The 210,298-nt window shown below is 38.2% G+C and overlaps 1 protein-coding gene across 7 annotated transcripts; it reads right to left on the reverse strand.

Moving 5' to 3' along the window:
- Nucleotides 1–23,149: 23,149 nt before the first annotated feature.
- Nucleotides 23,150–209,126, reverse strand: GULP1 (GULP PTB domain containing engulfment adaptor 1). Of its 7 annotated transcripts, XM_088058489.1 has the most exons (14): nucleotides 209,056–209,101; nucleotides 206,969–207,048; nucleotides 189,801–189,854; nucleotides 140,288–140,376; nucleotides 127,547–127,608; nucleotides 104,388–104,459; nucleotides 95,107–95,205; nucleotides 92,766–92,903; nucleotides 91,260–91,376; nucleotides 90,817–90,909; nucleotides 81,493–81,717; nucleotides 78,552–78,690; nucleotides 71,831–71,925; nucleotides 48,426–48,530 (listed from the first exon to the last, which is right to left on the reverse strand). In XM_088058489.1, exons 4-14 carry the CDS (start codon nucleotides 140,313–140,315, stop codon nucleotides 48,441–48,443), a joined length of 1,158 nt encoding a protein of 385 aa, XP_087914615.1. In that variant the 5' UTR covers nucleotides 140,316–140,376; nucleotides 189,801–189,854; nucleotides 206,969–207,048; nucleotides 209,056–209,101; the 3' UTR covers nucleotides 48,426–48,440. The 7 variants fall into 7 exon arrangements, with proteins under 7 accessions (XP_014114539.1, XP_087914615.1, XP_087914614.1 ...); XM_014259064.2 differs by lacking the exons at nucleotides 48,426–48,530; nucleotides 206,969–207,048 and adding an exon at nucleotides 23,150–23,188 and having other exon boundaries at nucleotides 209,056–209,126; XM_088058488.1 differs by lacking the exon at nucleotides 206,969–207,048 and having other exon boundaries at nucleotides 209,056–209,126.
- Nucleotides 209,127–210,298: the final 1,172 nt, after the last annotated feature.

The following is a 210,298-nucleotide window of genomic DNA, read 5'->3' on the forward strand; positions in this document are numbered from 1 at the left end:
CAAACTACCTGTTACTTTGTGCTCATATTCCTGTTTTACATTTATGATGGGTTAGTCTGGGGCACACCAAATTTTCTGAGTCAGTATCATTTGTACACCTCATTGTTAAGATGCTGATTAATTCCAGTTTGAGGTAATGCATAAAGTTCTTAATGGAGGCAGAATATTAACTGCATTTTTTTTCTGAATATTCACTTTTCACATACACATTCTAGTTTAGTCCTATTTATTAGTATTCCTTGTCCTTAGGATTTTTATGATCCAGGCAATTTAGACTGAGAGCAGAATTTTGAAAAGGTACAATATGAAATAGATTGCAAAATAATTTACTCTATAATGTATTCCATAGAGCTATACTCTGCCTCTAATAAGCATAGATAAATTCATTTTGATGTATCATGCTTAGCAGAGAGGTAAGTGGGCATGTAATTAACTCATTTATTTCATGTCTCTTCACCTAGTAATACTGTAATTATTTTTCTTAACAGTAAAGTTATTACAGCACAATTTAATTTCAACCTAGTGTATGATTTACTGTGATTCTGTGAAGGCAAAGAAATTTCTCCTACCTGTCCCCACCTCCACTTCAGCCCCCTCAACATCTGCCTCATTTTAGCAGGTAGAATGAAGCCTGACATGCCACTTTCAAAGTCAGACTGAGCAAAGCCCTGGAATGTGCAGCTGCATGATTAACCCTTGCTAGTGGTAGGGTGTACGAGCTAATTTAAAAGAGCTGTGAACTACCTTTTGGAAATCTATCTTTAAACTGAGAAAGCAAGATAAGCAATAACTTTACTGAGTTTTGTCTTAAATCTTTGCTCCATACCAAGTCTGCTCTTGAAAGCTCAGGTTTTCATCTGACAGGTAGAGTTGGTATTCTCCAAAGACATCTTGGACATGTACTGGATGTTAAAATGGAACATAAAACCAAGCTACTGAAGCTTGTTGTAGGCTCATTGGATGTTTTTTCTGGGTAGCTGTGTGACATATAAAATGACAAGACTGCCTTCAAGACCAGAGATCCTTCAAGGTCATCTTGGCTGGATGCTGTTCTGTGCCCAAGGAATACGGCGGACCACAGAAAATCCTGTCACATGTGTTTCTCAGCATGTAAATTGAGTACTTTCCCTTTAGAAATCTAAGCCATTGTGCCTGTGCACTTGGGGAAACTCTGCTATGTCCTCAGGAGCATGAAGTTACATGAAAGGACTCTTCCATTACTGTGTGGCAGAGACCTTCATTCAAGTGGAACATAGCAGAAATGTTTGAGAGAACAGAACCAGTCAGTATCAATCTCACAAACACTTAAAATGCAAATATCAAGACAACTGTGGTACATTTACATTATTTGAGAAATCACATCTTACCCTGCAAATGCTCTCTTCCTGCCTTACACACAAATGTCAATGTTATTTCAGTTGCTGACTGCACAAATCTGTTTAATCTACAAAGTAGTTGAAGACAGATGTCAAAACTGGTCTGTGTAATCAAGGATGTCATTTTCTCTTGTGTCTTTGCAAAAACACATGAAAAAGCCCCTAAGACCCCTGCGTTGTTTGTATGTAAAAAGATGCTGGTGGTGTTTCCTATAACAGACAGCTTCTCAAGAATCCTTTCTTTTACTGTGAGAGGTATAAAGGCTGTAGGTCTTATTACAGTTTCAGAATCCTACTTCAAGGGGTTAGAAAAGTCATAACTCATGTGGCTGGCAGCAGCCTTGTTTTCATCCTTACATCGCTATGCAGAACTTCTTGTGGCACAGTTTACCCCTCCCACCCTGTGGACACTTGGATCATTCTGTGTTCTGTGAAATCCATAAGGAAAATGTAACTTGTTTGTTTGCACTTGCCTCACTGCTGGCAGCAGCTGTATGGAATCAAGTGAATGAGGTATAAGATTACCTATCTCCTGGAGAGAAACCACAAAGGATGGTGTAAGTAATGGCAGCACAATGCCGTCCTGAAAAATAATATAGAACTCACTGCTACTCAATGTACTTCTCATCCCAGGTGTCCAGTGAGGACATGAACATATCAGAGAATCCTTTAGTCTGGAAAAGACCTTTAAGATCAGGGAGTCCAAAACCAACCTGCAGAACTGCAGGCAAGCCACAGGAGAATGTTTTCATGTTTTGAAAGTGCAAATCTATTCTTTGAAAAAACGCTGCACTGCCTGAGACAGTGAGCTGCTCTGATATTGCACTGTTTGGTACATTCATGGAAGTCTGGGTAATAATTCTGCATTCTACTGACTTCATGGGAAGCAGTCCACAAATAAGTTAATAAATAATTCTGTATTTTAGGCAGCATCTGACAAGACCACAGTAATAAAAAGTACAGGTCACCATAGGAAATTGCTTTTTAATGGGCAAGCTCAGTCCTCCAAACAGAATGAAATAGCAATCAAATATATGATGTTATAATGAAATGTATAAGCAAAAAGAACTAAATGGGAGTTGGAAAGGCAACTTTTTCAACTGTGATTTAAACCCTTGACTTTGACGCCTTGAAAACTCATTCCAATACACTTTTAAAATACAGTGTGCGATTTTCAAATTACTTTTTTTCCTGATACATCATTATTCTCTTGTAAAGAACAAGCGTAGGTAAAAAGGTAGATGGCAAAATCCAAAGAAACATTGTGATGCTCCTTCTTTGTTTAACAAACTAATTGATTTGTTAAGAAGAGATTATTGTACTTTTTTCCTTTTAAATGTGATAGTCTCCACATTTCAGTTAATGGCACAGGAATGTATATAATTATGCTGCCTGCTTGAACAACACTCAATATAGATTTAGAGCAGTACAAATTGCTTCAGCAAATGAAGCCTTTTCCTGACAAAGATGATTCAGAAATGGGAATCACTGGCAATATGACTGGAAATTCAGTCACAAGCTGGAAAATAGCTCTTCTCCCACTTTAAGGAAAGGGGTGATCACCTTAGCTGGCTGCTACATAGAACCCTCTTTTCAAATATCATCTTACAGTTACAAATGTGATTTCTTGTTTAAATTAGGGAAGAAAAATGACAGAGTAGCTTCCCAAAGCCCAACACTTAAAAACACCAGGGTATTTTGCTAGAAAGGTATTGTGAAAGTTTGCTTATCTCTTCAAGTCACATGCTTCCATACATGAAAGCAGCAGGAAATATTGTTCATTTAGCTGGCCCCTGGGGGTTGTAACTATAGGCACAGTAGTAGAGAGAAAAGACAGCATGCTTCATCTACCTGCATAAAAGGAGCTGGCCTTTTTCAGGCTGACAAAAAGTCCCTGTGTGCCAGCCAACAGATGTGGTCAGATTTATGATGGAGAGTGTGCTAAACTTAAGAGAGGGATGGAATAAATTACTCTGTTGTTCCGGCAACTGAGAAACAGCAAAAAGGTTGTGTTTAAGTCACATTATTCTCCTGGTGCTGTTCCCAAAATATGAACAAACTCTATAAACACTTTATTATTAAACTGATGAGACTATCATTAATTCTGTTGCAGCCCAAGTTCATGAATATTAAGCTTTTCTGTATCACAGACAGGTATTTATATATTTTGTCTCTTCCGTAAACCAGGAGCTCGTTTCATGTCAAGAATATTACTTTTACACCAAAACTCCTCTGGTTCCTATCCACATCTGCCAGATTACAGATTAAGTTTATACAGAGGTTTAGTAATGTAAAAGAGTTAAACAGTGACTTCAAATAAAAATGAACAATGCATAAACCCTTTCCTTTTTCTATATCCATCATAAGTAATTGACAATATTTACTACTTGGCATACAGGTTATATTTTCTTTTGAGTGAGATTAACCAATAATTCCTAAAATAACTCAGCCTGGACTACCACATAGAGGTTTTGGCTTTATCAGTCTACAATTAACAGTTAATGAGATCTTTAAGGAGATCACATGTCCCTTCTTCCTCTTGAGAACACGAAAATCAAAGCAGAGTCTTTTTCTCTGGATGTCTTCAGATTATTTACTTCTGGCATATCTTCCTGCTTCAAGGGACTAAGAGCTTTTGGAAAGGGAAATAAGGTTTTCCTTGTGGAAAGCTTGATTCCATTATTTCTAGTCCTTGGAGTTGAGTGAGCAGATTTCCAACAATTAAACACTTCTGTATCCTGTAATAAGATGAAAACGTACCCCTGGTTTCAGGAATTCTGTGCTCACAGTTTCACAGGAGGGAAGCACAATATGGTACAGTATAGTGCTCCTTCCTACACTGTGCTTCTGGCTTCTGTGGCATAAACCCTCTGAGTTCAGCACTCACCTGTGTTAGAACTTGGCCAGTTCAAGAATTATACCCATTTTGTTGTAGGGGACAGAACCAGTCATCTTGGTTATCTGAGTGCAGGTTTCTGAGAAACCCTCTGTGTATCCAGTTTAATGGTTGTCATGCTGGGCTTTTTCCTAGGAGGAAAAAGCCAGCATTCAGTCATAATGATTCTCTTCTATAGCATATGCACAGATAAAGGACAAAGGTCATGTAATTTCTTTAAATATGATAGCATGGTCATTTCTCAGCCACAAATTTAATCTTGTTACCTAACATTTTCTTTAAATGAACATTATACTTTTTGCTGGTTGTTTTATGTTTGAATTCTACTTCAAAACATCCTGTAGTACAGCCTGATTTTTACTTTTTTCACCATGTCTGAGTCAAGTCTCAGTTGCCTCACTCTAGGATAGAAGGGAATGATAAATTCCCAAATGGTTTGTCACAAAATGAGCAGTCCAAAGACTATTCTTATCAAGTCAAAAATTAAAATCTTGACATCACAGAAAGCACAGCTCTGCTGTCACCTAGCTCTGCTACCAAACTACTTGTCTGAATGAGGACAACTTTTCACTTTAGCCCTAAGTGTACAACTTAATCCATACAGCAGGATCTAATCTGGTCTGATTGTTCTATATGGGTCCCTAATTCTGTAATAGATCCCTTAAAGACTTGTCTGTTTAGTATTTTTCCACATTTTGCAAAGCAGTTGTAAACTTTTTCAATCTTCATTTTTATCTCACCTGTGCACTGAATTGATTTCACATTTTCTTTGAAATTGGATAACATCGTTAATGAAAATTCTCTTTTCCTTCAGATGTATGAGTGCCATAAAGGTTACAGCAAAAAAAAATTAAAAAATTCCTTGAGTAAGATAGCAATCACATGAGGAACACTGATGCCTTACTCAAAGTAAATAAAATATAAATAAAATTTCGGACCAATTTGCATTGGAGAGTTGTTTACTTTACTTGATCCTCTGAATTTAAGTTCCAGACTGTAGAACTGGTAGCCTCCAAAGCAAGATGCAAATTCTGTTACACTTAACTCCCTTTTTGTCTTGTACCTGATTGTAAACCATTCAAACTCTAATCCAGATCTGTCCACTCTCCAACTCAATTTAACATAAATTATGCAAAATGCCTGCAAAAAGGATGTACAGTTGTTTTCCTGCTTTGAATATGCATTTGAATGAACATATTCAAGTAAAATGTTACTACTGCTGTCCGTCCAAATACGTGTGACAAACTCGCTATTTTTAAAATTACTTCATTACAGAGAAATCTTTGAATTCTTTCCAAGTAGTTGGAGTCTTTCTCAATGCATGCCAATTATTTGGCATAAATTAAGTTTTGCTTCATTTTAGGTGAACAAGGCAGACTGTACTTCAGCAGCAGGGAACAAAGCTTTCAAGGACATGCTAAAGAACTGCTTCTAATTTGTAAAAAAATGGAGGGCTTTGTGAAAATTACTTTTGAGATACACTTGATAATGCATAAAATCCACAAATTTTAATTTGTGTCAGCAATTTTTGATTGACATTTCAGAGCAGATATTTTGACATATTTGGACCTATTAACTCAGAACATTCTGATGCATTATGAAAAAATAACATTTTTGTTTGACTCTTTCAGAAAGCCTGAGCAATACTAACAAGAAAAAAAGTAAACATGATTCTTTTTTCAGTTGCTGAATGAAAAATGATATGTTAAATTAAAACTATCCATTGACATTCCTTGAAATGTTTACACTTTTTACTTTGTGTTCTCAAAAATATGGCACACTGAAAAGCTGACAGTTTAGTTAAATGTCATTCACAGTTCAAATCTAAATATTATCTAGGAAAAGTTTAAATTTAGGATTAGACGGGTAAATTTCTCTTATATTAGTGATTATGTATACATCATGTCTTAAGTATAAAAAAAGCAAATAAATTCTGATTGTTTTAATGTAGACCAATATTATATAGATTCCAGTCTTATCTCATAAATTTCCTGGGCTTAAAGTATCAATTTAAAAACCCAATAAATATCACTGATTTTCATTCCTTGGTATTTCTTTCATATCTGAGGGCTTTATACTAGACTAATCATAAAAATGCAGCTTAAAGTAATAAAAATTAGCTGCTAGTAAATTGAATATTAACATGAAGGGGTTTATGCCTAATTTGACATGGAAAATGTGCTGAACGAAGTGCAGTGTGATTTTGGCTACTGAAAATTTAATGATTGAGATTTTCTTGTAGTCTAGGTCTGGGTATTTCTTGTATATACAAAAACAACAATCCATCCTGTGGGAAATAGAAAAAGAAACAAATGTGGTATTGACCTGAGCACATCAGAGACAGTTCAGGGGAGGAAAAAGAATAGATACCAGTATTCTGTGGGAAGAAGAGACTCTTTCCTCTTGAACCAAAGACATCAAGCACCTGCACTTTGCCTTTGAAAAACCCCCCCTATAGGTCTGTGGCAGACACAAGCAGCATCAGAATCATCCGTGTTGACCCATTTTAGTCAACCTCAACTTGGATCTTTCCCAGTTCTTTTGTCAGGAGTGCCCAGGTTCCACATGGACCTTGCTGAGTCAGCGTGTTGGCGGGGGTGAGGAAAGGAGCAATGTTAAAATGTTATCTTGTCCACCTGATTATCTCTATCCCACAACTGTAATGTAATTTAGACAGTTCAAAACTTAGAGGATTATAGTGCCACTCCAAACATCTGCAGCAATGCAAAGGTTGAGCTCTCAGCATGTTCCTCCAGCCTTTATCCTTGGCTCCACTCTGCTGGTGGAGCCTAGAAGGGCTTCCCAAGGGAGCAGCATGCAGCTGTCTTGCAGATATCCTATGCCAAGGCAATTTTCCTTCAACAGGAAGCAGGCTTTAAGAATACCTTATACGTCCTCAGCCCTCTACTCACACTGGAACAGACTTGGGAGTGTTTCTCAGCCACTCTAACTGCACTGTTTCCCTTAATTCTGTACTAATGGGTAATGCTTTAGCACTGACTTGGAAAAGTGATTGATATTTATTGAATTGCCAGGGCTATTTCCTCTGCAGTTTTGTCTCTGAATATCTCTTTGCCTCTTGCTATAGGTTGACAGATTTTAAGAGATTATAGTCCTGAGTGTAGAGACTGAATAATATCCTGTATAAATGACATCCTACATGCAGCACAACTATATTACTGGAAAGTGCATGGTTTTTCTTAATTTCTGCTCTAACAGTATAATCATCAGGAAAGGACATAGTATAAATCACAGTTTACTTGAACAACTTCCCTAGTATTTTTTATATTTCCTTTTCTGGGTTAAGACAAAATACTGTAGAGTAAATCAATGATCAAGAGGCTGAAAAGTGTCAGTGATGTGCCTTGACTAGAGTGTGAAGTAATGGGTATACCCATAGCACTGAATGGAACATTGTATTGAGACCCCTGAACATGGACAACCAAGATGATGTGACATTTTGTAACTCCACTGAAATATTCATGATCTTGGCAAACAGAATATCTTTACAGGTACATATTTCTTTTTAAAATAGAGCAATTATTGTTCTTGGCTCTACAAAAAAACTGTGGAGTGACTGGCTTGGTCTTTTCTTCTCTTGCACAACTTCAATTCCTGTGTTTTCCTGCTGCAGTGTCCAAGATCATTCCCGAGCTTCTTAAACTGCTAGAGTTAAATTGAAGAGATTACAAGAAAGCATACATCATACATACTTAACTGGATATATTTAACGCTAGTTAGGAAACAATAAAAGCAGGGGCACGTTTTTATAAAGCAAAAGAAACAAAAATATTGAAGCACTTTGTGTAGTGACTAACAGTGACATTATGAATTCCTGTGCAATAAGTATTGGAGACTGGACTTCAGCCTGTTTCATCACAGTAATACACCACCACCTTTTCACTGTTTCTCAAAGGCTCCTGTACTGGTGTACTTCAACTTAAAACAGAATAAAATATTTCCTCCAAAATCAAGATTCTAAAATGTTTCTGCAGGGCCTTGAACCTCTTTAGAAAATGAGTCATCCACACACTTTCTATCACAGAGCAATGTCAGAACACAGAATGAATGTCCATATTGCAAGCAGAGCAGCAAAGTACCTGAACATCCCCCAACCTCACTATGCCCCTGAAGCCAGGTGTTTCCACTTGTATATGAGACATGTGAGGCAAAGTCCACCAATAATCTGATAAACTAGAAATGATCTTGTTCCATTTTAATCTAATGGATATGAAAAACCTTCCCTTGCTCCAGTTTGGTATTAGTTTCAAGAAAAGATAGTTTACTAGCTCTTCACTCTTTGCAATTAATACTTCTGCACAACCCACTAATGAGGTTTCAGTGAAACATTTCAGTGTATATACTTTGGAAAGTAGTTTTCCTCTCTTCATGTTGATAATCTGTGCCAAATATCAAAAGGTTGTTAGGACTGATCTTTTTTTTCCTCTTGCCACCATTGTGGGTATTGTTAAAGAAAGTAAAAGCAAATTTCTGCTATGCAGTTTGTCCTGCACCTGTCAGCTTCCTGTACTGTTTCCTTCCAAGTCAAGGAACATTATGAGTGCATAGCTTTTGCTTGCTCCAGCAGGAGATGTCATGATGCAGCTTTTCTGGGAATCTATTTGGGGCAGACTGAACAAGCCGGGCTAAAACCTGCTTGGAAATATGTTTTTCCTGTCTTGTGAAATGAACCCAGCAGCTTCCTCCCAAATGCTGCATTTGGAGGCTGGAACTATAAGTATTGAATAGTATGCAGTGTGTGTAGGAATATTTCAGCTTTCAGTGTATTTTTGGATATTGGACCCTGGTAAGGCTGGGAGCTCCCATTGATGCTGCAGGTTGCCAAGTTGTACTCTGCAATGGCACTAGGCTGTGATGGGTTTTGCATTACCCTTAAAAGCACTGCTGGAAGAGACTGCTGGCTAGCAGTGTGATTTCTGCAAACACTGATTCAGAAATGGAGCAAAACTCCAAGCATGTCAGCACTCCCCCTTCCTCCCTGAACTCCTATTCCATCTCCAATAACAGGAGTATACTCACTTCACATATCTGAATTCTGCACACAATTTCTGTGCACCTCTCATGGATGCCAAGAGATTCCAGGCACAGGGACATAATGCTGCTTCTACCCATTTCTACATCTCTTCCTCATTTTACTCTATACAAACAAGCAAAATCATAGTGACTCGATTTCAGGGAAGATGGCTCCTTTGCTTTTGATGGAAGGCAATGCAGACAGAAAAAATTTGGCCTTAAGAGGAGTGCAGGTGCCAGTGCTGCACTCCAGCACCATAGGGTTCTGTGGCTACTGGGATTCTTCCCTGTACAACCTTACTTCCTCTTACTCAGGACAATGAAACCAAAATTCACAAGGAAACAAGAGGATCCTGTTCATCTGTGGGCAGTAAGCTACCCTTGCACCAGGCAGAAACAGCAACAGAGCTGAAATTCAGAGGGTCATGAACAAAACAACAGCATGAGCAGAGCACTGGAAGGCTTGGAAGTCTCAACTCCTTCCAGCAGCAGGGATACACACCTGGGAAGGCAGCTCACCAGCAGCAGGAGCCACACTGCCTCCAGCTGGATCCATTTCTGCTGTCAAGTCAAGCAGTGTCAATTTTTAAGGGACTATGGCTTTTTGGAAAGGCAAATAAGATTTTATTGTGGAAAAATTGATGCTGCTATTACTAGATTTAGAGTTAAGTGGATAGATTTCCAAACAATTAAGCACTTCTCCATCCAGTGGTGAAAAAGGCTCCCTCTGAAAATGTGCTCTTGGTTTCAGGAATACTGTACTCACAGTTTCACAGAAGAAAAGCATAATGTGGTACAGCATAGGGATTATTCTCACACAGTATTTTCAATGTTTTCACTGTGTTAAAACTTCCTTTCCTTTATCTATATTAATTCAGAGATGTATTTCAATCTCTGTAGTTAACTTTACATGTTTCCCAGCCATGCAGTTCAGCATAGTTGAAATGCTTAAAATCTTTAAGCCATAGCTTGCACAAAAGTTATTCCTCACCTGTGTCTTAATTTCTGAGGAATTTGGGATTCCTTCTCCAATAGTTATTGACATCAAATGAGGAAGGGAATGAGAGTGAGAATGAGAAAAATGTGTGTCTTCTAGGAAACATTAATCACATGAGAGCAACACAGAAAACTAAAACAAGTTCTGCAGATACTGGCACCAAAGCAGAGGTGTGGAGGAATGCCACAATAAAGAATTTATTACCTCAAGCTTCCACAACATATGTTCCTGTACTGCAGCAATTTTGTGTGGTGATGAGGAAGACAAAGAAACAGGGCAGAGCTGAACCAAGACTTCTATTTTATGATATAAAAAGACTATAAAAAGTTTCTGTTGACTGAACCTAGGGCTAAAACTCTCAGCCTTTCTCCTTTCTGGAAGCTATTTACTGTCTTGGGAATAAAAAGTGGGGGGACAGGAAGTAGAGTTATAAATGATGTCCAAAGCCTGGTTCAAAGACCACTGCAGTAAACAGAAAGATGAAGTGCTGCTGCCTCAGCAGGTATCTACTCAAAACAGCATCTGCAAATCCTCATAGCATTGGGTCAGATCCACGATGTAAATTCAAACAATAAATGATGCTCAAAACCACATCTTCCAAACAATCACAAGAGCTAGATATGTTATAAATGGTAGAGAGAAAATAGAAATTATACAATCAAAAGGAGTGTTAGCATCAATCATTTCTTTGTTTTAGCCTGACTTGGGGAAACTGCATAGAGTCTAAAACAAAACAACATTTTGCATTTTTTTTTCTAGTCCAGGTTTAATTTAATATTCTTTATTTAAAGGAAGGACAAAGCAAATTTCTTTTAATATCAGATCCTGTATACAATGGAAGGGTACATATGCACTAATAAAGCCTGGCACAATTATAACCCTATTTAGAAATTTTATTAGGAATAAGGGTTTTAACAGGTTTTCTAGCTAGGATTCCTAGAACTCCTTGTTATACTGAAGTTATATCCTGAAACAGAGGTTTGTGGCCCACATTCCTTCAGCTCAGTGAAAGTCTGTCAGCCCATTTTAGAAAGGATGTGGCAAATCCATTATTTTCTTCTGTAATCAGAACAAAGTACACCACTTTTGCTTTTTTTTTATTATTATCTTTATTGTTCTACATTGTATGAATGCCAGATATATATTGTCTGGAAGATTAATCTAACTGTACTTGATTCATGTTGTTACTAAAGCTGCCTTCCTTCCTGTCGCTTTTGGACAGCTGGCAGACATGAGTAAGCAAATAATTCTGCTTATGGAAAAATTACTTCTATGGTTATTTATAACTTACAGTCCCCAATACAGGGAGTCAAGTATTCAAGATGTGGTAACACAGCCTTAACTGATCTGGTGCATGCTGTTCTGGGATGAACTCCTCATTTTACCCTGTCTCTACTGTCTCATGTAGTGAAGAAATAATTAAGACTAAAAATGACTGGGAAAATAGCCCACACGGGTGGGCTCCATTGTGCATTTAGGAATGGAGTCCTGTTGAATTCTTGTCCTTTCTCTTATGAAATCTTTATTTGTAGATGCAAGAACACCATCAAAAGAAAGAATACAGAATCTTCCAAACCACTCCCAGAACTCAAGGCCTGACTCTAAGCCTCCCTACTGGGCAATAGGAAGCATCATTTCAAATCCCCATATTGGGAGGAAAGTTTATAAATAGGTTCATAAGATAGTTTCAAGATGAGATAAAAAACTTTTAGTTATTTAAACCAGATGAAATTCAAAGAATTTGCTCGACCATGGCCACATGATTCATGCCAGTTTTTCTTACCCACGTAAACTAGGAAGAAGAAAGTGAATGCCACTTATTTGTCACATGCCTTAAATAGTATAGAACTTGCTTCCATGTAACTTCAGAGCTGGTCAGAATGCATGTTTGGTCTGAAAGGCACTGGATCTTTTTTCAGCAGAGCTACTTGAAGAATCTTTTTTATTTTACCACCTATGTAAACCTATCATAGATGTTAAAAAAACCCCACATGTGCAAGAATATTTTAGTGCTTTATTAGGCCCACTGAGCCAAAAGGGTGTTCTTGGTATGAAACAGGGGAGAGTTCAACAAGAAAAGCCCCCTTGGAAGTCAGAAACATGAGTAAGGACAGAGAATTTTGATGTGTGCGAGCAGAGCCCAGATCTACAGTGCCACACTGCATTTCATTTCAGTAATTGCTGAAAGCCAGGAAACATGGACTGAGGGAATAGCTATGGCATAACTTAATTGACTTCTGAGTTCAATGAAAAATTTTAACTTGACTTGCATCCATTTACTTGCTTAATTTTGGAATATTGGGCCAAATCCAGCTGAGATCTTGGCACATCACATCATGCTGCTGGGATATAAAAAAATAACAAGGATGCAAGTCCTGAGGAAAATAATTTCTCATCACGCATATCCATCTGCATATGCACAAAAGCAGAGCTGGGGGCCAAGCTTATGGCAAAAGTACAACTATCTGTTACTTCCAAACTCCTGGTTCCTTCTCAACTTCAGAGAGCTCTTCTAATCTTTGAAACCTTTCTGTCAGGTTTTTCCTGTTTCCTGGGTATTCTGAAATTTCCTTTCTACTTTTGCTCAGATTTGCCCCACACAATACCGTGGGGATGTTCAAAGTAAAGCTCAATAAAGAAGAGCTCATGTTATAAGTTCTGGTTTTCAAAGACCTATATAGCTTAAGAGAATTGGAAAGATCCTGAACAGAACATGGCCCAAGATCCTTTGACACTGATAACCTGAGACTTTGCAAGTTCTAAATCATAACTTAGGCCATTAAACAGTCCCATAAAATGGTTAAATGTGGAAGATTGCTGTGAGTAATGCAGCATTGCAGAGTATAGTATTAAAAACAAAAAAGAAAAAAAAAAAATAAAACCCTAAAAAAGTTTTCCAGACCAAAAAAGGAATAGCATGAAAAGTGGCATGTTGTAGACAGCAGGCCATAAAGCTCTCACAAGTATTTGCATAAAGCAAATAGGAATGCAAATAGAGTCACATAGGAAATATTTCCCTTTGTGGAAGAGACAGGGCTATCTAGCCACACATAATTTGATACTGAAAACTTCACTCAACTCCAGCACTAGGAAGGAACAAGCAAGAGGGGCCTATAGAGAGCAGCATGGCAAGTTTAGCATGTTAGAAAATACCCTTAGGAATTGTTACACAAACCTGCTAGCAAATCCTTAAAATCATCAGCCACTTGGTTTAAAAAAAAAATAAAAAAATAGTTGTAAAGCCTCCTCAATGACCTGCAGCATAGGGCCTGATAGCAAAGCACTGCATTCATAAAGATACACAAGTCTTTAAACACATGCCTCAGGCTTATTTCCACATCACACAGCTAAGTATCACCTCTTAATTTTAGGGTAAATAGACATTACTAGTTTCCTTTATGGGATTTTGATTGCCTCCACAGCCCATAACAATATTAATTCCTTCCAAACCAAAATAATTTGATCTGCATTGCCCTCAAGGCCCTTGGGTCTTTTCAAGAGGAAACATCCCTTTCTGTTTTGGCTCGTCTACAAGTACTTATTTTTTACTTTAGGACAGAGGTTTTATTGGAGACATTGGAGATGGAAAGGACTTAATTAGTCACTTAGGACTGACTTAGTCACAAGCATAGTCTTTCAGTCCAGCCCATTATCAAGTGGCCTTGGTTCTTGCTGTATTGCCCCATGTTGCTGTCTCCTGGCACTCAGATCAGGGAAGTTCCCCCAAGATTTACAACGGAATCTCCTTTCTCAACTTTTTCCTTCCATCTTTTGTCATTGAACATTTGTCCCTTACTCTTGTGTGCATGGTTTTATCTTCAAAAAAATGTTATTTTATGTATTCAGCTTCTTTTCTGCATTTTCTGATAGACGTGTTTGTAGTGTACCCCTTTCCTTGTGTGAACAAATCACTGTTTGGGAGGTAACATCAACCAGCTCTGCCCGAGAGACTCTACCATGCAATGAGAATGCTTGTGTAGCCCCCTACATTGGGGATTAGGCAAGGCTGAGGCCTGCAGAACTGTATTTGAGACAAGAGATCATAGCAGAATTAATTAGGTTTCTCTTCAATGCTCCACTATTTCAACTAATCCCTGGTTTGTAAAATGTTTGGCATTACAAGCCCCCTTGCTCCTTGAGCAGAAATTAAAAATGGTGTCAAACTAAAGACAGCAGTTTCCACCTTTCCTTTCATTAGTGACCTTACATATGATATCTTTTGGATTTCAGACTGAATTGAGGGTAAGATAATGGCTTTGTTTTTGTGTTATTGATTACTCTTTTTCCACTAAGTTTTCAAGTGTGGTGTGTGTTCAGTTTGTTCTTCCCTTTGCATGTATGTTTTAAAAATCCCTGCTATATTTTCTTTCCAAATGACATAATTACTTCATGATGTCTTTACTTCTCTCTTGTTATTTTTGCTGGAAACAGTGAAAATGTGCTTAAACAGCTCTTTGGCAGACATATATATCATACTGACCCAATTTATAGCATCTGCCTTGCAACTTTGTGTACCATCATTTGCCAAACATTCTGTAACTGCAAAATAATAAGAAAATAATAGTGAAGTGTTCCTACCCTTTCATGCTCTGTTCTGTAGCCCACATGTCCCACAGAGCCTACATAATGAAATGTTTGCTAGGTTGTTGGGTCAGCACGGAGGAACAGAGTAAAAGCCGTGCTGGAAGTACTCACTGAGTAGAGCTCATGGCTCCCCAGGCCAAGGTTCCTGCTGTTAAGCACGCTGTGCCGCATCTGCTACTAAGAAAAACTAGAGAAAAGTTTAGTTGCTCTAAACTAAAGTTTAGTTGCAGAACAGAATATCCTTCCACAAATGTTAAAACTGAAATGGCAAGAGAAAAAAAATTGTGAAAGAGGGTATCTAAACTATTTGGATTATGTTTAGCTTTGAGTTATGCATATGTTGTTTTTCCTTTGATTTTTACCACACTTGAATTAGCCTTGGGGTATTTTTTGACTTCTAAACCTGTATTTGTGAACAGCAAGGGTCCAATTCAATTGGAGTACTCAGATTACAATATAGGTGGCACTTCTTCTAAAGTATTACTGTGCATTTTGGATGGTTAAACTAACAAATGGGAAAAATATTAACTGAACTTTGAAATTATCCTTTTATTTTTGCTTTCAGCTTGGAAGGCTGATGTAAAATGAATTAGTGCATTTCTTTCTGACAGCTGTAGATAAAATACTTCCTTTCATTCATCTTTTCTTCCTCTTCTACCTTTCCAGAGAGAGGTTGATTTTGTACTGAAATATGCAGAAGAGAATTGAAGAATTACACCCCATTGGTTTTTGAGAACTGAATCCTTCATCTCAGCTGTTAGATTTGTTTTGTGTCATTTTTTTCCCTAGTATAGCCTCCTCCTCCTCAATGGTTTCTGTAACTTTTCCAGTACAAAACATGTTAGCCAGATTCTCAAGAACTTCTTCATTTCCCTAGACATTCTACAACACGGCTCTTTTCACTCGGGCATGTTAAAAATAATGGTCTTTGTGGCCTCTAACAGGAATGACCTAGTTGAAGCCTCAAATTAATTCTTTGGAGGATATCACTTGTCCTTATTTTGAGTGATACACTCATTGCATAATTTATGAGAACCAGCTATCTGGAAGAAATAAGGAGATGCAAAAATGTGATAGACAGGAAAATTCAACAGCAGAAAACATCTTTTCAAATAGACCAGTCATAGGGTGTGCAAGCCTAATCATACCTTGACTTTCTTGTTCAATATTGATCTGTTTTTCAGAAGGATGATTTGCCAGAGGCAAATCAAAATATGGAATAAGCTTGTACAACCACATAAACATGAATGTTAGACCCACAGTTTTCATTAGGATATATTGGATTCCTTAGTATTTTATTTAACAGAAGCTGTTTTGCCATCCTGAGTGTATCACAGTTCCACAGCACATGTTCAGCAACTCAAGAGGTCACATAGGATGTAAAATACTTGTAAAATTTTAATGGTTTTGGTATTTTAAGTTAGCTGAGTCATAACAGGTGTGGAGAGATCAGAACAGTGGGGCCATTAGATCAAAATGAAATCATCAGGTTTCCCTGAATACATAGAAAAAAAGAAGCATTTTAAGTCATGGACCTGGGCCATGACTAAATGCAAAATGTAAATAAATAAATGTAAAATGTATATAAGTCAATGTACTTTTTCTGCATGACTTGGATCTGCCGGAACTTGTCGCAGAAGCCAAGATAGGGTGGGAGAAGTTGGCATCTTATAGCTCTCCCACACACACTGTAGATCATCTCTGTCCCTAAATTGTCCTCTCAGAATAGTCTGGAACCCCTCACAACCATGAATTGTGAAGTGAAAAAGGACATATTCCATTTTATTATCAGCATATTTTGCCCCCCATTCTTCAGATTTTGTTTCCATGCACAGCTGTGTCTTAGAAGTCCCAGCCCTGCACCAGATCGACTACTTTCATGGGTGTTGCCTAGTGTCTTCTCAGTCCTTGGAACACTCTGAGTTGATCAGTCAAGAATGGGTGAGAAGATGCAAAAAATAAGGGTTTCCCACCCACGGATACTTGGTTGTGGCAGTTCAAAGATGATCTGATAACTACTGAGGAAATGGGTTTGTCATTGTGGAACAATCAGAATAGGGAAACTGATTTCTTCAGGGCTAAGGTTCTGAAATATTTTTAAACCACTCTTATTCCATTAAAGTAACTAAGCATTTGAATTTATTGCGTAAGTGAAACCCCCCTAAAAATACCTGTGTATTAAGATAGACATCACTACTTGGTGAAGATGGATAATATGGGCAGAATGTATTACACGCATTTAAAAAAAAAACCACACACAAACAGTTAAGAAGTAAAATACTGGTTTATTACTTAATTTGAATAACTTTCTAATTTTACCCTGTGAAAATGCACTGCCCTGAGACTAGCACTTCTGAAAATGAACAGAACACACAAATTGACATGAATATATCCTACAGTATATATCAAACTTTATTAAAGAAAAAACAGTGAAAACTTCTGGGAAAAAGTCCTTGTTCTGCCTTAGTTTTGGTTTGGAATTTTGGTTTGTGCCTTTGCCTTTGGAGCTGGAGACTCCCCATGCTCACTTTCAAGTTATTTCTGCTGTACACCTGAGGCCTGGGAGGCTGAAAGAACCCCGTGGCTAACACACCTCCCTTCATTCCAGAGCGCACTGCAGCTGCACATAGAGCTGCTATCAGCCATGGAGCACTTAGACACTGCACAAACAGAAAGCACATTTTTGGATGCTTTTCTGTGAATACCTCACTGAGCTCTGAGAGTTTGTTTATACAGAGTTGCTCAGCAGCTTCACTTTCCATTGACTTCAGTTGTTGGCTCCTCAGGTCCTCAGTTTACAAAGGGAGGAGTGATGGAATAGAGACTATGGACACTGTTACAAGACCTATACTGCTAGATTTTTGTAATATTTAGATCTATTCAGAACAGGTGTTTCAGTTAATTTCTAATATTTCACTTAAAAAGACTGATATATTTACTTAGTAAAAGCAAAGAAAATTTTAAGTCTCTTGGGATTTTCAAAGCAGCAGAGCCAGTTCTGTGTCCAGCATCCACTGAAATATATTGGGATTTGACTGTCTAATTTTCCTAAACTTTACTGAAAATACCAGCTTTGTGTGCAGCTATGGAAAAACTGAAGCATTTACCACTAGCTATGCCATCATCTTAAAACACAATTAAAATATAAAAGGCATGCCAAGTGCCACAAAATTGCTCAGAAAAGAAGGGAACTCTGAATGTAGGAAGAATACATGTTTAGGAGTAAGGCAAGAAAAAGTATGTCCTATGTGAGACAAAAGTATTTTAGCATCATCTGAATCTTTTGGCGTCAAAATGAGATATAGAAAATTGTGAACAGTTTGATTTTGAGGGACTAGCCTGTAATGGGACCTATTTTGCAATGAACATCTAATTGACCTTTTGCAGCATTCAGCTAATCATCATCCACATTGATACTTTATGAACAAAATCTTATACACTTGAATATTTCCATTATTTGTGAACATGAGCACTATTCCTACATGTCAAAAATCTTATCACTTGCTTCTGCATTTCACTCTCAGCAACTTTTCTTTTTTTACCATAGTATCATCAAAGTGATAAAAGATTTTATCCTTACATGAAACAGAATAAAATTATAGTGAATAGTAACTCTAAGGTTACAGATGCTTAGGACTACTCTGGACATTTTTAGGGTTAGAAACTAAACATTAAAAGCAAAATCTTAGGCTGCAGGACAAATACAAAAACCTGATAATTCCTGCACTTTGGGAATTTTTCAGCCAGTTTTTAGGATGACTTTTATACTGTAGAGGACTGCCTTGGGCATGTTCTTGTGGGAATCCATTGCATGTTTATTGGTGTGAATTCAACTCAAGAAACAAGATGACTCTGTTTATTGTGAGAAGTGATTATGGTGAGAACTCTGCTGCTGCTGCTAAATTATGTTGTTTCTCTCTATCCCAAGAACAGGAAGAGGACATACATCCAAACTTCTCAAAAATTGCTTCCTGAGCCCATCATTCTTCTTATAGGGAAGATATGGGCTCCTCCACCCATCTGGCACACTAATTCTAATGCATCCACATGGAGAAACACAATACCCACACAGAGGAGAACTTTTGTCTCAGGTTAACACTACAGAGTGTAAACCTGCCTCTAATGCTCTGACTTAATAGAGAGCATCTACTCTTATAACACAATTTAACTACATAAAAACTGTAATACTGATAGCCATAAATAATTATCTAATACCACAGAAATTTTCAAGATAATTCACATAAATGTGAAGACTAGTTACATTTGACTAGTATCACTGCTTTGGGAAGGGAATGTCACATATCCAAACCAGCAATATTTCTAGTGAAAACAAACTTTCTTCTATATTCACTAAAGAAATTATAAAAGTTGGCTATGTGCATAAAATGACAACTTTTACAAGTCCTGTCTGACACAAATACACTTGACCCTCTCAGCACTAGTTCAAAATCTGCATTTTAACTCAGACAACATTAGGCTATTGCCTAACCTTGGCCCCCATCCTCCCCTTTACTCCAGATGAGATAGACTTGTGATACCAGAGCAGTGTGACTCACAGAAACTCCTTCCCTCATGAAATCCCCAGTGCTTCTGCCTAGTATGCAACATTGATTCAAAAGCCATTCTAGGCCATGTGCCAGCTCTACAGCTAGCCGTGAGCTTAAGATCTCTGGTCAGGCAGAATTGGTCAGAGAGGAAAGCCAAGGAGCTGTGACTAAGCCTGTGTTAGGAACATCTTTTTCTATCACCCACGTCTAACCCCATAGCACCAGCCCTTGCTGACACTGTCAACCCACACCCATTAGCTTCTGAAAACTCATTAGCTACAACAGTGTTGCTAATTCAAAAGTTAATTCTTAGTTCCCCCAGCAAGTGAAATTTTGTCCCCTAGTCGTTGTCCTGTATTTATCCATAAACCAGTTACTCCATCACGGGACCAGGGTTCGGCACTACTTCACATCCACCTCCAGTGGCTTCCCGAGTGTTTCGCAATACTGGTTAGGTCCTTGCTGTCCTGAGTCTTTAGCCAGAGCATTGCAGATAAACTAGACAGACTAGATTCAGGCAAGAGGCCTGATTTATCCACGTGGACAGCTTTTCCCTTTCATGGACTTAGAGTTCTGCAGCATGTGACTTGTCAGAACTCTAATTTCAATCCAGCAATATACTGTTTTTCCTCTAATCTGAAATTCTTGGCAACTAAAAGAACCTAATTAGGGTGTTTCTGTTGGCATTTAATCTTTTTCTGTGAGGGGGAAACATATTTCAGTTTTGTGCAGTTTAAGCTCCTTAAACACCGCCAGTTAAAATACAAATTTGAACCTAACTGATCATCCTCTCTGGGAAATGCAATTAGATCTAAATCCAACATTGTGACACAAAACTAAGTGAGCAGCTTCACATGGAGCTGCTCCTTGGCCCTTGTCTGCATTAAAGTTAACCCTAATGCTAATCTTAGCCTTAAACTTAATCACAGGCCAGCAACTGCTAGCATTACAGACAGAATAAACCCATTGGGTCCTAAATAAAATCTACAATCTCATCCTAAAAAAAAAATAAAAATAAAATCTAGTTTTGAGGCTCCTCTCAGTTCAAGTATCCACCCTGATTTGATCACTAGCCCTAACCTGAAGCTTTATTTCTCTAGTCCTTTACAGTACATAAGCTAGAACCAGCCCTACTGCTGCCTATTTCTAAACATATATAATAACCTTAGTTTATAAACTCCTGCCATCTGAATTCAAAACCTCAGCTAAATCTCACCCACATTCAATGAACAATGTGTGTTAAACATCTTTTATTCTTGGCACCTCATTAAAGCAGCTGAATAAATTGACTCAAATCAAAAGAACTATATTTTGAAGAATCTGCCTTTCAGACTCAAAATCACAAACAAACTAAGAAGAGGGAATGAAACAGAACTTCCATTTATCTCACTTGTTTCCACCTCTGACAGAAACTCATGGGTTGTGCAGCCTGCTGAGACCTCTGCATCGCTGAGCTGAAAATGCTCATTGCTCTGTGAGCTGAGGCAGCACTGGAAACCTCGAGATCTGCCTTGGAGCCTTACAAAGGATGAACAGTACCAGCTGGCTGAGGTCAAAGTGACTACTTGGCAACCTAGCTTGCCATGATGACTTCCTGATTACAGGTGATTTCTCACTAGGATTTTTTTCTCTTACTCTTGGCAATTTGAATAGTGCTGATCAAACCAGCTGAGAGACACGTGGCTGTATTTTTTTCTAAATATAAATGCAACTTCTTCATTTTTTATACAAAGTAAAAATTCAAGCTGAAAAAGGTCAGGTGAATCATTAAACAGAAGGACCACAAAATATAATTTTTACTGTTACAAGCACATAGCATATCTAGTGCCCTTTCATATATCTTTAACAAGAAGATTTTAGGTATAAAATCTTCTAGTCAGCAACATTCACTAAAGTAGAATTAACTGCAGGAAAGTATACAAACCCCTTGAAGTGTAAGATCACTTGAATTCAAGAATGAAAAGAATAATTTATATAGTAACAATCAAGCCAAGCCAATTTGAAATACGGCAAGGAAGCAAAGCTGTACAGATTGCACTGCTGTATCTGGAGTAATGAGAGGCCTGGCAGAAAATAAAACAGCATTCAGGTGTCCTTAACCTCTCCACTCCCACAGTCCAATGCAAGGTCCAAATGCATTTTACTCTTTATTACTCTAGAACATTTCTGGTTATTGACTACCTCATGAACAGTTGCACTGTAGTGGGAAACCCCAGAGCTGATGGCATTGCAGGCTGCAGGGATGGCAGAACAGAGGTGTCTAGACAGGGAAAGAATCAGTATCCTATTTGGTCAACAGATGATTCTCTGACCTTTTCAGAGGTAGGATTGCTTCTTTCTGCATCTGATGCCCAGCTGTTTTCTGAGGTGTATCACAGTTTTACTTTGGTAAATTGGTCATTAGTGCCATATTTCGTTTGCTGTAGTTCCTTTTCCTTCATTTGTAATTATTTCAGGCATTGGCTCACATGATATTATGAATTTCACAAAGAAAATGTTACACACACCAGCTTCAGGTTGTTCCAGTAAACCACGGGGAAATGGTTTATTATGATAGCAATGCTATGTTTACTCTGACCTGGTGTCATTACTGAATAATGCACAAGGACAAATTTCAGTACTATTTAAGACTATCCAACAGAAAGGTGGTAGGCAGCAAAACCTGAAAGTTGAGTAAGACTTGGTCATTACAGACAGCAAATCTATTTAATGGGGAGTGTCCTTTTTGGTACATCTTTCATCTTGGAAGCAGGGACACTTCCCATTGAGATCAAAGGGAAAATGTTACTGGCATTCACAATACATACCTAACGTCATCAGATCTTCAGGATTTAATTAAAAGAAGAATTTTGTCCACAAGAAAAGTCAGTAGTCATCCAAACTGTGGTGTGTGTCACAACTGGACTTGACAATTTCCCAGATATTGCTGAGATTAGTAGCCAAATCCAAATGTAATGCTTAGATAAATACCAGCTGCCAAGTGCTTGGTGTCTTTGGGCTTAATCCTCATACAGGGCTACTTTTCAGTTTGTGGTTTCTGCTGAAAAAGGTCTTATTTTGGCTTGCTTTAGACAATACACATGTGCACTGTTCTTAATGATAAATCCCATCTGGAAAACAGCCATCATAAAGCTCTGTTAAGAAGCCTCTCCCTTCAACTGAAAGCAAAAAATTGAAAGGTAGGACAGTACCTAAAAGGTGCCTATTAAACCAAACTTCAAGCAGTGGTTTCCCTTGTGCAATAGTCTGTTCACGGTAATTGTTCTGACAGACCCTTTAGACAAGGAAGGTTCATCTCTTGATTGCAGTGGTGCAGCTTATGTGCACTCCAGTTCTAAGAAGCAAAAGATACTCAAGGTTGTATTACATGCTCAAGAATGCCTTCAAAACTTTGCACCTTTCCAAAACTCTCTGAGTCACTTCTAACTTATTCCAGCATGTTTTTAATCACTGTCCTGTTAGTGAAGATCATGAAAGAGATTTTGCATATAATGTATTTTTCAAGAGAGATTATACAAAAGCACCTATAAATTAAAGAGATGGCAGAGCACAAGTCTTTTAGGGAAGAGATAATGTGGAAGACAGAGGAATAAATTATTTACAAAATATTAGAACAAATGGTTTCTAAATTCTTTAATTTCTTTTATCTTTGAAAAAAGAAACCTGGAGTGGGAAAAGGTAGATATGACAGGCACAGGAGGAAGATGGAGAAGCAGTCACAGAAGGGCAATCAGGAAGGGAGGAAATCATTCTCCTGGAAGAAAAAATACAGAGTAACAGTACACAGGAGTAATAAAAGATATGAAAGACAGAAAACAGTGAAAGACAGAAATAAGCAGTCCCGACATATCCTGAAAATAAGAAATAACAAATTGGCAGAAGCAATCCAAAGTCCAAAAAGTAAGGATTGAATACAACTCTGCTTAGAAAATCCTAAAAGACCTTTACACTGTTAATGCTGCTATTGGCCCCAGAGTTTCTGATCCTGCTAGTACCAGAAGGAGGGGGAGGAAGAGGCATTTGACTGCCCCTTGGTCTGGAAGCCAGCCAGCAGCACTGCAGAAATTCTACTGTTTTACTTTTTAAACTGTTTCTGCTAGTGATTACAAATATTTCTCATTGCATCCTTTCTAGGAGGAAGCTTGGTGTAAATAACCCATTTTTTTTCTCTGTATATTCTTCCTCTTATACTGCTTATGTTTTGAGTTGCCTTCCCCTATCAAAAATATTCCCACTAATTCTGTCCACCTCTGAGGCACAAATTATTCCATGTCAGTAGACCGGATTTTATTTGGGAATTTTGTATATAACAAACATTTTAAGATATTAATGTATTTTTTAAATCACAAACTTGTACATCTACTTACCCTTGTCCTATCAAGACTAGATTCTTCACTGACTTCTGTGGGTGTTTTTTGTCATTTGGTTTATGACAGAAGTCTCCAAGTGGCCAATCTGCTTCTTTAACCATTTATTTTTTTACCAGAGGTAGAATATGTCCTTAATCAGTTAACTGTCAGTCAACTTTTTCCTTCTTCCTGAGGATTTCTAATAAGTTTGTGAACCTCCAAAATTCTACTAAAAGCTTTATGTGATTTTCATTCTTTTCAGTACTCTGTGACCTACCCTTTTGAAGTCCAGTGTGTAGCCAGAATAATGAGTTTCTTTTTCAAACACATCTTGCCCTGAAACTTTGGGATAATTCTAGGTTTTTTTCATATTTGTCATTTGCCACAACAACGAAGCTCAGCAGGTTAATGGGAAACTGAAACACACTGGAACAGTGGCCGAGATGGAAATATTTCAGCTGAAAATCTGTTCTCAGAAATGACGGATTTGTTGCAACCAAGTTGGAGAGAGAACCCTTTGTTAGTTTTGTATGATACCTAATATTATAAAAATCACAAAGAAACAGATGTTCCTTATCCAAGAGACTAGGTGCTGGGTTTTCTTGTTTCCAAAATAGCCTTCCAAGACAGCACAAGGCGTGGGGAGATATAAATTTCTTCTGGTTCTTGTAGAAGTTCTTCTGGCTACACCTGCTCCAGTAAATTAAGGTGGCCTGAGACTGTGTTTGGCTCTAGGTGGACTGGGGTGATCTGTGTCAGTGCTGAACAGCTTTCAGTCTCCAAAAGGAGAGGTTCCAGGAGGCCTGCCTGGAGGGAATGACCACTACAGTCATTTAACTCTCAAAACACCAAAAAGTGCCCAGGCATTGTTTGGGTACAGCACTGTTTATAAAAGGATGAATTCATGCCAGGTAAAGCTCTCTTCACTAGCACAGATGTTGGCAGCCCAGCGCTCAGAAATGTTTCCAGGCACGCTTGGATTTGGTCATACAGACACAGCCTGAAGGTGCAGTTGTGTTTCAAGGGAGCCCATGCGTAGGTGCAGTTGTGTTTCAAGGGAGCCCATGAGTTAGAGAAGTGTTTTATGACCTTTACGTAATGTAGATCTCTTCTCTTACTAGTGTCTTGAAATCTCCATGGGATCAAATAAAGCTATGATGGGGTTACTGTGTCTTTGTGTAACACAAAGGGAGGGAACAAACAAAAGGGGGTGTTTGGGCTTTTTAATAAATCCCTAGTTTGCACAAAGCATGTTCTAACTAAACCACACAATGGGCAAATAAGAAATCGGGAAATTAAAAAATGTATGATTGATGGTGGCCATTAAACAGGTCTTTTCAATCAACCAAGTACTAAGATTGTTCCGGCTCACCTTCAAAGCAGTTGTGAAATTTATCATCTTAATACATGAAAAAGTTTCCTTTTGCAGATCCAGCAAATACTGCTAAGCCACCCACGCCACACACATGCTCACAGGCTCTATAAATTTTGGGAGAGTGCAAGTTCAGATCCATTCCAATTGCCAGAAAAAAAAAACAACACTAAAAAAAGAGCAGCAAATATAAACCAGGACAGAAACCCAAATAAAGTCCTTCAGAAGGTTCCCTTATCCCATTGTATTCCAGTAAATTATGTGTACTTTCCTGTGTGTTTTGGCAAAAAAATACAAATCTGTCTCTTAATTGTGCAAACACAAGGAATATGTGAGTCCTTGAAAACAAATCTCTTGAGCTCTGCTATGAAACTTTTTAAGTAATTCATGTCACCCTGACACCTTGTCACTTCAAAGCAAGAATGTAATATTTCATCACAGGAAAACTGGTTTGTTGAGTTGGGCTTTACAAGTTATAGCACAAGCAAAGTGCTGTACAGCATCTTTCAGGATTCACCTTGACTTTTTTTTTAGAAGTAGAAGCACTTCAGAGAAATGCTTTGGCAAAGCCTCCTTGGTGCAATCTGGAAATTTTCTAGTATGAATAAAGACATATATATATATGGTTTGTGCCTGAGTGTGAGACCTATGGGAAATGGCTGAAGAAGAAACAGGACTTACTTAGTGGTGTTTAAGTGATTGTCATACTTAAACTCATTAACAAGAAAAATTAAATTATTTTCCACCTTCATCTTGGTTGATTTTAATGTTCTGCTAAATGCAATTGTCAGAACAGGCTAATTTTTGAAAAACAGGCTGCAATCTGTCTGGCTGCCATTCAAATGTATATAATAGTTTTAGAATGAGCAAAGAGCACGACAAGGCCACATGAGGCCAGCAAGAGGAGCAGAGGAAAAGTTTGGATTAGAGGCTTCCTGTATGGAAAACATCTGCACTGTAGCTGGAGAAGCTGCACTTTCACTGGAGCCTGGGTTAGAATTACAGGGTCAGGCAGCACCCACTGCTCACCCAACATGTGCAGGCACATCGCTTTGGGTCAGCCAGATGCAAGAGCAAATTCAGAAGCTTGTCCCCTTTTCCAGAGACAGTTACTCTATTTAGTGGTAGCTACTCAAAGCAAACCTTTGAAACAACTATGTTTTGTCATCATATTCCCCCTGAAAATAAAATCTTGTAAATTATCCACTTTATATTTCATTCAGAATAGACACTTGAGACCTGAATCTCTGCATTTACACAAAATGTAATTATAGGCTGAAAAAGGAGTATTTTTTGCTACACATTGTATTCTGCCAGTTCTAGTGATCTGGGGAGAATATTGTAATTAAGTTAATGTTTTTAAGGATTTCTGGCATGTTTGTCTCTCACCCAAAGCGAGTCATCAAAAATCAACTCACCTAACTTGAAAAGAACCAACAGCAATAGAGGCCATAAGAAACAAAGAAAGAGACATACAAATCCAACAATTTTCCAAATTTCTCTTAAGAAGGTGTTAATTTATTTTGAATTATCATAGTTCTTATAGTTTCCATTTAATTGATTACATATTTCTTTGCTGGTATAAACACTATTTGTGAACATGCTTGACAATAACACCATAAAATCCCCCTACCCCATTATACCTCATCCTGCTGACATCCTGTAGGACTCTGTCCTCTTAAAGATGATTTAATTTCTATCTCTCTATAAAAAAAGTGCTCTCCCCTCATAACCAAACACATCCTCTCTAGTCCACACAGGCTATCAAAGTAATAGGAGCAGAAGGCAACTTATTCAAAGTTATGCAGCACATAATTTCTGGAAGACTATCCCTCAATCCCATAACTAAGTAACAATAGGATAGGCAAGATGGAAAAATGTAAAATAAGATCTAATAATAAATGGCTTTTAAAACATTAAAAAAATTAAAATAGAATAAAAATTAGTAATGAAATTACTGAAAATTAATAAATAATATAAATAAATATAATAATATTAAATAATAATAAAAATAAGTGGACTATTTTTTTTCACATATGTTCAGGTCCTTGGAGGTTTTCCAATGGGACTTGGTGTCTCCTAGAGCTACTGGAGATGTAGCAGGAGTCATGGACTTGCTACTTAGTGCTATTAAGCTCACTGAGAATGGGTTGCAAGTCAGAATTATCACAACATTCACTTTTGACCTTACTCTACACATAGGCAGTGAATCCCAAATAAACAGCAGGATGCATTCTGCACAACAAATGGACCATCTGAATATGAAGGAGCACCCAGGTACAAGAAGAAGAGCATTAAGAAGGAGCAGGAGAGGCACTGGCCATGCCTGTCTTCCTGAGGCAGGCAGAGATGTGGCCAAGAGCAGGTGCCTATTGCCAGGGGAAACAACCTCACGCTGAGAGGAAACTAAAGGAATCTAAACAAGACATTTCCCCCAAAGCTAAGAGGTCCCAGTGGAAGGAGCAGCTGGTTTCTCATCCAGAGGAAAGGTACCTGAGAGCCTCTCCACCCTTTTTCCCATTGTGGTCAAGTGAGGTAGAAGCCTGTTCTGAGCCAGTTCCTTGTGGCCTCGAGTGACCCTAGGAGGAGAAGCTGATGAGAAGGAGCCTAGCTAGACAGAGCTTGCCAGTGGGTGTAGTCACGGAGAAATTCCGTGTCTGATTGAGTGCTTGAGTGTCTGCCAGGGGTCCGGCGTGCCTGGACACTGCCTCAGACACGTATAGCGCTGAGAGGCTGCGGGTGTTGGGAAACAAGATTGATGCAGCAAGAGATGTTATAGCTCTCTGCATCCAATTTGGTTTGAGTCCTCTGCATCCAGCTTGATTTGCATAGAACAAATATTCCTCTGAGAACACTGCTGAATTCTTTCTAGCTGAGACAAACTATTTATATAAGTTGTATTGTTCTGGCAAAATCCAGCTAATAAAATATATTTTATTCCCTTTATTATATATGACATTTACATACTGCACTTACTTCTGATTAGTAATATGAATATAAAATCTGAGATTGATTTCTACTGTAAATCTTTATTTCCACTTGCCATTTTGGGATCATCGTTCTACAGAACTGATACACATGCTTTCAGGCTGGAAGCGATTTTGTTTATATGGCATGAATTGTTCTTCTGAATCATAAAATCCTATGAGGAAACCTCAATTTTTGCTATAACTGTTTCCACTTTAAAAACCAGGTCATTGCCAATCACTCTGACTTTATCACTCTGACTTTGGTATTGCCTTGTAGGATGAAATAATACCTTGTGTGTTTGGTACATAAACTATTCAGTTTAAAATACAGGACAGCATCATATTCCCCAAACACTGCATTACTGGAGACCAAACTCAAATCCCTTCACTTGGATTATCTTTGCATTTGAATTCAAATTTATCTCCTCAGCAAGACACAGTAACAAAGAATGGAAAAACAGTATTGCATCTGATTTTTACTTTATTAAAATCAAGAAACATTAATCTGTATCTGGGATCTTAAGACCTTTCTTTATGTGTCCTATCACATTACTTCTACAAATCTGGAGACTTCTGATTGCTCTCCTTGTGCATTGATTATTACTCTTATCTTGGAAATATCTCAGGAAAAGAACTAACAGCACTAGAGAGATGCCTGCTGATTCAGTAAAACTTTTATTTGCTCGACAGCTCCTCCACATGCAGCAAGTGTAACCATATGATTAATCTCCTTGTCTGGCAGTCTCACAAATTGCAACCAAAAAGGAGCAGAAAGTTCTTTGCTACCTGTACTCTGAAACATGTCATGTCACTACACAGATTTGATTTGCTCTGAGTCTTCTCAACTACATCTGTCCATCTTTGATGGGGTGAAAAATATGATCCTGGAGAAAACATATTGATAAAACTGGAATAGAATATCACATATGATATGTGTTTCTGAATTTAATCATGGTCGGTTGAGAGCTTTAACTTCACAATGCTTAGAAAAGGTATTGTTTCCTTCATCAGACTGAGGAAGGCTTCAGAAATTAGAATGGACAAGTTTTCATAGAAGTATTTAATTTACCTTAACTATAGAGAGATGCAAATATTTTTTGCTCCTCTCTCTGATGAAAGAAGGTGGACAGCTTCTTTCTTGAAACTTCTTTATTTACTGGCATCTCTTGTTTTCCATGGCAGATGTTTCCCTGTCTATTTTTCATGGAAACACTTATTTTCTGCAGCTTGTTCTGTTTTGAATGGAAGACTGAAGTGGAATTGTCTGTGATCAGCAGACAGCAGTAGGAAGACCTTTTCTGCTTTCTCATGATCCATCTTGTAAATCAGACCTATTCATTACATTTACAGCTTAGGAATGGAGAGACTGGAACTGAAGAAAATATGCATTAGGAGTTGAAACAAAATATTGTGCTATTTGCTCTCAATTCTTAAAGAAGCAACATCCTTAAGACCAGATAACTGGGATGATATAATTCCTGCAGAGATTATTTCTTAGGTTTATTCTACAAAATCAGTCATTAAAATGTATTATTATCTTTGTGAACCTTTGATACTGGCAGAAAAGGACAATTTTTAAAATAAGGCAGGCAGAGTTATAAATAACTGGGTGAAAAAATGTAAGGTTTTGTAGTAGAGGTGCTCTAACTATAATGGAAGAATGTACAAATTTTTAGCAAGAGCCTTTAGGGCTGACAATTAGTTTATATATGACTAAATCACTTGCAGTTGTCCTTAAATAATGGCAGAGAACAAGTACTGGAACACAAAACTCACGGGTAATGCTTCCCACTCAGAATAGCGATACCACACTCAGAAAAACCACCCAGAAAAGTGATCTCAGCCTTCTTACAGTAAAGGTTTCAATGAAGCAAAGCAACTGGCTGTTCTTGCACTGAGAGCAAGCAAAAGCAAATGCAACAAATCAGCAAGATGTTGAAATAACCTTTCCAAGGGGGAAAGAATGTGACACAGAACAAGTTAAAATGAGTAAAAGTATCTGTTGCGTGTTCATTCTTGGTAGCCAGTGGTTTAAGCTAAAAGGCTAAAAGCACCCTCTACTCAAAAGTAGCTCTGGTTGTCAGCAAGCCATGGAAGTGCAAAAAGCTGCACAGCCCAGAAGAGGTCAAGCCACGTGTCCCACCTGAAGGCCAGCACAAAGCTCAGAGCCTCACAGCCTTAAACCAGCACATCCAACACTATGGCAGGATAACTGCCCCAGCTCAATCAGGAGCAGCACAGCTGGATTCCTGCAGGGCTGTGCCCAAGCCCTGTCTTCTGGCTGCCTGAGGACAGAGCTGTTCTTTTTCCTCCTGCACTTCATTTGTTTGTCTGGAACCCCTGCATGGGTCACGGTGTTCTGACTGAAGGTGCACCCTAACTCTCTGCAGACCTCTGGAAAATGCTCTCTGTGTAAACACTGAGAATTAAGGGCCAGTGTAGATGACCGTCACAGGACAATTGTTATGATCAAAGCACTTAGGAATGTTCCTCAGCATTCATTTGGGTTGACATGGAAGCTTCTAAATCCTGTTATCACAGGAGGGTTTGGGAGGCAGGATATCACTTTTACTGCGGGACTGGGCTCCTCTGCACTCTATTGCTTCACTTTCCTGTTTTGCATGTAGAACATGCCTTATGTACCAAAACATATTGGTTTGGTTTGATTTGGCTTTTTTAATGGAAAAGAGATAGGAATAAGTATATCCATTAGACTGTCATCCATCATTGTCCGGGTAGCACAGCCCAAAAGTGAAAGCAGAATGCTTACACTGTGTGCTTCACTGTTTTTAGAAAATGGGCTATTGGAATTCACATCCTCTGTAGACTGTTGCAGGGAAAGATACTATGAAGTCCAAAACAAAGTACTATTCATGGTAAAAAGGGCTATTTTGCTTGTGTTCAGCACTTCTTTTGTGTTTATAGGGATGGCTGGATCACATTAGTTATTTAATAATATAAAGCTGAGTTGGAATTTAACATGTCTGGAGGGATTTCTGGTTTCCTTGAAGTGCCAACATATTCACTCTTTAAAATTGGAAAAAAGAAGAATGACATTCATGTTCCTATTGGGATCTGCCTTATTCAACACAATTTTTCTGATCGCAATCCACCTCTTTAGCTTGAGTTACTCTGTTCTCTACAGTGATGCCTTTTGCTCACCTGTCACTTCAAAGAGCCTGAGCCATGTTTTAAGGCTGGGGAGAAGACAGATGTGTTGCTCAGGTTTGGGAAGTGTGCTAGAGCGCAGAAGGTAACTGTGTGTGCTGACACAGCAGCTGCTTGATCTGCTGAACATCTTAATGGGATCTCTCTGGAAATGGAGAGGCACATTATGTCTGTCCATCCATCCATCCATCCATCCATCCATCCATCCATCCATCCATCCATCCATCCATCCATCCGTCCATTCCACCCACACAGCAGAAGTATCGGGATGGATGGATGGATGGATGGATGGAAGGGTTTTCCTGTGACCCAGCCACCTCATGCCTGTCACGTCTGCAGCAACACCAGAAGGTACTGTCTGTACTCTGTGACCATCCTCCACTGATTTGCTAATGTTAAAAAAGGAAAAGCTGTCCCTACCACACAAAAAAATTAAGCCCACTTTCAATAAATTACAAGTAAATGTGTAATCAGACCAGGGGAAATCCCAAAGCACAGCGTAGACCCAAATGATGAGCCACTTAATTACTGCCAGCTCTGTGACTGTTTCATTGATGGTTTCCAACAAAAGCCTTTTTCCTTACTCAGTCAGCTACTCTGATAAATTAGGAAAAGGCTAATAAAATTGGTATCATGATTAAACATCTTTCAAAATAGCATGTGCTTGGTCAGTCACACATTGTTTCAATAAATGCAAAAAAATAATAAAGTCTACATTTCCTCCATAAGCTACATTACCTTATTTTAATGTTTTCTTTAAAGACCTGTGACCTTTACATAAATTAATCTAGAAATGGTGGTACATGTGTAGGGTGTGGTGGTTTTTAATTTATAGCCTACATGAGATAGCATTAGGGAAAACAGGATAATAGAGTACAGTTTTATAAATATGCACTAGTTGTGCATTCCCCACATTTCTTTTGTGTTTTTATTTTGTTAGCCTGATGTTTTGTCCCATGGGGAATTTGTTTTATTATGTTAATCAAGAAATGGTTGTCTTAGTCAAACAGAGAGGTGTGGAATGACTCTCTCCTCTTTCTTTTTCAGTGGGGAGGAAAGGAAGCAAGCACACACAAGTATGAAGTTTGTTTTATTTCTTCTGACCCTCTTTCTGCTATTTAACAGGTTTCATTTTTATGTATGCATAAGGCAAGAGATAAGAGAGTAAAAGTCCTGAACTTGGCAGCCCTTGACTGCAGAGAATTGGTGGAAAATATATTAAAGAAAAAGAAACTTGGAGTTGCAATAACTCAAACCCTTGATAAGATATTTTTAGAATAGGGAAATAAATGAAGGACTATGGGAAAAAAAAAAAAAAAGATACACTTGATAATAAAACATGAATATTTAAATTTATGATCTTGTAATGCAGCATTCAAAAACGCTCTACCAGGAATGACAAAATCTGTGCCACATCCTGTGCCACACCTGTGCCACACATGAGCAGAGTTGGTTATTAGTTCACCTAAGAAACAAATACTCTTTGACTTTACTTTTAAAAAGTGCTGGGACTGCACTTTAGACATGTATCATTTTACTGGATTAAATTAATTTATAACATATGCTTTTGAAGATATTTTTAATACATAATAGGAAATGATTTATTAAATACTAATGTGTTTTTATGGCATTAACTGAGGTTCAAACAAGGATTTTTACAGAGAATTTACCTTTTTGTGCTTTAATGAAGGCAGCCTGGTTAGTGTGCAGAGAAGGACATTGTCAGTAAAGCTGAGACAAGAGGGGAGCAGCACATGTCCAGACCAGAAGGACATTTTATATGCTGTATATATTATTGCAGCTCAAATGGTAATCTCTTAATTTGGCAATTACTTTTCAGTTTTTTGAGCATGTACTTCTTTTTGAATTCATGTCAGAAGCTGGTTTTACCCTTATTGATCCATTTTTGCTCTTTAATCTTTCACCTTTTCATTCTATTATGTCAAAAAGTACAGCTAGGATACCCTCCCAAGCTTTTTCTTCAACAGTGACTTATGTTTACTTAGAAGTACTTGGGATTCACCCTGCTCAAAAGCAGATACTCTAAAATCTCTCAGATCAGCACCTCAGAGTGTATCAGTAAACCCTGCACCTGATTTCTCAAACAGGTTATTTGCACTGGACCCGTACAAATGTGGGTTCACACCTCTACCAGTCAAAGTTGATACCTCTGAGATTGTTGGGGTTTATGTAGTTGAGTCTCTTAGGAGTTCTTTGCTTGCTAAAAGCAATCCAGACTGAAAAGTACTTTTTCCTTTGTTTGCATGACTAAAACTTCCTTGTGAGTTGGAAGTTCCTGTGAAGATATTTAAATATCTATCTCTATATATCCTGTGAAGATATTTAAATATCTATCTCTATATATCCTGTGAAGATATTTAAATATCTATCTCTATATATCCTGTGAAGGTATTTAAACCATGTGCATGCTCTTCCACCAAAAAAACCACCCCAACCAACCAACTCTAAAAAAATCTGAAATCTTATCTTAGTATAGATATCTTCTTGGATAGTCATGATAGATTATAAAACATACTACTACTGTTTTGATTTATCAAGATTTATTATTCATCTCACAAAGTTGTGAGATATATAAAATTGTCATTAAAAGGTAAAAATGGAGACTAGCTTTAACTCAGATGACAGAACCAAAGAAGACACATCCTGATTGCCTGGAATTCTTTTTAGGTTCCATAATTGCTTCAAACAGTTGAACTACATGATTTAAAATAAATTAATAGGATAATTTTTGTATGGATATTATTGATCTCTGAGATTAATCTCTGATTTCTAAGATCTCTGTTCATTTTGGGAGGAAATTATAGACTGGAGAACCCAAATATCTACTTTGTGAAACAATTTTCTGCTGTGCTAGCAGAACAAAGGACAGAACAAGTGTCCCCTGATGTGGAAAAGCCACAGTGGGCAGAGGTCTCATCACCTACAGCTCCTACACTGAAGTGATTTACTCTTTAAAGAATCCTCAGTTTGCAGATTTAACACTTAGAAATGTCAGCAAATAGCATCCCTGACACTATTAGCTAATGGATTTAATTCTTACTCAAAAAAGTGCAAGGAAATATAGGAAAAAAATGTGTTTTAATTAAATTAGGACTCACTAGCAACTGGAGGATGTCAAAGAAACTAAAATTGCAATAAAGTACCATTTAGAGAAGAGGCTATGAGAGTGATCTAACCATCTGCACATAAAAATGTAACATTTTGGCCCTGCAAATGCTCTCAAAATAGGCAGATATGTTCTGTACTGATTACAGCATTAAAGTTTACAGCATGATACTGATAAAACTATCAGAGATTTACACCAGAAGTGGAATGAAGCAATTCTGCCCATTTGATTAGGCAATCAAATTGCACTGAGTACTTGGGAAATGTCTGTTGGTGGTTGTGATTGATGTTCCCGCTGAGTGTGATGATATTCCTGGGACAAGGAATTCACCAGCAGAAACCACCCTGTGTTTTACCCCTAGCACTGCCGAGAAGGGGCTGTGTGAGAGGCACAGGCCAGCAGACAGCACATTTCTGTCCCAAAATGCAAGAACAGTCAGCAACTGATACAACATTTTATTAGTCTGCAGATGGACAGAGACCATTCCATCCTAAGCACATCTTCACCATCTCTCCATAGCTCCTACCCATGTACCCAGTGGATAACTTCCCCATTGTTCCTGGGAGTCTGGCACAGAGCTCTTTGCCAGGTGCTTTCACACCCGTGTGAGGCTTCATTGGCTGATTCAAGTCAAGAAATTCAGGGTGATGAAACTGCCTTCCATGTGGTCATCTTGTTTTAAGGATGGCAAGGAACTCCCAGCTTCAGGACCTATTCAGTTATACAAGGCAACAGCATGTGCTAATCCACGCTCATCTCTTTGGCTGCCAGGATAGAAACTCAACTAACTGCTGTGAAAAATTCCAGGATCATGCCAAATGTAGCTGTTCTATGCATGTCTTTGAGCAAGATACTACCCAAATGAACAATGGATCACCTTTTCAGCTAGTAGCCTTGTTGTACAAGATGCTGGAGACCTTGGATGAAGCACTGCTTTACTGAGGAGGCTCCTAAACCAGATTTGGAACAGTTTAATATTGCTAAGTGTAGGAATTCAGAATTCAGTGTCCAAAATGGAAAAGCAGGATACAGAACAAACTCAGGATAAGTGCAGCGATCAGTCCCCATGAGAACCTCAGAGGTGGCTGAGAAGATACACGAGATTAAACTGGGCACTTAAAAACACCATCTCAAGCAGAAAATCATGCTCAAGTTTCATAGGTGTTTCATAGGACATCTGACCGCTAAATGGGATCTGCAAACACAAGCAACTAAAGTGTGATACAGACTGGCAGGCACAGTGCTGCAGCCCAGAAAACTCAAGTGCCCCATTGAGTGAGCAGGTGAATAACCCACACCCATTGAGTGAGCAGGTGAATAACCCACACCCATTGAGTGAGCAGGTGAATAACCCACACCCATTGAGTGAGCAGGTGAATAACCCACACCCATTGAGTGAGCAGGTGAATAACCCACACCCATTGAGTGAGCAGGTGAATAACCCACACCCATTGAGTGAGCAGGTGAATAACCCACACCATGTCTGTGGGCACCAGGAACGGATGCCCAGCCCTGGGGCACTGGCAGCTCTGCAAGTCCTGACTCCATCTCTCACACTGGCCAAAGCTGCCATCTGCATAATCTGCGTGGGCTTCCAGCCTTTAAGGGAGTTGCTCTTTTAAGCCTCACTTTTACAGCTCAAAAATATAAAATCTCTGTCACACACAACCGAGTTAGAAGTAGCAATAAGCCAAATTTCCTATTAACATGCCAGCTATTGTTCTTTTCTTATATTATTGTTCATTAGGGTTGGCAAAGCTTATCTGGGGAGCTGGATGACTTTATCACATGTTATTTATCCCACACTCAGCACTCAGCAACGTGCTCACTGATACGGTCAGTGAATCCCATGTTCACCAAATCCCATAAAGAAAACTCCCTCAGGTCAGCTTGTGATTCTCACTGAAAAAAATCTCCCAGCAAGGTCCTCTTCTCTCCTCAAAGGTTTTGACCAGCTATAAGCCTTGAATTATTCCATAGTCATCACAGGACACAGTTGTGTCCACAGATCCATCTTTCCTAATATCTTTTTCTGCCTTACTTTTGGATTTTGCTGCTGCATTTCACCAATCTGTGACAGCATTCAGTGTCAAATGGGGGAGGAAAAGATGCCCTACTCTCTCACCTTAGCATTTGAGCAGATCCTACAAGTGGCCTCAATGCTCCAGCTATCACTTGCTGTGTGTGATGCCTCTTATCTCTTCTTGAATGGAACAGCATGGGGAGACCAGTGACTGTGTTTGCACACAGCAGTGTTTTGCAGTGTGATTTAAACACAAGTAATTCACAGAATTAAAGAAATGTTATTTTTCAAAACCAAAGGCAAACAAATTCCAGTGTCCTGCTCTACCACTGGTGACTGGATTATCCATTTTACATCTTTACAGTTTCTCATGCACAATTCTTTGTACTCTTAGTAAAACAACAAAGTGGATATGCACATGTGGATTTTGTCATGAATGGAACACGAATTTGTAGATTTTCATCCCAACTGAAATCCCCTATTCATAAAAGAAATCAGCTAAAGAGGATCCTGGTTAAGAGTTTTCTGTTTGTAGCCAAAACTTCTCTCAGCTCTAGGACAAGAATAAAACAAAAGAAATACCTAATTGGCTTTTACTACACTAAACTTCTTAAGTTTTTTAAACAATAATAATCATCCCAGATAGCAAGTTTGCTTTTTAGAGTTTTTTTTTTTTTTGGTTGGGTTTTTTTGCTTTAAATTAAAGACTAAAGATGAAGTATCCAGTTTGTTAGTAAAATACAGTTAATGGAGTGTATTTTTATATCTATCAAATTCAATGTAATAACTTAAAATGCAAATTAAGTAAAGCACAAAAATGAGAGTAGATGAAAAAAGATTGAATTCACTATTTCAGGATGTTTTGTAAAATGGATCTGTATATATCCTGAGCTTTCAATATGAGTCCTTTCTAGGAGGTGGTCTAGGGTGAATTGTGTTGCTTAAAGCAATTTTAGTGGAAGTTGCAATATATGCAGGATTCTGGTGATGATGAGGACTTTCTGCATATCAGATGTTTGACTTGGTCTCAGCAATCTAAGTTGGCAAAAAAAAGTACCTCATCTTTCCCATTGCTGGGTCTGGCCTCCTACACCATCAGGACAATTATAGGGTTTGTTGGTTCAAATTCTTGCCCATTTTCCATAGGATCTGACCCTCTTCTATGAGACTGAGACATTAAGGGAGGAACTCCAAAAGAAACTTGCATGTTTATGCATAGCTATTCATAAAAAGCTTTAGTGGCCAGAAGAGTGTTTGATATTTACTCCATTTGCCAGTTTTCTATGAAAGCCAAAAGGATCTGAAATTAAATGATCTGTGTTCAATACAAGCCATTAATGTATCCAAGCACTGTTGGATGTTGAAGCAGAAAATAATAGCTTTGCTTGGTAATGATGTCTTTCAAAAAACAGACACCGTACTTTACTTAGCTGTGGTTGACAGAAATAACTGCTGTCCTGAATATATGCAACCTCTCACAAATACATTTCTTTATGCTTTTATCAAACTTTGAGAAAAAGATTTTCCTGACCAACAGCGCTTGTAACTAGAAGTCCTCATGTAGCTTAAATTAAAGTTAATTGAAGGTTCTAAGGCAGTGTAATTGAATCTACAGACTTAAGACCATGGAGTCACTATATTAAGCGCAAGGATAAAATCCACAGTTCCTTTTTGATCACATAAAACCAATTTACAGAAGAGAAATAGACCTTTTAAGATCCCTTACTCACATGCATGCAAGTGGATGCGCCTTTTATTTATTTTAATCTGCAGTGGAAACCACTGAAAACTTAAGAATGTCCTTCCAAACTGACCTCTAAGGAAACCCCATTTTCCTCAGTGCCATTTGCTAGCTTTTTACTAGCAAAGAGTGCTGGAATGAGGTGAGCCAATAATAAAGGACTGAGCAGAAGAAAAAAGCTGTAAGTGGCTGCAGACCATGACATGGGACACTATAGCTGAAGACAATAAACACAAGCCTATTTTACAAATAGGAACATGTCAATTTAAAAACCTTTTTGTTTTGTTAACAAAGGAACTAAATTAAGCACAAGGATTACTTTGGCTTATGAATTAGCAAAATAAACACAGGAAAGAAAGCCAGTCTTCAAACAAAACATACCTCAAGAATGAGATACCAAACCAGGCTGTAAAGCACAAAAAGATTTTTGAAACCTCTTCTGTGTGTAATACATACGACTTTCAAAATATGTACACCAGGTCTATCAACTTGCAAGTATGCATGTGTTTGAAATGGTCATGACAGCTAAGGGTAAACAAAAGCATTCAGAACATACATCTCATGAGTATTTTGCAGAAAATACATCTGAGAAGAAAATAAAAAAAAATAAATAAACAACAAACAAACAAACAGCCCAAATGAAATCTGACTGAGAAATAAAATGGAACGGGCTTATTACACATCCTTGATTTTTTCCTTAAACAATTTTCAACAGGCCAGCAAATTATAAACATACAAATTCTCATACTATTATCAGTGTATTTTTGTATAAACAAAAGCCTAAATACCAGTGAAATGACTTTGTACATTTATAGATAGCATTCTTTGGCCACATCAGAAATAGCCTACAGACAATTTTGACATCTGCACTTGTGTCCAAAGCAGAGCCAAAGCCCTGTTTTGGCTTTCCATCTGCAAGCATAGAAATACTGCAATGAGCAACCTGCAGTACAAATACTCTGACAATCTGATTATTACAAATTTGGATTAGTTTTTCTTCATGTTTGACAAACTAGAGATGGTGACCATCCCCTCAAAGATACCCTATCCCCACTTGAAATGCAACCACAGAGACAGGTGGTGCTTAACTTTGTGAGTTGAAGACAAGGGTGTTTTATTTCTGATGCTGAAGTATAAAAATAAGATAGCAAACCCAAAAATATGGCAAGTTTTAAGAGCTTTACTCCTCATTCCTCCTCCCTGGCCTTATGACCCATGTGAAGCTTACCCCTCGTGCTGAGACATTTACCCCTTGGTTACCACATGTAGTAAGGCTCATTCCCCACTTACCCACTGGGGAGTATGGCACAGTGTTTAGCGTTTCCCTGGCTACAATTCCTGACTTTTCTGTCTCATTTCTTGGCTTTGTGTCTCCAAGAAGAGTCTGGCTCTGTCCTCCCTGTAACATTTGTCCCCAAGGGAGCTGAAGGAAGCAAAGGGATGCTCTCTGCCTCCTGCTATCTGTGAACAAACCCATCCCCCTCTGTACATGAACATGGTCCCATCAAAGCTGTCTTGGTGGAGCTCTGCTGGATCCCCACCACCTGTCAGCACCCCTCCTGTCCTGGGATGCCCCAAACGGGACACGATACTTATGATGTGATTCCACAAGTGCCACATGGAAAGGAGTGATGACTTCCCTCAACCGGCTGGGTATGTCTAGACTCCAAATATTGTCTGTTTTAGACTTCTTGAGGATGTGGGACTCAGCCTGGGCCACAGTCCAGCCTCTGTGTTCTCAGCTTTGCTTTCAGTGTGTCTTCCAGCATTTTGTGAAAAATGAGAAGCTTTTCCTTATCTGCCTCCTGCCTTGGGGTTCCTGCATTTTTTTTCTTCCTCCAGCCTGACCTCTAGTCTATCCCTTCTGGAGTCACTCCCCAGTGACACAAATTTTCAACTTTCATCTATCTGACGGGGTCCCAGCCTCATCACATACTTTGAGTCATGCTGTGTAGCCCAGAATTGTAAATGACTCATGTGCTTGCTTTATGGCCACATCACATATTTATGCTAAAGCATGGAAGAACTTAGTTCAAAACCCAGACATAATGCAGGGGTTCCCAGCAGAAAAAGGATGTTTGTCAACATCTTCCACACAATCCCCTTGCATTAGAAACAGGAAATTCTGTGGTATTTCAACTATTGCCATATGGAAGACTTTTCTAAACCCCTAATTTTTACTAGTCTTGGGTAGTCATCAAGTTGCTGTATTCATCTTGGCACCAAACCACAGAAATTTCCTTAGTCTGATACATGTGTTTTTGTGTCAATATGGAGGACTTTAGGAAAGAGTCTGGGGAAATAGGTACTGTTGTCATCTGTGGTGATGTTGCCTCAGAAAACTCTTGCAACAGAAGTGGATGAAAACTATTCATACATTACTACACACAAAATACATCTCTGTTGTGGATTAAATGCAGAAAAATGCAATCTTTTTGCAATGCATCCCTGCTAGTGATACTGAGATCTGAACAAAATCTGCTCCCACTTCATCAGCAAAGTTTTTCTTTACAAGTTACAACACACCTCTCCTAAATGCAGAAACACTGCTGTGCAAGATAATTGTAGTTTTCTTGTTAGCATTAATGTGACAAACCCAGTGCCCGTACACCCAGCCCTGAGCTGTGGATAGAGGCTGGCCCAGTACCTGGCAGAGGTTCATTTTGTCCTGCATGGGATGAAAGTGCTAATCATGGTTATATAAGTCTTGCACCAGGTTTTGCAGGATTCTTGGTACAATGCTGGCATTGTAAAGTGCTGCTGATGTTACCATAAGCCACCAGAGTTTTCATTTATTTAGAAAATAAGCATGCTTATTTATATGCTGTTGAGGTAAATTCTAGTGCAGACAGTCATGCTGGCTTCCTCTGCAAGATTTGCCATATTAAATCTACCTTTGTCTATCAGCTATATCTGATATCAGTGCTCTGGTTTGAAAACTCTGAACATCCCCGTTGTACTACCTGCTTTCCTGCTGTGCAGAAACAGAGATGTTCACTTTTTTTCAGTGTTTCATGTTCACAGACATAAGGGGGCCATCATTTGGGCCCATGTAAATTAGAGCCAGGCATTCATTCGTACGCGGGTGTTTGAGAAGCGCCTCTCTGGTTCACGCTTCTCCTGCTGTTTTGTAAAAGCAGCTGGCGAGGGAGAGGACCCAGGCAAATGCTTCTCAGTAATGAAGCCCCGAGAGGTCACATGCCTCACACCCTCCGCGTTCCTGCAGATGCTTTCCATCAGCAGCCGGCAGGGATGTGCCTCCAGGAAGGCTCCCAAACAGATGCTCCGCACAGGCTGTTTCTGCTTCTCCAGCACGTCTTTGCTGGGAGGGTGCTTTGGGCTACACACGCCTGAAGGGGGAAGAAGGGCAGGGAGAGGCAGCTAGAACTCACCAAAGCCCCAGCAAACTCTGTAAATCAGCGGGCTGCAGATCTCACAGGCAAGGCAAAGGAAGTCACAGGATGGCTCGGAGGGATTGCTGGGCTGCTGGTTAGAATCAAACTCCCAGGAATATGAGGACTGTCATGAGAAAACTGCAGAATAGTGGAAGATTTCTTCATTGCGTTACTCAGGGTCAGAATGCCTGTTCTGCAAATTTTATTGTCCCTAATTCCAAATCTGATTTTGGCTCAGTTAGAAACAATCTCCACTCCTATGTATTATGAATATATAATCATCATCATTATATCAATATTAGTATAATTATATTAATACTGAGATATTTATATGTCTCAAAATGGTTTTAAAATATTTTTGTTTGAACCTACTGTAAAATGAAGCTATAAAACATCAGACCTGTACCTCAAGCAGAATATTTTGGAGCAATCTAAACAACACACAGGCACAGATTAATGCAAGCTGCAGTTCCTCCTAAGGCAGTTTATAGTTCTATTTTTTAAAAGCTAGCCTGCTTGCTTTGTTTAAATTTCCAAAACTGAAGTATTTTTAACACTTTTATAACATGAATATGATGCTTAAGTAATATATAAAAATTAATTACATTTGTTTACTTTTTTTACCATTACACCTTAGGCTAATCTTGCTAATTAAGTTCCAACAGCAGCAGCACTTTCAAAAAAGATGATACATGATTTAAATAACAATTGAAAAGAAATAAAACTGTCAATATTACATTAGCTTTTATGTTTCCATCTACCAATATTAATTTCCCTTTTTTTTTAACTAAGATTTACAACTTAAGTGATACAACAGCAAATATTTACTAATACAAATTTTTCCAGTAAACAAGAACGATTCACTCAGCTTTCTTTTCCCCAATTAATTTTACTAGATGATGCTTTTATGTTAGGATTGATAGATCTAGCTTTAACCATTAGAAGGCAAAATCTGCTGTATCTAAATATGAGGCCAAAAAGTCAATTGAAAAAATCTCATTGGTATTGAATGATTTAGGATTACCCTTATTCCCACCTTCCTGTAGACATTTGACAGCCTTAAATTTCATCAATATTGAGTAAGACTACTGTCAAGATTTGTTTCCTTACATGCTTTTTTCCCCCCGGAGATTCAAGAACTGATTTAAGCCTGATCTGTTTGGAGGTTCTTTCTGCTTTTGATTTTGTCTACAGTTCCCCTATCTGCCTCATAAAGTAAATTAGAAAACTTCTCATGTCTAACAAATTTATGGAAGGCTTGCTTACAGAAAGTTGCTATCTGCATGACACCACTGCCATAATCTGGTTTATTTGGCAGTGCTGGCCTGGAAAAGCCCTGGATGAACTTGCTCTTTTTATGTAAAGCAACCTCTTTCTTCTAAGAGTTAAAGTTGAAAGACAGGTCAGCGTGGTCCAGACAATCTCAGTGTTATCACATGCCATTAATTATGCTTCATCCTTTATCTCCTGAGTGATACATTCATTAGACTGAGGCATGTATTGCTTAATGAGACATTTTGACTTTATTACTCTTTCCCAACCGTTCAGGGAAATTTATATTTGTAAGTTTAAAGCACAGCCAAATTGACAGTGATAGACAGTTTGGCATTAGGCACTTTTTTCCAAGATTTAGTCCAACACTGTCTTATTGAATACAGCTGCAAAACTCAGATCCTACAGATGGTCACCACAATTCTCAGAGACTAGAAAGCCAAGTCATTGGTGCCAGCTTATGTAATGACCCTTAAAGTACTGACATGTACAAGAAAATCCACGTGTCTTTACTGTGCCTTTTTTCCTAAGCAGGCGTGGTTGAAAGGGGGACTCTAACTGTGTGGTGTTCTCTGAGAGGCTGGTGTTACCCGAGATGGGTGTGAGGGTCCCCACTCTGGTCCTGTGCCCAGCAAGGAACAAAGCCAGACTGTTAATGACAGCTTTCCCATGGTGGTGGGAAAGAAGGACAGCAGACAATCGTTGCTAGATCAGTTCCTCTCCCGGACACATTGACCTTCTCATGGCAAATAATGGTAATTTTTTTGCAGCTGAACACATAAACACTGTTTTCATTTTCTGTGGGCTGTTCTGCAGGGAAAAGAAAAAAACCCAACTCCAACAAAAATCAAGCTGCAGTCAGTAAACCAGTTTTTATTCCCACCCTCTTTCTGTATGCATGGCTCCTAGGGCTCATATTTTCATGGAAAACCCAAACATAGGTGGTAATAGTTTGTAAAAACAAGAGGGGCAGTTGTTCCAAGTTTTCTCATTTTCCTTCATTGCAGTTTGGAATCCATCTTCCAGTCCTAGTGTTCCCACCCCTTACCCAGCCACTGACACCTTAACATGGGGCTGATCGTTGAGTTTGATGTCACAAAGGGACGGTTCAAGAGTTACACAGAAAATAAGAATTGGAAAGGCATAAACTTACATTACAAGAAGCAGATCCTATTTGTATACAAAAATGAGGGTTGCTGAACATTTGAAAGGGACAGAACTTCCTCTTGACAAAATTTAATGATCTATTTTTGTCTGATGCTTCTTTGAGGCATCAGCACCTCCCTGAGAAGGAGAAGGAAACTGCAGAGTATTTTGGATGCAGATGATCCAGCAGACAGTCTTCTACCATCCCCATGCAACACTTTCTCTAGGTCTTCACTAAGCAGATTAGTATGAGTGTAGAATTTATGTCATTATGATAAAAATAATATTCCTTTGTTTGCCCAGTTGCAGAGATCTTGTTAAAAAATTCTGCAAACTGAATTTCCTCATGAGTTTTGCATTAATTAATTGTATGTGTTTTAAGTATGATTATGAAATCATATTTGGACTATTATTAAAATTTAGTATTCTTTTAATGACATTTTTATTCTACCAATAAAAAAGGTTAGAATTAAACATTACATGTTTAATTCTAATTAAGGTCTCACCTTAATCTAATTTGTCTATTAATTAGAAAATATAGAATTATATATTTATATATATTTTTTGAGAATAATGTTTTGATAGCAGGAAGCAGGATGGAGAGTTGGATGCATAGTTAGATTCTGCTCAAAACTCAGTTGAATAAAATCAAACCATGCCAATTTAAATCAGCTGCAAATCTGGCCTCTGACTATGTTGTTTTCCATTTGGACAGAGGGATGTGCAATGCATCAACTGGTCATATTAAAAAATGATCCAAGGTTATTCAGCCAGAGAAATCATTAAGCTGTTTGATTTTTCACTGTGGGTGATCATACAATTTTTATTCCCAGAAAGAAAATAAGAAAATTGGTCTAAAATGCTATCCTCTTCTTGTCTGCCCTATTTAAAAGAGGTTAATAACTAAAAACTCACCCTTGAACTAAAAGTCACTACCATAGTGCAAGGCTGAAGGCTTTGAGGAAATGACCGGTGCCTGGAGAGGCAGAGAAAGTTTGGAAGGGAGGGAAGAAGGGGATGTGACCATTTGGGCAAGGAGAGCCCAGGCAAGGGCAGAGGAGCGTGAAAGCTCTAAAAGAAATCAAGGAAGAACATTGGAGACAGGGACAAGACACTTTGTAGGTAACTAAAAATTAGACCTTAGAAGAATGTGCATTCCAGAAGTTTGCCAGAACCTTGCTTTCTGTGCTCATTGCCCTTCCACTCCCTGCCTGTTCATCACCACTGAGCTATCTGCACCTGCAGCCCCTGCACAGCTGAAGCATCCCCTTACCCTGCCCTCCCTTACCAGGGAGGCTTCCACCAGCTCCTTTTCCAGTGCCATCCCAAAGGCCCAGATCCCACCCAGCTGGCCTGATTCTTGCCCAACACCACATTAATATTTGAGTTACCAACGTGTCACAGTCACCACAGCAAACAACCTAAAAGTTCTTCTGCAGGCTGCTCCTTGTGAACACCCCACAGCAGCAAGCACTGCTGGATGCAGCTGCACACCAATGCTGGCAGACACAGATGAGCCCTGCAGCCCCCTGTGCCTTCACTCCATGAGTGCTGGCACCCTCACACCCTGGCACAAAGCACGGCTGCTTCCCACCAGGCTGCCACAGATACAGCTGGCATCAAATAGAAGCTCCTGGACCTTGGCCTCTTGTGTTTTCCTCTGCTGGATGCTGCTGCACTCCCTGGGGATCGTGCAGAACTGACACCGTGCCTCAGTGCTGACCAAAATATTCATGTTGCTTTGTTGCCTTTGTAATATTTTGGCAAGTAATTGTTTGAACATCTTTTTCTTACCAACCTGCTAGATTGAAGATAAAAGTACTCTGAATTTACCCTGTGCTACAAAAAAAACTGTGAAGCTGTTCACTAAACTGCTGCCATCTGTCAGACACTCATTTAAGTACACTGCATACAGCAAAAGTGGATTTGATTAAAGAAGGTCTTGAAAATATATTCTTACTGTCTGAGACTAAGCCAAATACCTCTTTTCTTCCCCCTCCCCCCAGACCCCCCCAGCCTAAGCTTATCTGTACTTATTCCAAGGAACTGTACTGACATGGTCTCCTTAGAGATTTTTTTATAATCTTTGGCACAACCAAAAGCCTTAATAATTTCCTTGACGTTTGCTGTTTATTTAGGGCCAATGTAAGCCATCTATTATATATCCCAATCCTTAAATGACCCTTAAATGGCAATTTAATCACATTTTTCTCAGAATCAATACTGTTGTTGGCCAAAAATCCACCTAGGACTGCTAAGGACTAATATTGTAGTCTAATGACTACAACTACTCTAATAAATTCAATCCATTTTACTGTGTTTTGTCCCTCACAGGGCTTCCAGAAACTGCAGTCTGGAGTCTAGACAGGTTTATATTTTTTGCATAAACTTGAGACATGTAGTTTCTCACTCCTCAAATCAGTACATTTTTGCCACACACAAGGAAGAGCTTCAGCTATCAGATATCTCACATCCTTGGATTCAACTAGAAATTTCTACAACTGAGGCTGAAAGCAATCTTTTTATGAGTTTTTTTGCCCAAAGGTCACTTAGAGCCCCCAGTCCTTCTGTTCCAGTGCTCCAGCCCCCCCTGGATATGATGACTTTTTTGCTTCTTCTTGTCCTCTTAATTTCATTGCTCCCGGCATCACTGACATCACTTGAGGTTGAACTCTGTTCAGTTTAATATCAAGAAACTTTCCATTTTCTACAGGAATAACAATTCCAGCATGCTCTGGAGCTCGTATCCATCGACCGCTGCAGATACCCTGATCTGAGGTGTGGAGTTGTGTGCAGCTTGCTGGGCAGCACGGGAAGTGTCGGAGCACAGGCTGAGCAGAGAGCGAGCCTGCAGTTGGGACAAAGCAGCAGCCACGGGGCAAAGGCAGGACACTGAGCCATGGCAAGGCCTCAGTGGGGATATCAAGAAGCTTTTTCCACAAGGGAGTTCTGTAAAATTTCTTGCAATAGAAGGTTTCTTAATTGAGAGCAAAGAAAAGGCACACATGCTCTCTTTCAAAGTCAAAGAGGGCTGGCAAAGGCTGTGTTCAGATCTTTTTATATTTATCTCCTTCTTTTGAATTTCCTGTTTCATATATGACCTTGTTCCACATATTACACAAACAAATCTGATTTTTTGTTTTTGCCTGTTTGCTTTGAACAAGGGTGCAGACAGATCTCAAAATCTTGGCTGACTGGGGATCCTGTCACCCTTCCTAAACTAAAAGTGCTCTTGTCACGTGTCAGCCAATGCACTGATCTCTCTTCTGGCACTTCCAAACCACCACACACTTCCTACAGAGGGTGACTGCTGTTCTGGTTTGTATATGCTGTGACAAACACGACATGTGATATGTTTTGTGTTCTGTTCTCAAATTGCTTCAACTGGACTGCTTTGGATTCTCTACAAACTCCAGGACATGAGAAGATAATCTGCTTTCTACACATTTATTCTGAAAAGCACTGACTGGCCAACCTCTAATTATTTTATCAGGGTTTTGTTCTGGTCCTGCAAAGTATCCAACAAAATTTTGTCCTAGATCCCAGTTCCTGTCTAGAATTCCTGTTACTAGAATTTCAGCACCCTCTTTTTCACACAGCTTTTAGAGATCTCTTCATTTTATAACTTTCTTCTTTCTTCTTCTCCTTTCCCTCCCCAGATTGACATCACTTATTTCCTGAACAACATACAGAAAACTGTTACTCAAAAAGAAAAATGGGCTTTGTTCATTTGTTTAGGAATTTAGTAAATCTTCTGGAAGCAGATCATTGCTTTCATAAGAAATTAGCTTGATGATTTTAATGAACAAAATTTTTAAGAGGCAAGAGAAAACTGGAAAATAAATTATTTAAATTGAACCATGAGACTAAAAAAAGAGAAACCATGACCCAGAAACTTCAGATTTTTTGCATAGCTGTCTAAAACTTCTCCAAGTATTCAATCTTTAAATGGAGATCTGGATGAAGATGAGAGATTGTATAGGATGGCTATTATTAACTGTGGTAATCTCTGCAATGCTGTGGAGTTTTTCTTCAACTGACTCTCTATGAGAACTTTCTGTGGTTTTATTAAAAGAATAATAAGGTTCAACAGAAATGTTATAAGAAATTAAAATATTTAATTTAGATAATCTTAGAGGATTTAATTCTTGCATATTTTTACTGACATATTTGAATACACAATTATGCAGAGTTCCTGTTTTGGTTACAAGATCCTTTATAAAATTGATACAGCATAAGAAATACAGACTACTTTTCTAGAAGCATGGAAATGTAAATATCCTTATGTTCTTATATTATTAACTCACTTGTGATTTTATATACTTACTGCATTTCTTCACAGTGTTTAAGTTGAAAGCACATGCAACTGTAAGACTGAAATCATTATATTTGCTTACTTTATTTTACATTATCTATTTTTTATTAACTCTCTGGATGTTACTCATCACTGCACGTGTTTTCTGCTCAGGCTTCTCCCAGTATGCGTTGTCTGGCTCACAGAGTCACTCACATGCAATATTGCAGTGACAGCGACCTGAAAGTGGATTAATGGGACAGTTCAGGTGAGGTCTTCTGATTCAAGCTAAGTGGGAGACAAGTGATTTGGAAATTAATGAAAGAACTTGAGCAAAATTATTATTTAATGACTCTATCAGGTATTGGTAGAACAAGAGATGTGAGTGATATACTGATATAAAACAGTATGACAGGTGCATTAAAACAATAGTTTACACAGTAAGATTCACAATATATATGGAAGACAGAATTCCTTGAAGCCTCTGATAATAATTACATGAGAAAAGAAATTGGGAATTATCATGGGGGAGTTTTATTCTGCGGGTCTCCAAATCAAGAAAACCTGGTAAAGTATCTCTAAGTGTAACTATTTTATCATTACACTTCTTTTTATTTTTAACTCCATGAGCTGTTGCCATTGTTATTTTTTAATTTTTTTTTTAACAGCAGGGTGGTCTTAATTATCTTGTTTATGGTTCTAATGAGACGTATAGATGAGTGGCAGTGCTGGTTTTTCAATCACACCTCAGTAATTTGATTTGTGGCATAATACTCCATCTCTCCTCACAACAGTGAGGAAATCCACTATTTACCAAAACAGATAGAAAAGGACCCTTTACTCAGCTTGGATTAAAAGCAAATAAATAACTCCTATCTCCTTTGGTACCATCAGGAAAACCCAACACTTGGCACCATGACACCCAGTAAGGCTGGGTTTTAGAAGACTGCTTACTGCAGATGCCTTGTTTACTGAAGCTTTCCCTCAAAAAAATCTAAGTGTCCAGGTCTGTCTTCTTCCAGCTGTATTCTTTACTTTTTTACTATTTATTTTTATTTTTGTTTCCCTGGTGGGAAAGCATGATCAGGTACAGAAGAGTTGACATCACCTCCAGCAGGTCTAGGGGAGCCTTCAAATCCTGAATCATTGAAAAAAAACAAAACCAAGAGAAACTCAAAGCTTTTGTACAAATCAAAGGATTCCGTTCAGGCTTCAATTCCCTCTGTCCAGGCATGGAAGAAGATGGCCCAAACAGCTCATCCAAGCATTTCCTTGGAGGGCCTGGCACGGGCTGTGTGCCTGCAGTCACTGGATGTGGCTAAATCCCCAGACCAGAGCACCCAGGGAAAAGGCTGATCATAGCAGGAGGATGCACAAACCAGTCCTTGAGGCAGTCAGATTAAATCTAGGGGTCAGGCAAGGACTGAAAGGGTTCAAATGGCTCAAAGTACCCACAAATGTTGAGTATAAATACACAAATATCTTCCTGCAGATCTCTAAGTTGCACCTCTGTCTCTCCACTGCCCCACCTAAACTTAGTTACGCAATTGCAAAGTCAGAAAGTACTTGGGACCTGATTAGCATAAGAGATTTGGTAATCAGGCAAGAACAAAAAGGGCTTTGAAGATTGCAAGAAGATTGAATCAGACTGGCAACAGGGAAGAAGATTGAATCAAGTAGAAGAGATGCTGCAAAAATGTGTAAGTTTGTATGATGTTTAACCTAATCATTGCAGTAAAAAATTACTAGCCTTCCTAGAATGGTATATAAACATATGTAGCCCACAGTAAATTTGGATTCTGATCACCAGTCAGTTGTCCCTGTCTCTCTCCATCACCAATATTGCACAATCTGGTATTTTCCACTGAATTTCTGTGGAATTTGGATTCTAAATTCTGACTGAATCCTGAGAAAACCACTGGAAAAACATAGAAAAAAATCAATCTACACAGTAAGGATATCTGAGTGGGGTCACACCTTAAAGAGATGTCTTTTAATGATGGTAAATTTTCAAGTCTCAGGTTTGTAACATAAGGACTTTTCCAGATAGAAAATTTTCAGACTGAACCACATAATGACACATATAAAATAAAAGCAGGAAGTTGCACTTTCTCTTAACAGATGGAAACAGCAGATGTGCCCAGATAATTTAATAATCTGTGGCAATATTAGTTTTAGATCCAAAGCAGTCTGAGAAAAAACACACTGGATTTTCCCCAAGGACATCAATAAAATAAAAATCAACTAACATCCAAATAGAAGAAGCTGATCAGCACATCACTACATTTTTTCATGTGGTAGTTTGGTGCAGTGTCACCTTGACACAGGGTGCTGCTGCAGCAAAGGAAACCACACAACAAGAGCCATCTGCATGTGGCAGAAGTCAAATTGACTACCCCATGGTTAGCATTTCACCAGGCAATCCTTTGGAAAGGCTGCTCTGGAACACTGCAGGCTCCTGCTGGGACTGGGGGTCTGTAAATGTAATTGTTTAAAACTGCAGCTGTGTGACATGCTTTACTGCAGAGATGTACAACAGCAGGATTAAATGGACAATCCATCCAGAGAAACAGAAACAATTGGACTGAAGATCCTCTGTCAGTTTAGGATTTTAGCAAGCTGAAATGATAACTTTCCCTGCTGTTCACAACTGTGCAGCTTCTTACTGAGCCTGCAAGAGAGTTTCAGTGTCAAAATAAGCTGCACTCTGCTCACACATTACTGGGATTTTATACCCACACTTTAAAGTAGTAGGACAAAGTAGCCTACAGATGTTTCAGTGTCTTGAAAGAGCCAGGATTCCATAGTGGACTCTTCTGATAGGAGTATTTCTAACTAATTCTTGTTCCATCTGCAATAAAATAATGTCAGGAAGCACAAGTATTTTAAAACAGCATAAAATCATAAGATATCTTATTATGACACCTTTTTCTTTCATTATATATTTTTTCTAACTCCAAAGGCTGTTGTCTTTAAAAGGATTTAAATTTCCTTGTTTAAGAGCAAGTGGTTTGAATTATTTTCTTTATAGCTGTAGTGAGATCTATAGATTAGAGGTTTTTCCCAGAGCTCTTCCTAGCTGTCTTTTCCAACTCATCTTTCTTCCTTTCTGTCCTCCCTTCCCATAAAGGAAACATTCTTGCCCAACTCTCCTCCCTTTAGATTTCTTCACTCCTTATCCCATGGGAAGATCACTTCCTCATCTGTTAAAACAGAAAACCCAACCCAAATGCCAACTCGACCCACCAACAAACCCCATCATTGCAGCGTTAGCAAACCTGGATGAGGAAGGACATTGCTCCTTCCCAACATCCCCTGAGGCACTCGGTGCAGTCCTGCTGAGCCACAGGACATCACTGTAACTCCCCAGGGGACACACTCCATGCTACCCTGCAGAGATCAGGAGCCAGAGAAGCTGACATCTCCCCTCATCCCCCTTTGCTTCCCCTAAATTCCCCTTTGCCTTCGAGCACTGCTGCACTCCCCACTAACACAAAGCCACCCGGGTTTTCTGTATGTGCCATGGCCAGGTCCTGCAGGGCCTCCCACCCTGGCAATGCCACAGGGAGATGAAACCCTTCCTGCTCAGCTGAGACACGGTTATTTCTGAGGTATTTCTGAGGTTATTTCTGAGGTTATTTCTGAGGTTATTTCTGTTTGCAGTTATTGGAGGCCAGTCTGTGGCACCTGTCTGGTTTGGAAGGGTTTCTGTGGTCTGCTTTCATGTGGAGGTATCTCAGCCCTCTTCAGCCTCTTGCTGTGTGTTTAGGTAGGATGGGACATCCCAAAAAATAACTAATCACTGCTGTTGTGGCATGGCCATAGAGTGAATGATGACCAATTCAGTATGAGCCTCTCTCTCTGCCAAGCTGCTAAAAGAGCACAGAAAAGGGACAGGCCTGATTTGACTCCCCTGGTGTCCCAAAAGCTTGGGCAGTGACTAAAATAATCTAGTATTTTGGTAAGTAAAACAAAGCAGATGCTTGTCAAGGTTTTCCTAGCAGAGCAGCCTGAGATTTGCAAACTGCATGTTCTGACTTAGATCAAAACCACAGAGCATGTTGGAGTTTAGCTTGGATTTGAGTTTTTCCAGAAACAATGGAAACTTGGTATCACTTCAGATCACAGATAAAAGTAAAATCTTCATTGCAGAGTTCAGTTTGTGGTCATGTCATGTGAAAGGAGGTCAGATTACCAGTGACCGCACTGAAAGCTTTACTCATAGCTGAGTTCAGATATCATGAGAAGTAAGAAAGTTCTCCAATATCTGACCAAAAAACATTGCAGCCTAGAAGTATTAATGAAATTAACTTAGGTTAAAGTTTGCTAAGTAGATATCTAAAGACAGCTAAAACATCAACTCAGAGCAAAGTAATTCAGCTCAACAGAAAAAACACCAAGGAACGCTTCCATCGCTTTTGATGGTTTGGGCTTTTTTGCCTTGAAAATGCTGGCTGCAGATGACCTACATACTTCTGTGGCTAGATCAAATGTATTAGTAAAGGATAAAATTAAAATTATGGTCATGCCATTAGATTATAAAAAAGCCTTCTGAGCAATTTTTAACTCTTTGTTCTGGGTATATTTGAAGAAAGAGTAACATCTTAATCATGTAATTTTCCTATTTTCCTTAACCAGCCATTCCCCCCTTTTCTTTTCTCCATGACTCTGTCCTTTCAGTGGCAGCCCTGTGTGAATCAGAAAGAACAACTTTAGTTAAGGAGATCTAAGACTTACAACATGGTACATTTAGAAGCTGGTTCTGGCAAATTTACCATTCAGTCACACTGAGGAGTGTACTCACTTCCCTGTGGCACACCCCTGATTTACCACAACACAGGCTCTCCTTGGAGCACAAGATTCTCAGGATGATTTCAGTGAGAAAATTAGCAAACAACTCTTCCTACTGTTAACAATTTATCTGATAAAACCTAGGTACTAGGATGTACGTATCTGAAAACAGATATGGGGAAGAGAGAACACATCCTGCACATGAGCTAGCTTTTAGTCGTGTAGTGCACTGAGTTGCCTTCCAACAAAACCTTTTCAAAATGTGGTGTTAATTTTGACACAACTGCCCTTTCACTGTAACTCCCTGATATGTAATATTTTTTTTTGTTCTATATAAGGCTGCGTTAGCCAGTTCAGAATAATAGCATCTGTCACACATCTACCACAACACATCTCAACCTGTAGCAAGAACTTTGCATCCTTGATCTCTTTCTCTCAAAATTCCCTTTGTTCTTCATTGAAAATGCTAGAGTAAATAAAAAATATTTTGATTTTCTCCTAATCTATTCATATCCACAAAGAAAAGTTGGCATAAGCTATGTATCAAATAAGAAATGCATATAAGTGTGTATGTACATAAATAAAGTCATTAGAGTTTCTAAGCTGGTAGATTGCAGCATCACTGATGTGGCAGCAAGGAAGGCCACAGCTCTTACACATATTTCATGTGGTTACTTACTGTGATATTGTGGGCTTTTCCAAAAGATTAAAGACAAGCTGCAGTTTACAGTGTTGATAAGCCAGCCTTGCCATATTCTTAGAAAGGGAAAAGGTTCTTTTTCTTTTCCAAACTGCAGGGTGATTTCACATACGCAGAGATCATTATATAATTATGAAATGTATACTTATTTTTTCTTTCTTTCAGAAAGGGAAAACAAGAACGAACTAAATTTCCTGGAGATGGGATTAGAAATGTGTTTGCTAATTATTCCAGGGAGGAGATGTCTGCCAAGGCTAGGGGAGCAAAGTGTCTACATTATCTGTCAAATATCTAAGGGTACCTATGGGACAATCACAGAGAGAACCACTGTCACACTGAAATTTATTATACTCTGTCAATAAAAGCTATTGTGAAACAATACCAATTAAATTAAATGCCTAACAATCCATGAAAGGGTCACATAAAAACATACTCCCATTCACCACCACAAATCTGTATCCCTCTGAGCAAGGGGTTCCTTGCAGTTAAAATTTCCTTGATTTGGACGCACAGACTGAGTGGAGAAGGAAAGCACTGGCTCTAAACACATCAGTCACTGGATGTGAAGTCAGGCAGCAAGAACGGGGAAGGCAGAGAGGATGGATGCCCCAGTGCTACAGAAGTCCAACATCTCTGTGCTGTGCACATATAACCTCGCACAGAATGCGGTTCAGTGCTTCTCTGGCAGCTGCTGAAAATGCTGACACAAGATGGAAAGCGATTGAACAACAGAATGGTACAGCTTTCCCTCCTGCCTTTCCCTGCACTGTCCTCAGCTGCAAGTCTTTCCTGTGCCTCTCCCTATTAATTACACTAACATGCTGCTAATGTGAGAGCTTGTCATTTTTGTCCCCATCCCAACCTTCTCTCCAGCCAGCCTCTGTGCTTGCACTTTGCCCAGCCACACTGGCCAGACCCCAGCTCCAGCCACAACTTCCAGGGAGCTGACAAAGCTGTTGGAACGTGACCTGGCCCGGCCTGGCAGTCTGTGCAGGGACAGGTGACATCCCTGTGGCACACACAGCCCTTTTCTCCACAGAGACAGCGCTGACTGAAGAGTGTTTTACCCTCAGCAGAGGTCAGGAGAGCCCCTGGCCACACCGCAAAGACTCACAAGAAAAGCTGCTTATACCTAATGCAGCTGAAGAGAAAAGAAGATTGTGCAAAAGCCTGGACCACAAAAAACCGTCTGAGAACTACTTGCACGGGATCCTGAGTGTCCTGGAGTTACCAGGAATTGCGACTGCCATGACAGAGGCAGTGGCTCACGTGGAAATTAATTCATCAGTCAGTGCTGGGGATTAAACTGGAAGCTTTACAGTCTGCTTGGATGGCGGTCTTACCCTGAGTTAATACATAAATTTGGAGGAGGCACCGCTGTTGGTAATTTTTCTGGAATTCTTAGGACATGGCATATGGGCCTTCAGCAATCCACAGGATTATCAGGAATACTGGTCATGAAGAATTGTGTGGGTGGCAGAGCTGGGATGGTGGAGGCAGCCAAGTCTGTGGGGCAGCAATTCACTTTTCCATGTGTATTCAATTGGCCATAGCCACAGACTGGTCCTGAGACAGCCCTGTGGAAATCAGGAGAACATTTGGCCTGGCCTCAAGCAGCATCTCCTCAGCAAATGAACTGCTGAGGACCATGATGGCAGCCACACAAAGAAAGTCCTTCCAGACAGACTTTAATGGGAACTGGGACTGATTCATTGGAAGTATCTAGTCTGCTTTTCATGAGGTTAAAACGCTCAAACAAGGCTTCAAACAAGTCCTACAGCAATGCTGTTTGGAAACTTGGTTTCCCTCTCAGCAGACACTCCACAGGAACCAATTTAAGCTTGAGGGGAAAAAAATCCAACCCAACTAAGGCCTATCAAATGGGATTCAGGACAGGATTTCCTTTAAATCCTTTAAGTTTCCTTTAAATTTCCTTTAAGTCCTGTAAACTCTGTTCAAGAGCCCAGATTAATGAATGTGGCTGTGACTATGTAAATATGATTCTGGTGTGGGCACAGGGACTGCTGGGGTGAGGAAGAGGAGGGCTGAAAGAGAAGAGAGGAATCCAGAGCAGTGGAACAATATAATAAATAACAATATAATAAAAAGATACAATTTATACATAAAATCTTATTTCTGTCTAAATCTCACTATGAACATAAAGGAATGGCCTGACATCCAATGACACCAAGAGATTGAAAAAGATATGGAAGCATTTTTCTGTTTCTATCTCAACATACCTACTGTGGTACAAAAACTGGGAAACATCCAACATAGCAGTACAACTGGAAGGTAACCAGTTTCCCTTAACAAAACAGCTTTGAAAAGGCAGTTTATAGAAAACAATCTCAGGGCAGCATGCAAGAATTTTAGTGAGAAATTATTTTTATAAAATAAAGATAGGGCATTGTTTGCCTGCTTTCTAAATTTGGCAAAGTTTTTCCACCATGTACTTATGCACTAATGGGACAAAAACTGTAACACCAGAATAAAAACAAGTCACTAGCTGGTTGGATAAAAAAGGTAGACTACAGGATTGTACCAACATTACCCTTAAAAAAGTGTCTGAGGCATTACTACATCTTGAATTTTCCCTGCCTTTGCTCAGGTCTTAGTATGCACAGAACTTGTTTCCCTGGGTGCCCACAGGAACAAACTCCTCACAAACCCCTGCTGTGCTCTCCTGGCAGTGTCCTCAAGTGCTGCTTTCCAGGAGCGTAACCTTAGATCAGCTTAGTCAGAGCTCAAGTCGTGTGATGCTGTTGCATAAGGTGGGGGTGGGAAAAAGCACCACTGTAAGGAAACAGGGAGCTGTAGATCACAAACTAATCCAGCATTCCTGGAAAACAGCAGGCTTCTTGGGGCCAACCACAGGGAGATTTTTTTTTAAAACTTTTCTTGGAGGCTTATTTGCCCTTTGAAACACCAACATGCAATTTGTGATTCCCAGGAGGAAGGCTGGAGGTTAGGTTTTAAGGAAAAAAAATCTTGCCACTATTTCTAAGCAGAAATGTCAGAATGTTGAGATATACACCCACTACATATTTCACAGCTTTCCAGACAGTTCTCTAGGAAGACTGAAACTGTGGAAAAATAAAAATGAATTCATAAAACCTAAGCAATTATAAGAAAGATAAGTAGTATTCAAACAAATAGAATCTAGAATACTCTATGGGCTTGCACATAAGAGCTTACATTTATAAAACATAGGGACGATGCATTTTTTTTACATTTCATTACTCTCTCTTGCTTATTGTTTTGTTGCTTTTTAATCAAATTTGGGGAGTCAGAATGTGTCCCTATTTAATAAAAATTCTGCCAGAATGTATTTGAAGGTACCTTTTACCATGGGTTCCCCCTCAGGCTGAGAAAAAGCAAGTTTTAAATGTTCTCTGTTTTGTGACAGCTGAGAGAGGGGCCAATGTCTGGAGCACACTCAATGTCTTTCTGCACCCATTTTCCTTGTGCTTGAAATCCTGATGGAGATTGACTTGACATTTCCACAAACTCTGTCAGCTCTGTTAATCTGTATTCCTGTTCAGCAGCAGCTGCAGGGTCTGGAGCAAATCCCCATTCAGCCACCCCAAACTGCCCCCTCCTGACTCCAGGGGGACCTTTGGAAGCATCAGTCTCTGGAAGGAAAGCTTGCAGTGCCCCTGTTTTGCATGTGTGCAGCATTCCCACTCCAGTGTGAAGAGATCAATGAGCAAATACCATTTGAAATATTGTGAACAGCTTGTCCACACATTTTTTCTGAAAAATGAAAGCCATCTGCAGCACAGTAGTTTTAGGCCCTTGATAGATATTGCTCAGTAGCATTTTCTGCATCAGCTATACATTCACAGATGGTCTAAAAATAGCTTTTCAGAGCAGTTAAGCATCATGTGAAAGTTTTCTGTGGTCTGTGTCATGCAAATTCAGGTTTTTCCTGCTGATAAACTCACACTAACTTTCTAATTTTATATATATTTTTATATATAAAAAATATATTTTATATATTTTCTCACTGCTTCCCTGAACCTTTTCTCACTGTAACAGTTTGCTTATGAGCACACAGCAAGATTCAGGATGCCCCCTGCACTGGAATCAAATATTGCTTAGAATATTGTGTGGGATTTTTCCCCTTTGGCATTCAACCCTTTAGCCAGGGAGGTCTGTGAGAGACTGAATCAGTGGTCCTGAGAAAACAAATTGCTATTTTCCTAAGTTTCAAGTAAATTCATTATGGCTCTATGACTCATGTAGCTTTAATGGCCTTAGTGGTTTATTTATTAGAGTGCCAAGAGACAATTTATCTTGTTTACTTAGCTCTCTAGTCACATGTTTCAGACATTTAAATAAGATTCCATTCTTTTAAAATACCTACTTTTAAAAGGGCTAATAAATAGTAAAATCTATGAGATTATACTACTCCAAATTTCATACATCAAACCTTTGCCATGTTAGCACAGCACACAACTGTGACAACACAGATCATAGCCTTGTTCACATCAAATATTACAGAAATCTACAGGTTCTATCAAAATACACACAGTGAGTGCTAAAAATCCTTCACACCCTGGGGGACAGATTTTAGCGCAGACTCACTAAAACCTTAGAGATGTGAAAACAGACAAAGAGTTTGTAAAGTCAACATCAACACTTTTCATCAGGAGACACTCTGACTCAAAATCTGGAAACAGCATCAAGTGTTTTAATTTTTTTTGTTAATTTTTTTTTTCTTCTCAGCAGCAGTATGGCAGATCATCATCTAAGCTACATAAATACAGCCTGACTCATGAATTCAGTCACACAAGCAATCCCACAGTGCATTTCCATGCTCCTGTACAATCACTCACTCACTCACTCACTCACCTAGAAAACTCTCACCTTTATTGCCAAGTGCAGTTGCTTATTTTGCATCCCAGATTTATCAATCACAAATTATATGAGATCATGTTACTATTTTACAGAGTTGAAGAGTTTCATAAACTTAGATTTATTCTGGCTTTTTCATAACTTATAAGGTTGCAAAAATGGGAGAAACCCATTCTTGCATTGTTTACACTGCAGGTGACTTTAATCTGCCATTATGGTGGCTCTCTTTCACTACGAAAACAATAGCAAAGTATGGAAATGAGTGATAATGTTCTAACATACTCTAAACATTAATGACAAAGAGAAAAAAAAATCTCAGATTTTTAATCTATCCAGGCCCCTCAAGTAGGTTTTGCTGCTTCCCCCCTACCAAGAACCATATTACCTTTAGAGCCTTATCCTATTGCAGTGCACAGACTAAGGATCTTCTGTCTTTTCACTGTCAAGGATTGCTTTATTTGAAAACAATGAAGCTCCTTTAAAAAAAAACCCAAAATACAAGAACACCAAAATATTTAAAATGGGCAATAATTATCCGAAGCAAACCAGATCCCTAGAGAACTCATTCAGTTCCTTTCAGTGAAACATGCTCTAAATATTTCATTTCTAATATGGTGCAGAAGCTTCAAAAAGCATCTTGTGTTTACTGAATAAAATGCTTACAGAATACAATCACAAAAGAAATAAAACTCGCCGCAATTTAAATGTCACACATGGTAAAACCAGAGGTAGCTTTCAGAAGTACTCAAGTTGAACAGAATTTCTGAGTTTCTTTTTGGTCAGAGAAGCTTGTGTGTAGCATGAAGTTGCAAAGCAAACGGAATCGATAAAAATTCTAAAGGGTCTATTCTAAAACTCCTCTTTTGGGAAAGTTTTCATAAGGAGATTAATTTATATAAAGGTTTTATTAACAGGCATTTAGAAAACATGGATAACTGTGATGCCTTCCAATTAATATTAGAATAAAGGCAATTAGCTAAAGAACCTTGTCATGGCTTAGAACAGCTTCCTTTTGGAAGCCTTTGTCAGATTCACAACCAGGTTTTAATAAGGTACAAACTACCAGAAATTAGGATAATTGCATGGAAACTGGAGCTTGCAGCAGGCAGCATCGTGGCTCACTGTGACTACCTACTCTGTGTGAGGCAATATTCATTGCTTCTGGCACACTCCAACAACTCCAAGAGCAGTTCTTGGGGACTGCAGACATGGCAAATCTGCTTCTTGGCAGCCCTCGTGCAACCCTGAGATAGGCAGAGAAAGTGATGGGGCATAACGAGAGAAGTTCTCGCATCAGTTAAGTTCCACAAAAAAAAATGCAACGTGACTGAACTGCCTAATGCTGGCACAAGATGATATTTTGTTCTCTTTTGATTTTCTTCTATACTTCCTTCCTAATCTGTTTCTGCTACTTATTAATGTTTATTGTCATGCATCAGCTCTGCTGAAATAAACAGTGGAAAATGTGAGGGGGAAAAAAAAAGAAAAGAAAAAAGGAGTCTAAAGGCTGAAATCTGCTGACTTTGGTTACTGTCATTCATACAAAACTTAAAATAAGTTCAGTCCATTCCAGAATCCACTTTAGGAGACTTAACCTGCAGGGTTTATTATCCCCAACAATATAGAAATTAAATTCTTAGGAAATTTCTTAAAAACAAAAATTAAATTGCATATTCATATGTTTGGAAAGCTTTAACTCATCACACACATAAATAACATATTCACTCCACAATTTCCACCACATCTTATACTTGCAGAAAGTGTTTTGGTCTGATGAATAAATAAATGTGCAGTTTCTTTATGTACCACCACTGGCTGAATGCCAAAGCATCCCAGGAAGGCAGCAGGTATTACAAATATCAGGCTTTTCCTCAGACAAAACACTGCCTTACCCTTCTGAAATAACTGAACAAACCCAGATATTTAAAGTCCTGGTCTCCATTTCATTTATGACAACTGCTCACCAGTACTTTTCACCAGCTCACAGCGTAACTCATGCCTCAGTCTCTCATTAAGAATTTGCCTAAAAAAGAAAGGGGGAAAAGCAGGCTATTGAAGTACCAAAGCTCACCTAACACCTAACAGTAGGCATTTTCAGTTGCATTTTAGAACATATGGACAATTATTCTGAGGGTTTTTACGTGTGACTTCTGCATCTTCTAATTTTAAAATGCAACAACAAAACCCCAAAGTGTGAAAATAAGGAATCTGAGAGCTTGCCTGCAATTCTTAACACATCTCCTGTCTTGAGAGGGTGTCCAAAGGGTGACAACCTCTAGTGACAAATGAGATACAGTGCAGACAGGGGCTCTGTGTGTTTAAGGAGACATTTCTCAGGCAGTGAGAGTCTCCTTTGCAGAAGGGACTCTTTTTGTGAAGCAGAGTTGCTTGGTGAGAATGAGACCATACTTAGTTCCACAAATTGAAAATTAATCATCATAATGAGGTCTCAGAGGCAGCCCCATTCCTTGGCACATTCAATCACCTCTGGGATTACACAACCACACTTCTGCAAGTGACAGAATTTCTCCTTCTTTTCTTCCTTTCCGTCTCTGAAGCCAGAATGGAATATAATTCCTTTCACCACATGAAGGATTTGGTCTCTACCTATTTGAGCAATTTGATCAGTTTTATCAGTTTTTTTAAATTTGGTTTTATCAGTTATGTTTAGCACAAATCCCATGTCACATGGAAGGGCAAGAGCCACTTGTTGGAAGTAAAGATGAGTTAGGCCAAGAACATCCTGTGATGGTGCTCAGTGATTTATCAAAGGTTAAAAAATGAAAACACAAATTCACCATATTTCAGCTGTTTGACTTCAGAATTCTAACCTATGCAGCTCATTTACTCAGGTATACCACAGTAGGCAGCCAGGAAGAAAAAACAGTTCATATCAAAGGAAAAAAAAGGAATATAAAGAAAAAAATCCTGCTTCTAAGTGCTAATATAGCTTGGTATGACAGGCCAGGACAGTTGCTGAGCAGCCAAGTGGAACCAAAATTTACTATTACATGTCCAGAAGTGATACAGCCACAGTTAGCATGGCCAGCAGAATGATCACAGATTAAAGAAGAAAAAAACAGGAATGGAAAGAAAAGGCATCCAAAAGAAAGGAAAAAGTGTTGACAAAACAGGGAGCATGAAGCTGCACTGGTATTTTATTTTTGTTGCAATAAGCACTTTTCTCAAAAGGACTGATGCCATCTGCAGCAGCCTGTGCCATTAAAACACCGGGGTTATAGAGATTGTTTTCTAAGGCTCAGGAAAACTTCATTTATATCCTTCCCTCCTTACATAGTCAGCCAGCAGCCAAGTATAGAGAGAAGTATGGGTGGAAAAAAAGGCAAAAAGAAAAGTCAATTAAATCCAGGAAGCACTGCAGAGAGTTACTTACTCCCTAATTGTCAGCATTATATAGCTGCATGTAGAACAAGATTTTTCTCTGCTGATTGTAGATTAGCCCAAATTCAGTAATAAAAGGGATTGGAGTCATTCTACCCATCTGAGATCATCTGCAATCTGATCCTTTCCAAAGGTGACTTTTGACCTGTTCCAGCACTAAACCCTCCTTTGTGGCAGGTCCAGCCCAATATTTAAGCATCTCCCCACCCAACCTTCCATCTGGGCATTTTAGTGAATGAACACTGTGTTCTAGGATGCAATTTATTTAAAAACATTTATTTTAGGCAAAATTAAACAGACATTTGAGATTACATAGAAATACAGTTTCCAATTGGATCACATAAAAATTAAAAACGCACTGTTGTGTTGATTGAAGTATTTAGGTATTTTTGTATATACTGACCAGGTATATAAGATTTAACCATGCCATTTGCAGTCAACTATCATAAAAATCAGTAACGAAAAAGGTTTCTTAAAATGTGCAAATATTATCTTAGTGTTACCATTGATAATAAATGACCACTAAATAGATGCTTATTATGTAAAGCTTTTTAAAGTACAATAAAAATACAAATTCTATTTGTTAAAAAAGGCCATTGCTATGGCTACTAAACATCCTCATTATACAAATTCAAAAATACTATATGACAAACAAAATTATAAAGACTTTTCTTTATGAAACATATACTATTCTATTTGTTAGTGATTTCATATATTTTTATATATATATTTCTCTATAATACTCTATATGAATGATGAACTCAGAATAAGAGACAGGAAGACAAATGTAATGTAGGATGTTAAGGCCCCAGTTCAGCAAGGTACCTGAGGATGTGTCAAACCCAGCAAAGGAATAGTCCCATTCTTTTACTGGACTCCAAAAGTACATGCACAAGTACTTTGTTGAACAAGGCATAAAAATATATGTGACAAAATTGAAAAATGTGGTTTTGGTGTAAAGTGTGACTGTTAAGGACAAAACCATAAGTGTCACCAAAAAAAACCTCTCATAAAAAAAAATAACCTGAAAATTTTTGGGGGTGGGTTTTTTTTCCACATTTGTATGTTTTGAAGGGAAAACACTAGAAGTTTGAAAGTTTTTGAATTGAACTCAATATAGTAATTTTCTGAGATAGGTTTAAGATGGTGTTTTATTGCTTATGAGAAAGATAAATGAAGAAAATGCATAGACATGTCAGCATTCATTTCACCAGCAGCTGAGAATTTTGGTGTGCAGGTATTTCTCTAACATGAACAACCAGTGGGTACAAAGGACTTACTTATAGTCAATTCTTCGCAGAAAGCCTCAAAATTAAAGACATGGAACACTAAAGAACAGAGTAAAAGGAATTATACTCAACAGAGCCTGGTTCTAATCACTCAGGTGTTGAAAGTAATTACAGAACTGAGCCCAGTGCCTGCTTATAAACAAAATTACACAAGTCCCTAAGTAAATGCAATACCATAATCTTCCTTTTAAGTTATGGCTAGCATGTAAAGGATTCCAAGGTACTTTACACTTCAGCTATAAAATATCAAAGCAAAGGGCGGTTGCTTTGCCATTCTGCAGTTTAGCAGTTCTTCTAGGCTCATTAAGCACTAATTAGCAGACTAACAACTTTGTTAGTTTCAAAAACATGAATGAAGGACCTAAAATCTGGATTGTATAAACCAATGACAACATATGTACAGGACAGTAACCACACACAGAGATGGAAATCAATCACACTGCATCCAGATTTACTTTTGAAGCATATAGTTATGGTTAGTATTTTATGCTTTTTTCACTGCAAATTGAAATTTTTGTAGTAGATAATTTTTGTAGTAGATATTAATAATTTTACTGTTTGAATATTAAATAATGTCTTAAAAGCATAATTTCAAAAAGCATAATTTGAAATGCCAGGTAAAATATTATGTAAAATTCATGCCTGGACATTTTCAGAGAGAGACAGAGAGAGACAGAGAGAGACAGAGACACAGAGAGGTATGTGTGACCTTGCTGAAGAACTTCTCCAAGCTAATAGTCATAAAGCATAGTAAACTCGGGCCAAAATGTGACAGAAAGAAACACAACAGCCTAATTTAATCCATAATTCATAAACAAATACAACTTTTTACATTTGTACAGGGAAAGACTGGAAATAAGTTGGATTTTTACAGAAGCAAGCCTCACAAGAGTTTACATGTTCAAAAAAAGCAATTTTTTGGCACATGGATAGTATCTGTGAGTACATGTTCAGAAATAAAAAAAAACCCACTGTGGAGGAACTTCACATTGACTTTCTTGGCATCAGCACCTGCTGTCTAGTGGGTCAAGACAGAATACTGTGCCTTCAAGAGTTAATCCCATTTTGAACCCCTCCTGCAATGAAACAAGACATCATTAGTAAAGAGCCAAGTGAGTTCTGGAGGATTATGCTCCTTGTAAAAACATTTAAATCCAAGCATATCTTTAGGCAGACAAACTGCTTCAGTACTTCAGCCTGAATTCACAAACATTTACATTATTTAGTCAGCCACTTTTTCATAAGTCTTAGTGGTTAACTCGCCGTACAACAGCATAGCTACAGTGTGCACACAAAGTGAAGAAAATACTATAGAATAAAAATACTGAATATTCTTGTACATAGGTCGACAGAAATCCAAACAAGTTTGACTCTACTATGTCGTCCCTGAGTAAAATTCAAGAACATTTATATTGAAAAATACAGGTATGACATGGACATTGTTACTGATACAAAATGTCTCCAATGTTCTGTGGTGCCCTAAGAGCAGCCTGACAAAATATGCTGACTACCCCACCTCAGGGGGATGCTCTGAATTCCTCCCAGTGCACTTAAATTGACAGGGCTTTACTGCCCACTGCCATCTGAGCTTCATGAAAAAGGCACATAAAATCATACTTGCTCTACTGCAAATGAAAAAACTGTGCATTTTAAAGGCATGTAACCCAGTAAAAAAAAAAAACAAAATAGAGGGGTATTTTGAAAGTGCAATGAGTTGCTTTAAAAGTTCAGACCAAGATTCCTGAGTTTACTCATATTCATTTTATTAGTAGAAACACTAAAAAGATTATAAACTGGATGCTATCACCTCCTCTATGGAAAAGAAATTAATTCTAGAAATACTTTTTTTTTGTACGCTTTTATAATGCTTGGCTTGCTAAAGGTACTTAGTTCACACCAGTCCTAAAGTAACAACTGCACTTTTAATACAGGCAAAATACTCTTATTTTCATTTCTCTTTTTACATGAAGAGAAGCTGAATAATTGTGGCTTGACCCTCAAAAGTCATCTTGGAGTCAAGAAAATTTCAGTCTCTTGGGTGAAAGTACTTTGAAGGTTTAAGCAATTGGAAACGGGGCTCTGACTAGAAGTGCCATGAGAACATCGACTCCAGTGGCAGCTGTGGCAGCGCTCTGTTCAGTGAGAGAGTGCTGACTGTGTGCTATGAAATCAATAACAGGTCCTTTCATCAAGAAAATATCTTGTAAACAAGATATATCTCTTTGTAAAACCATCTGTGTGGGGATTAGGCACAACCTCAAGTCTTTCCCTCACATGCAGAGTAGTACCTCAAGAATGTAACTTTTGGGTTTAGAAGATAAATCCTGTGTCAAACCAGCTTAATTCAAACAAATTCAAGTCACACGTTAGCATTTGAAAAGTGTATGAATATCTAATAACACTGCCAGCTACTGCTATCAGGAGAATAATGTGGAGAAACAGAACAAACCTCCTGGCAATAGCTATTTAATGGTCTGAGAATTTCCAAGTAAAAGCTGCATTTTCCTAAAGGCAGATCCATACCATGATATGCTGAGCAAGTAACAGCACTGTGGTGGAAACACTCCCCAACTGAGTTACCCAGTTTGTTCTGACTGGGTGACACAGCAAGGCTCACTAGTGTTATGTAAGATTTGTTTTTTTTTTTTTTTTATCTGCATTTTCCAAAGGATTAAAAGGAAGAACATTCAATGCAGAAGATTGTTCAAGCAAACAGTAGCTGAAATTCCAAGTGAAACACATCCTGTTACAGGCAGTGTTCATTTACCCAAAGGGTAAATTAATTCATGCAACTGCAGTCAGAGGACTGCTTACCCAGAAGGAAAATTCAGAGAAATTAGCCCTAGTGTCTAACCTGTTACATTTTAAACCCTGCAGTTACAGTGTGCCTAGGATGTTCAACTTCTGAAGTATCTCAAGGCTCCTTCCAGTTTTGAGCTTGTAAAGGGATACAGCAACAAAGGATTGCTGTTGGTGCTTCAAGCTGAGGATGCTCAATGAGCTCCAGCAGCAGAACATCACCAACAACTGGTTTGACAAGAACAGAGACCTTCATCCTGAGCCAGCCAGAGCCTTCACTGAACATCCATCCCATTCCTGTCCTGCCCACTCTTATTTTTATCTTATTTTTACAGTGCTTAACTTTTCCCTTTTCCCTTTGCCCTTTTCCCAGCAAGTGAAGAGTAAATCAGATGATGCATTTTGGAAGTACGCTCATCTCACTGCTCTTATGTTGAGCATGTCAAGTTTTTTCCCACACAAACTGATATTTTGTCACTTAGCACTTTGCTTGTGTTTGCTATGACTTGACTTAGAACCATTTCCACTTTCTTGAAGAACTGTGGCCTCCTTGACCTTTCCTTCTGCAGCTTCATTCCAGCCACTTCCCCTCACCTCTGTTTAGTCCTTCTCAAACTGTGGTATTTTGCATTTAAAACAATTACATTTCCACACATTTGCAATGTGATCAGTGTTAATCCGCTCACAGATTGCTGCTCTTTATGGACCATAATTATTAGAAAGCCTTTTTAACTTTGTTACCAAAATGAATTATTGCCTATCCTAAAAGAAATCAGTGCTGTGGTTGCCAGGTGCTGTTACCAGCTGCACTCCTGAGAGCAATGGCTCATGCACATTCTGTAAAAGGGACAAGGCATTTCATGGTCACTTCTGAGCCACACCAAACCCACAACCATCAATATCAGATTCTGCAGTTCCAAGCAGGCTCAAACTTCCATGACAACCACAAGGCCAAAAGGCCCAACAGCATAGAGAGAACATCAAAGCAATCCAGGTGTCCAGCTAGGCATTACTTTCATTAAAGGAATGTAAAATCTAGATTTTTTTTCCTCTTGGATATTTAAGCAGAGGACATGAAGTCCACAGGAGTATAAACAGAGGAATTGTTTTGTCTAAATCAATATTCCTAAAAATTAATTGCAGTCCTCAAAAGGGAAAAAATTAATCAGAATATCTCCATCCAGAAGACTTCCTGGCAAAGTGATTGCAATTTCCAAAGATGAGGAAGGCACAGATTTCAGATTTCCCACAGCCGTCACTATTCCTAACCCTTCAGGTTCAGCAACATAACTCCAAATTCTTAGTTAATTTTTGGAATCTCCAAAACTATACTTTGGCAAACACATAATTAAAAAATCAAATCCAATCAGCTGCAATCAAGTAAGTACAGGAGGGCTGTAGGAGTAGATTCTCCTTTCCATGCAGAGCAGAACTGTTGCTGATGCAGGCAATTGTTCTCACAGTGGTGCAGAACACTGAGTGCCACATGTGCTTTTAGTACTGCAGTTCATATCTACCCTGAGCTGCACAAGGCTCCCCAGTGCTCTCCTTCCCAGGGGAAGCTGCTCTCTGATCATTTCAGAATAGCACACACCAGCTTTTAACTCCACAGCTGTAATAGTAATGAAATCAGTTGCAATGACACAGATTACAAATTATGATTTTTTTTTTCCCCCCTAATAAACTTGACTAATGTGTTAGGCAATTCTTTTTAATGACATATAGAGTCAGCTTCTTGGTAAACATTATAGTTTATATCTATCTATATAGATAAAATACATCACTAATTTTAATATACAGCACTTAAAGTATTTTGCCTTGTGAAATTCAGACCCTTCAGCTTTTAATAATGTGTTTTCTTAGCATAACTCTGCCTGTTCATTAAAACCCAGGTGTGCTATGGCTTCCTGCACTTCAAAGGTTCAGGAAACAGAAACTCTGCATGCATTCAGAAAAATCTCTCTGATTTGCTGATTTTCAGGGAATGCTGAAAAAGGCCACCCCATGGGACTGGCCAGGAGAGGGAACAAGAAGGGTTATGAAGTGTGCATCTCCATTGTGCCTTGCTTTCCTGTGTTCATGTCCTCCTCAAGGAGCTTTTTTACTTTAGAGGTATTTTAACACAAGCACTGAGTGGTTTAGTTACCTATTAAGTAATGGTATTGTACTAAGGGATGTGATTGATGCCTTTAAGAGAGGAGCAAAGCTTGTTTTCACTCAAAACAGCTCAGAAACAATCCCTCTTCCAAAACCAGCCTTTTTTTTTGGTGTCAGGGATAAAAAGATGTGAGCTATTCTGGTTAAAACCAGTAAGCAGTACAGCACAAAGAACTTGCACTTTATCAGGAGATAAATTTGCCAAAGTCAGCCTTATGGCTCAGAAGCTAAATCACTTATCACTTCACAGTGACTTCACTCAATGAGCTTAAGTCAGCACAAACCCAACGAAGCAATGACAAATTTACATATCTCTGAGAACAGTATTTAGAGGGCTGAGCATAACTTATTTCAGATGGAAAGATGTCAGCCTACTGACTGCTTCAGGGCATGCAGGGAGAATGGCTTGCAGCTCCTGGAAGCTTTCTGATATTAACTACCTTAAGATTTTAATAAATTATAGCAACTGCTGCTGGTATGATTCATGATCCAGGGAAACTTCTCCTCACTGCAAGATTTCTGGGAAAGTAGACATTAGTTTTATTAATGTCTGGATACAGTCAAAAAAAGATGAAAATATGTTTCAGCATAAGGGTGCAGGGAAACAGGAGGTTGGACAGTCATCAGAGAGAGGCCTGAGCTGTAAAAGTCACATCTCGGCACATGTTTGAGTTTTAAGCTCTCCAAAAAGATCAGCAGAGATTGGACTGAGAAATGGAATAGAAAGCTTAACTGTGAAATTTGGATCCTTGCTGAAGTTTAAAAATATAAGTGTTCCCCTAGAGGCCAGGGAACTTTATCTGATCTCATGAAGTTCAGAATGCAGGATGCAAAGGAAAAGCACCCACTACTCAAGAGTTTATTCTCCAGTGCCTCTTCTGTGCTGTGCTCTCCTCTCGCACTTTGTTCCCAAATCACCTCCAGCACAAGGCTAGATCAGGACAGCTTTTCTGCACATGGGGTGTATGTGCTGAGGCACCTCACATGTTCCACAAAAGAAACAGGGTAAGAGAGTCTGGACTGGGCTGCTCCCTCCAGGCTGACACAGCTCTGCCTGCCACCCTCACTGCAGGGAGAGCTGGATTCAACAGCCCATGGAGGAAGCTTTTACTTGGAACTATTTGTTAGGTGTCTGCAAAGAACTTACCTTTACAGATTTATTGGAATACATAATTACTGAAACACAGGTTGTACTTCCATAATGCAAAGATGACAGATTCATTCACTTTGCATTTCAGAAAAGAAGAGAGGCTCACATTTCTCTTCCATGTTTCTCATGGATTGGATTTCCAGAGCATGTTACATGTTCTGTGCTCCCACCTTCCTCACAGGCTGTGTCTAACAGCTGTTGAGACTAGCACAGCTGCTTCTGCTCCTTGAAAAGTTTTAAATCATTATGTCCAAACAGAGACTTACTCTCAAATGTGACTGTACTAACACAATCTCTGTACTAAAGGTTTTGCTTAAACCATTTCACTAGTGACAATCTGATAATGACAACTGGAGATTTCACAAGTACACATGGAAAACAAACAGCAGTGAAAACAAAGGCTGAGTATGAGCACCTGGCAAGACAGAGTAAAGAAAACGACCATCAGTGTTCCTAAATTAGAGATTGTAGGCCCCTAAAAATGAAAATGGCTCTGACTCAGAGTACAATAAATAAAACATAAATCCTAAAATTTTTAAACATTATCAAATATACATAAAAATAGAAACACAAGACAAACACATGCACATTTCAACTGTAAATGCTTTAAATACCGTTAGTAAAATATGAAATACCAACCATCGCTGACGCTGTGCACCCAGGAAAGCACAAGAAGATAAAAGAGACATTAGGAAAAACACGTTTCAATCTGTATTTTGCACCAACCATGCAGAAAAATCACTGCACACAGTCTTTGCTTTGGCTCAAGTTAAAATATGGTGTTTTTAATATCCATTCGGGTGTACACTTGTTCTCAGCTGGATCATACATGGCAAGATTTGTGCCTACATAAAGGCCCACTAATTAATTTTTAGTGAATAGCTGATATGCTAGGGAGGAGTGCCTTTGCAACAGGACAAAAGAACACCCTAATGCTTGGAGGTTTTGATTGGTTGTCTCCTTTTTTTTAGATCAAGAGAGTACAAATGATGGGAGATTTTAATTTCATGACTTCAAACATCTTTGATAAAGATATTTACTACTCCACTCCCTGATGTTCTATGAGTTGACAGCACTCTGTAGTGTACTAGCCAAGCAACTCCAAATATTGTCAGAACATTACCTGTAATAGGAACTCAGTATGTGACATTTAAATATTGACATACCATTATTAGTGGTAACCACAGTTGCTATGATTTATTTTTCCCTAAAACAATGGAAATGCTGGTAATATATCAATGGGAGGTGCTGTAAGATTTGGGGTTTGTGTTCAAGGGCTTGGTAACAACATTACAGCATTCACAAATCGCAAACATGATGTTGGAATTGCAAAGAAGGCAGTTTTGGCTTTTAGCTGCTCTTTGAAATTATATGGGGGACCAAGAAGCTAAATTTCTTGCTACACTGTGAGTAGAGTTTGTCAGTGGAACCATGCTGAACTGACATGGAAAAGAAAATGTACTCAGGAAAATGAAATGGTATTTAAATCTTTTTAAAGCCATATTTAAAAGCCTCTGCTGCTATCTAGGCAGGAGAGAAGGAGCCCGAGAGCAAATGCTCTTGGACTTTGTGGGCTCCTAAGAGACAAGTGGGCTGGAAACCCTGGGAATGCTTTCTGCTGAGGAGCCAGGATCCTAGAAATTCAAGTTTCCATTGTTTCCAGCCTTTTCTTTTGCTGGCAGGCTGCTTACAAAACAGTAGAGATAAGCAAGCTGGCAAGGAACTAGAAGTTTTGCAAGTCTGACGGCAGAGCATCATTTGTTCCAAAACTTGAGGACTTTCTCCTAGAATCGTTTCACAATTGGGTCAATAACTGAATGGACAATGTTGAGTGTTTCAGAATCAACAAACATTTTCTAATAAAACCACAACAGTTCAGAATTCTTGAATCAATTCTCAAGAGTTGAATTGCCCCAGGGCTCCAGAGAGTTGTTTTTAAAGGCAACAGAAAATTGCCATGGCCCCAGAAGCACCTAAGTCTGCCTGATGCTGTGAGACACCAAAGTGATGCCACTGAGGGAAAGAGGAGGGTACAATGGGATGGTGGAGATTGCTGCAGCTCAAGATCAAGGGATCTGGAGGGCTCTTGGCTCAGCTCTTTTTTTCAGCTCTCTCAGCCCCTTCCCAGGCAATGATTCCCAAGCCATTTTGGTTACACTGCTGAGAAACCCTTCATTAGTGTAGCCAACTATTGTATTGCATTGGTACCAGGTGGGGCTCTGGAGGCAAACCCAAACTCCAGCTCAGAGATCAGAGATAGACTTACAAAAGGAATGAAATAGGAGTTTGTCTGTGCATTAGTGAGTGCATTGTGGAACACGTTTCCAGAACGTGGTAAGGCTTTATTTCAAGAAAAGGCATGCAGCCACCTAAACCCACGTAAGTCAGTAGTTACCTGCATCTCATCTAGTTTGGACTGAATGTCTGGAGGGAAATCTCCTGCTCCACAGCTAAAAGGGTCAAAAGGTTCTGCTCCAAAAAGGTCTCTCTCTGCAACAACAGAAAAGTGAGTCACTGGGAGAACAGATATGGGCTACAACAGCGTTCTGAAAAAGCCACCTTACATCTCCTGAGCTGAGTAACAGCACCACCAGATACACCACTCATGAACCACAACTTTTAACATCCCAGTTTGAAAGCCAACTCTTGGGCAGTCTTCCAGACTTCAGTACTGAAATATTTTTCCAAGAACACCAATGAACTTCTGTTTAAGCCTCTCTTTGTCTTCCTTTGATGCTTGTGCCTTCTAGAGATCCAATGAGAAGTTGCTGCTATTTGAAGAGGACATCATACACTGATGGGTGCTCTGGAGTCTGTGTGCACAAGGAGTTTCAAAAATGAAGAGGAAGCAACTGGACATGAGCTGCCAAATTTCATCTCCACATTATGTCAACAACAAATTACCAGCCCACTAATCTCCATGCCCCCCGTCTGCAATTCCTCAGGTTAAGGATGTTTTTTTGAGATAAGCAAATACTCAGGCAAGGCAAGGCCTTTGATACAATTCCTCAATGAACAACTAGCAGTAATTAAAACTAAAAACCATGTGAGTTTTAAAATCTTGGATAAGACCATAAAATAAAAACAAAAAACCAGGACCATGAATTGCCAGTTACGCTAAAATGTCACTAAATTTGGGTGCATAAATAGGATGATTGCAAATTTCCCTTTCTCAATACCAAAAGTTTCTCAGTTTTTCTTAACTGCAGCATGCATTCCAGAGGTCAAAGGGAGGGGGATGTTTCTTTTTTCATCTGGGCAAGAAGAAACACCTCCAATACAATTAGGTTCTTTTTTCATATTAGACCAGTACAGTTCTTTATATCTGCCTGCACAAATACTTTGTTTTTTTCAGGCTTTGCGGTTTTTTTCCCTCCTTCTTAGTAATGTATTTTTCTTTCCTATTGTTAAAGGTTCCAACTCTATACACTTTTCCCATCTTACACTGGATTAAACTACAGCAGTTAAAAAAAGAATTTTGCTAACCCAACCCAACTCCACTGACTGCAGAATTTAAATAATCAAGTTTCTACAGTCTTGTCATTGGTGGAGAAAAAACCAGAACCATTAGGGGGTATCCTCTCTCCTAACTTCCATGGCTGCCTAGCAAGAAACCTGACAAGCATTCTACCTGCCTCAAAACAATTTGAGCTTTAGAGCATGACAATAAGGGGGGGCAATAACCCTGAAGTGATTGGACAGTTAAGCACAAAATTCACCCTGAACACCTGAGGTCTGGGTGACAATTAACTGCTGGACCCAACCTTTCCCCATCGCAGTGTTCCCAGTCCCATTATCCTTGGAGCATCACTTGCCTACAGCTGCACAGATGGTTTGGTTTTGGCATCCTCAGAGGCAGAATTTTACACCTGTGTTCTCCAGGCTCTTCAACAGTTATTGCATGTATCAGTCTGTCAGGGCTTTGCCCTTATCAATTAGGTGTTATCAGGCTGCACACCAGGCATTTTAAATAACTGGCAACTACCATCATTTGCTCCCATGATAAAGTACAGAAATTCCCATCACAAAGTACAGAAACTTGAGTAGAATTTGATTGATTACATATTTCAAAAACTGTGACTAAACAGCTACAAACTGTCACATGGGACCAGGAGATGGCTTGGAAAAGAGAGTCTTATTCCAAGAGCCCACTTGAGCCAAGAAGAAATCCAGTCTTTCCTGGCAAAGGCAGACCACCTGCGTGCAAGAGAGACTTCAACCCGGATAATCTAATGTAAAAATTAGGTTCTTCCTCATCCTTTGCCTCTTTCACAGCCAAAATGGGTCTGCTCCAGTATAACCAGTGTCCTGAAATGCTCTGATGCTCCTAGCAAATAACCTTCAGATGTGTAGCAGCTTTGACTTGCAATCTAAGCTCTACTGGGCAAAAATTGATTCTACTTTGTAACCCTCAACCGTCTATGGTTCTTTATGTAGGTCCATTTTCTTTCTTTTTACCTTTAAAAGGAGCTGACAGCTTTCTCTATGGTCTGACAATTGAAAGCAGACAGTTCCAACACCAAGGCTCAGCAAACATTCTATGAATGTATTTAGGAAAAAAATGAAGGACAAAACTCCTGTGTTTAATTTGTACCGAATTATGTCTTATGACTATTTTTAAAAGCAAATATTTTGTACACTATTGTGGCTACTATCTCATTCATGCCTTGTTATTGGGCTTTTATTAATGAAAGCACTTTTGAGCTCATTAGCAGGAGAACAACAGAAGTTTTAACTCCTTTAATGTCACTTCTTCCTTTAATGTGAAAGAGTTTTGAATTTATACTGTATACAAGGCAGAATTTAAAACCAATCAGTGTGATTTGTTCCAAGTGACAACAACTTGTTTACAAGCCTAGTAAACCCTGCACAGAATCATATTCAAACTAGAGAAGCATCACCTAGGTGGATTTCTGTGGAAAGCTATTACTTGGGGAACTATCTCTATCCTAACTTGCTATCCATTTCAGCTGAACAAATCCACAGAACAACTGCTTTTCTGCATTTGAAGTTTGAGTGTTATAAGACAGACTTCACTGCTAAGAGTCAGGGAGGGATAAAGTTCCATGGAATATTTTCAATAGCACGGTCAGTATTTGCCTTGGGAACAAAAGCTGAAGAACATGTGTAAAATGGAGAAATATGAAGATTTCATCCCTGCAGAGCTGCACTATTGCATGGGATATCCGTGAGCTTATCCACCAGTGCTCACCCCACTCATGATGGAGGGGGGGCTCCTTTTTAGCAGAAATGGGATAAAGTGGTAACTTTTTATTTCAGGCCAGAGTATTTGCATGAAAATTAGCTCTAACCAGAATATCTTGCCTGGTACACTCCCCCAAATTACTGTAGCATAGACAGGCATTTCTTTCTCTATCAATAGACAGCAACCAGGAAGCCTTTGAAAATGACCCTTTCAAATGGTACAAATAATTTCCTCTCCCTTTCTCATTCCTTTCTGAATGGAAATAAATTCACAGGCTGTAAAATTGACCCACAAATTCAAAAGCCATGAAATGTTGATGTTTTAGATCCTCAGCTCAAACCACAGAATAACATGAACAAGTAATAAATTCTGGGACCTGACATTCAGGAGAACATACACATAATACTGGAGAATAGCGACCTGCAGTCTATGATCAATTCAAAATTAGCAATTACTAAGCAAAAATACAAATATTTGGCTTTTCTGTTGCACTTGACATCCCAATGTCTACCTTAGCTCTCATCCAGGCACACAGCTATGCTGATATACACTTTGCCCAGATGGAGCAGCTGTGATGACAAAAATGAATCACACTGAGAGACAAGCACACGAAGAAATATTTGGAATAAACTGAGAGGGAAATCCAGGAAGCCTTTCCTTTAGCTGCAGGCTACTCCATATTTTTTTCTTTGGAAGTAAATACAGCCATTATTCTGATAAAATACTCTTAAATATCTGTAGAAAAAGAGCACCTTGGAGCAGATTTGTGACCTTGTGACCTTGGATTTTTCATAATGTATTTGAGTGAAATAAATATTGAACAACTCAATAAAGAATATTCCTCTGCAGTTCTTTTCTGAGATATGAAAATAATGCTGTGCCAACAAGAAACATAAGTTAATTCTTCCTTTAATTAAATTAATAATTTAATTCTGATCATTCAGATAACTTACAAGAACATATAGCAATGCCTTACTCCATGAGGAAGAAGCAGCATGCAATCTCTAGCATTGCAGTTTTGGTTGCATTTCACTATGCTGCAATTATTACCTAAAGAGTCAAGTGTGCATTTGTCCAATGTGCAACCTCCTGCAAGAAAAATTATGCCATTTTCTCCTTTGAATAGGTAAACCCCATTTATTTGCTATTGCTGATACAGCCAGTAGTGAGAAGACATTTACTGAGTAATCCTGTTGGAACACTGCTGAATACAAACTCAAAATCTCAAGATTTAATTAATTTCTTAAAGCTTAAATGCCTTGGAAATAGCTGTCTTTCAAAAAAAAAAAACCAAAAAAACCAAAAAATACCCCAAACAACAACAACAAAACAACACAACAACCAAAAAACCCAAGCAGTCACTGTTGCTCTCCTCTAGTATTAAAAAGCTGGGTTTCTTAATCCACATGCCATGAGCTTGGCAAAGCCAGAGATACCATTTATCATCCCCAAATTATTTTCTCTGGCAAATTACCACAGGAAGAACTGGTAAGCAAAATTCTAACTCTGGGCACTTCTCTTTATGGGAAGCTGAACTGTCATCCTGGTGCCAGTAATTACCCATGGAACTCAGTCCTGGAGGAATGCAAAGTGCTTGGTATTGTTGCAGGTTTCCTACAAGTCTCCATGCCTTTCTGGGGCACTGTTATTTTTGGCTGGTTTCTCAAACTGCCCAGTGGACAATTAAGATGAACTTTGGCTTTTAAAAGCACATTTTGCTTGAGCAGCACAAGATCCCTGGGTAACAAGCCCCACTTAGCCAAAAAGGAATAAATGAGGTGATACTAACAAATATATGGTAAACCCTCATCTTTCTTCTCTACTACTGAATATCAGAAAGATAAAAGTTACAAAATTACAAAATCCAACAAAATCACACTGTAATTTCACCAAACCATCTCTGCTTGAGTGCAGTGAAAAAGAAAGTAGAGATAGGAACAGGAAAAGATGATCTCAGAAAATGGAGACTCCAAACTTTGGCTGCTCTTGGTTGCCAGCTGTCTGACTTGTACTGGAGAAAGAAATGCCAGCTTGCTGGTACTGACAGCAGTAACACCACAAAGCAATGCATTATTGCCCATTGTTACAGTAATGGGACATTGCACAGCCTTATGGCAGCTGAACTTTCTCATCTGGGACAGTAAAGTCCTTCTCTGATGATAAAATATTCCTCTCCTGTTTCAATGACTCTCTGAAATATACCAAAAAGCATTAATAGCTGAAGAACACAGTAATTTTTAACACAGAAAGTACCACAACACAGACTGAAAGAGCAGGGATCACAAGTACAAAGAACATGATGGGCTTTGTAATCGCTCCCTGAAGTGGCATCTCTGAACAGCATCATCTCAACTGAAGGCAAATCAGTGAAGTGCAAAAGCAGTAACAACTTAAAAAAATAAATATCACTGTTAATAACCAACTCTTTTTTTTTTTTTTTAATATTACAAAACCCACTGCCTGAACAATTACAAATCCCATATAGCTGGAATTTTCAAGATCCCTCAAGACTGAGTGCTAACTCCCACAAGATTTCTATTCAACTGAGCCACAATCTCAATGGAACTGAGGTAGGACAATAGGTAAAAAATAAAATCTTGACCTATAATTCAATTCAAGTTGCCATTCTTGAAGCTGTATATGCATATTTAGACCTATTTTATGGCATTCCTGTAGTTTCAGAGAAGCAATCTTTCAATTATTTATTACAAAGCCATAAAATCTCTCAATAGAGCAGTTCTATTCTAATATTCTATTAGAATATTTTAAATTATATAAAAATAATTAATACTGACTATACTTGATAGATGTAAAATTCTGTTAGTATACCTTTTGAGATTCCCACAGAAATTCATTAATTATTCAAAAATATTCTCTTTTAAAAAACCAGGGTTCTTTATTGAATTAGAGTCTCAACATTTACTTTCTCTTTAGAAGGTGACAGACATTCTGAGCAATGGAACCAACCAGTGCATCAGACGTGGGCTTGGGGAGGGAAGACTTTCACTGATTTAAGTTATAAAATGCATTTTTTGTGCACAGCTCCCATTCATAGCAGAAAATTCTACATCCTTAGAGGCATGCCCTGAAACAGCACAATCTCCTCAAATGCATTCCATGTGGTGGCAGGCAGTAACGTTAATGTCCCTTATCCACTCTAAATTAGACATCAGGAACAGAAGATGCAAACACAGACTGGTATTTCCACAACCTCTAACATCACTTGTGCATGCCCAAATCTCCTCTCCCTCAAGGGACTTCCAAAGCTTTTAAAAAGACTTTCTGGACTCCAAAAAGATCTCTAATGAAGTCAAGAACCTTACCCTATATTCATTCAAGCCTTTGCAAAATAAAATTGCTGTTGTTAACAACCTTTTGAAGACCTTTCAGGAGTGGTTGACAGATCTGGAGAGGTTCATCAACGATAGATAAACAAAGTTGTGCATGATATGAAAAGCAGTATTGAAAACAGCATTCTAAGTCTCCTTGAGGGGTTTCTTTGGCTCTCCCTTGAGCATCACCATCACCATACTTACTCCACCTGCTGCCTTCCCCAGAAATGCAGGCTCTAGGTGCTAGAACCGTAGGCTTGACAAGGAAAGAACTAACAGGAAGGGAAAGTACTCCTTGAAGTACAGAAAAGAGACTGTAAAAGAAAAGCCAAGTTAAAATCCCCAACCCAACTCCTTCCAAGTGTATATGTCATAGTTTCACAGTAAGTTTGTTTATAATGCAACTTGGCAGCAACATCAAGGACTTTGGGAAGATGGTATAAAGATGAAACGGCATTAGTGAATGTGATTTACCAAAACTGTATTTGGCTTTTCATGCAAAACGTACGTAAAACTTTAAAGATGCTTTATTAAAAAATAATGTAAGCAAAAAGTAGGTCAGTTGTTACAAAACTTACTGATCTCTGTAGATCTACTGGGTACTGGAGGAGGCTGTGTACCATTGCGAGTAGGTGTTGATGACTGAGGGGATATGGGAGAAAAGGGAACCATATCAAAGATGTCAGTGGAGGGTGATTTAGGTGTCACACTGCCTGCCTACAATAAGGACAATAAATATTAGGGCAATGTTTCACATGAAAAAGATCACAATACTGAATTCTTCAGCATGCAGATAAGAGTCACATTTTGAAAATAAAGTTAAAAACAACCATCAGCATGCAAACCCCAGCTCCTGACACCAAGCAAATGGCATTTGCAGTACAGACTCTGACACATGCTAACATAACCCAGTACAAAAGCAGCAAAATTGTAATTTTTCACTTTTCAGTCAAAAATGTATCACAGTTACACCTGAGAAAGCTGTGACAAGCAGTTCTCTCTTGCAAAGGTATGAGCACAGACACCTTCATGAGACCCAGCTGAGGTAATATGGCACCAACAATGTGCTCTGCTCTGGAGAGCACAGAACCAAGTTAAAAGATACAATCCCAGGATTTTTGGTTTACTAATTCTTCTTTACATGATCTCTTATTTGGCAGCTTAGAGAAACTGGTATGATCAAAGCTTTAAATGGGTTTTTCCATAAGTAATAATCTAGACGTGATATACTGAATATTAATATCCAAAATAAACCTGTTGTCCTTGAAGGTAAAACTGAAGAGATTTCATTGAGAAGACCCAGGAATTTGGAAGGGTTCAAAAAAATACTGGGCAAGCAAGAAACCCCAAAACCACCAATTACTACAGTTCTACAATCATATTTGGTTTTGAATGGTTCATTCCTCCTGCCACCAGTCCACTACTCGAGGGCACAAGCGAGGCACAGTCAAGTTAAAATATACTGAACACTAAAGACAGAGGATGAAATAGATTAAAACTGAGACTGAAGAGCTGAAGGCAAAACTAGTTTGCGTGTTCATGTTATTGCTGAGACAATACAGAAAGCCCCCCACCCTGTGTATTAGAAAGGCTTGCCAGGCACAGCAAAAGCCTGCAGCTTTGAAAGAAGAATCAGTTTGCCCAAACTATCCACACAGAAATTTTGAAGCACCAGTTAAATTAGTCATATGGACCATTTTATTCAGAATACACAAATATGATAACCTGGCAAGCAGGTAGTCCTTAGCACTGCTTGTCCATGAGAATCTCAAGGGTAAACCCTTAGCTTGGAATGCTGCTTTCTTCAGAGCCTGTGCTGCAGACCTGCAGCTGCCCTGGGACAGCTCATGTCACAGATTCCTAAGCCTATAGGAAGCCCTGAACCACCCCCATTTCTCTATGGAGGCTCTCTGCAGTGGCTGCTGAGAAGCAATATTGATCCACAGCTTTCCTCTGAATGCACTGTTAAAAGAGGAAAAAACACAAGGCTCTCAAGTCCTACATTTCCTATTTCTTGGAGGTTATGTGATTCTTAGGGGTTTTGAAGTCATATTTTAAATTTGGATTAATATTTTAAAATTGGATTAAGAGAGATCTATCACTCTGTTCAGTATCTAAAAGATCCTGGGATGTTTCTTCCCAGATACACAGAAGCATAGCAAATGGAAAAAATCTACATTTAACATGCTGTTTTTATTTTTTCGCCTTTTTAAAAAAATATTCTCTCAGTCATTGCTATTCCCAAGCATGACCATAGATTAATTAACTTCATACAAGAACCAGTTTTCAAGATTTTAACACACCCAGAACTTTCACTGTCCTCAACTTGAGTTACTATTGGAATTTTGAAGATCGTGTGTTGTGAAAAGATTTCAGTGCAGAGTTTAGACACCACAGGCTCCTGTCAGTGTCCATGGACCTTCCATTAACCCTGCAGAGAACCAGGGTAATCTGAGTCTGGCAGATCCCTGGATGTCATCTGCTCCCACTCAAATCAGGGCAATGGATGTGCTGGACCCAAAGTAAACATTATAATAAAGAATCACACTCCTTCCTTCATCCTAAACCTGCTCTGATTCTAGACAGGCTTTTATTGGCATCAGGAAGGTGGGATCAGGTTTAGGGCAGAAATAAATGCTTACATCAACACCCATGGATAATCCTAGAATGTCTTGGAGATCATATGTGCTAATGGAGAATCTTATTATTTGCCAAATGTTTATGGCTAACAACTCTTACATTTAGTTATAAATGTGCCTTTTAGGCAAAAAAAGAAACCCCAAACTTTAGACTAATTTCCCAGTTACATTCCATTTTGTTGAATTCCCTTACTGGCCATTTTGATTCTACTGATATTGTTTAATTAAAACTGTAAGTGAATTAAGAAATGTGTATTTTGAATACATAAGAGCACAAAAAGCATTTATATTTAGTGTACACATGCAGAAAGCCAGGATGGTCGCTAAATAAAGCCAAATATTACTTGCAAATGGAAGAAAACTTGAGAGTATAAGCACATGAATATGAAAAAGCAGGCAATATGCCCATTTCATATTTGAGAATAATTTTCAACCTTCATTTTGCACAGTTTCTATAAAGTATGCTAAAAGTTATTTAACGGTTCATTGCTTTTCTATTAATTCTTAGGGGGAAGAAGCCCTTGAAGTTGGGCCTTTAGAATTGTTTTGAATTGCTATTCTTCATATAAAAAAAAATTAACAAAAGATTGACAGATAACAGAGATCATGAATTAATAGACTAATTTAAACATGTTGGAAAAATAAGAATTTATGTTTTGGGGATTGGAGAGAAAAAGCTCCATAGAAATAAGAGTAATTCTTCACAAATCCCATATTTTGAGAGTACCCCTAGAGAACCTAAGATTCATCTACCCTATCCTTTAGCCACTGTACAAAATGCACATTTTTAATACAAGTTAATACACAACAGAGAACAAAAGGAGGCCAAAAAATAAAAAAAAACCCCAAAACTGAAAAAGCTTTTGCACAGCAAGATTACACGAGGTCTTGGGCAGCTGTATTCACTGGCAGGCTTTGGAAGACCACTTTTTGAGGGTGGTGGTATTAACAATCCAGGTGGTAGTCTAGAGTCAGGAGAACTCCTAGGAGTAAGCGTAATGGAAGAGATATCTAAACAAGGAGGTGAATCCTCATTGTTACACCAGAAAAAAGTAGAGGGTCTTTGAAACATATGTTCATCATTATCACACTTTATGTGCAGCAGCTGAAAAGGAATCACAGAAAGAGAAAACATTTCTGAGGAACAGAACGTGGTAATGTCAGGGAAAGAAGAAAAAAAGAAACACATTTCAAATTTCAAAAATGCTTGTCAGCAACTTGCTGTTCAGTGCTATAGTTACAAGATACAGAACTTGAAAATACTTCAAAACAAAATATTAGAATATGCCACGTTAAGACGCAACCCAGTACCAACTGGAACAAAGACAACTCGATCCTTGATCATGACACCAAATAAAATGAAGTGAGACATCATTCCAATAGTGTGTGTGAGATGCTAAGAAATGTCTAAATCCAACAAGGTACCAGCAATCTCTCACATCTGCACTTGTAAAGTAGCATGGAGGCAAAATCTGGGGAGAAGAATTACTGTGCTGGTTAATGCACTGGTCAGGCTTTTCTCTAACTGAGGAAAAAACTACCATATCCCATCAATGCTGAAAGAACAGCTCATTATTCAACTAAAATCTTGAGAAGACAGATTAATCTTTGGATCTTAACAGAAAGGATTGCACACTTGTGCAGAAGGTTCTTGGCCACAGCCAAGAGTTCCACACGGAGAAGCAGGATTGGCAGCAGGGCTGGAGGTGTCCTGCCCAAATCTCTGTGACTGGCCCAGGCTGAGGCAGTGGCAGATGAGAGCAACAAGAATTCTGAAGCTTGCTTTTGCTCCCTTTGTAGTGTTACACAACGGATATGTCATGATTATTTCATTAGAAGTTTGCATAACTCAGTAGAGCAGGATTCAATCAATTATTTTAAACCATTTTTTTCAGTGTGATGTAGGAAAAACCCCACATTTCAAATCCTTTTAAAATGAGTCTCAGCTTCTTTCTTCACTTTACAGATTAACCTGCATAAGGGTACAGTTGACTAAATGTAGTAGTAATGCCATACTTAAGAATATCAAAAGAATCCACAAAATTCCCTACTCAAAACTTTAAATTCAGCATTAAAGAAAAAAAAAAAAAGATTTTTATCCCAATTTCAAAAATTTCCATACTGGAATTGTGAAATGGAGCATTTGGAATGATAATCAATAAAAAAGAAATAAAAAACCTACAGGAGAGAATTTTGATTATTATTTCAAGAGTATCACCAGACTACAGGTGGAAGAGTTGCAGCGCTACTGTGCATTACTGCCATGGAATCTGTGCTGCTATACATAACTATGGGAAAAAACAGCCCTCAGAATAATAAATGCTCAAAAAGACTAAATAAAGTGTCATTAAGAAAGCCAAATCCTCTCCTGAAATGCAAAACAGCGAAGGATAAGTAGTTTTCCTAAGAAGGCATGGATGTCACATGAAAATGACACAGAAAGCAGCAAAATGCACAAAGGACACCAAACAGCAAAGCCATGGGGATGATGAACATATATCAAATCCAGGCAATGGAAAAATTCAATACAAAAGCAGAATATACAGCCCTGGTCATCTGAGCCCGGAACTGGAGCAGTCACAGGTCTCACCAGTGACACTTAGGACACCACACAACAAACACCGTGCCGAGCTTCTTACAATCGTTTTGGGAATGCACCTGCTCAGGAAATGAATTTTCCCCAGGAATTCTTCATTTGCAGAGCAGCACAGAACCCATCAGGTGCTGGGAGTGCTGCTCTGCATCTCATGCCATGTCCCAGAAGGACCTGTGTGGCTGATGGGCTTCCTGCTCACAGCCCTCTGGTCCAAGGAGCCCACCACAGGGGCAGCAGGGTGAATAGCAGCAGATGCACAAAGTGCAGGGGGAAAAAGGAAGAGACCCTCACTCTAAATAATAAAACCTGAAAGGGTGTGGCTTCTGAAATTTAATACTCCTACACAAAATTATAAAGGAAGAAAATATAGCTAAAATAATGAAATTGTCATGTCATTTAGCAACCGTATTTTTTCTGAGGTTCCCACTCAGACCTGTAGTAATAGTGGCATTGATACAATATGTTCCAATTTGGGCCTCATTCCATTAACATAAGAAAAAAAAAGAAATGATACTTCATGAAATTATCATACTAGTTTAGTGGATTTGGTCTCTTTTATGGTTAGATAGAACTACGTGCCAGCAAAGGATTTATTTTTGACTCTACTGAGAATGGTGCTGAAGATGCACTCTTGTGCTGCATCATACTAGAAAATGTAATGTGACTGATGATTTATTAATCAGGAAATCACTTCAAAATTGTTTCTTTTTACAATTCTCTAGACACTGATTGCAATCTCTGTGTCATAGCCACATAGCAATCACCTAAGTGTGAATTAGAATAAATTAGGAAATGGTTTTGTTCCTCAGAACATTCAAATTGGTAATATACAGAACCACCACAGTGGGTAACTGCAGTAATGTTCCAGGGAATGGGGAGAGACCTTCAATGAAAATTATGCATTTAATAAAAGAACCTGCTCATTTCCTGAGATTTGGGACTACTAAGAACACTCACTAATTCATAAAATATTGTATAAATATTAGCAGTTTCATTAATTAACTGCTACATCTTCAGATCATTTAGTAATTTTTCAGTGACATGAAAAACATAAGCAATTTCAAATTAATTTTATTTAACATCATAAATGTAACAGAATTTTATACCCTAATGAAGAAGTGCTCAAACAACTGAATACAGAATATTATAAACCTAAAAAAGCTAAAGATAGGAAAAAAAGAAACCCAACAAAAATGTGCACTTTCATACTTGGAAATTTTGGTGGAAACAGGAAACAAGTGAGATGCATAAAAACATTCCAAAATGGTTTTTGAAATCTGAATACAGTTCCAACGTCTATCCTGGGGCTTTCCCATGAGTGTGGTCACGGGCAGCTGGCCTATGCTCCTAGGTCACAACAAAACCTTGGAGGAAAGGTCTAATCAATCAGTATCTTTAATGCTCTGCTTAGAACTGGAAGGGTTTTGCACCACCTCCATGTAGGAGCATGGACTCCACGCTTTTTTGTTAACACTTAAGGTGCATGGAAGAACACTGATCCTTCTGGGGCTGCTTCTCCCAATTCCTCTTCCTGCTGCCCTTCAGTTCTGCTTTGCCCACATTTCAGTGTTCTCAGGGAATCCTTCCGGGCAGCACTGGCGATGGAAACAGCAGCAAATGTGACACGATGTGAACCCACTCTGCCAGGGCTGCACTGAGCTCTGGAGGCTGCAGCTACACACAGCAGCAGCATCCAAAGCCTCCCTGTGCTACAAACTGGAGCAGTGTCCCCACAGGCAAACGAGGAGATGAGAATCCAGCAGTCCTCACATAATCAAGACCAAATGCAAAAAAGACCAGCGATTAAAGCATTGCCAAACCACTAAAACAGAAGAGAAGTAAACAACAGATAGACAAGTCACAGAAACTTCAGCAGTGCATGCAAAGGAGTGAGACAAAGGAAACATTCCATGCCAACATTTCCCATGGCACATGGAAGCGCAGCTCCAGAGGCAAACTAAGGAAACTTAGTTTGGGGTTGCATGTCCTCGACAGAGCCACTCAGGACACCAAAAAAAGTGATAGTTCCTGTTGCATAACACTTCTGCACTGGCAAACACAGTCAGCTGAGGGACCAGCTTTTCAAAGTTCTAGGAAGACTGCTCAAAACCATCGACCCAAATGCAGAAAAAATGATCACCAAGCACTTTATTATTTACTGAATGTGCTGAGCAAATGTAAATCTAATTAGCTACAATATCCTGAGAGAAAAAAAACTGATGATTGATAATTTGATGTTCAACTTTCACAATATATTTTATGCAAAAGTATTTCATTATACAATCCACTTTTCTCTCTTTTATTTCCAACTATGATCTCATTGCCTTAATGGCATCTTTTATAGGTTCAGAAAGAAATTTTATTTTTCCCATAGAGTTTATGAACTGACAGAAAAAGCACCTAAATTAGATTGATGTTGATTTGGCCATATGGCTAGATTTAGAGCAGCTACAGAAAAAAATTTCATAGTGTTGCTAATAAGCAAGCAAGGAGAGAATCCTGATGGCAATTGTATCCCTCAAAAGCAGAACTTGATTGCTGTCAATGCTTTTCATCCTTTTACATATTGCAAGAATGCAAAGGGTAGGTAATTGCATTATTCACACATGTATTTTGTACCCATTTCACTGTCAGTGTTATTTTAAAATATGCTCTCAAATAAGCCCTTAGTTGGCCTGCAAAAAAAACTGCAATACAAGCAAGAATCATCAGAAAAGTAGTTTTAGACTGAATTTCCCTTTGTACATTCCAAAGAAACCTTTAACTTGCACTACTTATGGATTGAGAAAAGTCATCACCAATTTTTTTAATTATTACTACTTTTAATTTGCATATGCAAGTGCATGGGGTTTTTTTGCTGCTTTTTTTTTTAATAGAGCAACCGAAGACTCACAATAAACTCCCCAGTAATCCAATTCACTATTATTACTGAAAACATAATTTAATTGAAACAATTAGCTACAGATATTTCAACTGGAAAAATGTTCTCTTTTATGAAATTATAAACTCTAAGTATTTTTGATTCTGTGCTTGAAATGAAGCTTTAAGCTTACAATTCACTGCTTGCATTTTGTTTCTCTTAGACCATGCATGGATTTTTGGATAAGTCATCAATTTGTACATATTTTGATGTGAAGGATCAGCAAATGAAGGTGTTTTTGTATATGTTTTGCAAAGAAAGTGTTCAACACTACCACCCAAGAATTCAATATGTGAGCACAGGGCCAACTCCTTTTAGAGAAGTAAATCTGTCAGCAAAGCCACATATTGCAGTCCAGCCTGGCACATTCACATAGTTTGTGAAACTACAGAAAAAATGTTTTAAAAACATTTTGGAAGTAAGAGAGAATCTGAATTTTAAATCTTGATACTATTACATGGATCCTGAGCAAATGGTTTCATTTCATATTTTGCTACAAACTTATTTTCAGTGACAATGGGAAGTTAGAAAAGTTTCTTTCAAATGACAGCCTGGATGTATCTACTTAGAACTGAAACATGTTGAAAAAATTTTTAATTTTTTTTAATGTGCAGTGAACCAGATGCTTAAAACCTTAAACACACATACTAAGTTATCCATCCAGTTTAAAGATGCTCTCACATTCTATTTTCTTTTGATATTGAAGTGAAAACAGGAAATATAATCTGGTCCTGCTTGTGGGTAAATGATCTGGGAATCAGAAGACTGAGCTGTCAGAAAGAGAATAATTGGCTTGCTTTAAAGAAAAAAAAGAAAACCAAAAAACCCTCCCAAACCACACAAACAAACAACAAGGGTCAGTGATATAATACAAAAAAAAAACCTGCTGCACTTCAAATTTCCCAAAGAGTTTTCTCCCGTCTTTATTTCATTAAAAACTAATGGGAAGACTAATGTGTCTAGAATGATTAAAGAAACGAAAATCAATGCACCTCAGAAGCAGGAATAAAGAAATTATATAGACTGGCACTGCATGCAAATGGTACCATGGCTTCCCAGTTACTGCCAGGTGGGAAAGGCATTCTGTGCTGGAATCTTAACATATAAATCCTGACAGTGATAATGACTGTGTGTCACACTGCAGGTGCAATAAATTCTAAAAGCCCCTGTCTCCTCTCCTGGGGATGGAAAACAGCCTCCCACTGCCAGCCTGACACTCTGCCTGCTTAGACCCCCCTGGCTTCACTGGGATGGGCTCTGAGGGAGGAGAGGACACAGCCCAGAGTGATGTCAATGCTCCTGTTGTTTGTGCACTGCCAGCACAGGCTCCTGCACACCCCCTGCTCTGGGAAGGAGAGGAAAAAACTCTTCAAAACTGTTGAAACTGTTCAATCAGTTGCTGCTGGGGCTGCTGCAGTCCTACATCAGCTGCTGACTGCAGGGACAGCTGTGGCCATGCACTGATCACAACAGCAAGGGCTCAGCCAACAGCCTGTACGGCAGGGAAGCCACCTGAGCTCACCTGCAAACGCTGAGAGGGCACAAACAGCATGCAAACAAACAAATACAAAAAGGAAAGCACAAGGTATGGAAATCCAAGGTACTGGTTAAGCACAAACAACAACAAAGAAGCAACTTTTAAGCATCTGTAGCTGGCTTCTGAAATTGAATATTTCTTTACAAACTGCTGTGATGCCCGTTAAAGGCACATGTTCTCTTATCACATTAGGTGTCAAGGATCAAGGCTTAAACTTTCCATTGACCACTGAACAATCCCTTGCCTACATCTCAGCAGAGGAGCTGGACTGCCAGATAAGGAGCTCCAGCCGTAAAAGACTGAAAAAGATATAAATTAATCAGAATTCTTATTATATTTTAGAAAATCTTATGGAATCTCTGCATAATTCAACAGTGTGATATGAAAAATGCAAGAAAACTTAAAACTTATAGTTCAATAAATCTGTTCTAAATCACAAGAGCTATTATCTTACGTCCACAGCATATAATACCAGGACTATCTGCATGGAAGGAAGCTTTCCTCCATCCACCCAAAAGTGCTTAGAAAGGGGCTTCAAACAAGGTATTATTTCCCATGTTGGATATTCAGCATCATTTAAACTATTTGATTTCAGAAAATACTATCAGCAGATGTGAAAAGTTTACTCTGACAAAATAATCACCATATAAATCTGTTACTTTAATTTTGAAGACAGAGCAGCAGCAGTACAGATATTTTTAGTTTAAATTCAGCAAAATCTCCAATTAATTAGTTTAAAACTAAAGTGACATTTTTCATTACAGAAATTATGTGGAAATAGGGGAAATAAATTTTTGTACCACTTCTTTTTTTTTCTGATAGGAATTGAGACTTTGCAGAATCATACTTGAAATTATAGTTTATTTGAAAGAAAAATGTAAAAACTTGATTGTAAAGGATAGCAGGCAATCTGAATTGTTTGTAATTTTGTTCCTTCATACATATTTGTTGCTCACATAGTAAAAAAGGAGATAGGTGTCATCATATTTAATACTATTCCAGGCATTTTGGCTGATAATCCTTTTAATGAACTCAAACTGCTCTAAAAATATTTATGCTTCTTTTTCTTTGCACTGAAGCCACTTGACAACCTCACCAGTGCATTCCTTCGTTCATTCTCAGCCTAACACTTGCACTGACATGGAGTTATTCCTGCACCAGCACACTTGAGAGCTCTGATTTCCCATCTCCACAAGATCTGGTTTAGAAAGGACTGCCTGAAAGCTGCCTCTTGGTAAGGTGCCAAAGTCGATAGTGCTTGGTGGGAACGGCTGTGGGACTGGAGTTGAGAAAGACATTTTCCTAAAAATGTGCTTGGTGTTGCTTGGTTGGTTTGTTGGTTTTGTTTTGTTTTGATTTTTGGCTGCGCAAGTGATGGAAGAATCCTGTAAAAGGAAAGGAGCTTAATCCAAACGGGATCCAAGTAGCTGAGGCTGTTGAGGACCATGCTCAGGGATGACCCAGCATCTCCAAGAGTACAGAGAGCTCCATCCTCTGGGCATCCTGTTCCAACACTCATCCATTTATAGAAATCTTTCGTGTCAGAATGGATGCAGATGTTGAACAGGCTCTTAGGTGGCTCTTACTGCAATTTTAATCATTTGTGACAGGAAATGTTTGGGGTTTTCATTTTAAAGATTAAGGAGCAAATAAAGCAATAAAATAAAAGTGCAAATTAATAGCCAACAGTGATTATTGAAATGAATTAATTAGTATCAATAATTATCAATATTCCATAGTTTTGTTGCAGCACAAGTGCTATTTAAGTGATATGCTTATTCACTGTACCAGTAGTAATTAACAATAAAACACCATCTTGGGAGAGAGTTTACAAGTGGCTGGCAAATTAAAATATTTAGATCTTTACTCTTTAATATGGAAAGCAACATTATTGTCTTAAAAGACACAAATCACAAAGTACTGGATATTTTTTGGGCATTATTAATAATTTTCTTTAATTTTTTTGCTTAATGAAGTGACAGAGTTCTTTAATTTAAATGAAAGAAAATTGATTGCAATGGATTTAAGAGCCTAGCATTCAAATATACATTTAGTTATTATATTCATAAATAAATACCAACTGCCATCCCAATTGAGGAAAATAAAAGAACTGACTAACTGGATATTAAATCTAGCATTAAAATGGATTACCTATCACTGAATGCTCCATAAGTGAGAAGATATTAATAATTTAAAATATTCACTATGGTGGTTACACAGTATTTATAATTTAGGGTGCTCTCTCCTCTAAGTAGATTTCAGTAAGATGAAATGGCAGCCTATCACAGAAACAATCATCTATTCAACATAAAAAGTGTAAAGACACTACTGAGAAACTGTCAGCACCACTGCAAATATGTTTTTATACTGCCCACATTTTTGATCATCCATTTAAGGAGAAATGGTGAACATTCAGAGCAGGAACAAGGCAATCTGAAATTCACAGCTGAAAAGCAGTTTCTCTTGTTCTAAGTTATTGCCAGACATACAATAAGAAATTGGATTTATTTTCACAGCTGCCTAAAGCTGTGCAGATGGGCCACACTTGTAAGAAGAGGGGAGTCATTAGGACCAGTCTGCAGTGCAACCTACATTTTTGAAGGTCCTCCCTGGGTGTCAGGAAGTGCCAGCCAGCAATTCAAACAAGCTTCTGTCCTGATCATCTACAGGAACTGCAGAGCAGCTGGAATTTCCAGCGAGGAACGCACCCTTGCTCCTCTTTCCCTAGCACCCAGCATTAGTTCCCAAGACCTAATGACTCCTTGGCAGGCAGACTGTCAGTCACAGGTGACCGTGTGCTTGTGACAAAGTTGTGAGGAGCTCCCAGGCAGCATTTAGCAACCAGATCCTTTCAGTGCAGAATGGATTTTCACCCTCAGCTGGCATATTCAGATCTCTGCTCGAGTGAGCATTTACTGTCCTAGGCAGCAACAAATAGGTATGGGAGAGGCAGAACTGGAGAGACTGCAATCTGCACTTCTGCTGACTCCTCCAGTGTCACTGTTAGTTCAACACTGCCCTTCAACAGACGTGTTACTTGATCACTGCATGTTAATGGCAATCTCTGGGAGCAGCAGGGATGCTCATAATGATCAAAAAGTGATTAGAAATGCCAGTGACTTCAGACACAAGAGTTATGTCATGTACTTACTGGAGACGCGTGTACTTGTGTTATTCTTAACTGGTTTTCCAAATCTTGAACTTTATTTTTCAGTTCTGCATTTTCAGTTTCTAATTCTTGAATCTACAAAGCAAGTGGTTATTCAACAGCTGTTGGGATAGTCATGGATTTCAACAATAGCATCCACTGAGCATAAGTTTCATCAGAGGTCTGGTGATTTAGAATCAAGGTTTAACTCATTATCTGACTACAAAACATATTTAAATTTCAGTACCCTTCATATTTCAACCTTGCTTTTTTAGTGTCCTTGCAGGACAGCAAAACATAAAATATTTTTTAACACATTATCTTCAGTTTTTTTTTTTTTTTACCTTAGTAATCTGAGAAATTATGCTTCCATATAAAGCAGATAATACAAATACAGTAGGGTGTACTTTTATCTCTTAAAAAGAACAACATAGTTCAGAACTTACTCTTTTCTGTAAACCTGCAATTTGTTTCCTTGTTTCAACATCTTTTCCTCCGGATTCCAGAAATTTCCTGTAAGCTAAGTCAAATGCTTGACCAATTGTTAAAGTTATCTCTTCCGCCTTTACATAAAACATAAGACTGAAATTAGTAAATTCGGAATATTTGGTGGAGCTCCTTTCGTTTCAGAAGATCACAAAATACTTTATACCATGTATCATATCCAAAGGCTTTGCCCCATCCACCATGAAGCCAACACTACAAAGGAGCATGAGGAGCATGAAGAGCACCCCGCAGCAAAATACCTTGGGAAAATGTTATGAAGGAATGCAAAAGTACTTTGGGGTATTTGAAAAAAGTGCCAGGACACTTTTACTTTGGAGTATTGAAAGAAAGATTGGACAGTATAAATTATGTCTTCAACTTCCATAAACACAGATGTCATACCGCAGAACGGCTTTTCCTGATGATTTCTGAAGCAAATACAGCCTGTTCAATCATTAAAGTCTTTTAGATTTAATTTAAATAATGTTTTCGTGTAAATGGATATTTTGACCCCTATTGATTTTAAATCTGGATTTCAACACTTATTTTGGTGAGTACTATAAAAGTTCACTCAGAATACTGCAGACAAGTATTTATCTGCCCAATTATTTCCAATTACATACATCCAGAAAAAAAAAAATCCACAGAAACTGCATTTGTATGTGCAAAGTATACTAATTTACTACTTCTGTGCTGATTCATATCCTATGTTATGATGTGTTTATACAGTCAATGCAGTATATCTGTGTCAAAAATGATGGGGGTAAAATAAGTCTACAGGAAGCTGATGGAGGACACCAAGGTTTCAGAAACAAATGATGCCAAAAGCAGGACCAATAAAAGGTAAACTTATGGATACACCACTTGCTTAGAACATGAGCAGAGAAAGTAAATACAGTAAGGTATAACTGTTCTGTCTCAGACACCAGAGAATGTCAGTGCTTGGTGCAATGAGTTCTCTGGGAGTGCTTTGTGATGCTAAACTTGAGAGATGCGGCAGGGAAAGGGGCGGACAAAGAAGGGAGAACCTTGCTGTGATAAAATAGTAAGAAACCCCAAAACAACAAACAACACACAAAAACCCCAATACTAAAACCAGAGACAGACACATCAGCAGAAAAGCCTGTAAGGGTATCTCAGCCCCAGAACTGCAGTAATCTGTGCAAACAGCTGTGCAAACAGCTCAAGCCTGGTGGGATGGAGCCTGTTCTCCAAGAGTATTTTGCAGATTCTTCCCCCATGATGCTGAGCTTGGCAGTAAGAGAAATTATCCCAGAAAACCACCTCAGATAACTGAAGAGACTCTTTCTCAATTTACTGCCTCTAAGTTGCAACACACCATACTGGCATGAAAAATTGAGTCCCAGTTAAAAGGGAGGCTGTCTCTTCTTAACCATTCCCACCTCATTTCAAGGCTGACCCATCAGCAGTGACCTCGAGCCCTGCAGAGCGTCTTGTGTACTTACACACTTTTCACTGTCAAACACATAGCACAGGTGCTTATTTGATTCTGAGTCTTTGCATATGAAAGTAAATATTCTCTTGTCAGTTTTGTCATCAGCACAAAAGGATATCCTGTGGAGCTGGCAGTTGTGCTGGACCTCCTGCAAACAAACAGAAAGGTAATTTTTAAGAAATTGCCTCACTCACTTAGGATAAAGATACACAAAGGAAAGCTCTGGATTTCCTTATAAGAGCAGGCAAGCTGCAGTAATGTTTTTGAATGTCTCTTATTGTACATGAGAGCACCCAAAAAATGAACCTAAAATGTAACAGAAGTTAGCAAAATCATGTCCTAAAAAAAACCACTCCTGTTTTTACTGAATGTAAACAGGAAGTTATTATATGGACAGCATTTATCTGGAAGTGTTTATTTGGACAGTAATTTCTGTTCTAGAAAATTGATTTCTGTTGCCTTGCATCCCTCTGCAATTTATTTAGGGCCTGATTATGTAAAATAATCTATTCTTTTTCCAGGTGCACACATGTTTAAATTTCATCATCTCCCAAGGTTTGTTAAAATGGATTTACTGATATGAGTCCTTACTTTGCTATATTAAATATAGAGAACAGAAATAAAATGACTTTGCTAACCAAATAGAGAGAAATAAATCTGACATATAAAATGTCATGCAAATACTTGTTTCCTTGAGGTGTCACATAAGCAGCTTCTAAGCATTATTATTTGCATATTTTTGCTACTCTGTTTAATTTTCCATTAAAAAGCAAGTTCCAGCAATTTAAAAAGTTGCAATGGCAATTCTCTTCAGCTGGGAGAGCTTGACAAGACTGAAATAAACTATCTCAACTATTTTTTTTGTTGTTTTTCTTCAAGAAGTCTCTTCTTGGTATTTTATTTTATTTTATTTGGCTTATTACATGGGAAAGCGGTATTTGTTTTAAAGGAAAATATGTCGCTTAGATGTGAACTATTATCTATTAAAAAAGAAAATCTATGCAGCACTGGGGTTCCCAGCTTGCTGTAAGCCCATAAACAAGGCCATGCATACAACCACATAGCTAAAAAATGAGCCCTATGGGCAATCTTTTCCCTTTGCCCCAAGTGAGTTCATTTTCTCAGTCTTTACAGCTGTTCTGAGTATTCTGTTTCTCCCATGTCCCAAATCTCTGTCCTGTGGTAGCTCCTTAACACACAGAAATAATAACCTGTGCTTGCCCTATGAGGCACTATGAGGCTTACAGAGCCTTATAATTATTTTATATCATTTAAGGACAGAACCACTTTTCTATAATCCTTTTTTTGAGTGCCAAGTACAGAATCAGGTCCTGATATATGTGCTGGCCTCTTGTTCCTACTGCCATTAATAGTCACTATGTGACTAAAACTCAGTATTCCTCTTTAACATTCTGAAGTGCTTTGTTTCAAAAACACACTGCAAAAAAGACTTTAATTAGTCCTGATAACATGAAATTGAATTTCCTAAAGCATTTATAAACTGTGAGAAAAAGAAGGAAAACTCAATTGAAATTTACATGCAGCTACAGGAATCTAAGTGGGGGAGATAAAAAGACTGCTCACAGATGATTACTACTTGAGTTGTAATAACAACATTGCTAAGAGATTAGAATGTTCCTACTCTCCCAGGAACATATATCCCACAGCTTTCTGTTAATCTCTGCAGGAAGGCTAAGATCCTCTGGCATTTCAAACTGTTATTTTAAAACAGTTTTTGCCAGGATATGGTGTTTAGCACCCCCATCTGCCCTACGGCATAAGGAAGATGCAAAAACTCCAATTAAAGTTGACAGGGATATTTCTTGTCCCCTCTGTTTTTGTATGAACTGTTGAGTTCTGGTTGTGTAAAGAGCCTGAAGCAAAAACGAGCTGCAAGCATCTCTAGCTTTGAACTAAGCTATCATTTGAGGAAAGACACTGCTACTGCCTGAATGCATCAATTAATCCACAATTAAGAAGCAGGAACAAAAGAATTTTCCAAATTCAATATTCAACATATATATGGAAAGGTTTTTATCATATGTAGTGTTAACATTTATTTGGATAAGTGCTTTCATCTTCCTCCAACTTTAAAAGTCCTGCTGTGAGAGGATTAAAAAAATTGAATACCACATTAGGTACAGTGTGCCTTCAGGACTATCATGTACCTTCCTGGAAAGATGTCACCCAGGTGTTGTAACAAAACATGATATTTTAGAAGATTTTTTTTTCCATCAACAGAATGGATTTTGTTATAATACCTTAAAAAATACAAAACAATGAAAATCCTGAAACCAGTGAAACAAATATTTACTAGTTTATCATGAAAAAGCCCCATGTAAGTTTCTTACCTTTGTCTTTGGATCTAGAATTTTTACACCATAGATTGAGATTTGTAACTCAACTTTGGGTGTCTTTTGGCCTTCAGATTTCTTGATATGTCTTGCAAACTGAAACATGAAAAACACAACAGCAATCGTATTAATAGCAAGTTCATTTATTTCATTAATTCTCATTTTCTCTCAACTCTCTCCACCTGAAGTTGTTTCCTTCCTTCTTCAATAAGCTTCTCATAAACAACACCAACAAGAGTCAGTTCCATTCTTGGACAATTCCAAGAGTCTCAGTTGGGCACAGACCAGCATTTCTAATTGCACACTACAGAATGTTCCCAAAATTCAGGAAGAAGTGTTTTAAAATTACTTATTATATTCCCCTGAAATTTTTATCTGTTTTCTATGCACTTAATTGAAGCTTTAGTATGAGATTTCTCTGAGAGCAGAAGAATCATGAATACTTTCAACTTAGCAGCAGCCTGGTCGTTGAGTGGGGAAGATCAGTGTGTTTTCCACACCCCACTATTTCTAAACTCACATCCATACTCGTGCATGGAGGATACTTCCAGATGTTTAAGATATTCCATATCCTGTTTTAAACAGTTTGGGTTTCGAACAGGGTCAGTTTGAAAGCACTACAGCTGTTAACACCTAAGAAGTACTCAATCTATTTTATTCTCAGAATTCATCTGCCTGCAGCCCACTAGATGATGGCTACACAGCAATTTATATGGCTGGGCTGGGTCATATGTCCTGTCCAATATGTTTTCCATCCTTTTCTATCTCCTTTTCTAGACTTACCTCCCTCTCTTTCTCTTGTGAACATTGCCTATGAAATCAGCTCAGTATCTCAAATTTGCTCCTTTCAAGACAGTTAAGAAGTGCCCTAAATTTGAGTACCTTTCTTGGCAAATATATGCCATTGCTCCGTATTTTGCTCTGTTACCAGAGCAGAATGTTGCCCTTTTACTCTCATCTTTGACAGCCTGCAATGGTATTTTCAAATGCTTAAATAAGGATGATGATCCACCAAAGGCCAGAAGTCAAAGCCTCTCCTTCAAAGCTCTATGTTTGAACACATTATCCTCAACATTCCCATTCAAGAATGAGCTGGGTCAGTACAAACTCTCTGTGTCAGAAGTCAGTGTGGACAGTGGCTTTTAGTGCCATCAGTAATCTAGAGTGTCACCAAGGATGCTGTCCTGTCAGACCTGGAAGACACGAGCCTAAATTGGCTTGTGATTGTGAAGTGCTCTGCTGTAGTCAACTGACACCTCTCCCACAAATCCTTAAAAATTCTGATTAATTATTCATTTAAGTGATAGTTCAAGGTTTGGATTTTTGCTCTGATCTTTTTCCAACTAGTTCTTGGAAAATCTTCTCATAACACAAGTGATTTACACAATATGACTGTCAATCTCTTTTAGTTCATTTTGCTTATGGGCACCTTCATTCATGGCAAATTATTAACTCGTTTGGAGAACCTCCCTAAAAACACAGAATGAATCTGGTTTTTTCCTTCCTCCCAATTTTATTCCTCATTTTGAAGGCATACTTATTGGACTTTTAATGGCTAAACATTAATTAATAATTAATCCTATTAACTTCACATGGTAACAGGACTTACCCAGACACTCCATAATTGATTAATGCACCCCAATAGCTGATCAGTATCACACACTTGGTAAAACAAACAGAATCCTCCCATCCCAAAACCCCCAACAACTAACCCCCATCTAAACCACTCTGTGCCATTCTCAAAAACAACTCCTAAATATAAATACCTATTTTGCATTTCAACATCTAAAACTGCTACTGTCACTGGCCAAATATTTTATAAAGGTTCATACAGTATGACTTACTAGTGAAAACCACCTAGTTGAGAGTCAAGAAAATATAATTTCTAGTTCTGCCTCTTCAGCAGAATTTATATGGCATGTATATATATGCCTCTTGCAACACATCCTTTCCCATCTGTCTATTTAACTTCAAGCCCATATCTTGCTATATACACTTCTAATACACCTTAACTCCTGTATTTTTATTAAGGTTTTCCATTCCATATACATCTTTTATATTTTTTAAAAAACATTTTATAGAAAATAAGATTTTAAAAATCATAATTGCTGTTTTACAGCATTTTGGCCAATGACATCTGTTGACTTTAAAGGACAATTAAAATTCACTACAGAGAAAAAAAATGTTTTATTTAATCAAAATCACTCATTAAACCACACAAAATCTGTCCTAAATTTTATACTGCAAATTTAGCCTTCTAAGCTTGTGCTTAAAGAGGAAAAATATAGGGCAACCATTGTTTTATTAGCACAGATTATTTTTTTCCAAGATGAATATAAAACTTAAAGTATCTTTAGACAATTTTTAGATCATGCATTTATTAATTAGCTGCACTCTGCCAGCTTTCCTCCCTGATTTGAAATTTCCTTCACTGGGTGGGACTTTGAGGACAAGTGTGATCCCTTTTCTCAGTACTCTGCACTTTGCCAGGTTAAATGGAATGACTACAAAAATGATCCAGAGATCACCCAGACAGTTTGGACATCTCAATTCCCAACATACTCGATGGTGCCCAGAGAGACAGCCATGGAACAGATAACCCCAGGGCACAACTCAGCCTGAAACAGCCTGGAACTCAAGCAAATCCTTTTGGAAATGTCCCTTTCCAAACAAGCCATGCACGAGTATTTCTGTGCAGTGTAGAAAGCACAAACAATATTTGATTTTAGTGCATTAAAGTCATGGTATGTATTGAGAATGATGATGGAATGCTTGATTTTCCAACAGCAATCATCTCAGAGTCTCAAACAACAGTTACAACATGAAAAAGTTGTAGTTTTTAAAGAAAGTAAGTTTTAAGGAGAAAGGTTTTAAAGTAAGGGATGTGAATAACTTGCACAACTTTTAGAACAGCTGGCCAAAGCTTGCTCCAAGTAGTCAAGACTTACAGCACTGAGGAAGTTCCAGAAGGCAGTTCTGAGCCAATTCTAAAAAAAGGGTGAACAAACTGACCCTACCACGTCGCCACTCTCAAAAAGCAGAAATCCAGTTCAAGAACTAGAGAGTTCAAGTGAGATGAAATTAATGATGATCAATATTTTACAAAAAATGCAGCTTGTCTCCAAGTAGACAAAGCATCTGCATTTTGTATGCCATTATATTTAAGAAAGTGAAGCAATAGAAAGAAAGTATGAGTTAAGTTAGTTACATTAGTCTCCAGATGTAGTTATAAACAGGAAATTGTCATTGGGAAGATATGTTTCTAATGTATTCCAGCAGGGTTTATTTCTTAAGCATGACATTATTGAACAATGACCAGGAGAAAAATAATTACTGATAAAATCTGCAGGCAGAAAAAATAAGAGAGGAAAAAAAGGGGAAGAAACTAACTAATGATCTGAAACCTAAAATTGTTACAGAGGAAGATTGCAGACCACAAAGACTGATGAAGGGGCAAATAACAGAGAGAACCCTCATCAAGCAGAACAGCACAGATTGGTAACCCAACAGAGCCTGTTGTTTTCCCACAAGCAAGCCTGCGAATCCCACACGTGGTAACAAACTTTGGTGCTTGGGAGACCTCCCTGTGAGGATGGAAGAATGAAGTCTTGATAACTTGGTAGGATTTCCACTAACTGAGGACCTTCTCATGAAACCTAATCTGGGAAGGAATTTCGAAGAGATCCTTGAGATGACAACAATCGCTGCACTGGATCAGCTGCTTGTGAGAAAACACTCAAATGATATCTGCTGAGGGCTTTAAATGCAGAAGGATGTTGACAAAACGGAGAAAAAATTCACAGGATATTTACCAAAGTTAGCAGAGGGCTGGAAAACCCGCTTTAAGAAGCTCCATAAAATCAAAACCAGGCCAATGGTGAAAGAAACCAGTCACAAAAGAGCCCATTCCACACAGACATCCAGACAAATGAGCTTTTCAATCAAAGGTTTTCTGGGTAAAGTGAGCTGCACACAAAGATTAATTCAGAAAATCTGTGGCAGTTCTCTTAGCATTTTTCCTGCCCACTGTCCTGTGCAATAACAGATAGCACACAGATACTGATCAGCAATTTCTCTTATATCTGACATTCTCCAGAATGCCACATTCAGCCACCTCCCAAACTTGTGTGGGGTTTGAACAGCACATCCCATCACTGAGTCAGGTATCAGGAATTTTCTCTTTTATTAATTTCTAGTCGTTCCTTCTACCTAAGGGACTATTCTAACCCCAAGGGACCTCTGGACCTGGGAGATGTACAAACATTATATTTTCCTATCAGCACACATCTGAAACCAAGAAATATTTGTATCTCACACAGTAACAAGATTATTTAAGAGGGTAAAAATCTGCAGCCTCCCATTGGCATCAAAATGGAAAATGATATAAAATTATAATGAATCACAGCATGGCTTGGGAAAAGACACAATGGGCCAAATTCTTAAACTGTTAGTTTGTACATATAATGTTCTCAGGCACGAACCCCAGGTTTGGTCCAGCTCAGTGGGATGGGCTAGTTTGTGTTCAACTGCTTCAGAATTAACATTAGATTTTCATGGCATTTTTAGTAAAAGGAGCAGATACAAATAAACCTATTTTCTACGAATTAACTTAGCTTTAAAAGTAAAAACAACAAAAAACAGCCATATATTTTGTCATTTATCACAGCAGCAGGGGAAATTGCATACTCTAGGAGTCTTATTAAAATTAAATTTGATGTGTTTATGCATCAATTCTTAGCAAACCACAGCCAGCAAAAATGCCATGAGGAAAAAAACAATCATGTTTTCAAGACAGCCAGGAACTGGAGCTAAAGAATTAATTGTTAAGACTAATTATCTCTATATATCTATAAATCAATTTAAGCCATACAATCAAAACAAAACTATGTGCTTCTCTTTAATATTTACACCTCCCTGCACAATTCAAGATTTAATTAAAAATACCTGAGACATCAAAAGGGAGATGTTCCTGCAATTTGGGTGCTAATCTTCATCCCAGGGAAGAGAGGTTCAGCTCTTTCATTTAATACAGGCGGATCAATGGCAAATCAGACATTGCACTTGACACCTTAAAAGAGCCCTGGTTTAGGGCAGGGTCACTGGATAAGTTGGGAAACAGCTTTGTAACCTGTCTTGGAGAAGATGCTTTTCTCCTTTTTTCCATTGTAACATCCATTATAAGGAAACATTTCTGAAAAAAACCCAACAGGCCCCATTTTTTTGCAGTGCTTTTGTGTCATCTAATTGGTCATGTTATGGTCCAAACTCTCATGGAGGTTTGATGTGGGCATAATGAAACCACGGCCTCTGAAAAATAGATGTCAAGAGGAGGAAAAGGGTGAAAAGGCCACTGATATGCAAAATTCAATCTCTCAGTAATCATCTGGGCAGGGAAAAAGCCATCCAGAAGCGTGCATCTATGGAATAGGTTGTATTTTATTTTCCAGACACACACTGGACTGAGAGGAAGGATATTATCAACATCTATTATCCACAGTGTAGAAGACTGTGCAGTCTTTTTTTCCATCTCTCACTTCCTGACAGATTTTTTGTGTTTTATTTGGGGGTGGCCTGCTTTGTTGTTGCTGTTCTGAGACCTTTTGATTATTTTGTGTGGTGGCATGGAGTTCTGGGTGTTTGTTGGGGTTTTTTGGTTTTTTTTTTGTTTTTCCCTGGTTGGTTAGTTGGTTTTGGTTGATTTTTTTTTTTTTTTGGGGGGGTGGGGGCAGGGTTTAATTTTTTGTTTTTTTGAGAGGCAAGATGAACAGGTATTTTCTTATTCAGCTCTTCCCATCTGACTTGCTTTGGTCTTCAGTATGTCCTTGAGCGGTCCTGAACCACAAATTCCGCTTTCTGCAGTACTTTAAAGAGAACAGTCATGGCTGGAAGGCTTGGCTGCAAACCTCTTTATCCCAATATTAAAAGCTTCTCTGTACTCCACCCTCCTCTGTCCTTTCAACAACAAATGAAGCTGAGCTTTAACATGGAAGAGAGCTCAGAAAAATATCCACGGATGGTCATTTAAGGGCAGCAGCAGGACACCATCTCTGCATGTGTGGAAGTGTGTGAACTAGTGTCTTCACTTTGTATCTTTAGAGGTCAAGGACATGATGAAAAATATTTCAAGCAGTTTCAAAGTGATTCATTCTATTAGCATTCTGTCTGGTCATCTCCACTTACAGAGGAAAAGAGGAAGAAAAAAAGGATAATGAACTGAAAGCTGGGTAAGCAAACAGCCATAAGTCTGGCCCTCACAAAAACATCCCTTGGCAGACTGTGGAAGAAACAGCCCAAAAGTTAGGTCTTTATTCTGGTTTCTCCCTAACACTCCTCCATGCAGCTTTCTTACCACTGCTCTGGTTATGCTGCTCCTTCCATCTGTCATGCTGCTCCTTCTACCTGTTCCCACCTCTGGAAATCTTTCTAATGCTTGATAAGAAGGATCAAATTCATTCCTACAGTCTGATCGAGAAGTTACAAACTTCATTGATCAAGGAAAGTAATCATTTCACTTATAAAATAAAGTGTGCTTTGATAACATGTAGACAAGTATTTGAGTACCGTAGGCATGTTTGGATACAGCATCTGGGTGTCATGTGCTTTAGTTTTTGTATCGTTCTAGAACTAAGTTTGACTAGAAAACTTGAAGGAAAACATGGTTTGTAATAAATTATGATAGTAGTTCACCTTATCTTACAAATAAATAAATGCATTGTAAAGCATTAGTGTTCAACTTGCTTCTTTTTTCCTGCAGTACCAAGCACTTGGAAAACACAAGGGGAAATGCTACCTAGATAAAGCCACTGGAGAATCCTCTAGAAAAAATAAGCGTAGTTGCTTGGAAAAAACTGTCTTCTAATTGCAACTGTCCCAAAAAATTGTCAAGAAAATATAAGAGTGTTTGGGATAAAAGTACAATGAAGCATCAGAAAAAAGTTCGTCCAAGATATTTTATGTTTCTGTAGAACATCAGCTCCATCTGCTGGGAAAAATAAGTTTGTGGAACAGCAGCTGCAGTTTCTGTGCTGGGCAACCCAAATTTTTGTGCTGAGTTAAGGGCTTTAGATTTAGAGAAGTAAACAGTTGTATATCAAATCTTGACTCTGACAGTTTGGTGACACGAGGGCTTAAGAAAAATGTTTTCTGGTGGCCGTGTTTCGTGGTCTGGAAACTGGAAGCATGTGACTTCAAAAGCTTATTAGAGTGATGAATGCCACTGCTAAAAATAGTTCTCAACATCAAGAAAGTGTCATTTGTTTTTCTGCTAGCTATTAATCTTAATTTAAAACAAGTTATGATTAATCACATTGCAATTAAAAGCAAATCTAGATTAAAAAATATAAATATGGCATCAGAAGCTACATGCCTTCTAAAAACTTACCCCCAAACCACTTTATATTTCTTCAGTATTTCTTTCTATATGACATTAGTTTTTCAAGCTGTTTTAATTATTGAAAAATTTTCAATTAGCATTTTCAAAAAACAAACTACAGATGTGTGCTTAATAAAAAAGTCCAGTACCTCTAGGCTTCTCTTCAAAGACTACAGATGCATAATGTAAGTCTGTCTTCAAATGAGTATTCAATTAATTGGGGATTGTTTCAAACATAAAAGTCTTTTCATTGCTCTCTGAATTCTGTTCCAAGATTTTTCAAGTCCTTCCAAAAGTCATCTTTATTTACTTGGGAAGTTCTCTAATAAACTGGTGATTATGTAAGATCACATGCAATACTTGTTATCTAAGCTCCAATATTCCAGACTTGAAGAAAGTAATGTGATTCTGGTAGCAACTATTCAGACTTCTGTCTCCAAGGTGGTTTACTTAGGGAATGTATGTAGAAAGTTAGAGCAGGTATCTACATACCCCAGTGACACCATAAACATATACACAACATTTCTGAGAGCAGTTATTTGAAATCCTTTTTGGACCAGCTCTCAGAGTAAACCACATGTGAAATCATAGAATTCAACCCACCCAAAGCCTCCAGTGATCAGGGAGAGCTGAGGCCAGCCTGCTCCAACAGTGAGACAGAGACACTCAGCATTTGGTTTATTCAGGAGTCCAATAAAACACCACTAAAACAGGCACAAAGTTGCTGCATAGCAAGAAATCACTGTGACGGATTTCTGCACAGAACTAACTTTGCTTGGGGTATTGGAATTTTATAAAGACCAACTGCACAAGGTGCACACAAACCCACATATTTTGTTTCAACTGACAGAATGTTGCAATGCTTATAAAAGGGTCAAACTTAGCCTAAAACACATGAAAACAGGTAAGCAATGACTCCAACTGCAGCACAATAAAGTCTTTTTGGCACAAAACACTAAGAATCAACTGAATGAATCTTTAAAGGCAGCTGTACTATTTTGATGGAGTGAAAACAAAAGCAAAGAATGTGTTTCAATACCTTAATAAGATTACTGATCCATCTTCTAAAGATGGCCTTCTCAAGGGAAAACTGAGCCTTAAAAGCTGAGCTACATGAGTAGTCTCTGTTTCCTTCCTGCATTTTTTTAGTATGGTAATGACACAATCAATTCTTTCAATTTTAACTCCCTATATTTCCTGCCCATTTCCAAGGAACTTGTTTAAATGAATAATAAAAATTCTTAAAAAAAAAAAAAAGTTACAAAAAATGCAATAGTAGAGAGAAAGATTTCTACATCTAACTAAACTGAAGGGCCACTAGCTCAGAGCAGCTAAGCATGAAGCAGTGCAATTCCACAGGAACAAGGCAGAGGAGTGGAGTGGAGCAATCAGCAATCCCTGCCCCAGCTCACAGTGTCTGAAGAGCTCTGAGCTCACCAGCTCTCACTCAGCAGTCAAGACAAAGCCACATTAACTGAAAACAACCCTACACAAGTAATTGCACTCAGATATTTTTAGTTGTCCACCAAGTCCCTTGGTGCCCAAGTGGAAATTGCAAAAGCCTGATTCTTTCAGCCATAGCTGGGGATGGCAGCTAAAACAATTCTTGCTACCTCAGCTTGTATTAATGAAGCCCTAAACCAGCCTGAAGAAGAATCATTACCCATTGAAGTACATTAACTTTTATAAATATTTCTGAATAATTATATAATCTGTAAGACAACTAAATATTGTACACAGCGAACACCTGAACATACAGATATAAGGAAGAACCTACGCACTAAAGAGATTAATAAAAGCAACTACTTCTAGAGCCAGTAAATTCACCTAGAATACCTACAAAGTGTCTGAGTTGTGAAAAGAGGTTAAGAGCACATTGCAATTATGTTTCATTCAAAATTCTTACCTTTAATTTTCTAACAGCATCTCTTACAACTTCTGTGCCTTTGGGCTGCTCCACTTCTGTACTGCCTAGAAACTGAAAATATTGTAATTTGTGAGCAGTAAGTTATGCATTTAAAGGCCTAATCAACTTGAGTAATCTTATTTTCTAATTATTTTCTAACAGCATTTTGGAAAGGCAATTGTTTCAGTAGTTGATAAATAAAAAACCTTCACATTAAATATTTTTAATCAAGAAAACATCAAGAATTAAATTCTATATTAATATTAGCATTTTCAAAATTGACTTTAAAAACACATCCTATAGAAATCTGTAAATTAGAGGTTCAAGTACCTTTTTCCACTGGAAAATTACCACTTTGGTAATAATTCTCATTAGAAAATAATGAAAAAATGCATACCAAATACAGATGGAAGATACCTCCCATGAATCAACATGAGCCAATCATTTGGACTACGTCACTAAAACATTCATACAAGATGTAAGATAAATTAAAAGAACTGATTTTCCTCTCAGAGCTGCTTGGTATAGTAACTTCACAGATTTACTGGAACTAGGCTTCAGCTTATGTAAAACACAAGTCATAGTCAAGTAGTTTCTATTACAATTCATATTTTTACCACATAAGGTTTTAATGAAAACCAAACACATGTTGTTCCATATATAAAGCATAATATTGCAAATGGACCTTAATTCTTTATTTGTACTCTGAAACGCTTTTATTTTCTCCACAGTCACACTTGCCTTCTACTGCACTGTTACAAAAGGTATGATAATCCTTCCTGAAACCCACCTATGTAATACACCAATTGATTTTCTGTTGCCCAATTTCCACACTGAAGTACAGTTAAGTCACACCATGTACATGTACATGCTAAAATAGTGCTAGGGAAAAAACCTCTCCCTTTTTTCCCAAAGTACATTTTTCTGTGTACCATGACACACAGAGGCATGTACAATTTTTAAGTCCTAGTTATTTTGAAAAGAATTTAAATTTGCTAAGATACAGACAATTTAAACAGAGTAACTCTGAAGTTTTTAGTTCCATTAAACCTTCCAAACATGTTTAGTGTAGTCAGTGTGCTCAAGGTACTCCTGCAAAGAAATTGCAGCTCCACCAATAATGAAGCCTCATTAGACATTTGCTACTGACTCTGAAATACGATGTACCACCTTGAAAACAATGGTGTGTAAATCAAAACACCATATGCACATCTACTGTCAGTATTCTCAAAGGCTCTGCTATTGATTTGATGTCTTTCACACAACATCTCTGATGACTTTAGACCAAGGGGGTGATCTTGCCTGGAAAACTGATAGCTGCACAAAATGCATGTAGAGAAGGAAGAATGATTCTTGGACATGATGGATACTGCACGTGGCAGAGATAGAAAGGGAATGATGAGTGAATATTTGTAAGGAAAAAAACCCCAAACCAGCAGGTAAGATGAGATGAGAGTGTATAAGGAAGGTTGAAACACCAACATAGATATCTGTACATAAGCATACACCACACCTGGCAGAATACAAGAGGCAGAATTGTTTTAAGTTTGTGAGCAGCTCAAGGTATGTGATACACGGAGCAGGAATCCTGCAGAAACACAGGAAACAAGAGCTGCAGGTGTGAACAAGGCTCAGTGAGCAGAGAGCAGGTCACTGCTGCCCATGGAGAAGCTGCCAGCTGAGACAGATGCTTCATCCATGGCTGTTTCCTAATCCTTGTGCTGTTTTCAAACTGGCAGTACCAGCATCAGTGTAAGCAGCCCAGTATTTCTCAATACAGATTTAGGGTCAAGCCTCGGGTGGAACTGGGTCAAACACAGAGATATGCCCCAGGTTATGATGCCTTGCCTTCAGCTGCTTCTCCAGAAGAGCACAGGGCTGCCCTACATTTTTTATTTACCTACTTCCATCCCGATGACTGAGCTCTGATAAAGCTAAGAAAGAAACAGTCACTTCCCATAGCTCTCCTCCCAGCTCTCTCCTCTGCTTCACAGTCCAAGAAGGACGAAGGCATCTTCGCTGTATTCAGTAAATCCCAGCAGCAGACCAATCTTTCCACAAACAGTACCTTCCACAAATACAGTTTTCCCAGAGGCTCGTACCTCATGCTAATTCACATTACTGCCTCAGAAAATGTAAGCATCAAATTAAGCTTCTGCCACAGTTGGGGAATCTGTTAAATGTCACTGAATTTTAAAGCTTATAGTAATGTTCCCCAAACCAGAAAGTACCATTTATGATCAAGGAGGGGAGGGAGAAGTAGACTTCTAAACAGAAAGATAAACTGCTAAAAGCACTTTAAAAGACTGACAAAACCTGAAGAAAAACTCTTTGTGTTTGCTCAGTAAGTTATGAAAGAAATAAACAACCAAGACTCAGAATATAGAAACACCATGAGCGTTATTATCAGCATTTATGGAATATAACCCACCAGAATTCCGTAAGTCATTCACTCTCTTCCAGATAAGTGTTGCTTTTGACATTAAGCATCACCACTGAAATTTCTATTGCTCTCAGCAGTTTTGAACTGGATGTGGAATTCAAGCTTGTGCATAATAAACTATTAAGCATAGGAAAATATAGTAAAACATGTTTAAGCCAGATATACAAAGATTTGTAGCTTAAGTGCTAATACCATGAAAAATGACAAGGCTATAGAATGGATTACACTGTTTGTATCTATTTCTAACTCTTTTAATTGCAACTGTACTTTTTTTTTAATTCAGGTGTGTTCGAATCGCTTACATATTTCATGCTTGACCTCCCTTCTTAATTTCTTGGTAGGAATACTAAAAAGAAAACCAGCAATTAAGGGGCGATATTCTGAATATTTGTATTAATTGGACTGTTCTGTTTGGGAAAAAATATAGATGGGATTTCACACCAAGACAGATTTGTAACAAAAGAATGACTATGCAATAAAGGCTTAACAAACAGCTAATGTTTTAATGGGAGGCTTTTTATTGCTTGCTTTTTCATCTGCTCTGTACCTTTTCCATCTCATCTATCATCATTTTCTGTTTAATATTAGGTACCAATTACTGTGGTATTACTCATGATAGTTAAGCTAAGCAAACAGATGTATTTGCAAAGCTGGGGCTTCAGCTGCCAAGGTCACCATGCTGTTTGTACGGCCCCTGGCACAGCAGACACACTGGCCTCCAGGGGAAGCCACTAACAACTAACTCACCACCCTCATGGAATGGGAAGGTGGCCACTCCATCATGGTCTTCTCAGCAGATTTTTCTCACCAAATCTCGTACAAACACAGAGAATAAATACTTGTTATATCAGGAAGTTGGTCCAGCTGTGGCATGAATAATACAATTATTCAGCATTTTGTTGTTTCTGCAATAAAAATTTCAAAGCAAAGGGGGTAAATGTGAAACCTCCCATTCAAGCCTAGGCTCCTTTAGAGTGCAGTACTGATCCAGAGTTTTAGATGGGAACTTGGCAAGTCAGTGTTTATTTTCAGCATTTGAGGTTCCCTTCTGCAACTCAACTCATGCAGAACAGCCAGCATATGAAACCTAAGTGTTTCCTGAGAGTCAAACTAACACAACTCCTACACTTCACTGGATAAGAGGGAAACAGAAAATAACAGTTTTCCTTTAGATCATTCACTATTAATCCTAAATCATCCATTAAATGCTTAAGTGTTCTTTACATAAGTAATATGTTCAAATACATAATACAGCTGAAAAATGTTTACATATGACTGCTACATCTATTTACTGTCTGCAGCTAGCAGAAAGATTACTCTTGAGGTTGATGTACTCCATGCATAATATGCCTATTCAAACAGACACGATACATAATTTAGGCATGCTGCTAGACTCCAATATTTATGTGTTGTTTAGTATCAAGAATAAGTTCATCATGATCATACTGAATTTTCATTGGATACTTTAAAAATTTGAAAGAAGATGACATTTAATATTTTGTATAACATAAAGTAAGCTAAGAAAATTTTCTTTACCACACATTCTTCACTGCAGTCTGCCACTCTTCCAAACATATTTCCTACAAAACTGCCCAGCAGTTATTATCCTAATATATTACTAATTCTCATTTCACTTGCAGCTGTCTGCAATCAGAAATAAGTCTTATGAGACCAACAGATCCTATCAGTCAGAACCATTTAAGTGTTTCTTTAATGTACAGTGATGTTTGCCATGAAGAAAGTGATCTGTTGGCCAGACACATACAAGACAAACACCTCAGATCAAACTGTTTCTGATCTAATATTAGCAAACAACCAGATGTGTACACTCTACCACATGCAAAGATTTGCAAGATAATGCAGCTGCAAAGAATTAACAGACACTATTTCAACATATTAAATCAACAGAGGTTTTATCACTGACAGCAACTGAGAGAAAATTCAGCCCTGTAATGGCCAGGAGGGCTGTCTTACACAGCAAGCTATCAGACAGATCCTTTGTGGGGAATGCCTTCGTCAAAATGTAGGTGACATTTCACTGGTCATTAACATGAACAAGACTTTTTTTGGTCCAATTCCATTGTGAAATTATTAAAAATTGCTTTTAGAGTTGTACTTTGGCTGGAGATATTAAAATAAAAGGTAAATAATATTTTACTTTGCTGGCTCAAGAAAAAGGTACTTCAAATGTAAGACAACTTCAGGTATCCAGAATCCCTTACATTTCTGACAAGTCTGCTGCTGTTCTGATATGCCCAACAGGTCTCAGGAAGGCCAGGTGAATTGTTAAGGTTAGCAGTACACTTTTTTTCCATGACATTAGCAGGAAATTCTCCAGTAATTCTCCCCCTGGCAGCTTAGATTTTGACCCTCAACATTTTATTGGCTTTACATACAAAGCAGGTGCTTTTCTTCGGAGGTTAGGGGGGAAAAAAATACTCTATCCATGCTTAGAAAAAGTTAGCTACCAGAATAAAAAAATAATAATAATAAAAAATAATAAACTTGAGTCTTGATTTAGGAAATAGTTTTAGGTGCACTTCTGAATAGTTAATGTAGACTTCCACTCTTCCAGTAGAGAGCAGTGTAGGATATTTTAATAATAAAACAACATCTGTTTCCCTTTGTCATCACATTTCAATCTTAAAAAAAAAACCCGGTGTTTAACAGGGCCAAATTTCTTTTTTACTCTGAAATTCCTGAATATTAAAGGTTCTCTTTTATGCAGACTTAAATACAATTGTATGAAAACAGTACTTACTAAACTCATACAATGAAGGAAGAAACAACCAATGCAAAATTACTGGATATCTGCTGCCAGCTTTTGACAAATTAGCTCCTTTAACCTCCTCAGTTCTACAGGGATGCTGATTTACCGATGAAAGGAAGACAAATGGATCCACACTGTGAGAACACCAGAACAATGGTGTATAAAACAAGAAGGAAAGAGAAGTGGGACCAGTTTTGTACAAATGTTTAAGCTGTTAACCACTCCATAAGCCCAGGCAGAGTTTTTGCTCAGCCTTGCACATGTGAGCCTTCTCCATCACTCAAACAGCAGGAGGACAACAGGGACCATAAAACAAACAATCCTTTGTATTTTGGGTTCCTTGTCTTTCCCCACTCCACAGTCCAGTTCCTCACCTGCAGCAACTTCCTCGGTTCTCTGTACATATATGTTTTTGCCAGAGCACATAAATGTTTGGATTTTTGCCCTTTGGAAAGCACTTTCCTAGTGCCACCTTAAAAACAACTCCCAGGCATGATTGCCACTCAAATGAGAGCAGAAATCCAATTCACCACAGTATGAAGCAGCAAAGTGGCACAGATATCAGCACATTCCCTGAATATCCCCTGCTTGTCTGACATCTAATGTTCTGCACAAATGGTGGCACTGACACAGGAAAGAAATTCTAGGTATTTTTTGAGGTAGTGCTCAAGTACTACTGGCAAAGAAGGAAGATGAATGCACAATTAAAAACATCAAAAAAAAGAAAAAGGTTATCTAATGGAAATAAAATATAACCAGGTATTACATCCATCAATATAAAACATTTACAGCAATTAAGATATGAAGAAAGAAAAATCTATTTTATAAGTTATTGAAATATTTGGGGAGAAGAAAGCAAACCTTACAGAAAGGATCATAAAATAATTAGGTTCAAAAAGCCCCACTGGCTTAATTTGTACTTTCTTCTATTCTCTACAAGTGCAGTAATTAAGAGCTCTTCACCATCAAATGTACAAGAAGTTATTTCAGTCTTTCAGTCTGTATCTACTAATCAGTAATAAAGAACATTATTTAATAACTAAAGCTCAACATATCTTTGAACAGCTGACAGACAGAGACCACAGACATTTCCCTGGAGTAGTGTACCTCACTTGGATGTGGCTCCTGCCCAAATGTCTGGAAACAGGAATCCCTAGAAATATTCTGGCAAAGGTACCTGAGAAATTGAGGACTTGTGGCAGCCCTAATCCTGCCCACACCTGTCTTCAAACACATGTTCAGATGTAGTAAGAAGAGAAATTATTGAGCCTCTGACTGGAAGAAATCTGACATGTGGGCCAAGTCAGCTGAATCCAGTTTGGTATAACCTTAAAGGCCAAAGAATGGAATAATTACACAAGGTCACACTCCTCCTCAAGTCCCACTGCAGCCAGAAGGGAAAGTGGCACTCAAAAAGAAGAATACAATCAGAATATACATTTGTATTACCAAAACTAGCTTGTTCGTAAGCAGAACTTCAGAAGACTTCAGGACACACTTGGTAAATGATCAAAACTTAAATCTTCTCTAGTGTGGTCACATACTAAAGGGGCTGTCAACAAGGATAAAATAAAAAAAACAAATCGAACTGCAACATAGTTATCAAAGCTCTGCATTAAGGCATCTAGTTCTAAAGATAAAATAATGCTAATACAGCTAGGACCAATGCCTGGGAGCAGGCTGGAATACAGAAATCGAGTGGTAACACAGGTGTCTTGTCAAGACTGTCACTGCAGACAACAACAGCTGTACAAGAGAAAACAGCCAGCATTTCTTCAGCACTTCAGAAGCACATCTCAAACTGAGCCATGCCCTGAAGGGCTGTCAGACTGAACCTGGAGATTAGAGAGGCACTGGGGGTGGTGTACCCTGACCTCTCATTGCACACACCACCACCAGCCACCCTATGGCTACTCAGACTCCAGGCACAGGCTGAGAGCAGCACAGCCACCCAAGACTGACTCCCACCTTAGGCGCTGGTGAGGAGAGAACATTTCCTGGCTCTGCTCCACACACTTGTTAGCTGGAGCTGACTGTTCACTCCAACTCTGAGTGACAAGGCAGCAGCAGGAGGGTGATAGGGATACATCTTAGGGATAGTCCAGCTTGGAGTAAAAAAGGCCAGCAAGCTCAAGTCACTTTTAGAACATTCCTTTAAAACTTTAATGTATGGGAAAAGTGCTTAAAAAGGGAACACTTTGCCAGTGCACAAATGGCAGTGATGCTAATACTAGCAGTACATCATGCTGAAGGCCTGTTTTCCTTTTAATCCCATGTGCACTTCCCATAGCTGATAAATAAAAAACAAGAATAACATTGGCATGTAATAAACAAAGTCAAGAGAAAATGGCAGTGAGGGAAAATTCATCAGTGGAAAACAATTTCTCATCATCCTGGCTATGACTGGGTCACACAGGTTCTTTTGATAGCATTCTTTCCTCATGTGTGTTGCAATGTTCTTCAGCCTGCACATGCAACAATCCTGTGCTCAGAGGCTGGACAAAATGAAAGCATAAATTAAAGAATGACGCATTTCCAAAATGTATCTATTTTGCTTAAATTTGGACATACTCTGTATTTCCAGTTTGGGCTTTTTACACATGTGAAAAGGTTATTTATTTTTTAGTAGGAGAAACTGTCACATCCTTTTACTGCAGCAGCAGATGTCTGTGAGTAACCCAAAGGCACCATCCTTAAGTTATTAGTGCTCTTTTACTTCAATCCACACACTATTGACACAGCAAACAACAGAATCAAATCACTGTCCTCTGTTTCTCTGCCTCTACTCATCAACCCTGCAGAGCCTCCTGTAGCACAGCTGGATACTGCCTGAAAGTTTAAGGATAACAACCAGGAGAAAACCCATCAAATGAGCATAGTATTGACTAATGTGATCTAGCTTGGCCCTACATGTGGCCTGAATTGTTTCTGACTTGTGTAGAAAATGACTGAGCTATCCAACCACAGATGCTCAATAACATCCTTGCCAGCTCCTGCAACCCTCTGTTGTTATTCTCATATTATTTTAGATTCCATTTAGTTTGTGACCTCCAAGAATTAAGAACTGGCAGCTCTAAACTGACTGGTCAGTCTTAAAAAACAGCACATCTTTAGCTCTGTAAGAATTTTCATTGCTGAACCAATATTCAGTGAAGGTGTGCACAAGAACTACTCCGTATCAAGAAAAGACAAACAGACCTAATTATAAAACATAATACTCCCTTTAAAAAGGATATTCAAATGTGGAAAGCCTCTGATACTCATTGAAGACACATCACACTGCTTGAATGTCTCAGTTTAGAAAAATTTATATTCCTGATTGGTTTGTTCCCAGTAAAAAAAAAAGAAAATATTTAATTTACCTTCACTGAAGAAAGTCACCTAAAATAATTTATGTTCACTATTTTATACATCAAATTTTCAAGTTCAGAAGTAAATAATAACAGTGTGGACAGATTTTTCAGCTTTACAAGTTCATAATTAGACTTAGTTCTGTACCGCAGCAACTCAATTTAACATCATTCCTTCCTGAAAACTGTAAAGTCAAAGTAGGCCCTTAAATGTACTAAACCACTATTTTTCTCTAAGTCCTAAATATTTTCAAATATCTTGATGTAACAAATTTGATACCATTTGCTGCTTTTTTCTGTTTCCATGAACGAGATGCCAATGCAGCAATTTAATTTACCTTAAACATAAGACCCAGAAATTGCAACAACTCCAGGACTCTTTGTACAGATGTGAAATGTAGTGTTAGATACTTCATAACACAGAGGCCACTTTGCTTCTCTTCCCCCTTAACCTCTGCAGATGCCAGCCACCAACCCTGGCCATTCAGTAGGAACTGCACTGCATTGCTGTATGAGAAAACCTTTAATTGTTATTACTTGTGTAAAGCCACTACTCTGCCCAAGCTGATGTTAAAGATCATCTTCAGCACTCCCAAATGTGAAAGGACAGATTTCCACATCCACAGGCTCCACAAAAAACACACACCTCTCTGGTAAAATGCTACAATTAAAGGAACAGCAAGATGAAGTGTTGGTATTCTCACAGCAACTTGAACAGCCAGTGTAAGCCATCCAAAGCTGCTGTCCTGGTTTGACAATTTGGCCCTGCTGAATTAACACTGGTTTTCATAACCCCACTGTTCCTTTGAATGCAGCATCTACTGGTCAGCTCTGTATTAGCATCCTGAAACTATCTTAGTTTTTTACAAAATACAGCAAGCTGAAGCTTGAACTCTGTTAAGTTCCAGCTGTCCCACTGACTTTTTTCTTGTTGCACATACTAGGTCTATCTCCCCAGAAAAGAGTGGAAACTGAACTGAGAAGAAAAGCCCTTATGAAGAACCAAGATATGCTCTCAAGTATTTGATAACAAAAGCTATCTTAATTCAGTAAAATGACAAAACCACTCTGCTCTACCAATAAGGTGAAGTTTTCTAGAACTGGGAGCGTTTTGATGCACTCAGAACTTTTGGGGTGCACCTCTGAGCCAGGGGAGCAAACAGGCCATGACACCACTGAGAGCAGCTGCTCCTTCCAAGAGATATTTCCCAGATGAGTTCATTGTTAGGAAGGGCTCTGAGCACAGGCTTCAGATTCTTTCTTCCAGAACAACATGTACAAGAGCAGCCAGGAGTTTCCATGTGCCAGTTCAAGGTGGGATTGTGCAATCTTGAGCATTCAGCTTGTAGCAACTGAAGCTGGACACAAAATTCTTCCTCTCTTCAATGTAAATAAATTCTACAAGTTCTGGAAGAAATTGTGATGGATTTATATGCATATATATATGTGTTAATAAACACAAATTTAGAAGTATTGAAGTTCTTCTTTTTACCAGAAAACACTAACAATATCTTATAAAAGCACAGATTGAATTCCACAGACATCTCCCATTTTGTGGTTAAAGTTTATTTTGATCTAATTTATAGCTCCCTTGTCCTTGACTAACATAATACTGAACTTGTACTATCACACTTTTGCCATGGCAACATGCAATGACATTATAAACACAGAAACAGGAATTCCCTGTGGGACAAAAAACAGAAGTCACAGTTAGGAACAAAATCCTCATTCCAACACAAATAGCCTCAGTAATAGGAACAAATAACTATTGTCCCTGACTCTGAGTTTATTAAAGACCTTTTCCAGTTTAATGTGAAATAAGAAATGGCCTATTTTAAGGACACTGCATTGCTTCTGAATCAGGACTTTTAATACTGCGAGGCTTTCTGCACCGTAATTAGAATAAATGACTCCTGATTTAATTCTTGATTCAGAGAATCGATGTGCTGTCAAACAGAGGACAAGCAGCACACCAGAAAAGAGCCATTCTGAAGAAAGAGCCATGAATGTGTGCAGCTAATGCTCTAGCAGCTTGGAAGTATAGTACAAATTTTGGTAGGCTTCTCAAGGAACCCAGAGTTTGAACAGAGTATCAATTTCTTTTTTTTTTTTTTTAAGGTATCACTACCAGAGAAGATCATCTGCTCTTTAAAATCTGGTATCATAACTACTTTGTGTGTAGTAAATAATTTATACATACATTCTGTGGGTAAGATAATAGACACCATGGGACAAATACAGGTGCTGAGGAGTATTAAAGGACAGGAACAGGAAACATGAAATAATTTTGTTGCTTTTGTTGTTTTTTCATTGGTTGGTTTTTTCTTTTCCTAAACTGTGTATTTCCTATACTGAGAACCACTTAATTTGTAAAGAAAGAATAAGCCTAATGCTTTATTAGTAATGTAACTTCAGTGGGAAAATATGTTGAGTCAGTATGCAAAGTGTAATCCACAATCACATGGATGATGAATATGGAAGCAGATGAATAATCTAAATTAAATGCTGTATTCACAGCAATTACTATTAGCATTTTGATAAAAGAAAATGTCTGTGCTCAACTAAAAAGGCATTTTTTTTCTTTGCTCTTAGAAACGACTTCCTAAGCTACCCTACATTTACTTCTTTAAATGTGTTGGTAATTTTATAGAAATGACACATATAGACTTCTCTCTCAGTTGCTATATTCAAAAAAATACACTCAGAAATTTTCAGAGAATATTTAACTGGGATAGCCAAGTCAAAATCAAATTAGATACTTGTGGAAGGAACTAATTCTACAGAGAGAGAAGGTCCATGCATCAGATAAATACACAGGGGACAAAGCAGAGCAGTCCTTAAAATTGCAATGTGTTTGAAGTTCTCACAAAATATCTTTAAGTGGGTATCTTGGAATAAAAGAAAAACTACAGGGCAACCTGCACTGGTTCTGGTTGCTTTGATTATTTGGACTAAACAGGGGCAATAGCAACAAGACAGCACAGCTTGGAAAAGCAAATGAAGAGCAGGGGCTGCAGAGGAAATGGCTCTTCAACCATAGCAGTTCAACACCGTTTTCCTCTCCTGTGGGCTCATGACCACAGCACAAGGTAAGCTGTTCAAGGATTTTTGGGAATTGCATTCAAGATTTTTATGGGAAAACACAAACATGTAGGAAATCTTCCTTTCCAAGGCTGGGAATGTACCCTTAACATACCTCTGCCTTACTGTCTGTGAATGTAGTGCTGCACAGAACACAAACCCTACTCTAAATCCCTCTTCAATTCCATCACGGATTCTGGAAGGAAGTACAACTCCAGCGATGGGCCTCAACAAGAAAAGCACTTCTTATTGGTTTAGCTGTGTTGGATGTTCCGCTCTTCCTCCAGGGAATTGGAGGTGTCTTCTCTGCGATGATTTCTGTTTTATGAGCCTGTCTATATTCTCTCTTGTTAATCTGTTTTTCAGAAAAAGATTTCCCTTCTTTATATATAATGTCCCATAAAAGACAGCTATAAAACAGATGTGATTACCATAATTCAACGCCTGGCCTTCAGGCACTTGAAGAATATCCATAACAGAGTTTTTTTCAAAATCTGGCTAGGATGGGAGTAATTTATTTTAAAAAAATATCTGGAACAGAAATAACTGTCTCTTTATGTTATCATTTAACAAATGTGCAGAGCACTACTGAAACAGGAAATATTCTTCCCACTGAACAGTACAAATTAGAAAACTGAATTTTCTTACTAGAATGATTATTTTAGCAAAATGCAAAAATATTTCAACTTGACAATATCAGATATGAAATGAAACCACCATTATCATGACCTTAGATACACCAGCAGGTGAGATGAACATCTTGGATGAAGCATTTAAGAGAACATAACTGAGATGGAAAGTGATCTGTGAATTATTTGACAATGGCAATTAATCCAACAAAAATATTAGCTTTCATTTCTTACTTCATAAAATATGTTTTCCAAAAAAAGACTTCAATGTGGTGTTGAAATGGTAAAATTAATCTAGCCTAGATCATTATAGTGGTACTCATATCATTCTGTATTTAAAAATCCTTCACATAAGGATTTGGAGTCTTCCCTAAATAGCAACCTAATCCTTTCCACTAAGAGAGCATGTATTGAGAAGACATTTAATCTTGAGCTCAAGGCATGAAAGCAGGGTTCAAAATTTGGGGTCTGATTTGAGAACAGAGATTTGGGGCAGATATGTGGAAAACCTTCAGTATTACCTCAGTTCCTTATCTTTAAGCTGAGGATAATAAGTCACCCATTTCTTATCTGCATTATCATTTAATTATCCCAAGTGAGAAGAAAGCTCATGACGGAAGTCCAAGGTCTTCTGTTGCCTTCTTATTTTGAGCTTTGATATATGGCTATTTGCATCAAGGTAGCACCTACAGCCTATCTCTCATTATTCTAGAGGCTGTACAAACATCAAAAAGATAGCCTTTAGCTTCAAAGAATTTATGATCTAATGAACTGTGATAAATTGCAGTAACCCCTTGGAAATGTACAGCACAGTTTCAGTTTGTACCTCTGAGTGTTATTGATGAATCAATATTAAACATCGACCCTATTCTTCCTCTTAGACATCAAACAGCAAACACTAACACAAATAAAAAAGCTATAACCACTAGAAAATTAACAGTTATACAGCACACAGAGTGCTTCAGCAGATTTCAAAGATAAAAAAAAGCATGTGAAGATGTCCCACCTTCCCACCTGCCCCTCTTCAAAACCCAAAATTTAATCCCCAAACCCACACCTAGTTTTAAAGATCTAAAATCTTAATTTAAGATTCAAGCATTAAGTATGCACATGCAATTTTGGGGAATGCTTTTTCATTTTGAGAATGTGTTTGCCTTTAAGAGCTTCAGGTCCTCAATGTCTCATAAAGTGCAAGCTGGGATATGGCCTCTAAATTCTGACTTAACAAGACCTATACATTCCTGATTTGAATGCATTTTTCCACAATAAACCTGTACTCATGAGCAAACAAGATTTCCCTCCCACCTAATCTTTTAACTCTAATTAACATGATTTGTTGAGTTACTTATCTGTCCTCCTAGTTTCTCCCTACTCAGAAGCATTGGGAGCTACAGCATTAGTACAAGACAGGGTTTAAGAACCTTTCCAGCTCATGCTTCATGTTCTCTTTTCCTTCAAATAGAACCCTTGGTTCCACACAGTTCAAAGATTTAATGGACATCCTTGTTTCTACATTTTCCCTATTTTCAGTAATACTACAGCAATACATTGAAAAATAACTTGTAAAACAATAGGACCAGCCCTGTTTTGATTTTACTTCAAGATTCAGAATGAAAAGAATATTAGTTATGAAAACACAGAAGAAAAAAAAATGAAAGTTTAGACAAAGGTAACCCATTATTCCCTTTTAGTGGGACATAATAATTCCAAGTGAAAATGCAAAACATTTCAACAAAGTTTATGAACTACTTAATGCAAATATTTTTCCTCTGCTATGTTCCAAACCAGAAATTATTAGTTCCTCTATTAAGTTACACCTATCATTCTCATGTTCAAAGTTCAAAATGCTTTTTAAAACAGGCCAAGATTGGTTTTACTCTTTCTGAACCAGACTAATCTGAAGGAGGTATTTCTGAGAGAAATATTCATTGCAGTCCAGGATCCACAGCTGACTAGTGTACATTACTATTTTATTAAAGTTAATAAAATCAGAGACTGCAGCTGGTGGTTTGTCTGAAGGTTTGTTGAGGATGAATCCTTATGGAGATCAGCATATGTGAAAATTTTTCTGAATGGTGAACAGCCTGGCTGTTGGACAGACTCCTGTAGTCTTGGTTTCGTTTTTAAAATTGTATCTCCTTATAGAATTTTCTGCTAAAAATCTTGTGCCATTCCCTTATTTTCTACAAACCAGCTGTTTCTAGTTTATAGAAGACTGAGATTAAATATGGGAAATAAGAAAGAGTAATTCATGTGCAAGCTGATTTAATTTAAAGCAAACCAATCTATAAACAGCTGTGGGCCACCTAGCCCAAGAGGACAATAATCCAGATGTTTGAACCCTACAGCCTATTAAATTCCAGTGTCAGGCATGCAACTCACCTGCTACTTGACAGTGCAGAGGCTGAAAGGGCTTCTTACAGAAACCTCACATTCCCACAGCTGACAGCTCTCATGGAAATAGAGCTGCAGAGGGAATCCCGGAGGATATGCTAATGAGGCTAATTGGCAGTTTCAAGCAGACTTAGAGAGAGGCAAGGGAATAAATATGAGCAACAGAGAAGGAACAGAGAGGGATATGGAGGGCTGAGTACATCTTTGTTGACCCTGAGGTCTTTGCACACTCTTTTTTGCTTTGTTAATTCTGACTGGACAGACCTCTGAGCTTTATTCGTTTGTCTTGAACAGGCAAATCACACACTTAGTGAGTGCCTGCTCTTATCCAGGGCTGAGGAACTCATGACTCTGAATATCACAGACTAGAAGACATTCACAGGCAGAAGATTAAACCCCAAATACTGACTTAGTCTGTCTCTGAAGAATAGGAAAATGACATTGTAAAAGCTGCTACGAAGTTTCTAATGATTTTGTGACTTTTGTCTCGACAATCCCGTTGCTCGCCTCTTTTGAGACAATACCAGGGAAGGCCATTGATGCAATTGTTCAAAACACACTTTTAAACTTATAGTTAATGGGGTATCTTTAGAAATAGGCTTCAGATGCTGCATTCAATACTAACTCATAGAATCATTTAGGTTGAAAAGGGCCTCTTAAGATCATTGCATGCAACTTCTAACGCAGCACTACCACACTCACTGCTAAACCATGTCCTAACTGCTACATCCACATGTGTTTTGAACACTTTCAGGGCTGGTGATTTCACCACTTCCCTGGACAGCCTGTTCCAATGCCTGACCGCCTTTTCAGTGAAGAAAGCTTCCCTAATATCTAATGTAAACTTCCCCTGGCACAATTTCAGGCCAATTCCCCTTGTCCTGTCACTTGTTACCTTAGAAAAGACACCAACCCCCACCTGTCTACAACCTGTAGAGAGCAATAAGGTCTTCCCTCAACCTCATTTTGTCCAGGTTAAAATCTGGGGAGCATCTGGGGCTCCCTCAGCAGCTCCTCATAGGACTCGTGCTCTAAATGCAACATTATGAAGAATTGCTGTTGAGAGTTGCTATTACTACCATAGAAAAACCTCCACTTGCCTTTTCTATAAAAACAAATATATTCTACTTTAAGAACTTTTTGGATTGACACTTGAATACATGGCTGTTCTTCATTCCAACAAACAGCTCTTCTACACAAATAATCACAATTTAGAAGAATAATCTACTAATCATGATCTACATAAAGAATAATAATTTATACAACAAAAATAATCTAAAGAATGGACCTAGAAGAGGTTGGGTCTCAGGTGCTATGTTGTTCACCAATGTGCTCAGGTAATCCCACTATCCACATAAATCTTCCATGCCAGAGAAATCAACACCACAGAATCCCCTGATGTGGATATTCAAACTCAACCAAAACAATACACATACTTAGGAAACCAAATCTTGTAGTAAAAGGTTGCAAAAAGCTTTGAGCCAGGAAGAAGTTTAACCATGCATGTATAAATTATGTGACCCATAATCCAGAAGCCATATAAATTCCAGGAGTTTCACGCCCCAGCCCTTCTGTAGCTAAGACAAAATAGAACAATAACCCATTCTTTCAGTAAAATAAAACACAAGGCTAAAAATTACACCTAGGCTAAATTCTTAATATCGTAGTATTTGCTTAATATCTAAGCAAAGTAAGAAACATGGCAATACCTATGCTCCAGAAACTTGAGAATCCTAGTTCCTAATGCTGAGCACAGCCCTCTGTCACCAAGAGACCAGCTCTGTACAAGCAGCAACATTCAGCAACTCCCTGTACAGGCATCCCAACAAGGAAACTCTTCAGGCCCTGCAGGGTGACTAAGGCCTTGTAGTTTAATTGTAGTTTAATTGTTTCCCTTAAGCTGCAATCACCCTTGGAAGCTTGAAGTAAACCTGACTTCCATGTGAAAGGTTGCTAGACCAACTGCTATGGCAGTTGAAGACTCTTAGTAAGACACCAACATCATCTTTTCTCTTAAAGCCAGGGCCAAGCAGCAATCAGTCAGACCGCATAATTCCCAAAAGCATTCCTGCCTCCCTGAACAGCATCCAGCTACAGCTGGCAGAGATACAGAAAGAGGGTGTGGAAGTGGGACAGGGACAGGCAACAGAGGAGGAATACAGATATATTTTCCAGGCATGCAGGGATGAATTTAGAAAAGCCAAACCTCAGCTGGGGTTGAAAGTGGTGAGGAATGTGATGGAGAAGATGATGGTCAGGAAAAATGGAGCTGCACTTGTTCAGCCTGAAGTTGATGAGTCTGGAGTACACACGTGGATTTGTAAGCATGGCTTAGAGTCACAAGCTGCAAAAAATTACAACTAGAAATAAGGAAAAAGAAGTCAGAATGGTAGGGAATATGTCCTGGAACTGGCTGCTGAGAAGCTCTGAATCTCTGCCCTTAATGGCATTTAAGGCTCAATTGCATAAGGCTCTGTTTTGTACCACCTGGCTTTGAAATAATTTCTCAGATGGGAATCAACTGGATCATCTCCAGAGGTCTGTTCCAACCTATATTACACTGGATTCTTCCATTTCAATTCCCAAAGCAAATCCTAATCCAAATGCAGGACAGCCAAGGGACAATTCCAACATTCAAGGATACATAGGACATTACATTTTCCTAAAATTGAGGTGTTTCAAAGTCCAACAATGAGCTAAATCTTTTGCAGGTTTGTAAAATCTTTTGCAGGTTTGTAATTTCAATCCAGATTATAGTTGTTAGAAATTACATCAATGTGCAAAATAACTGATTTTAGAACTTTCTACCAAAAGTCGTTATCTAAAGCTCTTAAGCTGTTTAAAAATAATTTTTCCCTGATGAGAGAAGTGAAAATTAGACTGCTCAAAGTCAGAGATGATGAAAAAGACCGTAATTAAGCAGCCAGGGTCCTAAATAAATGGATGTGATGGCAATTTATGTGAGAGAGACAAACTGTTCAGATACAAAGCTCAGGATAGGAAATATTTTAGGGCTGTGGTAGATTACACATCAACTTCAATGTAGACAAGGAGCTTTGTCTCCATCTTGCTTTATGACATTTTTAACATCTTACTGCATTACTGAGAGAAGGCCTCCAATTACTTCTCAGAGCCTATGCTGAATGCCATTAATAGGTATGAACTATTTGTTATTCCTGCCAAGAAACTCCAGCTCCCATAAGTTAATTGTGCTGCAAATGTTTCACAGTTGGACTGAAGCAACGTCACACGGGACTCAGAAATTTCAAGGAAAATGGAGCTTATGAAAAGCCCAAAGGATGACAAGCAGAGCCTTAAAGAAGATGACAGCCCTGGAGATGGAGAACTACTGATTTGTCCTTCAGCTGGACTTTATAAAGTATTGACAAACATGACCACTGTTTTTTTCTCACTTCCTCAGTTAAATTAACTCTTGTCATTTTTTTTTTGTTTTTTAACTGGGACCTACCACAAATATTTCACTGAAACACACAGGCCCTATTGGTTCCTTTTCCAGAAAAAGGAAAGAAATGAAACATTATCCATTATACTAAACTGCCTTGCATTACTATACACAAATGGATTTTAAGGAAGAAACACTGGAATTGCTCATAGATTTGATTCATTTCTTGAAGGAGATCCTCTTCTGGAGGGTAAGAACAATCAAACCAAGTCTGTTGAGAGTACCTGTTGCAGACTTTAAATATTTTATATTTCATTTACATGTTTATTGATCTTTTGTATAATGAGCCCCAAACTTAATGACTAAAATGTATCAGAAATAACTAAGAAGTTCAAATTTGCATTCCCTTGTAAAATTACAATTTTCTGCTTTCCTGTCTCATTTGGGTATTTCCACAATACTAATTTTTCCTGTGCTTAAACACTAAATTAATTATGATCACATGCAAGACATTTTGGTACTCTAAAGAAAATTAATTGGTATTAAGTCGTTAATCCTAATTATAATAAATTTAAAGTAGGAAAATTCATTATTTCTCATAATTTCTCTTCTACTGCAGTAGTTGCTAATTTTCAACATTTTTGTGCTCTGTTTGAAATATCTTGCTATATCTAACTTCACCATATATCTTAAATATACTTTTTAATAGCGTGCCTTGTAACTGTGCTGACTTGGGAAAGCTACATATAATTTGCCATTTGACATTTTTTCATTACTTTTAATGACACAGTCATGATCATTCTGCTGTAATGCTGACTGCATTAAAAAAAAAGAGAATTTCTATAGCAATAGCAAAAAAAAATAAATTGTAGTACAAGTGCAGTTTACACCACAAAAATGTGGCTTTGATAATACTGTACAATAATGATATCAGAATGCAGATATTCCAGAGGCAGAACTGCACCAAGAGCCCTGCTACTGTAGTGACATCATTTGACATATGTCCAAAATGCCTGCTCCACAAGAGTATTATTTGCCACTCCTTGATGATAAAAAATACATAGAATAAGAAACGACGTATAGTTGAGAATCTAAAACTGTTTATCTTCCTACAGTGAAGACTAATTAATAGTTTTAGGTACAGCCAAGGGAGGTTTTTTATTACAGACTCACAGAATCATTTGGGTTGGAAAAGACCTCGCAGATCATAAAGTGTGACCATTACTAAATTCCTTTTTTTGCATTGCTCATTTAACTCTAAGCTTTCAAATTGAAATTACATCAAGAATCAAATCTGCAGCTGACAATATAAAAACTTTGAAAATGAGTGTGATGCAAGCATTAGGCCAGGGGCTGTGTGAGCACCAGGGAGCGGTGACATCTCTTGGTGAAACATCCTCCCTAGGATTTAACATGCCATCACTTGGCATTGAAAAGAGCAGCCCTTCTGCCTTGTGCAAGGTCAGAGCCACTGACCCTCTGCTTTGCCAGCAGCCAACATAAACACCAAACTGGCAAAGCACAACCTCTCGTTCACAAAATGGAAAGCTGCGCATGTGGAAGTTTGGTATAAGCCAAAAAATAAGCAAGTGACTCTAAAGGGGATTGCAGACACAATTACTGCAGAGACACAGTAAACATCCTTGGTTGGGGCAGCTTCTGATCAGCAAAAAAAAGGCACCACTCAGGTGACTACAACCACCAGGCCTTTTTTATAGGCTGCAGTCTTATTCTATTATAAAGTCACATTTTGGTCACTTCTGCAGAAAGGAAGCTGGTCTCAAATCAAGAGAATTACCTTAAGGGCAAAAGAGAGCTTTTTTCTTTACAGTACAGAAAATAACACAAACATCTCTTAATCGAGGACCATTGAGAAAAAACTGACAGAGAAGATATCTGGGGTTGTCTTAGAATTTTATATCTGGGTGATATTAAAACTGCCATGCCACCAAATCAAACTGAGTCTCCATATTTGATACTGTATTATAAAAATTCTAAGTTATCTTTCTGAGAGGGAAAAAAGTGTGTGACCAATGTACTTTCTTTTGTAGTGACACAGTTAAAAAAAATATAGGACCATGAACTGATGTCAAAATTCTGTCTTGATTAAACTAAGGTTGAATATCCAGAGTATGCTGAAGTGTGAGGAATCTTTATCAGTGCCTTCTGGTAGACCAAGACACCAGTAAGACAAGAAAAACAAAAAAAGGACCCAAGGAAAAACACTAAACAAACACAAAAAAAGGACAGTTCATTGGTTTACACTGTGCAAACCATGTTAAAATCAGCAAATTTCAAAACAGCGAAGTAGGAGTGGGTTTGTTGGAAAAGAGAGAGAAATTCAGGATACCTTTATAGTTAAGGGCTTCCTTAGGAGACTCATGGCTCCTGGATTTTACTTCCAGAAGAAACAGCTCATGTTATCTTGCAAAGAGGATTACAGCCATAATATACCCTGAGGGTGCACGTTCTAAGAGATAACACATTACTAATTCTCTGTTAAAAAGCCCTCTCCAATTGGCAGAGCAAAAAGGCCAGTTGTCCATATTGCAGAGTTATTTTAATTTCCAGTTAACTTTGCTAGCATTTTTTTTAATAACAGTCAACTTATGAACTGCTTTTTATCAACAAGCTGTCTTAGGAATTAACAAAATCTTTCTCAGTAAGCTCTCCCCATATTCTGATCATCTCAAATTAGTGTCAGAGAAATTATCTTCATGACTTACAAAGAACAGAAGCCACTTTTCCATCCACAGTAATCTGCATCCAAAAAACTATGGAGTAGAATACAGCTCACTTGTTCATGGACAAATAACCTCTCTGGTATTACTTTCCATCAGACTGGTTTGATTTTCTGAACATGTCATTCTTCACTCACTTTTTGAAATAAATCAGATCAAGTGTTGTCTTTTATTCCCAACAAACATGGAAGATACACAAACTGACTGTTAGAGAATTGGAGGTGGAACAATGTGGGCAAAAATCAATGAGTCTTGTTCAATACTTGTGTTATGAAGGTTTTCTGCAGCTTTTAATCATTATTTCACAACATAGTTACAAGTTATGAATTCAGTGAGACATTTCACTTAAAAATGAAAATGCTGCAAACCCCAAATAGGGTAGATAGATACAGACTTTCCTCTTAAATGGAAAGTACTGCAAAACTTAGTAAGAATGATATTTGAGAACTGAGGCAGAAATATCATCATCTAGATTTATTAATGTTATTCCTGCATATGCCAGCTAACTTCATAAAAGCTGTGCAAATTTATTCCAGGTGTCAACAAACAAACAGGGTAGGGAATCCCACACCCTTTACACTCCAGTTACAGAGCAGAGCAATTTTTTGCTTGCTTTGAATCAAATAACTGATAGCTCTAAATAAGAATTTTCTACAGAGATCCAAATGACAAAAAAAGGGTTAACATTATTAAAAAAAAGCTACAAAAAAAAACCCAAAACAAAAACAAAAACCCCAACATATGTGGTATTTAAATTTCAGTTTCCTGCAAATGTTCTGACAGACCTTAGAGGCCACCAGCACAAAGGTGGAGGAGGCCCTGGAATAAACAACAAACAGGAGTAAAACTGGAGAAGATACTTAGGTATGTATCAGCCTAAATAAGTGGAAGGACATTTTGGACCTAGAGTCTTCCTAACAAGGATGAGAGCAGACTTCCTTTAGATTGGAATTCTCCATTCTTTTCTTCTGCTCTAGAAGTTGCTGATGCTGTTGTTTCTACAGTTACCAGCACCTTAGCATCATTTTCTGTATTCTACTTCTTTTTCTGCACAGCTGCACTGACACCTACTCACCAGATCTGCCCTTAAGCAGGACAATGAAACGTGAAAGATGAAGGAGATTTCTTTTTTCTCTCAAATACCAGAAGTGAACATTGTTCAGTGCTTTGAAAAAACTCACGGCTTCAGCTTGCTCTTAAAACAGATGGCACAGTCACCAAGGCAAGTAATCCTCCCTCTCAAGAAGTGTCACATAAAGCCAAGGTGTCTGGCAAGGCTATTCAGTTAAATGGTAATACATCCTTTGGACAAGAATTCAGTTGGAGAACCCACAGAATAAAAACGTTCAAAACTTGGCAAGTGTTAGAATGAGACTTCACTTCCCACTACAAACACTTGCTCACTGTGTGGCAACACTAAGCAAAAGAAAATTGCAAATACAAATGCAGGGAACACTCATATAGAAACCTGAGTCCTGGCCTGTGAAACAAATATTTTTATCTAGATCTATAATAAGAAATATAAATTTTTATATTAATAATTTTCACATTGATTTTTTTTTATTAAGACCATTTTAAGAAAGTTTTTTATATTAAGAAATACCAATCATAAGAGAATGTTATCCAGAACAGCCCAGAATAGAATTTTATTGAATTATACTCTCAGTTTGAGCAAGTAATTGCAGATTACTCAGTTTACTCTGAGTTATGCTGATGGCTGCATATTCTCTCCTCCTTTTAGCAAACTATCTTCTAAGCTGGTATTTAGCTAAGGATTTAGGAACCTTTAAGTTCTCAGGTACTTAGGCAAGATGCATTTCCTGTCAAGGGATGTCATTAGACAAATTGAAGCATTAGTTATATAAACTTATCTCACTGTAATTGGGATAAGAAAATAAAAACAAGGACTCTGGCTTTACTGTGCAAAAATGCCATTATTGCTCTACCACATTTCCTGAGTATTTGACATTTCAATATATCCAGTAGAAAGGGTTGTTATTCATTGCCTTTGATATTCTTCAAAAGAAGTTTGTGCCATTAATTTTAATAATATTGTAAGCATGCAGTCTGATGTTAAATTCCTTTGCACTCAGAACTTCCATCCATTTAAAAAAAACATCATCAAGCAGAGAAGGAACACTAGCTTGCTTTCTAGTAAACCATAGTTCAGAACAAGAATCTACTGGCTATTATAAACAGAACATTTTCACCTGCAAAACAGACATTTACTAAGCTTGTCTTCATTATTTCATCTGGCAAATCTGTCTCTGCAGTTTCCAAGTTAAAAACAAGATAGAATGTGCTGTGTTCTAAAGGTACGAGGAGAAAATAACTTCAGATGTTCTTACCTTTGCATTATAGGGAATATAATGCTTTGATAAGGCTTCAGGAGTGTGCATCCATGTTTTGTCTACAGAAAAGCAAAATAAAAGAAGCACTGAATAGGTTATTCGAAGCACTGAATATTCAGTTGTTAAGTATAACAGTATCTCTGTGGAAAAGTTCAACAATCATCCTCTTACTCAAAAAAATAGCTATCTGAAGTAGATAGAGGGGCTGGAGGGAAATATCTCACATCTTCCCAAACACTTAGAAGAAAGAACCTGTTTCATTCTGTTGGGCACAATTCCTGTTTTAGCCAATTTGGGTTTCCCATAAGAACTACAACTCCTTCCCCCAAATGTATGAATTGGTCTGAGGTTGTTGGCTGTTTCTGCCCCAGATCAGTATTTTCTGCATCCTGCTGTTAAAAGCACTGACTGCATTTTGTGCATCTAATGATGTTTTTTGATGAGTTATGTGCTTTTCCTGATGAATTATCAAGACATTAAAGGGACAAACAAAAAATTATCCAAGCTATAAAGCCCTTGGACAGAAGAAAGCCCTTATTTTTATAAAAGAAAAAGGATATGCATTAGATTCCTAAGTTTTAGATCTAATTTATAAGTTCAGACCATCTGTAATTTTTCCATCCATATGCTAGACAAATTTGCATATTCACCTTTAACTTTCCCATTACAAGACTGTCTTATTCTCTTACTTTTCCTGCTGCATAAACATAATTCTGTAATTATTTGTCAAATACATCTTCTCATATTTTAAAGCCTTTTAAATGTTCATATGGCCTTTTAAAATGTTCAACACAATTTAAGATGCAATTCAAAATGTTAAGAAAAAGCTTCTTTTTGTTACAATCTTAAAACAAATTTTCAATGTTTTCTCATTTGAGAGCACTTAAGAAAACAAAAATGTTCCAAAATACTAATCTGCATTACCACACATTTGAAAGAGTTTGTAGCTATAATTAATATTTTATATGACATATATTGAACATTTAGCAGTATTTTCTAACTTGAGACTATCCTGGTTTAAACAAGCATGAATTAAAGTCACAAATCTGGAACTTTATTGAGTTAAGTAACAGAAAAACAGCTTAAAGCTAAATTCTACCCTTGGATATTCACAATTCCCTTTGCCTTTTATGGGAAGTTGCAGTTACAATAATTACTAACTTTTTTGTTAGTTACACTTAAGAACAATAAAATTCTGTTCACTCAAACTGTTGAAGAGCAAAAGCTGTGACATTGATTGACACTAAAGCAATAATTAAATATTTTAGATTATGCAGAAGCAAGAAAACCGTTAAACAAGATATTCACCAGTCACCACAGTAACAGGATCAGAACTACAAAGATGGGAGAATTCTTTTTTCCCTAAGTAAATTTCATTCTAGATGGCAGTAATGTTCAGCTCCATTACTGAAGAGTGATATTATCACTTCTTAATTAAGGAAGAATGATTTTTCCATTCAGCAGCCCCCAGGGGGATGATTAAAGTGGCTCTTCCTTTTAACTGTGGCTTGTGATTGGACTGCTGGAACCAAGAAATCATTTCCCAGAATATTTTAACACCTGAAACCTGATCTCTAACATAAAATCAAAGGCTGATGTTATCTGAAAATGCAAAATAACCATCCCAGTGAACTTTTAGGCCTGGTAGAATAGAGGCTGTCAGCCCAGGAGATAACCTGAAGTCCAGCCAAGCAGCTGTCACCGGGCTGGCTGGCAAGGCCAGGCACGGGGGAGCTGGCACTCAGGACAGGACTGCTCAGTGCCCCAGCCTGCTCCGTGAGCACCTGCACAGGGCCAATTTCAGCTCCTCCAGGTGCAGTCACATTATTCATACCAAGGCTTAATTTACCCATTTTCTTCATATCATCTTTTACTAGCTTCATCTTTATACATTAAATATAGACAATATTTTAATATTATATATTTACAATATATATAATTATGATACATTATAAAATAAACAATACACATTATACAATATATAAATATTATATATTAATAATATATAATTATATAAATTATTATATGTTTTATATTAAATATATACAATACTGTCATATTTATACATTTAGAAAGGAAAATCTAGTAAAAACAGAACATTGAACCTCTTAAGGAAATTGCAGTAGTTCTCCACGTACTTTATGCCTAGCACCACCACAAACAGGTGACAGAGCTGCAGCTTCTAAACCAATTTTACAAACAGACATGTGGCTAGACAGGTACCATCAAAACTAACTATTCCTTGCAAATGTTTCTTCCTCCCTTCTACCCATCAGGGCAAATTCAAATCCGAAAAAAGTGTTTGGGAGTCAAGTGTGAAATTCAGCCTCAGGTAATCTTTCCAATTTTATTATCATGTACGAAGCTTTACTTAAAATGTTTCTGTGAAATCATCAAGTTGTCTACCAGCCTCCAACAGTAATGAACCAGAGATTCCAGCAAGGAATAACACTGCTAGGCAAGTGTTGCTCTAACTGTTGGTACCCCTAATTAGGAGGGATATTGGGAAATGTGGGCAGGTGCTCTCAGCTCCAAGTGAATTTTTCCTCCTGTGAAATTAGGAACTTAGTGGGGTACCAAAAGACACCTGATTCCAGGAGTCTTGTGCTGTTGGTTAAAATAGTCCAACATTCAGATGTAGATCCACAGACACTGTGACACAGCTACTGAAGATTTCCACTGATGATGGAAGTCCATTTCTCAGAGGCAAGGAATAATTACAGAGTGGTGGTGCTTTGGAAGGACCTCTTAATGCTAGACTAAATCAATACAAGGCAAACTCAGGCTAATAGCAAAGATGTGCAAAAAATCATGCATGCTGTTATGGGGTAGTTTTTTTACCAGCATCTCCCTCTGAGTTGTAGGGTCTGATTTTGGACTTACACCACCCTCAGAAGCTGCTTGAAATACTGCTTAGAATTCGTTTGATTTCACAGCAGTTGAGAAAGACCAAATTTCAGACATTTTTCATGCAATAAACCACAAAAACATGAGAAAAGGAAACCTATAAAAGAAGTAGTAGTCAAATATCTGATGTAGATATGTCTCGTGGTTTGCATGATCCCTCACCTAATTTAATTTTTAAAGATTTTTCACAGCTTAAAGCTTAATTATTCATTCTGAAGCAACAAGCAAAATATGAAGCCCTACAATGAAAATCACAGTTTGTATTATTTTATTAGTTACACACGGCAAGAATTCTAGACAATTCCCAGCTAAATAAAACAGTAGGTTCTAAAGAAAGGACCAAAAGCCCAGATAAAACCAAACTTGACAACCACATGAATCTAATGTTAACAGTAATAGAAAATGAAAGGACTCATGCTGTCACACTGGGTGAAAAACACAGTTATTTTAGATAATTATTACAGTCTAGATTGCCTTAGAGTTTCTATAAAAGTTATAATATTATAATTTATATAAATGCTCAGTTGTTTTTTGAGAATTATGAGGTTTCAGGAATTTGGATTTTGAGCCATTCAGAACCCAATAAAACCAATGCTTAACTGAGGTATGAGAAATTCAAAGGAACCTGAGTATGTGGTGGTTTTGCCACACTCACTGGCATTGTGTGGAAGAAGAGGTACAAAAAGGGTCACAACTGTGACTTCAAGGGCACAGGGTAAACCACAGCCATGATTAACCAGATTGGCAATCCTGTGTGGAGCCTCTCCACACCACCTCAGCATGTGAATGGCGTGCTCAGTGTGTGGCACAGGCACAGAGATCCCCTGGAGCAGCAGCACAGCAGCCTATCCAGGTTTTAAGGGAATTTGACTTGGTTGAGAGTGACTCTGGCTTTGTTCCCTGCCAGCACACACCAGTCTGTTAAGAGAAAATTGCATCAAGTTACCACTGGGAGACCCAAGGGTCTGATTTGCAAAGGTGGAGATGGGAGCTGGGCTTCCATGGGCAGAGGATTAATGCTGCTCAGAATTGCACCTTCTCTCCTTTCTAACCCGCCTGAACCAAGCCAGCCCCTTCCCATTAAAAAGGGGAGGTGGATTTCCAATGTGCATTTCCCAGCACCTGCTCCCAGCTGGGTCCCACGTGTGAGCCAGAGCCGGGCCAGAGGGACAAATGTGTGCTGACAAATCACACAGCGAAGGCAATTGACTCTGGGACTTCATCAAGGACCCTGAACAACTGTGCTGCACTCAGGAGAAGATGACATTGGGTTAGATAACAGCACAGCTGACCATTTATCTACCAAAGAGGAAAGAGCTAACAGTGCCAAGAAATTGTTCTCCCTTTGAGATTAATTTCCCTGTGTATTACTGCCCAAAGAGATTGTGGAATGGCTTATTCACAGTGCAGCTTTAGTTAACTGCCTCCCTAAACCCCACTGTCATTATTAATTCATTAACATTAAGTAACATTAATTACCTAATGTTTCTAAAGTGTTTATCAAGGCATACTAGACCTAGTGGCCATTCATTTAATATGATGAACAGAGAAAGACTCTGATTTTAACTTTTTCTTTTCTAGTGCTACAGAGAAAATACAGTAATTTCTAAAAGGTAGAAACTAAAGCCTTTATTCTTTATTATATCAATATCGTTTCACATTGATGGGTGCTTTTATTGCTAACAGAGGAAATCCTGTAACTGTCTTTTCTTCTTGTTTTACAAAACTTTGTATGAAAAAAATATTTTTTGTGACAAGCAGCCTAATAAGAGTCTCCTGAAGAAGATATCATCCTAAGAGATCCGTAATACATCTAGGTATTACTGCTTCAGGAACAGCTTACTTGCTTCAGTGTATGTACATAAGTACTCTCTCATTATTCCTAGATTACCTATTTTTCTGTAAAGAAAGAAAACCTTCACAACAGGACATGAAAGAACTGTCACCTTGTTAAATAATTTCCTTTTTTCCTGACTGCAGTAGAAACATGCAGGTGCTCACAAAGCCTCCCTTATGCTGGTCAGACAGCAAGATAGAAACTATTTCCTTGACCACTGCAGGTAACACATGAATAGATAAGCTGAGGCCTGAGACCAAATGCTTGGCACCAGATTTTTTATTAGAATGTAATATTGAAATATTGCTAACAAAAAATCTACCCATATTATTGCATTGTTCAGCTGCAGCATTTGTTCCAGTCACCTTCTAGAGCAATGACTGAGTAAAGTCTGGGTGTCTGACAGTAATTTATTGAACTTATTAACAGGTTACTATGACCAAGAAAATGAAATTATGAGTCAGAGCCTTCCCTAGAAACATATAGAGAAAAATTCCCATCTTACACATAGCTCAAAAACAGTTACTTTTGCTATATTTTCTTTTTTTTTTTTTTCCCCCAAACATAAGATATGCTTTGGATGCATATTTAGTCTTTGCCAAGAAAAGAGCCATATCTCCCTAGAACAGAGTGAGCTTGGCAGAATGCTTTGCCTGTGTCCTTCTCCCCTAATATTTAGGACCTTGTAAATGGTTTTAAACAGCTGATTGCTATAATTGCAAAGTGGTGTCATGGAATGCTGGGTTGGCACAGTTACAAAATGAAAATAAGCCTAATATTTGCATTTCCTTCAACAATAACATCTGCAGCATAGCCTACACATTTTATACTATTTTTTTGAGATATGGATACTAATATGTGAGTTTTGACAATAAAGGAAAATAGGATGAAAGTGTTAGTGCAACTGACCAGTGATTAGCAAATCTGGGCTTTTGCATTTTTGATTTGTTGATGTAAAGAACTTTTTAAAAGTTCATATTCTTAAACCGAAGGGGAAAAAAACCAAGAAAAAGAAATCTGAACTATTTAACCCATACCTCATACATCTTCTACTTACAACAAGAGCTGCACTGTCTTTGATAAAAGCTTCTATTTGAAGTCAAAAAAGAGATTACTGGCATAGCAACTCCATATTTCACTTTTATAGTCTTGTTATAAAAAAAGAGTTCAGTGAACAATTCCAGTATTACTATAAATAAATTTGGAGGAGTATCAATTAAACTTGTGAAAAATGTTTGAAAAGCAAGCTTTTGAATAATTTCTTGCTGTTAAAGAACATTATGTAAATAGGTCAAAACAAAGAAAAATAAGCATAAATTACAATCTTAATATACAATTAAAATAGAAGTTTAATTTTCTGATTCCAGAACACTGAAATAATATGATATAGAGCTTCCTTTACAATTCAGACTGGAAGGAGAAGAAAGGAGCTTGAACAACAAATGAGAGCAACTAAAATATGCACATCTATAGCTTCCTCTTGCTTATGTACCTAAGATACATCCTTTTATGTGCCAGAAGGATTTGTTTTCACAAAACAGTGATTTCCTGAGTGATCTATTTTGGATGCTCTCTCCAATTCTCCAACAGTTTTATACAACAAATTCTTATAAAATCAAGTAGCCACTGTGATTCCTATCAAGGTTTGGTTGTTTTATTTAATTTATTTCACACAGGAAAAGATATTTTGCCTTTAACTAGACACTCATCCAGTTATGTCATAGTCTACCTGTGTAAGTCAAGCATTTAGGCTGTGGCTGTGTAAATTTTAATAGGGTAGAAGCCAAAAAGCTTCAGCCTCCTTCCATGCTGTTCCCATTGCAAATTTAGTATTTGTGACTATGGTTCAGCAGCACACATGACTTCTGGAAAGGAGCTCCTGAGGCTTTGGAGAAGTAACAAATAGTTATTGTTGTAAATATCACTGTTAACCTGCCTAGAATATTCCTTACAGCAGGCAAGAGATAAGATCAGTTCTGCAATACTTTTCTGAAGATAAGGCAGATAAAATAAGCAACAGGAAATTATCCTCCTATTCTTATGGGACCAGAAAGAAAAGAAAAATCAGGCTTAACTGCACAGAGCCAAGAATCCATCAGAGAAGGTTTCCAAGGCACATCCTCATCCGTATATGCCTCCTCTGAAGACATACTGTAACCTTTCTTTTCCCTAAACAATTAGAGCTGTCCCTTCTGCCTTCAGAACATGAATATAATACCATAAATATGTGTCTATTTGCATACAAGTGTCTACAAACACACACAAAGTGTCAGACTAAGCATGTTCCTGTCCCACCAAGGGAAGACCACTGGGTCTTTGCCAAATGAAGGTGGAGAACCTGCAGGTCTCCTTGCTGGTGTACTTGAATGGGTGCTCCCACAGCCTAAGGAGAATCATAATACAAACAATACCAAAAAACAGAGCCAGAAATCAACATAAAAAAGGGACTTGGCCACTGAATATTTGTTTTCCCCATTACCTAACATTTAGAAAGACAAGGAACAGTAATTGGAATACATGTCTTCTTTATGGAGGTGTTATAAAACTATTAAATTATTTGTTGTGTCAAGACAAGCTGAATACAGAAATATTTGTTATAACAAAAAAAGCACACTCTTTTCCTCCCACCCTTCACTCCTGAAAAAAATTTTGTTCAAGAAAATCTTACAAACATCAAGCAGCAGCTTTTTTTGCTGTAGTAGGGCAGAAGTGGAAATTTAGACCTAGGTTTGCTATGTTGAGTTGTTGGGTTTTTTTTTTTCTTTTTCCCCTGTTAGGTGAATACTTCTATGAAATAACAAAGTGCAACCACAAGAATATCTGAAGACCACAGTGGGGGAGCCTGTGGCTGCTTATATTCCTTTAAAACTATGTGAGTATATCCTCTTTATGTTTTTTACCATACTCTTAATGTGGAAATCCAGCACACAATAGGCCATTTGTTTAAAATCACTGGTGTGAAATAGACTCTGACAGAAGGAAAGTATTTACTTTAGGATTACACTTATCCCCATCACTCTTTTGGGCCTTCACCTACTGTCTTCTCATTTAGAAATAAAATATAGAACAAAATATTTTTCATCTCTAAAATGCAGCATATGTTTATAATAAAAATAAAGATCATATTATAGCCAGTCCACTCACATAAAAGAGCATCCTAAAACTTCTGATTGCAGTTTTTTATATGTCAGCCCCTGCCCATTAAATGCACCTGTCTAGACTTTCATAAATAAGACTCATAAAAAGCCATTACACAGAAATGTTATTGCTGAAACTTATGATTTAAAACAGGTCATTACTTCAATATATTCTATTTAGCATTCTAAAGACCATCTACATCTAAGGAGCTGGTAACTGGCAGCAATTATCCACCTTATTAACTGCTATCATATGGAAAAAAAACCTCAGAAAATTTAGATTTCCACATACATTGAACTTCATGTCATAAGAAAACTAAGGCTGACATTCTTTATGGGATGAAGGAGAACCATTGGGGCACAATAAAAAAAAAATTAATTCAACTGCTACAACCTGCACAGCCTCACCCATTTCAGCTGCTGTAATTCAACAGACATATATATCTACATTTTTTAGCACTATTTTGTCACTCAAACAGCTTCAATCTTTTGCTCACAGAGGGCTTGAATTACAGTCATTCCTTATTTAAATATGTCTCAGTCTCACATTTCTGATGAGGCAAAAGCCAGAAAATACTAGTTATTTTTGCCTATTTATATGTGCAAGTTCTTACACTAATATCTTTTAATAGAAGGATGCAGTAAAATGTGCCAAATTCATTTATACAAGGCAAATCCATTCACTAAAAAAAAATGAACAAAACAAAGCCCCCATGGTTAATATTTTCTATTTTGTTTATGTGAATAAATACCATGACAAAATCAAGTCTAAGAACAAGTAAGTAATTTAGTTTAGATACAAACATACTAAGAATGAGAAAAATTTACATAACAATATAGCATTTAGAGAGATCTCTTACAGGAGAATTACATTAATATCCCTAAGCTACTTAAAAGAGGGACTGAATTTATCAAGATGCAAACATATTTCAAATTGAACAGATTTCCATCTGCACTACAGAATTTTTGTACCACAGCATTTCAAAGTGAGCATGCTACCACGTGTGACTTAAAAACAATTTTTTAAAGGAAAAATTGAAAATGAAGAGTAAAGAAGACTCTTTAAAACCCCTTCCCCAAAACTGGATTACATACAAAAGCAAGCTTCCAATAGTGTGATAGATATGAAAACATTTTCCCAAGTTTTGTCATAACAACAAAACAGCAAGAACATACATATTGTTCATCAATTTGGTTTTGTGGGAGAAGGAAAGAGATCCTTAAAGAAAATATAATTATCTTTTCACTGTAATTTATTGCAGTCATTGATCAATGAATGGAAAACAGAATGCTTGATTTTCTACAGCTTGCAGAGTCATATAGTGTTTCTGCAAATGAGAATTTTCTCTGTAACACAGCTATTTGTTAGTCCAACCAAACTACTGAAGTCAAGAGAGACACTATGTTGCTTTGAATGGCTTTTTTTTTATCCATATTTAAACACACAACTTAAAACACCAAGTGCTGATATCAGCTTTAAGCCCAAAATGATCCTTTTAGTCAACATTAGTGCCTACAGTTTGTTTCCCTGTCATACAAGCTCACGAGTAACAGATGAGAGCAGATACCACAACCTGGACTGCTGAAATATTCCATTTATTTATCTTTACCGGTGTAAGGACTTTCTGAAAGAAACTGAATTTGTTTAAAATTCACATTTTCTTGTATTTTTCATTGTTACTGTTAGGATGAAAGATGAACAGCTCAATTTTTTTCAATTTGAAATTTAAGCATATAAATTAAGCCTTCAACCAAAATGACTATCAGACAAGTACAAATAATTCCAACTGAAATACAAGCAAACTCACCAGTTCTGGTTTGTACTAAATCTTGGGCAGTCAGACAGGCAATGGCTGTACCACCTTTTTAAGGCCAGAGCACTCAGCACACCTTGTCAGCTGAAGTGGCTATTTCATGTCTAAACCATGACCCTCAAAAATAGACTTACATTGAGTATTGGCTGCAGATATGATACCTGTAGTAAAAAATTGTGCCTTAAAATGAGGTACTGGTAATGCTGAAAGTGGAGATGTGTGCTCTCAAGAGCACTGCTCTGATTTATGACAAAGCTGATGTTCCCGTAACAGATTGCCTCCATAAAGACTCATGCCACACATCTTATCTGTGGGAAAATTTTGCCTGTCAAGGATCAGGTTTAATTTTTAAAAGTGCTCACTTTCTGTCTTAGCAACTCACATTTCATGGCAATTCTTTTGCAAAAGCACAGGTTGTTATCCAGCCTCCAACAGAAGAAAAGAGAGGGGGGGAAAGTAAAGAAAGCTTGCTTTTAGTGCTTCTTTTCTTGCTTTGTGTACCAATATCTGCAAATTAAATGATTTCGTGAACATTTAGAAGAAAAATTTTGTTGCTTGAATCAGGTGATGGCATGAGAACAGAGCTGATCAGCACAAAGAACAGACTCAGCCACTCTAGTGCCCAGTTTGCCCAGTTCAAAAAGATGGGAGCTATGGCACAAGCAACCACCTGCTCTATATGCATCCTGTTAAAGGACTCAGAGAGGCTGATCATCACAATGAACATTAGGGAATGTTTATTCTGGAAATCTGCCCAATTCAGACATAATCTCTGGCTATTATCAAAGTATCACCTACACTTATTTAAATTCCCCTCAATCCTATGGATTTAAGGCTATTGTTTTTGTAGCTTCAAGGTAACAGATGGTGTAAACTTGTAATTCACAGAAATCCTACCAGCATAGCCAGCTGGAAACTGGTTTGGGTTTAGGAAGAACTGCTTGGGAAGCCACAGAAGTCACACAGGTAATGCTTCAAACTATCTACACTCTTATGGAGAGAAGAAACCCACAAATAACCCATCAAGAACCGGAAATAACTGTATGTATGAGACCTGTGGGGGAAAAATCAAATAGTATAAAGGAAATTCAGCAACTGAAGCCATTTTAAATGCAGTTATTATGCATGAACACCGATAGAGCTGAGTTCTTCTGAACTTCAATTTGCATTAAAAATATGTAATTTTCACTTAATCTTGACAATTGCTTAACTGAAACTTGTTTTTTTTTCACAGGGTATGAGAATGGAAATGCCACGAGTGTTACTGTGAGTAAAATAAATGGATAACAGCATTGAATTCCTCTGTCTCCTCAGGTTCTGAATCATTATTAGGAATCCACAGGAATTGCATTTCATTGTGCCTGACAGCTTTTATATGATACATTTTTCTTGTTGAGGTAAAATTAACTGAACAACAAAGCAAATGTCTTTGAATACAATGGAATTACAATAATTTAGGTAATGACTTAGTAAGAAATTAGAATTTTTTTATGAAGAAATGAAAACAGAGAGAAGTTAATTGAGACCCCTCAAATGAGCCAGGAAACTGAGGATACAACTTCACAATGTGATGATAAAGGCAAGATGCAGAAACTGCCTAGGGCAATATGAAATAGTGAGAGTATTTTAGCACTCTGAGTCCAAGTCAAAACTCTGAGAAAATATGCAATAGAACACAACTGGTCTGTTTCTGAAACATGGCAGGCTGAGCTTCAAACATTATCAGGAGTCATTAGGAAAAAAAAAAAAAAGGAGAATAATTACATGGTCTCCTAGACAAAACAATCTACAATCCCCAAGTTTCCTTCCCAGTTGTGATAAATCAATCCCCAATTAAAGAATAATGAAATTGTTTCTCAAATGATCTGGAAGAAGCCTGGCAACACTATCAAGCATCTGGAAGGTACAGACCTGTTGACAGCAATGTTACAATTACCTACAAGAGGAAATACGGCAGCCCTTAAGAAGAGCACATGCTATGGGTTTAAGCTTATTTCCTCCTGCTGTCGGGGTATTAAAAGATCTTTCATCCTATTTTGCAGCCTTTGTAAGCGTGATTCCTTTTGTGATCACACACTGATATTCTGAACTGCTTCTCTTACCTTGATTCATCTGGCTTTAACCAACAAATGCACTGGACACACAAAGATGCAGTGAAGCTGTCATTTCATCTTGGCCTAAGTACGCAGATTCCTTTTATTTCCAAGTTTGATATTAATACCAAAGCAGAATTTTTTGTTATAAAAACCAAATATTAACCTCATTAACCTCAGTCCCACTGAGGTTATGCCTACTTATTCATGCAATAACTGCACGTGCCACACTTAAGGACCTTCAGAAGAAAACATGGAAAATAAAGAAATGAGACCTACTTTGAGATTTTCTACCTTACAAACAAATGGGGGAAACAGCAACAAAGCTGTCAGGAAAAGAAGCTTCATCCCTAATGCTCCTTCTGAAGACTTATGTTTAAACAGTCCATGAAAAGAGACTAAGCAAGCCACAGGAGCAACATATATAACTGAATATTTAGAGCTTTGATATCCTTTTGGAAAGCACACCATTTCAGATTGCTACAAATCCAGAATAGCTTCAGCTAAAAATACCCTGCTGCATGAGATATTTCAAGTATATTAAACACAGTTTAAAAAACAGCTTCTCCAAGAATAAGACCTCAATGAATATATATAAAGAAAAGTCACTGACTCTTTGAAGATCTAAAACCCTCCAGCACCTCCTTTGGTGTGTGCAGGCAAAAAAAGAAAACAGAATGTGTATTTTATGTTTATATATTTATATGTGTGCGTGTACACACATCCTGTAATAAAAAAATATATGAAATTCAACTTCAACCTTAGAATGCAGAAAGCTCTGTAGCTACCAATCAAGAATGCTTTGCTCTGTACATCTCCTAGAAGGCTGCTCATTTTTATCACGATAATTCAGTGCAATAATTAGGTTTTTCCTTGTAAATTTCTTAATATGCTAAAGAATTTTCACAGGGCATATATGGAGACAAAGAAATAGAAGCTAAATTGCTTACCTTTCTTCCTGCTAAAAGCACGATTCATCTTGAAAAACCTACCCAGTCAATGATGCTTCTGGGTTTGTTTTTTTCCTCCCCACTTTAACCTGCAGAACACATATAAGAAAACAGAAAATTCCATTATTATAGTTGAAGTTCCAATTATCTTCATATTGAGGACACTGCAAATGACCTTAAGAATTCTGAAGTAATTCTGAGAAAACAGGGGTGTGCTTTGCTGAGGAGAAAATTTCAGCATCGAGAAGACCTATGTTCAAAACACCCATTGGTGCTTCATACCAAAAGACATTTTAAGGCTCCTTTCAGCTGTTCTGAAGAGTTCAGAGGCACAGAGCAGGTGGCATTAATATACATGAAGACAAATACCACACACAAATAGGCAAGCTTTAAAATGAATGCTGACTACAAGACTCCATAAAAATACTCAGTTCACATTTGCACTGCCTTGTTTTGTGTCATTTAGGCTGTCAGATTATGTCAAGCTAGGCTTTCATCTTCACATGAGCTTGACACTGGGGAAAGAAAGTAAAAATCACAATATAGAGACTCTTCTTCACTCAGGGTCTCAATACAGATAAAATTGCTTTCTATCAGGGCTACCACATCCTTACTCCATTTTCTTCAGATAGTACAGTAATTTCTGTATTTTCTTCCCTTGAAAACATGGATTCACTCTTAAATTCTTATTTAATTTCTGACTAAAAATACTATTTTTTAATTTTATTATTTACCAACATTAAAAAACCCAATAAAATCACTACACCCAAAGCTATTCAGCACCACCCCATTCTGCACTACAGAGCTTTTACTTTTACAAACACACGTAAAGATATTCCCATTACTACTTTTCATTCTGTTCAAACCTTCCAAGCAAAAGTTGCATCAGTGCCCTTTCTCTGCTCTCCACACAGTCCAGTCAAAGGAAAAGAAAAAAAGAGGGATGGTAAAAAAAGAAAATCAAAACACTTTACTATCAGATGATTTTTTTAATCAACTAGAACAGTATTTTTGCTTTGAATAAAAGCAAAACTTAGGCCAGTAATTCAAATGCCAGCTTTAAGATGAGAAATTCATTTATGATACTTTATGCAGCTCATGAATGCTTCCTGTGGTGCTTACCTCTCTTTTTCAAGTAAGTTCAATACCAATTAAAGCAAATTGGATTGAAGCATTATCCAAATTTCCATGTAAATATTTGATACTTTTCAGGTTGGAACACATGAGAGATTACAGCTAGGGGAAAAAAAAACACTAAAAAAAACCCCAACAAAACAACAAAACCTCAATTTTATTTTCCACTAATCACTGATGCAAAGGACTTCACACAGTCCTTTGAGATTGAAGAAGCAATCTCTGTTTAATGGTTTAAATAAACTTACACAGCACCATGGACATAAAAACAACCATTTGTTCCTTAAAGCACAGGTACCAGATCACTGTTTTACAGATTTTACTGAGCATTTAAGGAGAGAGGGCACAGCACAATAAGCACAGAAAGGAGTTATCCATGTATTTCCATGCCATGATTTCAATACAAAGCCCAGAGAGTGCATTTGGTGCCCAGCAGCTCAACCAGCAAGGCTGGGGAAACCTCACCCACCCCCAGAGCATCCCCTGCCCGCACTATCAGCAGCACCACATGGAAAGCTGTGCATGTACAGCGGGCTGGGAAACCAAAAAGCACCCAAGAGGACTCTCAAGTTCTAGGAATGATTTCAGCAGCATCCCTGGAAAGTGCAGTGGCATTAATGGGGGAATTCCAACACTCATCAGTGTCCCCAAAAGCTGAGAATGCACAAGCAGCTCTCCTGGCAGGGCAGGCACCTTGTGGGGTTTTCACCAGCGTAAGTGAGGACAATCAACTCAGTTGAAATAAAATAATAAGGAGGAACATTAGAATTTCATCTTTTTAAACAACTGCAAGTGTGTTTAACTTACAGGTTTAACATAGAAACCTATTAGATATGTTTAGGATCTATAAGCAATAGCACAGCTTTGTTCAGGATGTTCATCCTCATGAATTATCACAGTCAGTTTTGAGTAAAAGACTTCCTTTCACCTCTAAGATAACTCTGGCACACAGCACCAGGCCAAACACTTTAGTTCTCCTCCATCACGGGACCATAACATGTCCTTTTCAGAATGCCTTTTGTGTATTCCTGTCCTCATCCAAGAGACTGCTAAGGAACATATTTGAGATGGTTACTGCATAGAGCATCTTCTAAATAGAAGCTCTGCAGGCACATCACAGGGCAGCTGGCTGGCCACATTTCTAGAGGTCACCATTCAAGTATTTTGTTTAAAACACAGTGTAACTACGTGCATGTTTCTTTCTCATGAGCAAGGATATATTACCACTGATGTAACCTATGATAATAAAAGCCAAAATTTATCGACTACTTAGCTAAAAATGGGCAGTATTTCCAAAACTATGTTCATAATTTCAATTCCAACAAAACATTAGTAGAACAAAACACAGATGTGGTTTAGGCAACAAACAATATCAAAACACTTAATCAGTGTACTTCCACTTCACACAGAAAATGTTATTACACAGGGAAACAGAATCAGCTACATGCAACCACATTTACAATTCCCTCAAACTCTGATATGAACATCACCAACCTCTCAGACACTCAAAAAGCAGATGATTAAATGCTACATAAAATTTTGCTATTTACAAAAGACCAAGCCAAACAGCACAAGGTTAATTTCAATCTCCTCAGTGAGGCTTGGGGCACAAGGGTAATTATCAGACTTGTACACAGAGCTGCTAAGTTTTCAATCAGAAAAGCAAAGTTATGTTTAGACATATCCTGCAACATCTTTGTTCATAATATTCCAAAGACAAAGAATAAAACTCTTAGGAGCAAGGAAGCTGTTCTCTGGTAACGGAAGGTAGGCAGGTGTTTTTTGGCAAAAAAAAATTGAGTTTCTGACAAATCTCATTATACAAAACCACTGGAACAGAGCAGTCTGTTAAAAGTTTTGTAAAGAGCCTAAAGGAAGGCAAGTAAAAGAATCCCTTTCTGGTGCAGGGAGCCCTGTGCACAAGGGCAGAGTCCTCCCTAAAAAACACTTGACTTTCTAGGGTAAAGCTGTTGTTAACAATGAGAGGCATTAGGGAATAGGAATGTAGACCAAGCCATTCCATTACTCATCACTCAGGAAGACACACCTAGGTAAAAAATGTTTCTCCACCTTACTCCAAAGAAGAGTTTTTTTCAGCTTTGTCCAGAAACCAAACCCTACTGGGAAATAGAAAACCTACACAGGATTTCACAAAACAGTTAACTGAAAAAATGTGGAGTTCTGACAGGTACAAACTAAGGAAAATCTGGGTAATATCAGGTTATTTTCTTCAGGACAGAGATAAAAGAAACAAAAAGAAAAAAAAAAAGAGAGAAAAGGCTTAGAAAATAATTTTATTGCACTAAAATTTTTCAGTGACAGACGAACACCCTGAGCAGGAGACATGACACCCACAGTCTGAACACTGACATGGGCATATGTTGTGGGCAGGTTAGTGTTTAAGCTGTCATATCAAATTTTAAGCAGTCACAGAGAAAGCAAACACCATCTCCTTTTTTCTTCACTGCCATTAACCCCTTGGTTTGCATGGTGAGGTCCTGTCACAGCAAGGAGGAAACTGCAGAATGGCAAGGGGTGCAACGAAACAAGTGGCCTTGGCGACCGTGGTGTTGGCAGGTATTTGGACTGGGGAATGCAAGGGTGGCAGAGATTACTGAGTAATTCCTTTTTAACACTGACACTCATGTTGGTGACTGTCTCCTGCCTTATGCAGCAAAGGCAATGAACAATGAAATGGAGTGGCAGACTTCCAGCTGCCAGCACAAGCAGCCCTCGCTGCCTGAACTTCCACACAGGCGCCTTCACACGCCTGCAGGCTCCTGCAGAATGCTGGGGTTTGATATGTTTTCTAAATTTAGAGCTGTCTCAGACAAGCCAAGAGAACACACTTAGGAAGGGAAAGAAACAAGCCATGGATGTAACTCATCTCCTTTGTCTCTTATTTCCTCTTAGAAATATTCCTGAGGACTTATTTGGAGTTTCCCTCCCAGTCAGTCCCTTTGAATGGCACGGGCTATAACTATAGTATAATTACCTAGTCTGAATCTTTGATTTTATACCTCTTTTTCATTCCACAAAAAATTACAACAAAACCTCCCTAAAAAGATCAGCTTCTACCCATCCACTCCCCATAATAAAAAATACAAGTCCAATCTGTCCCTTCCCTTGCACACACATACAGTTTCCCTACAAAGGCAAATTTAGCTTCAGAAGACATGAAGATTTGTCTTTTCCCCATCTCAGATCCCAGCCTTTAAAGCAAATTGGGTAACATTCTTTAAAGAATGAAGCACAAAATGTCTTAAAGCCTGTTTCAAAAGGGCTGCAGCAGACAGGAATGTGTGATTCACTGACTTGAAATGAAACTTAAGCTTATAAAGTTATTTCTGAAGGAAAGATGAGAAACTGGAATATAATAGCAGCTTTGTAAATATTTTTCTGATTTAGACCGAAACTCCATGAAAATATTGCCTTAGTATGTGGCATAAGAGAGAAAAAAATTATGATAATACAAGACTGCCTTAGGTAATACACAAACCCAAGTAAACATCTTAATATTAGGAGGGACTTTCCCTTCCTTTTGTATGAAGGTAACTACAACACTAACTTGCCAAAACCCTTTTTCCTCTGAAACAGTAAAATCATTTAAAAATGACACCTCAATGAACATATTTAGGTGCTGACCCAAACATGCACTGTCATGCTAGGAAAGCAGCACTTTCAATCATGGTTATGAAAACACATATGCTCTTTATGTTTATAAACATAATACAACAGTCTGTAGGACTGTAAGCCACAAGAGCATTTAAATAGAATTTAGCACTACAAAAACATTCAGGAAAAATAACTCAAAACTAACACAGCTCCATGGGCTTCACCAAAATTCAAAACTTTCTGTCAACTGAAGTTCTTTGCCTATGCCTGTGCTTTACAATTCACAGAAGCACAAATGGAGTATAAAGGAAAACATTCAGTCACTGGAAAACTTTACTTTTAAGGTTATATTCATCACCACATTTTCAAAAACATTCATTAGCCAGAGCCATACTTTCCTCCTGAAGGTGAATCTGTAGAAAAAACAAAATTACTTCTTGCAGTTTTTCAACTTTGCAGAGGATGGGGCAGGGCTAACACATAAACAGCTGGTCTTCCATCTAAAATTCCCATCTTCCCACCAAAGCAGGCACTGCTGCTGAGATGACAGTATTGTCAACGGGACAGAGCCCAAACCTGCAGACCCTCGGGCCTGCAGCCAGGGCTCCAGGTGAGTGAAGTGCCCAGAGGTGTCACTGCGGCTCACCTGGTGCCGGTGAAGAGAAGACAGAAATAAACTGGGCAAACACCAAAACAGGTGGAAGCCACAGCCTTAAAAAAAGACTTCACCTTCCAATACACTGATTTTCCTTCTGTAAATGGAATGGGCAGGAACATCCCAATCTGAAGGCTAAAGGCCTTCCTGAGGTCTGACAGATCACCCTGCTCTCCCACAAACTCCTGAAACCACCAGGAAGGTACAAGAGTCACACATGCCCTATATTTTTCTTCCCCTCTCTCAAGCAGTATAAGCCTAGTACTGTTGTGACAAGTGCTTTCCAGCCCACAGCAACAAGTCTTTCAGACTACAGGTAAAGCATTCTCATACAGTAGATCTGCCAAAAAGTATTCGCAGGAATCAAGGACAAGCAGACACTAGTGTTTTGCAATAAATATCAATATCAAAGAGAGTCCAGGAAGCAGAAAATCTATATGAAACTCATGCATTTCATAGCAGTTTTCACAAAACTTTTCTAGGTGATTTTTTACTCTTCCATTTCCTAAAATTATCTGTCCCTTTCAATAGGAAAAAAATGAAAATAGAGATGGGTAAACAGGTAACAAGGGGATATCACTCAGACAGCTGACAGCAAAAACAATTCTTTGGGCAAGGTTATCACCAACTTTTGTTTTACAGCAAGAAGAAATATCAACACCAATAAGTATAACAAGAATAAACTTCAGTACTGAAATAGAACAATGAAGAAAATGTGTTTAAAATTGTTGCAAGCACCAATAAATCCTCAGACAAGTTGATAATGGAACAACCTTCAGAAACCACAGACAAACAGAAAATGTACTTGTTCCACAAAAATAGTTCTCTAGATGTCGTTTAAAGTATTAGGAACAACGTAATTTTTAAAAAAAATATTGCACTTCTCAGCATATTTACTTGTAAGCAATTATTTTTTATTATGTTTAATTATGCTGATACATATTAGTGGATTACATGACTCATTGGACAAACTGAAGTTTATACTGTCCAAACAAAAGGAGTCATTTCAAGCACAAGAGCATCCTCTTCTGCAAAAACTGGTTCTATTATTTGCTTCATTATGACAAAATAATCACAAGATATAAGAGGAGCTTTCTTTTTCCAGTCCACAAGCACCAGTGAGTAAAACATTAATGATTTCAGTCTTGTCAGCCTAATTCTTACTCCACTGTACAAGAACTTACAAATGTCAGATGCTCAGAGCTAGTAGAAAGGTTTCATGTTCTCTCCCAAAGAGCTCAGACATGTTCATCTGCTTCCAAAGGACAGACAGATGGCAAACATCCTGCAGACAAGAGTATTCTGTATTTCACATCCCATTAGCCATTTGATCAACTAGATAGAATCAAAACAAGATTTCTGCCTGTCCCATTACCTTTAGATGGATGATGGAGCACCTGGGGAGCTTTGTGAGTATTCTGTTTTTAACAGCAACAGAGTGTATCGCTGGGGTTTACCACAGACAGGTAAACACAGAACAGCTCTTAACAATAAACCAGTTCTGGTGGAAGGGATAACTGGACACCTGAGCTTTTCATTTACAGGAGGAGCAATTTCTCAGAATTTCACACACAGTCCTTTCTTGAATAGATGGATACAGTCAAAAGAAAGGTATTTTCTGACATAGAGTGTGGTTACTTCTATGCTGGCATCACTGTTTCTCCTCTGGAAGAGTGGATTGTCCTACAGCAATCTGGAGAACCTATTTATTTAATTACTGGCAGATGATTTTCAAATCCTTCCTTGTATTTTCTTTAATGGGGAGGGAATGTATTTGAAATTTTCAGGTCTCAAAAGAGCAGCAACTTTTTGTTAAACCTTCTGAATTTTTTCCAGTTATGTTTACTGCATTCACTGCATTTTCATAATCACATTGTAAAAAGTGCTGCTGACAGAAAAGGTAGAGACCAAAAGACTCATTAGGTATTCTGAAGGTAAATCTCCAAACAAAGCACATCAATTTTAGAAATAGGTTTAGATCCACTTAAGAGTAAAACCTCATCATATTTAGCAGATATGTTATGGAGGCACGAGATTTTAACAAAAGGCATAATTTTTCTCCTCTACCAAAGTACACTTGGCCAATCCTGAAAAGTGCATCAGACATACCATTGTGCACATATGCTCAACAGGTCCCAGAAGACCACTTCATGTGCTTCCCTCAATGTGCATTAACCTTAATTGAAGTTCAAAGGCTGATTACTGATGTTCCAAAGACGATTACGAAGAAATGAAAACCCCAGATATCTATTTAGACAAAAGCAACCAATAAAAATCTGGGTAGCTACTAGGGAACAAGCTGCAAGAGAAGAATGCTTCCTACACATGCTCCTGTATTTTCATTATTCCTGTACAGCACACACTAGATGTATTCTTTGCTACAGTCCCTCTCAAAGCTCAGTCCAATTTATTATAAATGCAAAATGAAAAATGTAATCAACTTTTCCTCAAGGGATCTGAACTATGACATTCCAAATGGTTTCCTAAGTCTCTGAAATCAGTTTGGGTTTTTTCTTCTAATTGTAAAAGCTTTTGGCATTTTGTTTTTATTGGAGTATGTCTTTTAAAGTAAAAGATTGATACAAAATTAGCAAAGATCATCCTGTTATGGAAATGCAGGACTTAGAGTCCAAACAAGTTTATACTTTAATTTGGGGTCCCTTGTTCCACAGCTGTCTCTCAAAGGAGAACCAGAAGCTTGTATAAACTCTAAGCATACAGATTGCTATGCAGGCTATATATGCTGGCTTTCTTGTCTCTTACAGTCCAATTCCTACCAGCATTTAGCTCCAATGCTAATGGTTATATGATGGAAAAAATCACTATCATAAAAATTTCCAATAATTTATTTTCTCATAATCAATTTATTAACATATTACATACTTCTGAAACAATGACATACAAGTGTCATTCACTTAACAAAGACTTAAAATCCGTGATCCTGAACACAAACCCTTAATATTAAAATCAATAGATTTCTCATTAACATTAATGCATTCAGATTCCTTGCTTTAACTGGCCAGCCTCAAGAACAGTATTAAGTTTTATTTATATAGATCAGATGGACTTTATTAAGTGATTTCAACAATTTTCGAAATTGAGAAAAGTTGGCAATATCCACTTTCTCACTTATACTAAATGAATCTCAGAGGGAGTATCTTGAAAACAAGATTATATTGGGTTTTAGGCTTTATCACGTTACATTCCTTTAGCTTATCTGAATAGTTTGAAGAATCCATCCATTTTGGTAAGGTTGTGGTATGAAGTTAAAAGCACAGATATGGGAAGTGACATAAAATCATGGGAACCAAAATCATATTTATTACAAATTAATCTCCTCATCTATGTCTTTCAAATCCAGTGTATATTCAAATAGTTCATTATCGTGTCTATTCAGGAGAAACATTCAAGTTTTGCACCCCATTACAGTCACTACTAATCTTATTTCAAGATTTTGGTAAGTGATCCATCCTAGAGTAATTTATTGGAAAGTACTGAAATACAGACTAACACATAAGAGAGTTTCTAAGCTAACAAGTGCTAGCTGTCCCTTCTACTACAGTTGGGACTAAAGAGAACATGTAAGTTATTAAAAACATGAGAGATCACCAGGTTTAGACTGAAACGCTGATCACATCACACACAGAATGTTACTGGCTACTGTGGACTGGGACAGTTCCAGTGTAGTTGGAACATGCTGCAAGTCATGTTCACAGTTTTTTCATCTTCACATAGTTTAAAACCCTCACTGAGGCAACTTCAATATTTGGTAATAAAAGACTGCCTCGTCCCACCCTTCACAAGCATATTAAACCACTACACACAGCAACTCCATCCCCAGGCAGGCACCGGTCTGGGCTGAACCTCCAGAACCAGAGGAGAGAAGGAAATAGAGAATCATTCTCCAAAGTATTGGGAGGTAATTTAGTCAACTAGTAACATCACATTATGTTATATTCCATAACTTAATGACTAGATGTAAAAGAAGAGGGATATGAAAAGTAGACACTAACACCTGTCATGTTTTCAAAGAAAGAAATTTTTAAGCTATCCTCTTGAAACCTGGGGGGAATGGGAGCACAAGGAGAAAAGGGGAAAAAAACCCCAAAACAACACGAAACAAAATCACAAAACACCAAACTTCAAAGTTTGGAAGTACAACATTTAAAAAAATGAAAATGGACCCTTGCCAGAATTTCATACTGAGCAGCTTAAATGCCTGTGCCAGGCATTTCTTTTCCCTTTTTTTTTTGTCTACAGTTCTGAGATAGCAATTCTGGTCTATGGCTCTGGGTACAGTGACTAGATTTGAAAACACTGAAGCAAAACTATTATCATTTCACAGCACCTCAGTCCTCGAATAAACTTAAGCTTCACTACCAAGGTTTCAAGAACTCAGCGTATGAATTCACAGTGTATCAAATGTGACCCCTTTTGAGTGAGATTTTGAAATCTGTTTGTGCAGGTGAAGATTGCAGGCTAACTGAACTTAAACTCTGTTCATACTTCTGTAACATCTGTCCCTACCAGTCGGCACGAACCGACAGCTGTTCTGCATTAACAGACACAGCTCCACCAGCACTCACTGACTCCTGATACCCCTGTAACACACAGCAGGAGAATCTTCTCCTACAGTTATCAACACTCTGTTCAAGGGGGCAAACCACAGAACACAAAGTGCACTCATGTACTTGAGAAAATGCTTTTTCCAAAAGCCAAACATAGGAATCAGCTGTTAAAACAAAAGCAGGAACATCAGTGTGAAACTACAGCCTGTATCCCACAATTAAACTAAACCAAACACTCATCTGCCCTGCTCCTTCCCCAACAACATACCGATTTTATGACCAGCATTGCTGATTTTAGGAATCACAAGTAACTGTTCAGATTCCTTAAGTTACTTCCAGGACAATCACATGCAAATACTACTGGCAGTCACCAAAGAAAATTAAAATACTTGATGTTTTGGATTCATATACAAACACACCTTCATGAACATTGTGTCAATACTGCTTTTCCAAGAGTATGTAATGTTGCTATAAAGTCAGAGAATGACAATTCAAGAGAGCAAACTGTGCATTTCTACTGGTGTTTACGTAATTCACAGTTCATTTAAAAAGAAATAGCTAGGACTACTGAAAAAAACTAAGCTTGTGTGAAATTACCATCCTAAACAGCTTGCTTCTACTTCAGTTGCAAATTTTTTTTGGTAAAAAATGAGCACAAAGCAAATTACTGAGAAATGCAGAAGCATATGAAGATTTCTTTAACAGGGAATAGTCATTACCAGCCAGTGTTATAATTATCCTACTCAAACACTTTGCATCTTTAGCTGTAGTTTTCCACATCCATCTAAAACCCATTCTGTTTTAATAGAAAATGTATGCAAGAAAACTCAAGCAAAGTTCATTCTTCATTGAAAATTGCTTTACTGCATAGGCAGATACATAGATGTGCACTCTCCACTGTCTCCTGCAGGTGGACAAAAAGGACTGCTACTGAATTCTTACATCTTGGACTCTGCTTATAAAAGAAAAAAAAGGAGGCAGCCAAAGAACAGCAGCATTGAGAACACCTGAGAAAAACCTTTCTTGAAGAAACCTCAATGTAAATACCAATGTGAACTGCAACACAGATTTCTACATATAAAGAAAAAAACATGAAGAAGAAATATGGGGAGGGAAGAGATGAAAATTAAAGTGACTAATTAGCAGTTTCCTTGCAAACTGAAAGCATAAAGCATTATATAAGCTAGGAGAGAAAATTACATGTGAAAATACATGCCTTGATAAACTGAAAAGAAACTGAAGAGGAAGCAATGTTGGAAGCTGGGAGTACTGGAGCCATGAAGTACTACAGTGTATTTGTGGACAGAAATTCCCCATCTCTCTGCCAAACCTCTGCTACTTTTTCTTCATTTTGTTTACCACTATGACATGCTGTGCCTTCCTTAACAGAAGCAAGTATTCCCTCTTTCAAATGGTCCTAGCTTACCATCTGAGATGAAATTAATCTGTTCGATATTGAGGGCAGCTCATATTCCCTCATGTTGCTCTGTGAACAGGGCGTAGTTCACTCATGCAAGGTCAAAGGACAAATTATACTCTTATTTTTCATTTAAGAAATTTGAAACCCAGAGATTCTCTTCCAAATGCCTAGAATAAAAGGAGGAACAATTCACCACTATACCTTTGGTTCTGTGTGTTGTTAATGCTGTCATTAGTGTTTGTTTGCTTTATTATACATACTAGTAAAGAACTGTTACTCCTATCCCCATATCTTTGCCTGAGAGTCCCTTAATTTCAAAATTATAATAATATGGAAGGGAGGGTGTCTATATTTTCCATTCCAAGGGAGGATTCTGCCTTCTTTAGCAGATACTTGTCTTTCAAACCAAGACAGGGGCGTTTGGGGGGTCTTTTTTGTACATAGCTGTAATTCCAGGACTATGTCCAAGGTTTCCAGCACTGAATATTCATTCACAGGAAAGCAAATCTTTGCTTTGCTCAGGGTCATTAACAACCTCACTTGTGATATTTACATCTATTGATCTGCCTGTTTCGTGAATACTCCCTTACAATATGTTGATCAAAATCATAAATTGATACTTCATTGCTTTAGAAGATCTGCACTTTTCATCTCCAAGTCAAAACATTTTGGTTTTTTTACTTATACAAACAATCTTTTTTGATACTTGTTTTTACTTATCTGTATTGAGATGGTTTCAAATTGGTACATTTTCAAAGCTCAAAAAGTCAGTAACCAAATCCTATAGAATTTCCTTGATGATAAATGGAAAGTTGTTGGTAGACATTGCTACCTCCCCTTATCGAAAAAGTTAATTTTGACAACTATCTTTATTCAATAGACTGCTAACCAGAGATCTGTGCATCTTCATCAGCAAGAGTTAATAACATTTCTGCTGTTGAAAAGATACCTACCCAGCAGCATGGAAATGTGAGCACAAAGGATGACCGTGAGTGCAGTCCAAGGTGTATAAGAAGAGTCTGGTGATATTGGCAAATAAAGAGTCAGTCTTATCATGTTATCAGTCAGGGATATTTTTACAAGCAATGTGATCACTCTCCAAAGCAAAGAAATAAAAAAATATAGACTTGCCTTTAAATTTGTAACAAATTACCACTTTGACTCAAGGTTAAAATTCTATGTTTTATCTTGTAGCTGTCAATAAGCCATTATCCGTGCAATTAAGATGGCTTATCTGAATAACAGAAATTCTCTAAACTGCAGTAAATCATTTCTGTAAGGTGAATGGCAATTGACTTACCAGAAGATCACCTGGATTAGCTATCAGTTCTTAAATATCCATAGAACTGCCATTATCACAATATTTGACACCTTCTTTAATCACATAATAAAGGCTTGCCACCTTCATAGCTCACTTTCGTTTTATAGATGGGAGGGCAGACACACAGAGACTGATGTTCAGGAGAAGACATTTCTGCCTCCATTTAGCACTCAAGGATAAAACACTGGAGAGAGACCATATATATATATATATATACATGTATGTATAAAAATGCAGAAGCAGGTGCTGGGAAGCCAACACCTGGAAACACACTCTGTGTTTTGAGTGAATGTCCACAAAGTAAAACAATCAAGATGTGTAGAAGAATATTCAGAGGCATGTTTTAATTTTTATCTCCTCAGCGGAGGGGAGGAATAAATGGAGCTTTAAGACTGGCAGTTTTAGATGAACACTTGTTCAGGGATCTCTTGGAACGTTGTGTGAATAACAATTCAAACACACAGCGCCTTAGTGAGGGAAAATTGCAAAAGCACTGAGCCATGCCATTTATTTAAAGGTGGCAGAGAACTCTTCAGAGATCTCTGTAACAGAACAGCCACCCTTTGGGCTGTCACCTCACCCCGAGCTGCTGACACCCCTGCCAGAGCCACAGGAGCATTCTGGCACAAATCCTTTTTTAGAGAGTCTTGCATATTCATGTCCAGTATGGCTGAGCAAACACATGATAATGGACATGCTAGAGAGTTACTGTCAGAGCAATAAGTCTGCAAAAAGCACTAAGTTCACCCAGGAAAACAAAACCTTCTCAAAGAACAAGGGATGCAGGCAGATTGAGGAAGAGGGCCTGTGACAGAATCCCTACGTACCACCACAGAGTCATGAACCTCACAGCAGAAGCTAAAAGTTTAAAATTAAATACCATTAGTCTTAATGTTCCTATTTTTTTTTTTTTCCAAAAATGCTTTTATTATAGGTGTGACAAACTTCAGAGAGACACTTCAATATTTTTTCCAAAAAATGTCCTAGTGTAAAAATCCGTAACACAGCAAACCTTTATTTTTTGTTATTCTGCATCATTGAAACATGACTTATTTGGGTATTCAGGTCTGATACCCTTTCATTTTTTAATTTTTATTTTTTAACAGACCAAAACTTTAATGTTCCTGCCAAAGTAGATTTTTGGTTGAATTTAGAAATATTAAAATTACATTTATTTAGAATTCTCCTTTTGTAGGGTTTTTCATCTTCATCTCAAGTCCCATAATGACTTAAAAATGCAAAATATAGATGTTTTAAAGAGCATATATGCTTAGAGAGTCAATTAAGTAAATTTTTATTCACTTCTAAATCATTTATCAGGTTTTCGAGTTGTCAAAGTAGAGTTACTCTCAAAACACCCACATGTTAGATCACACTGTCTCCCAAACATTTGCAAGGCTAGCTAGCCTTTGTATTTCCACTCCAGGAGCAGGTGAAAGTATCCCAAATACCAAAAAAGTTAATAAAAATCAGAAAATAAGGTTGCAGAACAGTGGAAACATCAGTCCTAACAGATCTTGGCCTTTGATTATGCTTTGAGGAGCTCCAGTCCTGCCACTCCTGCAGTACAATAATGATAAAGCTGAGCATGAAGCAGCAACTTCCTACAAAAAGGAAGTAACCCAAAGGAGAGCAAGGGCACTTTACTGCTTCAGTGCTTAACTTAATAGTAACCTTTTCTAAATTTAGTTAGGATACTCTGTCTGTAAAAGAATAAAACAGCCTTGAACCTGGATTGACATAATAAACAAATGCGTAAATTTCTCAGTTCTGGGAGTAAATTACATGTAATGATTCATAAATACAAAACCAAATACATAAACAATGGGAGAATAAATAAAAGATTAACTACAAGACAGTACCTTCAGCAAGACAAATTACAAGAATATTATGTGTTTTCATATCAAACAGAGATATGAAATGTAATTATTTCCCTCTCTGAAGAGCGGCAAAAAAAAGACTGCAGTTCATCTTTTTCTCCTGAAGGACAGGAAAAAGTACAACCTCTTCTATACTTGTTAGGAATCTTAACTGTGGGGAGAGAGATCTTAAAAATAAAGTAATTTAAAAATGAAAAGAACAAGTGGCAACAGATTGCATTTGGAAATTGAGAATGAATCCTTCAATTTCACATATCATTTAACCAGTGTCAGACAAAAAAAAAAAAGTAAAAAAGACCTGATAAATAGTATCTGCAGAGCAAAGCCACTGAGCTGCTGACCACAGTTGGATTGGCTTGGACATGATTCAGAAATATGGAAGAGACTTGCAGTTAAAAGCCAGATTGAGGGTTAGCTAGAGGGCAGCTGTGTAACTTCTCTGTCTACATCTCTACTACAAAAAGTAACACACACTACAGAGCTGTCTCACAAACCCATTGGAGGTGGCCTCTGGTACTTTGATTCATCTGTTCACTCCTCGAGAAAAGTACAGCTCTGTAAATGCAGAAAGTGCAAGCCACTGTATATTTCTAATGAGCAAAGAATAAAACAAGTAGTTTTGAGGAGCAGTACCAATAGCAGAATGGAATTAACCCAAGAAAGCACTGAAAGAGAGAACAGGCACATGATGGCATTTCTTCCAAATATCCTTCCAACAGTATTTGTGGTTTGTGGAGGGCAGCTGGGAAGAAAGACAAATACAGGAACAGAATCCATCAGATTTTTGTTTGTTTGCTTTTTTAATCACTGATTTCCTGTGTTCAGGCTATTGACAACCTTTTTTGGCAACCACTTCAGACACACTTACCTCAACCTGAAATTGGTCATGGCTGGGACATCATTTCATTCCTTGTGTCCTGCGAAACACCAACTGGGCAATTCTGCCCAGTAATTATTCTGCTGTAATTTGATTACAGTAAATTGTAAAGATGCAGCAGGACATCCAAAAGCTTTATCAACTGCAGCACGGAGTTTCCCTGGCTGCTGAAACTTCTGGATTACAAAGGACATCTAGATATTGATGAAGCCCTTTCTTCCATAGGAGACACCTCTGTTCTTATGGTTATTTAAGTTAAAAGGGATAAAGCAGTTAGAATTACATCTCCAATGTACCTTAAACTAAAGGGTAGTTATACTTTGACCTTACATATTATGCCAAAAGGCACTGCAATGCACACATTTATTTTAATAATACACCAAAAATTTGGAGATAAAAATGTTTTAAAATGATATAACTGCTCAACTTGAAGAGATGCTAAAGCCTAATACTGAACTAAAAATAGCAATAATGCAACCTAGATGCAGGTAAAAAAAAAAAAAAAGATAATTGCCTATAAAGAAGAAATTAATTAGAGATGTGGAAGAATCATCACCCCCCCCCAAAACTTGCCAAAGTTTAATGGCTCTGTGGAAAGGAGTGACTCTCCCAAACGGCAGGATGCCTGTACAAAAGGTGACTGCGAGAAGCTCAAGGTAAAGCACTGAAGCAGACCTGGAAGACATTTTACATTCTGAATCATTTGGCTGCAGCCTTGCCTGGCTCCTTGCCCACACCACAGGCAATAAAGGAACCAAGACAAAGCAGTGCTAAAACCAGTCTGGTGGCTGGGCAGGCAGAGATCCAGCAGCAGACAGACAGCAGGGATGGGGGCAGCTCGGCACACACTGCAAAGCAGAGGAACAGAGCTTTCCACAAGCAGATCAAGGTTAACGGTATGGAGCACACAGGTTTTTACAGGTGCGCTGAAATTCTTGTCCCCTAGAAACAGAATCCACTTTTGAATCAAAAAAATCACGCACAACAAAAACAGAAAACCAAAATCCAGTCATGCAAACACCTTGCAGTTAAGACTGGATTTCACTATGGTTTTTGTAGGCTTAAAGATCTACAGGAAAGACTTTCAGAATCCAAACTGTGTAAATAACAACTCTGCCCACCTACTTGAACACCATCTTCATATATTTTGCTTAAACTCAGAACACCGTTCACATTCCCTACACAAATGTTTTTAAGTGCTTTAAAGGAAAAATATCTTTTGAATGTACATACTTAATAGTTATATGCTTAGTTATGCTTAATACTGATTATTCGAACATACTACTTCATGTTTTTCCTGAGTTGTAAGAAGCCCACAGGCATCATTTAGTCCAGCTTCTGGACCTGCATGGAACAGCCCCAAGAATTTCACCATGCATCTCAGATAATTGTCCAAAAAAACTTCTGGAACTCATGCTTGGTGCTGTGACTGCTTCCCTGATGAGGCTGTTCCAGTGCCCAACTACCCTCTGGGGGAAAACCATATCCAACCATGACCTATAATTTTAGTTATCACCCTATGAGAGAGTAAGTTTTCTACAGTTTTGACTCAATCACATTAAAGTACAGCTACTTAAAAATCCCAACAATCTATATTATAGCTTCTGTTTCTTTAAAAACTTTGCTAATGCACTTAAATTACTCCCCACCTCAGAGGCTGAAAACCATTTTTCAGAGCCACAGCCATTCAAACACTGCAGATCTGATGTTACTCTATCATTAGTCACATAAATAGTTTCACATTTGATTTAACACACTCTTGGAGCAGTTGTGCTCCTCGCTGCCTTCTGTCCAAACATTTACTCCTACGCATACTACCCTTCTGCACTGACACAAACAGTTCCCGCAAGGAAACTGTACAGGAAAAAAAGCAAAAAAAGCCCTGCAAAAAACTCTGCTGAAGTTTTCTCCAATCATATGCTACAAAAAGTAAGGTCTGACTGTAAACACTGAAAAGCAGAAGAGCAGCAGGACACTCTCTGCCACCTTCCACCCTGCCATGTGCTGTGGTACTGAACTGGAAATCCCAGCCTCTGTGTACATCAGAAATTTTGCAGTAAACAACCCTCTCTTCTTGGGTGTGGTGACAGTCACACTTCAGTCCACAGACAGGTTGTGCCAAAATAGTCAGAAAAGACATGAATTCAACTCATTTATGCTCAATTTGCTGCCTCTAAAGGCATTGTGAGACATCAGTTCTGCTCGACAAAGCCATTTAGATGCTATAGCAGAGACAAATTCCCTGTACCTTAAAAACTGTTTAAAGTAACTGAAGGCAGTTCTGCACTGAGCTTACACAAAATGTAGAACACCAGTATGTGCAAAAGTCAATTCATTAGCTTGTTCTAATGAAGATATTTTTATTATGCCCATTGTTATTGGAATAGGCCATTAAAACAAATCCAAATACAGAGTCTGGGCAAACAAATATTATAACAACTCTTATTAAACAAAACTTTCCCAATGAAACGTTAAAAGGCAGTTTTGCTCTAAGTGAAACTGCTTTCTTAATCTTCCTTGAGCTTTTAACTTCACTTGCCTGTTGAAAAAGGAATGGAAGGGGCATTACGTGTCCCACTGGCCTCTCCTGCAGGTCTCTAGAGTGCTTAACACAAACAGTAATTTATGGTATTACACTCTTGGACTACAAGTACCTCAAATTCCACTTCAGGGTATTAGGCCAACTGCTGTTTAAATTATGTGTAAACTAGCTGAATCATGACCCTCCACTGGAAAAGTCTGCCTTATAGATCATGTCCTTAGGGAGTTGAATGCTGTAATGACAGGTTACCACTGTGCTAATCAAGGATCAGAAAACAAAGTTACAATTAACTAAAGAGAGGCGCTGAAAAAACAAATCAATAGTGCTACCCAGCTGAACCAGGTCATGCATGCCAGAACCTCCTACTGTTTACTACTGCAGTACATGACTCCTACAGTAAAAATAAACTCTAACCCCTCTGCAAAATCACAGTTATTGAAAGATGTCTTTTTACTCCACTACAGTGAATTCAGAACTTGTTCATAATTTTGGATTTTTTAGATCCCATCACTGTCAACACCTCATTTTGAAAATGTCAGTGATTAACCCTGGCCATAAAGGTTTCTGTAGTGTTGGTCTGTGCATTTTTATGTAATTTCTGCTCTAACTTTACTTTGATACATGTTTTATACACTCAATAAATGATGGACACCAGAAGTACATACACCTTTAAAAGCCTAAGGACTCAATTTTTTAGAAATAAAGCCTTTATTCATAACACCAGATTTGTCTTTAAAATCCAGAATTCCACACACTACATAAGCCTCCTGCAAATCAACAAAAGAATTTGTATCTAAGAATCTTATACAAATCTGTTTCAAATAAGTCTATATTTACAAAATTATTCTCTGTGCTTTGGACTGGTAATGAGTCCTATCAACAACAGTGTCTGCAAACGGGTCAGGCTTTGCCCCTCCCTGTGGAAAGAAAGACCCATCAGGAAATCCTGAGTGCAGAGCTAGAAGGCAAATCCAGAACATCCATGGGAAAGATGTTGAGCTGCTGTTGTCAGAAAGAATGAACAACCAAGTGATAAACATACACACTGACTTCCTGAAAACCAGCAGTAACTGAAGCCATTCTACAAGATAATGCCACAGCAATAATTCCGAATCCAAGGAACTTTTACTCGAACTACAGCGTTTGCACACCATGGTGCACCAAGGAGGTCAGGAAGGAGCTGCACCTGAGTGATCTATTGGGAGGAGCAGAGAAGTCAGAGGTTGAAATATCACTGCCAGATCCATCCTGGGGCCCTGACAAAGACAACCTTTGGGAAAGCCAGCAGCATTCACAAAATCAGCCTCAGCCAACCTCAGTTCTACACTTTCTCCCAGGAACTTCAATGGATTTGGGAAGTTACAGTCAAATTAATCACTTGCTCTAGAGCACGTTGCAGCACCTGAAAGAAGCCGGCCAAAAGAAAGTTTTTGTTAACCACTAGACTTCTTAACAAATGCTTTTGCTTATCCCTGCTCAAGATCAATAACAGTTTGATACATTGTTTTAGCTCATCTTTCTTTCACAAAGCTCAACAAACATTCCATTTTCCAGGGGCTCCTATTCCCTACCCACACTTAGAAATCATTTAAGGCATTTAAAGTTTTTCACAGCTGTATTACAACAGGTTTTATAAATGAACTCTTATATACCATAGCGCTGTAGAACCCCAAGTTTTGCTGGTTTTTGGGTTTTTTTTTTTCCCAGTAAATCAATGGAAACTCCCAGCTGCTGCCGTGTCTTTACCTAGGCAAGGCTTTCACTCTAAACTGCAGAGGAGCAAAGCAAGGAGACTGCAGCTCCAGTGGGCTCTAGCAGTGTCTGCAGTCTAAGCCCTGAGCTGTGGACAAGGGAGGGACATAAAAAAAAAGAGGGGGAAAAGGAAAAGCCAGTTTGTAAGTGTCATGCCTGCAAACATTATTCTCTCATTCAGCAGTAGGGTTACTGAAACACAGATGCTTAGACTGGGAGAGCTTTGTGTCAACAACTCAGTTCTGATATACACTCAGTGGGCCTTGTGTCAGGGGTGCTGTTTAGTAGGGGAAAAAACCAAGAGCATCTCTCTAACCCCTGAAGTATATAAACCTTTGGCTTTCTTACAGGCACACTCTGTGGAAAAGAAAACAAAAAATCTAGCTTGAGTCATTCACTCCCATCTTAAAAAAAACTCAATGACAAAAAAATTAAAATATTTGCTTAATCTTTTTCTGCAAAACACTGCAGAGCAACAATTTAACCAGCTTTCCCTTCTGCATTCCAATTTCTTGCCAAGGTACAGAGCAGACACTAATTCTCATGTGGAATAGATCCCTCATTTGCCAACATTTTGGAACCTTTGTTACTGCTGCTTTATAGTTTCTGATGTAGCAGAATAAAAGGAAGCAATGACAGATATAAGTTCTGAACTGGAGTATTATCAAAGCACAGTAATTGTTTTCTCATTTTAAGAAATGTAATGCCAACAGCTCAATGGAAATATATTTCATGTAATTTAATACAGTTCTGCTGGAAAGGTGTAAATCAAACTAAAGTGCTGTGAGCAATAGATCTGTATATTCAAATAGGACTTCTGATACATATATTCCACCATAATTTCCTCATCCACATCTGCCCTATACCAAGAAAATAACCACTTAACACATAGAGCAGTAGCCTGACAACTTTTTAAATTAATTCCACTGAATACAAAGTGCACAAGACATGCAGAATTAGACAAGAACTCTTGGTCCTTTATGGAAAGCTGATTGGCAGTCTCATAATTATTAAAAGGAAAAAATAAAAAATAGAATACTACACTCCCACAACCTGTAAGAAATGTGTCTGTAGAAATGATACCACACCTTGTTTCAGTATAAGGAAGTTCAATCCCCTCTAGTGCAGAGCTAAGAACTTGAAAATACGCTCTTTACTTAATGTTTGAATAAGCCATCCTAGTTTGAATCTTGATATTTTTGTTGATTCAGTCTGAGCTATTTAGTTGTAATATTTCCTTCAATTCTCTTGGATCTCTTAACTTTTCAAGTATTGAGACATCAAGACCTAGAATTTTACCTAATCAGCAAGGGAATATTATTTCCCTTATCCATGAAATGAATGAATGACTATATCCTCTACATAATCTTTTGCTGCCTTAGTGTAAAAACTATCTTTGTGAGGAATATGAATTTATCCTATTTCTTTTCCTTCACTTCTTGTTTCTCTACTTCATTCTTCTTCCCCTGACATGGCTGCTTTTTTTTCCCCTTCACTTTAAGAAAAACACCAAAAAACTAAATTATGCAGTCCTTCCCCACCTTGTACCATTTTCTCTATTAATCACTACAGGGTTTTTTTTCATTAGTTCTGAACTGAGTTTCACCAAAATCAATGCAATTAATTATGTTTTCCCTTTTTCCTGTATCATTAGTCAAGCTGGCAAGTAAAACCAGGTGACACCAATGCCTCTAGCACATTATTTAACAATTTCCTACAATATGATAGACCTTTTTTTTCTTTTTTTGCAGTCAGTTTTTACTAAGAAGACAAAGTTGATGCATTCAAGGATTTCCAAATAATTTTTTAACCACAAATTTGAGAAGCATGAATATCCAAAGCTTTCCAGTTACAGCACAGAGCCCACCAAAAATAATACAACATGATAACTACGCCAGTACAATGAATGAACAGGTAATAAAATTTGAAAGTACCCAATTCCTTATCAAACGTGCAATTCTTGCCATTAGATCATCTTTTCATCTTCACAGTAACACAAGAAGAAATATATATAAACTTATGTTTTATAACATAAGTAACAAACCTTATAGTCTGAACTATAAATTTATTTTAATTTTGGCATCTTTAAGACTTTATCATCACACACGCACTTGGTATCTATGAAAGGGAAATTTTGGTTTTCATTGTGGTCCTAATTCAGTAAGAGAGTAAAGATCATAGTACACTTTAACCTCTGAAGCCCCATGATCAAATATTACTCAAATCTAGACCTATATTCTTACCTCAAGTTTATCTGAGGCAAAGGCACTTTTTGTCGATTCAAGAAGCAGAAGAGCATTGGAGGTAAAAAGGCTTCAGGATATTGCACCAGGTGCTTCATTATTCCATTTATGCTACCAGGGACAAAAGTCAGAGCTACCAAACACACTTTACTAATTTTGAATCCTAATATCCCAAATAATTTCACCTAGGAAGTTGCTGATGGTCCCACTTATTTGGGCACTTGCCTCACCAAACCAGTGGTCAAGACCCCAAAAGTATAGCTGATAATACAGTTTACTATCAGAACATAAACCAAGTGCTGGAACATCAGAAAGCTTCCCTAACAGGCTGTACACTGCCCCACAATGTTGTAATTTCACTGCCTTGTTATTCTGCCAAACAAAACATGTGTCAGTTTTAGTAATTACACAATGCATTACACTTGCCTATTTCACTTGCTTTCTATCATGCCTTCATTGGGATACCAAGATAATAAATGCTGAAGGTCATTTGTCTAAGAGAATGTGTTCTGGAGCTACAAGATACTTTTTCCCTTGATAAGATGTGAAATGTATCCTGTACCATTTCATCATCATGACAGTACTGAACTCAGCACACAAATGCTGCATTCTCATTCTGATATTCTAACACTCAAATTTTTCTACTAAAAAAAGTGCAAAAGACAGAGAAGAGTGGCAATTTCAGCTTTTTCATTAATGTATTTTTGTTTCTAAGCTGTATCTGTCTTTTTAAGAGTTCTGTATTACAGGCAGAAGATAAAATCATTAACTATTCCACACATAATGACTTTGTGACTCTACTTGAGACTCTACAGCTGAGGACCTCCTGGTCCCCTGAAGACAACAGAAGCTCTAAATTCTCAGCCTCCCCCTCTGCAAATTTCGGTTTTTCAGACAGCATCCGCTCTAACATTTTCTTGTCAACTGACACAGGATCTGACCCAGAAGACAAGTCTGAAACACATATTTAAGTGTCATTCACACCTAGATTGACACCTCACTCATGAGATTCAAAGGCTGTTTAATTAAAAAAAAAAAAGGGTAAACACTTTTACTTGGCTCTCCCAGGTTGTGGTTTGTTTTTTTTTTTTTTGTAACTATATGGTAACAGCATTCCAACTGTGCTTTTCATATTAAAGCAGAACAAGAGAAAAGGTCATAGGATGCTCTGGAAGGCAACACTCATTAATGCTGCATTCAAGGTTAGATCAAAAGGAGCAGTGGAACTGGGATTACACTGACTCAAATGGCTCTACTCCTTTTTGCTTATTTGCTGTTCACCCCATAGTGCCTGAAGCTGTTGACACAGCTGCCTGCCAGCAAAATGTATTTAAAAACTCCTTCATATTGTACTGTTCACAATCACTCTAACCAATATTTCAGGAATTATATTTATAGAGCAGCTGTCAGAAAAAGGACTTGGATGTGCAGCAGAAAGTTACAGCAATTCACTGTTTATATTCAAGGCACAGACATTGAAGAAACCATACACAGAGAGGTTCTTCAACTGAATTATCAGAGAAAGACAGGGAAGCACCTTGGCTGTGTTTTGTTCTCATACAGTTGCCAAAAAGCTGTCTTTATCAAAACCAATATTTTCTCACTTATAGATATCCAAAGCAATCCTGCACAGGTTCAGTAATACCCACATCATAAAATAACAAGTAAGAAACTGAGCTTTCAGAATACATTTCAAACGGTACAAGTCCAGGATGTAATGTAACTTCTTCCTGAATGCTCCATTTTTCCTCTTCCTTAAAGAGGGGGAGGATGACTCTTTATAATTATAGCTTCATAGAAGCTATGCCAGTTTTAGAAGACAACAAACAGCATTTACAGAAGGCTATAAAATCTGTGAGGTACAGTATGCTTGACATCATCTCAGAGCACAATGTTCCAGATCATTTCAACTTGTCTTTTTGAAAACTCTGGTTAAATAACTACACTTGTCCTAGTGGACTTACACAGCACATCTGGGGCAAATACACTTAACTTGATTGTGCCATTAAAAAAAAAATAAAAATAATTCCAAACCATAAATCCACAGGAAAGTTTCCACAGTCCTCCACAGCCAAGCAAGCAGTTTTTCCTAAACTCCCTTTTCCAAATTTATTTACCCCATCCTTTTCTATCTTCTTCAGTTCATAGAGGAATTTCCTATTGAAATCTTACAGAATTTAAATGTGATTAATAATCTCCTCTTTGTTCTGCAAAGTATTTAACCTTCTTCTTTTATAAGGTGATAAAAATAATTGTTATAAATACTCTGGTTCAACAGACCTAAGAGACCCTGCTTTTCTACAGATGAGAATAAAAGCCTTGTACATCTCAGGAACGTGGTATCTGTGTATTTCACATTACAACTGGATTTACTTACATACCCACAGAGTAATGCTGACAACACAGTTTCAAAAAAAAAATTAAAAATTGGATTTGCGGTGTAATGTGAAATAATCCTGGAAAATTAAAAATAAAGCTAATATGTAAAGGCCTACAGTAAATTCTACAATTGGTGATAGAAGAGAGAAAGCAAAGCTGTACTCAAAGGAATTAAACCACCCTGCAATATAAATGATAGAGTAGCCCCATAAAACAATGAGCTATAGAAGATCATGGAAGGAAGCAGCCAGAATATGAATTAGATGTCAGAAACTGTATCCAAGTCAAAAAGAAATCTCATGACAAGTCTGAGGGTTGTCTAAACAACTTGTTGCCCACACAAGCTTTAAGTACTGTATGCAACGTGGTGGTAAGAGCTTTCAATGAAATAAAAGACAGTAGACCAACCGGTGAAAAAAAAGAAACAATCAAAATCCACTAAGACAAACTATTTTCTTAAGGTTAATTCAGGGAGCAGGAAGTTAGAGTGCTTCTCAAGGGAAACCAGCTATGACTTCTTACAGCTCAAAACCACATTGTCCTCTATACAAAGACTGTGGGGGAAAGAAAATAAAGTTCCCAAATTAGACATAGTAATTTCTCACACTTTAGGTAATAAAGTATTTGCAAAGCTGAGACTAAAGATGCAGTCATTCTTACACAGGGAAGCAACATCCAAATAGAATATTGCTGAATTCCTCTGCATAACAGACATTTCTGCCAGGGATATTCTGAAGGTCTCTAGGACTAGAGAAACAAACAATATACACAGGCCTATCCCAGGATGCTGGCACTCCATTTTATTCTGACAGTTACACAGATTTTGGGTTGTCTCCCCAGGTATTCAGGCAGTGCATCACCACTGACGGGTCAGCAGCTGTGGGACTCCAGAGATCATTCCTTTGTACTCCCCTGCTGATACTGGGAAGGAGCACAGGGCACTTTAGTCAGCTTGCAAAAGTCACTGGCTAATGTGAATTACTCTGCTCAGCACAGACAGGCCAGCTCTGTGTGACTCACTGACGAGCCTCCACTGCCGTGACCAGGGTCGAATTAACTTCCACAATGAACAAAACACTCAGTGAACCCATCTTATTATCAGACGATTCATTTCATATTTTATTTCTCTTGGTAACATCATTAAATTTTTTTCCGCTCGTTCTATTCTCACTCTCACCAAAAAATAACAATGTAGACAAATCACATGCTGCAAGAGTTCTGGACAGCAGAATTTTTCATAAAAACATGAAAGAACAGCAAAGTGTAAAATGCAGATTTGAGAGTTAAGATAAAGTACTACACTTCTTATGTGAGCATTACATGTCATCTGTGCTTGAGACATGAAGAATGGAAAGGGTATGAACATATCAAGCTTAATAAATAAGAAAAACTCTCCTGGAAATATTGGAAAGAGACTCAAAGGAGTTTTCAGCTATTGGTAGTTGGTATTTAATTAAAAGCACAAATTAAATAGGGAAACTGACAAACTGGATTATGTTCAGCTGTAAGTACTGTGTACAAACACAAATCTTTCATTACTATACCTCATTTATTAAATTTCTTGAGAAATGTTTACAAGGAATTGAATCAAACCAGTTATCAAACAAGAACTCTGTGCACAGAGTTCTGCCAGAACAACCAACACACAGCTCCTGGCCTTACAATGGACAGCAAGCTTAGAGCTCATTCTCTAAGAAATGATCAAGGAAAGTTCTTCCTCCACAGCCAGTCTTTGTACACATACAGAGCCCTTATCCTCATATAAACCAATCTGCAGATATCCATCTATTTGAGACAGCTGTTTACAAAGGCAAAAGCTTGTCTCAGTGCATTTTAATGGGTATTACAAAAGATGCCACAGAACCAAGAAAAATCCCCTGACCAGCTAATATCTATATTCTGCTAGAAAACAGCAGGATGTGAAATTTTAAAATGGCTATGGTATCTGTAAAACAAAACAAAATTGTGGACTATTGTATTATTTTTATCCATGAGGAGGTTTTAAAAAATCTTTTTTGATTCATGCCCACCCACATGCCAGCTCCAAAACATGTGTGAGATGAAATAATTTCAAGCAGATCATGACAGCCTTGTGAGATTGAAAGAACAGCGATAAATCTGCACACTACATCACTCTAAAAAAACACAGAAGGCCATGAATTACTTTATGTCTTTAGGAATGAAGTGTGTGCACATGCAAACACACATTCCTGTGTGTGTACATGCAGAGTGTACACAATTACTCTGAGCTGTGTACTTCAGGCTGGATCTTGGCAGTACTGTTTCCAGGAGAGCCACAAAAGCAGGCAAGCAATCTTTCCTTGAGCTAGTCTATTTCCTGACTCCAAGCTGGAGAGGGACTGAGACAGGGGGAACAATGCAAGGCTCAGAAGCAGTTGTTATGCAGTCAAGAAACACAAACTTCTCAATTTAGAAGCTGGGATTCAGAACTCCTTCCTCAGTAGAATTTATAACATAATTACAGTATTGCTTGCAGCTCCAAATGACTCATGCAGGACCATTTTGGAAAAATACCTCTGTCTCCAAGAGCAGCTTTTCCCTCTAAAACTGCTGTGCACTGTGCTGAATTTATTCCCACAGGGCACCTCATCATAAAAAAAGGTTTACGTTGCGAGCCTGGGCACTGCAGGATTTACCATTTGGCAAGGATGGTTACCTCATACAGCTGCTGTAGCCTGGCAAGATCCTGGCACTGTTTGCATTCCCCTGAAGTATTCCTGCAGAATTCATGCAGGCAGCTGAAGTCAGCCCAGAATGTGCCACATTCACCATGCAAAACAGCAGTCCAGTCCTGCAGCAGGAAACACTGGTGGCGCCATAAGGAGACACTACAAATCCATCTCTCTGACCAGGAAATTTGGTGTAGTGATAGGAAAGTTACGTAACTATAAACCAGGAGTCAAACTTTTAAGAGGAGCTATTACATATTTAATGGGAAGTTTCATGAAACACCACAAACAAATTTCATTTGGAGATGAAAATCACAAAAAAGCCCCAAACAACACTCTAGTTGTACTAAGAGAGATTTCAGTGTGTACTCCAGACATTATTTGTTACATCAGTAAATAAAGAAGACAGCAATTATAAACATTGTCTGAAGACACACATAGAGTTGGAAACGGAGCTAGTGGAGACAGGGCAGGAGAGGAGTAGACACAAATAATGCAGGAAGTGTGTGGGGAGGGAATGTCAAGTACATGACTTTATTAAATTGATTCCTTCCTACCCCACAAAGCACAGGGAAATATTCTTTTAGGTTTCAAAAAGGACAGTTTAGTGCTTGGTATCTTAAGTAAACAAAGCTGAGAGTTAAGTGAGGAACATCCAAAAATTACCAGCTTGCTAAACTGTCATGCAAATAGAAATATAAGGCTGTGGCTGGACCCAACTGCTCAGCTCTCACACTAATTACTCACTCCTCCATGGTTTTCAGGCTTTACTGAAGCCTAAATCACTGTACATAAATTACAACTGTTTTAAAATAGCCAACACAAGCCTCATCATGTATCCTAATTCCTTTTTTATTTGACTTCAAAACATCTGCACCTTGGAGGCAATCCTATGTCCAACCTCACAGCCCTCCTCAGGCCTAAAAACACATTTCAAGGCATCACACGAACTACGCCTGAACATTTCAGGAAGCAGAAACTTTGTTCTATGACTTACGACAGTTTCATTATTTATAGCCCTTGAAAAGCTAGGGAAGGGATTGATCCCTGCTCCTCACTCCCAGAGGAACAGCAACATGACTGTATTTAAGCAACTGGACACACTAATTTTTCAGTGCAGGTTCTCTAAATGTAGTAGTCCCATGAAACCAAACCTGGAATTTGAGCCTTTCTTTGTAAGCCTGCCACCTGCTTGCTTTGAGTTGATTTAAGGAAGCACAGCGTTTTTTCCTCCTGTTTAGATGGCAATTTTGATTTAAACGTTCTGACAGGTTATGCATTCTGGGCCAGTTTTAAAGAAAAGCATTGTTTTTATCTGGTGATAAAAGTTTGAATATGTTTGTGATTCTAAAAAATTATTTTAAAAAGGCCAAGGTGCAGATGACAGTCTGCCTACTTCCTACAGCCCACAGCTGCATAAAACAGAGTAACTTCAGCATCACAGCCTTCAAAACATGATTAATGATGATTTAATCTTTCCACAAATGGGTATAGAAAAAAAAAACAGAACCATTATGCCTGGAAAATAAATTGTCCAACAAAAATACTGTAGCCTAAGTCATTTTCTAAATGGACATATTACTTCCCAGCAATAAAATACACTTGCTCTATATCCAGACAGAAAATAGTAAGCAAATGCATTTAGCATCAAAATATAATTTTGTTTAACTTTTCAGTCCGGGGTTTACTTAGGAAAAGAACCCAAACAATCTGAAGTTTTCCAATCAATAAATAAAAGATTAAGATCTCTAAATCATACATAACTCAACCCCAGCTAACTGATATCTCTTATCACAATATTGATAGTGAACATGTATTGATTCACAGTTGCATTTGGAGCAGCTGATAGTGCCATCACTTAATTTGAAAAAATACACTCAACACAGAAATCATCCCAAGGATAAAAAAGGGAAAAAAATTATCTTTTATGATGCATTAGATGTCGCTATTTTAATTGGTACTATCAAAACTCATGAATAAAAGTGATGTCAACACTCAGTAACAGTCATGATTATAGATCAAAAATGTCTTGTTAAAACTAGAAAATTTTGCATGTTGACACTCAACCAACTGCAAAGGACTGGCAGGGTTCAGAGATGAGCCCCTGCCATCTGCACATGAATATGTATCAAGGCTTCATCTGATCAGCAACAAACAACTTACAGTCATTACAACAACCATAAAGAGCACCACGTAAAGAAAGACTAAGGGAGTTATTTCAGTCTACAGGATTCCTGTATGAGATACAGTGACACCTTCAGAATGTGCAGGCACTCCAGCAGCAAATCACTCCTAATCAAGCCTTCAAACAAATATATTCAAATCAGGGTGGACAGGCTGAGACAAGCAGCTGCCAACATGCAAGACTAACAATAGTGCTTATGTCTGAAGCTAAAAAACCCATCCAAAGTTGTAATCTGATCTATTGTCTTTTCCTGAAATCTGAATTTTTTCATGATTCAAACTGGAGAACGATTCTCTTGGTAATTTGACATCATATAGTGAACATCAGTGCCAGGTACTCCTCATAGAAAGCCTTCACCTGAGCTTTCGGAGGGTCTCACACAGTAAGTTCTTCCCATAGACAAGTCTCTGCTGTAATATTGTATCCCTTTAGATTTTTCTGAAACACTGTGTTTACTGCAATTTCCCTAGACTTGAAAACACTGTTGGTTAGATTACTTTTGCTGTCCTGTAATGGTCTAAAGCACACCTTTGCACAGCTCTTTAGCCACAGCCTAAATTTCCCTAATACTTTAGAGAACCTCAGCTGAGATTGGAATCACATAGAACCCCTCTCCCACAATTCTGAACTGCTCCTGTAGATCAAGACACAGTGGGCAGCATCTAATTTTCCAACCACTATTATATTACTCCATGTTATGTCCAGGTAATAACACAAAATTGATAGGTAAGAGAAGGAAAAAATTCCACAAGTAACTAAGTGGAATCACAAAGAAAACAAAACTCAAGTAAACAGGGGCAAAAAGCATCAGGTATCTAGTAAATAATAAATTACTCTGGAAAACAATGGTGTTTTCTCTACAATGATCATGGCTTTTAAAGACTCTCAGTTGCTCCTCTCTTGGCTCCACTTCATGTGTAGGACACAATATTATTATTATATACCCTTGGCTCTATCCTCACTGCCCATAATTTCAGGCATGGAGCACCCAACTAAGGGCGAACCGTGTTGTTCACTAACATGAACGACAACTGCCCTTGCAGATGGAAGCAATGCAAGGAATGAGGGTCACGGACTTCACTTAAAATCTCAGGGTTATGCCAATATCACAAAAGCATCACACAGAGAATTTGATGCCCGTCTTAAGGAAGTTTGCCTTGGGCAGGGCATGACTAAGTAAGACTTCACCACCCAGCCTCATCCTGGGTAATTCATCCCATTTTTCAGAATAATCCAGAAAAGAAAAGAGCAAAAGTGCAAAACTACAAGTTTCACAGCACAACACATGGAACACTGTAGCTGCAACATTTCTGGCATCCATGGCAGCTCCTCAAATTGCCATAGAGACGTTCTCTTTTATGAAAAACCCTAATTGCCATTAGACACAAGTGGTGAATAACAGTTACCTGACAAACAATGCAAACACCTGCTGTTTCAACTAAGAAACATCTTGGCATTCATTTTATGAGGTAATATGGGAGAGAAGGTTATCTATAGAAACTGAAATTTCTATCTTGAGTTATGTTCTAAATGTCAATAAGAATTGAGGAAGAAGTGAGGGAGGCAATACAAAAAACACCACTGCCAAACTACAAATCTACAATTAATGATCAATCACTAAAATACACTATATGAAAATAATGTGTGCTTCACTGAATACTTTAAACTAAAATAGAGGTATTTCCTAGATACTTACAGAATGGAAAAAGTCCTTTACAAAGAATGTAAAACAATTACCTTTTTAGAAGTATTTTGGATGGGTTTCTCAACCATATCATCAGATAGAGATTTTTAACAAGCTTAATATATTTAACGTGGGTAAGTTCAGTTTTCATCTAAATTTTTAAAAGCTCTCTCAGATTTGTATTTGCCAAATGCATTCCCACCACAAGACCAGTAATCAGTGACCTAAAAGCCAGATATTCTCCAACTTTGTTTTGCAAATCACATTACATAAAGCAAAGATAAGCCTTAGTCATAGTGAAAAAATGTATTAGATGGATAAAACACTTTTAGATAAGAGGCTCAAAAATTATCCCTGAACCAAAGCTATTAATAGGATTAAGTTTAAACATCTCCCACAAACAAAAGTTTCAAGCAAAGTCAAGTCTAGATGCTACACACAGGAAACTCTATATAACATTCTTTCAACATTGAACACATTTAAGTAAGGATGCCATGGGCAATCTGAGTGCAGATACTTGGCAATGCAGACTAAAGGAGAGTTTCACTGCATGTCATACATCACTCTTCTACAAGGACTCACCACGAGAGTAAGCAACCCCCATGAGTTCCTGTGGAGGAAGAGGCATCCTGTAGTATTTGTGTGTATCTGGAAGGCTGTTTTCAGATACCACGAAGATTACATAAAAATGCTTCTCTCCTCCTCTTGAACTCCTCCACTGCAGTAATGACCTGTAAGAAAGCAGCACAGCTCTCCTGCCACCACAGCTGCATTGCACATGGACATTCTCTAGTTTTGCATGAACCCACCTGCACCGAAGTGAGCCATCTCCAGTCAGGCACAGGCAGTACACTTTATCTTACCCTAGTTCTAAATGAATACCTAATGTATCCTGTTGAAACACAATATTTGGCTTTGCCACAATTTAGATGCAGTGATCCCTGCAATGGCCAAGGTCATTTATCACTGTAAATGCATTCAGCCTCACCTGTCCTAGAAGCAGGAAGATGCACACTCAGTTAATTAGGAGAAAAAATAAAGTACACATTAAACATCTTCCTTCCACAGTAAATCTTGTTTTGATCTTTTAAAATGGATGAGCATTATCTTCACAGAAATTAAGAGTTCTTACTGTTTATATTCTTCAGTAAATTTATCTGCCTGAAATATCATCCTGGTTCTAGAGTTCATTTTGTGGCCAGTAACTTATCTCCTACTCCCTTCCTACTCAAAACTATTTTAATCACTTATAACATTTCCCTCCTTTGTTTGCCTGATTAAAACCTCTGTCTGTTGAGATAGCAGCAATCAGCTTGTACTGACTGGGTGATGGGAGATCAATACATACAACAATCCACAGTTTCTGGAGTGGACCTTGCATTATGTGCTCTGCACCAGACTGCCATTGCTGGCTTTGGAGAGCATATTATTCCAGATAAATACCACTCTGGTGAAGCTCTGGTGAGGTTGTACTTGGCTAACACTTAACTGAATTAAGGAATATTACTTCTATATGCTGTCCAAACACAATTCTGTTATAAAAAAGGTCCAAATTTTGTACTGGCTGTACAGGGGGACAAATAGACTCAAAACCTGCATAGCCACTCCATAGCCTTCTGTGGAATAATGTTAATAATAACTTCAGCCCATCAACTTATTCTTGCCAGGTTAGGGGTTGAATTGATCCCTTCTTTCCCAATGAGATGTAAAGTCTATCAGGTATTCTTTTATTTGGTAAATTTTATGATTAAATGCTTTCCACCTAGCAAAATGAGTTAAAGGACATTCCTTTTCACGTGCATGTTACAGGGGTGTCTACTTCAAAAACAGGTTCAACCCTGTAACCATTCACTTTCCCATAAATATTACAGAACAGTGAAATTTGGACAGTTCCATTTTGCTTAAGTCTGTTGCTAGATATTCCTTTATATTCTTTCAGATGTGCATTGCTTTTTCATGCCTAGAGGCAAAATGTAATACTACACATCACAAAAAAAAAATAAAAAGAAAAACTGATATAGAAAAACTGATAGCTCAGGTTGTGTTACAGAACTGTAGCCTTGCTAACATTTCCTAAATTTCAGTTAGACAAAATATTGAATTCAGTTTCACAAAGACTGGTATTTCACACACATAACAAACAAAAGCACAACTGCCAAGTGGGAAAATCCCATCTTGAGTTCTGAAGCTTCCCGAAAGCACGTGTACACCAAGTAATATACTCCAAACCAGGAGCAGATGGAACTCCTCTACTATTCAGACTTTAGTTTGAATCCCCAAGATCCAGGTGTTCCAACCCTACCACTCTGAGAATTCCCACAGGGAGGGCTGGTGAGGTGATGGTCATACGGGCACTGGAATCAAACAGTGAAGCCCCATACGAGCCCAGGTCCAGGGCATAACAAGGAAACCAATTCCAGACCCAGCACAAGTTCCCTCCAATATGCCTGCAAAAATTCCACTTGATCTCAATTCTATCTTCTCTGGCTGTGTACAGTTCTGCAGGAAATAACCACATTAAAAAACAAAAAAAACAACAAAAACCAGCAAATCTCTGAATTTTTCCATTTCAAATTAGAAGCAACCTACACCTTCAGTGGACAGAGCAAATGTTTCCATGTTCAAAACTTCCAGGACTAAAACTATAATTTATTCTTGTCACAGAGAGGAAAAACATGGATAGCATGCTTTAATATGTTGTGAGGTGATTGCATGTATTCACATAGTCTGACAGTAAACAGATGTTTCTCTGCAGAAGCCTGGACTACAAGTGTATGAAAAACCAAAAATGCTGAAAGAATGCAGCTGACCTTCTCTTAGGGCACAGTAATGACCATACAGTCACATCCAAGAGAAATGTAGCCCAACTGCAGAAACATTAAGATACATACACTTGGGGGGAAAAACCAGGATACGAGATTCTTAGTTAAGACTAGCAAAATATGGAATCAGCATTTTATAACAGTGAAGTCTTTGATGAAGAAAATTTCAGAGTCCCATAGTACATTTTTCATTTGTTTTACTTTACTGGCTATTAAGTCACACTTCCCACAGTGGGGAAGAGGGTATGCCAGCAGAAACAGAACTGCAAAAACTACAGAAGGCGTACCTAAACATTCATGAGACCGATATGGGACCCTAAATAAGGCTCCCCTGCCTTCATTTCCTCAGGCTGCTTTCTATAATGTAGCTTTTAAAATTTAAAAGCACAAACACCCACACCCAAGCCTGTTACAGCCACGATAACTTCCTACAGAGCTCCTAACAAAGAACAAGCCCTTAGCAAGGCTGTTGGGTGAACAAAGGAATGACTCTGATGTACCACTGCAAGGTGGAACTAGACATGAAAACCTCTTACCAGATCCTCAAAGCCTCTGCAGGCCATCAGTTTCCCTAAGTGAGAAATGCCCTAGATGTCATCTAAAATCATTAAAAAACACAGTTTTAAGCTCCCCTGACAGGTAACTGGGGTGTGGGAGGAAGATGATAGAAACCTTTCCCTCTAGCCAAGTATAATCTGAATCCTGCTTCTAATGCACCACAGCCCAAGAGATAATTTTTTTCCTATTAACAACTCTCAAGGTGACTGACATATACATGTCGATAATCATTAAAAAGCTATCTTAATTTGAAAAAACACTTTTCATTTGGTATATCTGTAGGATGAAATGACCACAGCTTTACCAATTAGAGGCCGCATGTCAAAATGGGTTTTCTATAACCTGAGTTGTAAAGAGAGCAGAATCCTAAGGATACCCTTGTGTATCAAATCTATAGCACAACCACAAATAATGATAATAAAATAGGCTTTGTTGACTATGAAAACACAAAAAAAACTGAACAGATTTATGGCAAGAAACATTGACTTTGTGATCCAATGAACATACAAGGAGATGTGAGAACTGCTGTTGCTGTGAACATTCAATTTCCATAAGGGATACCAGTTAGATCAAGCATTGACTTGTATTGTGCTGGAAAAGCTGGAATTTTAGCACAAAGCTGTTCTGCATGGCAAGCTTCTGAAGGCAATCTTCCTGTATTATACATGAAGTTCTTTTTCAGTACAGCCATTCTGAGCAGGGTTTTGAAGATCAAGGGGTTTTTAGTTAGCTCCTTTCTTCTACTGCCCATGTGATCAAACTGCCTCTCCCTTCCCATGGCTGCTACAGCAACTGTGAAAAAAAGATGTAGCAATAACATAAACTCCCTAAATATTTTTTTGTTTTGCCTTCTTTCTTGACACCTGCCAGGACTGCAACATCTAATCTTGGCATTTACAATAAATTCTTTTCCAAGCTTCCCTTTTTGGTAAGGTATTTGCTATCTAAGCCTTCTAGACATCCTGGCTCACATATGAAAAAACTTCTAAAACTGCTGCAAGCCCATTTCTCTCCTCTCCCATTTTTGCAAAAAAATATCCCTGTACAAACCAGAAAAACCCAGGTTTTGGAGTTTTTCCTGGAGCTCGCATACTTTATCTTTTTAGAGTGATAGAATTTTTGGAGCCTCATTTGAAAGATAATTAAATTGACTGAAAATGACAAGCCAAGTGGTAAATAAATCAAATAAATTCCAGTGTATTTCAAAAGTTAAGTCAGGTATGACCCTCTCAATTTTGTATCAGCAAAACCTCTGAATTCAGACAAATCCAGTTCAAACTTACACTTACATAAAATATGGGACACTGATAGGTATCATATGATTTCTAGTAACCATTGGTTTCAAAAATCCCACAAAGTTTCTGAGTCAATTCTAAGACGTTGCATACTTCCCCCTGCATTGTCCTACAAAGACACAGTACATATTTTAAAAATCAAGTACAAACTCTTCATTTTTCACAGTGCATAGAACTGGAAAAAAAATATATGACTTCTTTGATTTTTAATTAAAAGATGAACAGCCACTATAGTACCTCTGTTCTCTCCCAATTCAGCTATTCACTAGATTTCCTACCCAATGGAATTACATTCAATTTGCATTATTGTGCTCAATTTCCTTTAGAAAAGTTCTTTTCCTACATCAGCCTCTCATTTCTCTAGAAGCAACACACCATTTAACTATGTATGTAACCAGCAAAACTTCAGAGCCACTTCCCCTGTTCTACATCAGTGATTTAACAGGAACAAAAAAAAAAAGAAGTCATATTATGCCTTGGAATAAAAGGGCAAATTTTTCTTTTTCCAAAGTTAGCACTATACAACATACAGCTAGGACATCTATTAACCAATTATTTCAACTGTGTACTAGAATGTTGAACAGATGTCCACTAACCCCTTAAGCAGTCAATTTAAATCTGTTTGCCAAATCAAACAGTACTGATCTTTGGCAACTGTATCAATACCATTACAATAACAATTCCCCCTATGTATTCAATATGCATGCAGACTTTCCAACTTGGACACTGATAAAAGCTCAGGATTTTTCCATGTTCCAAATTTTCAGTCATTCAAAAAAGTGTCTGAATAAACATATAGGGGTGAAATGTCCATCTAGTTTCCTTAAGCACAGAATCTTCTTTGATCCAAGTTGTCCTTGGCTTACACATCACTAAGAAAGTAACTCTGTGTTCTACTTCATTCTTACCTTCTTCCTCAATAAAGAATAAAGGAGAAACTTAGTCCACACACAGGACAGCACAAAGAATACTGATCTGATTAAATTCTTAAAATTTCTAACTCTTGACATGGGTGTATTCCACGGTAACTACAGCCTTTGTTGTCCAAGTCCTCCAGCACTTAAGTACACTGCTCCTACTTAAATGCTATGTGATGCTCTCCTAGAACTCCAAGCTGGGCTGAGCTAGAACTGAATTTGTTGTACAAGTTACAAAAACAATTCAGGGATTGATAAACCCAAAAATCTAAGTTTCATCAAAGCATGTGTTGGAATAAGTCAGCTGAGAAAAGAGAATCCACTGTGAATGATCCAAAAAAAGACAGAGCTTTTTCCTGCACACTGGTTCCCTGCCAGTGAATCCTTTTGGGCTCAGCAGGTTTGTCAGTCTGTAGATTAATTTAGCTGCTTCTCTTCCTTGTGGAGTGTAGAGTCTCTGGGGCTTTTCTCTTCACTACTCCTTCTGTCACTTCATGGGAGCTGTGCCTTTCTGCAGCACTTGCCAGGTGTCCTGTTGTTTCTGGGTACTCCTCTCCAAAAGCAGACTCCTGTGCCCCAAGAAAAGGAGCTGCCTCCCATCTCCCACTTGGTACCTGTGATCCACACTCTCTTGACAAGGATTGCAGGCAAAGTGAAACAACAATGTGAAATGGAAAGAAAGCAGTCTGTCAAGTCCACAGCCACTATGCCAGCCTTCTCAGTTCTGCTGTTAAATCTCAACTACAGGGATTTAAACATTACCTTTGATACTACATCAAAATCCACACAGTGGTGAATGAAATGGACCACTGCACAAAAAAACTGGTGGGATGTTCTATCTCCCCAATCTCCTAGGTCCTTTTTAAAGATCATAGCTGAGTTGTCAACCTTACAATAATAAGAAGAGTCCACAACATGAAGAATTCAATGCTACAGAGTGTTGTGCTAGGAGTCCAACTCAATGCATTGGTGAAATATTTCTGAGTACAGCCTGAAACCGTATATAATAAATAGATAAACTATCAGTAAGTTAAAGGCCAAACCTTGTTTCTAATATGGCTTATTACAACAAGCAAAAGGAAAACTGAATCTGTCACAAGCCTAAGAAATGCCTCTTTTCTAAAACACTACCACAGGAAGTTACTGAGTTTTGAACAACATGAAAAAATCAAGACGCATAAATCAAAGAGAAGCTGCCTATTAAAGATATTTCCTAAGAAGGAAGAAGCTTCTGCAATGCCAATAAGTGACCAGTGTTCTGGGAGCTTATCTCTGGACCCTGAGATCAAAACCACAGTTTAAAAAAAACAGTAAGTGAAGGAGACTGTTGCAGATGGAACAGCCAGCAACACATCAGAATGCTAAGCTAGGAAGCAAGAGCATTTCTAAATTTCATTACAAAAATTACCTGCTGCACCTGTCACAGGCCTTTAAATTTCATCTAGGAAGGATTTCTACCTTTGAAAAGCTATAGCAAAAATTTACATTTTCAATTTCAATGTCTCAATGGATGGCTACAATGTTTTCCCAAATGGTAGCTTGTCCAAAAGATGAATCATCTTCATTGTCAAAAACATATGCCTTACCTCCAAAGTCAGTTATTAAGCATCTGTTTTAGTGATTGATACTTGTTATGTGTCTCCTTCCAAATGAACACAAGCATTGCTACCTGCTGGTTTCCTATATACTAAAGGCATCTGTAAGTGCTCTTTCTGAATATCATTAAGTCTCTAATTGCCAATCTTCTACACATTTTTATGGCTCTTTTTTACAGTCATACAACTGTATGTTCTCAAGAACTTTTGTTAACAGACATCATGGTCATGGCTGTATTTTAAAATCAAACTTGGTTAAGATGGAGACAAAGCAAAGATCACCTACTCCATTTCCATTTCCCCTCGTTTTCTCTCCCATCCTTCATCATCTCTCACTAACACAGAACAACGATGCACCTCCAGCTGAGACTCACAGGTGTCACAGAGGGCAGTCTCCTTACAGATCCATTATTTCAGACATCAGTGACTGACAAGACCTCAAAACTGTAATTCAGAGAGATAACAACATACCCAGAACACATCAGAGTATCTCACATTCATTTATGTGGACCTGAAAAAGCCCCAGATCGTCTGAAAACAACACAATTGCTCACAAACACAAGTTAAGAAATAGTTGGCCTGAGACTTCTGGAACAAGAACAGGTATCTTCGGCATGTCATCACAGTCAGGGGTACCATCTGCTGTAACTCACCTGTTTCATTTAACACCTCTTACGTCAGGTTGACAGAAACAGAAACTGTATTTTGAGAGAAACAAGCTGTGCATTAAATATGTAAAGTTCATTGGCTTCCAGTGTTGTCAAACATGCCATAATATACTGTCAGACACAAAGAGGCTGTAGTACCTGCTTAAGAGAAAATCCTCATTCCTTTTAGATCAGAAAACCGCTTCCACTTCTCTGGTTAAAAAAGAAGAACATTTTGGAATACATACTTCCTTTTTTATATATTTTTTTTTGGCAGAATACAAAGATCTTGCAACTAAACAGCATGAAACACACCACCTAGGAGAATACAAATAAAAATTTCCTTAATGGAAGCAGTTGCCAGGATTCATTCACCTGGATGATGCTGGACCCTATTAAACTTCCTTCAAGCAAATCACAGAAGATCATGTATCTTATCAAAATAAAACCACACATACTGTGACTGCAACATTCAGGCTGCTACTTTCTTTGAACAGCAGGGATAGTGCTAATCCTAATGAACCATGGAAGTGCATTAAGCCTATAGCAGCACTCCTTTGCTTCTCCTCTCCTTCCACTATTCCCAGTTCTTTCCCAGAACATCTTGAAAGAGATAAAAGCTCCTAGATTTGGAAGCACAAAGATTATCAGATTGTAAAAGTCTCAGAAGAGTATTTCCATGGCTGTTATTAAAGTCTTAGTGTACATCAAGGGGAAGAATGAGAAGAATGGGAAGATGAGCCTCAAAAATTGTGATACAGGGCTCTTAAAATAAACTTTGTGTCTCATGAAGCTGCTCCACTTTTTATTGACACCCTGTACATTTTCAACTCCAACTTGGCCTCTAGCAACTCTAACCACACAAAACAACCTTTTGACTAAACCTTTAACCTGTAAAGAAATTCAAGAAGAGACAAACTGGATTTTTGCCTTTTTTTTTTTTCTTTTTTTACTTTATTACCACCTCTGCAATTTCATGTTTCATAATGAATGAAGTTTTTATGATGCTGAGTACACAGCCTTGAGAAAGAAAGGAACTGCTTTACATGTGTCCCCTTAATTGTTTCTAATAGGAATATTTCCCAATACAGCAGCATGGCGTTTCTAAGTGCATACTGGGCAAGCCCTTTTGGTACTGTCAAGTTCCTGACAAACCATGTCTACAAAATTTATATAATAAGGTACTCTTGAAATTTTAATTCTGCCTTCTTTTTATTACAATAAAAAGAAAAAGCTCGTCCTTCATTTCCATAAGTTTGATTATCTCCATCAGCTGTGAAAGGGAAGACAAGAAGTTTGGGAGACTCAGATGTCAAATTTAAATGCCCTTAACTACTGCAGTTACAGCAAGACTTATTTAGCAATTACTCTGATAAGAGAAGATCAGTAAAATAAACAAATTCATTCATGTTCCTGCTATCATTCCTACTACTACATGACTAGAGATGTATGATAAGGAGCAGAAACAAAGCACTAAGTGCTGTCTCCTCCAGGTGTGACCACCCCCCAGAAAACACATCAGCAATACAATATACATACCAAGTTAGCATGGTTATTTGGAAGATGAGTATTTTTTCAGCTTCTCCTGAGTCTTCTTTATACACTTGGAAGGAAAACAAAATAAGCCACCTTTTTTAATGCCGTCCTTACCAAAATTGTTCCAGGCATCACTGTGTGTGGGTGATCAGGATCCATGCTGTGCAGCAGCAGTTTCCTGTTCCCTTGCCTTGCCCAAGTCTGCAACTTTTCTACCTGGGATAGATTGGAACCCTGTCAGAGATTAACTTTTTTTTCCATAGAAGTAGAAATAATGGGACATTCCTGTTCAGAAAAAGTCTGGATAAAGCACTACTGCCCTTTTATGTTGCATGTCAGTATGTTTTTACCACACTTCTTATTGTACAGCAGGACAAGTGTCCCTCTTCCACAAGATGCAAGCGACAACCAATCTCCCACTCTCTGTTAGCACGGCAACTTTTTAAAGCCGCAAAAAAGAAATTTGTAAAAAGCCATCCTATTCTTTCCTTACAACCATCCAGGAAGATTCACAATGAAGACTGGTTAAAAAAATTGGCACTTTACCATGAAAAAAAACCAGCTTGGGGCTGTCACATTCTGAATGCAGACACACAGTCACATCCAGGAAAAATGCCAGCCATACCGAGACACCACAGAAGATGACTAAGAAGTATTTCCAAACAATATTCATGCTTCTTACTTGAGTCAGATTTAATATCTAAAACAACAGAAACATCTGCAGAAAGCATCAGGTACAAACAAAGGCAAAATGAAAGAGTTATTTTCATAATCCTTAGCTAATTTTTGGCTAAGTCACTACTTGGTAGATATTAGTAGCCAGCATTCCCTGAATGTATAAAAAGGAGGAAGTATTGGTAAAGCAAAGCACACTAAACAATGGTATGGCAATGCTATGTGCACTAGCAAACCGCATGCCCTATGCCATTCCATTGCTTCATTGGGTAATAAAATGTTGTGTTAACTGCTTGATTAAAAAAATTATCACAATATTAGCACAAAGTCAGTCAAAGTCTAGAGCATCAATCTACTAAAAGGTATAGTTATGAAAATGCAGTGGGGACATTCCATATTCCTCTCTCCATCCATTGGGTTTGCTACCTCTTCAAAAATCAGAGAGAAATTCTAAAGTGTCGTGTAAACTTAAATCAAGCAGAAATTATGTATCCCATCATCCATCTGTTGCTCTAGCTCTCACTTACAATTTAATAGTATGACTATGTCTTCCACACAAGGAAAGAAAGAAGCAAGATTTTGCCAGAAGTCACCCTAAACTGGATGGATAAATTTCAGCTAATACATCACCCTGAACATTTTAGATTTCTACTTTTTAAATTTTAAGAGAGAACACAATATTTTGCATATAAAACACTCATATATTCATTATTTCTACAGCCTGAGGGATCTGACATCCATATTGCAAGCAATCGATTTGTTTATTCCACAATTTATTTCCCATAAATCAAAAGTTTAGAGTTGATAACCTCCCACCACAGGCACACCAGATCTACCACAAAATGCATTTCATATCCACATTATCCTTCTGATCTCTCCAAAAAGATTGCTTATTTAGTTACTTTAAAATTTCTAATGTGCCCTTCTGTTCAACATATTTCTAATGTGAACAACAACCAAGGCCCCAGTAAATAAGGTTGCCAGTTCCCAATTAGGAGTACGTGGTTTTAGCATTCTTTCAATTAAATCACACCAGAGTATTCCATCATTAACTGGATGTCCTGACAAACTGTACAGGCAACACTTTACACTGGCACTGTGTTAAACAGGCCCTTGGAGGTTGAGTGGTGCAAACCACTGCTCTCCAAAGTCTGCTGATCACAACTATTTGAGAAGGGAAAAAACCCTTCTGGATGCAAACAGCCTGGTCTTACACAGGCTTTTATCAGGCCACAATTACAACAGGATACAATTACCTTGCAACCAGGTTTTAGCTGCTCTCATAACATTAAGATATAGAGCATGAAAAGCAGCAGGAATGCATCTGCAAATTCAGAATAGGATCTAAAAAACCCCTTCTTCCTAGGACCATAGAAGTATTTAACTCCTAAACTCAAATACTTTATAAAGTAGAACAAGGAATTTGAGGCAGATTCCCACCCTGTACTGAACTAATGGACAACAAGTTAAGAACCATATTCAGTTTCTTTGAATTGAAACTGTAAGGGAAGTTCATTCTACAAGAATACAATTCACCTTCCTGGCTGGTCTGGAAGTCTAAATGAGGTTCACCTACTTCAGGTACACCTGAATACTTTATTAAGCCACTGCTAAGCTGAAAACATTCTTAGGAAAACTGCCCAGAGTGCACATGTCTATCAAGGTATAAAAATGTCTGTTGTGAAAAATATGTTTTCAAATACTGGATAATAAAACTTTTATTACAGTAAAGATAAAAACTTTAGATTTATAATTACTGTGTCAATACATTCCTGTAAAACAGAACTACAGCTTTGTGATTAACAAATCAATTCAAGCATCAGAGATGATAATTGGTAAACACAAGGAGTTTCAGACACGCCTAAAGTACTTATTGTCAAGATGCTGCTGCTTAGCGAATACAATCTCACAAAACCTATTTGTGAAGGCTATGTTTTGAATAATGCACTATTTGGTTGTAGAGAGAAGTTATCAAAACCTAACCTAACCCTTTAAATAGAAATAACTACAGCACTTAACAAGCAGTTCAAAGATTAGAACTGCTGTATTCACAGAGCAACACATAACCAGTGCTAGTGACTGAGTCTCACAGGGCTATCTCCTAGGAGAAAAATACACATTTTACAATGGTTTAGGACTTTGTTGCACATGTAGATACTTTATCATTATTAGACTTTCCATTTAAAAATTCTGTCATTTATCTTCTCAAACTCCAGCATCAGACAAAAGCAACTGTTCAAAGTTCAGATCTCTTCGAGAAACAGCTCTGAAATTTGCAGGGGTAAATTCAGTATTTGGATATTTCCCAGGAAGCCTTTCCTCCAGCAGTACTCCAGACAGCATTCTTCTTTTACCAAATCAGCAGTAAATATGACAACACAAGCTCTCCAAGAGCTATGAATGTTGTATGCCAAATTAGACATGTGTCTTTTCCAACTGTTATATTATATGAATCTACTTTCACTCCACTATGGATTGTCCTCTCAAATCTCACCTCCACAACTCCCTGACCATTTCTTTGGGAGCGACACATGATTCTCTGTCCCAGGTAGCTGTCAATTTGCTCCGCAGAAAAGTGAGAGGCCAATATTTTAACAACTGCTCAGCTGAAATGTATTTTTTTCCCTATATTCTTAACTGCATGTGAAGCAGTTAAATAGAGATAATTTTTTAGATATTAGAGAAATGTACTATATTTGAGTATGAAAATGTATTTCGTTATTAACTGTGTTTTAAGATATTTCTGAACTTAGAAAGAGATGATAATATAATTTTAGAAAAATATTAGAATTACTAAATATGACAACTACGAAAAAATTACTAAACTCCACCCACTAGAGAACTAAAAGCAAATCACTTGCTGCTTGTCAGGCATAACCTGCCAAACTATTAGCTCTCATTTTGAAGGCTTGCTTTTGCTCAATGGCTGACCTGCACATTGCAGAGACTTAGCATAAGAAATGGCTTTTAGGCTCAGCTGCTTTCTAAGTGCAATCCATCATCAGAAAAAAGAGATTATTCCCTTTATAGTCGGCTACTTTGCCAAATTCTTCTGGCTCTGTTCCGTCAGTCACACCCATGGCACCCTGGGGAAAAGCAAACCCTAGCTCTCTATCACTCTGTTCTTGCTGAAGTGTGGAATGAAAAGCAATTAGGGTTTGATGCCATTTATGAGGAAACTGAGGCGGAAAGACAGCTCTATCATTTAGCAGCCCCGCTCCCTGCACCAGCCAGCAGCTCGCAGGGGCACATAGAGGCAGGCTGGGAATTTAGACTGGAGAGGGGGGTGGAGCTGGGAATATCTCATGGTTTGCATAACAGAGCCATAAACAAACCCACATGCAGCAAGGGGCCCTTTCGAGGCCCTTCTAAAAATACATGTACACACACATTGTCACTGATGCAAAACACCATAAGAGTCATCACTTATTGAACCAGAAAATGGTCCAGGAAGGTTTCCAGTAAGGTGTCCTCCCCACAGTTTGTTTATACTCAAGAATTATAAACAAGATTCCCTTTCAAATCAAAACATCCTCTCCTTCATTCACAGTACAATGAATACATTGCAGAACAGATTTATCTGCAATGCAAAACAAACCCCAGATGCCTCCAAAGGTGGCCTTTGCCTGCCCATTATGCCCAAAAGACTCTGGAAAGGGGTGTGCCAGGTTAAGCGTTCACCCACAGTGTCCTGTGAGCACAGTTCACTGAAGAGCTACAAAACCACCAACACAGCAGAGTTTTGCACCCCAGTCAACAGGCATTAAAACATAGATGCACCCCAAGGGTTCTAGTTCCTACCCCTCCAAGAAAAAGGGAGAACAAGAAAGAGGTCAGGACTATCAGCCTATTATTCAAATCCAGGCCAGAAAATTGGACTTTCAGAATAGCCTTTGCCTTTCCTAACTGGACATGTAAGAGGCTAAGGAGGAAGATTACAGTCATCACTTCTCTGTTCATGGCCTGTGTACAAAAGAGTGCAGTCACCTACTGAGGAAAGGCACAGACAGCTGGGCTTAGTTCTTCTCTCCTTCCCTTTAAATTCCAACTTCCTTCTTGTAGCCACCAGCATGGAAACACTTTCACAGTAAATTAAGGATGACGAGATCTCTTTGGGTCTCTTTGCTGTTTCACTGCAATCTGAGTAATACACACCATTAACCTGTTTCGTGAAAACCCAGCAAGAGAAACTTGAAAATATTACCCATAAACTGAACAATCTTTCAAAACGGTCTATCACTGGAAACACAAATCTGAACTTCTGTTCCTCCGCTGAAAAATATATGCCCAAACCACATTCCAAAGACATTTCCAACTAAAAATGTTACTACTCTTTCCTGCCACATTTAAGCCTACTGTGGCAGCAGAAAACAGAGAAGTCAGAAGTTCAAAGGATTCTCAAGACCCTGACAAAACACACTTTGAAACCTAAAGCTGCCACTGAAAATGCAATGTCCTCTACTTCACAGTCAAATAGCAAAAACCAACTAAAGCAGCGCTGTGGGTTTGGGTTTTTTGAGGGAGGAAGAGATGGCACTTAATCCCTCCTAATACCCTAAGCAAGGTGTTTTAACCACCAAATATCTTATCTGAAAGTCAGGCATTGGACAAGAAATCAGCTGGTACACATCCTAGCATGGCCCATCAGCCTCCCCTGCTCACTGATAAATGAGAGGGAACACCCCAAGCTCCACCAGCCCTAAACCAGCTGCAGCAGCTGTCACTACCAAGGCTGGGCTTGCACTTGCAGGAGGAGCTCAAGGCACTGAAGAACTCCTGTGCAGCTGCTCTGAGAGCCACTTTTCTCCAAGCAGCAGGCGCAATCAGCACCAAAAAGCTGCAGCCAGGGCAAACAAGCAGCACTGGACTGTCCCTTTCACACAAGAGTCCCCAGATTGACCCCAAACCTTCACCTTGTCTACAACTAGGGCCACTTTGTGACCAACAACGTCCTCTTTTCCACTGCACAAAGGATGGTAGCACCAGATCACTACATCCTGGATTCCTTAATTCCTATCCTTTCTTACAATGAGAAGTTCATCAGCTCCCACACAAAGTGGACCTTCCCTTGCCCAGTGCCTTCCTGACACCTGTGTGGCTCCACCAGCAGTGGCCTTGTGTTTTCCTCCTTTAGCCATGGTGCAACATTGATTGGAACACCACAAAGAGCTTTCCTCTCCCCACAACAGGTGATGTCCTGTGCACCTTGTGAAGCCTGACTCAAATCAGAGTGAGGAAAATGACTTCATCTCCTCCTTAATCCCAGACAAACTGCTTCCCTGGTATCTGTGCTGCAGTTTTTGGCAATTCCAGGTAGTAAAGAGGAAGTAAACAAGCTGAGGGGAAGCAAATCTCAAATGTAATAAAGGAGGGGATGTTGTCTTATCTGCCTGGTTGTTGCTAACTAGGATCTAAAGTTCAATCCAGCCAGTTTTGACATTTTTTTTTTCCTACCAGGAGAAGCTATTTAATTTAGAGAAAACTAGCTGTCTTTGAATTGATGACAAACTGCAAGAATAAAGTTATGTTAAATGAAGAAATTTGTACACAGAGACTGCATTAACATTTTTGACAAAAATTCCTATATTCAAACCCTTCCCCAAGCTGACCAGACTCTATGTTAATTTAATTGTTTTCAAATAATTAAATTCCACATTAAGTGGGGCTAATCTATGCTGTTTCAGCCTAATTACTATCTCGGTTCTAAAAGTTGGTGGCTTTTTTTCCCCCAAAAGAGATTAAAATGGAATTTACCCTTTAACATTTTGAGTCTGTAGTTGTCTGTTAGGTCTAATGAATGAAACCTTGTAGCACAGTAATATGGATACAGCAGAAAATTCAAGGCTAAGTCAGTCCTGCTCTTCCTGCATTTATTCTGCATTTTGTTTGTTATGCTAATTGAGGCTGTTAGCTAATGGCTTCAGTACACTTAGTAATTTGTGGTTTTCCTTTGTAAAAATGAAACTAAATTGGTTTTCCTTTGTAAAAATGAAATTAAATTGCCCCTAAATCTAAGGGAAGGACATCCATATAAACAGAGGTTTATCAATACTCATCCTCCCTGTGCCAAGAAATACTGCTTACTCCAAACAATTCAAAAATCATCAGGAGCTGGCATTCTTTAAGCTAGTCAGAGGTTGTCCTTAAAGATGCTTTAGTACATGTAGACATCTCAAAGGATAAACATAACCCATGCAAAACTACATCTGTTACAGTGAAGGCTTCTCTTACGGTGAGAACATCTGGATCTGTAGAAGGGACTGGAAACTTCCTTCTTATATGGGAATATAGGCTCCACTGTTTTTTCTCTCACCTTAGATAAGTGCAAGCACCACTTTGTAAAAGGAAAAAATAAAAATCACAGAGCTTGCCTTTTTATAAACTTAAGTAACAGATTTTTTTCCTTTTCAGTTTCAACCTAATAAGCATCCAGTATTACTGTGTAAATTAACAGTAAAGACAGGTAGTGGGGAAGACAACAAAGTCTTGCATTGATCCCACAGGTGAGGTTAAAGATGCCAAGACAGAGCTCCAGATTAATGCCACATACAGTACATTAGCCTACCCCATGGAACCATAAGATCACATCAGCACACCAGGCTTTGTTCAAGAAATAAATAAATAAACAAACAATTCACAAGGCAGTTTTTCATTAGATATTTGGCATGCTAATAAGAGTAATCAGGGAATATAGATATAAACAATAGCTTTCTATTCATTCTGTCCCAATAAATAAGACCCTGGAAGAGTGCTCACTGTAACTAAATGTATCTAACAATTTTCACAGTGCAAGTACTAAAATTTGAGGCTTTATTCCTAGGCAGAAAGGCAAAAGCCAGAAAAAAAGGCAAGTAAGTGAAGCTTACACAGACTCTTACACAAAGAGTGACTGTCCCATGTGACAAGCACCAGCAGAAAGAGCCCATTTATATTTCTCTGTCTCCAACAATCACAGCTGAAATGTATCTTTAGGAGCCTGGTCTCAAGTTTAGAAGACTTTCAGTATACTGCTGATTCTGCAGAACTCATATTTCTGGGTTCTTTCTCATGTCTCCCAATTTATGCCACAGACCAACATAATCTGATGCCTGGGAACACCAGGGCGAGGGCTGAAGACACACCAAATTCTTCCTTGAAACACCACCTCTTTATTTACAAGATTTATCTATGCTAAAAATAAGGCCCCAAAAAAGGAAAAAAAAACCAACCCACTAAAATCCCAAATAAATCCAAAACAACTTGCAAAAACCCAGCAACCTGTTTCCATAGGACTTTCATTAAGCTAAGAGGCCAAAGCTCACAGTTTGTGGCAGAATATCAGACCATCTAGGTATTTCTGATTTATTTCAGAAATATTTTAATCAAGAAACTTCAGCATCAGCTATGATGCTTTACAGATGCCAGAACATCATCACTTGTTACACAGTATAACTCCCCACTCTGAGAGTACAGCCCATGCTGTTTAATACTGCCCATGACAGGGTATGTGAGTACCTCGTCCTCTCACCCCACACTCCATTATTTAATCCCATGCTCTGGATCAAAAATGCAATTATATTCTTCTAACATAAACCATTCATATTATAATTCTGCTTCCTCTTGAGAGAAAATAATTTAAAATGTTTGTAAGGAAGTCAGGTAATAAAAATATCACAGTTTTATGGTAAGTCTTGCTATGACTTCAGGAACAAATCCCTACCTAGCTTCTTGTCTATCTTCAGCACAAACTTGTTTGTCAAGTTCTGAAAGGGATTACCCCTTTCCGACTTGCCAGAACACAGCCTGCAATTTACACCAGTAAGCCAAATCCTACAGAAAATCTTAACCCCAGAGTCCTACTAATTTCAAAATCCATCTGACCTGGTCAGTGATACTGGCTCCTAGAACCAGAATGCAACAACTTGAACAGAAATCAAATGAACGGAACAAATTCAACAGAAGGTCACGAGTGACTACACTTCCCCAATAAAGTGACCCAGTGAGAAAGCAGATTGGTGTTCTCTCAAAGCAATGATGACAACCTCTCTGAAGACATGTCACCTAAAGCACTGACAACTACATCTGCACGTTCTGTGCTCTAAACTCAGTTGAGCACTGAAATAAAAGTAAAGCGACAGATAAAATAATCAGCCTGTGGAAGTGAGATAAATAATGGTCAAGAAAAGGCACATCAAGGAACCATGAATTAGTAATAAAAGTTGACATAGGTCTGAAGATATGTGCTAGATAGAAAGATTTTAACCACACTTACCTAGTATTAGCTTTCAATATTCCACAATTATTATGGTTTCATGTGCCCTGCAGTGACAACATTCAGATGGCAAAAGGACCATAGGTGTTTACAGATTTTCCCCTGTGTAAACAGCACACTAAAATCTGTGATATTTCTGTTCCAACAACAAATAGAAATTGACTCTATTTATATCAGATCACCAATATAAGGGATTTGCTGTTTGTGTTAGTAAGAACATTTATGTGATCAAATGTAGATATACAGTAAACCAAAAAAGGTTATTACTGAACCTGATCTAGTGGTTCCCTCCTCTCCACGTGTCTTGCATCTCACCTCGAAGGAATCTGTCAGAAAATTCAGAAATCACAATCATTAGATCAAACTCTTAGTACTCATAAAATGATATCTTCAATCCATACATGCATATATTGCTAATACTTTGGACATCAAGTTTACCTGGCCTAATAATTTTTCAGACATGAACCAAGAGATGATTTGAGATACAGATGAACCTTCTTAAACACACAGAGGAAAAATTTGACAGTGCCAAGGACTAATCAACTCCCAAGGGTTGAACGCATGTAAAAATTTTGGGGACATGTGTTCTCTGGGATACATATCCACTACAACTGTCCCAACAATTTCCAAAGCTCCTAGGAGATCTTATGACAAATCACTTAAGTGCATTTGTGTAATTTTACCATGTCTAGTACAGAGGCTTTCTGTACAAAAAAGGCACAAAGCTTTGAATAATCTCATCAACTGCACTTTTCCCCAAATATTAAAGATTAAAATATAACTTCTCATAAGCAGATGCATTTCCTCTGAAGTTATCAAATGTGGAGAAATAAAAGAGAAATGACAATTTTCAGTGTCTGGAAGAGGTCCCTGTTTAAAAAAATGTAGCAACATCCCCAGAGAAACTAAAAGCTTTCCAGTGCAAAAAGTGATGTGTTCATCACAGTGCTGTGGGCACAGAAAAGCTCAGCAGTCCTTGCCCTACAGGCTTATGCACCTGGGATAAGGTCCACAGGTCATTTTTCACCCTTGTCACAGGAATTTGTACTCTGCCACCTGAACTCAACATCCAAGAGAAACCCTTGATCTTTTTCACCACTAGGAAAAATCAGTATTTCTGGGATCCAGCCAATGAAGTCATGCAAAGGCATAATAGTGACAGTTAATTACTTGCTAATCATGCTTTGGCTTCAGGATGAATGCCACCAGAAATACTTCATTTATTCTTTTCATTGATATTAGACAATTACAAAAATGTAATGCAAACAATTCCAGACAGAAGACTGTCTCTGAAAAATACTTGAAAAAAAGCTCTTTTTTTTTTGTCTGCAGCTTGCAGGAATCATTCCACAAACCCCAAGCTGTTCAGATCTGATGTGCAACTGAAAAAGAAATACGGAATTTGAGAGAAGCCATATGGCAAAAGTTAAATATTTTGGTGTCAAAATACCCATCATAGCTTAATTCAAACTTATCACTTTTGAGACATGAGATCCAGAGACTGGTCAGAACTGTACAATTTTTCCACCAATTTTTACGACCAAGGGTCAATGAATTATTTCTCCTTGACAAGCGCGTGACATTTTGAAGTTTCCTTTCACCACAGAGCTCTCTGTAGTTTCAGAAGAGACAAAGAGATTGCATATTGCCTTTATACACATAGTTAGGCAATCAGAAAACATTCCAAATCATTTCAGAATTAATAAGACAAGCTTTATGTAAGCATCAGCATAATTTTATTTCCAGACTCACTTATGCTTAAAGAGTTCTAAAACTTGAATATGCTCAATCTAAAACATGAAACATTTACATCCCAGTTGACAACGACCTTGTGTTAAATTATTAAGGACCAACAGAATAGCTGGTGTCCACGAGCAGGGGTTAGAACTGGATATGCTACCAAACACATGTGGATGGATCATTACTGTGCCATAAGTAATGATCACTGCCGTACACTGCGCCTCCACAACACTGCCTGTCATCAATATCTATTAGCACAAGGCTGCAATATAAACATTTATAAAGCAGACACAATACACCAGCTAAACCACTAATGCATGTAATTGCTAACACAGAGCCATATGCTGAAAATTCATCTCTCTTTACATTTAACCTGGGCAAATCAGACAACTGTCTAGCCCACAGTCTTCCAAAATTGCTTACTGAACAGAAAATTGTAATCAGCTGCCAGTTCAATTGTTTTTACAACATTCTACATAAAACAAATGAGGTCTGTTGCCCTGACTTGTGAAAGAGCTCTAATAAATGCCAATTATGAGAGCAATTAGAGGATCAAATCTGACATCACAGGTTTCTCTATAAGATATTAGCTCAATGACTTTTTTATAAGCTAATTAGTCATGGACTCTGAACAAGAAACAGATGATCCAAAAACAATGATTCTGCAAAAGTGTGTGTTGTCAAACCCCATAAGGGCAATAACCCCAGTTTTCCAATGGGAATTGTATCTGTGACTGTAAACTCCTTCAACTATATTAACAATAACAATCTAAATTATGAACAAGAACACATGAAGTATTCCAAGCATGATCAGCTTCTTTAAAGTTCTTACAAACCCTGAATTTACCAATATTTCTTTTGGCAGAAGCCATGCTGTTAATCAAATATGATATAAATCTGCAGGGATTGCACAACAGGAAGAAAGAAGGAATTCCACCATAATATGGTGAACTTGCATTTTTCTAAAGGAACAGAGGACATAGCAGGAAGTGGGTGCTTCAGTTGAACATTCCTGTCACAAAAAGGCAAGCCCGGCCACCAGCACAGTCCAGGAGAAGAAAAGTAATTTGATTTTCTGAAGAACTAAGTCCTCTGCTGTAAAACAGCAAAATGTTGCCTATATGATCATAATTGGGATTCCTTTACATGTGTAAATAATGACAGTATGTGATTGTGCAATGACACTTTTTCTGTGGGCTTTTGCCTTGTTTAGTACACGAAACAGATGCCCTTCACCAAATGAACATCTTCTCTGACAGTCCTCAGCAAAGCCTGGTGCATTATTTGCCACAAACTCCTCAAGGTGCAGCCTGAAGCCAGAGGACACACAAAAGACAGCTCTCAGGCAGCTTTCACCAGAGCACTTTATGGTCCACAAACTTGGGTGTACCTCAAAAATCATGTTGTCCTTATTTTAGATTTAGTCAGTGTGGCTACTTAATACAAAACTGGGGGTCCCAATCTGAAATGATCAGCAAGCATTTTGCTGGCTCTTCTAGTGAGAGGCTTAAACTCAGCTACACTCAAACTGATTTGCTGCAGGTGAAGTAAAACTGGCAGAAACTACAGAAACAACCTGCTAAGGAAACATGTGCAGGTCCTCAGGTGCTATTTCCTAAAGAGCTATAAAATGTGGAGTATTTTATGATCAAAGCAGGCTGCCCTTGATTTCAGGTATGAGAGTCAGCACTTGCTCAAATCACAGCCAAGAGCTAGAAGCAGGTATTCATAATATCAGCAAAAAGCTTCCTACAGCACCTTGACCACTATCAATTAGGAAAAACAGGGTGGGGTTGGGAATCACATTCCCCAGAACGATATTTGACTGGTTAAGTTCCATTTCAGGGTCTGGAGCAGGAAATAAGTTTTCAAGGAAGAAGTTCTGTCTTTCTATCATATGCAAGATAAACCCTTTGTGTTTATGTCTGGGAGCACACTGACCTACACATGTACACAGACCTTGGAAAAAGATACCACTCCGCAGAGAAGCCACAGCAAATCTTTAGGATACTCCTCAAGCCCAAAGCAAACCAGGCAACACAGAAGTTTTACATCAAGCCACAGCTTTCCTCAGCCAAACATACAGGCATAACCCTTTTTCCTCATTAAAATTACAGCCTAGTTGATATGAAAATTAACCTAAAGGTCTCTCTCAACATGCTTCTCCAAATAACTTATGACTAAGTTACTCCAGATATCTTACAACACAACAAATATGCTATGACACAAGTGCTAGAAAATCTAATAAAACTCTAACAATAACACTGTCAAGAAGCTACAAAAAGATTTTGACCACGCTCATGTACTAACAACCGATGTACAGATGGCCACATACTGCCCAGAAATACACATGGAATGAGCAGAGAGGCAGCAATGTATGGGCACAGCATGGAAACTGGATATTTCCATGGGTTGCCTTTCAACAACCCATTTGGGACTGATGCCATGAAACACACATGACCTCTGAAACCTCACACTGTTTACGGCCATGTCTCAAACACCCTCACACTCCTGAATTGCCTCAAGACTCAAGCATGCTGACATGACTCTGGAGGTAAACATACAGCATTTCTGGAATGGAGCTGTTCCTTCTTTGCTTAAACCAGAAGCTGATGTGTTCAGTTCTGTCTGCACTCTGGTGTGCAAGTTCATAAGCTCAAGTATGGGTCTGGACATTTTTTCTTCATTTAGAAGACTCTTCATAGATTCACAAAAATTGTTACTGTATGCCATTTTTATTTTTCCCCATTTCTTTACTCCTGTTGAAGTAAAGGAGTATGTTGGTAACCATATGATACTGCTGCACTGTCAGAGTTCAACAAACAGAACCAGACATAAGCACATAAAAAGAAGCACTGCATGCACTATTGAAAAATCTTGCAGGGAGTTACAGATACTAATTTCATCAGAAGACTTTTGCAGAGTGTAACTATATATTCGCCAACAACTAATTCAAGAAACAATAAAAAAAAAAAACCAAAATTACATTGGCTTTGCTACTTCACAAACCAAAATCTTCATTAGACACACCCCATGCACAGCTATCCACATTTACAAAACTACCAACTGCTCAGATTTATCTTAATGAAGGCAGCTCCTTAAATGAATCACAACCACCTCATGACCTGTCAGTCTGTGATTGTGACTGGACGTAGTGACATACTTGCTAGGTTGCATGGAATTATATTTCTGTTACACCTGGATTATATAGAATAGGACTGCAAATTCTGTATCTATAAAAACCAAGGCTGCTTTTTGGGGACTGAATGTTTTTTACTGAAGCTTAAAAATATAACAAGTAAAACAGACTATTTATTATAACTAACAAATAATTTTTTTAAGTAACTGGGATCTAGGTGATCAAGTATTCAGACAATATCAAGTAGAAATACTGAAATGTAAGTAAGAATAGACATTTTACATAAATTTTTGACTGTAATACATAATTCAGCTAGGCACACCGACAAAAGTTAGCTAGAGCCCAAACACTAAATTGTGTGCTCACGTAGGATATAATATACAGAGAGACTTAAGAATATTTTCTGTTTTCAAGCAATAAATATAAATTCAAGCTGTGTCAACAATATAACCAATGGACTAAACAGATGTAGATGGGTGAAGCTTAAAGCAAAAACTTTTACTTCTCTGCCACAAATGTTCCAGTTTGCATCATGAAAATATCTAATTTGTTCACTTGTGCAGTTTGAGCCAGGAGCTGTCTTTAAATCCTTGTTTCACCACAAGGAAATTTTCCACCATATTCTTTGCATTTTCATTCCAGTGCTCTGTACAAGCCCATATATTCTCCTTTCACAGATATCACCACATTCAGTGTACATTTTAAGGGTGGAAAAGGAGAACATTGATGACACTATTATTTCAAAGTCCAGGACATCAAACAACCAACTAAACACCTCCCCCAAAACTATGATTATTGCTATGACAGTAGTGATAGATTGTTTTGGGTTTTTTTGTTGGATGGTTGTTTCCTCTTTCTACTTGAAAAATGGAGAAAAACATATTTTAAGCATATTGGCCCTAATAGTTACCATAAATCTCCAAAAAGAGAAACTGAAACTTGAGATATCACTTCACATCCAAGAGTCCTACTTGGTCTTTAGATCAGCAGTGTATTTCAGCTAAAATGATACATAGTGTTTTCTTCAGGACATTTGTGTTTCTCATCACAGAAGAAAACAATAATAGGAAAAGCCTCCTTTGTAAAACATATTAAGTATCAAAAAAAATCACAAGAGGCTAAAAATGTCCCATCCATGACATCACTGCAATGCAGCAGATGAAAGAAAAATAATTTTGAACAGGACTCATCTTTTCATCCAGAGGAGAACACCAGATCATATTTAAAGCCAGGATGTCTTGGTACATCTTTATCACCTATCATCTACATAAATGGAAATCCGAGTATGTGGAGAATCACAACATGGTCAGAGGAAAAGAGTATTTGTGAAACACCACAGAGATGGAAATTGCATCCTCAGGGTTTGAGTCAGACCTATCCCTTGTTTTCTTCTGAGCAATTCCTGATGGGGATCAGGCACAAAGAACAAATGTGGATATGCTCTTTCAGACTTCCAATCCTTGCTTTCATCAATTAAGTTACCACTAACTTCTGTGAATGAACTAGGAGATGCAGATGGACACACACACATTCAATTTCAAAAATGTGGTGGAGAAATAGGGGTATAAAAGGAATAATGGAGATATATATTTAAAAAAACCCCAGCTGAAACAGGTAACTGAAAAACACAAGAAAGCAAAATATAATGTTTTAAATTTTTATCCAATTAAAATGAATCATAAGAAAAAAAAAATCCCTGCAAGCATGGATAAAATTCACAAACATCAAACAAAAAGCAGCAGAATTACTGCATAGAAAAGGTACCAATCAAATAAGCACAGCTGATGAAGCAACCCAGTGAACAAGATCCTAAAATTCTTTCATGTAATAAGAGTAACCTTCAAAGCCTCTAGATGGACCTTACTACATAGCTGCTTGCAAAGGGAGAACAGGCAGAGGCAGCACACAAGATTTTCTCATTTTTTTCATTTTTAGTTTTTGGTTTCATTTGAGAGCACCAAAGCATGCCAAGCCATAAAAACCCCCAAAAATAAATACAAAAAAAACCCTGGCAAGTCTGAATCTTGTGCAGATAGAGGAAGAGGTCATTTGGAACATTGCTGAAACAAGAATATTGAAATGACATCTGAACACAACCAAACTACGCAGTTTTAAAGCTGTCCAGACTTCTGAAGGAATATTTGTAAGAAGAAAAATTGGCTGCAGATCTTGGAAGCATATGGAATGCATAGAGACCACCTACAGCAAACTGAGAATTCCATAGAAAAACATGTGAGCTATTTGATTGATAGCCTATTTCCAAAAGACCTGGAATGCTGAAGAGACATGGGCAAAACAAGGAAATTTATATATACTGTACATATATTGGAAGTGACATGCCAATTCTGCTGAAGCACTACTGAGTAAAGGAGTGTCTCCTGAAAAAGCAGACTGAGGAGGGCTAAAACAAAAGTTTCAAGAAAATAGAATGTGATAAAATGTGATAGAAATAGAAGATAAATAAAAGAGATGACTGAACTGCATATGTATGATAAAGAATTCACAATAAAATTCAATGTATAGGTGCAATGTTGTGCACCTATAAGGTCACTTTAAAAGTGCTGGAAAGGTTGCATCCATTGTAAAAGGGCTCAATGGATTAATCTTCATGACCAAGAAAAAAAAAAAATCAGATGTTTTATTACAGGTAACTGTCACTAAAACTCAGCAGATTTAGGTGATTGAGCAAGAATTCACTCTTTCAACCACATCATCCTCCAGTCAGCTGCATGTATCCTACAGGGACAGTGACATCAATTTCTCTTTTCAAACAATTCATGAGATTTTGTGAAATGCACGAAAATTTTATTGGAGGACTCCAACAAGTGCCAAAATTATTGCCAGTGGGAGAGGCAAAAGGAAAAATGGGACTATTGTGCTGCAGCCCAGTTCCACTAGAGACTAGCTCAAAAAAACACCAGCTGAAATGGTCTGCCTTCTTTTTGAAGATCAGTCCCTTTAACACCTGAATCCTCCTCTCTTTCAGCACCAGCAGCATCATTAACTGTAAAAAGACCTTCCAAAAGGCAATAAAGTTCTGGATGTTGTTCCACACTATGATATACCTTACAAAAGTGGAGATTCAAAGGCAAAATTCTATCTCCAACAATAGCACATTTTAAATGGTGGTGAGCATGGGACAACAGCCACTGGACAAGACAGAGTTGCTACATGGTTTGCTGCAACTTCTGATTCTTTTCTGTTATTAATTAACACATAAGCTGAGCTCTGGTGTGTTCAAAAGTCAATACATTCCTCATTTTTAAAGAGAGGTAAGAACCAACAAAAAAGCTTTTCTGGTTTGTTTATTTTTTTTTTTTTTTGTTAGAGCTCAAAAAAACAAAACAAACCTTCCTAATACACGCACATAGAAACCTGGATTCATGACAAAGCTAAATAAACTTGATATACATGGATTTAGTAAGAACAAGCTTTCTGCACTACAGCGCTGTTCATCCTCATTTATTAAAGTGGGGTTCCTTGAAGAGCATAAAAGTACATGAGTGAAGGCCAGATAGAGACTATGTCCACCTGGATAAATCTGTTCTGGTCAGATCAGCAATGAACTACTCTGCAAGCACTGAGGAAACCAGAGTATGATGAACCAATGCCTGGGTTTTATATCTACTTGGAAAAGCAACTGTGTGCTCCACACACAGTCAGACTGAACATGTCTAAATTAACTTGTTCCTCCCACTTCCCAGAGTTCTTGGTCATACTTGATCCAGTTCCCAATGTCTTACCAAAAATACCTGAGCCAGTACCCCATGAAAGGTGCACTAGACAGGAAAAGGGTGGTGACATACAGAGAAATGCTTCAACCACCATCTCAGGAGCATCATTACACTAAAATGACTTCCAGAACTACAGGGTGAACATCTAAACACCCTGAGAAGTCAAACAGACATGAGCAGGATTCCTACCTCCATACAAAACAGAACTAATAACCATATAATCACTATCATTCACAATGCAATTTTTCACATTTCAGCTCTCACACTAGCCAGTACTTCGCCATGTATACCAGTTTTCTTAATATCCACATGTCAGGGCAGACTCAAATAATAGACACATTTCCAGATAAGTGACAAGATAGGAGGGAGCAGAAAACACTCTTCCCACCCTTCACCCTTCCACAGCTCAGAAGCTCAGAGTAGAGTTAATAAGTTGCTTTCTCCAGACATGCTATAAATGTATTTGAGCTGCAACATCTCTTTGAAGATCTTACCCTGTAAAATGTTCCCAGCTATATTGTGAAACACAAATTTCAGAAATCTGTCAAGATATGTCAAGATTACACCAAGTTTGTCAGCTAAGAAGAAATACACTTGATTCTACCTTAGACAAACACTGCCTGGGACTTATATTTGTGTCATGTTTTCCAAAAAGCAGCTGTAATAATACAAAATTGAATAATGCTGTCTGGGGGGAAAAGAAGTATTTAGACCATAAACAAACAGGATCAAATTACCCAGAAGTACACATGCCTTGCAGCAAGCACAAGAAACACCAGAGCAAATAACATACATAAATATTCTTCAAAAGCATCTGGTAAATTCACCATAATGAATTCAAAATATTCAAGCAATTATTTCCAGCCAATCACTTATTTCTTTCAGAACTGAGATCTTTAGCATTTTATTATGCTCTTTACTGTCAAGGCATATTTCTTCTGCAGTTTGACTATTTTTTTCCTCCTACCATTTGGCTAAGCAACAAAGTAACTTATTCAGTAACTTCCAGACCACCTTGCAAATGGAATTGATTTGGATTAAATAGCTACAGATTATTTCAGTGGTTAAGTAGTCACAGGTATGCCAGCAACATAACACATCTCAAATATATTCCACTAATCCTATCAAGTATGCTTTTACTTATCTTTCACTAAACATCTATTTTATGGTCCATTTCTTCATACCTTCTAATCACAGCTCAGTTACAATGTCAAAAAACCTGAAATCCTGAACTGAAAAGCACACAGTCACAACAAAGATAATTTTATGAGTAAGAGGTACATAAGGGACTGCTGTGGAATCATTAGTGTTTACAACTATAAGCATATTTACTGCTTTCCATCCTTTACAGGACAGATTTGTTACAGTTGAAAGCTTTCCCTTCAGGGCCTTTTAGAGAAGCACATATATCCCACAGATATGCCATAATCCATAAACTCATCTCAGTAAGGCACAACACAACTGTTCTCCTGGGGTTTTTTGAGAGTACAAGGGCAAGATGAGGAAAGGGACAAGGAAAAAGGAAGGAAAAGGTGTGCATGCAGGAGAGGGAAACTATGCCTCTAGTTTAGAGCTGAAAGGATTTAAATTCATCTAAACCAGAAGTCTTTTCCATTCCCCACCTTTTGCTTGCTCAGATTTTGTTTATTTTTCTGACTCATTACTCAAAAATTTCCTAGATCCTAATCAAGTCTAACAATGCTTCAGAGGAAACACAACTCCAAAAAGGGAAGGGGGAGAAAGTCTTATTTAGGAATTCTTCATAAGCCATTAAATTATAAAAACTCAGGATATCCTCCAGGAATGGTAAGAAAAATGCTACATAATAAAGTACAATATCCTTAAGTCATCAAAACATTACTTGGCTCTGAATTCTGGATGTCAAGAGTTTAGATGATGATTGTTCATTCTTATATGGCACTTCTGTTTGAAGTACCCCAGATTCTTCCAGGAGGGGAGTTTGAAATGAATTTAAGATTCAAGCCAAAAGTATCACAGATGAGGAAATCCTGAAACATATCAGTGGTCAGCAAAGATATCTGGACACACAAAGTATATGAATCACACAGAGTCTCCGCAAAAAGCCTCTGTTGTCAGAAAGCCTCCAGAAGAAGCACCTTTCTACTCCATTTTAAATGATCACCTTGGCTGACACCAGGCTACACATGATGTACTTCATCAAGAGCCTCACCTATGAGCACTTGAAAATTATTCACTTTACCCACTCAATACCACCTCTCATTTGTATTAGCTCTACTTCATTTTCTTATCTGGCTTTGAATAAAAAACAAATTGCAATACAAGCAAGTGATGCTGCATCTGTATTTATAGGGCCTACATTTCCTTCTGTCTTTGGAGATTTAAAAGTAAAGGCTAAGTCATTGCTTTATTTATGAAATCTGAGAGTTTAAAAGACAAACCAGACTAACATAAGAAAGAAATTCAGATAAAGAAAGATACTTTGTAAATGCATTCTAGTTCAACAAAGTAACATTTGCTCTTAAGATATCCTTTATCTTATTAGATTCGACCTTGGGAAAAAGAAGGCTAAGTAAGACTGCAAACTGTTCACTAAAGCATGTCAGTCTTTTCTGAGTCTGAGGCTGGGTTTAGAATTCACAGTGCAAATTGTGCACTTTGTAAACAAAGACTGAAAGCTATCAGTTATACAGGAAACAAGTTAAATATGTGTATTAGCATGTACATGCTAGGCTTGCCATCTAATACTAAATGCCCATGTAGAATAATCTTATTTCTTAATTATCTATTTTAATTAGATAGCTACATGAAGCAGGGTGCCATGCCATTATATTATGGCTAAGTACTCACACCCTCTCCTTCTCAGAAAAACCAATAACAGAAGTGAAAATCTAAGCAGAGTGACAATTTTACATCTACTGCTGTGGATAATGACCAGCATTTCCACTTTTGTGCAAGACTGGAGAAATAAACACCATACAGAACACCAGGCATTAAAGCAGTTCCTCAAAAGTACAGCACACTATCCTTGCCTACCTTGACACAAATCCTCCTTCCTTGCAGCAGCACTGTCACTTGTGCAGTTAAATCATTTTTGCATTGCCAATCAGTACCAAAGCCAAGCAAACACCTGCTTGTTTCTAAGAGAACTAATCAACAGTGCTGTCAACTGCACTTCAGTTTCCTGACAGATCACTGCAACACCCACATAGGCTCTGCTCTCTCTGAGCTTTCCACACTGGCAAATTCACAGTGGCCGTAGCCACCAGCTGTCTCATGCCATCCCAGTCAAAACCAGTAAAAAAAGAACCATGTAGCTGTCCTGACAGCTGGGGATATTACCCATGCAAGCACATCATTCAGTGCAGCATGGCTGAAATTCCAGCTAATGATTTGGATTCAGGAATTACTCTTCATGTCAGAGAAAATTACTAATACAAAACCAGTCTAACAGCTTAATAGCTACATTCAATATCCTCGGCCATAAAACACGGGGATTGGAACCAAGACCACTGGGAGATGTACTTAACTTTGAAAGAAAAACAATAAATATCTCATACCTAGTCAGGATGGCCAGGTTAAAGCACAGCTTGCAGATTCTGCTGTCTCAGTGCAAAAGCAATAGGCCCTGAGAGAACTAAGGCTGGGAACTGAAGTTCCCAAGTGCCCTCTCCAAGACTGGCTGGTTTCTTAGGTACAATTTCAAACCCTTAGGGACTAAACAGAACTCCCCTCACAGAATGGGATGGGAGGGAAGATGGAGAATCATTTTTACAAGCTGGATTGTTTCTAGGTGAGTTCCTTTGGTCTCCAAAGAAACCTAATGTGCTTTTAAAAGAATAAAAAGTAGAATTAGCAGTGGAGAGCCCCACTGAAGTAGAAGGACCAAAAGCAATTTAACAAGAATTTTAACCACTAGCATATTAACAATTTTAAGTGGCTGTGTAAGAAAATGTTACTTTACATGTCCCTTTCCCAGCCAGGGGCATTGGCCCAGCCCCTCTCTTACTTTACCACCCACTTACACAAAAACATGTGCAAAGACAAAACCAACCCATCACCAGGAAAAAAACAGCTACCAACTCCGATTACAAGAAAATGTACGAAGCACTGCATTGGTAGCTACACATGAGCTGTTTCATCCAGTTTCTCTCTTTCAAGAATATTAACATTATACACACTGATGTACCTGTTCAGATGTGTTGACATACTGCATTTCACACCATAAAACACAGCAAAAGCAAACAATTAAGTGCAATTACTATATGGCACAGAAAGATTAGGGAATTAGTACCAGCTCCAGCTGCACAGTTTGTTGGAAAAGTATTTCTTCCATCCTACGCCCATTTGCACAACATGATAAATTGAATATTAATGCAACATGTAACTTACAAAATTAGTAATGTAATTTTTAGGCTGCTTGAATCAAGAAAAAGACTGTCCTTATCTCAGACATTAAAGACCTTTGTGTTTACAAATCCACAGTAGTTTCTGCTTTAGAGTTACACATGTGAAACAGATTAAGGGGCACCATGGTGGGGGTTAATGTCTCAAACTTGCTGCTGGCTACATCGTCAGTCCCCTGCTGCTATTTTCCATCCCAAGTAAAGATTCAGCATCATTTACCATATACACTTCAGCTCTCACTTTTTGCTTTGTTTTAACAACTCTTCGCACAGTAATCTTAACTACAGTTACTCTAAAACAGGTATTGACATGGCCATACAATATCCTGTAACATGAAATCACTGTTTAGCTTTAAACCCAAGCATCCACTGCTTTGGAAATGATGGTTCTGCACTTTATCAATTAGGAAGCAGACAAAAGAGAAAAGGTATCAGCTACCATTTTCAGCTGTGGGGCAAGCATCACAAGAAACTTTTTCTTGAAGACCCAAGTCCTAAAATTTGGAGTTTCTGTGAAAAAAAATATTTTCAATACAAAATAAAGATCTACATACCTGTATAAAGAAAAAGCTTTAAAGAAGGAAAACAATACTAAATGCTCACAAGGAGCCTACAGTATTTTAAATCTCATTATTTTTATGATTTTTTTTAGGGAACCTGACTCATGATCTTTGAATGCATTCAGCTGCCAGCACAGCGTGCAGGAAGAAAGCATTAGAGACTGCACATATCTGCAGAGCAAGACACTTGGAAGGATGGCCTAGACAAAAGTTAAAAAATAGGTTTGAGGACACAAAAAACTTTCTTAAACAACTCCTAATGTAACTGGCATGCAAAGATGATTGCTGTTCCAAACAGCATTTTGAGATGGGACAGCAGGAAAAATAATCTATTTTACTGGGAACACAGTTCTTTATCTAGGCTCATTACCTCACTTCAGTAATATGTTCCAGAAGATTTCACAACAGATTAAGAACAAAATGCTGCTGTTTCAAGAGATACCTTCTTTAAAAGATGTACAAACACAGATACACACCCTAAAAAATGGCTCTCAATCTGACAAAAGAGAAAATATATTCATTAATATCAGGAGTACCTTTGTGCACAGGAAAACCAATAATTATGTTGGGCAGCAGATATCAGTTGCCAGCACTAGCACAGAAGAGACCTTCAAAAGCTGTGCCAGCCCAGTCTGCAGCTGGGAAGAAACCAGCTCTCCCCTGCCACAAGGAGAGTTGCAAGACCAAAGAGAGAATGGGAAACCACCTCCCTTCCAGACATCTTTCCCCACAGCAGGACCAACCTCATCCCAGCCTTTTGCCTAGTGGAAAACAATTATGATTTTCTTCAGACTGCTGAGATCTCTGAAGAAGCCTTTAAGGGCTGCAGGGATTTAGAGAAGATCACTTGGGAAGTTTAAGCACAATGTTTAAGTGCCTAACATCCCATTCTGCCTAGGAGGACTTGAAGATCTGACATCTGCATGGGAAAGAACAAAAATGGAAACAGAATAGAGTATTAAATTTCACAATAGGTACTAGTCAGGATTCTGCTTTGCACACTGTGGTACTGCTGCATTTTGCCTTTGGGTCAAGAATTTTCCCCATTAAAACTGGGAGGGATGGAGAGAGCAGAGGAAGAACGGAAAAGAAAAAAAAAATCACATTAAAGATCTTTAAATGTTCCAGAGAACTCAACAATCCTCAAAAAACTATTCCATTCTATCTGAGAAGAATGAGGAGGAATTTGCATGCAGTTTTACTGCTTTCATGTTATTTTGAGAATTATGAGAAGATTGAAGAGATTAGGCTTCTGTATCCATATCTATTCCCAAGTACTGGAGTACCCACGTACCCCTCTCCACAAAGCAATAAAGCAAGCTAGAAACAGCCATCACAACACTTTTGAATGCCAAAAGATTTGCCTTACAAGTACCATACTTTTTAACATAAAATGTTATTTCCTTGCACTGCTCAGGATATCTCTACAGCATAGGAATAACCAGAATACCTAAACAATTTCCATAGATTATTGTTCTAATTTCTGATGACCAAAAAAAAATAAAACCCTCACCTTAGTTCTATCAACAGAGCCAGCTGCAGTCTCCTATCAATGCATTATTAAGAGAATTGTTTACCAAGTTATATTTGTACACACCATTGCTAGGCAAGGGTGTTGATCAGGTATTGCTGACAGAATACACAGAAAAACATCTGGCTGCCCAAATGTTGCTGAATCTTTACAAGTCCATGTGATATAGTAAATGGAGAAAACACAGCTCAGTTCTCAGAAAAAAAACAGAATATGCAAGCTTAGGGTGCAACATAAAATAAACGCAGTAGTAACCAAGTGATTATATTAATAAGATTAATATCTTCAGACTCTGGAATTAAAATTACAGAATTTCTTAATGACTGCCCTTCAAAACAGAAAAGAATATTGCAGAAATTAAAGAAATCCAGTGCCTTAATCTAAGAGGCTTTCCAGTACTTTTTGTCAAATTATCAATTATGTGTGTGAAACTGCAGGTGTTACAACCTGAGTTCTGCTTCTTGCCTCAGTGAAAACTACTTAGATGGATGTCAGAAACCCAGGTGATGTCTGTTCTACAAATATGTTTGTTTCCTTCAGCTACAAAATTCCACATTCTCTGTCTTTGCCTGATATGTAATTACACATCAGAGATGTAAGTCACTTCAGCCTGATGAAACAATCATATTTCAATTCGGAGCGCCCTCTTAGCGTGGTGATAAGAACATCTGCTTAAACTGGCAGAGGAGAGGAGGAATGAAAGTGGAATTCCTTTCCTGGGAATTCATGATGTGTTTTCAGCTGGATAAATTCTCTACTGGAATCCTGGATAAAATCCGTGGTAACATCACTTTGGACTCTTGATGTTCAGTTTAGTGTAACAAACGTTCTTTGAAACCATACAGCAAGAAGGGGCCTTAAGGGAGGACTGTCTGATTATTATGTGCAGTGGAGCTGCAGCCTAGGTTTAAAAACACATTTTAAATGCATTAAAATGCTTAAGAAAAAACATTTTTAAAACTTAAGAGCTACAACCAACCATTCCCAGAGTCGTTCAGGTGCCCCTGGGCAAACAGAGTTGCACAACAAGGTCCACAGCTACAAATCAGACTGAAAGGGTGAGCAGTGATGCCACTACTACATTCAGGTCTGTGCCCAGAGGACAGACCACAAAATGAAGATAATTGAGTAAACTTACCTCCTTCTTCCTCCCAGCCCTAAACAACACGGGCCATGACTGTAAAACCCAGATCAAGGCTACCCATTCTGTTGGTAGAACAGCTTAATGAAGCATGTAAAGTCACAGGGAATGTTCATTGGAGCACTGGCAGTGAGGTAGAAAATCTACCTGCATGAACAAAGCCAACATTCTGATCTCAGGGATTCAAGAGATACTAGGAGGGAAATTACTTCCCAAGATATTGACAGATATATCTGCATGCGTAGTTACATTCTGAAGGTAAGAGAAGCAAAGAGAACATTGTTATTAGCTATGCAGAGGCACTGTGTGTTCTAACAGGGGCGGTATTGTTTGCTCTTTTCTGGATTACAACCTGAGTCTCTAAAGGAGCTTATCCCTTCAAAAATCAGATTACAGTAAGGCAAAAAAGGCGATGGGGAAAATGTTTATTTGTGCCCAATTAGCATATTCTTATGCAACAACTCTATTAAGTCATGAACTAGTGATTTTTTTGCCTCATCTCAAGCGCTGATGTATTTGTAACTGTACTTGGGAAACAGACTCATCTTCTGCCATGCATTCCACCATTGATAATAACTGAAATTTCTAAGGGACCTGCAGTTCCTTCAAACAGAACCTGGTGGACTTTTCAGCTCTCGGTGTTTTACATGTTCTCTTGAAAAAAATGACGGAATTAGAATCCTGACACAAGCCACACTAGGTATGACCAAAATTTAGTGAAAATGTAGTTTCTCTCTGTTCTCTTTCAATCTGTGTCAGTTCCCCAGTTCAAACTGAAGCTAACCTTTAATAATTCAGCTGGTAGTTCTAATTATGTTCTTATGACATGTTTAAGCAATACACTCTTGAGGGACTATATCAAGAGAAAAATTAATTCTGTAACTGTAATACAAATTCCAGCTTTTTTGTGTTTGATCTCTCCAGTGCTCCATGTTAGTCTCCTGATTATGACTTTCAGAGCATCCAGCAATGTTTACAAACATTGTACATTACAAACAATGTTTACACACTAATATTGAACCACAAAATGTAACCTTGTCTACAGGCAATAGACTAGCAAATTATAATGAGCTTTGAAAGGAAATTCTGAAATGCCACTGAATGGCACTTGAAATCGGGTGAGTGTTTTGCAGAACAGTAGACTGAACTCTAGAAAAACCCTCAAAAATGGTACAAAGTTGCTTCCAAAGACTAAGGAGGCAGAACAAACCAGTAGTTTGCATATCTCCTCTTGTTTTCCACTGCTGTTACATCTTCTTCCTTGCTGGTCCTCCAGTAGCAGGAGATTTCCTATGAGATTTAAAATGCTTCACAGTTCACTGTTGCAATAATTTTAATTTCTGTACTCATCACTCACAAGACACACCCAATCATGTCATCCTAACTTCTCAGGCAACAAGAGTTGTACTTGTTTCTGCTTATTTACAGTTCCCTTTTGTTGATATGTCTTTGAATATCGATTCCTTTCCCCCCTGTTGATATTCAGCCACTGTAGCTCTGCTGAAAGTATAAACCAAAGTTCTCCCTTGCATCCTTTAACATCGTGCCATAACACCAGGCTTTTAATCCCTAAATCACTCTCTTTATTCAGGCCATTCATGTAAACATATGCCTTTAGTGATCTATAATCACTAACGCGTTCATACACTTAAAATGCGACCCAGAAAAGTGTATGGCTAATAATCATGAAATTATTTCCCTCCTGTTTTGTCATTTCTTTCTCTAAGTTCATGTAGATAATCTCCAAATACTTTAAGTTGTGCCTGACATACTACTGCCAAGTATGACAAATCAGCCAAGTAAATCTATAACTATGAGGCAAAACTTACTGTTCATTATGAAATGACCATAAAAATAGAAACTTGACCTTCAAAAAAAGATATATTGTTTTCCTTTCTGAATTGTTTTGTCTTATCTTGACTGACATCCTAAGTAGCTCTGAAGTACTGATTATCCTACAACAACTGAAAGGTACCACTCATGTTACGTGTTCATCTAACATAAAGGGGAAGAAAATCACAGAAAATAATTTCTAAAAGGAGAGGTATTTTTATAATACACAAACAAAGATGCTTATTTATATTTACACTTAAAAAACCAAATACATTGCTATAATATTTTATGTGAATCTCTGCACATTCAAAGCACCTTCATAATCACCTTCATTTATGCCTTGCTTTCCAGATCATTAGGGGGGATCTTTTTAGTTACGATAACTTTCTTTCCATAAAGATGACTTTTTAAGAACTTGCAACTGCAATGGAACTGCAGGAACGGAAAAGTTTAAAAGTTATGTTCTATTTAAATTAGAAATCTAATAAGTGTCTTAAATTCAAAAAAAGACCCCAGAAATCTGTTTCTTCGGCAGGATGTCAATTCCTTTGCATGAAGAATACAATTAACCTTTACGGGCCTTAGATTGACTCTATGTGCCCCCTAATAAACGAGAAGGACAGCGAAATTAAATAAACAACATACTTTTGCACGTTCCTCCGACTGTCATACAACTTTTAGACCCTCTTCAACTGAGAATTTCTCCCTCAATCTCCTTCCCTGACTCCAAGAACCTGCAATTCTTGCTCAGATTTCTCTCTATTCGCATGATGATCCAGCAAACTTCTCCAGCACTCCACCCTCCCCGACACACGCGGAGTTAAAATTAACTTGGTGGTTTGGGTTTGGTTACGAGCCGAAGATCCTCCCTTGTACAACTGAGCGCTCAGCAGCCCCAGCGGCGAGCTCGGCTGCCGCCCAGCACCGCCGGGCTGCCACGGCGGAGCCTCACGAGGAAAACAAAACCTCGTCTCGGATAAAGGCTTTACTGTACTTACAACGGGCAAAAAACCCAACCCCGAATGAAAGGCATCTCATTATTCGCAGCTGTTTGAAATTGAAAAAGCCCTGCCCGGGTGTCCGAGCCGGGGTCCGTGCGGGTGCCGGAGCAAGCCGCTGTCCCCGGGAGCGGCACGGCCGCGCAGGTGAGGCGGGACCCGCGGGAGCGAGGGGCTGCCCCGGCGCCAGCCCCGCTCCGCTCGCCCCGCCGAAGAACCGCGGGCCCCGCGCCGAGCTCCGCCCGCCCCTGCCAAGTTGCCCGCCGACGGCAGAGCGGGGCGGCGAGGCCCGGGGCAGCGCAGCCGCCGCGGCGAACAACAGGCGCCCAGACCCCCGTCCCTCCTTCCCTCCGCGCCTCGGCCGCTGCCGGCCGCCCCCCAGCGCCGCGGGGCAGGCGCTGCCGCGGGACGGGGGCTGTCCCGGCGCGGGGCCCCGCGGTGCCGCCGGGCGCGGAGCGCCGCGTACCTGCCGGGGGATGGAGCAGCCCGTCCCGCCGCCTCTCCGCGCCGCTCCCGGCGCCCGCTCCGGCCACGGCCGCCCCGAAAGTTTCCTGACGTCAGCGCGGGCGGGCGGGCGCGGACCCCGCCTGCTGCCGGGCTCGCCGCCGCCGGGCCGGGCCGCCGCCGCTGCTCCCGGGCTCCCCCTGCCTCCCACCGGCACAGCCAGGGCTGCGAGACGCTACAGCCAGCGGGGAGAGAAGGCGTGAAGAGTAGGCAGCAGTCGAGAAAGTGAGGAACGAAATTCAGTCGCTCTACGTTCCTCAAGGAAGCGTCTCCTAAAGAAAAGATAGTAGACACACATGCATTGGTCTTGGTTAAAGCTGCGATTAATTTTGTGGGGTGCAGATGCGCAACATCACGCTGACTTCTGAGAATGTCTGTGCCATGCGCTCCCCATTAAAATGTGCTTTAGAAACACCAGAACGGTGTAATCCAATACAGGACAGTCATGGTACGTGCAAATTACGGACAAAGCATTTCCCGTTGAAAGGCAAGGAATTCGTGTCTGCCATATTTCTTTTATTCCTGGTGGGCTTCTGCCACGATAGTGCCAATAATAGGGCATGTAGTGTCTGTGGAAAGGCAGGAAACTCATCTATTACTCCTCCCTCATTATTTTTTCTTAACAGCACATGAAAGATGCATTTTGTGTTAATCAGTAGACAAACCTCGAGAATGGCCATTTAGAGAGCAGAATAAAACATGTCACTGAAGTCAAAGCAAAGGTACTTTGTCTGCAGCAGGTGTATTCTTGTTTTAAAGACAAGATGGAAAACGTTTCACGGTGGAAATTGATGGTCCAGAGTGGAAAAATCATGACAGAAAAAACCCATGAAGGGTAGAAGACAGGAGCAGTCAGCTTTTTAAATCAGTAAGCTCTAGATAATTGCATAAATATGAAATATGTAAAAATTTAATTAATGTGGCTGCCTTTTCCATTCATGACTAAAATAAAAACCAAAACAAATCAAACTTCAAAACAGGTAACCAAAACCCAAGTAAATTAGTAGTTTGTCTGCTCTAGACATCAAAACTTTCCATTAGTTTAGTCTCTCAAACTGATGAAAACTGTCTCAAAACTGAAATTTTCCATCAGTTTAGTCTCTCAAGTAAAGGAAACAAATGCTAAGTTTTCACATGGTTTCAGAGATATTTGTAAACTTTACTAGGAAACTAACAAGCTAAATTCCAAAATATAAATAGAAAAT

The sequence above is a fragment of the Pseudopodoces humilis genome, chromosome 8, assembly GCF_049639895.1.
Source record: "Pseudopodoces humilis isolate 2021_Gansu_Grassland_sample_001 chromosome 8, ASM4963989v1, whole genome shotgun sequence".
Lineage (NCBI taxonomy): Eukaryota > Metazoa > Chordata > Aves > Passeriformes > Paridae > Pseudopodoces > Pseudopodoces humilis.

Bases quoted from the DNA above. Each gene is read 5' to 3' on its own strand.
- GULP1 (XM_088058488.1), bottom strand. From the start codon at position 140,315: ATGAATCGTGCTTTTAGCAGGAAGAAAG. The intron at 78,691-81,492 runs GTAATCTTGCTG...TCCTTATTGTAG, and splicing joins ACAGCTGCCCAAGACCTCGT to GCAGGCAGTGTGACACCTAA. The intron at 48,531-71,830 runs GTAACTACTGAC...ATCCACTTTCAG, and splicing joins CCAAACTAGATGAGATGCAG to GTCGCTGTCACTGCAATATT.